Source organism: Capricornis sumatraensis, chromosome 17 (assembly GCF_032405125.1).
Source record: "Capricornis sumatraensis isolate serow.1 chromosome 17, serow.2, whole genome shotgun sequence".
Taxonomy (NCBI): Eukaryota; Metazoa; Chordata; class Mammalia; order Artiodactyla; family Bovidae; genus Capricornis; species Capricornis sumatraensis.
The window spans coordinates 21,729,549-21,988,005 of NC_091085.1; the positions used below are offsets into that span (position 1 = coordinate 21,729,549).

General features: G+C 41.7%; 1 protein-coding gene, 1 non-coding gene and 1 pseudogene across 3 annotated transcripts; 1 reads left to right on the forward strand and 2 right to left on the reverse strand.

Moving 5' to 3' along the window:
- Nucleotides 1-447: 447 nt before the first annotated feature.
- On the reverse strand, nt 448-125,707 carry GAB1 (GRB2 associated binding protein 1). Of its 2 annotated transcripts, XM_068989895.1 has the most exons (11): nt 125,607-125,707; nt 37,296-37,590; nt 26,367-26,595; nt 21,442-22,043; nt 19,937-20,022; nt 19,442-19,745; nt 10,455-10,544; nt 8,644-8,737; nt 7,250-7,373; nt 4,021-4,143; nt 448-2,330 (listed from the first exon to the last, which is right to left on the reverse strand). In XM_068989895.1, the coding sequence occupies exons 1-11, from the start codon at nt 125,676-125,678 to the stop codon at nt 2,172-2,174; spliced, it is 2,178 nt and encodes a 725-aa protein (XP_068845996.1). In that variant the 5' UTR covers nt 125,679-125,707; the 3' UTR covers nt 448-2,171. The 2 variants fall into 2 exon arrangements, with proteins under 2 accessions (XP_068845996.1, XP_068845997.1); XM_068989896.1 differs by lacking the exon at nt 10,455-10,544.
- Nucleotides 125,708-138,957: 13,250 nt separating this feature from the next.
- Nucleotides 138,958-139,032, forward strand: TRNAK-UUU (transfer RNA lysine (anticodon UUU)). Its single transcript has one exon. It is a non-coding gene; the product is annotated as a tRNA-Lys (tRNA).
- Nucleotides 139,033-177,937: 38,905 nt separating this feature from the next.
- Nucleotides 177,938-178,568, reverse strand: LOC138094055 (COX assembly mitochondrial protein homolog pseudogene; annotated as a pseudogene).
- Between the last annotated feature and the right edge of the window lie 79,889 nt (nt 178,569-258,457).

Below are 258,457 nucleotides of genomic sequence, written 5' to 3' on the forward strand. Positions count from 1 at the left end.
AATTACTCAGCCTAATGGGAAAATTTCTACAAATTAGTGTTGTGGGTCTTCAAAACTGATAACTTGTAAGATATTGAGAAATTCCACTAAAAAATTCATAATTGCCTTAGGCTTTTCTGATAGGTCACATTTAAAACAATATTTCTAACTTTGAATTAGTCACATCTCTATTGTTATGTTCTAAGTCTCAAAATACGTTTATCCTCCATGCCAACACAAGTTAAGTATCCTCACACTAAAAACTGTGTTGTGTGTTTTGATCAGCAGCATTTCAATGATTTTTTTTACTATATTTTGTGGTTTCATTATAAAACAACTTGCACACACCAAACTCAAACAATCTTTTTTATTTAAAAACCCACCTCAAAATTCAGTTCTGGGTTTAGTTTCTGTTTAAAAATAAGCAAACATTTAAAAGCATCAAATGTTATTCGTCTACAATTCATCTTGTTATGAACGTTTTTTTAGTTCCTGGAGGGGGACATAAACCCACTATATAAGTCAGGCACAATACAGTGGCCAAGAGGCCAGAAATCAGGGCACATCTGTGTTCTCAGGCAACAGTTAGAGGTCCGAAGTGGGATAGGGGAACGTGACTCAGCTGTAGGCACTCCGATCTCTATGCCCCTCCAAAAACTGTTAGTAAGTCTCAAATCAGTACAGAAGAGATTGTATGTAACGTACTTAAAATCCAATCAAACCAACAACTATATCTGCTTTCTAAATTACATTGCAAAGCCAAGACAGATAAATTATAGCCTCACTATATATAATGTGTGGTCTTGATATCCATGTCACAGGACCATGTTATAGGTGAGACAGAATTATATGATACCTCTGGTGGTTTCAGAAATCTAGCTGGAAGAAGTCCATGGCTATAAGAGTTCACATTATAGCAAGGCTCCACTATTTCTTGAACTGGGGCAGTGAATATAAATCACAGTACAAAATCGTTAATTTTTTTTTTTTTACTGGAAAAGCAATAGGTGCTACATATGAGAATCACTTATATAACATCTATTTTAAAAAAACAACGCAGATATAAAACATTAATTGCATAGGGATTTAAATAGGATAAGGCCAAGAAGAATATTAAGTAAAGTTTTTTTAAAAACCATAGAAAGGGCACTATGGTGTCAAAAGACAGAATTTCATTCTTAGAGCAATAAATCTGCATGACTGTCTAATTAAAAGTCACAGTATGTTGCTATAACTAACAGTGAATATCAACTGTGTCATTAATTCCAAAATGGAAACCAACAACGTTAGAGGATTAACAAGAACACAACTTAAGCTCGTTGTATAAACCTGATCAGTGTATTAGCACATCAGTGCCTGGTACGTACCTGATTAGCTGTATAATCTACACTTTGCAAATAATGTAAATTTTAATACATGGTAACAAGTGTGAGAGCACATCCTCACTGCATGCCATCAGTGATTTATACGCTTACTTGATAGTGTCATTATTCACTCTCTCCAAGGTGTAAGATCCCACCCGGCAGAATCTTCACTCAATGAACCAAAAACACTGTAATTAACAAAATATAACAAGGTTCCACGATTGAAAATGTCCACGAACCAGAGAACTAAGTCCTGATACCAGGATGGACACGATGTTCAGCGCTTTGAAAGGCACTGAATGATGAGTCCAACTCTACTTTGTATTTTAAGCTAACGATTACCCCATGAAGTTTCAGGTAGAAGGGCAGGCCGCGAATGTACTTCTCATGCCATGTGGTTATCCTGCAGGTGAAAGGGCAATTTCTCAATGGGAAAGTAGCTTAGTTTACTCAGCATCGTTCTTGAGGAAAAACAAGAATTCCCAACAGAATCGTGTTAAGGTCCATTTGGGAACACCCAAACCAACGCTTCAAATGAAAAAGTGCATAAATATAGTAATACTACTAGTGTGTTACCTACAGAGCAAATGTTTCTCTGGGAACCAAACAATAGTATTTTCCCGCATTATTTACATGTGATGAATTGTTCCGATACCACAAAGCACCATTTACTGTCTTGACAGCTTGATGAAGCCAAAAGGTCCTCCGACTCTGACTCTACTTAGTTGAGCATCTACCTAGAGTAGAAGGGTCAAGTTATCTCGGGTCAAGCAGGATTCCTCTTTACAGTTCAGTCCTCTTTCGTTCAGACACATTAAAGCAGTCTTCTCATTTCACATTCTTGGCTGGTGTTTCGGACTCTGTGGATTGCCTCCCATCGGTCCAGGCTTCCCGGGTGCTTTTCAGAGCGAGGGTCTTCTGTTGGTCAACCACCACATAGTCCACTCTCTCATCGGCTACACTGCTGCCTGAGCCGCTGCTCTTTTGCTAAAAACCAAAGGAAAAAAATCCCATAAGTTCCTGCAGAAGAAGGAGTGCTTCTGTGTGAACTCCAGTCTTAAAACATGAGCACATACACACTGTGAGTAACTTCTAAAATTCTACTGGTTCACCAAAAAATAACACAAACGACTGCAATTTAATGATACTGTCACTATCCTAACTGTATTCTGCTTTTCCACTAATTTTAGAATTCTTATATTTAAGAATTAGGCACTTCCCTTGTGATCCAGTGGCTAAGACTCTGTGCTCCTAATGCAGGAAAGTGTAAATAAACAGTGTCTGTATAATAAGAATGTGTGTGTGTGTTAGTCGCTATGTCCGACTCTGAGACCCCATGGACTGTAGCCCCCCAGGGTCCCCTGTTCCTGGAATTCTCCCGGTAAGGATACTGGAGTGGGTTGCCATTTCCTCCTCCATGATATCATAAGAATACAACTAATAATAACATCTAATTTGTGAGTATAGCAACACCAACAAAAAACTTAAAACTTTTGGACAAAGTCAGTAAGGGAGTAATTTGAGTAAACTTCAGAGTACATCATGAGAAATGCTGGACTGGAAGAAACACAAGCTGGAATCAAGATTGCCGGGAGAAATATCAATCACCTCAGATATGCAGATGATACCACCCTTATGGCAGAAAGTGAAGAGGAACTAAAAAGCCTCTTGATGAAAGTAAAAGAGGAGAGTGAAAAAGTTGGCTTAAAGCTCAACATTCAGAAAACAAAGATCATGGCATCCAGTCCCATCACTCAGGGGTAAATAGATGGGGAAACAGTGGGAACAGTGTCAGACTTTATTTTTGGGGCTCCAAAATCACTGCAGATGGTGATTGCAGCCATGAAATTAAAAGATGCTTACTCCTTGGAAGAAACGTTATGACCAACATAGCATATTCAAAAGCAGAGACATTACTTTGCCGACTGAGGTCCGTCTAGTCAAGGCTATGGTTTTTCCTGTGGTCATATATGGATGTGAGAGTTGGACTGTGAAGAAGGCAGAGCACCAAAGAATTGATGCTTTTGACCTGTTGTGTTGGAGAAGATTCTTGAGAGTCCCTTGGACTGCAAGAAGATCCAACCAGTCCATTCTGAAGGAGATCAGCCCTGGGATTTCTTTGGAAGGAATGCTGCTAAAGCTGAAACTCCAACACTTTGGCCACCTCATGCGAAGAGTTGACTCATTGGAAAAGACTCTGATGCTGGGAGGGATTGGGGGCAGGAGGAGAAGGGGACGACTGAGGATGAGATGGCTGGATGGCATCACGGACTCGATGGATGCGAGTCTGAGTGAACTCCGGGAGTTGGTGATAGACAGGGAGGCCTGGCGTGCTGCGATTCATGGGCTCGCAAAGAGTCGGACACGACTGAGCGACTGAACTGAACTAAACTGAACTGAACATTGGAAAGAGAGTGAAGACCATGATTAACTGTGGAACTTCAGAATTTTCTAAGCAAACATTTTAATGATAATCCCTAAAACAGTATAAAATATATAACTTCCATGCCATTAGACATGAAAAAATAAATTAATCTGCATAACTGTTGTGATTTATCAAAAGGCATTAAGTAATAGACTTTTCTAAACTTATTAAACATACTAACAGAGTTCCCTCGTGACAGATCTTCAGGTTTCATTTGTGATAAGTACATTTATAGAAAGAGGTTTTACTTACCTTCCGTGGTGGTGTGGATTTCCCAGAATCTAAATCTAGGTCTAGGTATTCCACTTGTTTGTCTCCCTTGGGCTTGATCATTGGGCTGTTTCCTCCATCAAGACTATTACTGCCAAAAAGATTCTGAAAGTACAATATGGTAAAATGAACGGTCAAACATTCATGAGACATACTGTTCTTTACCTTGTCTGCCATCTTTATAAGCCTAAATATTAATTTTAGGAGAATATAGCTTGAAGGAATATCTCCATAGAAAATAGTATTTTAGGATGGGGAAAGATAAGTAATATTTTTAAAATTGATTAAAACATAGCTTGGGGACATCCCTGGTGGTCCGGTGGTTGGGAGTCTGCCTGCCAATGCAGGGGACGTGGGTTCAATCCCTGGTCTGGGAGGATTCCAAATGCCCGGGGGCAATTAAGCCCGGGCATTGCAACTACTGAGCCCCGCATACCTCAGCTACTGAAGCCCATGCTGCACAAGAGAAGCCACCACGATGAGAAAGCCCATGCACTGCAACTGGAGAGCCCACATGCAGAGCGAGGGCCCAGTGCAGCCAAAAATAAATAAACTGTAAAAACAGTAACCCAAAATAAAATTTAAAAAAAGCTTAGGTAAGCGAGCTAAAAATAGTCTGAAGAGTAAAACTTGGTTCCAACCAAGACTGGGCCGTCAAGCTATAGTTAGTTGGAATATCTATCTCGGTGCTATCTGAACTCAATTACACTCTTTAACTATAGGATCCTTACCATCCACGTTTTCTGATTAATTTTTTTTGTTTGTTTTTAGGGATTGACCAAGGTGGCAGAAAGGACCTGAGCTCACACTTAAAATTTTACATTTAAAGGCTTTCATGCTAAAGTATGGTAACTAAAGGCTATGAATACTGACTCTATTGGCAAAGACTGTTTTCCAACCATCTGGAATTTTTACCACTTGTTTCTGTCTTCTCTTGGCCACATCTTTCTGTCCCTAACAGGGGCTGTACTAGAAGGACTACTGTCTAAGAAAAGAACAAGAAAAAAGGAAGAGAGAGGAAGCAGTAAAGAACAAGAACAAAAAAGCCTGAGGCAGAAAAGTGAAAAGAAATAGGTTATTAGGAACATGACGATCAATGCTAATTAAAAAGGAAAGGATGATGTGAATTTATATCCCTGCATACACCCTCTACTCTGATTATGATAGTCTTCAAACATGCTCCAATAAATGATTCATTCCCAGGCCTTGCTGCTTTTAACCTTAACTAAGAAGGTTCCTGACTTCTCCTAGGTGACGCTACATGCTTACTAGGGGCTTTCACCTTGTACCCTCTACCACATAGACACTATTGTTCACACATTAGCTCATACTTTTGAAGAAAACCATAATGATGTAATCGACTTGACAATTTTATACTTGTTCGAATGAACAACACAATTGGAAAGCTGCATAAATCTGCTTCTGTTGCTTCTTTCATACTGCTACTCCATTTCTTTTGGGTTAAACAGAGTAAAACGTGATTTAGGCAAAGGATGATTGCTAGGAAAACACTGAGTTTATTCACTCACTTGTAAACGGAGCTGCTGACAGCCTGTGTGAAACATTTTTATGAATCAGGAAAAGGTGCTCCTTTCTGGGGCAACAAAGTTCTGCCCCAGGACCCACAGCCTAGGGAGCAGGACATGGTCTGGGCTGCATGTACTCAAGTGCAGCGTGTGTGCCGTTTGGTGTGTACACTGCATACTGCGCACGGCAGGTGTATGCAGTAGGCAGCCTGCATTACTGAATGTGATGGGCCTATTTGTAGGAGTAGGTTTTTAAACCAAATTGATCAACTACTGCCAATAAAACATTAAAAAAGCAGACAGTAACACACAAGGCATAAAAAATACAAGCAAATATTACTGCTCCGTTAGTATAAATAGCTATTCTTCCCCCCAACCCTGCCTTTATCTGATTCATGAAAGACTGAAATCTTTTTCTCTAAATGACTCTGTATCTCATGCTCATATAAAAAACCAAGCTGGACTGCGTGTGGGGGTATGTGAAATTTTGTATTCAAATGCACTGAGAGCTCATACCTGGAATTTCCCTAACTGAAAATATACAGAATTATTCACAGCACTGCAGGCTATGAACAGAACCCTTGAGTTCATGTGATGTACACGTTTAATCTAAGTAAGTTGTTCCTAAAGTGAATTTCTTAGGATTGCTAGTTAAATTGTGCTCTGTCTAATAATTAATAGAACTGGCATTTTTTTCATCCTTAAGTATTGTTAAAATCTATGTCTCGACAAAAAAGTCTGTTTGCTCCCTATCTAATCTCAACTGGGAACAGCCTGTGTCTGCCTTCTAGTTTTTAACACAGTGTTTTCCCAAAAGAGTTAGAAAAACCCTAAGATTCTAGGAGTTATTATGAGGTGTTCTGTGAATTAAAAGAAAAAAAATTAGTTGGGACTTCCCTGGGGATCCAGTGGCTAAGACTTTGCACTTCCACCGCAGGGAGCAAGCGTTTGGTTCCTTAGTTAGGGAACTAAGATCCCGCATGCCATGTGTCACGGCCAAAAAAAGAGAAAAAATAGTAGTGCTTTGTTTTTCTAAAATTCTTGAAAAAAATACATACAAGTATTAAACATATTTTTGTTACTGTTACAAACAATATATATGTCATTAGTAATGATGTACCATAACTTGAATTTCAGGTGCTTAATTAAGTGAATTTCGTAACTTAATTTTCAACCCTTAAGGAACATGAAGGGTTCATTTCATGAATGCTTGATTTTAGATCTTTGTGTAAATGAATACACAAAGCATCCTGAGCACCCTGATTTGAGTCTGGAGAAATGCATTATAAAATGCTTCCAGTATAACGCATTTTCTTGAATGGTTTCAAACATCAAGTACATATGAAAAGAAATATAACTGGAAAATTTTTTATCATTTTTATCTAACTTATATCTACTTTATAGATATAGTATTACCCTCTGACCCGATATTGGTTTTAGACTTTATGATCTGCTTTTCAAAAGCATTTTAAAAACTCTCCTTAACTTCTTATTCAAACTCCTCACTCTCCAGTATGGAATTAATTAAAATACATACAGAGCAAAAGAAAAAAAAAAAGTCCTTTTTCCTGGAGTAAATAAAGAAAGGTGGATGGGTAACGTGTATGAACTGGAAGAAAGGTTGAGCGCGAACGACTCAGAAGGGCTGCTGAGGAAGAGAGATGTTAAGAGAAGACGCTACTTACGGAGTCTTCACTGGATAGGTTGGGGTTCATGGGAACATAATTCTCTTCACTGTCGTGCGAGTCGCTGCTTGAAGTTGTGCTGTGCACAGAATCCGGCCGGGGAGACAGGGGGAACCTGGAAGAGCTGAGGGCAGAGAGGGTAGTCACAAACACACAGCCTGACCCAAGTTTCTCAGCTCGCTTCCACAGCAAGAATAAGAGAGAGGGCGTATTCTTCCTAGAAGTACTGAAGCTTGTAATCATTTACTATACATATTTACTATAGTACAATTTATTTCAGACATTCAAACACATATCTAGTATTTATAGCTATTTGTAAACAGATATTTAAAGAGAAACTTATACAGATATTAAAAAAAAAAACTTTGAAAGGTTACTTTCCATTTATAGTTATTACAAAATATTGGCTATATTCTCCATGTTGTACAACACATTCTTGAGCCTATGTTACACCCAGTAGTTTGAACCTCCTGCTTGCCTTTCCCTACTGCGATCCCCCACCCTGTGAGGTAACCACTGGTTTATTCTCTATATCTGCAAGTCTGCTTCTGTAAAGGGATGCTGTGCTGTGCTAGGTCGGTTCAGCCATGTCCCACTCTTTGCGACTCTCTGGACTGTGGCCCACCAGGCTCCTCTGTCCATGGGATTCTCTAGGGCAAGAATACTGGAGTGGGTTGCCATGCCCTCCCTCAAGGGATCTTCCCAACTCAGGGACTGAACTCACATCTCCCCATAAAGGGATGTTTCTGGGCATTTAATAGCCTTGTGCAGAGCAAAAAAAAAAGAAGAAGAAAAAAAGTATCGCTAGTGATATGGGGGATAAATAGAAAGTCATAGCTTTAAAAAGGAAGATTTAAGAATTCTTATTTTTAAAAAAACTTGTTCATACATATAAAATATGAACATATCAACACAGGTTTGTAACTGTGTACATTCTTTTTATTTCCACATATATATTTAAATGAATCTTTATTAAATAATCCTCACAAGAAACTACCATAATTTCCAGATCAGTAGTTCTCAGAAATTTCTAGCCTCATGAACCTTTCACATTCTTAAAAAATTATTGAGAACCCCAAGGAACTTTTGTTTATAGGGTGATATCTATTGACATTCACCATATTACAAATAATAGAAAAAAAATTAGACACAAGCATACACAAAGGCATACTCTCTTAGCTGCCACAATGGTATCATCCAGTATTAGCCACCTCTGGAAAACTTCAGTGTACACTCATGAGAGAAGGAGAGTGGAGAAGCAAATGACATCTAGTTTTGACTTCACAGAAACCCAAAAGGGGAGGGGTTCCCCAGACCATCCTCTGGGAACCACTGTTTTAGGTACTTTCCATTACAAAGAACAATTGAGCTATATATTTTATACAAAGACTTACTCTCGAGCAAAACTCCTAGTGATGGGAGATCTAACTGGGGCTTGTAATTCTTCCCATTCTGGCAAAGGTTTTATTTCTAAAGGTGCTGGCTTGACTGAAACAAGAGAGAGAAAATGAGATTTTAGTACATAGAAATTTGGAAAACATGACCTTCTTTCTACACCTCTACTATAGCCAGTACACCTAGGACTGGCTAGTTTTCACATGAAAAGAAGTTCACAGATGTTATGTGATTTCTCCAAGGTTACATAGCTAAAAAAATTAGCGACAAAGGCTAAATTAGATAATTTCCTGACTGTTTACTGAAAGTCTAAATAAAGCTCTATTATTACATGTTGCTTCTTAATTGAAGTACATATTTTATGACTATAAACGTAATGAGAAGAAGAAAGAGTAATGTGGCACAATTCCTTCAGAGTTATTTGATTTATAATTTTCATTATTTCCTTATTTTATTTTTTCTACTAATGTTATATCGTCAAACACAGAGGTTTAATTTTCTATGTAAAAATGTTCCTCATTATCCACACTGAAGCATGAGCTGTGCAACTTTACATACAAAATAATGTTTCAAAAGCAATAAACATAACACTTTGCTAAAACCAAAAACTTAAAAAGGAATCAATGATTAAAGTTTCGAAATTAATTCGGGTCCAGTCTGGAACCAAATAGAACAAAGCAATAATTACATCTTTATACTCAAACTCAGATCTGAGAAAGGCCATAAAATTAACTACCTCAAATGTTTAGCTTCTTTTAACCAACAATGTCCTCTATTAAATTAAGTAAAAATAAATGCTAATATTCTTATTAGCTTTATTTGTAAGAGGTCTTCACTAACTTACCCCATTACTGCAATCAATTACTGCAAGAATTAACTACTCTGCTAGTATATACCACAGAGCTCTCTGCCCTCAAAGTAAGACTCAGATTCCAGGAATACAGAAAATGTACAAAAGAACAACAATATTAGCTGTTAATATTCACTATAATTTAGGAGACTATTTAAACATGTTAGGTAAACATTTTATAGTTACAGTTCATCCTACAACTCTAAAGAAAAAAATTTTCATTTTTTCCTTGGTATCCCTCTTCCAGTCTTTGTCCATATGTATGTACTTTGAAACACCAAGTTATAATTACCTTCAAACTATAAAATAGGTAGCCATTGTAAAGGATTATGTAGATTCAATGAGGCTTATGCCAAAGTATTGTTGTCAACTCAAATACAAAAAAAATTCCATGTGTTTTTCTGAAGGCTACACTGATTTCAGTTCGAGTTAAAATAATTTTGTTCACCTATACTCTTAAGATGGACATGTACAGAATATTGTGCTTACTGAAAGCATTTAACTCTGATGTGTCACTTTTTTAAAGCCCAAAGTCAAATAGCAGTTTAGCTGTCAAATTCTAAGTAATGGCATAAAATAGTGAATCAATGGAAATGATTGTATAATGTCTCAGAACAGAATATATACATTATACATAAATACAGGAGATGGTTGGAACTCACAAGCAGTTCACAAGCTTAAAGAAATCACTGTACCGATGTCTAAAAGGTTAAAAGAATAATGTGAAAGGACAAGACTGAACATCATACATGATCAAATATTTAACATGCTGCTGTTAATGGCATAACAAATAGACTCATTGTATATTATGGGAAGCATTCACTTTAGAAAGTATATGCTGGTAAGTTTTATTTCCAACAGCAATAGAATTTAAGACTCTTCTTTACTTTCAAAGGAAAAAAAAAAAAATCACAGAATAATCCCAACACCCCATCCAGCATGCGGTGCTAAAGTACATACCCTTTCTTCTTGTAGCAAAGTCACCTATGGTTTGTGAATCAGTTCGCTCTAAACCATGGGGTTTGGGTCTTAAAATTTTAGGACTTTGACCTAATTGGTAAAAAGAAGACTCTCTTAATATAATGTTATTTTTTTAATTGGAAAAAAAAAATGGATTCTGTTAAAAAACAACAGAGCCCTGAGCAGAAACATTACATCTCAAAAGCATCAACATAGTTTGTTTGTGCAGATTATTTCAGTCCTGCTACTGCATATCATTCATGCTTAAAACCACAGGAACCAGAAAGTTGCATGCAACAATGTCATAAGCAAACTGGAAAAGACGGTAGGGTTTTAGTGACATAACCACCTGGTTAGTTGTTATCTTTATTTGGAGGAATGGAGGAAAAATATGTGCCATGTTAGTTTTTCTTCTAACATGTCTTAGAAAACTGGATTGCAGAAAAAAATGATAAAACCCTACAGTGAGGCAGCAGGTACATCTTTTCTTTGAAGTCTGGTGTCTCATATGAAAGTACCAAGGCCTACTTTCTTAATTTGATGGAGGTGTTCTAAAAACCTTAAGCTGACTACTCCTTCATCTCCTGAAAGCACTCTTCTAGAAAAGCAACGCTACAATGTCTGCAAATCCAAAGTCAAAGCCAAGACCAGTGTTCATTTCCCTTGGATACTCAGTGGCTCCCTGTGATGCCGTCTTGTATAAGGATTAGATGTCTAGATTCCGGAACCGCTGATTACCTGATTTAATGTGAGAATTTTGTTTTGTTTTTTGGTCATGCACCACGCAGCCTGCAGTTCCCCAACCAGGGACTGGATCTACGCCCTTGGTGGCGAGGACACAGAGGCCTAACCACTGGATCACCAGCGAATTCCCAAGTTTTAATATAAGAATTGGCGAGCATAAATTCAGTCGCTATCTCCCTGACCCCCGGCCTGCCTCCCCCCTCATAATCTCCGCCATGTACAAGTACTGCTGAAAAGCCTCGTGAAAAGTACAGGTTTACCATCCAGCAAGTGGGCTCATACTTCTTCCCACTGAAAGCCTGGAGATGCTGGGATAGCAATGTCATTTCAATCAGGAATTTAAACTACTTTATTCTCAATGACACCAAATTCTCTTTTTTTCTCGGCATTTACAAAACTGAGCTGACACCTATTATATTAGATGGCAAAATTAGTTTGCTGATTCAACACTGATAGCTAGCACCTCACTGACCGAAATCTACAAATTTTTGAAAATATGATTTTCTAGCTTATAAAACAGGAAAATTCCCTAATTCACAGGTACTCTCAAAGGTACTCTTTAGTTGTCTTCATAGAAGAATACTTTATTAAGTGAATTTTTTTTTTTTACAGAGCATTTATAGAATTTACGTGTATTTTCTACTCCATGCAACAATTCAGGTTGATTTTAGGACAAATGTCTAAAGGTGAAAATGTCCTGAATTTAACCTAGTCACTTAGGCATTTTGGTAGCTTCATTTCTTTGTATTTTTATTGCCTGGCTCAATTTGACATTTACATTCCAGACAGAAATTAAAGTGTTAGTCTCTCAGTCATCTTCCACTCTGTGATCTCATAGACTCTGGCCTACCAGGCTCCTCTGTCCATGTGATCTTCCAGGCAAGAATACTGGAGTAGGTTGCCATTCCCTTCTCCAGGGGATCTTCCTGACCCAGGAAGATTAAACCCTCATCTCCTGCATTGACAGGCAGACTGAAATGAAAATGAAAGTGATACTCAAGTGATGGCTCAATGTGATTGGGTTGGCCAAAAGGTTCATTCAGGTTATGAACCTTTTGGCCAACCCAATATTTATGAGGAGAGAAAGGAGAAAAATCCAAAGTATATGTACTCTCCTCTACAGCCTGGAGGCAAACATTTATTTGAACGTTTCTCTGATTACTTAAGTAAAAATGAAGAGTAAGAAATAAGAATACTAAAGTAAAGGCAAAAGAATGAACCAACTTTGAGGATACACTATTCTCAAATTCTGAGGGTTAATAATAACTCATCTGAGCCTCAGCCTTTAAATCCAAGGCAATTAGAAGTAGGCTTCAGCTAGATTAGTTTTGAACAAAGAAAGTGACATGACACATTTTGTTTAGCAAACAGTACTGACTACTGGTGAAATCCCCATTGCACTGTAACCCTTACAGATTAGAACAATCTCCTCCAGGACTGTGACTCTCTGGATCGTGTGACAGGCTCCCTCACTGGTAACACAGTTTGGTAAATCTTAACCTCTGATTCAGATCTACCCCAGGATCCTCCTTCTTTGCATATTGACAAAGCTGCCCCCACATGGAGGTTCTGGAGGCTTTCACACTACATGTTCAAAAATGGAATTTAGCTTCTCCAACCCACCATGCATCTGCTTTGCTTCCTCTCTCTTCACTTGCTGAGGCAGATCTCTTAGGAGTTACTACAGATTTCACTTCCTCTCTTACCTCCCTATATCAATTTTAATTTCTATTTATAATGACAATAGTTTGTTTTCATTCAGCCAAGAAAATGACACAATCTGAAGTGCGAAGCTCTTCCTTCCATTTTTAATGTGCACTTTATTTACTCACCTGGTTTGTTTTTCAGAAAATGATGAACTCACATCATATGGCTAAATGACCTCCATCTATACTTCAAGTGTCCTTCAAGCTTGTAAAGAAATCACTCTAGGTCCCTGACTGGAGGCAGCAATGAGGACCACAAAAGGGACTTTTGTTAATGCCTTTCTGTCTGATCACCTCTAAAGGAAGGCTTTTAGAACCCTGGGTTTTCAAAGCACTCTTCAAAGAAGATGCTGAAGCAGCAGTATGATTGTATAACACTGTACATTAAAAAAAAATGCCATTTCCCCCCTATCATAGCCTTAAATCTTAGATGAACTTTCTAGAGGCTAATCTGAGTATGTTACTTGCCTCCATAAAACCTTTCAGTTGCGCTCTCAGTATAAAACCCAAACTCATTAGCATGGACTATTAGAGCCACCAGGAGCCAGCACCTGCCAGGCCTTTGGCATTCCTTCCTGCATTCTTAACTTCCTCCCTCCCACCCAAGCCAGTCCTGTGTTCCCCCTGGTACACTGTTGATTCTAACTAGAAGATCGTCTATCATCGTTTAATTGCCATTCATCCTCTCAGACTTTCCTCAGAGGAGGGAGCTAACAGTGCCAAGAGCTTACCTCAACCACAGTGCCTGTCTGTGCTAATTATGATAATGTGTCTACTTTTCTACCTCCTCCAGTAAACTGGGAGCTTCTAAATTACCTTTTCTTCCTTCCACTTCAAGACCTCAGACCTATCCGAAGGTATATTCTATCACTGGGAGACCCTTCAATCTGTTTTGATGAACTGTTGATCTCTTAAAGCTTAATCTGATAGTGGTGTTTAATCTGATCAGTGTTATAATTTTGTGTGTGTCTTGGAAGAGGAAAAAACAAAAAGCAACTGAATGTTGTTTCAAAAGTGCATCATTCCAAATATGATCAAGGCAGTCAGTCGTACGAGATGCCAAGCTTCAAAGAAGCAGATGCAATAGTTTTTGAAAAGTCCACACGTGGTTAAGCATTATTTTATTTTAAATTGCTTTTTATTAATTTTTTTTCATTGTACTGCAGGGTATGCAGGCTATTAGTTTCCCCAACTAGGGATCAAACCTGTGTCCCTTGCACTGGGAGCAAAGAGTCTTTACCACTGGACTCCCAGAGAAAACTCAAGTATTCTTCTTACTTACATAGATTCAACTCAAAGTGGAAAATTTATTTTCTCTATCATTATAGGTTTAACTTAGCCTGTTTACTCATCCATCTGAAGTTTCAAAGATGATGCTACTATTTCCAGTAGGCATCTCAAATACCAAGAAAGAAGAAAAATAATTCATAATATTATTAGTCTCCGTTAATTCCAAGAAGCAATCAAGGTAGCACAATGAAAAACTTTCATGCTTGTTTGAATGGTCTTATACAAAGGGCACTGTAATTGTGGTAATTATATTGGAGAGCATCAGTTGCTCAGTTGTGTCTGACTCTTTCGGGACCCCATGAACTGTAGCCTGCCAGGCTCCTCTGTCCATGGGATTTCCCAGGCAAGAATACTGGAGTGGGTTGCCATTTCCTCCTCCAGAGGATCTTCCCAACCCAGGGATCGAACTTGGGTCTCCTGCATTGCAGATGGAGATGCGTTTACCTGCTGAGGGATCATAATGGAACGTCAGGAAAAGGAAAAAAAGCCCACAGGCAGAGGCTGTGCTGTAAATATGCCCTCTATACTCATGTCCTTTAAACTGTAACCATCAATCCACAAATCTGACTTGAGTCAAACTTTAATACTTGCTTATATTTACTGGTGTCATTCATTTATCCATCTTTCAAATATGTATTATAGTACAAACACCATCCTTTAAAAAGCATGTTAATTTTTAACAACATTCAAAAAACTGTTTTAGAAGCTCCCTTGAAAAAATATTCCTATCTAAGATACCAGTGTGCCAAAAGGATCTACCTAGGGAAGCTGCACGATACATCTTCTGGGTGCTTCCTACACCAAAGTGAAGATCCAGCCAGACATGAAGATACTTTAACCAAACTTATGTACAGAATCACCAGAAGTAACCTCACACCGCTTTTGTGAAAAAACCAGTATAACAACTAGTGGTCGGAACTGCTGTAGAAAGCCACAAATGGGCAAAGCCAAACGAAACAAAATAAAAAGACAGCATATCTGAGGCTTGAACAGCTGCTATTAGTATATCATGTTAGAAAGAGACTGAATGAGCCTAGTGAAGTGCAAGGGTGAAAGCTGGTAGGTTTATGTAAGGACTTAATTTCAGAGAAATCACAATATTTCACAGAAATTTCCCCAACTTTACAAAATTGCTTTTCCATTAAAATATGAAAGTTTCAATTGAAGCAATCCAAACAGAATTTGTCTTGCATTTCCAATGACTCCTCTGCTTTCCTAATATTTAATACAATACATGTAAATGATGATTTTTCTCCTCTATTAATATACATAAGGCATGGTTCAGAACAAATATTCTTGTGACAGAAATAGTATGGGTGAAAATATAGCTACTACAGTTGGGTGATGGATAAAGGATCCATGAAAATACATTAAATGTAAGTGTTTAAAACACGTATGTATTTCTGCAGCTTCAATTACTCGGAAGTATTTGAAAAACTCATCTGCTAACGACTAATTACAGCAGCTGACATCTATAATTGGGGGTATAAACAAGCCTAGAATGTCACTCATCTACTATAGACCCTTCCCAAAAACACAATCACAGAAACTGGTTATATTGGGTGTTGAATTGGTTATATTGAGTTTTGAAACTAAGGAAGCCATATTTTATAGAGCTAGCTTTGCTTATTATGAGGTTTAGTTAATAAGAGATACTAGAATAACAGACTGAGTCATATATCTGATGTCACAAAATCTGAAATGAAAAGACTCATGAGATATTATGCTCAGTGAGAAAAATTTCAGGACAGTTTTATAGGTTAAGTTTTTTGTTTTTAAATGTATGCCAACTAACTTTTTAAAAAAGTATTTTAAAGTCTTTATTGAATTTGTTACAATATTGCTTCTGTTTTGATTTTCTTTTTTAGTCCTGAGGCATATGAAATCTTAGTTTCCCAACCAGGGATTGAACCCACACTCCTGCGTTGGAAAGTCAAGTCTTAACCACTGGACCACCAAGGAACTCTCTACAGTTTAAGATTTTAAGGATAAACTTTTCTCTAAGATTTGAATATTAAAACATTTTTCTCAAATAGCTATAATTTTCTAAAAAGTGAGTTGATAACGTGTGCCCTGCAGTATTACTTTCCCATGCTTCCTCTCATATCATATTAATTTTCAAAAGTAGAGCAGTGCTAAAGAACAGCAAAACACATTTCTTTTTTTCTATTTGCACGCAGTATTTCCAGGGGGTACTAGTGGTAAAGAACCCTCCTGCCAATGCAGGACAGTTTTCCTGGATGGGGCGATCCCCTGGAGGAGGGCATGGCAATCCACTCCAATATTCTTGCCTGGAGAATCCCATGGACAGAGGAGCCTGGCAGACTACAGTCCATGGGGTCTCAGAGTCAGAGATGACCAAAGCAACTTAGCACAGCATGTGCACATTTGCTAATTATCATGGAAACTTTTCTCAGGTAAGCAAGGTAGATTTGTTATCCCCATTTCACAGATGAGGAAACCAAGTCCCTGAGGGACAAGGGACAAGGGACTTGACCAAGGCTCACAGCTGGGTACTGATGGAACTGGTACCCAAAATACACTTCATATTTTTTTAAATTATTATGACTTTAGTAACCGCTTTACTGTTTTGCTAAACCTGTTCTCCTTTTTTTCTTATTTTCTTTGCCAAAAACTATGTGGAAATTTTATTCTGGGGGCTTTTTTAGTTCATTTCATATCTAAGCAATGATGCCAAATCAGTCATCTGACCCATGAGCTCAGGACTGTCTTTCAATAATTCAGCTTAATTTTTTTTTCCCTGCTGTCCCATGTAACTTGTGGGATCTTAGTTCCCCTACCAGAGATTGATCTCAGGCCTTCAACGGTCAAAGCACAGTGTACTAACCAAAGGGCCACAAGGGAAGTCCCTCAGCTCATTTTTTAAAGACGAAACAGAATCTTTAAAAGTAACTAAGGAATCTACTTTGTTCTGATCTATAGTAGAGTCACCACAGGTTGGTTCAGAGGACTAGGATAATCTCTCATGTACCAGAACATATAGCACTTTCACTACATACATAGGGAGGTATAATTGTGTATACATACAATACATATGATGTGTAGTACACATACCATATTATTATGCTCTGTACATAAAATACACCATAATGCAGGGTCCATGAACTCTTGTCAGACCTAGATGATACTAAAAATGTATGTTTTTACGTATGTTTCACTATGATCCTGCAACTTTTCCGTATCAATAGGAATCTTTTCAGATTCTGCGTTGTGCTAACCACATGGAACCATGAACCATGAAATACACTGGGAATTTTCAAGCTGTGCTCTGCCAAGCCAGAGGGGAGCAAAACCCGAAGGACTCACAGCTCTGGCCCTCACCCAAACCACTCCACCTCCATAATTATGTAGGGACCTCAGGATATAAAACTGCTCCATTTGGTGTCAAAAGCTAGCGATCTGCTGCTCATGTGCAATAACTTAGAGGAAAACAAGAAACGAATTAGTTGAGCATTAAAATGAAGATCTCTTTCACAGAGTTCATAACACTTCCATCTTAATCCTTCCACCATCTGTGAGCGCAATTATAAATCTATCCATGCCCAAACATATGTTTGCTTGTTGTAGGCAAAGAATAAAATGACTAGTGATGTCTAAATAGATTTTAAAGCAAATGAAGACCAAGAGAAACAAGAAGAGAAGTCATCGCATAAAAAGCCTGGGACGCTCACGCCCTTTCTAAACCAGCCAGCCCGGATCATGGCCCTGCTGCCAGGGCCGTGTGGATGGCCAGGGGTGTGGCACACGATCGACGGACTGACCAGCTGTCTGACCGAAGATGGGCACTTGACCCAAAGGCGGCCCGCACGTGGGCTGGCCTCCAATCCATAGTGTGGACAGACAAATGAGACCCATCCGACGGTGGCTGAGCGAGCTGGTAAATCAATAACGAACAAGGCAATTTGCAGGGGACGTGGAAGCTGTGAGGGCCCATAAAAAGCAGCCACGGGGCAGCATCAAAGGAAACAGGGAAGAAGGGAAGAATGTAAGGGAGAAGCAAGGAGGATCAAAGACCTTCCAGAGGACAGAAATGCAGGGAAGGCAGGACAAAGCGACAGCCGCCGAGCGCTGTCTCAGCTGCCCCTCACTTTCTCCGTTTCATTTACTTAAGAGCAGAACAAAATAAAGCTCATTCTCTTGAAGATATATCCCACTCTCGGTCTCTGTTCCCCACACCGGGAACTTAACTAGAACAACTATTGAAGATCCAAGGCCAGGTTAATGAGAAGTTTACACAGACATTAACATGCTTTTAAAAAATCTACATACAGCACATGAGACTTTTCAAATGTGCTGGATGCCCCAGAGATGGTGCCCCACATCCCACCGCCAACAACATACTAACTTATTTGGTTGCCAAGATGAAATCACACCAGCAGCATGCTGGTTTTAACCACTCGAATCCAAAATTTAAAAACGTGGGTATATATGACCAATTTGGCTGAAAAGTTTCTTTTACATCGAGTTCTTGACAAACTATGCCACCTTAGAATTTAATGTTATTTAAGAAGCCCAGGACAAAAGAATAGACCAGAAGCATTTGCTTATACCCCAGCCAGGCAGAATCATTTTTCAGAAGTTGTTATATGAACAGAATACAAACAGTATATAAGCAACCTTGCTGTTCTTAAAGAATGATGTCAAGGGCACTAATAATCTCAAGTCTGCTTTGATATCAAATACTCTGGAGAAGAGGTTACCAAAGGGAAGAAAAGACCATATCTAGCTTGTAAAATTGTGTGGTATCTTCTGCACTGTTGTGTTGTTTCAAATAATTAAATTAGCTAGTACAGCTTAGAAATCAAAAGATAATATAAGTAGAACCCACAAATTTGGACTTCTTTTGATAATCAGAATATTTCCCTCTAGGAGCTACGTTAATTTCACAAGTTTACAAAGGGCTGCCGCCAGGCAATGGTTAATTATTCCATTTGGATGGGGCAAGGGCATTTCAGTTTTTCCTAATTATCTACCGCTGCGTGCCAATCCTGGTGAATGTTTTCGTTTGTAACCTCTGCTCTAGAGATAGGGGACTTAAAAACATACAGCATCAACATAGTACGTAACAATTCTTAATCTCTAAAAAGGAAAAAGCAAGTGGATGACTAAGGTAACGTGAAATACTTCTGAATTACTAGTCCAAATTCTGTTTTGGATTTTATGACAGTTAAATGTGGATCTAAACTGGCGACCCCTGGTCCTTTTGCCATGCCACGCTCTCTTTACCTTTTCTGTCTGGTTTGAGGTTCCGATCCACAGGGGGTGGTTCACAGTCTGCAACAGGAACTGGCCTTCTGGGAGGGGTCTTGGGGCTGGACCTGAAGCCCATATGAGCGGGAGGAGGCACTTGCATTCCAAATGAGGAAAAGTCAAACGTCCCTGGAGTCATTGGAACATAATTTGCTTCCTGAATTGGTTCTGTGAAACTGCTGGAATGTTGTCGTGGTGGAGAGTTGGGATTCATGGGCACGTAATTTTCATCCAGTTCTTCACTTGATACACTTCCCGCTGTCAATACGTTTTTGATTTTCTAAAACACACATACATTTCTTTTAATAAGCAAGAACTGCTGTCAAACAGGAAAACATATTTGTAAGTCACGCCTATTCATGTGGATCTGAAGGGACTTTTATTTCAGGATCTCATTTAGTCTCAGGGCCCTAAGTGTAAAGATTTTGCCAGTGAAATACATTTGATGATGCCAAGGTCAATTATACTTACAAAATGGTTGTGGAAGCCTTCGAGTGAACTAGATCTATCACTTGGAAATGTTCGTGGAATATCATAGCAGTCTTGAGAACTAGCATCTAAAACAGAGAACAAACTATCAATTTTCTCCCCATCTCTGCCAGTTCTCAGGGTAATCAGGCATGACCTCCTCTCTCTCTTTTCATGTATTCATGCTTCACACACATAAAGTTTAAAAAGGATGCTCAAAGAAAAGTATCTTGAATTGAAACATTAAATAACTAGAAAATGCAGACACTTATAGGCTAACCAGTACTGGTATTTGATTATTACACTGAGACAGGTTATCTAAAGATGGAAAAAGAAATACTTCCACTTCCTCATCTTTTGCACCCTTGGGTCCAAGTTACATCTCACTAACTTATAACTACCTCAAGATACATTACAGCCACTTCGAGGACTAAGTTAGAAATTGGTACTGAATGGCTAGACAAGTATTGGTACAAGCACCATTCACAACACATCAGATCTTCATCTTCTTTAAAACAGCTGGATAACTCTATCACAAACTCCAAAAGTGTCAGCACGTAGTTTTTAGGGTCTGTGCCTTTTAAACTTTTTTTTTTTTTAATTTTCAGATCACTAAGAACCTCAGAATCTAACCCAGATTCAACGGTACAGAAATTGGTAAAATGACTAGGGGTAAGGGGAGAGAAGATTCACAGCTTTAAAAATAAATAAAACCAAATAAACAAAAAGCAGAATGACTTGATTGGAACTGAGTACCACCTGGCAGACACAGTGTAAAAACTGTTATCTGGGAAGGAAACGAACAGAGCCCTGAGTACCACCTGGCAGACACAGTGTAAAAACTGTTGATCTGGGAAGGAAGGAAACAGAGCCAAACAGATGTAACACAGCAGTGGCCGTACCAGGACACAAATACAGGAAAGGGCATGACCCGGCAAGGCTTTGTGGCTGGTCCATTTCCTGTTCCTCTGCCCCCCAGGTCTGCTCACCCAGGATACAGAAAAAGGGAGAAAGAGGGCTGCAGGCTTCCTGAAGCCTAAAGTATTACTAAGGCCATACTTCTTCAGGGATGTAAAACTCCTCCTCTTCTTCCCTTTCAGCAAAACAGGCATAGAAGCACATGGCGAACACACAAACATACTTCCCAGGATTTACTGAGACTCTGACACCTTTGGTATCTTAGTGGATACCTGCAGCGCTGAAGGAAAAAGGGACTGTCTTTTAACATCACACTTTGCTGCCAAGAACAAGAAGAGGTTTTGGGGACCACTGTGGTGGTCTAGTGATTAAGGCTCCCAGCTTCCAGTGCACGGGGCCACAGGTTCGACCCCCTGGTGGGGGAACTAAGATCCCACCTGCCGCAAAATGCAGCAAAAAAATTAAAAAATAAATAAGTAAAACAAATAAAACATCTTGGGTGGGGGGGACTGCAGGAGAAAATGTTTAAAAAAAAGAGAGAGATTTTCCATCATTAATCTCTAACCCGGGAGAAGCCAATCGGTGCTGACCTTTTCGCAATTTGTTCAGATCCACAGTGGAAATGGTATTGCTACGTGAGGGCGGCAGCCCGGCTGTTGGGATACAGTAACTGCTGTCAGTGTCCGAGGCCGTGCGTGTGATGCTACACGTGTCCACAGGAGATCGGTCATGAGCCGGATGCGGTTTCGGTGGCCGAGGCGGAGGAATATCTGGAATAGTGTCTAGCTTTGACGTCTGCCCCAAGGCGCCTTCTGGAAATGTTCGTGGTATCTGGTAAGTGTTACCAGGTGTTGGAGGAATGTCATAACTGATAGATACATGCCTCATTTGAGGCTCCACGCTCGAGGTCCCAGATGGGGTGTTAAAAACATACAGTTCTCCGTCTGCTTCGGTACTCGATGGAGACACCTTTGGTAAAACGTCGTGGGAGTAACTGCGGGGCAGGTTATACAGGCTGGAGTCTACGGAGAGGGATGCAGCGCGAGACGGTGGAGAGTCGTACATCACGTGCTGCTGGAAAAAGCCGTTCACTCCATGTTTGCTCTGGGAGGAAGCGGGGTTTTTATGAGAAGGGACGTTATCATTGCAGTCGGTTTCCGAAGAGGTGGATTTTGCAGAATCAGCGTGCGTTCTAAATAAAAATGGTTAATGACAGAAAAGAAAACACGGTGAAAACCTAGGACTTACATTTTAGTAAATATACTTCTAGCTTAGCAATCAAAATCCATGGCTTTTTCTCATTCGATTTTTTGGTGTGTGTGATCCATCCGATTGGAAGCACGAATGTTCCTGAGTTTTTAACGATTATGCACCAGATAACAATACTGCCACCGCAAAACCAAAAGCATTCTCCCTAATTCCTGTTCTGTACCTGCCCACACCCTCAACTCCACCTATGAATTCCACACATAAAACCACAATTCCTGAAGCAATGGAATTAGAAAGGTACAAAACTCGGAGGAAGGTAAATGATTAAGGCACAGGACACTGGGAAAAGCATTTCCTCTGAAGAGCATGCAAAAACTTCATACCAATAGTTTATCAAGGTGATCCTTAGCTCTTTAGCTCACCTGTGGCACTCTGTTGTCAAATCTAACGATGACCTGGTATTGAATGAATTCAGTGTGATCTACAAGGTGTCAACTCAATAGGCTCTGCATATCTTCCTTTCTACTAATTTTCTTTAACAGATATTTAGCCAATGTCATGGGATCAAAGGATCAAAATACAAGCCGTGGGGTTAGCCAACTCCAAACAATAATTCACCTTGAGAAATTTCATTAGAGTGTCTTTTATACTTTGGGTGCATTTTCAGTCTCTGTATTTTGTGGTATCACAAAACTGGGGAGTAAGTCAAAACGCAACTAGCAATACCACAGTGCTTGTCCTTCCTTAATGCTAAACTAGATACCTTAACTACCTATGTGTGTTGTTCAAAGTCCTGGAGGAACTTAAACTCAGTATTTAAAAAAGAGTAACTTGTGATAGTTCTTTTCAAGGGCATATCTTCCTGACATCTTGGTAACATCTGGCAGTGGGTATTGCATTTATTCACTGAAACTCTCCCCTCCTGCCCAGTATCACAGAAACTTGACTGCAGTATCCTGACTTTCCTTCTTCCTCACTGATTTTGCCCTTGTTTCACTCATCAACCCTTTCTTCCTATCTGTTCACCTAGAAGTGGCTATCGGGAAATAATCCTCTAAGTCTTTACCGCACACACCATTAAGAAATCCTCCTTTCCTGTAACTTCATCTCTGCTGAATGCTAACGACTCCCATCTTCTCACCAAACTCTGAGTCCCATGTCTGCAAATGGTTCAAATTTATTTCCACTTGCTTATCCCAGAGTTCCCTTGCTCATGTGTACCAAATCAAACTCAACTTACTTCTCAAATTGGTGGCCCCTTCTGACTTGCCTTGACAAGAAATGTCTTTGAATTGTCTAAACTCGGAACCCCATCAGCTTTGATTCATTCTCTCTGATCACCACCATCGCTTGGGCACAAAGTCCTCCTTTCTACCCAAGTTATCTATTCCCCTTCTCTGTTCCCACTGACACCACCCAAGCTCACGTCGGGGTCTCTGCTGAAATCTCCAACACTGGACCCTCCTCAGTAAACGTCTTTCCTCTAGTTTCTCCCTCTTCCAATATTTCCATGGTACCATCCACAGGACCAAGGCTGTTAGAAGATCAGTATTTTCAAAACTGGTTTTCATGTCACTCATCTAATTCAGAGAAAATCCTGTTAAGAGTTCCTATAGTCTACGGGAACTACAAAAAGCCTATAAACTACTCTACTTGGCACTGAGGCTACTATTACCAATAGCCTGGTTCCACCTTGTGTGTCCAATCTTACGACCTACTGGTTCCTCAATGGACCCCGTACTCCAAGCTGGCGCTCTTCCTTACTGTCTTCCTCTGCTGGCTCTCATCTTCACTTTCCCTTGCCCTTAGGCTACTTTTACATAAATTTCTAATGACGGTCTCCTGCCACCAAGCAGGTATGGGCCAAAGCCTACTCCTCCTATGAAGCGCCTCACCCTCCATCTCGAAAACGCATGCACTGTCCTTTCTAGGAATTTCTAACCCATAGTCTAAAATATGCACTTCATTTAATTCAAACGTGAAGAGGAAGCTAGAAGGGCAACGAGTACTAAGTTCCCTGTCCTTGACTGGTTTAGACTTTAATGGAGAATAAATGCAACTAGCAAGTTACTTCTGATTCTGGGAGACACGGAGGCACACCTGGGATGCTGTGAAAACCCAGAGACACTTAATCCTGCCTGGGTGTTTGGGGGAAGGTCTCCTAGAGGAGCAGAAGTCTGAGCTCAGTCTTGCAGGACAAACACAGTTCTCAAGGCGATGCTCACATCTTGCCTTCATCTGTAAGCACCTTCATGCTTTACCTTGAAACTCTGAAGGTGACTGCACCTGAGGGGGCTGTACCTTATGTCATTAGTTTGTACCTTCATAGAACCTACGAAACGGTGAGCCCATAGTGGATGCTTCACAAATATTTGCTATTGAACTGTCACTTTTGCAAAATACAGATACAAAACATATCTGAGTAACGATTTTGAGCATAGTTTCTGTGACAATAGGAAAGCCGTGATACCAGTGAGATTGATGAAAGACACTACATAAAAGAGAATGTACTGAACACTGTCACTTAGCTGTTGGCTTTTAAAAAGGCAGATACAGAAAAATAATTGTGGAGTTCCCTAAAATAAAATCTTAGTTAGTAGCATATGCAACAAAGTTGCGAGTGTATAATTTTAAATTCTCACAGCAAACAAGCAAAATCAAGTTAGAATTTTATATTATTAACTTGTGATGATTTATATATATATATATTTTAACTTTTACAGGTAAAATCCCATTATAACAAATATATAGAAACGTATCTTTGGAAGGTTTGTGAGCTTCTTCCGCTATCCCAGTTCTCAGAAACTAATCTATGGATCTTAACAAATTCTATATAAAAATTTTTGAACAAGGAGTTTGTATGATCCTAGGGTCTAATAAGAGTCATTTCCTACATGAAAAAAAATCTTTTTTTGTTACAAAAATAATTCTGGAATCTAATATGTTTAAAAAAATCACATTTCAATGCAATTCGCATCCTCCTTAAATAATGCAAATTAAGACAAGAACTATACCCAATATTACTAGTTCTGGGAAAGACTGAAGGCAAAAGGAGAAAGGCATGACAGAGAATGAGATGGCTGGATGGCGTCACTGATTCAAATGGTCCTGAGTTTGAGCAAACTCAGGGAGATAGTGAAGGACAGGGAAGCCTGGCATGATGCAGTTCATAGGGTCGCAAAGAGTTGGACATGACTTAGCGACTGAAAAACAACAATATCACTAGGTGTCATACAGCTGTTAATGGTATCACAGGCATCGTGCTCATGTTTCTGGCTCAACTCTCATTATTACTTCCAGCCATCCAGTTATCAACATCAAATGAGAAGAATAATCAAATTAAAATATAATTAGCTTAGAAGAAGAGAGGGGTCTGGGAGCAGAGATAAAGATGATAGGGAGGGACCAAGGAAGGTGGTCTAGTGGTGGACTTTACCTTCCAATTCAGGGAGTTCAGGCTCGATTCCTAGTTAGGGAACTAAGATCCCACATGCCTAGCGGCCAAAAAACCAAAACAGAAACAATAGTGTAACAAATTCAATAAAGACTTTAAAAAATGGGGTGCATTAAAAAAAAAAATAAAGGTGACAGGGAAACCAAGAGCTTGGGGAAAGGTTTTATACTTTGGGTCAAGGACTGAAACCCATATACTTCATTCTATTTAAAAATCTGTTAAGTCAAAGCATGTGGTAAGCTCTGCTTCATTGCCAGGTGTGAAGATTTGAAAGTTTCAACGTTTTTAGCAGTATATTTGATTTTGCCAAATTTCAGTAACATCTGATTTGTTTAATCCATAGAATTTGCTGTATTGGGATTTTACCTGTGTGATTAATTTCTCACACAGATTCAAAGCAACCACAACACACTCACTGCAATGGAATCGTTTTGCTTTCAAAATCTTCTAGCAGTAGGTATTCCTCTCCTTCTTCAGAAACAAAAGATGACCCTTGACTGGTTTACAATCACATAAGAAATGGAGCAAGATCACCATTTATAAATCAGTGACATCTGTTAAGCAAGTAACACTGTGAGTCCGTAACAAAGACTAAGACCCAGGAGACAGATTTCCAAAAAAAAAAGCCATGAAGGCATGAGTGTTCTTTGCCAAAAAATGATCAACAATGTGTTTCTTCAATAAAATCTCCTGAATATCAGAAATCATTAGCAGAGGAACGTCACCCTGAAGTGTAAGCCTAAGAGATGACCTTCTATAGATGGTTTCTTTTAAGCCTTCAAATCAGGGTTTAAAAAGTTTCAAGGTGAGAGGCCTGAGTGTATGCACGCACACACGCCGCATGTGGTTTACCTGGTGGGTTCAGGCTTCTTGCTTTGACAGTTGATTAGCAAGAGGTAGTCTTGAGGATCCTCCTGGATGCCAAGGGTTTCCAGGTGTGGTGGAAGGCTGATGAGCTGATAGGGAGGCGGTGCAGCAGCAGCAGCAGAGGCGCCCACCTGGGAGGACGGTGGTGCGGTGCTTATCGCCAATGGTAAATCGGCTGGTGCCTGTAAGGAGCTGCCAGGTGCTTTCACAGGATCTGCAAAACCCAAGTGTGGCCATTACTGTCCATCCCATCTTAAGGGTTCTTTAACACAGCTAATTGAAAGTCTGGGGATAAATCGTTTAAACACAGAGGAGCTGGATAAACCAGGACAAGGTCAGTTAAACTTTGTACCATGTAAGTGGTAATGCTGATACAGAAAACTACTGGTTCTCATTAAAAGAGATCTGAAGATAGGACTCTTTCTTCCAGATGCTCTTAAAAACAAACAAGCAAACAAAAAAACCATGGTTGGGAATTCCCTGTGCTTTCACTGCTGGTGCCTGGGTTCGATCCCTGGTCAGGAAGCTCAGATTCCACATGCCACCAAAAAAAAAAAAAAAAAGCCACAGTTAACATTGCTTTGAAGACTTTTTGATTTTGAGGCTATTGGGAATGGAGATGTTAGCACAAGTAGCAGCAGATTTTTTTCCCCATAATTATCAAGTGGCAAAGCCAACCTTTCTAAGTCAAGCCAGCCTTCTAAGGAGACCCACTTTATTATATGGCATCTACAGGCACGTGATGCTGTATATACCAGGGCCAGCTCTTCTCCCCATGTTTATTTTGCTGTTCATTTTTTTCTTTGTACCTCTCAACTGACTAGGGAGAAATATGTCTAGTTCCAGGATTCACATTTAAGGAAACAGCTTTTCCCTCAGCTCATAGCCTTATGTTCCATTTACTGGATTTCTATAGTATTTTCATGCAAAAGCAGTCGGCAGAGAAAGTAGTAATTTATTAACCACTTAACTGCATTCTGAGAAGACATATGAAAATAGCTAAACTGTGTAATAAGTAATTTGAAAACAACTGGAAAGCCTAGAAAAAAAAATCTTACTGTATTCACTGACAACTATGGAAATTATTGAGGACCCAGGAGAAAAACTCTGTTAGTCTGGTTAGCAATGCGAGGCTATATATCCAGGGAAAAAGGATAAATGCTCACATTCAAATAAACAAATCTGTTTATATTAGAACAGAAAAGGCTGGGTTGAAACTGAGATTTTTTCATAATGGAACATTACCTAAAGATGCTAAAACATGGTAAGAAGACTTAAAATGTTCTACAGAATAGAATAACAGGCAGGTCATTGGTCTATCAATTCCCTAGGGAAGGGCTACACATTCGCTCTCCTCTGAATTCTACAGAATAAGTCCACATGCTTTTGATGAGGTCTTTATGTATTCAAAATTAACATCCACATATGCACTACAGCCAAGATTAAGTAACTCATTTCAAAACTCTTCTTCCTAGGCAGAGAAGCTCATAGCCTAATGGTAAAGCCTGAATAATAACATGCGAGTATTGCATCTTTCACCCCGTGTAGCTCAGTTGGTAAAGAATCCGCCTGCAATGCAGTTCAATTCTTGGGTTGGGAAGATCTGCTGGAGAAGGGATAGACTACCCACTCCAGTATTCTTGGGCTTTCCTTGTGGCTCAGCTGGTAAAGAATCCACTTGCAATGTGGGAGACCTGGGTTTGATCCCTGGGTTTGGAAGATCCCCTGGAGAAGGGAAAGGCTACCCACTCCAGTATTCTGGCCTGGAGAATTCCACGGACTGTACAGTCCATGGAGTCACAAAAAGTCAGATGTGACTGAGTGACTTTTACTTCACCTCATTGCCATCTTTGGGCTTCCCAGGCGGCTCAGTGGTAAAGAATCCACCTGCCAATGCGGGAGATGTGGGTTTAAGCCCTGGGTTGGGAAGATCTCCTGGAGAAGGAAATGGCAACCCACTTCAGTATTCTTGCCTGAGAGGAAATCTCATGGATAGAGGAGCCTGGCAGGCTACAGTCCATGGGGTCGCAAAGAGTCAGACATGACTGAGTGATTTTCACTTTCACTTATGGTAGGAATTCATTCATTCATTCTTTCTTATTTATGAAAGGCCAGAACAGAAGATGGTGGAAAAATAAAACTTTCCAACATTTATATGAGATAATGCCATAATTTCGTGAGAACTCATACGAACCTCATCTTGTCTGATGTTGGTTATAAATAGTGTTTATAACAAACCTCATGAAATTTTTACTGCTTTGATTCTGTTACAAATATAAAGAGATGTATTCAAGGGGATTTAAAATGCCATAGATTTATCAGTGACTCAGAGTAAATCCTCGTGGAGTGTTCAACTTCAGAGAACTGTGAAAAATATTTACCCTTTAGAGAGCTTAAGAAAAATACATACAACACTGAGGCCAGAAAAGAAGCAGAGAGATCACAGAGTAGTTGCAGCATCCCATGTACCCTCAAGGGTGTGTTTACAAGTCTATTTCACATACTTCTTTCTTCTGCCAGAGATTTGGTGAAATTGTACAATCCAGTTCAGTGTTTACTTCTGACCAAACAAAATCAAACCAAACAGCCAAAACATTACTGTATCAAACAGTATGAATTCTAGTTTTCCACTGTAATTCCTAAGATAACTTTTCCAGGTGGTTGTTTTCATAGACACACTTTTCCTATAGCAGAGACTACACTGGATGGCTACATACTAAATGAACTGAGTGATTCATCTGAAGTGGGAAAACAGTCACCAGGCTAAGCAATCAGTTTTGTCTCGCCTTGTTTTTATTAGCGCAATGGGACTATTTCATTGTTAGCCTTCCATTTCTGCCACCTGTGAATGATGCAAGAGTCTCTCAATTTTCTGGAAGGAGGAAAACAATGGGATGGGGATTGTTCACAATATGGGAAGACTTGGGTATACTTCTAAGTGGCAAGAACTAGACAGAAACTTCCATCATGTTCACCAGCAAGCTCACAGAAGAAAAGATCTTCAAATAGCCGTGAACAGCAATCCCAATCATTCCAAAAAGCATTAATGACTGGGGACTCAGATAATGGACCATCTTCAATGTTTACTGTTTGGGATGATTTTACTCATGGTAATTTTGACTATATACTCAGCTCTGCATATTTCAATGCCAGTATGGCGTGGCGTCTAGATATTCTATGACAGAAGATTTCTAGCCAAAGTTAACCAACTGGTTTGAAAGAAGAACCTTCTCTCTGACCTTATGAAGACATGGGATTGGCCCCCCACTCGACTCTATGAGTAGTTGAGCAGACTGTGTTTATCACTTTCTGCCTCACTTGGGTTTCTGACTTACTGATCTTTCTAAGTAATACCAGTATCGTGTTTCTGGGAATCAAACATCAGCATGGGGTGTGCTTCTGTGTGTAAAATTATTTCCTGTCTCTTAATTCAGAAGGCATGAAGAGAATCATTAGCATGTAGTAAAGGCCCAATAAGCTACTGTAGCAAACTCCTAGTTGAATTTTACTTAGAAAGCTCATAAGGACTGCTGAGTCTTAAGTTTTCAGTGAACAGGAGTAGATTGTTCTTGAGGAGAACCACAAATAATAGATTGGGTCACAGGATCCCTACCTTAATGCACAGATTTTTTACCTTTATGCACATTATGGTTTCTTAAAGCATAATGCTCTAAAGTAGGTGTTCCTCACACAAGATGGGATGGGGTGCCCAGATAATGACTCGAAATATTCAAAATATATTTTTTAACCAAATGGAACATGTGCTTAAGCCCAGGGAAGCAATGACACTCTTTCTTATTGGTAAGGGAGAATGTTACAAAACTGACACGACAAGATCCCCTGATTTTGTAACTACTGACATACCCTACCTGAGCAAGTGGTGCATACGTGCTAAGTCACTTCACTCGTGTCTGACTCTTGGCAACCCTGTGGACCCTAGCCCCGCCAGGCTACATGGGATCCATGGGATTCTCCAGGCAAGAATACTGGAGTGGGTTGCCATGCCCTCCTCCAGGGGATCTTCCCGACCCAGGGATCAAATCCGTGTCTCTTACATCCCCTGCATTCGCAGACAGGTCCTACAGGCACCACCTGGGAGGCCCAAGCATGTGGTAATAAAATAATTTACAATATATTCACACAGTGGAGGGCTACACAGGATGCAGAACTCCACATGGAACATGGATGGATCTCACAGGCTTACTATTGGAAAAATGTCAGGCTCAATGGTTTTATTTGTATAAACTTCAAGCATAAGCAAAACTATAGTGAGAGAAGCAAAATAATGGTTACATTTGAACTTTTTTCTGTGTTTTTACAAGGAAGACACATGAGAAAACCTTGTGGGGGATTAGATTTTTTCCATTTCTTGGTTTGAGTGGCTGGTTTCACAGATTTCTCTTTCTACATATAGATACAGAATGGATAAATAAAACTATATTGAACTGTACACTTTAAAACTGTACTTTTCACAGTAATTAAGTTATGGCTGAGTAAAAGAGTAAATAAAAGGAAATTTAAGTTCCCCAATTAAGAAGCAGTGCTTTGCAGAAACAGGAGCAGGTGCATATCCTCACACATTAGTTTATCTACTTTTCTAAAAGGAGGAATATCAGAGAATCACATTATTTTTTTTAAAGCCAGTATTATCCAGGCATTTTGAGAAAAGCAACTCAACTGATGAAGAGGCAATTTTTAAAATGTGCACCTGAAATGAGACCAGGAGCCTTTGCGCCAAGCTGTGTTCAGCCCTAAGGTTGAGTTTCCTGGCACTTGTTTAGCAGATTTTATAGCTTCCACCTCAGTGTAGAAACAAAAATAAAACTGCACATTTCCAAGAAAAACAAAAGAAATTAGTTTCTAAGTCTCCAGACTACTAAATAAAAGCATTCATAAGAACCACACACAGTGCAATGAGGTAGAATTGAAAAACAGATTCAGCCTGCCAGCATTCTGAGTATTCAATAATAGCAATGGTCACCTGGGGCGGCGGAAATAACATGGTAACGATATTTTGAGAGGTTCCTGGAATCAAAACACAGGTCAGATTTTTCCCCTTTCCTTTTGTTTTCAGGGGAAAATTAGTTATTCTCCTAGGGATCGGGGACAGTTATGTTCTCAGACTGTAATGCCAAGCATAGTCTATTTCTTTTCACGTCTACTGAAACTAGTTACAGTGAAAAATCATTTTGTGTTATTAATTTTAAGCCAAGAGTGGGAGCAAGTTTGGCTGTCTGGAAAGGGAAGAGCGCAGGGCTCAGGGGACAGATCTAGGTAAAGACAAAAGCACCTATTATTTCGTGAGTGGGGGTGAGATCTATCTGGAAGCATGAGAGTATAAAGCAGGTAGTACATTTAATGGAAGAACAGAGACATTTTGATATTTGCCCTATCATATTCAACTGTATAAATGTGATCACAAAGGATAACAGCAGTTCTCTGTAGTTTAGAATTTGATACGAATCTTTAAAGATGAAGAATTTTTAAAAAGGCATCTAGCAAAGTCAGCTACTACAGATGAATAGGGGAATACAGTGGTGGCTTTAAAGCCTTTTTGCAGTTTTGCTACTGTGCATCAAAAACCAAAATTATGGTGCAAAGTAAACTATTTGTGTGGATCCTTGATAGGACACAATGAAGACTCCTCATCTTTCACTGATGTATTCCAAGAAACTCAAGTCTCCAACACAGCCTAGGAAGACATTTCTAACGGTGGTTATTTGGGAGATGGCCAAGATGAATTTGTAAAATATCTAAACTGTAGAATTGAAAAAATAAACACAGCTGAATTCAGATATAGCTCAGGATCTAAAATCGAAAAGTATTGGCAAATTGAAACTCTTCGGGACTTGCTTTAATGAACAGAAAAATCATTTGTGATTAGCATTGCTATTCTTGGTAACCAACTCAGCATATATACATCAAATTTGATTAATCATACTGAATTTGATTAATCATACATTTTCTTATGACCTCTTACTTCACGGATACTGTGAAGATTACAAGTTCACAAATTGAGAGCTTCACTCAAGACAGATACACTTCTAATCTGTTTTAGAAGGATTTGAATTTTGCTACTGAAAAGCTGGCTTTCAAGTTTTGAAATTTCCCCCTCCCTATGCTAGGAAGTTTACGAAGTGAAAACAGGCATTGTAACTGATTTTGACTACTAATGCCACTGAAACCGTTCCATTAAGGACAAAAATTAAACTCTCAGTACAGTATCAGTTATAGTCACAGAGCCATTTAAAACTACCTAGGGTTTTCCTGGCCCTCCTGAGACAAAATCAGTTGCTCTCTATGCTTTTTTTCCCGTTTAGCAGAGCACCTATCAACCTGGATTATATTTCCTAGTGTTTGCCCCTCTACTACTAGACTGGGCTTCTGAGATGGTGCAAGTGGTAAAGAACCTGCCTGCCAATGCAGGATGCTTAAGAGATGTGGGTTTGATCCCCTGGTTGGGAAGATCCCCTGCAGTAGGGAATGGCAACCCACTCCAGATTCTTGCCTAGGAAATCCCATGGACAGAGGAGCCTGGTGGGCTACAGTCCTTGCGGTCACAAAGAGTTGGACACAACTGAACTGATTTAGCATTCATGCACTACTGTAAACTCTGTGAAGGCAAAAAGTGTATTTACACACTCTCATGGTATCACACTTTAATATACATGTATACTTTTATATTATATTAATTATATAGATTATACTAATTATGCCAACTATACTATATAGATTATATATTAATATTTTAATATATACTGAAATATGACATATAAGTAAATATAAACATATGTATACACACACACACGTGTATAACTTGTGCCATGCCATGCTAAGTCATTTCAGTTGTGTCCAACTCTGTGACCCTATGGACTGTAGCCCACTAGGCTCCTCTGTCTATGGGATTCTCTAGGCAAGAATATTTATCAACTGTAATGAATTATTCTGGGTATGAATATTCTCTCATAAGATGCTCAGTTCTCTGCCTGTAATACTTCATCTGTCTGTCTCCCTAACTAGTCACCTAACACATATTGGTTGAATGAATGCCCAAAGCCTAGCAGATCCCTGGCAAACTCAAATAAGTGGGTAGGTTAATGAATCAGTTTTCTCAAGCAGACAAAATTTACCTACTTCCTAGAGCTGACAGGGTGGGTGTTCATCAAGTTCCCAGATGATAAGAACCATTCTAAGGTGGACAAATGAACCAGACTCTATGCCTTAACACTTGTAAAACTAATGTGGGATACCTGAGCATTAGACATTCTCATCTGGGAGGTGATCAACTCTAACCACCCTATGAAAATGCTTCTAAAAAATTACGCACTCATGTTCCTTGACTGAAGAATGTACTAAGAGGGCACCTAATATCCTTTGTTAACTAGGAGAATTATAAAGAAAGCAAACAGAGAGACAGAAGAACATGGACAGGAGTCTTCAGATCAGCTGAATCTGTACCAATGGAAACAGGAGTCTGCCTTCATATCCCCCCAAGCAAATTCTAAATTGAAAAGGAAGCAGGTAAAAGAACAACATCGGGGCAAAGACTATACAAATACTTAAACTGTTTTAGCTGACAATCCATTATACAGTGCAACAAATGTGGTGTCTAAATAAATCATTATCATTACTGACCATTAAAAAGAGAGCCATCTTGTCCACTGACGGATGAGTGGATAAAGAAGTGTGGTACATATATACCAATGGAATATTCTTGTGGACACAGTGCAGGGAAGGAGAGGGTGGGATGAATGGAGAGAACAGCATGAAACATACACATTACAGTATGTAAAACAGATAGCCAGTGGGAATGTGCTGGATGACTCAAGGAGCTCAAACCAGTGCTCCATGACAACTTAAGAGGGGTGGGATGGGATGGGAGGTGGGAGGGAGATTAGAGGGAGGGGACAAATGTATATATACCTATGGCTGATTTATGCTTCCCTGGTAGCTCAGACGGTAAAGAATCCGCCTGCAATGTGGGTGACGTGGGTTCGATCCCTGGGTTGGGAAGACCCCCCTGGAGGAGGGCATGGCAACCCACTCCATGGGTTGCCTGGAGAACTCATTCTTGCCTGGAGAATCCCCATGGACAGAGGAGCCTGGTGGGCGCAAAGAGTCAGACATGACTGAGTGACTAAGCACAGCACAGCACATGGCTGATTCATGCTGATGTATGGCAGAAACCAACACAATATTGTAAAGCAATTATCCTTCAAATAAAATTTTTTTTAAGATATATATACAAAAAAGTAATTTGAAAAAGAATAGATACATGTATATATATAGCAGAATCACTTTGTTGCATACCTCAAACTAATGCAACATTGTTAATCAATTGTATTCCAATATAAAATAAAAAATTTTTAAATAAAATTAAAAAATAAAAGATACATTGAATTAAAAAAAAAGAGCCATCTCATTTGTGACTTCAACTTCAAAATCCTCCACTGTACTCAACTATAGATCACATCTGCAAGCAAGAAAGGAGCTTAACTGGATTAAGAAATAATACCCACAGGTCCACTTGAACTGGGAACAATATTTAGTAACTTTACAAAAACAACCAAAGCTTTAATTCCATATGCGGAACCATTTCTTGAGGCTTTTAATCAGCAGAACTCTGTTGAAGTGCTCTGTGTCATTAGCCTCCTGTCTAAATCAGTCACCTCCTTCCCTTTCGCAGTGCTGTTTTCCCTTGAGCATTCTGGAGTCTCTCAGCAGGGGGCTCCCCACTGGGCCAATCCCAGTCCTAGAAGCCTCCTCCTCCTGGGGGCTGCCTGGCCAGAGAGGAAACCAGTGTGCTGACCTGAGCTAATTAGAGATGATGACTGTTTCACTGCAGTCCAAATCTTGATGTTGATTGTTAATACAATTTTTCCACCCCTCGCCAAATCTCCAGTGCTCCTAAATACATGTATTTGGAAATGCACACTTGTCAGTGTGAGTATAACCATGAAGACAATAGGGTCAAAGACCTTGGGCCACCTTTATTTCTACTTTTTGACTCTGCAAACCTAAATTAGTACTGGAGTCCCCTACATGGGTTCTTAGTGTTTGTTTTCAAAAGAAGAGAAGTAGAGAAGCAGACAAGGAAAATACATAAAAGCACCCAAAGAGGAATTCCACTTGTAAACTTCTTGAGGTCTTTAATCACTCAATCCTTCCAGGTTGTCGTTCAGTTGCTCAGTCGCATCCAACTCTTTGCAACCCCATGGACTGCAGCACTCCAGGCTTCCCTGTCCTTCACTGTCTCCTGGGTTTGCCCAAACTCACATCCACTGAGTTGGTGATACCATCCAACCATCTCATCCTCTGTCTCCCCCTTCTCCTCTTGCCCTCAGTTGTTCCCAGAATCAGGGTCTTTTCCAAAGATTTGACTCTTTACATTTGGTGACCAAGGTATTGGAGTTTCAGCTTCAGCATCAGTCCTTCCAATGAATATTCAAGGCTGACTTCCTTTAGGATGGACTGGTTTGATCTCCCTGCTGTTGAAGGGACTCTCAAGAGTCTTTTCCAACACCGCAGTTTGAAAGCAACAATTCTTTGGCACTCAGCCTTCTTTATGGTCCAACTGTCATATCTGTACATGACTTCTGAAAAAACCATGGTTTCTTCCAGGACAGGCACCCAAATATTAGATCCTTAAGAAAGTCTTCCCTTGCCTCTATCATTCACAGCCCTCTTCTCCAACCATGGAGGAGTCTACTCCACCTCTGTGTCCTTCCCTAGCCCCTAAGCCTGCAGGTTCTGCATCCCTCCTTTCATTCACGTAGACAGAATACTACTCCCTTCAGAAGCCTACAGTTCACAGTTGGGCTTCTCTAAGAAGCTTTTCTTTACTACCTCTGTTTCCAAACTCAGGTCCCTTCTTCCTCCACATGCTTTATAGGGCATCTGTCTTAAGATGTTTTTTCTTTTTTATCATGTTTTGTGACTGATTCTGAATTTTCTTTTCATAGGTATTGATAATCACCTTGGCTATTTCATAACTCCACAATCCAATATAGTTTAAAAATAAGTCCTGTGTCCATTATTAGACGAATGGATAAAGAGGATATGGTGTTTGTATATATACATATAATGGAATACAATGTATGTATTATATCATGACGTGATACGATACACTGTAATATATACCATCAATATAATATCTACAATGGAATACTACTTGGTCATGAAAAAGTCATGTTGCCACTTGCAACAACATAAATAGACCTGGAGGGTGTTATGTTAAATGAAATAAGTCAGACAAAAAAATACAAACACTTTATGATATCACTTAAATGTGGCATTTAAAAAATGTTACAGACTAGTGAATATAACAAGAAAGAAGCAGACTCAGACACAGATATGAAATTAGTGGGTAAGGGACCTCAAGAAAAGGGCGTAGATTCAAACTATTATGTATTAAAAAAGCTATAAGGATATACTGTACAACACATGGTATATAGCCAATATTTTATTTATAAAGAGTATATCCTTTAAAAACTGTGAATCATTATATTGTATAGCTGTAACATATAATACTGTACAGCAACTATACTTCAATTTAAAAAACTTCTAAAGAATTAAGTTGCATGAAAATGTTATTTTAATAGGCTGAGATATCAAGTATCAGCAGTGTTAAGGTTTAACTTAGTATTTATACTGGAACTCAGGAAACACTTCTAAGTAAGTATGCCTTCCTGTCATCTTCAAGACATTATTTAGATGTTGCCCCATAATGATAGTCTTTCCTTCTAAAATTTACATAAAGTTTCTCTCTAGATATTGACAGGTGTGCTTTTTCTACATGTTGTTACTATTAAAAAATATATATTGTGTAACTGAAATAACAATGAATTTTATAATGGCTTTTAAAATGCAGTAATAAAGGAGAACTCGGGGTGCATCACAAAATCCTGAACTTACCTTCTTCTGTAGGATTAAACCCACAGATGTCACAAATACAACGAACCCACTTATTCATCTCCTCCTCGCTGTCGGCTACCAAGTAGAAAATCCGGTCAATGGTGTTGATATCAAAAATGTAGCTGTTTTCAAACTCTTTTTTGTTAAATGTCAATCCAGCATCGACTTGCTGACATAAATTTAAATCAATAATACGGATCGGCTTCTTGGCGTGATCATTTTTGTAATATTCCAAGACATCTGGGTCTCCAGTTAAACGGCCACTGCGTAACACAAACCATCTCCTCTTCCATGCCTAGGAACAAAACAAAAATATTCACCCAGTGTTAAGCTGAGAGAAGTTTTTCAGAGGCACATTTGTCAAATCAAATTTACAAGATCACTGACTAGAGAAAGTCATATACGCTGTTTTGTTTTCATAGAATAATCTACCATTCCTGCCAAGTCTACTGGTGTCTCTTCAATTAACTCAATAATGTGTATGTAGTCACACTTATTATTCTCTATCATCTGATAAAGTATAGGAAGACATTGATTGATACGAGAAGACATTTACACTGATGTACTATCAAGTCAACAAATCAAGGAAGATTTAGTTTTCATTAAATATAAAAAAGTAAATGGTGCTGGAAAAGCCAGATATCCACCTGGCAAAAGAATTAAATTAGACCCTCACCTTATATTATACAGAGATGAACTCAAAATAGATCAAAAACCTAAATGTAAGAGCTAAAACTATAAAACTCTTGGAAAAGCACATAGGGGAAAGCTTCATAATGTTAGATTTGACAATGATTACTTGAATATAGACACTAAGTGTATAAGAAAAAAAAGAAAAACAGATAAACTGAATTGAAATTTAAAACTTTTATATTTTGAAGGATATGATCAAAGGGTGAAAATGCAACTCACAGGATGGGAGAAAATACTTGCAAATCATATATCTGATAAGACATTAATGTCCAGAATATACACAGAACTCCTACAACTCAGCAGTAACAACAGAAATATAGAACTCAGTTAAAGAAAGGGCAAAGGACTTTCATATTATACCTAAAGAAGCCTAGAAATTCTTTCACTATTAACCTCTTTAACCTCAACATTGATCAAATTAAAAAAAAAACAGAATCAATTGTCTGAAAGAGTTGACTTCATCAGTTTTTAAACCCAACATCTCTGCCCAGAGACGAAATGAAGCCTTACTCTTCTGTGAGGGTCTTCCTGAGTGGGCAGTCAGACCAAAAAGAGGCCTGTTTTAGCGAGATTCAAGTTACCTACTAAGAGTCGTTCTCTGCTCGAGACTGAACATACAGGGTCAGACCACCAGGAAGTGGAAGAACTGAGAAACAGCAAGTTATGAACCCCAAGGGAATCAAATCTTCCGTGGACACTGTCCACTTTTGTCCATCTGGAGAGCATGATGGGGCACCAGTCGCATCTCAGTCCCCTAGTTCTGGAAAAGTGTAACAAGACCGAGTATGTCTCCTCCAGTGATAACATGCGGGTACTGACAGCTTTATGCTTATGGCGTGTTCAGAAATTTTCTTCAGGGCAGTATATGAGATTGGTGCTCTACCGACAGTCTACTCAGGCGTCCCAGGTGGTGCAGTAGTAAAGACTATGCCTGAGAGTACAGGAGACACGGATTCGATCCCTGGGTCAGGAAGATCCCTTGGAGAAGGAAATGGCCACCCACTACAGTATTCTTGCCTGGAAAATTCCATGGACAGAGGAGCCTGGTGAGCTACAGTCCAAATGGGGTCGCAAAGAATCAGACATGACTGAGCAACTGAGTGTATACACACAAATACACATGCGCGCACACATACAAATAGTCTAATCAGACAAAGAATGTTCATGACGTTGGTACTATAATGTAAGCCAATCCCCCTTCCCCAAATATTATTTCTGTTTCTTCATTAACATATAGATCCCTTTATTTAAAACAAGCAACAAAAGTTATAATCACTGAAAGGAATACTAGTAGTGACATGATAGGGTCTCTCTCTATATATTTTTTTTCTTTTGCAGAACTTGGCATCTGTAACACAAAAGGCATGACAGTATCCACTAAAAACTGCTTTATTTTACCCTGAAAAATACACGTAAACTGAGAGGAGGACTAACTAAATTCCACTTAAACTTCTCCAATAGATGTTTAAGTCTCAGCCTCCATAATGACCACCTTTTTAAATAAATTCTGACACGAGTTAATTTTGACTTGTAGTTCATTGATGGAGTCACAGCTGTGACAATTCTCTGAAGCAGAGAAAATGAAAATTAAGGGACTGGAGTGGTGCAAAAACCAGTTCATTTGGTGTATAATCATTTGGACAACTGTACCGATAACTGAATTAACTAGGGTGATAACTTCAGGTTTTAACATTTTAAAAGATGCTTTACATTGAATTCACCCCCCAAAATTTAGATATATTAAGGACTAAGTCAATGAAATAATCAGTCCATAAGTTATTGATTATACTATAAATGACATGCTAGGTACTTGTGTGAAGAAATGATAAGAAATTCATGATTTCTTCTCTCCAAGAATCTACTGCCTATGAAGAAAACACTCGTCACACAAGCAAATATTTGAGAATACAGCAACTCTAGTAAAATATATGCGGAACTACAGACAGAGGAGCCTGGCAGGCTACAGTTCAAGTGGTTGCAAAAGAGTTGGACCCCATGACTTAGCGACTCAATAGCAACAAATTGTCAATGGACAGGCATTCCTTCATGGAAAAACTTATGCAATCCTTTAGTAAGCAGATTAAGTAGTAAAATCACTAAGACCGAAAATATTATATCTGTACTTCTTTAATATAATCAAGATTTTTAAAAAGTATTTATTTGGCTGCACTGGGTCTTAGCTGCGGCATGCAGGATCTTTAGTTGCGGAGCACAGACTCTCTAGGGTGGCGCACAGGGTGAGTTGCATGTGGGATATTAGTTCTCTGTCCAGGAATTGAACCTGTGTCCCCTGTATTGCAAGCTGGATTCTTAACCACTGAACCACCAAGGAAGAGCCTATCATCAAGATTTTGAATTAATTTCTCAGTCTGACTGTAGCTCAGTTAAAAGCAAACAATTAGTGTCCAGAAGAAGGCAGTGTTGGAGTTCTACAGATGCTTTAGATAATACTGAAAAGTTATAAAGTGTTAAATTCACATGAATTTAGCACTGGATTCTGAATTATAAAAGTCCATTCATAAATCTATTTATTTCAAAATAAATAAATATCATCTCTTACTAAAACTCATGCCCTCATGGATACCTCCTTATCAAGCAGTAAGCTTTAAAAAGGAAGAGACAAGTAAAGAAAAAGGAAAACACAGCACTATGTCACTTATCCAGGGCCATCAAGAAATCATATCTTTTTGTAAGTGATTTCTCCAGATGGTGAAAGTTCTGTCTTTAAATACAGAAATGACTTTTTAAAACTTTAATGTGGTTGGTGCAAGGAAATCTTTCTAAAATGCCTTACTGCATAATTCATTGAACATAATTCATGCATCCCCCAGTGACTCAGACTAAACATTACAGGCATCAATTTCTATACTATACTTCAGCACAGCTCTCAGGCTGTAAGATGTATGCAGGGTTGTGTCTTATTTGCTCAGTCATGTCCAAATCTTTGCGACTCATGGACTGCAGCCCGACGGACTCCTCTGTCCATGGAATTCCCCAGGCAAGAACACTGGAGTGGGTTGCCATTCTCTTCTCCAGATCTTCCCGATCCAAAGATCGAACCTGGGTCTCCCGCAATGCAAGCAGATTCTTTACCGTCGCAGTCCCCAGGGAGGCCAGTATGCAAGGTTATCTGCCCCTCTACTAAATGCTACCATATTGTTGTGCTTGCATAGTTCATCTCTAAATTCTTAAATACAGTCATTTTCTTTTCTCTTTAGTTTACTCAGCTGTCTCTTCTCCTGCTAATCATATGATTTATAGGATGTCAAACTGTCTCCTGTCTCGGGGACTTTGCACATGCTGCTTCCTAAGTCCAGAATGTTCTTTCCTCTCTTTGCCAGGCAGACTTTGACCTTTAGGTTTCTCTTTCTTGACCACCCTCAACCCATCACTCCCCAGTGTGGAGGAGGGCATAATTTTACGGATCTCATCACTTACCTGTGTAGTGATTTTTATAATTCTGTGATCCAATTTTTCTTTGTATTTCTTTATTTAGTACCTAACTCCCCAAGCAGACTGCAAAGTCTGAGTAGACTGTGACCATGTCTATTTAATCCGCCATTACATACTCAATGCATAGCCCAGGGCCAAGTACTTAGAAATATTTATACAATAAACAGAACTCCCGTGAAGTCGTCACAATTTTCAGACTATTAGATTAGATATATGGGCCACCCTGAATAGAAAGGCATGCTTTTGAAACCTCTTCCACCTGAGAGAAGGAGCTGCAACGCCGAATGCATACATAATAAAGTACGAATGCATACAGAACAAAGTAGACACACCTGAGCTTTGCCACAACACAGGCACAAAACACCCCGGGAAAATGGCAAAAAGAGAGAACAATGCAATACGCCCCTTTGCTACAGTTCACGTGGCACTCTTGGTCATCCGGTTGACTGTAGCTGCCCCATCCAGTTCTATGTTTCCCTCTTGAAATGATACTGTTAACATGTAAAAGGCCCTTGGAAACTAAAATAAACAGCCAAGAAATGAGCAGCAGTGAATCGCGGGGCACCGGGCAGACGGCTAGCGATTACAGAGGCTGAGAAGACATTATCTAAGAGATGAACCCTTGCAGCAGGAAATTACAACATGAAAACACAGAATTTAGCCAAGCAGCACCTGCCACTTATTTATTTATTTTTAACACGGTCCAAATGTGAATGTTTGTCTCAGTCACAAAATGAGTCACTCTCATTGAATCTGGCACAGATTAAACTGGAAAACAAAAGCAATTACATAAACTACACACTTTAATAAGGCAGATACAAAGGTTCTCTGGATTAGGGTACAAAGCACAATTTAGCCACAGAATAAAGCTTGATGCTCAACAAGAGAACTGACATCAGCACCCTTGCTAATCACAGCACAAAAGCTTCTCTATGTTTTGTCTGAGCACAAAATGGGTCCACATAAATCAGTCTTTGTTATCTGAAAATATCTGGGATTCTTAAAGTTTGCCCTATTTTTATCCTTGCTGCCTTGGTAGCCCCGGAGAAAGCTGTACATTGCCTTACCAATTCTACACTGCAGAAACGGACAAAAAAGGACACGTTTTTTTAGGAAACACTCGAAGCCATTTTAAACAAAATATATGTGAAACATCATTTCACCCACTGGCTAACAAGCAGATGTGGTTGAGAGAGCTATGCAAACATTTATTTTGTTATCATTTCCTACCTGCAACAGTCAGTTCAACCTGAAGTTGAATAAATGATGTGTTAAAATAAGATTGCATCAGCAGGTCTGCATTTTGAAGCATAATAGTCTGATGACAGTGTCCCATCTCAGGGTTTCAAGATTAAATTTGGCTACTATATGAAAATCAAAAGAGAACAGCACAGAGAGTGCACAGATCCCAATGGACATATAGTTACATCAGACGGTGAAACTAAGTATCTACAATGCTTAGAATGTTTGCATTGCTTTTACCTATCCCCTATATTCGGTAACTGCCTGCAGGATAAGCCAAACTCTCTCTGGCAAGTACCTACGGGGCTCTCCTAGCTTTTGCTATCTCTCCAGCTCCACTTTTTGCGGCTCTGCCTTTCAACTGCACTGGAAATACATGCAGGTCCCTTAACACTCTACTTCTGCACTGCCTCTGGCCTTGATACATTCTGGCCCTTAGCACATAATCCATTCCCAGATTTAACGCAGACTTTGGGAAACCACCCCTGAATGGCCCCTTCCAAGCTCTCCATTTCCCCCCTCATTTCCAGTTACTGAGTTTGACATCCCTACAAGTGAGCTTCTTGAGGACTGGACCCATGTCCCAGCGAGGTGCTCAGGCAATGCTGAATATGTCAAAGGAGACACGGATAAAAATATGGAAGTTCTCACACTCTCTATGCATTATAGGGATACTGCTGCTGCTAAGTTGCTTCAGTCGTGTCTGACTCTGTGGGACCCCATAGATGGCAGCCTGCAATCTTCCCAGCCCATTTGCAACTGGGCTGAGAAGAATTATTCAGGAAAGACAGATGTGCATAAACCATAAATTAATCTGTTTCAAAACTCTACAGCTATGAGAGGTTTTCTTTTTTTTTTTGCCACACCAGGCAGCATGTGGGATCTTAGTTCCCTGACCAGGGATCGAACCAACAGCTTCTGCATTGGAAGTGTAAAGTCTTAACCACTGCACCAAAAGTGAAGTCTCAGCATAGGGCATTTAAAATGCTCACCAGGTGATTCAAATGTGCTCAGACAGAATTAGGCTGGTTTTCAAAAGAGAATTAAGCAAACAAACGAGTATAGAGGTTCTTTTAAGATTTTATCTAATTCCTTCTCTTCTCAAGCCTTCTACTGCCACCAAAGCAGTTTATCCGTTCTCTCCTCATTTTTGTCCACAGTATTTACCCCACTGGAGAGTATATTTGAACTCCTTTCTACTATTGGAAACCTAACCATTCTTCAAAGTTCTGTTCAAATCTTTCCCTTGTCTTGCCACACCTGCTCTCAGGAGTCTTGGCCAAAGTCTTCTGCATGGCTATGGACAGCTTAGAACCATCTGTTACTTTGTCATTTTCACTGGTGGCTCAGATGATAAAGAATCCGCCTGCAATGCAGGAGACCTGAGTTCGATCTCTGGGTCAGAAAGATCCTCCAAAGCAGGAAATGGCAACCCATTCCAGTATGCTTGCCTGGAGAGTCCCGTGGACACAGGAGCCTGGTGGGCTACAGTTATTTTTCTATGTACATTTCCAAATGTTCCAAATACTCATGAATTATTTTCCCAGCCTGACATCCAGTTCTTTGAAAGCTGAGACCATCCCTTAAATTTTTTTGTGTCTGCTGCGGAGAGCCAGTGAACTTAAATCAAAAGACCTCAGTGAGAGAAAAAAAGAAGGCCACTGTTGTTATCAGGGTAGCCCAACCTCCCTTCACGGGTCGGTGTACCAAACCATATTTATTATACTTACCCTCCCTGCCTCTCCAGCCAACACACACATTTTGCTGTTTTCAGTCTAACACATCCTCTTTCTCTCACCCAACGACCCTACTCTGCCTTTAAGAGTTAGCTTAAGACCTCTTCTTTGCAGCTTTCCTCAGCTTGCTCTAAGTTAAGGCACCTAACCGACTTGCTCCCACTTTTCTGAGCTCCCAGCACACAGGTCCTAGGTAGTGTGTTCCCTTCAGGTGGTTCAGAAAGACCTCTAATGACTCCATCCAGGTCTACAGGTCATAGCTGCTGAATCCTCAACTTGACCTTGACTGGACAAGCTGAAGAATAGCACTTTCTATATTCTTGAGTCAACCGCCCTTCCATCACGAAACATCACCACTGTAATTTTACTAACCCGCTATTATCCTAGGAAATTGGTGGAAAAAAAGAGTGGAACTTTCTTATTCTGAAATCTCTTAAAAGGTATTTCACGACTGAAATTTAAGGAAAGAAGGTCACAACTGTGAATTCAAAACTTATGTATAATCTTAGACATCTGTAAAATGTTAACAAAGATAGGTGTTTCACTAAATGAAAATGCTATTTTTCAATAAGGGAGGTTTTAATCTAAAGTTCACCAGCAGGATAATGGTTAAATAAATTTTGAGATACAGATACAATAATAAACTGATGCAAAACATTTTAAAAGTGAGACAAATCTGTATATGTGAAAAATGCATGCATGCTCAGTTGCTAAGTTTTGTCCAACTCTCATGACCCCACGGATGTAGCCCTTCAGGCTCCTCTGTCCATGGGATTTTTCAGGCAAGAATACTGGAGTGGGCTGCCATTTCCTTTTCTAGAGGATCTTTCCAACCCAGGGATCAAACCTACGTCTCTTGCAGGCAAATTCTTTATCACTGAGCCACCTGGGAAGCATATATATAAAAAATACTCACAAGATAATTGTTTAACTTAAAAAAAAATAAGCTACAGAACTGTATGATTCCACTTTGTCTGAAATGATTGTGTGTATGTATAAACTATGTTTAGAGAGCAGGTCTGGAAAGAGACACACTGGAAGTGTTAACTGCGGTCATTCCAGGAATAGGGTTGGGAGGGTCAGACCAGTTTCATATTTTTATTTTATATGATTTTGTGTCCGATTTTTTTCAAGGACTTTCCACTCAATACTGTTATAATTTTTAAAATATTACATGTTTTAAAAGCTTATGCTTCAAAATGTTCTAAAAAAGGATGCCTATTAATTAATATTTTTAAAGTCTAAGAATGATGTATGTAAGACAAAAGAGCTTACATCTGTATGGAAATGCATATTCCTCTGCATATTCTGCAGCTAGTGAATAAATTTAGCCTTTCTTTTAAATATAGAATTCCAGGATACATCTGGAGAGACTGAGTCCTAGTCAGGAAACAGCTTAGACAAAGTATTAACTACTTTGTTTTAAAAACTGGAATTTAGAGGGTTAAAAAAAAAAAAAAAAAGGAAAGTCGGAAGCATTTAAAATAGAGAAACAAATTTCTTCTCCCTAAGTCTGGTGGTCTTAATATTCTTACGATTTTAATTTATTTGAAAAACCATGTCTGTAAATGGTCATATACTTAGATATTTAAATATCTAAAATAAGCACTTTGGGAATTACTTTTCCTATTGAAAACATTAACTTTCCATAATAATAATACAACTAGGCTAAATAAAATAAAGAAAAACAAATTAGCCAAGAAGCAGGGACAAAAGAACACCATTTGCTTTAAAATACTTGAGTTGTTTTCCAGGAAGCACCATCTTTTCTCACAGAGCAAAATAAGGAAAAAACAGGCTCAGTGGAAGTTTCCACTCCATTGGCTCTGTCATTAAGATCATCTGTTCCAAACACACACAAGCCTAAAATTTCCTGTTTTCAAACTATTGTCACCATCTTCTAGCCTAGTGTTATCTGTGCTAACTTTAGCTTAGTAATATAAACAAAAGAATACACCAAAAATAATGCAAGACAATGCCTAGAGGTAGGCTCGCAACTGTGCCACAAACTTCTTAAATAGGGGTTTATATACAGTGTCTGGACAAAAACAAATTAGCTAGACGTAAAGCAGTTTCATAATAGCAAACCTAACAAAAATAATAAAAATCATATAGAACTCAAACACTACGGTAGCTGGAAAGAAATTTCAGGGAATTTTAAATGATTAATGAAAGTGCATCTCACTTACTTGTTGACATCATTGCTAAACTGATGCCTACCTCAAAACTCTGGTGGAAGCCCTCCATCAAAGGAATAAACAAAACAGCAATGACCAAAACTCCCTGATATTTTATAAACACAATCTAGTTCTTACACCTTTTGGGATCATTAGACCACTCTGCGAATCTTATAAAAGCAATAGGACCTTTTCTTTAAAAAATGCACATAAATAATATCGCACAGTGTCAGGGGTTCACAGGACCCCTGGGCCACGTGATAAGAATGCTTGAAATAGGACTTCCCTTTAATACTTCTTACTACAAAGAGGAGTTTGATATGAGACTTTGGACCCCAACTAGGCACATTCATTTGTAAAATTTCACAGGAAGGTAGGTTACCTCTCAATACAGCATGGTGGGGCAGGTTGAATATATATGTTTACTTGTGAATACCAGTCCATCTCTCATATTTCCAAGTGTATGGGCTATGGGACACACTAACTCTGGGTTTCCGAGGCTTCCTCATCCTGACGAGGAGGAGGCTAAGAGGCAAGAAGAGACTGGCTAACAGCGGATGCAAGGTAAGCTTGCAACGTCCTGTGTGGCTGGATGAAGGCTTGAACCTGTACTGGAAAGAAAGACCACCTGCCTTGGGTTTCATTCATCTCACCCTCTTCCTGTGACCAAGCACGCTAAGAGTGTGCTCACATCAGGGTGTGATCACAGGATGGTGGGGTCAGGGAGTCCACCTCGACTTCAGGAGTCAGCCTTCAGCCTGCCTTTGGCCTAGACGAAAGGTATTTGGGAGTCCTATGCCACCAGGTTGGGTGGAGATTTAGAACGGCAGCTGTAGTTACTCACAGAGCAAGTGTGTCTTTTGTATATCTCCCTAAGAACCCATGGAAGCAGAGGCAGCACAAATGTCCAGACAGATTCCTCCCAATTCAGCTGAAAACAGCAGAAGTACCATAAAGGGCTGTGAGTTTCAAACACGTCCAGAGTCACCAAACCATTCGTTTCATCTCTAAGCATCTCACTAAAGGCAATAATGCAAAACACAGCTAAATACATAGGGCATCCAAGCACTCAGTACAATGTTGGTTATATCAGCAAATATTTGAAACAATCTAAATATGCAACAATAGGTAGGGTAACCAACCATCCCAGTTTCCCCAGGACCATCCCTATTTTTACAAGTCAAAATTCCACATCCCGGGAAACTCCTCAGTCCTAAGCAAACCAGGAAGCAAACTGGGGACAGTAGGAAATTGAAGAAATAAATTAAGATACGTTTCTATGGAGTCTGACACAGTCATTAAAATGATGCCTTTGAATGGCATTTTAAAGATCCCCCTCCCCCATGGTTTGAAAAATTTCCAAACACCTTGAGAGGGCTTGGCCAGGAACTAATCTTTTCCATTTTGGAGTAGTTGGAATCTGCTGTGAAGGGAAACTGCAACTCCTTCCTGTCTATCAATACCGTCTCTGGCTCTGTCACCTGCTCCAGGTAAAGCTGACTGCTCCAGGGTTATCCAGAGCACCTGTGCAAATTTCTATTCGCGTACGCTTCTCCTGACTGCCGTGAAGTCCTTTGAACAGCTGTTTCCTACCCAAGATCTTGTTTCATTTCTCTTCCATCTAAGTGCTTAGCAGAGCGCACAGTAGGCAAGGATGTGGTGCCTTAAAAGACAAGTGTGACAAGGGTTACAAAATCAGTGTCTCCTGGTCACCCTGAAGATGCTGTCTCTGCTCTTTACGAACCCAGTCTCTGTGAAAATTAATGCTATGCCAAACCAACAGTGGGTCTTACTGCTGTAAGAGTTCAGCCACAAATCCTGTCAAATCTCCTCCTCTGCAAGGTTCAGTCAACAAAAAGTGAAACTACTTAATCAAGATTAAGTCAATGTGAAACCATATGGAACCATGCCAGTGTGCTGCAGTCCAGGAACCACAACTTCTGACAAGTCCCTACAGTACTGAGACGTCTACGTATTTTAGTTATAAAACATTTATGTTAGTGTATTCAATTATATATACAACTAATTCTCCTACATGTTCAACTTTGGGGTGTGTGTGCGTAATGACATCCCTGTCTCTGAGGGCAGGATGTAATATCATTAGAAGAATAAAGGCAACAAGCCATGTACCATGAAGAAGTACAGTAAAAATGGACATGTTTAAGTGAAGAATAAGATGTGAGAACTTTAAATTTTGTTTTTTCAGTGGTAGGTAGGAAATTGATATCACATCTGAAAGTCACCATATTTTCTAGCACAGATACAAATTCTAACTGCAGTTTTAGAGCAATGCTGTCCAACAGAACTTTCTGCCGTGAAGAAAATGGCTATGTTGACCGTCACAGCAGCTACTAGTCACATGCAGCTACAGAGAACTTAAAACGAGTCTGGTGCAACTCAGGAGTGGATTTTCCAGTTCATTGAATTTAGCCACACGAGTGTAGCTGCTGTCATGGGATGGTGCTGCTTTAAAGTCTATTTCTTCGACTTGAGCAAGAGGCAATACCAGTTGCTAAAGAGGCTGCAGTTCTAAATAAGAAAACCCACAATGAATGTTTAAAATTGTGAAATGTTACTGTAGGCTGCTGTGCCTGAGATGCTAACAATTATGTGAATATGTTTCCTGATTTTACTGGGCCCCACAAATGCATGTCCCCTGCGTTGTTTTTGTTAATATTATTCTTGGGAAAAGAACATGCTTGCTTAAATAGTGACTTTAAAAAAATATATAACATTAATAACACTTTGAAATTAAAAAAAAAAATTATCTTCCATAGGCCCAACAAAGTGTCTAAACTCTTTCTTGTTTAGCTGTTCAATTCAAAATTAATAATTAATTCTGGAAAAAAGCTAGCATTTTTAGTTTCCAGCAAAACATACAAAAACATTCTCCTTTTCTCCCCTGCTTTGTACTGAACATTCACAATTCACGATAAAGTAAAACACTGCTATTTGGATGACAGTTCAGAAACAACACTTTCACATTAAGAAGTAGAGGAGAAGCATAAAGTGGTACAAAACAAAATTCCAATTTCCATAATTACATTTATCTTGAATGAGCCAGAATAATGCTTTGTGTAATTTTCTTCTTAACATGAAACTCAATCTAAAGCTTCTGGAACAAAAGATATGTGGCAATGAAAGGCTTCCTTGGAAAGACATACTTCCAAAGAGATGAATTATGCATTCTGGAGTCATTGACTATGAAGCACATTAAGTTTAAGAGGCAAGGGAGAAGAACCTCACCCAAAGAGAAGTAAGCACAAAGCCAAACAGGAGGCAAAAATTACTCCACAGATAATGAATGAAGGGGATCTTGGATGGGACTGTAGAGGACTGAGCTCGAGGGCTGACAGTGATGCTCTCCCCCCGCCTCCCTGCAGTGATAGAGGGGAGCACTATCCTTTGGCAAGACATGACTCTTTTGGGGGGAAAACACTGTTTCATTCACATGACATCCAGATAGTCATCTCACCCTGTAAGAAAAGCTGTTGATCATTTACCTCTCTTTTTCAACTAATCAGCACCATCTTGTCCATTCTATGATGTCTTGACCCTCAAAAGAGCCCAGCTTTCTTTTTTTCTGTCAACTTTCCATCTCCCTCTATACCACCCAAGTCTTAAAACCTTTGACAAAAAGGAAGTAAAAAGGGAAAGACTAGAGATCTCTTCAAGAAAATTAGAGATACCAAGGGAACATTTCATGCAAAGATGGGCTCCATAAAGGACAGAAATGGTATGGACCTAACAGAAGCAGAAGATATTAAGAAGAGGTAGCAAGAATACACAGAAGAACTATACAAAAAAAGATCTTCACGACCCAGATAATCACAATGGTGTGATCACTCACCTAGAGCCAGACATCCTGGAATGTGAAGTCAAGTGGGCCTTAGAAAGCATCACCACGAACAAAGCTAGTGGAGGTGGTGGAATTTCAGTTGAGCTGTTTCAAATTCTGAAAGATGATGCTGTGAAAGTGCTGCACTCAATATGACAGCAAATTTGGAAAACTCAGCAGTGGCCACAGGACTGGAAAATGTCAGTTTTCATTCCAATCCAAAAGAAAGGCAATGCCAAAGAATGCTCAAACTGCCGTATAATTGTACTCATCTCACATGCTAGCAGGTAATGCTCAAAACTCTCCAAGCTAGGCTTCAACAGTACTTGAACTGAGAACTTCCAAATGTTCAAGCTGGATTTTAAAAAGGCAGAGGAACCAGAGATCAAATTGCCACCATCCACTGGATCATCGAAAAAGCAAAACAGTTCCAGAAAAACATCTACTTCTGCTTTATTGACTATGCCAAAGCCTTTATTGATCACAACAAACTGTGGAAAATTCTGAAAGAGAAGGGAATACCAGACCACCTGACCTGCCTCCTGAGAAATCTGTATGCAGGTCAAGAACCAAGTTAGAACTGGATATGGAACAACAGACTGGTTCCAAATCAGGAAAGGAGTATGCCAAGGCTGTATACTGTCACCCTGCTTATTTAACTCATATGCAGAGTACATCATGAGAAACGCTGGACGGGGTGAAGCACAAGCTGGAATCAAGATTGCCGGGAGAAATATCAATAACCAGAGATATGCAGATGACACCACCCTAATGGCAGAAAGTGAAGAAGAACTAAAGAGCCTCTTGATGAAAGTGAAAGAGGAGAGGGAAAAAGTTGGCTTAAAACTCAACATTCAGAAAACTAAGATCATGGCATCTGGTCCCAACACTTCATGGCAAATAGATGGGGAAACAGTGGAAACAGTATCAGACTTTATTTTTGGGGGCTCCAAAATCACTGCAGATGGTGACTGCAGCCATGAAATTAAAACGGTCTGGCTCCTTGGAAGAAAAGTTATGACCAACCTAGATAGCATATTAAAAAGCAGAGACATTACTTTCCCAACAAAGGTCCATCTAGTCAAAGCTATGGTTTTTCCAGTAGTCATGTATGGATATAAGAGTTGGACTATAAAGAAAGCTGAGTGCTGAAGAATTGATGCTTTTGAACTGTCGTGTTGGGGAAGACTCTTGAGAGTCCATTGGACAGCAAGGAGATCCAACCAGTCCAGTCCTGGGTGTTCATTGGTAGGACTGATGCTGAAGCTGAAACTCTAATACTTTGTCTAGCTGATGCGAAGAACTGACTCATTGGAAAAGACCCTGATGCTGGGAAAGATTGAGGGTGGGAGGAGAAGGGGATGACAGCGGATAAGATGGTTGGATGGCATTACTGACTCAATGGACATGAGTTTGAGTAAACTCCAGGAATTGGTGATGGACAGGGAGGCTTGGCGTGCTGCAGTCCTTGGGGTCGCAGAGTTGGACACGACTGAACGACTGAGAACAGCGACGGGAAGGATTCACATGTACATGATTTTGTGCTGAGGACTGGGAGAGAAGAGCTGGGGGAAAGAGAAAAAGACCAGCTATTTCTGCTAGTCCCATTTGGCAGGACCCAACTCATCCTGAACTCCAAGAAAAACTGTTACTGAAGCTATACAGTTCATAAAAGCTTAACAAAAAGAGCATATGTAAATAATACATATAGACATATCACATGCAGTTGACACAAGATAAGTTATATACTTCTCTGCTTTAAATATGTTAGAAACCCAAGACAATCAGTCATTCACAAAGTGCTGGCATCTGAGGTAACAGACGATAACTGACTGCGTCTGACTTGCCAACTTGGAAGTTCACTAAAGTCTGCAGAAGCTAAAAATAGCCACACAAACATGTTTACAACATTGTGAAAATACAGGATCCACACTGTTTTCTAAATATAAACCTTGAGTTCGAAGCACAGGGATTGGCTCTGGGTTTTCAGAGACGTCACTGGGACATCCCACACTCTGCCACAGAAATCCACATTTCAGGCTTTTACTTTAAATATATAATTGGTGGTATTTAACTAGAGTGAAGGTGGAGTAGATCTGGAAGGGAGAGGACAAGCAGGGGAAAAAAAAAAAATGGTATCGCTTCCTCCATTTAATTAGAGGTCTTCAGAAGACCACAAACCCCCAACTCCTTGTGGTGGGATCAGCCTGTCATGAAACTCTACAAGAGGATATCCTGTCTATATTTTTCCACCCAGTATATCCATTCTCCGATCTAGTCCCTGCCCTGTTCCTAAGACTGTAGGTGCTACTGAAGTAGATACATGTAGACAGGAAGTCAGATGGAATATGTACATATGTGTAAAAGCCCCTGCACCCCACTTGGTCCACGCGTAGTGTAGGCATATTAAGGCAACAATTCTTTGGCTGCGCTACATGGCTTGTGGGATCTTATTAATAGTTCCCCGACCAGGGATCGAACTTGTGTCCTTGGCAGTGGAAGCAGAGTCCTAACCACTGGACCGCCAGGAAATTCCCACAGGCAATAGTTCTAACTCTTGTCCTGTTCGTAAAAAGTGAAATCATTCTGGCTCAAACACAGTGGGACATTTCTAGCTAAAACCCTCAATGCTTTATCAACTGGGATTGCTGGTAGGAGGGGAAGGGTGCGCTAAGACGATAAAACATTCAAAGGAGTATGTTCTTAGTGTAGGAAAAAATATTCAGTCTAAGTTATGCAAAATTATTTTTTGTTCTTAATTGCTGGATAGAATTTGTTTAGATTTTATCCTCTGCATTTAATTCTAAAAAATCAGCTCTTAAAGAAATAAGAAAAAGAAAAACCTATAGCAGCAGACTTAGCCCTATACCAGTATACTATAGACTTCAAATGAGGAATCCACATTTCTGGAGGCTATCCAAGATCCAAAAGAAGTGTTCTTCAGAACAAAACTGTGTAAGTTGTACAAGGCACTTTTTTAACAAAATAAACTACAATCAACAACAAATTCAACTGGAAAACTGGAGGAAATTATATACAATCCTACCACCATCAAAAATACATGTTTCCATATGTTCATCTAATTTTTATCCATGTATATACATACTTTCAAAGTAGCTAACTTTTTTTCTAAAATAATTGGGAGGATAATTGCTTTACAATGCTGTATTGGTTTTTGCTGTACGAAAGCGTGAATGCGCTGTAAGCATGCATATATCCCCTCCCTCTTGTGCCTCCCCACCACCACTATACCCCTCTGGGTCATCACAGAGCACCAAGCTGAGGTCCCTGTGCTACACAGTAGCTTCTCAAGAGCCATGTATTCTACACACGGTAGTGTATATGTGTCAATGCGAAGCAGCTAACTTTTACAATACAGATGATGTGTTTCTGGTTTCCTGAGCCACACTTCTAGCTTTCAGAAGCTTAAAATTCTTGGGTTTAAATTTTAATTCAATAATATTTCACTAATATTCACTAATAGTCATTAATTTTTCCAGGTATTGCTTATCAGGCTAGAATTTACAGAAATAAAGGTGAAGTCCTCACTGAAATGCTTTCTGAAACCCGATAAAGAAAACACACTTAAGGACTATAAAAACACAGGACATTTATTAACCATGGGCTTCCTTAGCACAGAATCCCAGATAGACTCTAGCAATGAAGACATTTAATTACTCAAAGGATGTCCTGCTGGGCCTTGTCCAATTTTGTACAGTATGCAGTTAATGCTCTAAGCACATAATGGTGAAAACAAACATGTATTATCTTCTCGAAAGAAATGGCAGCATTTGTTTACCAATAATGGCAATCTCATTCTGTAGAGAATGATTTGTTAAATCTAACAGAAAAAGAATTTATTCCAGAAAAAAAGACTTTTTGGTATTTCAACTTAACATTAGGCATTGTAAACTGAAGATATTCTCAGAATAAATGTTTATACCTTAAGATTAAAAGATTAGGTGACCTTTACACTATCTACAATGAACAGAGGATAGCTTGGTCCAAAACAGAGGCGAAACCAATTATCTCTGGGCTTCCCTGGTGGCTCAGTGGTAAAGAATCCACCCGCCAATGCAGGGGACCCAGGGTTTGAGCCCTGGGTGGAGAGGTCTCCTGGAGAGGGAAATGGTGGCCTGCTGCAGTATTCTTGCCTGGAGAATCCCACGGACAGAGGAGCTTGGTGGCCTAGAGTCTACGGGGTCGCAAAGCGTCGGACACGACTTAGCCACTAAACAACAACAACAAAAGTTATCTCTAGTTAAAATCTGACTAGCTTTAAAAAAAGAAAATAAAATCAAAAGCACCGGTTCTATATCTTGTTCAATAACTGACCATGCAAAGACAAATTAACGAGGTTTTCATTTAAAGATTAATATTCTGTAACCCTAGGCTGGCAGAGGTTAATGAGTTTCAGGTAACTACCTCTAATTCTTGGTGGAGCAAAGACAAAGAAAGAAAAAAACAAAAACAAGACCTTTAGCTAGTCTCCTAGACCTGTCACTGAGGTCCCCACACCAACCCCATATGGCTTTCTAATCTTTAGGAGCAGTTGGGAAAGAATAATCAGAAATAAAAACTACCCAGCATTGTAGTCATCACATATTCCTTGCGGGGAGGAGGACAATTCCTTGCAGAGGTCAGGGGGCAGGGGTGTGAGGTACAAACTACTGGCTGTAAAACAGGCTACCAGGATGTACTGTACAACATGGGGAATATAATCAATACTTTATAACAACTGAAAATGAAGTATCATCTTTAAAAATTTTATTAAAAAATTAGAATTGAAAGCAAAAAAAAGAGAAGAATCCCTTCTTTGTCCTCTCAGCTTAGTCCTTTCACCAGATGGCTTAGGGAGCAATTGTACATAAACACTTGTTATGTGCAGCCTCCCAAGAACTCACTCTTCACTGCTCTAGTCTCAAAACCTAACCCACACAATGCTTGACCAAAGTAGGAACCCAATGAGTGGTTATCGAGTGAATGAATGAAGAAGAGTATTCATGGATAAGGTGAACCTCACAGGGACCATCCTTATGGTCATCCATAAATAATAATCAGTGGTTTGAGGTTCGATGCCAGAAACATGCGAGAAAAGCCAAAGAAATATACTGTGATAATGAATTAACTGAGAAACTATCACTAAGCCTGAATAAGCATTTACACTTTAAATATATAGTTATAAGCATGATATAGATGCTATTACGTGAAATACACAAAATGCAAAGACCTTCCCCTAAGGTATCCAGAAAGTGTAGCAAACACAGGCCATAGCATTGTAGCACAGGCAATGCCCTGAATAGGTTTCCTTTGTATTCCATTCTGTTGTCTGCCCCCTAGTGGAGTCCTCGTGAGCAGAGAAAACGTAAGAAAGGCAGGCACTACAGAAATCAGCAAAACCCAAAACAGAACAGAACAAAGTGCAAGGCACAACAAGCTTACTTTGGACTTCTACGAATCAGTTACTCAAGGACAGAAAGCTAACTTCTAAATTCCTATTCAAGACTTTTGCTCCAAAGACAAAACTCTTGTACCAACTTCGGTAGGTTCACTATTTCCTTATGCACCTTTGGACCTTTCATCATTACCTTTTAAGGAAAAGTTGGCACCTCTAGATTGTATCCAGGTGGCATATGGGTTTCTGGATCTTTAAAAAGACAATTTACTAACTGCTAGTTTCTAGGTTCACGTGGTCAGCCTGCTTTAATCTCAGGTGTTTTTCAGGTGTCTTTGACACGAGTGGCTAAAGCAGAATCACTTCCACAAAGATGCCTCTGGCAAGCTCTGTATTCATTTCACTGCACTTCAAATCGAGGGACAGGTAAAGTGAAACAGAGACGCTGAACAGCGATGGCAGACGTGGCTGAGTGACTCCTCCCAGAAAGCAGGCTTATCTCCATGGGGATCTTTCTGTCTGGAGAGGGGTGTGGGTTTTGTCTATGATCTCATCTGCTGCAGCAGCCGACTCGCCTCCAAACCGGCGGCCCATTTTATACCCGAGTTTCGCACTAACATGTACAGTTCTTTAAATATGTAAGATGACAGACACTGCTACTGACTTACATAAACAACGAGTCACGTGACCCCCTCCGCTCCCTATGACTGGTGACACACCTCTGGCAAGCCAACCGGCCAGGGTTATACAAACTTCACTAACCGAACAAAACATCCAAAAATCACTCCTGAAGGGAGATACAAGTCTTAAGTGTTTTGGGGCTTCAGTGACCCAGTGGTTCCACTTCTTAACTTCTGAAAGAATCAAAATGCTAAATAACTTATGATTATTTTAAATAAAATGATCTCCAGAGATGTGATACTAGATTTTCTCCCGTATGTAAGTACTTGCACATTAAAAACTCCTGCACTGGTAAGATCTGTCTCCCAGAGTTGTATGAAACAATCAAATAAGAGGACCCATACCAAAAAACATTCAGAGATGAACAAACGGACTAAAATAAACAGTTCCCTTAATTATCATATTTACCGCCCTTTGTAGAAGTGCATTAGTATGACAGTTCTGGCAGGTTCTAAAAACAGTTCATTTCCAGTGATTTATGACTATATCTTATATGTGACACAGTTATCAGCTTTAAACACCCTCACCAGCTTTTTCATGGAGGAAACAGAGAGGCCCAAATCAGGCGAGATGGAGCAGTCAAGGTTTATTTTAATAAGCAAATGCTCAGGGTAGAGGAACACAAGACGTAACATTTTTTTTTTCTGTTCTCAGACTGCTGTGAATGCTATGAAAGGCGAGAGGAATGAGAAGACAGCTGACATACATCTTCCTCTGTTCATTTCTCTTTTCCCTTGGGACAAACCCTCGGCAACAGGAAGTATCAAGAACACAGAGGAAAACTCTGTGCTCGTAATGCCTTCCCGACTTTCTTGTTGTTCAGATCTCTACTACAAAGGCAAGGAACGGCCAGTTTCCACCTTTGAGGACCCTAGAAAGATTTACTCCAAGCATCACGGTTCCTATGTCAGGGAGAAGGGATGTGGGGGAACTTCCCCAGCTCTCTATACTTGGATGTTACGGATTCTTCGGTTAATTTTTATCTGCTGTTTTACTACCACGTTATTTATAGAGGGCAAAGTAGCTAAAAAACTGACTTTCTTAAAACTTACTTTATTTAGACAATGATATCACTACTAAATTTGAAATATGATATTATGATATAATTCTTCAAGCATGCTGATATATCTAATTTAACATTCTGAAGTCTGTTCAAGTGATTCATTAAAATGAGTAACAAGGGAAAAAATGAGACAGCTGTTGTGTTTGTAGATCTGATGTGCACCGTGCCGTTTGAGCTCAACAAGCTACTCAAGAAAAGAAATGTTCCTATTCTCAAATAATTATATTTTAAAAAGCAGTGCAGTATCTCTATTAAAGACTTAAGTCTATACAAGTAGCACTAACTTTCTGCGTGCTATGAAATTAAACTTACAGCATTCATCACAATTTGTAATCATACTGATTATTTTGTTTGATGGTTGGTTTAGCATCTTCTCTCTCCAAGGAGACAATAAGGAATTAAGAGGAGACTGAGTCTCTCCAGTCCACCAAGCTTCGAGCACATCGGATGATACGACAGGCGCTGAATAAAGGTATGTATATTAAAATGTTCTATTAAATTCATATCTGCAGAAGGTCAAACATCAAGTTGTACAGAAGAGCTTATCACACACAATACTAAAATCCCACTGCAGGCATCCTCACCCTGAGCTAGACTCTAAAGAGAAGCTAGTCCTGGTTTGGGCTTCTCTTGGTGGTTACCCTGGGTTGGTTATTCCTGGTTTAACCCCTCACCGCAGACCCATTCTCTACCTGTCTCTGTGTCTGGGGAAGAGGCGAGTGTATTTATCCCCCTCTCTCCCAGCTTTACCTAATTCCTGAGCACAGAGCCCCTGGGTGGTTACTCCTCATTGTTTCAGGGCTCAGGGGTCTGGTATACATAGCTTTTTAAATGAGCGTTTATTATTTCCTCCCCTGTCCCTCCAGCCCTAAGGGTATCAGGACCCTCATGTAAGCCCAACCCACAGCACCAGATGGATTCTGCTCTACATACTAAGCCACTGTTGTGGTTTATCAGGCACAGAGTGGAATTTTCTAGGAACAATTTGTTTTCATTCACCTCCTCCATCTTTCCTCAATGGCCTCCCACTGCCTAATTTTCATCTGCTATCCACATAACTCTCACACATTCTGTCCTATAACCAACCATCTCAATTTTCTGGTGTTTTTTTTTTTTTAACTCTATAAAGATTAACTCTAAGAGTTTAAAGTCAATAAAGGGCATTTATACTCATGACCATGGACATGTTTCCCACGGCCCCCTGGGACTAGGACTGCACTGGCTTCTTGGCCTGTGCAGGGTCAGCGTCACTAGCCGCAGGCCATACAACGGAGAATGCTCCTCAGGTTAAGGTTTAATGGAGTCTCTGTTTTCTACTTCATCAATTCCCTTAATCAATCATCAACCTTTCCCAAGCCTCCCACTGTAATGCCTGCTTTATCAACCCTCTCCTTTCCTAGGTCCACTCTACTTGAGTCCTCCCTTGCCCTGATCTTCTGCTTCAACAGGGGTTCCTTCTGTGATTTCCCGCCGTATTTTCCCAGGGTGGGTCCACCAAGCCCTGCAGGCCATGCTTTCCTCCTTCTTGGTTTACTCCTCATTTTGTTACAGCCAAACCCTAAGAAAGGGTATCTGGAAGGTATCCTTTAAAAGATGACAACAAAAAAGATGCACGCATCCCACTGTTCCCAGCAGCACACTCTATAATACCCAAGACATGGAAGCAACTGAAATGTTCATTGACAGATGAATGGACAAAGAAAGTGTGGCATATATATGTACACACACATATACACAATGAAATACTGCTGCTGCTGCTGCTGAGTCTCTTCAGTCGTGTCCGACTCTGTGCAGCACCACAGATGGCAGCCCACCAGGCTCCTCCATCCCTGGGATTCTCCAGGCAAGAACACTGGAGTGGGGCGCCACTGCCTTCTCCCAGTGGAATACTACTTAGCCACAAACCCAATGTTATTTGCAGCAACATGGGTGAACCTAGAAATTATCATACTAAGTGAAGTCAGAAAAAGAAAGACAAATACGGTACGATAGCACGTGTATGTGAAATCTAAAATATGGTACAAATGAACTTATCTACAAAACAGAAATAGATTTACAGACATTAAGAACAGACTGGTGGTGGCCAAGAGGGGATGAGCATGGGGGAGGAGTAGCTTGGAAGTTTAAGATTAACAGATACATGCTGCTGCTGCTGCTGCTGCTAAGTCGCTTCAGTCGTGTCCGACTCTGTGCGACCCCATAGACGGCAGCCTATGAGGCTCCCCCATCCCTGGGATTCTCCAGGCAAGAACACTGGAGTGGGTTGCCATTTCCTTCTCCAATGCATGAAAGTGAAAAGTGAAAGGGAAGTCGCTCAGTCGTGTCCGACTCTTAGTGACCCCATGGACTGCAGCCCACCAGGCTCCGCCGTCCATGGGATTTTCCAGGCAAGAGCGCTGGAGTGGGGTGCCATTGCCTTCTCCAACAGATACATGCTACTATGTATAAAACAGATAAAAAAAAGGACCTACTGTATAGCACAAGGAACTATATTTGATATCTCATAATAACCTATAACGGAAAAAAATCTGAAAATGAACACACACGCACACATTTGTATAACTGGATCACTTTGCTGTACACCTGAAATGAACACAACACTGTAAATCAGCTATATTTCAATAAAAACAATGTTTAAATTAATTGATTTTTTAAAATGGCAGCAGAGCATAGTGGTTAATAACACTATAATCAATTGCTATCGGAAAGAACAGTTTTAAATATTGGTACTTATTATGCTCTTCTCTTCGGATAAAGGGAACAATGCAGTCTGCTCTCCATATCTGTATGTTGCTCATTCATAGTTTCAACTGATCTCGGATCAAAAATATTTGGAAAAAAGAAACTCCAGAAAGTTCCAACTATTTACACAACATCTACATCCTAACAGGTATCACAGATAATCTAGAGATGATTTAAAAGTCTATAGGAGGCGACTTCCCTGGTGGCGCCGTGGTAAGAACCTGCCTGCCAATGCAGGAGACACGGGTTCCATGCCTGGATGGGATTCCACTCGGTGTGGGGCAGCTAAGTCCGTGTGCCACGACTACTGAGCCTGCACTCCAGGGCCCTGGAGCTGCAACTGCTGAAGCCTGTGCTCCACAGTAAGAGAAGCCACTGCAACGAGAAGCCCAAGCTCCGAAACAAGAGCAGCTGCTGCTTGCTGCAATGAGAGCAAGCCCAGGGGAAAGCCACGAGGACACAGCACAGGCAAAATCTAAATAAATGTTCAAGAAATATCTATAGGAGGATGTGCAATAAGCCATTTTATATAAAGAACTGGAGCATCCATGGGTTGTGGTATTCGAGGTGGGTCCTGAACCCCTCCCCCTCAGATACCAAGGGACAACTGCATTTTAAAACCCCTCTCAAACATTTTTAGTGACAACTAAAGGCAATGGCGGCCCACTCCAGTATTCTTGCCTGGAGAATCCCAGGGACAGGGGAGCCTGGTGGGCTGCCATCTATGGGGTCGCACAGAGTTGGACACCACTGAAGCGACTTAGCAGCAGCAAAGGCTTTAACTGCCTGAGTCATGGGTATCTAGCAATCTTACACTTTACCATTTACAATATTATTTGGGCTTCCCTGGTGGCTCAGACAGTAAAGAAACTGCCTGCAATGCAGGAGACCCGGGTTTGATCCCTGGGTCAGGAAGATCCCCTGGAGAAGGCAATGGCAACCCACTCCAGTATTCTTGCCTGGAGAATCCCATGGACAGAGGGGCCTGGTGGGCTACAGTTCATCGGGTCACAAGAGTCGGACATGACTCAGCGACTGAAGCTGTTACAATATCATTAACCCATGAAAGCATGGATTTCATGTTGTTTCTTTTATGTGCTCAACTGTTCATGGGTTTAAAACAGAATTCATTCAAAATTTAAAGTATTCTTAAAATATCCTTCTCAGCACAAAAACAGCTAGAATGACACCAGCTGACAACCTACATGTGTCTGGGGAGGATATTTCAGTGGAAATGACAAATAACTGTATTTAATCTATCCATTCATCGGCTCATCCAAAAATATTTACTAAGCAACTTCAGCTGCCACTATTTTGGCTCCTGGAGAAACGTTTAGTAGTTTACAAAACAAAAACTGGGACTTCCCTGGTGGGGCAGGGGTTAAGACTCTGAACTTCCATGGCAGGAGGCACAGGTTTCATCCCTGGTCAGGGAACTAGGATCCTTCATATGCATGCCATGCAGCTGGCTTGGCCAAAAAAACCAAAGCAACAACAAAAAAATAACAAATTTTCACCTACCTCAGCAAATATAAATTCTAGCAGAGGAAGACAAACCCAAGTAAATGAGCAGGACCGATTTTATTCTGTAACTGCTAGGAAGGAAAAGCAAAGTCAATCTGAAAGTGATAACGTTATCCGAACAATCTGAAGGAGAGGCGGGAGGTGATTCTAGCTCTCCCATAAAACGTAGCTTAGTACAGGAAGCCACCACTATTCCCAATACAGTCCCACCGGGCGGTGACGATCAAGCTCTCAGGATCAGATCCTGGAAGCTGCACTCTTGAAAAGCTCTGCAATCTTGTCTTTTCAAAGTTCTCCATCAGCTAATAAGATGAGGCAATAATCAATGCAAGGCTTCACTGGGTTATCTCCGTGCGAGGCCATTACTCTAGTCCCCTGACATCATCAAATAGCAATCCTGGACCACTCCCCTCTCTGCTGCAGTATCCACAAACGGAATAAACAACTCGAGTAAAACAGAGGAAAAAGAATGACTTTTACTTCAATCATTTTTTTGCTGTGTTTCTTTCAACACTTTCCACTTTCTGTAAGTAACTAAGTTCGTTCTTCCCCAACTTGGGAGTGAATCAAGGGGCACTAGAGAGGATGAAGAAAAGTATTCAGAAATCCAGCAAATGTTAAGAATAAGAATGACGGTGATGAAGGCAAGTGGCTAAAGGCAGTAAAGCTACTTGGCTTCATAAATAAATATACAAAATATGATGATTTTGCATATATATGTGACAAGTTTTCTGAGGGGGCGTACCTTACATACAATGTGTGTTCTGTAAACAGTCCTTGACTTGAGGCTGAAAATTTATTTCTGCAGAGGAAAATGATCAAACACAAGGCAACAGGCTGTCCTTCAAATGGGAGCAATTAAACTGGACGCACAGAATTAGGAAGGTGGGCTCCCAAGGGAAGGAGACATAGGAACATTGGTCATCCAGAAGAAAGCCCGCCAGCCTTCCTTCTGACATAATCTTTCTCTTCTGCTGCTGACAGCCTTGTGTGTTCTTGCTCCCTCTTTTTTCTCTCTCTAACCATCGTACTCTCTCTGATTGCTCGCATTTCCACTTTAGCTCTTCTTGTGCTTGTCATAAGTAACGTCGAAGAAAGTCTGTTTGCCTTGTTTTAAAGTGTCACGTTTAATGTTCTTTTCTGAACCTAAAAAGAAGGTATCTTTATTATTTCCTTTTATGCTTTTAAGCTTTTTTTTTTTTTTCACATCTGAGCATGGGTCTGTCTTGATGTCTTTTTTCAGCTAGGTCGGCACTATTAGAAATAAAATGGGTCTTAAGCTGAAAATGGTCTAGGATAATTTGCTCGTTCACCAGGTGAAAGCAAAGGCTAGTCTAGGTGAGCTCTCAAAGACTGTTCCCACCACAACAGTGATAACAATCATTGACATTTATTGGGTACAAAGTACTAGGCTGTGTGTGTCTATGTGTTAGTTGCTCAGTCATGTTTTCAATTCTTAGTGACCCCATAAACTGTAGCCCTCCAAGCTCCTCTGTCCATGGAATTCTCCAGGCAAGTATCCTGGAGTGGGTTGCCATTCCCTTCCCCAGGGGATCTTCCTGACCCAGGGATCGAACCCAGGTCTCCTGCATTGCAGGCAGTTTCTTTATGGCCAAACTACTCGGGAAGCCCCAGGCACTGTACTAAATACTAAACATCAACACAGTTCTCACCACAACCCTGTAAGGTTGGCAGTGTAACGATTCCCATTTATAGAAGAGAAAACACATCACAGAGAAATTAACTTGCTGTAAATGGTAAAGCCAGGGTTTGAACCAATGTCCCCCTGACCCCAGAGTCTGTACCTTAACCACTTAACATGATACAGGAGGCAGCAAACTTCTTCTGTAACGGGTCAGATAGCAGATATTTTAGGCACTGAAGGCTACACATGGTTTTGTCTCATATTCTACTTCTTTTAATTATTTTTTTACAATTTTTTAAAAAATGTAAAGGTCTTCTTTGGTGGCTGAGACAGGAGAGAAACCGCCTGCAATGCAGGAGACCCAGGTTCCATCCCTGGCTTGGGAAGATCCCCTGGAGAAGCACATGGCAACTCACCCCAGTATTCTTGCCTGGAGAACTCCATGAACGGAGAATAGATTGGCGGGCTACAGTCCATTAGGTCGCAAAGAGTTAGACACAAAGGAGTGTCTGACACACACACAGATGTTAAGAAGCCAATCAGACCTACAGGCTAGAGTTTGCTGACCCCCGGGATATGACTTTATTAATTCAGATGAGTCACTACTTTTCATTTAGACAAATTTAGATAGAAGCAAAGGTGAAAGGTTTGAGACAGGTAGTTGATAATCTTTAGTCCATGAAGGTCCAGTAGCTACTGATGATGGGGTGTAAGTGAAAGTGAAAGTGTTAGTCGCTCGGTCATATCCAACTCTTTTCAACCCCATGGACTGTAAAACAGTAAAGGAAAAAATAAAAATGCAAACTGTCCATCAACAGATGAATAGATACAGCAGATGTGGTATATACAATGGAATACTACTCATCCATTAAAAAAAGAATAGAATTTTGCCATCTGCAGCACCATGGGTGGATTTGGAGGGTATCATGCTAACAGAAATAAGTCAGACAGAGAAAGGAAAATACTGTATGATATCACTTATACACAGTGAACTAGTGAATATACGAAAAAAGAAGCAGATTCACAGAGAAGAAACTAGTGGTTACCAGTAGGGAGAGGGAAGGGGGAGTGACATTATAGGGGATAGGATTAAGAAGCACAAATTATGAGTATAAAATAAGCTACAAAAATATACTGTACAAAGCAAGGAATATATCCAATATTTTATAATAACTATAAATGGAGCATACCCTTTAAAACTTATGAGTCACTATACTGTACACTTACAGCTTACGCAATATGGTACAGCAACTATAGTTCAACTTAAAAAAAAGAAAATGTAAAAAACATCAGAATCAAAGAATTGTAGGGGGTTTATGAACACATGGAAGGACATAGAGCTTATGGACATGAATGTACAGTTATCACTGATGGGAATTCACTAAAAAAAAAAAAAATCTAAAGTGAGCCTCAGCAACCTAGTATTGCACAAGTAGAAAACTCTGGATATCCCTATCATTATCTGTTGGACAAAACTACTATTGTAATCTGCTTCCTGACACCCAACAATTAGCATCTGCGTTTATTTTTGGCCATAGCACGTGGTATGTTGAGTTCTTCGTTCCCTGACCAGGGATCGAACCCCTACCCCCAGAGTTGGAAGTGTGGAGTCTTAACCACTGGACCTCCAAGGAAGTCCCCGGCATCTGCATATTAAAGAAATGCCTTCTTTTTCAAAGTCTTTCATCCTGGTTCATTGTTGAATTATCAAAATATTCATTATTTTCAATGTCAGAGACTAAAGAAGGGCAGCTAATTAACTCCTAGCTCAAGACCCCTGAGGAATTTGGAAATTGTTGAGAATCTGAACTTCATCTATCGGAATTCTTCCTGGGCCTCCGGCAAGATCCTACTCACATAAAATATTAACATGTCATCACCACCTACCACCCTTAATTCTGAAATTAAGATTTCAGAATTCTTGAAATAAGATTTATAGGCTCCATATATTTCACTACAACTTAATTTTCCTTTAAAAAACAAAAGCTCTATTTTTTTTTTTGTTCACATGTGCACTGATTCATGTCGATGTATGGCAAAAAACCACCACAATAATGTAGAGGAATTATCCTCCAATTAAAATAAATAAATTAATTAAAAAACAAAAGCTCTGTTTCAACAGTCAGTAATCATTTTGCTAAATGAAATCAGAAACTAAGAATTTAAGCCCTTTTTTTGACTCTCCAAGTCAGGTCAAACAGGTCAATCTACAAAATCCTACCTCACAGAAAAGTTACTTCCTTAGAAGTAAACACATGAAATTTGGTTCCGGGTATAAGCTGTTATTTGTTTTTGTCATGTTGGTGGGGGGAAAATAAAAACTGAGAAACAGTCTCACTTCTACTTTCTTTGCTATCAACTTTGGACCATCAGCTTAAAATAAACACAGCTATTTTCAGTGGTTAGGCAAAGGGTTACTTATAAAAACAAAAACCAATGCCAACTCACATATGAGCATTACTTGAGTACAAAAGAGTCTAGAGTAAGTTATTTGTCAAGTCTAAAATTGTAGGTTTTTAAAAATATTATGGAGAGACTTGCGCCATTATTTCATTCCTTCTGTTTCTTAACAACTGCTAAATGCACAAGAATAAAAGAACGTGGAGATCATTTTTCTAAGCATTTAAAAACATTTGCTCTAATACGAGATCTTTACTCCCAACTTGACTTGGCTGTCTTCAAGAATCTATGCATTTCTTCTGTTGAGAAAAGTTGCTTACTTAATAGTTCATTTCTTTTCCCTTAAGTACCTTTTTTTTTTTAATTGGAGCGTAGTAGGCATCCCGAGTGGCTCAGTGGCAAAGAATCTGAGACACAGGTTCAGTCCCTGGGTTGGGAAGACCCCATGGAGAAGGGAATGGCAACCTGTTCCAGTATTCTTGCCTGGGAAATGCCATGGACAGAGGACCCTGGTGGGCTATAGTCCCTGGGATCGCAAAAGGGTCAGATACAACTTAGTGACTAAACAATAACAAAATAGTTGCTTTACAATGTAGAGATGTGGGTGGACTGAGAGGCTGTCATACAGAGTGAAGTCAGAAAGAGAAAAACGAATATCGCATATTAATGCATACATGTAGAATCTAGAAAATGGTATGGATGAATCTGTTTGAATTACTTCCTTTAAAATGCAGAAACTCTTGTATTTCAACTTTGTCTTTTCTTTGGCAATAGTGACAAGTCAGAGATAACCTCAGAGAATATTTATGTATTTTTTTTCCTTTACATAGCACAAGGCCTTCCCTGGTACCTCAGATGGTAAAGAATCTGCCTATAGTGGAGGAGACCTGGGTTTGATCCCTGGGTCTGGATTGGGAAGATCCCCAGGAAAAGGGCACGGCTACCCACTCCACTGTTCTTGCCTGGAGAATCCCATGGACACAGGAACACAAAGTGTATCTTTGAAAGAGAAAACTCAAGATGAATAAGGCTTCTCTGTGCAACTCTTCTGTCTGTCTTTTCTGTGCTTTGAAATAACTTCTTGCTCCTAGAAAAAGTTTCTCTAGAAGCTACTGTCCTTTGTCCTGGCCTAGTAAGCTAAGGGGTTAAGTTTAATTTACAGGGCGGGCCTTTCAAGAAGAGCACAGCTAATCAGCCTTCCCTCCCTTTCAGCATATCTCTACCCCTTCTGCAGCTTTCTTCCCACCCTTGCTACTCTCCCTCTAGGCTCACCTAGATTTGTGGTTTAAAGGATCCCTTCCTTCAAAAAGCAGCTAACCTCTTGGTGGTGGTTTAGCTGCTAAGTTGTGTCCAACTTTGGCAACCCCATGGACTGAAACCAGTCAGGCTCCTCTGTCCATGGGATTTCCCAAGCAAGAATACTGGAAGGGGTTGACATTTCCTTCTCCAGGGCTCTTCCTGACTCAGGGATTGATTCCTGCATGGCAGGTGGATTCTTTACCGACTGGGCCACCAGGGAATCCCATTAGGGCTGACCTCTCAGGGGACACACAAATTAAGTGCTGCAACAGCTTTTTCATTCCTCTTCCCCTAGAGCAAGGATATTGAAACCCTTCTTTGAGAAGTTATAAGTTTCCTTCAGGTTTTAACATCGTATAGGAAAACCCGAACAAATTTTTGGCCAACCCAATTATTTTTCAATAAATAAATAATGGTCGCATTGATTAAGCCCTGCTCCCCCAGGTATGTTTTCCCATCCTTCTATTATGAATGTCTGGATCCATGCCACCCAGTTAGAACTTCCACTTCCAGCCTCTCAGGCAGCCAGATGTGGCCAGGTGACTTAATTCTCCCAAAGGGAGAGTGACCCCAGAGGTGTGTACCTTTTCTGGGGCTGGGCCTGAAGATATGGGCATGGCACCTCCACACTCTTTCCCCTCCCCCCAAGTTTGGACATAGAAGTGCTAATTACCTTGCTCTGACCATGTAGATGGACTCTACGATGTGGGGGAGGATGGAGTCACAAGGAAGAAGGAACCTGGGTCTTGCAGAACAATTTCGCAAGGAGCATGACTGCCTTTCTTTGCAAGCCTGGATGCACTAAGTAAAGCTGTATCTTCTTTAATTCCCTGCATTTTGGGGTCTCTTTGTTCCAACAGCATGGGCTTTATCACAATCGCCACAGCACTGCTACACAGCAGTACATTTTCCTCTGAGGTAAATAAAGTCACTGTTCCCAATTTCCAGATGAAGAAACACAGACTTAGAGGACTAAGTGACTTCTTCCAAGCACAAAAGCATGGCACACTGATCAACAGGTCTGTTCAACGCAAATGCCCACCCACTACACTAGTGTCCACTACAGACCATTTTATAAATCATCTCACTCTGATTGAGATTTTTCTGCTCTGTTATCTCTTACATATCCAGAACAGATATATTATCATCTCAAAATGAAGGGGTATCAATTATATTTGGTGTGCTCACTGATACTTAATTTACTGCCTGTTGAAGATTAAAATTTGTAGAAACCCGCCCCCACCCGCCCCAAAGCTGAGCGCCAAAGAATTGATGCTTTTGAACTGTGGTGTTGAAGAAGACTCTTGAGAGTCCCTTGGACAGCAAGGAGATCCAACCAGTCTATCCTAAAGGAGGTAAGTCCTGGGTGTTCCTTGGAAAGTGAAAGTGAAGTTGCTCAGTCATGTCTGACTCTTTGCGACCCCATGGACACCAGGCTCCTCCGTCCATGGGATATTCTAGGCAAGAGTACTGGAGTGGGTTGCCATTTCCTTCTCCAGGGAATCTTCCCCACCCAGGGATTAAACCCAGGTCTCCCGCATTGTAGACAGACGCTTTACCGACTGAGCCACCAGGCTAGCTCGGAAGGACTAATGTTTAAGCTGAAACTCCAATACTTGGGCCACCTGATGGGAAGAGCTGACTCATTTGAAAAGACCCTGATGCTGGGCAAGATTGAGGGCAGGAGAAGAAAGGGACAACAGAGGATGAGATGGTTGGATGGCATCACTGACTCAATGGACATGAGTTTGGGTAGATTCCAGGAGTTGGTGTTGGACAGGGAGGCCTGGCGTGCTGCAGTTCATGGGGTTGCAAAGAGTCAGACACGACTGAGCAACTAAACTGAACTGAACCCCCCCTAAACTTCAACGGAATCAGACAGAAGGCCAAGTTGAAAGAGGCTTCTGGTTGAAACTTTACTTCTTTCCAAAATTCTAGGATCTGACCCACAAAGCCCAGATCTGTACCTCCACTCAGTGCTCCTACAAAGGAAAAATTCATAATGAATGCACTTTGGCTATGTTTAGTATCTTGCTTATTACGAAAGGGGCCATGAAATCCTTACCCAACACTAGAGTGTTCCTTTCAGTAATAATAAGGCCACACACCTTCATTCCTAACAAACCTTTAAACCTATAACCAAGAGACATGCCAGGGATGTGTGTATTGGAGGAGGTTGGCAGGGTGAGGGAAGGAGGGGTATTGGAAGGATAAGCCTCTTTTGTCTTTCCATGTCACCTCTGGAAAAAATCATTTTGCTTTAGAATCCATTTCATCTTCCAGAAAGCTCTTATGATTAAGTGCCAGAGTCGACTTACCTATTCTTTCAACATGTACGTATTGAATACTTACTGTTTGTTGATGACTGTGCCAGGCTCTAGACACAGAATAGTAAGTACAAGACAAGTTAGGAGACAGAAGGTGGTTTTTTTAATCCTAACTTAAGCTTGAGTAAAAATTATAGAATAAGTTGTTTCATTCTTTAAGAATTGCAAAATGCATAGATTATAAGAAAGGAAGACCCCTCCCTTCCATCCTTGCCAACATGCCTCCATCAGAGGGGCCTATCAGCACTGTCTGTAGATGTGCTTCAGTTATCAGCTCTCGGGACGTTTCTGACGGTCCAGTGGTTAGGACTCTGGCTTTCCCTGTCAAGGGCCAGGGTTTGATTCCTGGTCAGGGAACTAAGATCCCTCAAGCCACATGGCTCAGCTTAAAAAACAAACAAAACACATTCAAATACTACTTCAGGTCTGAAGAAAACACTTCCACAGTGTAGTGATCTTTCTCTAAGAACTCGCTTAAAAACTGCTCTGAGTTAGATCTTAAGTGGCACTTACGTTCCACGGAATTATTACAGCCCTGTTTTCATTTGCACCTAAATTCCTCCAGGTCAGTCAGCGCTCTCTTTCGTGTGAGGCATTCACTTGTAAAGAGCATCACTGGACCACTGACTGGCTCAGAGACCCGACAGCTTCTGCGAGACCAGACACAGACGGGATGACTCTTAATCCTGCACGGAAGGAGCAAACGCCGAGCTGGGAGAGATCATGGAAGCGCTAGAAGCATTAGAGGAGGAAGAGCTTCTCCTCAGGGTGGGAGACAGCGCCCAGCTGGAAAGGAAATTTAAATGTGAAAAGCATCAAAAGGAAGACAGCCCCTGTATCTGCCCAGCTGTGAACATGCCTACCCGGTACCATGGCCTCGATCCCCAAAGCCAGCCTTTCAACAGTGTGAGGCTGAGGAAACAACAGGAGCAGCACTTCCCTGGTGGCCCAGTGGCTAAGACTGCACTCCCAACGCAGGGGACCCAGGCTGGATCCCTGGTCGAGGCACTGGATCCCACACGCTGAAAGTAAAGATCCCAAGTGCTGCGACTAAGAACTGACTCAAATAAATAAATAAACATTTAAATATTTTTTAAAAGATGACAACAATGGGAGCAAATTCATGGAGATGGCCAAGTGCAGACGGGGCACAAGGTATTTCTGTGAGGCTGGAGACTAGAGTGTGTGTAAGGCTGTAAGGAAAACAGGATAGGAAATCAGGTCTAGGGCCAAAGAGTGGAATGATCTGGAGTGACCGACCAATCAAGGAGCTGGGTCAGTACTGAGTAGCTAGTGATACCCCCTCGAAGTCCTCTCAAGGGGAGGAACATGAAAGCCACATTGAAAGGAGTTCCCTTGGATGTTTGGAGGCTGAGGTTCCGTGCAGGGGAACCAGTGAAGAGACTGGGAAAAGAAGAGCCACTCGTGGCAGCAGTGGGAAGGCAGCAAGCATCAAGTGCAGACAGAGGAGTGGTTAAGACTCTGCCTTCCAATGCAGGGGGCACAGGGTCAATCCCTGGTCAAGGAACTAAGATCCCACATGCTGCACGGTGCAGTGAAAAAAAAAAAAAGAGGAGTGGGCTGCGGGAAGGGAGGGGGGGTACTTGAGATACGAGGCTCTGCTTTAAAGATGGAAGCTGACTTCAGGAAGCCATCTCTTGTCTTCACCCCCTTCACCTCCACCAGGCTCCTTCTCACCGGGCTCCTTCTAGCTTTCCCAATACTGCTTCTTCAACTACTACCTGCATACCCACCCACTGTCCCAGGGGTCATCAGTCTTCGTAAGATTCAACTCCTAACTCTGCATCTCCAAGGCAGTGACTTACCTGCTTACCAGAGCCTGCAGATTGCTCCCCTAATAGTCATTTCCCCCTTTTCTATAGGCGAGGTCAGCAAACCTCTGGAAAGCACCAGGTAGTCAATACTTTAGCCTTGGGGCTTCCTCAGTGGCTAAGTGGTGAAGGATTTGCCTGCCAATGCAGGTTCCATCCCTGGTCTGGGAAGATCCCACCTTCTGCAGAGCAACTAACCCATGCACAACTACTACTGAGGCCAAGCGCCCTAGAGCCCAGCTCTGCAGCAAGAGAAGCCACTGCAACGAGAAGCTCACACACCGGAACTAGAGAAAAGCCCGCACATCAACAAAGACCCAGCGTGGTCAAAAATAAACGATCAAAATTATTTTTAAAATATTTTAGGGTTTACAGGCTGGAGAAGGCAATGGCACCCCACTCCAGTACTCTTGCCTGGAAAACCCCATGGACGGAGGAGCCTGGTGGGCTACAGTCCATGGGGTCACTAAGAGTCGGATACAACGGAGCGTCTCCACTTTCACTTTTCACTTTCATGCACTGGAGAAGGAAATGGTAACCCACTCCAGTGTTCTTGTCTGGAGAATCCCAGGGACAGCGGAGCCTGGTGGGCTGCAGTCTCTGGGGTCGCACAGAGTCGGACACGACTGAAGTGACTTAGCAGCAGTAGCAGCAGCAGCAGGCTTTGCAAGCAATTAAGATCTCTCTCACAACTCCTCACCTCTTCCGTGGTAATATGAAAGCAGTTGCTGACAATTCATAAATGAATGGGTGTGGCTGTGTTCCTGTACAATTTGTTTTCAAATTTTTATTGATTTTTACTGAGGTATAGTTAGGTAGACTGAGGTATATACAATGTTATATTAGTTTCAAGTATACAATAAAGTGATTAATTTTTACTTACATACATACATACATACATATATGTATACATATTCTTTTTCAAACTCTTTTCCATTAAAGGTTACAATAGGATATTGAATATAATTCTGTCCTATCCAGTAGGACCTTGTTGTTTACCTATTCTATATACAACAATAAGTGTATATTCTAAACTTCTAATTTTCCTCTGTTCCCTCCACCATCCCCTTTGGTACCCATAAGCCTACACAATTTTATTTACAATTACTGGTAACTGGCTGATTTGATGCTCAGGCCATTGTTGGCCAGTTCTACAGTACCAGAAGTTTCCACAGGGTGTCTGGCTTGCTAAAGATGACATTTTCCAGCCTCTCTTACAGTTAGCTGTGGCGGCGTGACAGTTTAGGGTGTGAGTGAAAATGATCTGTACCACATGTATATCGTGTCCCTTCTAAGGGCTGAAGAGGTCAGGCTGAGTCACCTTGACTATGAAGAGGGGGACTCCCACAGAATGGCAGAGAAACAAGACGGAAGGAATCTGTCTGTTGAGGTTCCCTGCCAGTCCTCCAGGAAGGACCATGTGGACTGTTTCGAGATAGAGAAAGAAAAAGCCCCCAACCTTTTAACTGAAGTCATTGTATTTTGAGGCATCTCTTTATAAAGCTTTGCATAGTCAAGTTTAGCTCAGTGCACAAAGAGACTGTATTCAGCAAGGCTGGGCTACTGAATGATCAATCATCAATCAAGAACCCACACAGTGGTTGGATGACTCGGAACAAATCTATCAATCATCGAAGCACGCATCTATCATCATCATGGGAACCAATACTGAGCAAAAGCTTACTCTGGGCCATGTACTTATAAAATACAACGCTCACTTATCTTGAAAGCAATTCTTCTCATCAGTCTTTACAGACGAGGCTCAGAGAGATTACAACACATGCTTGTAGCCACACTACTCCTAAGTAGCCGCACAGATATATAAACAGGGATACATGATTCTCCGGCACATTCTTTTGCTCCCACCAGCAGCTCCCTCGTGTCCAGGACAAGTCATAGTAGTCAAGTCCAGGGTGATATTTAGAGATGGCTCTGTGACTACAGGCTTCAGTACTCAAACTGAAAAGTGCCATGAAGATCTGGTAACTGACGGCTCCATTTGGTTTCATCACTACTCCCCTCCACAAGCCAAGTATGCCAGAAGGACACAAGGTTACATGACTTACCCAGATTCCTCCAATACAGTTTGAGAACGTCAGAGTGCGGATTTCATGAGACAGCCACAGGGGCTGCCAAACTTGGCTTCAGCTCTGCCACCACCTCCTCCTTCACTGCCCATTAGAAGTTAACTGTCGCGACACCTGGTACCCCAGGCTGAAGGGAGCCTATGAAGCCCTTTCAGAATATGCCAGAGGAGGGGAAGAGCTTCTCTTCTCTCCAGGAGAGGGTGAGCAAGGCTGCCGACGTTTGCTGCTGACCCTGAGCGGTCAGGTGGAGCAGCCGTCTCTGCTGGGGGCTTGGCATCCATCGTGGGGACCATCTGGCTCTGTTTCCCTGCCTGCATAGCCTTTCCGGTCCTGTGCAGCCAGGAGGCCCAGGGAAAGTCAAGTTCACCCCCAAATTACAGCCTAGTCAACACTAGGTGAACCCGAAATTCAGGTGAAAAAGATTTTAATCTTATTTCAAGTTTAAAAGGAAGAACTATTTCAAAATTTGTTTTTTTTAATTCTTTTTGGTCTTGCCATGTGACACGTGAGATCTTAGTTCCCTGACCAGGGATCGAACCTGTGCCCCTTGCAATGGAAGTGTAGAGTCTTAACTACTGGACTGCTAGGGATGACCCTAGTCTGATTTTTTTTTTTTTTAATAAAATAAGTTCATTTTTAGAAAACTTCACTTGTTTAATCAGCTGTGGATGGCTAATCAAAAGTTAAGTACTATAATTAGTTGTTACTATACCAGGAACTACATAAAGAAAATGTTTTGTTACAGAAATGTTTATCTTGAGTAAAGCACAAAATTAACATGTTCTCAATTACTTTTTTAATGCACTTCTTTCTTTGGCACATTATTTAATAAGTATTTTCAGAACCAAACTACAATGGAAGACAAACTGTGCAGCTATTTAACACCATATTTTCAAAGAATATTTTTGGGATGTGAAAAAAGTTCTTACATATATTGTTAAGGTTCTTTTGTTTTAAAAAAAAGCAGGTTTCAAAAATGTTTACAGACAATTTTGCAGAATAACTACCTATCCATATAAATAAGCATAGAAAATTAGTCTAGAAGTAAATACCTCAATATTTTCATAGCAGTTTTTCTCTGAGTGGTAGAATTGTAAGTAATTTTTATTGTCATCTGAGCATTTTCAAGATTTTCCAACATATCATAAAATATGCTTTTAAAAGAGTTGGACTATATAAATAGCATGACACTAAAAGCAAAGCTCTCTCCTTTCACTGCATTCTGTAAAAAGATGCAGAATATGGCTTATGCAAGCTATTTCATGCCCAAACCATATAGAAAAATCTCAGAAACTCCCATATGAAAGACCAAATCTCAGTGCTGTAACAGTAAACATTTCAGAAACATCAGAGGGGCACCATAACATATGGAGACAGGAAGCCACTGGGGAGAGGGACCAGATTCATTACACCCACAGCTATTATCTACGTTTTATCTCCACTAAATTGACATTAAAAATGGAGTAGGCAGTGCGTATAGCACTCAGACACCTGTGACATATCATTATGGAAGAAAAATATTTCCAGGAATTCAAATTCCCTAGTACTGCTTTACAGATTGAGAAAACAGCAGAAACACAACTGTGAAACTGAAAAGAAATACATGCCTGTCACAATTTAGCCACTGCTAAGACCAACTAGAGATCAGTTTCTATTTCACAATGGGAGTTACTAAAACCACAGAAAACCCCCACAATTAGGGAACAAAAGTCAGAACCAAGTTTAACCCTGGAGGATGTTGTCTCCCACCCCTAGCTGCAACGCCCATCAGGGCCCAGAGACACATATTTATTTGTAGATATGAAAAGAAAAAAAGGACTGTCAAGGCTCCAGCTAACAAACCATTGCCCCAAGTTTCACACTAATGGTCATATGACCCCTCAAGTGCTGTTTCTCAGACAAACAGTCTCTTCTTTCGTAAAGTCAACGAAACACCAGAAAGGCCTAGGCCGACAAGCTCCAGTACGTTTTAAATGACGGAATCTCTTAACAGAGGAAAACAGGACTTTGAGAGAAATATTTCAGGAAAAGTGAAGGTAGGGAGGCTCAGGAAAATGTCTGATAAAATTCCATTGCCTTTCCAAAACAACAAAAACATCGTTTCCCAAGCCCCTAACACAAAAGCAGAACAGAAAATAAAAGCGTGTTCTCAAGCAACATGATATGTGAGAAAAACACACTTTCACTCACTATTTCAACGAATATTTTCCCCGCAGGGCTACATTACTTACAGAGAAAGAAAAAGACAATACAGAGTGAACAGTCCCCAAAGGTCACATTTATTTACATATACACACACTCCAGACACATACAGCTTCATGGATAAATTTTACCTGCCTTCAATAAACTGAAGAGAAGATTTTCAACCATAAAACAACAATGGAGAAAGATGTACAGCAAATCAGCATTAGTCTGTCTAAATCGAAAACAAGTAAAATGACCGCTAAAAGAAGAGATAAGAGGTTTGTAGGGTAAGAGAAAAAAAAAAAATTACTAAGATACTACATAAGATTCTGGTCCATCAGCATCAGTTACGAAGAAGATGGCAAACACACCTTTCGTGCCTAGAAGGACCGCTTCGCCGTACCTCTGATATCCATTATCCTATTCAGGACCAGCCCAGGAAAGTAATATACGCCCTCAGAAACACTCGCCTGGCTGGCACCCAAGTCAGTGACTTCAACTGCTCCACATTAATAACAAAAGCTGTACAGAGTGGACAGGCGGGGAGAGAGATGAAAGACCAGAGCAGACTTCTAAGAGCGAATCTATCTGCTGTGCTAATTGTTGGCCAAGCCCTGATCCTCCTTGGTGGAAAACAATCTGGTCTCTTTGTAAAGCCTACAGTCATTTCATGCAACGGTTTTAAAGTTTGCATGATGCTCTAAGAACAACAACAAAAGATTTTCATGGTAATAGACTGCATGGACTTGTTACGTACCAGAAATCGTTGTGTGCGCGGGACACAAATTAGCACATGAGATTTCTCTGACGGAAGTGCTACTAGCCTTAGTTTACAGATCTGCGAACTGAGGCACTGAAATGATGAGTGACATTCCCAAAGATCACAGTGCTAGTACGGTTGAACCCAGGCCCTTAGGCTCTGGTTGGCCAATGACTTACCCATGACACCAGGCTACCCTGTGCTAAATCCTGCTGGTGCCTCCAGCCCTCTGGACCTTAACCCAGGGATCCCCAGCCTCTGGGATCTAATAATGGCTGATGATCTGAGGTGGAGTTAATGTAATAATAATAATGTTCACAATAAACATACAGTGCTTGAGTCATCCCGAAACTATCCTCCCCCTCCCTGATCTGTGGAAAAATTGTGTCTTCCACGAAACCAGTCCCTGGTGCCAAAAAAGACTGCGGACCTCTGAGCTCTCAAGACACTGCTACTCCACAGGCTGCAATTGTGTGGCTGCTTTCTGGCTGCTCCAGGGGCTGGAAGGGAAAGGCAGAGAGCTACCTTCCACAGAGGGCCCTACTTTATGTCAGCCCCTTCAGAAAAGAGGAAAGTTCTCTTCTATCCTATGAGTGGCTCAGATGGTAAAGGATCCGCCTGCAATTCAGGAGAGAGGGTTCGATCCCTGGGCTGGGAAGATCCCCAGGAGAAAGCAACGGCAACCCACTCCAGTATTCTTGCCTGGAGAATCCCATGGACCGAGGAGCCTGGCGGGCTACAGACTGTGGGGTTGCAAAGAGTTGGACATGACTGAGTGACTAAGCACACACACACACATGCACACACATATCCTATGATCTCAGCATTGTTATTGTAATTCCCACTGAACAGAAGAAAATCAGATTCTGAGGTTAAGTATCCTGCATGAGGCTAGTGAGAAGCAGTGCTGGCATCTGAACCTAAATCTGTTTTTACCTGCTCTGTGTTCCCACCACTACAGAAGGCATCTCCTGCCTCAATCACAGATTCATCCCTTAACTGGTGGATGCATCCAACAGCCACAGGTGAACTCCCTGATTTTAGCTAATTGTTTCACAAATGAATGCTGCCTGGATGATCAGGAGGAACACCAAGGGAGAAAAAGGGCAGTAAAAGTCCAACACAGCAACCAAAAAAAAAAAAAAACAAAACAAAAAAACCCTCTTACACTGCAGAAAATTCCAATTAATTAGCAGAAAGCACATTTTCTGTGTACATACTCAGCACTGCTGCAGAATGAATTATCAATGTACAGAACTGGATATTTCTGGTGTACATAACCTCTGCCAATCATATTACATTTTAAATGCACTGGAAGAACTCGCTATGGAAAAGAATTCTGTGATCAAATCCCTCTGTCAAGTCAAAAACTTCTTGACATTCTCTAAGTCAGGGGTTCCCAACCTCCAGGATCTAATGCCTGATGATCCGAGGTGGAGCTGATGTCATAATAATAGAAATAAAGTACACCAGAAATGCAATGTGCTTGTACCATCCGCAAACCAGTCCCCTCCCCCAACCCATGGAAAAAAAATGTCCTCCATGAAACTGGTCCCTGGTGCCCAAAAGGCAGGGAACTGCTGCTCTAAATCTTTGAATATTCAAAAGCAGGCATATTCTATTTTACTAATGAGGTGTACAACAATCCAAATTATTTTATATTCTGCCTTAAAATGGAAGAAATGGACCATTATACATTTCCCCACTTTTTCCAGCCTGTGGTTCTCTAAAGTTCAAGTTGCCAATCACACATCAGCATATAAATTAAGATCTATATCTTAGCTAAGAGTTTCTTGAAATGAAAAGAATAAAAGGGATCAAAAGATTGATGATTAAAAGCTGCAGGAGACTGTGACTCACAAAAGGTACAGATATGAAGGCTTCAGATCTCGATATCCTCACTTTATGGATAAGAAAACTAAGGCCCAAGAAGTAAATGATCTTTTCTAAATTTTCACTAGAATCAGTAGGAAAAACACTAATATCCAATTCAGTGGTGCTGCACGGTCCAGAATGGGCTCCCTTAATGATGTGAGATAATATAGCACTGCAAGCTCTAAAAGGGCAGAAACTGTGTCACGGTTTCTGCAGCTCCTACAAATTGTTTTGCTTAATAAATAGTAGTAATTCTGTCTACAGTGGGAGACGGGAATCAGAGGTGGTATGGCAGGCTACCTGCTACTTCATTTCTGATCTTTATAGACTGTTAGGCAGATCCTGGGATTTCAGCGAACAGCTGGGCACATGTTGCACAGAGAAGAGAGAGGGTGTGTGAGTGTGCTAATAAGTTGTGTCAGTTGTGTCCGACTCTTTGTGACCCCATGGGCTGAAGCTCGTCTGGCTCCTCGGTCCATGGGATTTTCCAGGCAAGAGTACTGGAGTGGGTTGCCATGCCCTTCTCCAGAGGATCTTCCCTCCCCAGGGAGACCCAGATGTAGTGCCTTAAGGACATCCTTTGAAAGGGCTCAAGATCTGAAGCCATGAAACACTCGTACATCGGTTTACTTGTCCAGCTCAAGGTTTCTCTGCTCCTGATCTTTATGACTGCTTCCAACATTAAATGTTATTCTGTTTAGGTCTGAAATTTATAACTTTGACACGAATAACAATATTTTACTAAGCCCCTTTTAATGTGCCTCTTTGGTGGGCTACTGTGACTTTTACACATTACAAATAGTCCCACCTGACCTGGCCCAGTGAATGAGGTGGGGGATAGGAAAGACTGGCTTTGCAAGGGCCATTGAGCCCCCATTTCCTTTCCTAATGGAGTTTTACCTCTAGCATCAGAATCTAGGACCAGGTTTGTACCATTAAAAATACATTCACCAGGCTGTGGTCCCTCCGGACAGGCCGCCCCTGTTTGATGTCCAGCGAAGCTTTGAGCAGAAGGGGGCCCCTCCCGCAAGCTGGTCAGCTGCAGGGGCTGCCGACACTGCAGAGCTGGTCTGAGTCCAGGGGAGCGGGTCACAGAGAGGCCAGGGCCACTGGGAGGCCAGCCTGGAGTGGGAGCCCGGCTCTGTAACCTGAAACTTGAGAAGGTGATTAAGAAAGACATACTCAGACAAGGAGAGAACGGGAGCGGTTTGGAGCCTGGAAAACTGACAGCATGAGAGAGTGACTACTTAGGAAATTCCAACTAACTGTCTCAGAAAGCAAATGCTATTGTCTCCCAGAGAAATTAAAAGAATGTCTACTTATTCTGTCTGTGAGCTATCTGGGATCTCATTCGTCATTAAACATCAGGAGTGTTGCTACCAATACAAGGGTGTCAGGAAAAAGAAACAGCCTGGTCACAGGACTCTCACAGTTAAAAGAAGAGCAGAACTTACATTGTGTCTCTGTATGTTAACAGAACTCTACAGTTTACAAATCACCTTCCTGGGCACTTTCTACTCTGATCGCTTCTGATCCCTACAACTACTTCACGACATGTGAATAAACCGAAAGTCCGAGAGGCTGACTTACTGCTCTAAGAGGTTCAAACTGCTACGGAAAAGGTCTTTAGGTTCACCTGGGGCTCTTTCACTTTGGCAAGTCTCTTTAGAACTACTTTTCCTCAAAATCCACCTTTGAAGAGAAAACAAATGTATTCTTATGCATTAATTTTTTTTGCAGTTCTAATGTCTAGCACTGAAACAGGCTAGAGGTTGAAAATCATTAAGCAGCATTCGTTTTTTTAATTTATCTTATTGAAGTATAGCTGATCTACAAAGTTGTGTTAATTTCTGCTCTAAAGCAAAGTTACACATACATCGATATACTTTTCCATATTTCTTTCCATTATGGTTTATTACAAACTACTGAATATAGTCGAGTTCCCTGTGCTATACACTAGGACTTTGCTGTTTATCTATTCTATATAGAAGAGTTTGCATCAGTTATCCCCAAACTCCCAATCCTTTGCTTCCCCACCTCCCCTCTCCCTGACAACCACAAGTCTGTGCTCTATATTTAAACAGTGTTTTGATACTCTGCACAGCACTGTCCCTTTGCTGCAAAGTGTGTTAGCGTATGATGGGTTAACTAAGCTTCGAGGGCTAGTCTGGAAACTTTAGCATCACACATACTAACCTATTGTTTCTATGGGAAGTTCTGTGCCAAGTTCCAGTCACCTGACTTAAAATAAAAGAGAGCTTTTGGAGCATATGAACACAGCCTAAAAATAATCACCCCTGCAAACTAAAGGCATTTTCTTGGATTTAATTTTTCTTTTCCATTTCATTTAAATGTATACAGGCATACACAGAGCCTGTTCTCATGGAGCATCATGTCCGGTATGAAAAGCTAAGAATTTCAGCACAACAGAAGAAATTTCACCAAATACTCCCACATGTGACAGTGTGGATTACATAAAGAAGTGGGAAAGTCCCCTTCTACCCCAGAACTGTGCCAAGACATCTGACATGCGCGTATCTGCCAGGAGTCTACAGTCTGAATCCACGTTTTAGATAAATCAGCGTAATATTATAATGATCCAAAAAGTTCAGAAAGGACTTCTTGCCAGGAGAACTGCTTTACAGCCCCTCAAAAGATCTGTTCTGAGAAAAATGTCTCCCTGCCAAGGATTTCAAATGCTAAAAGCAGAAGGGTAAGTTTCCAGTGCTGAATTTTCAACAAACGACCCAACATATTACATGGTTGAGAGTTCTCTCATCAAGAATCAAGGTGCCGATTTAAGAAGATTTTTTATAAGTCCAGCATATATGAAAAGATACATCGGAATAGGGTTGGGACCACTGGGTCTATTCAAGGTCACAGATAACCAGACCATTGGGATAAATTCCATTATCCGGTTCTCCTGATGCCTTTTGATTCTTTAAAGACGGATTTATCCACGGTTTTTCAGAAAAGTTTCTGCTGTGTGGATTCAGATGTGGATTATGCTTAAACCAAACTGAAACCACAAGAAAGCGCAACCAGGTGGAATCTAAACATGATACTCTCAACCAAAAGTTGAGTCAGTCAGTCGTATTTCACCCTACCTCAGATAGGAGGGAACGTGTGGACCCATGCCCCAGGGTCCTGCCACTTCTCTTCTGCCCTCACTCAGGAGAGTCCTTCCAGCAGAATCTTGAAAAAGACAGACTAAGAATGATAGGGAACGAAACAAAAGGCAGCTTACACGCATGAGAAACTCCGAATTGCCCAATTTCAGTCCCCAAGCGTCTCAGTCGGCCGATCCTCTGTAATTTTTGATGAAGTACAACATAAACCTCTTTAAAGCCGTTTGTAGTCAAAAGGTACAAAGTGTGAGAACTGAACCCTCTTGGTTATTGAGATGAGTCTTAAAATAACCACAGCAGTTAACACTTAATTCAGTGTTCTTGCCTTTCTGTGAGAATTCTCAGTAAGCTAGAAAATACCCTTACAAAACACAACTTACCCTACAGTGGAAATAGCTCCTGGGGGAGACCACTGTCTAGCTTTTCTAGATCTAAAAGCAATCCACTTAATGGAAAAGCCCAATTACCGTTACTTTAAACATTCTTCTGCTTCTTTTCATGTATATGCGCTTAAAACGGTCTAATACGAATCCTGTGCAGCTTCACAGGGCTGTGCCAGCAATCCAGGCATATTCTAGTGGGTGTGCTCTACTCGTTTTTTAACCTAAAAAATATTCCATACATACTTTAAGTTCTTTTTTGAGTGGTGCTAGCCTTTCAATTTTCTGTGATATGAATCTTTATTCAGCTTTCTTATCTATTTCCATAAGCTTATGTTTTCCTATGAGTTGCTTGAAAGAAGATACACTTTCATAATCTGTTCAGTTCAGTCGCTCAGTCGTGTCCGACGCTTTGTGACCCCATGAATCGCAGCACGCCAGGCCTCCCTGTCCATCACCAACTCCCGGAGTTCACTCAGACTCGCCTCCATCGAGTCAGTGATGCCATCCAGCCATCTCATCCTCGGTTGTCCCCTTCTCCTCCTGCCCCCAATCCCTCCCAGCATCAGAGTCTTTTCCAATGAGTCATGAGGTGGCCAAAGCACTGAAGTTTCAGCTTTAGCATCATTCCTTCCAAAGAAATCCCAGGGCTGATCTCCTTCAGAATGGACTGGTTGGATCTCCTTGCAGTCCAAGGGACTCTCAAGAGTCTTCTCCAACACCACAGTTCAAAAGCATCAATTCTTCGGTGCTCAGCCTTCTTCACAGTCCAACTCTCACATCCATACATGACCACTGGAAAAACCATAGCCTTGACTAGACGGACCTTAGTCGGCAAAGTAATGTCTCTGCTTTTGAATATGCTATCTAGGTTGGTCATAACTTTTCTTCCAAGGAGTAAGCGTCTTTTAATTTCATGGCTGCAGTCACCATCTGCAGTGATTTTGGAGCCCAAAAAAATAAAGTCTGACACTGTTTCCACTGTTTCCCCATCTATTTCCCATGAAGTGATGGGACCAGATGCCATGATCTTAGTTTTCTGAACGTTGAGCTTCAAGCCAACTTTTTCACTCTCGCTCTTTCACTTTCATCAAGAGGCTTTTTAGTTCCTCTTCACTTTCTGCCATAAGGGTGGTGTCATCTGCATATCTGAGGTTATTGATATTTCTCCTGGCAATCTGGATTCCAGCTTGTGTTTCTTCCAGTCCAGCGTTTCTGATAATCTGTAAACAATCTTAAATACGCCTCCAGTATAAACCAGTATTATCTCTCACACTTGTATTCTTTTTTTCTATTCACCTATTGCCCTGGGCTACAGTTTCTCAGGTACAAAATGGTGGTGTGTGTTGGAGTTGGGGTGGGGGGTAGGGGAGAGGCGGGGAAACAAGCTTTATGATTCCGAAGTTCCCTTCCAATTCCAGAGTTTTACTGTTTGCTGGGTTTCTCTGGTCTGCATTTATCTTAGACATGAGCTCCCATAGAGCAGTGGTTCTCGGCAGGGGGAGATGGGCAGGGGGCGGGGGGCATTATTTTGCCCCCCGCCAGATGTTTGGCAATGTCTGCAGACATTTCTGTTTCAGCTGGGAGTGCCATCTGCTAGTGGCATTGAGGGGGTAGACACCAAGGATGCTGCTACCTAAACAACCTACCACGGGCTGATAGCCCTCCAACCAAGAACCATCTAGGCCAGCACCATCAATAGCGCTAGAGCTGTAGGGTTACAAACTCAGGAAACTAAATGATCATCATATTCAGAAAGTTGGGGAAGCCACTTCCGAAAATAGTTACTACCTTTCCTATTCCTAGACAGGCAGTTTGGGCGCTTCACCTCCTAAAAGGGAAGCAGAAAGCAACTGGGCTTATTTCTTCCTTTCTTCCTCTATTTCTCCCTTTCTCCCCCTATTTCTCTCTTCCTCTCATCCAAACCCACAGAATGATCAATGCTAGAGGCAGGATGGATAAGCCCTGGTCCCTCCCTGCCTTCACCTAGTGAAGGAGACAGAAAAGCAACAGTGGTCAGTGCTCTGGATGTAGCAAGACGTGATGTGGCTTGCAAAAGCCCATAGATTCTTTCAAAGACCCATGACGTATCAAATCTTCCTTTAATCAGCAGATTTGCCAAGGAGCTTTCACTGGCAAGTTTTTAAACAGATGAGTTCAACTAGAAAAACTCAGTTCCATTGAGAAGATGTTTTTCCATCTACCAAAATGATGAAAGTTGTTTCTCAGCCATGAAGAGCAGCTTCATCTTTCAAAGGAACATATGATCAAATGCACCTCCAGGGAAACCAACAGTATTCCAAGGATTGCTGGGTGCTCAGTTCATCCCGGCATCTTTCTGTGGGAAAAGGTGAGTGAGGAAGGTCCAAAGGTCAGAGCTGTGACTGCACCATGGGAACCACTGCTTTCTAGGATACTCTGGGAGGTATCCAAGGGAACCATACAATATTTCTTCCAAACCAAGGCACTTCTGAGAGCGAGTTACACCAGGACACAGTACAAACTAGGATCAACCTTCACCGAAGCTATGACTGCTACGCTGTGGTGGCTCTTTTGAATGTCTGATGGAAGACGATGCCCACAGGAACCTCGGAATATCTTTGGGCTCTGAACAAAAGTGTGACTTCCACTTTCTTAGTCAACTAACAATCAGCGATGGGCAAAAGGAAATAAATATGATATTCAGGAGAAAGTTGACACAGTCGAATCTGGAAAATCCAAACTTACTCTGTGAATCTAAAGTAAGAGGTTCCCACCAGTGTGGTCCAGATGAACAGTCTTTTCTCTGGAGCTTGTGAAAGGCAACAGAAACTGTGAAACAGCTTCTAGTCTGTCAATTTAGATGGTATACGGATCCTCATAACATACCGACCCTCCAATACGCGCAAGTGCATTTCCGGTACTTGCAGTCAAGGCAAGCCCTCCGCTAAAAGTCATGTGACTTGGCAAGTTTGGTGTGTTTAACCATACTCTGGCCCACTCTGGCCCATACGAGGCAAGGGACAGTCTCAGTAACTCTCCCCTTTAAAGTCACATGACCAGCAAGGTGGATAGGCTGCTGGGCATTTGAATGAAGCCAAAATGTTCTAGGGCTTCCCAGGTGGCTCAGTGGTAAAGAATCTGCCTGCCAAGCAGGAGACCCAGGTTCGATACCTGGGTCCGGAAGATTCCCTGGAGAAGGCAATGGCAACCCACTCCAGCATTCTTACCTGGGAAATCCCATGGACAGAGGAGCCTGGCAGGCTGCAGACCACGGGGTCACAAAGTCAGACACAACTTAGTGACTAAAATCACCAATCAACTAAGATGTTCTACACTAAAATCTAGAAACTCCCAGAAAACAGGATACCTTATGCTCTGGGAAACAAAAATATTTCCAGGATCAGTAAAGTCAAGTTTGCCTTTCTTCTAACCTATAAACAAGGTAACCTCTTGAGAGAACATTATAATTTTATAGGGAGCTTGTGACTGAAAAACCAAACCATAAACATGTTATAATGCTTTGGGCACGAGAACTGAGACTGCATGTGAGAGCTGCCCCTCCAAACGGGCCCAGGAGTCCCCAGGGAGAGCCAGGAGCAGCAGCAATCCTGGCCCCACCACGTTCCCTCCCTTGCTTTATCAGAAGCAAGATTAAAAAAATCATCCTCCTCCTCCTCATCCTGGGAAAGATGACACAACCTTCACCAAAGTCGGAAGGCTCAATTATTCACTTCTATTTGACCCCAATGTCCTAGATTTGATCAAGAGAGAGACTTAAAACTGGCAACTGCAGCCCAGCCTGAAAAGAGGGAACAGAGGCCACATTTCATCCTTAGGAACCAAGGGAGTCGCTACCGGCAAGCTCACCACACATGAAGGCAGAGGTTCCAGAAATAAGGACACATACAAAAAAACTAAAGTACAGACAAGCAAGCCTGGTGTCAATTCAAATACAATCCTACAGACAGATGTTAAAGACTCGGGGGTAAAAGGGAATAGTGGTAGCTTCATGTATTTCCAGTGTCATGTCAAAGTATCCTAATATGATTTTTGGTAAGCCTGCCTGGTATGAGAGAGAAATGCTATGAAGAAAATGTCTCTTCATTTTTCAACCAGGTCTGGATAAAATGAAGATATGTAAACCGGATGACACAGTTAAGGGTGGTTGTTGTTTAGTCTCTCAGTCATGCCACCGCACGGACTGCAGCCCTCGACTCCTCGGTCCATGGAATTTTCCAGGCAACGATACTGGAGTGGATTGCCATTTCCTCCTCCAGGGGATCTTCCTGACCCAGGGATCAAACTCATGTCTCCTGTGTCTCCTGCCTGGCAGGCAGATTCTTTACTACTGAGCCACCCGGGAAGCTCATCCTAGTTAAGGGTAGTGACAATTATTTGAAAGACCATCCTCAAAGAATATCAGTTATTGAACTGCTGTAACCTGAAGGAATGGCCTTGCGTCATTATTCTTTTTTAACTGAATGCTTCTATTACTTAGAAGAAGTCTGAGACTATGCTTATCAATTCTGTAGATGGCATGAAGTCAGATGAAAGATAATGTTCAGAAGGATCTGAATGTAGAAGACTGCACGGACAGCAATGAGATGACATTTTCATAGAGATAGATAAGAGCCCCGCATTTAAGTATAATATCAGTTGTACCAAAAGAAATGCTGGAGACTTAGCAGTACTGTAAAAGTGAGAGTCAGAAGTAACACAGTTGTTTAAAAAGAAAAGCAAATTCAATCCATGGCTGCATCGCAAAAATTAATAACCAGATCAAGGGAAGAGACAGTCTACTAGGTGACACCCAAGTTGAAGCCGCATCTAGAGAACAGAGGTAAACCCTGGGAGCAGTTTTTCAAGAGGAAACTGATTATCTAGAGAAAGCCTAGGATGGTTAAGAGTACAGAAATCATACCATCTGAGAAACTGTTGACAAAACTGGGAAGGTCTGGCCTAAAGAACACTCTCTGGGGGATATGATGGCTTTCTTCAAGTGCTGAAAGGTTATTCTGGGAGCACAGGGAACTATATGCAACAGCCTGTGATAAACCACAATGGAAAAGAATATGAAGAAAAAAACCATATATGTATAACTGAGTCACTTTGCTGTACAACAGAAATTAACACAACATTGTAAATCAACTATACTTGAATTAAAAAAAAAAAAAAAAAAGACTTATCCTGGGAACATCCCCTGAAAGAGTTCGGGTTTGCCAATGACCTTCTAGAATGTAAATGCAACGCTCCAGGCCCAGGAGGACAATCCGAAAGCAAAGGAAACACAACCTCTGTGTCCTGCACTCTGTTGACACAGCCTAAGGCGGAACGGGGCTTTTGGCAACAGCTGACTCAACGATTTAAGATTTCTCGTGTGAACCAAGTGAACAGCTTTCAGTCTCAGCAGTTACCACCACTGGTCGGTCGCCACATTATACATCTCTGTGCTCAGCATCCACTTCAATCCACTAGAATGTAAGTTTCACGAATGCAGGAGGAGTTCTGCGCTGTTCACAGCTGAATATTCCACACCTAGAACAAGTCCTGGCCCCTAGCGGACATTCAGTTAATACATACTGAATAAATGAAGGACCGTTAAACAACCACCAACAAAAAAGCTATAACAGGGACAAAAGACAAAGGGCAAGACAGTAGCCTGGTTCTGTACAGCTCCAAGAGAACAAACAACCACTCTAAGTTACAGGAAGGAACTTTCAATCCAAGAAAAACCTCCCTAATCATTATGACTGTTCCACCAACAGAACAAGCTGCTCCTTCAAGTAAAGTTTTGTTCTCTATAACTGCAAATATTACACTAGATGTCTATTCATCTACTAAACTAAATGAATAGGAAGTCTGCACGAACTGGGTAACCTCAAATACTTCTGAGACTTGATGATTCTTCATAGAAACAAGTTACATGGCATCAGTGAGGATGACTGGGATGTCCCCTTTAATATCTGGGCTGGACAATTTCCAGCCACTCCAAACTGATCCACCCTCCACCTGGTCCTGTCCTGCTCTGAGCTGGGGGATGTGAACTTAAGACTACATCGTGTGTCTTGTCTGGTTTTCTGGCTTTGGGATGAGTTTGGTCAATGGGGATAAGAGAGAGAGAGAAGTCAGAGGGCAAGGGACTGAACCTCTGGCTGCAGGCCTATGCGTCCCTTGACCAGAGTCCTCAGCTCCTGCAAGGCATCCATCGCGACACAGCCACCCACCCTAGGGTTTGGGAATATTCCTTCCTCTTCCCTCTTCAGGTGCAGGCACCGGCCCTTGCCCAACACTCCTACTCACCCTTATGTGCTCGCTCTTTGGGTAAGCAGTCTTTTGATTCAGTGTACCTCAGATTATCCAAGTGGAGTGTGCCACTTGCTTCCCACCAGCCCTGACCCACGTATCAGCTAGGTGGGGACTCACCCAGTGTCTGTCTGAATGCTCCCAGGGACCAGCAGGTTCTGGAGGGCTCTGGTGCCCAGCTCTAATTGTCAGACATGCCTCTTTTCTATTCAGCCAACTCCGTCATTCTCCGTCATTCATTTTAGCGCAGCTATGATAACACTAGGCTTTTCACAGCTTTGAATCCAGCTTTCAAAACCAGTCACGACACCGGGAAGGCAGTGCAGCCTGCAACAGTTTGTAGCCTGTCTCATGTCTCAGCAGAACCGCTTAAGCAGTTCGATTTCCTGTGCATTCTGTAACAGCAGCTTCCCTGTTTGGCAAGCACTCTGGCTTCACAGTCAATCATTCCTTCAGAAAAAGGAAGCCGTGGCAGGTTGTCACACAGCGGTATCAAACTTTGGACACCAACAGCCGTTAACAGGAAATCATGTATATATTATGTTCTTCCTCCAAAAACGAGTTTATGAAAACAAGCAAACACCACCAAACTTCTCTTCTTCATCATTTTTTATGGAGGCTGCCTTTCTGTGGGAACTAGAATAACAGAATGTTTTCACCCTGCATTGATTTTTATCTTATAAAGAATGTATCCAGTAGGGAAATAGTGTCTTTTCTTACTGCTAAAGGAGTAGTACAAAATGAACGAAAATATTTGGTAAGAACCAGTATTTCTTTTCAAGGCCTAGTGTCACAGCAACCATTAAGCAAACAAAACATCAGGTGGGAAAACAGCACATAAACCTAGATGGATTTAGACAAAAGAAGATAAAGACTGCTTTTTAAGTTATTAAATAAAGAGGGGAGAAGGCAATGGCAACCCACTCCAGTACTCTTGCCTGGAAAGTCCCATGGAAAGAGGAGCCTGTTAGGCTGCAGTCCATGGAAACAAAATCTTGAGAACTGCCCAAAATATGAAGAAAAACCTTCATAGGAATCTACTGCCAAAAATGATGATTTGCATATCATAATTATTTTTAATTGTACATATTTATAGAAATTTGGCACCTGTGGCAACTTCTGGGTGTTCATTGGAAGGACTGATGCTGAAGCTGAAACTCCAATACTTTGGCCACTTCATGCAGAGTGGACTCATTGGAAAAGCCTCTGATGCTGGGAGGGATTGGGGGCAGGAGGAGAAGGGGACGACAGAGGATGAGATGGCTGGATGGCATCAATGACTCAATGGACATGGGTTTGGGTAAACTCTGGGAGTTGGTGATGGACAGGGAGGCCTGGCGTGCTGCGATTCATGGGGTCGCAAAGAGTCAGGCATGACTGAGCGACTGAACTGAACTGAAGACAGGTAGAAATGGAGAAGATAAAAATGAAAGCCATGGGACTCCTCTGGTGGTACAGCGGATGGGAATCCACCTGCCACTGCAGAAGACATGGGGTCAATCCCTGGTCAGGGAAGATTCCACAGGCAGTGCAGCAACTAAGCCCGTGAGCCTCAACTACTGAAGCCCGTGCATAGAGCCCACGCCCAGCAACAAAGGCCCAGCACAGTCAAAAATAAACAACTAAAAGAAGTGTAAGATTTATATGAAGAAAATATGAAAAAAAAATTTACAAAATACAAGCCCTAAAAAAACTGAAAGCCTTAAAACTTTCATTATAATTCCTCCTGCAACAAGTTCTCAAACTGCTCAAATGTCTTAAGTTTTGGACAATCATAGGATGATGGGGCAGCATCATCTATTCCAAAAACAGTACAGACTATTTGGGGGAGTGTGGGGAACCACTGTTATAGAAAAAGCAGAAGCTAAGTGAATCCTAAGAGTTTAGGTACTTACTTCTTCCAACAGCATGCAGCTGTCCCGTTCTGCCTGGGGCTCCCTTTCTCTGACCTTTGACCGTGTAATGTAATTGGCACTAGAATATGACGTTCTTTGCCACACTGGCAGGAACCTCTGTTTCATCTTTTTTTTCTTTTTTCCTTCAAAACACTAGGACCTACCAGTAACATCTTTCTTCCTGTTCAAAGTCCTGTGGATGGAGCTGAAAACACTAGTCTAGAAGCAGAGTCCCTCCCCTGTTACCCCTGAGGGGAGCCTCTGTCAATGGCCTCATCATCAGAACTTAGATCCTCCTCCGAACTGGCTCAGTCGGTTAAGAATCCACCTGCAAAGCAGGAGACCCAGGTTCGATCCCTGGGTTGGGAAGATCCCCTGGAGAAGGAATGGCAACCCACTCCAGTGTTCTTGCCTGGAGAATCCCATGGACAGAAGCACCTGGCAGGCTACAGTCCACGGGGTCGCAAAGAGTCATACAGGACTAAGCAACTAAATGACCACCACTTCAGAATTTGCAGCTCAACCCCTGATGTAATGTCAGTCTAAACATAGCTTCAGAAAAGCTGAAAGATGTGCCTTCAAGCCCTTGCACTGAGGGGCAAATTTATGACAGCCTGTTTTATTGAGGCTTCAGTGGTAACTGGTTCCTAGAACTTACTCCTCTGGGAGGGAAGAAGAAAAAAGCAAACATTTAAGGACATATCCAAATATGACACATCTAATATCAAAGTGAAAAGCAACTGCTCTGGACCTCTCCTATAAAGAGACACGCTCCAAACATTCTCCTCATTGGACCACCATCTCACTCTTGCTCTCTCCCATTTCAATTTGGGGCTTCTAAGTATACGTATAAACTATAGAATTTCCTTTCTAGAGACAGTGAAGATTTCCCCAGTCCTGCTACCAGACCCTGGATTCAGTCCAACAAACATGTATTGAGTTCCAGTTATGTGCTAGACACTGGGTCACTATGCTAATGAGAATACATGTTTTTCCAAAAATGTAGGTATCCTCCTTCATTCCTGTTCAGTTTTTTGGCATCCTGACTAGAAAGAGTAATGATCAATGATGGCCTTAGTCTTAGCACACTCAAGTGATCTCCAATGTTTTCATTCACTAATTTAAAAACTGTATCAGTCACTCAGCCATGTCCAACTCTTTGTAATCCCACAGACTGCAGCCCACCAGGATCCTCTGTCTTTGGAATTCTCCAGGCAAGAATACTGGAGTGAGTTACTGGGATCTTCCCAATCCAGGGATTGAACCCAGGTCTCCTGCATTGCAGGCAGATTCTTTACCATCTGAGCTACCAGGAAAGCCCATATTTACTGACTTTTGGCTATTTGCAAGGCTATTTCTAATAGCAACAGAAAATTTGAAATGAGGGAAAGTGTAACCATGGGAGTTGCAAAGAGTCGGACACAAGTGAGCGACTAAACTGAAGTAACCAAAAGCACAAGCTGCAACTATGGCACAAAGAACTGTGACAATTTGAAGGAAGAGAGATTACTTATCACTCAAGGGATCAAGGAAAAAAAATTCTAAAAGAAAGTAGCATTTTTTTTTAATTGGAGGAAAATGGCTTTACAATGATGTGTTGGTTTCTGCCATGTAACAACATAAATCAGCCATAATTATACATATATCACCTTCCTCTTGACCTCCCTGCCCTCGCTCCATCCCACCCCTCTAAGTCATCACAGAGCACCAAGCTGGGCTCCCTGTGTTATTCAGCAACTTCTCACCAGCTATCTATACTACACATGGCAGTGTCTGAAACTACCCCCTGACCCAGCAATCCCACTACTGGGAATATAACCTGAGAAAACCATAACTGAAAAAGACGCATGTACCCCAATGTCCACAGCAGTGGACATATTTACATATTTACAACAGCTAGAACATGGAATCAACCTAGATGTCCAACAACAGGTGAATGGGTAAAGAGGGCGTGGTACATATACAGAATGGAATATTACTCAGCCAAAAAAGGAATGAATTTGAGTCAGTCTGAACAAGGTGGATTTACGAAGAACCTGTTACACAGAGTGAAGTTAAGTCAGAAAGAGAAAAGTACTGTATATTAATGCATATGTGTGGAATCTAGAAAACAGTAGTAATGAACCTATGTGCAGGGGAGGTGTGGAGGCGCAGACATCAAGGACAGACTTCTGGACACGAGGAAGAAGCACTGGAGCCAGTCTTCAAACCAAGAAACAGCACAGTGGAAACCCAGCCATGAAAAGGGCGGGATGTGAACAGAGGGAGGGAAGAGAGAACAGCCTTGGGTAACTGCAGAGGGTCTTCACGATCACAACATTTTTAATTAAAAAGCAAATTTAATCCACTTTGGATAAGCCACTTGTGATATAGCTATACAATGGAAGGGTACTTGGCAATAACAAGGTGTAATGTTCTCATATATGCCAACAACAGGGCTGAACTTCAAAAACATTAGGCCAAGTGAAAGAAGCCAGATACTACAAGAGGCCACATATATCATTCCATTATATGTAACAGCTAGAACAGGCAAATCCATATAGACAGAAAGCAGATTAGTGGTTGCCTGAGGCTGGTGGGAGGTGTGTTGCAGGGAGATAGGAATTACTGATAATGTCTGGGATTTCTTTTTTTAAGGTGACGAAAATGTTCTGGAGTCAGATAGTGGTGACGGATGTATAGCTCTGTGAATCTACTAAAACTCAGTGAACTGCACGCTTACATGAAAGGGTGAACTTTATACCTCAAAAGAGCTGTTAGAAAATAAAATCAATTTACTTAATATTTATGTTTATATAGAATTCAACGCCTAGGCTAGGGCCCTATACGTATTTTTCACTTTGACATATGTATTAATGATGTACAGAGGAATACCACATACTTATATAACACAAAACATAACAGCAGGTTGAAATTTTTAAGTAAGGTTCACTGTCCTAAAACTTTCCTAGAAGAAGTGAATCTATCTAAACTTTCCAAATCAGGTGCATTTTGGGTATTAAAAAATAAATGACAAAATAAGTTATGCAAAGATTTTAACACTTGAGCACAAAGTAGTTAGTGTAAGAGATCAGTGTCCTTTATATGTCATAAGCTTTAATTTTCAAATGCCATTTTTATTGAAACTCAGGGCTGTATTCCATCATATGTTTTCTAAGACCATATAAAAAAGACCGATCACAAACTTTCAGATGCCAGTTTTGTGTGTGTTGATGGTTCATTTTTTTCGTTCTTAATTATAGAAAGTGGCCTGATATTAGAATTTAATTTTTTAATAATTTTTATTGCTTTTCGGTGACACTGTGCATGTGGGATCTTTGTTGCCTGACCAGGGATCGAACCCATATCCCCTATGGTAGAAGCATGAAGTCTTAACCACTTAACCACTCTTAACCACTGGACTTTCCAGGGAAGTCCCTGATATTTAACTTATTCTGTCTTCCTCTGAGAAAGACTCAAAAACTGTAGAAAGCTACTGATAACAGTTTCCTCTTCTGGGTCATATGTACCGTAATTTTCTGATTTTGTGCCTTGCGACGTACACAATGAACTTAGGAGAAGTCAAATTTGACTCATCACGAGCACAAGTCTAGCTAAATGTCCATTTTATAAGTAAAAGGAAATGAAAGTGAAAAAAGATAATACAGAAGCACATAAAATGATAAAAAGCTTGCCGATTTTACACCATGGCATGTACTTATGGAAGGCACAGATGGAAGGACAATGTCTCACAACGTGCCAACGCGGAGACTGTGAAGGGGCCTGAACGTGGCGCCAGTGACAGATTGCTCACTGTGTGCCTGTTCCGTGCCAGTTGTCAAGAAAAGCATCTCCCTCATTTCAAAGTTGGTCCATTACTCTGCAACAATCTGACTTTCTCCTGCAAGGGGAGCTTTAGTTAGAAGCAATCTTCCAATAAACTGGCAGAAGGGTCTCAACCTTTAATTTCTATCGGTCTCAACCTTTAATTTCTATCATGGTGAAAGAATAATGAGTATCGATTAAACCAGGTTAATATGCGTCCACATTAGATAACGATCTCTTTTTGTCAGTAGGAACAGTGAGATGTATACCTGCATGAATTAACATTCTGTATTAAACAGAACAGCAAAGAAAACTGAACGGCTTACAGAAGCAAACTGCTGAATAATTTATGAATTGTTCTATCACTAAAACTGAACTCCTCAAATGTGCGTTTTCAATTTCTCATAACTATGGGGACCAGATTCTGGCTAAATATTGATTTTTACATTAAGAGAAACTGCCAAAATGATGAATAAGAAGCCAACAAGGCAAGGAAATACGTAACTTGTTAGTAGTTATTGTACAGATGAAAAAATAACACTCTAAACTGTACTTATAAATTCAAGTTTAAGCACTAAATCAGAGATTATCCTGTAACCCTGATCACTAAATGGAATTCCTGAAGTGAGACACAGTACTTGTTACTCTCCAGATCCTGAGAGAAAACAGTCATTAATCCACGTGCCAGAAACAGTTAATATATTACTTGAATTATAAAATTTAATTTAAAATAAGAGATCCAGCAACAAAGAAGTTTGTGGTTCAAATCATTTGAAACTACCTACCAGGTAACTTTTCCAAGTGTTAAGGCAGGCCAAGACTATTTCCACACAACCCAATGATTTTTTACTCCAGGGAGTTCCAAGTATTTCTTACAAATATCTGTAGAATTTTTTATATAAACATCCAGATTTCCCACATTCCAGTTCCCAGAAACTAGATTCCATTCAAGTATTTATTAAGATGTGCGGGTAAATGACTTGGGGAAGGGAGGACATCACACTGACACACTTTCATGTATCTGAAGAGATGCTGTGTTGTGTGCATGTGTGTGTGTGTGTGTGTGTGTGACGGTGACAATGGAGAAAGAATACATACTTGCTGTAAAAATTCAGAAAATTACAGGGGAGTATTTTAAGAATATATGGTAAACCTGAGACCCATACATATTATCCTCAAGAAATATGTATAGTTTCAAAATAAAGCCCCACTGCTCTGTTTTTATGTCAATTTCATGATGCATCCAGCTTCATTCGTTTCAAGATAAAAAGCTGGAATAGAAATAAACGGTTTGGGACTTCCCTGGTGGTCCACTGGCTAAGACTCCACATTCCCCAATGCAGGGGGCCCAGCTGGATCCGTGGGCAGGGAACTAGATCCCACATGGTGCGACTAAGAATTTGCATGCTGCACCTAAAGAACACACATGCTGCAGTGAAGACCCAGAGCAGCCACATAAAGAAATAAATAAAAATATTTAAAGTAAATAAATGGTCTACTTCTGGATTTTTCATTCTCAACAACAAAGACAAACTCAAAAGGACTTAAAAGCTGTAACATCAACGTCATTATGCTTTCTCCATTATTAATCACAGATACATTTTATAACAGAATCACGTGTGACAAGGAAAATGGGCAAATGAATATAGCAATTCAAAACTACAGAATTACCGAATATCAGGGCTGAAGTGGCCTTGGGCGCTACAGAAGGGCAATGCCTATTTAAATGGAAACGTGACTGTGAACTCACCCGGAGACAGCCCCTATTTGATTCACCTGTGTGTCCTTACAAAGCTCAGCATGTGCCAGGCACTCCAAATACATTTGAAACGAACTATCATGTTTGTTGGATGAAGGAAATCCATTTTAATGTAGTCGTTTATCCTCTCAGAAGGAAAGACTTCTGGCTCTGCTCCTTCTACAAAGAAATGGCTTATTGTTCATTTATATATTAGTAATGAATAAAAGCCTGAACACGAGATCATGCAATGACAGTCCTCTACTAATGGAAAGGGTGTAATTCAAAAGTTTGTATGTAAGTAGCTTCACTTGAGCTCAGAGGGCATTTTCCCATAGAAACAAGTGGAGCATAATGGCTCATGTCTCTGGCCAGCCCACAAAAACTTCCTTAAGTATATAGCTCCAACAGACTGACCACTGCAAAAGAACGTGCCTTGGGAAAGTGTCCAGCACCCCTCTGTGGGAACCATCCTGCTGCTGCCCGGAAGGCAGGCTCCTTCAAGATGAGAGATGTAGGGGGACTTCCCCAGCGGCCCTGTGGTTAAGACTTTGTCTTCCAATGCAAGGGACACGGGTTCGATCCCTGGTTGGGGAACTAAGGCCCCACATGACATGGGTGTGGTCCAAAAGGAAAAAAGAAAAGATTAGCAATGTGGAGATGAGCAAGAACTCAGAGCAGGGCAAAGCTGTCGGGAATGACAGAGAGAAATGATGGTTTACTCTCCCCCGCCACCCCAAACTCGCCTTCCGTCCTTCACTCTGCCTCTCAGCATGCATATCTGGAGCATCTTCTGTAGGTCTGGCACTGTGAGAGCCCTGGGTGATAGCAGAGACCAAAATCCACAGGTTTTTATCCTCCCAGAGCTTACAGTCTCATAGGGAAGACAGACACTGAAGCACCAGAAAGGCGAATGGGGCAAGGCTGAGAGGGGAGCAGGGACAGGTCTGGAGCAGAGAGAGCCGAAAAGGAAGAGTATTTAGAAACATGAGCTATCGTTTCCTCTTTGAGCTTCCATCTGCACTCATTTCCTCACTGGGGTGGAGGAAATGAGGGACAGGAACGAACAACTGAAAAGGTGATGTAGCGGCGTTGCTCCTGGTTGACAAGGTTCTGCTGAGCTAGGTTCTCAGCTTTCCCAAGGAAACTGTGAGCTGCCTAAAGGCCTGAAGAAGCTTTTTTTTTCCTGATGCAATCAGCGAGAGGTTTCTGTTGCTTACAACTGAAGATCCTGTCTGATTTACCAAGTCACGTGACATTTATTGCTTTGGGTCAAAGGTCACTGTAAGATTTACAGAGCAAACAAATACAGTGAGATCCTACCAGTAAGTCAGGCAATCAGAGTGAGAGGCCGAACAAGATGTTACTGAGCATTTCTGAAGTCATTTCTTCCAAGGAACGACAGGATGATTGTAGCAGCATGCCATTTTAATAGTAGTACCTAAAATATGTTTGTTTTTCTTTTTTTTTCCTTTTTCCAATCAGCCTGAGAGATACAGAACACTGGCCATCTCCTAAAAAGCATTCAGTTCCATTCTCACATGTTTAAGGTATCCTATGGCTCAGGAATCCCAGTAGCTTCCTCCAAAGACTTGAATTTTATCTCCCTGCTTGATTATTCCAAAGAAACTATGATACCATTAAGCTAGCTCAGGCGATAGCATCACCTGTATTAGACTGATAGAAAAATTTTAAGAACACACATCCTTGGGGAAAAGGCCAGGTAGGAAATGAAAAGTGTAATTTTTGAAACTAGAAAAATGTACTCATATACTTTATCTTTAATTAGAATTGATACGTCCCCTACAATAATCTAACTTCATTCACCTTGAATAATGCTTTTAATAATAATTTCCCTTAGTCACTGTAAACTGTATAGAAATTCATATTTCATTTTCCTTTTGGCTTATTATCAACAGCTTTGACCACTGCTTCTTTAAAAAAAAAAAAAAATTGGCCTAGCTGTGAGGAGTGTGGGATCTTACTTCCCAACCAGGGATCAAACCCATGCCCCCTGCATCAGGAGCTCGGAGTCTTAACCACTGGACTGCAAGGGAAGTCCTTTACCACTGCATTTTGAAAAAAAAAATTTTTTTTTCCCCAATAAGACTCACGTGATTTCATGAGTAGCAATCACATGAAAAACAAAACTCTGGCATATGAAAAAATTCTGACAGTAAGCAGCAGGATTCTGAGAAAAAAAGCAATGCACAAGAAAACTTTTTTTAGTATGATGGCAAGAGTTTGGGAAAAAGGAACTTAGGGGAAAAAGGAACTTAGAAGAAAAAGTTTGTGTTGCCGGTTATTCACCAACTCTTTTTTTTTTTGCTATTTTTGCAATGTCCAAGAAAAATTTATTCCCTAAACTTAATTTTATTTTCTATTTTGTTCTCCAAAGGTCTCACAATCTTCTGATTGTAAACTCCAGTAGTCAACCACTATAAAGATGATAATTCCATGGATGTAAGTTTCAATTCAAAAAATAAAAAGGACAGAATAATGTATTTTTGATCTCAAACAATAAAAGCAAATTTAAAACACCAAAAATGATGTAAAAAAAAAAAATCAGAATTGGAAGAATGTGGACTGTTTGGTAATTTTCCTGCCTCTGAATACTGATTTTTTTAAAAAATGTATGTGATATATATGAGATTATTTTCCTCAGTATTTCAGAGAAGGACAGAGTGGTGAATCTAGTTATACAAAGAAAGTTTCTGTCTGTAAGCCAGGATTCATATGAAGTTAGGTCATTTGCACAAGGCCATATAGTTTTATGCTACACTCATAAAAGAACCATTTCCTCTTCTACTCTTTAAAATCATTATTAACCAGAGATACTGAAAAATCAAGCATGCTGCAACCCGCCTGACCTTCAGAAATAAGAAGCTCTTTTTAGGATATTTCAAACTGAGAGTGACTCATGGTGGGTAAGCGGGTTGCTGTTAAACTGAGATCTCGAGTTAGCGTTCCCTGGTCTCCTCGCTCAGAGAGAAGTGCCTAAAAGGGTACAGGCAGAGGCTGTAACCGGGCAGGTGGGGGTCATCACCATCACTTTAGGTTGACAAACTCTCTTGGCTCTGGGCACCCCTGCAAACCTCAGAAAGGCCCTGAATGGAAGGGCGAGGCATTCAAGGAAGACTTTAAGAATATCCACGAGGGGATTCCACCTTCCAGGAGGGGTGTGTGTGTGAGTCGTGTGCAACTCTTTGCGGCCCCTTAGACTGTAGCCCTCTGGGCTCCTCTGCCCATGGAATTTTCCAGGCAAGAATACTGGAGTGGGGTGCCATTTCCCAGGCCAGGGGATCTTCCTGACCAAGGGATGGAACTAGCGTCTCTTGAGTATGAAAAGGACACACTTAACATGGAAGGGGACACGCAGCTCTACAGAGGGTTCAGAGAACTCACACGAGAGACCGTGCACATCTGCCAGAAAGTTCAACAGACAAGGTCAGAGGATGCAGTAAGCCTATAATCAGGGGTGAGTGAAGCCCCGCAGGTCAGCATAACCCTGCCAGGGGCAGGCACCTAAAATGCTCAGCACAAAGCACGTGGACGCGTTCTCTCGCTGTGCACTGAACTAGGAAGGGGACAAGACTCAGTCATCTAGTGGCTTCCTCCTTCATTGTTTTCATACTGGGCACAGATGGATGATAACGGTCCCACTGGTATGCTGTGTCCATTTCTGCTCGTGTACACAGCTCATTAACGGACACAGTTAACACCTGCTTTCCGGATCTGATGTTTCTGGTATCGGACAAGGCATGCTGGTTGTCATCTGCACTGAAGAGTGGTCCTCTGGCCAGGCATTGCTATAGTTTCACGTGGATTTCCTGTTCCTAATGGGAAACAGAAATGTACCCACCTCCAGCCCCAGGAGGCAGAACCCGGGCCACCTGACAGCTGGGCCCCTCTGCTACATCCCTCCTTAACTACTGGTTAACTTTTAATCCATTTAAAATGTTATCCCACATTTACTTAGCCCGGCAATTTATAACAAACCCACCAAACAGGACAAGCCAGTCTGGATTATATAACAGGTAAATAAGCCAGGGCGCTGAGGAGGGAGCTTACAGCAGGATGAGCTGCAGTGATGGTTAAACTGGTTCAACCTCGTGACACCTGAAGACAGCCTTTCCACTCACTGCTCCCTCCTAGAACTTTACGTCTAGAATAAGGAGAAGACAAAAACCAACCCCCAAAAGTTTATCATACGTATCCCCACAAACTGACTAATAAGTCACTAAAGGGCTTCCCTGGTGGCTCAGTGGTAAAAAAAATCTGCCTGCTAATGCAGGAGACCAGGGTTTGATCCCTGGGTTGGGAAGATCCCCTGGAGAAGGAAATGGCAACCCACTCCAGTATTCTTGCCTGGAGAATCCTATGGATAGAGGAACTTCGTGGGCTCCGTCTGTCCATGGATTACAAACAGTCGGACAAGACTTAGCAACTAAACAAGTCACTACAATCAATTAAAAGGGACACTAAAGTAATATTTAGATTTCACTTATTTGTTTTAAGCTGGTAAACCTACCAAATAACTCATATTTGGACCTAACAATATTAACACATTCTAAAGAGATCATCAGTACCTAGTAGCTTTTCCCCACACACACATGTTATCAATTTAAATGTGGGCCAAGTGCCAGAACTCAACTTTTACCAATGTGTTCTATGACTTAAATAAACTGTTTTATAATTTCAGACATGTACCTGTTTAAAAAACATCTTATATATCTACCATCCTCAGAGATGTTGAAGATATATATACTAAATGGTGAAACTGGTAATATTGCATATTGTATTAATTCTATGAGAAACTGACATAATAGAGAAGCCTCAAGAATATAATATTTAACATTTTATAATAAGAAAGAAAAACACTGAACTAACAGTTATTCATTTTAACCCTACCTTGCTTCATGAATTAGATGATTACAATCATCTATAAATTTTTTTTCTTTTTAACAGGCTGTTAGGAATCAACTGGGGAAGAAAACAGCTGTGAAGACTCTAAGTTGGGAATTCCTTGGCAGTCCAGTGGTTAGGACTCCATGCTCTCACTGCCAAGAGCTGGGGTTAAGATGCTGCATGCCAAGTGGCATGGCCAAAAAAATATATTAGAAAAAAAGAATCAAAGGTTTATCTGTATAATGAGTTAAGAGTAGCAGCAGCAGCAGATGGTGATTGTGTAAATATAAAAATCATATACAGCACTGAAAAAACTGCAAAGAAATTAGTGAAGTTCAACAAAAGGTGACTGAAATTTAATAACTGTGGTCTGGACATTTAAAAGCATATATATTTATACACATACATGATTGGCATACAACATGTAAATATATAGGCTCATTATAATATCTGTAAAACATTAAGGCTCAGTTTAATGTACCAGAGTTCCTTTTTAGGTTTGCATTTTTTTAAGTTTTTTTTTTTTTAATAGCTATGATCAAATTTGTTCTTTCTTGGCTTTGTTACTCCATATTTGTGATTTTAAAAAATCAGTCCAGACTTCCCTGGCGGTCTAGTAGCTAAGACTCTGCGCTCCGAATGCAGGGGGCCTGAGTTTGGTCCCTGGTCAGGAAACTACATCCCACATGGCGCAAATAAATGTTCACATGCCATGACCAAGACCCACTGCCGCCGAATAAATAAATATTTTTTAAAAATCAGTCTTAAGGACTACCTTTAAAGAGATTAAATACACACACACACATATACACAAAGCTCCAATCAGAAGAAAAAAAAAACCTTTTCTGACAAGCCTATTAAATGTACATTTAACATGGTATTGCAAAACCTGTCACAGGAGGAGCCAGCCCTGGTGTCATTAAGCTGTATCTTTCCACTCCTGACAGCACAGCAGAGGCAGGGTAGCAAACTGGCCTGCAGTATGGAAATGACCACACTGTGGCAAGCACCCACAGCTTCAGCTGATTTCGGATTTAAACGCCACCTTTCTTTGTCATCCCTACCCACCCTTCAGTGCAATACGGGGGAAAAAAATCAACGTAAATGGTCTTTGAAAAAGCTCCCTAGTGATTTTGATACTCCCCTGAGGATACTCCTGAGCATCAGTATGTGAGCGAGCGATGGTTGCCCAGTCAAGTCTGACTCTCTGCAGCCCCTGTGGATTGTAGCCAGCCTGGCTCCTCTGTGCATGGAATTTCCAGGCGAAAATACTGGAGCAGGTAGCCATCCCCTTCTCCACGGGATCTTCCTGACCGAGGGATGGAACCCAGGTCTCCTGCATTGTAGGCAGATTCTTTATCGTCTGAGCCACCAGGGAAGTCTTGGTGGGAGCCCAATATACTGCTCCCCTAAATAAGAACTAGAGAACAGAGCACTGCCTCACCTCACCCTGAAACGTACTACATCCAAATACCTGAGAACCCCTGGTTTCAACTGACTGCTCCCCTGACTAGTCTTAGAGCCCATAGTTGTGGTTGCAGCCAGACAGGTATCAGTGCAAAGCCAAGCGTGATGCAGGCCCCCAAAAGAGAACCTTGTAAATAAAGACTGCTTCTCTGCTCCACAGAGCTGAGCCAAGCTGCCATCTTTATGATCTGAGCATCTACTGGGTAGGAGTTGACTCCACAGACGCCCTAGTCTATCCTGTCTGTCCTGTTCCCATCATTTGTGTCCACATGATAAGTCTGCAGAGGAGTGGCCCCAGCGAGGCTCACGCAAAGAGCTTCGGGACTAATTCTGCAGACACAAAACCCAGGCAGAGCAGGAACTCAAACTCACCTTGGAGAGATTACCCAAAGCTATTTGTCAGACAAGTCCTACGGTACTATTCCAAAAAAAATGCAAAAAGGTGGTGGAAAGAGAAATTTTTGCAGAAATTGAAGGGGAGGCAAAAAGAGTTATTTTGTTCAGAGGGTAAGGGAAGTATCCTAAAGGGCATCTTCTAAACTGTTTCCCCTCCAAAAAGAAAAACATTTTACAGGCTCCAATCTCCACAATCCTCCCAGAAATTCCCATGGCTCACTTGGCAGGCCTCCAGGTTGCCTAGCTCAGCTGGCAAATATTCAAATAGTTACTCCAAATATGTTAATGAGGCTACCAGGGTGCTCCCATCACATCACCCCACCCTCCCTTTCTTTGTGTGAACTGAACCTGTGCAGGTTAAAACAGGCGTGCCAAACACTTGCTAAGTGAGATTACTGACTGTTGGCGAAGTGACTGCCAATTTAAAATAAGCACTTAGAGAAAATGGCTTTGCTCAAATGTATGTTGTCTTTCAAAAGGAATATTTTGAATGTTCAACTCACTCCCACTCCCATATTCTTGAGTATAAAAATATAAGCATTAATGATTTACATTCTTTCAGTACCACAGTCAAAGTACCTTAAAGATTCCAAGGTGCCTTAAAGATTCCAAGGTGCTTTATGAGTATTCTTTTAAAAGCAACTCTCTGAAATCCAAAACCAGGAGAGGATATCTGTATACAGAGCTGATTCACTTTGCTGTACCATAGAAACTAACACAACATTGTAAAGCAACTATACTCCAAAAAAAATTCATTTAAAAAAAAGGAAATGAAAAACTACTTCCCAGTGACATATGTTTGATTCCACAAATGAAGAAACAGAATTAGTGATTACACATTGGGAAAGATAATAACTGGAAATCACAGGCAGGTTTACTAATTTGTTAATTTATCACGTAATAAACTTAATCAATACTAACTCTTTAGCCCAACATCAAGCATTTCCTTTGTATACTCAAAGAAATCACAAAGCCAAACAGCTACTTATTTTTGGTTAGCCTGTATTCTAAAGATCTCACAATTTTCCCCACAAAATCAGACTACCTAAAAAGTTTCATTCCCCTTTCTTCCTGCCTCCCAAAAAGCTTTAACTTGTTTCTTCATCCACACAGACATTCCACACATAGTCTGAGTATTAAAACAGGCCAGGCAGCTTCACTGTCAGCAGAATGGAAAGTGCCAGTTCCAAAAAAATCTCAACATCGCCTGGTCCCTAAATTAGTCCCCAAATCACCGGGCCTTACACAGGAAATCAGGATCCAGTATCTTAAGTTAAAAATTAAAGGGAGGTTGGAAGAAAGGTATAAATGGGATTACATACTTACCCAGGGTGAGTCACGCTCATATGCTCAAGATAAAACTAAGCACAGACTCTACAATCAGGAAGGAATTTTTCCTCTGGGGCAGAAAGGGGCGTGGGATTTCCAATAGGCAATAAAGTAGGATCATCTGTGGGGATCAGGTGAGCAAATTCCACACAATTAACTTCCTACTACCAGGAAGGAGGGCTTCCCAAGTGGCTCAGTGGGAAAAGAATCCACCTGTCAATGCAGGAGCCGCAGGAGACGTGTGTTAAATCCCTGGGTCGGGAAGATCCCTTGGAGGAGGAAATGGCAACCCACTCCAGTATTCTGGCCTGGAGAACCCCCTGGAGAGAAGAGCCTGATGGGCTACAGTCCATCGGGTTAAAGAGAGCTGGACATGACTGAAGTGACTTAGCACGCAGACATGCCAGTATTCTTGCCTGAAAAATTCCATGGACAGAGGAGCCTGGTCGACTACAGTCCATGGGGTCACAAGGACTCGGACACGACTGAGGAAGGAGCAAACGCAGGTGAGGTGCAGGCCTTCCCAAATGGTGCCGGTCTAAAGGCCCTTCAGATGTTTTCAAGGCTCCAGAGACAAGACGGAGAAGCAAAAAGAGACTGGGGTGGCACGACCATGTCAATACACTTATCATTACTCCACAGTGCACTTAAAATTTAGTAAGAGGGTAAACTGTATGTCATGTGGGGATTTTTTTACAATTAAAAATAGTTAAAAAAAAAAAAAGGTAAGAAACTGGGCTGAACCTACCATAGTCACCGCTCTCCAGGGCAGCTAAAATGCTCGAATTTTGGAAAGTACAATAGCGCACTGAAGAGGCAGATGCGGCTGCTTGGGGTTGGCCCTGGGCTGGCTGTCAGGAAGTCTGTGCCCATGACTTCCTCTGCCTGCTGAAACCAACTGGCCTTCAACCTGGGCTATTTCCTTGGCCTCAATTCCCTAGGTCCTCATTTTTCTCACTGAGAATGGGATCAGTAGTTAGGTTTTTCTCGTTTCACTACTTTTCTTAAAGTTACCATCCGTGAGTCATTTTCTTCTTAAGTATTTCAATAAAGATCTCAAAGTTATGAAATTTTGTTCTGCTTTGGAAAAGTATTGTTTAGAAACACAACAGACTCTCTACAAACAGGAATGTTTGCAAGTCTAGAGCTTTATCCGAAACATTAAAAATACTTCCATATCCATGTTCCAACATCCCTTAGTTAATAAGAACATGGGTTTCTCAACATACAACCATTTCTCTAGCTTAGGAATAAAAGTCACACTTGCTAAAATATTTAGTGTACATAAAACCTATCATAAAAGACTTATTTTTTAGTTGTTCAAGAATCACTAAAATCAGTAAGGAGACACTAAACTTTTAAATATACCTGAGCAACTGAAATGAACTGAACACTAAATAAAAATCATATCTTAAAACACAGAGACAAAGTGTCAACATCCTATGAATTTTAGGTTAATCTAAGCATTTTCTATTCAAATATAAAATCATTGGAAGTTAAATATGTATATTCAGTTTAATAATGTCTTATTTAATTCTGAAAAAGACATCTCCCTTTAGTAACTTAAGCAAAGGGCAATACCTCTACTTACCTAATATTTTACAACTTCTGCTAATATTTCATAACTTTTTAATAAATACTTTATAACTTTTTTCCTATATGCTGAACCAAAACCACAAATTTCTAAGTTAAAAGACTCCCACTGAAAATTTATAAGCTATGTATGTTTTTACACTGCACTTGGATGACTACTTAATGTCGTGGTTCTCCCTAAGAGCATTTATGCTTGTTTTCAGCAAATTTAAATATTCATTGGAAACATCTACCACTATGTTAAACAACATATGGGTTAGAATAAATTCTAGAAAAAATAACTAGAAATATCAAGAGACTCCTAAGAAAAGAGGTCTTCCAAGTATATGGATTTAAAACTCAGAAAAACAAGACAGTAAGATCACCTGGAATAAAAAGAACAAGTCGGGAGCCCAGCCTTCAATTCTTCACGCAGGGCAGACGTCACAGCAGTCTAGCTTTGCTTGGTAGAAGCTGGTTCCAGGACCCCACCACCAGCCATCCACAGTCCTTCTATTCACTTCGGGAACAAAGTGATCTACTAACTCAACGTACTTGAACTTGAACTCTCAGTGCAGTGACAGGGTGTGGTAGACACTTCATTTAATAACAATAATGATACTAAACACTTACAAAGCAGATAGGAAGATTCTCTAAAATCTTGTGGGCAGATGGACAGAGTATCTAAGAGGCTGAAGGGTTCCTGAGTAAGGAAAGGCGGGGAAGGAAGAGAGCGAGGAGGCTGGTGGGAAGGAAAGAAAGGAGGGAAGGTCAGCCAGCTCAGGGTGGTGAAAAGACTGCAGTACACTCTGGGTTCCCGCAGTGGAAACATGAGCACGTTGTCACAGAACTGGTTAGGGTAAAGTAAACGCAAAGAAGAACACTTGATGAAGAGACGGTTAGAGCAGAGGTAGGAAGGATTTAACAAAGGCTGATGATGGTCAAGTTTATGTTCAAAGAAACAGAATATATACATTATACATAGGGAGAGAGAGACAGAAATTTGAAAACAAAACTGTAGTCAAGCAGAACTATTTTAAGGCCCTTTTACAAACCAACCATGTCTCAGCTAATCAAAAATTAGGGCAAACCAGACATGTACTATAACTACAATGGGAAAAAATATCTGAAATCAGAACTATCCCAGAAAATCTGGACTGTATATTAATAATATGCTTTCAGATCCAATAACCAGAAAAACCAGAACTTCCGGCAAGGAGTTAATCCTCTGTCACCTCTTCCTCTTAGTCTCTAAGCCATTCAGAAAACTCAATTCAGGAATGTACATTCTTTTTCAAATCGATACCTACACAATAGCTTCCTTGATTTCGTAACATCTTTGAGTTTCTTGGCGATGGTTAGGCACCTTCTTATATTCTAACCTTTCCAAAAATTCCCTTTCACTTTTGTCATCGAGAAGAGTTTGATCAAAATCACGGCAGGAAAATGCTAAGCACAATTTTTTTTTTATTATTTACTTGTTTAAACACATTTTTAAAAAGCATCAAGCACAAGGCCCTCATCTCACAGAAAACAGGTAGAAGTTCCTTTCTGAGTTTTGATTCTTGCCTGTCTATCCCACTCTCTATTCACATTTACTTCCACGGGATTTTCTTTCTTCTTGCATTTTTTTCTCCATGCTAACTCAGCATTTCTCTGAGTGTAAGTTAAAAGACCACCTACATCAGAATCAGCAGGGATTTGAATCAGAAAATGCAGTTTTCTGGGCCTCTACCGAGATTTACGAAAAGTTTCAAAAGAAGGGTAGAGCTGCAGAATTTTTATTTCAGAAGTCACCCAGGTGATTGGTCTGCACATGAAAGCGTGAGGACCACTGCCCCCAAACCTTTGATTCTTCCTGCACCAAAGGACACAGGGACTCCACGGGACTATATAAACAAGTGCCATCAGAGCAGCCAGCCGAGAAGACAGAGCAGTGTGGTAGCTCTGATCACCTTCCTTTTGAAATACACATGGAAGCAGCAAGGAAGTGTAGAGACCAGACTAACTGAGACATCAGCACAAATGCAGGCTCGTCAGCCCTGCTCCGTGGCTGCTGCCAATTACAGTAGCCAGACCTGCAAGGGGACTGATTACATGTAATTTATAAAAAGTAAACAAGCTGAGCGGCTTGTGAACAATGAAGGGTGATATTCAAGCCAAGAGGTAATAAAAAGCATGAATAAATGATTCAGCATCCCCCTCCCCACCCAGACAACAATTGGTTATATTCCAGCTAGGATCAGCACAGAAAGGAAAAAAAAAAAAACAAACCTCTATTTGGGGGGATGACATAAATGATAATAGACCATGTATCATGGGAGAAAGATTTATGTCTCTCACTGGAACCCTTGTGACAGGGCTGCACAGACCCAAACTCTGGGGGTTCTACAGCTCAGCCGTCTTTTTCTCAATCTTATTAAAGCCAGAAAAGGAAGTGCCTGTGTCCAGGGCTACAACACAGTCCTGCATGTGAATTGCGGCTTTTAAAGGAAACATGGGGAAATAAAGCAAATGAATTATTCAGTTGTCGGAACCAGGTTTTATGAAGGATTCTTCTATGCGAGTGTTTCCCAACTTCAGCCCTGTTGATATCTGGGGCTGGGGCATTCTTGGTTACAATGACTGTCCCATGCACTGCTTGTTTAGCAGCCTCTCTCCCTCAACCAGGGCCTCCCAGGTGGCTCAGAGGTAAAGAATCCACCTGCCAATACAGGAGACACAGGACGTTTGGGTTCAGTCCCTGGGTTGGGAAGATCCCCTGGAGGAGGAAATGGCAACCCACGCGAGTATTCTTGCCTGGAAATCCCATGGACAGAGGAGCCTGCTGGGCTACAGTCCACGGGGTCACAAAGAGTCGAACATGACTGGGCACACATACCACACCCTACAGCCTCAACCTATCAGCCACCAGTAGCACCCCCAGTGGTGACAACCAAAAAAACATCTCCTCCAGAAACTGCCAAATGTTCCCAGTGGGGCAAAATCACCATCCCACTGGCACTAGAAGTCACTGCTGCACACAGACACGTCATGGGGAACTGTGCATATCAGTGAAGTAGCTTGAGGACCACATTTTTGACATAATAAATATCTCATGAATTTTACTTTTATATATATGATCTTCCCTGGTGGCTCAGATGGTAAAGAATCAGTCTACAACACAGGAGACCCAGGTTTGATGCCGGGGTCAGGAAGATTCCCTGGAAAAGGATATGGCAACCCACTCCAGGATTCTTGCTTAGAAAATTCCATGGACAGAGCAGCCTGGAGGGCTACAGTCAATGGGGTCACAAAGAGTTGGACACAACTGAGCAACTAACACTAACACACACACACACAATCAGTCACGTCCGACTCTTTGCGACCCCACGGACTGCAGCACGCCAGGCTTCCCTGTTCATCACCAACTCCCGGAGCTTGTTCAAACTCATCTCCATCAAGTTGGTGATGCCATCTAACCATCTCATCCTCTGTCAGCCCCTTCTCCTCCTGCCTTCAATCTTTCCCAGAATCAGGGTCTTTTCCAATGAGTCCATTCTTCACATCAGGTGGCCAAAAGATTGGAGTTTCAGCTTCAACATCAGTCCCTCCAATGAATATTCGGACTGATTTCCTTTGGGATTGACTGGTTTGATCTCCTTGCAGTCCAAGGGACTCTCAAGAGTCTTCTCCAACACCACAGTTCAAAAGTATCAATTCTTCAGTGCTCAGCTTTCTTTACGGTCCAACTCTACTGGAAAAACCATAGCTTTGACTAGATCGACTTTGGCTGGCAAAGTACTGCCTCTGCTTTTTAATACAGTGTCTAGCTTTTTTTTTTTCCTCAAAAGCTATGACCAGCCTAGACTCTACATATAAGTTAAATAACACACACATACATACACACATATATGCCACTTAAGTTCACAATCTAGTTTTTAAAATATATTTTTCCATTACCAGGGACTGTAATACACAACCGTAATACATTAGGGGGCTATTCAAACCACCACAAACATGCCACATAAGAAAATAAATGAGGGGGCTTCTCGTCTGTCCTAGTCACAATCAATCAGCTGTCTGGTTTATCACCAGAGGATTTCTCTTTGCTTAACAAAGCCAAGGTATCCATCAGGCATAGGTCACCAAGTGTTAGAGCCCATAAGACTTTAAGGAGCCCATGAAAAGTATCTTAATAGGATTTTTTTTTTAAAGAAGAATAAAAAAATGAACATCATAAGAATAATGGCTCAGTTCAGTTCAGCTCAGTCACTCAGTCGTGTCCGACTCTTTGCGACCCCATGAATCACAGCACGCCAGGCCTCCCTTTCCCTCACCAACTTCCGGAGTTCACCCAAACTCACGTCCATCGAGTCGGTGATGCCATCCAGCCATCTCATCCCCTGTCGTCCCCTTCTCCTCCTGCCCTCAATCCCTCCCAGCATCAGAGTCTTTCCCAATGAGTCAACTCTTCACATGAGGTGGCCAAAGTACTGGAGTTTCAGCTTTAGCATCATTCCTTCCAAAGAACACCCAGGACTGATCTCCTTTAGGATGGACTGGTTGGATCTCCTTCAGTCCAAGGGACTCTCAAGAGTCTTCTCCAAAGCCACAGTTCAAAAGCATCAATTCTTCGGCGCTCAGCTTTCCTCACAGTCCAACTCTCACATCCATACATGACCACAGGAAAAACCATAGCCTTGACTAGACAGACCTTTGTTGGCAAAGTAATGTCTCTGCTTTTGAATATGCTATCTAGGTTGGTCATAACTTTCCTTCCAAAGAGTAAGCATCTTTTAATTTCATGGCTGCAATCACCATCTGCAGTGATTTTGGAGCCCCCCAAAATAAAGTCTGACACTGTTTCCACTGTTTCCCCATCTATTTCCCATGAAGTGATGGGACAGGATGCCATGATCTTAGTTTTCTGAATGTTGAGCTTTAAGCCAACTTTTTCATTCTCCTCTTTCACTTTCATCAAGAGGCTTTTTAGCTCCTCTTCCCTTTCTGCCATAAGGGTGGTGTCATCTGCATATCTGAGGTTATTGATATTTCTCCCTGCAATCTTGATTCCAGCTTGTCCTTCTTCCAGCCCAGCGTTTCTCATGATGTACTCTGCATATAAGTTAAATAAGCAGGGTGACTATATACAGCCTTGACGTACTCCTTTTCCTATTTGGAACCAGTCTGTTGTTCCACGTCCAGTTCTAACTGTTGCTTCCTGACCTGCATACAGGTTTCTCAAGAGGCAGGTCAGGTGGTCTGGTATTCCCATCTCTTGAAGAATTCACAATAATCTTTCAGTTTATTGTGATCCACACAGTCAATAAAGCAGAAATAGATGTTTTTCTGGAACTCTCTTGCTTTTTCCATGATCCAGAGGATGTTGGCAATTTGATCTCTGCTTCCTCTGCCTTTTCTGTAACCAACTTGAACATCTGGAAGTTCATGGTTCACGTATTGCTGAAGCCTGGCTTGGAGAATTTTGAGCTTTACTTTACTAGCGTGTGCTGCTGCTGCTGCTAAGTCACTTTAGTCTTGCCCGACTCTGTGTGACCCCATAGACGGCAGCCCACCAGGCTCCCCCGTCCCTGGGATTCTCCAGGCAAGAACACTGGAGTGGGTTGCCATTTCCTTCTCCAATGCATGAAAATGAAAAGTGAAAGTGAAGTCGCTCAGTCGTGTCCAACCCTCAGCGACCCCATGGACTGCAGCCTTCCAGGCTCCTCCATCCATGGGATTTTCCAGGCAAGAGTACTGGAGTGGGGTGCCATTGCCTTGAGAGATGAGTGCAATTGTGCGGTAGTTTGAGCATTCTTCGGCATTGCCTTTCTTTGGGATTGGAATGAAAACTGACCTTTTCCAGTCCTGTGGCCACTGCTGAGTTTTCCAAATTTCCTGGCATATTGAGTGCAGCACTTTCCCAGCATCATCTTCCAGGATTTGAAACAGCTCAACTGAATTCCATCACCTCCACTAGCTTTGTTCGTAGTGATGCTTCCTAAGGCCCACTTGACTTCACGTTCCAGGATGTCCGGCTCTAGGTGAGTGATCACACCATCGTGATTATGTCAGTCATGAAGATTTTTTTGTACAGTTCTTCTGTGTATTCTTGCCACCTCTTAATATCTTCTGCTTCTGTTAGGCCCATACCATTTATGTCCTTTATTGAGCCCATCTTTGCATGAACTATTCCCTCGGTATCTCTAGTTTTCTTGAAGAGATCTCTAGTCTTTCCCATTCCATTGTTTTCCTCTATTTCTTTCATTGATCACTGAGGAAGGCTTTCTTATCTCTCCTTACTATTCTTTGGAACTCTGCATTCAGATGCTTATATCTTTCTTTTTCTCCTTTGCTTTTCACTTCTCTTCTTTTCACAGCTATTTGTAAGGCCTCCCCAGACAGCCATTTTGCTTTTTTGCATTTCTTTTCCATGGGGATGGTCTTGATCCCTGTCTCCTGTACAATGTCATGAACCTCATTCCATAGTTCATCAGGCACTCTATCTATCAGATCTAGGCCCTTAAATCTATTTCTCACTTCCACTGTATAATCATAAGGAATTTGATTTAGGTCATACCTGAATGGTCTAGTGGTTTTCCCTACTTTCTTCAATTTAAGTCTGAATTTGGCAATAAGGAGTTCATGATCTGAGCCACAGTCAGCTCCCTAACGGCTGCTGCTGCTGCTGCTGCTGCTGCTAAGTTGCTTCAGTCGTGTCCGACTCTGTGCAACCCCATAGACGGCAGCCCACCAGGCTCCTCCATTCCTGGGATTCTCCAAGCAAGAACACTGGAGTGGGTTGCCATGTCCTTCTCCAATGCATGGAAGTGAAAAGTGAAAGTGAAGTCTCTCAGTCATGTCCGACTCTTCGCAACCCCACGGACTGCAGCCCAGTAGGCTCCTCCGTCCATAGGGTTTTCCAGGCAAGAGTACCAGAGTGGTGTGTCCCTAACAGCTACCTACTAATAAATCCACCTTGGAATATATTCATCTTTATCTGGATATGACTGCAAAATAAAATTTTTATTCTTTTTTTTTTTTTGAGCGGGGGAAGGGAACCCACAAGGGCAGAAGTACCAGGGGCTCATGAATGATCACGTGGACCTGGCCTCTAAATGGGAAGCAAGGAGTTAAACAAGTGCAATCTGTGATGATGGGCGCTGTGCTGCAGGAGTGAACAAGCATCAACGGAGAACAAAACAGATACTCTGGGTCCACGGGGTCTGCTTGGATGAGTGACGCTGGTGGTGGGGAGTTCAGGGGAGGCTCCAGGGGTAGCCTGGGAGTGGAGGCAGAGAGGGTGGGGCCAGGAATTCCTGGCAGAGAGAAGCGCACAGTGCAGGTCAAGGACAGAGTGACCGATCACGAGGCCAAGTGGGGACCTGGAAGTTCAGTACAACTGAAGCAACACTCATGAGAGAGGAGGAAGTACCTGCAGGGCCCACATCACAGAAAGCCCTGCCAGCTGAGAGGGCGTTTGAGCAATCCTCCGAGCTAAGGAAGCCTGCAGGGCAGCCTCAAACTGCGATGATCAGGGTTTCAGAAAGGCTGTGCTGGCTGCCCTGATAAAGACAGTTTGAATGGGCACAAGGATGGGCTTCCCAGGTGGCACTAGTGGTAAAGTGCCTGCCAATGCAGGAGGTGTAAGAGACACAGATTTGCTCCCTGGGCCAGGAAGATCCCCTGGAGGAGGAGACAGCAACCTACTCCAGTATGCTTGCCTGGAGAATTCCCTGGGCAGAGGAGCCTGGAGGGTTACAGTCCATGGGGTTGCAAAGAGTCAGACATGACTTAGTGACTAAACAACAAATATCTATATGTCAATAGATATCACTATATTAATATCTATGCATTGGTATAGACGGGCTTCCTCAGTGGCTCAGTGGTAAAGAATATGCTTGCAGTGCAGGAGATGCAGAAGACATGCGTTTGAATCTTGGATGGGGAAGGTCCCCTAGAGGAGAGCAAGGCAACCCCACCAGTAATCTTACCTGGAGAATTCCATGGATAGAGGAGCCTGGCAGTCTACAGCCCCTGGGGTCGCAAAGAGTCAGACACAACTGAAGTGACTCAGGAAGGAAGGAGCCAGGCAGTGGACTGGCTATTGTAAAAATCCCACAGAAAGGCAAAAAGACAGCTTTAGGCAACACATAGGTCAGGAAGTCAAGAGATCTTTGGAAGATAAAACAGACAGGATTTGGTCACTGGGTGTGGAGAAGGAGAGAACAAAGAAAACCATCTGGTTTAAGCCGGAGGCGAGAGGAGGGTTGCAGGGAAGCTGGCGTGACTGACGTAGAGAGAGCGAACAGCAGGAGGACGAGAGGACAGATTTAGGGAGAGGATGGTGAGCACGGCTCTGTGTTGCTGTGGGGGTCGAAGCAGTTAGGTATCTACTCACCCGTCAGAGCCAGGGATGAGGAGAGAGAAATGCGCTGCAACTGTATCTTTGAATCATCAGCACATAATTCAGGGGCATTTCACTGGACTTTAAGATCCATCGATGGACTTAAAAAGGTTAGGGAACATGAAGAAGACAATAAGGTTTGTGCGTAAGTTTGGAAGAATTCTAGGGACACTTCTGTTCAGTCGCTCAGTCGTGTCCGACTCTTTGTGACCCCATGGACTGCAGCACGCCAGGCCTCCCTGTCCATCACTGCCTCCTAGAGCTTGCTCAAACTCATGTCCATCGAGTTGGTGATGCCATCCAACCATCTCATTCTCTGTCATCCCCTTCTCCTCCCACCTTCAATCTTTCCCAGCATCAGGGTCTTTTCCAGTGAGGGGGCTCTTCATATCAGGTGGCCAAAATACTGGAGCTTCAGCTTCAGTATCAGTATCAGTCCTTCCAATGAATATTCAGGATTGATTTCCTTTAAAATTGACCTCCTTGCTGTCCAAGGGACTCTCAAGAGTCTTCTCCAGCACCACAATTCAAGAGCATCAATTTTTATGGAAACTACCATATATAAAATAGATAACCAACAAGAACCTACTGTATAGTATGGGCAATGATACTTAATATTGTGTAATAACCTATAATGGGAAATAATTTGTAAAAGTATATATATATAAATTTTATACATTTTATAAAATTATATATACAGTTAAATATATATATACATTCCATATATATAACTGAATCACTTTGCTGGAAAGTAACAAACCTGTAAATCAACTATACTTCATTAAAAAAAAAATACGGAACAACCACCATGATGTGGACACAAGTCAGGCAGGAAAAAAAAAAAAAAGAATTCTGTGAAAATGAAGAACATAGAGCTATTACCAAATTTTCAAAAAGGTTCATGAACTCCCAATGGGTGAGAACTACTAACAGCATGACATGAGAGATCAGCCAGGGCTAGCTGGCACTAGAACCCTTAGGAGCACCAACACTCCAGAAACCAGAGCCTGGCATCAGGAAGGCACGGGGAAGAACATACTTTGAGAAGATGTACTGACCATCTCCAACAGTGGAGTCAAGAGTGCCATGAAAAATAAGAAGTAACAAGTTCGGATTGGACATCCCTGGTGGCCCAGCGGTTGAGAATCCATCAGCAAATTCAGGGGACACGAGTTCAGTCCCTGGTCCAGGAAGATGCCACACGCCGAGGGGCAACTAAGCCCACGTGCCACAACTACTGTGCCTACATACCGCAACTCCTGCAGCCCCAGAGCCCATGCTCCGCAACAAGAAGCCACCACAATGAGAAGCCTGTGCTCCCCAACGAAGAGCAGCCCCTGCTCACCACAACCAGGGAAAGCCTGAGCAGCAACCAAGACCCAGAGCAGCCAGGAAGTAAATAAATAAAAATAAAACGTTCAGATCTAGTTCTGCTAGACTGGACAACCACGGGGGACCTTGGTGGGAATCAGTTAGATAAGAAGGGACGAAAAAGACCCAGGCTGTATTCCATTATGAGATGAGCGGCAAGTAAGAAAGAGGCGGAGATCAAGTGGACACCACCCACCCGTGAGTCTGGCTGGGAAAGGGAGGTACAGGAGTCTCATCGTAGCCCTGTCTTTGAAAACCGAATCCACCTTTTATGGTCCTGGTGAAATCTCTCTGGACCCCTTCACAATACCTTCCTTGTGTCCTTGAACTCACCTCCCTCGGCTGAATTTTTCTAGACCGTGGTATCACACATCACTGATCGTAGCATAATTTGCATTACCCAGCACCTTCTATGTCCCCGGCAGCACGTGGACTCCTGTAAGGTAGAGGCAGCGTGCTCTTGGGCCTCTCCTGAATTCCTCCCAAGGCCTTATTCTCAGCCAGCATTCCACCAAGGACTGCAGGGTCTGACCTCTGAAGTAAGAGATCTGGCCCTGCCAGAACAGCTGGTTAACTTGTATGACCTTGGACAAATCAATGAAGTCTCCCGGAGGCCAATTCCTGTAAAAAGAGGAGGCTGAACTCTTCCGCTAGGGAAGGAGATAAGTGTAATTGGGAAAGATACTAGTGGCTTGTTTTTGTAATGCAAATCATAGAAAATAAAACTGGATTAAAAACCACTGGACACTCAAATAACACGTGATAAAAAAATAGGCTAGAAAAGGTTGAGAAACATTGAACTAGATGATTTATAATTTCAGGCTTAGAATTTGACAATCACTCGGTCATGCTATTCAAAAGACTGTGCCAGGTACCACACTGTGCACTTCAGACGCAGAGAACAAATGCCATCTTTGTCCTCTGGAAATTCATATCCTATTACAAACAACAAAGAATGATAGATGAAGCCATAATTTTCTTTGTAAATAGATCATGTGTACACATCTTCTACTGTGTACACTATGGGTCATTATGAAAATCATCCAGAAAAAAATATGCTAAAACTATAAATACACCAGGTAAGCTTTTCCCATTTGGACTATTTCACTGCTTAAATGAAGAGAAGGAAGAAAGAATACTGTTATATAGCATGAATTTAATTTTATGCACTTTTGGTAAATGACCTAGATGCCCTGGGAAGATTACTCAAATGGCTTTGGTTTTATGCAACAGCATCACCAGCTTCCCAGGTGGCTCAGTGACTTCCCTGGTGGCTCAGAGGATAAAGCGTCTGCCTGCAATGTGGGAGACCCGGGTTTGATCCCTGGGTTGGGAAGATCCCCTGGAGAAGGAAATGGCAACCCACTCCAGTACCCTTGCCTGGAGAATTCCATGGACAGAGGAGCCTGGTAGGGTACAGTCCATGGGGTCGCAAAGAGTCGGGCACAACTGAGCGTCTTCACTTTGTCAATGCAGGAGATGCCGGAGACCAGGGTTCAATCCCTGGGTTGGGAAGATCCCTGGTGTAGGAAATGGCAACCCACTCGTTTTCTTGCCTGGAAAAATCCCACAGACAGCGGAGCCTAGTGGGCCACAGTCCATTGGGTCCCGAAAGAGTCAGACACGACTGAGCATGCAAGCACAACAGCATCACCAGGAACAAATTAACTTCTCAAATATTCCACATTCTCATTTGCTCAGGATTTCCTTTTACCTTTCCCCAACACTTCAACCATTTAAATCTGAAACCCGGATCTCCTACATTGCTGCCTGATTCTCCACCATCTGAGCCACCAGAGAAGACCACTTCAGATACTACTTCCCTAGCCCGAGCCTTCTTTGTCAAGTTCTAGGTAACACCAGTGGAATTCAAAACATTTGAGGTAGCATTTTACCAAGTGCCTCTCCTCTAAGAGACAAAGATGAAAGCACGTCTTTCCCCAAATCAGGCGGTCATCCCCAAGCAGAAGCACTTTCATCTTGGCTAGGATGACTCTGGCTTAGGCACCGATGGGAATATGTGAGGACTGGGGTGAGAAAGCACAGCAGGTACTTAAATCTTTAACTAGGCTGTCATTTCAGGGAGGAGTCCGGCTAGTTAGAAAGCAGCCTAACTGCATTTTCCAAAAGTAGGAACTGAAAAGTGCATTTCGGGAGAGAAAAACAATCAACTTGCTGGCTGGAACACTCTGATTCCTAGTCTTGATTACCACGTAACAGGACATAAACAACTCCCCCCATTTCAGAGAATAAAAAGGACATGTGTGTAAGGATTTTGACCTGAATACTCTGTGGTGTTGGTGGCGAGGCTTCTACTACAGAGGAAAAGTGGAAACAGAGGGGAAGAGAGCAAGAGGGTTGGGATTCCCGGGGAAAGAGTGCTTTCCACCGCATACCCACTTGAAAAAAGTTAGCAGGTAAAGTTCTATAGCAATGGGTAATGTAACGGATTAATTACAATAAACACTGAATACGAAATACTAATTACAGAATATCAAATGGAATAAAAACAACAACAGGGTTCTCCATGCCCTGATACTACTGCCCTGCATTCTATATTCCACAAAAGCAAGCCTCAACTAAAATTACATTTACCTGCGTATTCCACATATAACAGCTAAATATCTCTAGGCAATAACAACAAATATTCAATTTAACCAAGCAACAAGAAAGTCAGTTACAAACCCTTATTATTAATTAACATTTTCCCCCCACCGCTTCCAACCAGAGGATGAAAAGTAAAATGCAATTTTAATGTTTTCTTTTTCCATGTGTGATATTCTTAAAGAACTACGTATAAAACTTTTCCAAAAAATTTAAATGACATGAGTCAAGACAAAGGAAAATAAATAAAAAGGGAAAAGAAAAACAGTGAAGCAGGATAGTTAAAGCAAAGTTTAGTATTTTTCTTTCTTAAAAAAAAAATGACTAAAGAGTTTTACATTGAAGAGAAATGTTTGGACTGTCCGTATATTGTTTTTAATTCATGGAACAATGTAGCCATTTGTTTTTTTCCTTTTAGGACATTGTTTTGTTTTGAAGACATAAGGAATTACCTAGGCCAAGTATGAATTCAAAGAAAAAAGCTGGGAGAAAAAAAAAACTACCACCAAATGAAAAACTCGTGGTAAATTTGGCATTCTTTCCAGTGTATAAAAATAAAACTCAGTTTGGAATTATGATAAAAATCTCCAAAACACACAGAAAGAATAGTTAAAGAGTAGAAAAAAAAATGTAAGATCACTCACATTTCCCCTCCTAGAAGCTCTATTTCTTTGCAATTCACATCTTCACGTGCAGTTTGCATATAGTAGCTCTGCTAAAAACAACCACATGGAAAATTTTTGTACCAGATAACACTGCAGGACAGGGCTTGGCAGCTACAAGTTGTAATCAGAATGCTTCAAGGGCTAATGTAACCCAGATAACGACCAAGCATGCATTTCGGGTGCAGTCTTAACTTTTTTTTTAATAGCAGGCTGTGGGAGGGTCAAAAGCTATTGGGTTCTACTTTATATGCATTCAGCAATGAGAATTTTTCCGTAAGGGAGCATTTTGCTTCCATGAATAAAAGAATTGCTTAAAATATACAAGATTCTTTTCCAGTTAATGCATTCTTATAGGAGGTGAGGTGCTCACACAGACAAGCCTAGAATGGGAAAAAGTTTTCCAGTTCCTAAAATGTCTTTCCCCAGTAATTCCACAGGCCTGCATCTTTATCTCCACTGTATTAGGGCGCCCCCAGTGCTGGCAAATGAAGCGGCTACTTATTTAAGGACCGTGGAAATCCATGGTATAATGAGCCACTTTACCCCAAGAGTAATCTAAAGAAAAGAACGCTGATTTTATTTATGCCTGTTGCCTAAGAGGAGGAGCAGGAGACCTGGGTCTTGATAAGTTTCCTGTACATTCGTGGATGAGATAGAGGCACTGAAGCCTTGTGACTTCAATCCAAGTTCAAGTGGCAGATTCAGATGGAGCTCTCACTTGGGGGAAGTGAGCCACCATATTAATGCAAGGAATGTGAAATGGGAGAAACCCTTCCATCCACAGTCAGGAGGGGGGTTGGTGTGATCCAATGGGGTTATTCTCTTTTCCTCCAACGCTGGCTGGCACTCACACAGCTGAGCTAAGATGGCTTCCAAAGTCCAAAATAAGACGCTAGCCCAAGGCAGCCTGGGCCCTCCCGCGGGAACCCTGCAGCAAATGAATCAAAGGCTCTTTTATTCTCCCTCCCACCAGAACATGCTCCCTCTCTGTTGTAAACGAAATCCTTGCCAGCATGAATTATTTAGTTCCAAACAGACATAAAGAAATCTTAAATAACACATGTCCCTCGGAATTTTAATAAGTTCAGGTGACAGACAAGTGGAGCTGTTGGGTTTGTTTCTCGCCTGGGATAGAAAATTCACTGGTGGTCAGGAGCCCATCAGCAGCATGAGATCATGGCAGAAACGGAAACTGCTCAAACTGCAAGTTACAGCTGACATCCAAACTCCACGTATGAAACGGAGGTGCTCCGTCCTTCTCGCTGGGATGTCTGAACTCCAAACCAAGTCCCTGTTGTTCCTTTCAAACCAGGCTTCCCTTCTGATTCTGCTATTTCCGTCAGCACCACCTGGATTCTTCCAAGAATAGAGCCTGAAATTCACTCATGAGGTCTTCCCTGACTGGCTCCACCTCCCTCCCCTCTAGTCTGAACTCTTTAGCAGTTCCTGTCTGTATCAACCACTTGACAATTCATCCTATATGGCCTTATAAACAGAGCTCCTGTTAAATGACTGAAAGGAACATGCATTTACAGCTTGTCTTCACAAAGACTAGAAACTTCTTTCAGCAAGGGATTGGGCCTTTCCCTCTGCTGGATGCCACACAAGGCAGATTTACAAAAGCTCCAGAGATATCTCTTTATTAATTCAGTCAACAGACACTTGGTGAGCCTCCACTCTGAATAGACACAGCACTCAGCTCAGGCACTCGGCAGCCTCGGGCTCAGGAAGCCTTCATTCCATTAAGGGAAGGGCTGGAGGGTCCCCAAAGAATTCTGCCTCTGCAGTTCTAATATATTCACCAGATCATTTAAGATGAACAAGAAATTAAGATTTATTTCCCCCAAAAAAGGAGGCCTATTGAGAAGCTCCGCATCTGCCCCTCCCTCCCAAGGAAACATCTGAGAAGAGGAACATTAGATGCTAAGAGAATTTAGAATGAATAGATGTGTTGCCCACCCACTCCTTCCCCATTTTACAGATAAGGAAACTGAGAATCAGAAGTTCACATGAGGATCCAAAGGTCTTGTGAATAGTGGCAAAACCCTGGTGAATTCTGGGTCCTGACACTCAGTCAAGGGCTCCTTTTACCATAGCACAACTTACCCAAAACCTTTCAAAAATAAAGTAGTAATCCACCTGCGAAGATGTCCCTTCTCGTATGTTAGTCTCTATAAGAAAATAAAGAGTGCTGGCACTTACTCTTAGACATCCTCAACCTGAAAATCATCAAGACTTTATCTACATACTTTTTATGTCCTCTCCAAAATATGGAAATTTGCTTAGTCTTAAAACCGCTTTGTCATTTTATTTCTTTCATATTCTTAATCAGACCTATCATGGCAAATCACACTGAAATAACCAATTCTCCTATCAACCAGATTATCCAAGCATAATTCTTGCCACATTGTTGTATCTGTTCAAAGATGATCAATTAAAAAAAAAATTAAAAACCGAATTCTAAAACTACCCTCCACATGGATACACCTTCCTAAGAGTAATTTTGAATCCCAAAAGACAACAATCAGATTTAGGGAACTGGCAACTCTTATCACTAATCCCAGGCACAACAAAGAATTAACTATCATTAACTTTCATAAGGCTTCCCTGATGGCTCAGCAGTAAAGAATCTGTCTACCAGTGTAGGAGACTCAGGTTTGATCCCTGGGTCAGGAAGATTCCCTGGAAAAGCAAATGGCAACCCACTCCAATATTCTTGTCTGGAGAATCCCATGGACAGAGGAGCCTGGCGGGGTACAGTCCACAGGGTCACGAAGCGTCGGACATGGCTGAGAGACTAAACAACAGCTTTGATAAAGACTTAATGCAATTGCTAGTTGATGATCTTTGCTACTAGAAACGAATTTCCTGCATTACTGGAAAAGGTAAAAAGAAAACATTCAAAATCTGAATGTTCACTAACGTGAGGACTGCAGGAAAAATTTTCCTTCCAAAGAACCATGATGCTCCTTCAGTCACTGTAAGCAAAGACTTCAGAATCGGTTGACTGCTACTGGGGATTGCCAAAAAAGGGCAGGAAGAGCTTCCAGACATCACGGTCCCCTTTGTTGTGGTGACACTCCCGAGTAGGGACCTTAGCTCAGCTCCTGGGTTGTCCCTGAACAAGGAGATGCTGCTATTTTGCCTTCTCCATGCCTCTCTCTTCCATGTAAGATGGCAGGTGCCCACCCAGAGGAAGATGCTATTTCTGTTTCTAAGCCCCTTCCCAGAACATATGTCCAGACAGAAACCATCCTACAAACTGACAGCTGAAGAGTGGAGTCCAAGCTGGGTATAGATTACACACCCAAGAACCAGCTGAGGTCCTGCTCCCCAGCTGGTTGGCCGCTAGCAGGCCACCTCACCCTGGCCCAGATGCAGGCTTTCTTGCTGAGAGCGCACATCAGCCTAAGGTGGACAGCTGGGCTGTGGAGGAGCCCGAACTTGGTGTCCAGGCTTGAGGCGGGCCATAGGGAAGCTCCCCCTGCAGAGACAGGGGAATGGCCAGCTGGCTTGAAGCAGTCCTTTGTTTTCAAGACTTACCTTTCATCTCAGTAACAATTTCAACCGCTGATGAAAATTCATCATTAGTTCAAATGGTTGATTTGTCTTTAAACAACTCTTTAAAAATCTGAGCGCCGCTGTTGAGTGTATACTATCAAGATTTTACTTGGTTTCTATAACCTTGGTGACATTGATCTGTATGTGATTCTATGCAGGTCCCTAGCAGAGGAAGAAAACAGCTCTTTAATATATAACACAGGACAAAAACAGCAACACAGCAACAGTAAAACTAACAGAAAGCAGAAAAATCTTCACTGCCATTCTATATTTAAAAAATATAGAGGATGAAACACATACAAGAGGTTCTTACCCTTTTGCAAATAAACATAGAAAGAAAAAGAGAGACAAAAAGGCTGGAGAGGGATTTCTGGATGGCGCAGTGGACAAGAATCCACCTATGAGTGTAGGAGACACGGGTTCAATCCCTCATCCGGGAAGATCCCACATACCATAGAACAGCTAAGCCCAGGCACCACAACCATTGAGCCTGTGCTCTGGAGCCTAACAGTCTCAACTATAAGCCAATGTCCTGAAACTACAGAAGCCTGTGCCCCTCGAGCCCGTGTTCTGCAAAAAGCCACCACAGGAAGAAGCCCCCGCCTCACAACTGGGGAGCTGCCCCAACACTCTTCAAGAAGAGAAAGCCCGTGCAGCAGCGAAGACCCAGCACAGCCAAAAATACACAAACCAATACAATTATTTTTATCATATAGCTGGAGAATCTGCTCACTAGTCTTTTTCTTACTATCTTTTATGCTACTGTCACACTCTTTAGGAAATTCAAGAAAAACTTCCATAGCAGATGGACATACTAATATGTAAAAACAATGCTGCTGACTAATAAAAATTTAAAAAGCAAACATAAAATGGAGTTTTAAGTAGAATGCATTGGGGCCATAACTTGAGATGACTTTGGAGATAAAACTAAAACAGTATTTTGTCACTTAAAAGCCCTGATGGATTCTCTTAATCAATGCTTGAACTACTCTTATAAATATTGGAAAACAGTGAGACAACTGTCAAAGTCCTCTGGGCCAAGTGTTCCCACCCCCCCTCCTCCAAAATCAATGCCCAAAACTCCCTGAAGTCTCCTTTAGCGATTATGGTACCAGGAAGTCAAGATATCTTATCACAGAGAATTTGTTCATTCAAAACCATTATCAAGCAACATTTTGCTTATTGGGTGGTCAACAATGTTTCCTTTCATCCAGAAAATAAAGATTTTACATGAAAACCAAACTCAGCAGAGGAGATGCATGTATATATATATGCCATATCTTTGAGGGGTAAAGATGTATTAGCCAAAACTATCTATATTGAATATCAAGCCAAACAGCAATCATCTGGAAATGTCAGAATCTTCTGGGCAATCACCTTGACAGTGCAAATTAAGACAAGCCTCAATTTAGCTTATAAGACTCCAGTAACTCTCTTGGACCCGTCAATTTTGGCAGCCACCCTCCCCACAGTCTTCCTGGGCTGTATCCATGGACTGATTAGTGTGGAAAGAAAACCCTAGTGCCCTGCCTCTCTCAGCTGTTAGGTATATTCTGCCCTCAGTCAACAACAACTGAGGGAGCCCACTGTTCCTCTGACGTATCCTATGATTTCCGTCTACGTGAGCCTGTTCCTGAAAACATCTATGAAATGGCCATAGGGCTCAACTTGGGCACACAATTAGAAAGCACGTGGAGTTGCTGGCTTCCTTTTCTTTTTTTTAAATTAACTTATTTATTTTAATTGGAGGCTAATTACAATATTGTGGTGGTTTTTGCCACACATTGGCATGGATGTGGCTTCCTTTTCTACATATGCCTGTCCTGTGTTTCTTCAGCACTGCACCTCTGATCCACAGTCCACTCTTCCTTGCGTGTTATATCCACAGACTCACAGAAAGTCATAACCTGAAAGGTCCTATCCACATGACCCAGCCTCAGCACAGCTTAAACTTGATAAGAGGCGTTCACCTTTTAAAGCCCAGGCAGGCAGGCAGGCAGGCAGATCTGGGTTCAAATCCTGCTTCTGGCACACTCTGGTTCCGTAGATTGTGTTCTCATTTGTTAAGACAGATAATAACTGCCTCATAAAACTGTTGTAATGATCAGATGAAATATTAAAATTCTTAAATTGAGAATTTCTATTTTCTTGGTCCAGTTAAGATGTAATTGTTTGGGCTGATTTTTTGTAGTACATTAAATTGCAAGCCCAAGAGACAAGGCTTTTTTTCCTGCTGGGTTTTTTTTGGTTTTTTTAATTTTATGGTCCCTAGTCTAGTGTGTGGCATCTTTTGAGAGAGCCATAAACCAAACATGTGAAAGAACGCATTAAATCTCTATTACCACTACCTATTCCAGCTAATGTAGTGTTCTTTAGTTTCCCCAAGAATCAATCATTTCCTAAACAGTACCTTCTCAAAACAAATACATCAAACCACACCCTCTCCCCACATACATACAACACATATACACAGAACTCCCAACTGGAAAACACACTGCCTCTCACCCCAAGTTTTAGAATAAAGTCACCATATTTACCAGAATACTTGGGCAAATTGTGATAGATGGAGAGAGGGGATTTGGAAGAATTTTAAAAATCTCTGAAGAACATCCTTAGGATTTGTGGCATCAAATCCTTAAAGGAGAACTACTTGCTTATAGCAAATTCCAGCAGCAAGTAAACCAGAAACTCACTGGTGAGTTGTGGGCGAAGTTAAATATTGCACTTCACTCCGTTCTATGCAAGCAAACTAACAGGGTTACCTCGAGAGCTCTCAGCATTGGGTGTAGACATCCTTCCACAAGAAACAGGGTCCATTATTACTCTCCCCGTTAGCAAATTTATATTGAAGGGGGCACATATTGTGCTTTTGAGACATACTTTACTAGACAAATATTTGCTCCATAAGCGAGGGCAAAGATGTCATTTCTTTCCTTTGCTGTGGGCAGCGGCAGAAGAATCAATGGGGGAGAAGGGGATAAGATCCCAGACTCCCCAAAGAGGACACAGACTTCAGCTGCAGTAACGTTGGTTCTTTCAAGGAATATTTCTCCTAACGGCTAAAACGGCTTAACACATAATCAGCATCTTGTATCAATTACACAAATACCACGAAGCAACTGTGGTGGCCTGGGAAAGGACCATAACACACAGAACTCCTAACTGGCCTTCGCTGTCCCCTCCCACGGGGTTTGACAGCGTGTCCAAGGCGCCCGAACACCAGCCATCAGGCTCCCCCCAGCGCCCTCCTCTCGCAGCAAACTGCCAAGGCTCTCGGGCCAAACTCCAACGTCCCACGATTCAAAACCGAGAAAGTGTGAACCCCGCTAAGCAAACGGTAGGGCGCGTAATAACTTTTTTTTTTTCTTTTCCGTGGAGCGGATTGGAGATGCTCGGCTCTAACGCCAACTTCCCAGGTCTCCCGTCCGCTTTCCGAAACCATCCCGTGGGGAAGGCGGGAGGGAGGGCGGTCCAAAGAGAGGGCTGGTGAGTTTTAATACCTCCGTGGTTTTCTCAGTGCGGGAAATTTACTACACAGCAGCCCCTGAGAATTCGGTGCAGGTCTAACGAAAGGAAAATGCTCTTCCCCTCACCCCTGCTAAAAGGAACAATAAAAAAACACTCAGCAGGCGCTCAGCTGGCCATACCAGGCCTTCCTAAGGGCCGATGGAGAAAGAAATTTCTCCAGTCTGCAATCTGGAGAAAGAAAGATGCCTGGCCAAGCGGAGGCCCGGGCATGAGTGTCCAGCCTGGGTCCCCAGCCTGGCAAGGAAGGGGCCTACAGGGAAGGGATGGGGACTAAAGAGAAGGAGCAGTCGGCACGCGAGCCGCCCAGGGAGGGTAACGGGGGCCGAGCTCTTACTTACATAACGCTTTAACTTTTTCTCCGGGGGTGACTTGCGGAGCCATCCCGAGCAGACCACTTCGCCGCCGCTCATGGTGCGAGCCTTTAGGGCTCCGGGCCCGGCGCGCTCCCGACACCTTCGACGCCGGACGGCCGTGCAGCTGCTGGGACCTCGCTCTCCCGCGGCGCACCCCAGGCGGACGGGGCGGGCCGGCTCCGCGGCGCTCTGGCTCTTGGCGTTCGAGTTTCTTCCCCGCAGGCAGGTCCGCGGACGTGAGTAGAAGCGGGCACAGCCGCCGAGGCCGACACCTCGGGGTAGGGGCCGCGGCCGGGCCGAAGATGCCCAGGCCTCCCTTCAGTGCACCCGCCCGGCCGCCAGGCGCGCCGTCCCGCCGGCCGCCTCCTCTGCGCTCGGGCTCCACGGGACTCTGCCCCGGCGCGGAGCCCGAGCCTCGGCCCCCTGCGCTCCGCCCCTTCGGGATGGGACCTCCCAGAGCGCACTCCGAGACAGACACGACGCTGCACGCGCGCACACACACAGTCTCACACGCTCATACACACACAATGCCCCCGCGCAGTGCCCACTCCGACTGGCCAGCTCTAGGTTTCACTGCGCTTGGCGCTATCCCCTCCTTCCTCCTTCTGGAGAGAGGGTGGGTCACTTCCCCGAGGCGCCCGGACCGCCGCAAGGAATGGGAAAGCCGCGAGGGTCCCGTGGTCAGCGGGCGCAGGGTTGAGGGTTGGTCCCGGGCCACGGAGGGAGCGCCGGCTCGGCGTCGCTGGACAGAGCGCAGGTCCGGCAGAAGGGTGGGTCCGCGCTGGCCGCCGCCGCAGGAGAGAGAAAGCAGAGGGCGGCAGAAGAAGGAGGCGCTGGGCTGCTTGGTGCGGGGACCAAGCCTACCGTCCCGTCCCCTAGCGCTGCTCCCGCGCCGCCTCCCCCACCCCAGGGCGCGCGGCAGGTTCTGGGCGGCCCGGCCCCCGGCCCCGATCCCTCCCTCTCCCGGCCTCCCGGCTCCCTCTTCCTCTCTTTCCTCCTCCCCTTCCCACGTTCGGGCCGGCTCCGGTTTCTGCCCAGACTTTCTTTGAAACTCCGCCGGAGCGCTTCCAGCCAAAACAACAAGGGCCAGGGAGGAGGAGACGGGCGGAGGGAGGGAGCGAGCGAGGGAGGGCGCGGGAGTCCGAGAGGCACCCTGGGATCTGTAGTTCGGGACGCTGGAGAGGGGTCCTCCGCGCCCCCGGAAGGCCGTGGATCCCGGAGCCCCCCGGCGGGCTGGTCGCCAAGGAAGGCGGCGAAGCCTCGCCGAGGGTAACGCCGCGCCATCTCGGGTTCCCGGGCGACCGAGGAACATTCGAAGGTTCAAGTCTGTGGATTGCCATCTTGGCTCAGCCGAGTGTCAGTTCGGAGTTTGTTCTGTGCGGGAGATCGGGAGTTGGGGGCGGGGGAGAGGGGGGCGGGTACTTGACAGCGTGGAAAGCGAAACAGCCTGGAGGAAGACCGCGCGCCCTGGAGAGTCTGCGAACCCGGGGTTTCTGCCCGCAAGACTGAAAGGCAGAGACCAGGAGGGCGAGGTCGCTGGGAGCGCGCCAAGGCGACCAGCCTGCAGGGGAGGTCAGACGGGGACCCTCCCGGACTGATGTGTGCTGGTCCCCGGAGCAGCCTTGCCTGAGTGGTGGGAGCGCTTAGGGACCCAAAGGATTCAGTTGAATCTATCTCTGGGGGCATTTTGAAGTCTTACACTCCCTCCGTTTGTTGCCAGTTTCTTCCACTTGCCTTGGCTTTTATTTAAAATCAACCCTTGGGGTGTTGGACCAGAAAAGGGAACCTTCACTGGATGTCCTAATTCTATTTGTTTTCTTATGTGTGTTTTACAATGACTATGATACCTGGCCCTGAGGTTAACACGATCCTGTAAGAGAAATATCTTTTCCAATGTATTTATGAGAAACAAAACCCCCAGACAGATTTTGGAACGTAGTGTAAATAATCAGATAAGAGCGCCAAGAGTGTTTCTGGAAAAAATAACCTCAGGCTTGTTCTTGTTAATACAACATTCATATTCAGGTGTTCCTCTCGAGTTTGAAAATGTTATACAATTGTAGTAGGAAATTAGGTGCTGGGGTGGTGACAAAGAAAGGTCCCTGCACTCAGAGCGGTGACATTTCTGTGGTGACATAAGATAGTTAACAGGGGTCAACGCAAGTACAGATTGTGATAAATGTGCCCTGGGAGAAACTGGAAGAATAATAAGGGTGGGACTAGGTCAGATACTAGGGGAGAAGTCTTCCTTAAAGAGGCAGCTAGCCAGAGATGTGAAAGATGTTGTAAAGATGTTGTCTTGTGAAAAGATCAAAGGGATAACCATAAGGAGGACTGAGAGAGAAAAAACAACCCAGGGGGCTCATTGTTTTTCTTAAATGTTAGAATACAAGTGAGTGTAATTTTTATGGCAGCTAATAAAGCAAAGCAATTTTTATGTGAACTCGGGTTTTACCACAAGCCATCCACAAGCCATCCATATGAAAATAAATCACTAAATTTGTTTTCTGCTTCTACCACAAGCAGTGTGTCTGTATACTGAGTCAAAGTATTTCAGATTAGCATGGCAGAGACTGGTTCACTCTTTCATAGTTAACTGTTTGCTAGATAACTTACCACTTCCTCCACGCCTGTTATTTTAAAGTTCTTTTTTAAAAATTGAAGTATAGGGAAGGAAATGGCAACCCACTCCAGTATTCTTGCCTGGAAAATCCCATGGACAGAGGAGCCTGGCAGGCTACAGTCCACAGGGCTGCAAAAGAGTGGGACACAACTTAGCCACTAAACAACAACAAAACAATTTATTTACAATGTTGTGTTAGTTTCAGGTGTATAGCACAGTGATTCAGTTAAACATATATATGTGTGTGTATGTATGTATATAGATGTGTGTGTGTATTCATATTCTTTTTAATGGAAAATTGTAATACAGTCATCCCTCTGTATCCTTGGGGAATTGGTTCCAGGACCCCTCCCATACCAAAATTTTCTGATACTCAAGTCCCTTGTATAAAATGGTATAGTATTTGCATCTAACCTAAACACGTCTTCCCATATACTTTAAATCATTTCTAGATTACTTATAAGACCTAATACAATGCACATGCTATGTAAATAGTTGCTATCATACAGCAAATTCAAGTGCTGCTTTTTGAAACTTTCTAGATTTTTTTCCCGAATATTTCCTACCCGATGTTGGTTGAGAAATCCAAAAATCTAGAGGGTCAACTGTATGTATATCGTGTACTACTTTGGAATGTTCCAATAATTTTTTTCATTATTTCAAATAAGGGATTGAATTAACTCATTTCCATGTAAGAAACCAGGACTTCCCTGGTTGTCCAGTGGCTAAGACACCTCATTCCCAATGCAGGGGGCCCCCGGGCTCAATCCCTGGGTGGGGAATTAGATCCAACATGCCTCAACTAAGAGCTGCAACTGACAACAGCCCGCATACTGCAGCTAAGCCCAGCAGAGGCAAATATATATATATATATTTTTAAGAAAAATAAATCATTAAGTATTTTCCCCTATCTTCATTTATGTTATTTCTAGATATCAAATAAATGAGGAGAAGTTGGAGATAAATACATCTTCACGTATGTGTGTTAAAAAGGAAATTGGCTGTATCTTTCTATGATATGCCATTTTTAGATTATTAAATTGCTTTTTACATCTTTATATGTTAAAAAGTATGCTGGAAAACACTATTACACATCAGTATCTTAAATTTCATGCATACAACACAGACTCATGGAATGTCTTTGTGTGTACAAGTTCTTGAGGACCCAGGATACAAAGAGAGGTTACCAAACCTATTACCTCACCCTTTTGTCCTAGAGAAGAGTGTTTTGCTAGTAATCAGCCCCTTAACTTCTACAATACAGTTAATAAATGCTGTGAATAAAAAGCAAAGAGTCTCAGCGGGGCTCTACCCTCTGGGAGAAGCATGAGTAGGTGGGGAAAGACTTCCCTGAGGAATGGACTTAACTCTGATTCTTCAAGATGAGTAGAAGTGGCCTAGCCAAGCAGCAAAGAAGAGTATTCCAGACAACAGAGAAGCTGTCAGATGCCCAGGTCCTCAGGCTGGAAGAAACACCTGAGAACCGGAAGGAAGGCAGTGGGGAGGCAAGTGAGAGGGACATTAGACTGATTGAGTGAGGGGACAGACGTGGGCAAGAGACAGAATGTGCAGATGCTTGGAGATGGTCTTCGGGTTTAGATTTTTTCCTTGGAGCAAATGACAGTTGTCACCTTCCGTGATCTTCAAATCACCTTAGACCATCACCCCTTCGTGGACTCCATCTCACCTCCAGCAGCAGACTTCCCAATCACACCATTTTCCAACTTGATCTTTCAAGTTCTTCCTTGCTGATACCTCTGCTTTTCCATGACCCACCAGACCCCTCCATCTTACACTCACCCCTTTTACCAGGTTGAATTTTGTCTTCCACATAAAATGTCATTCAAATATCATGCTTCCAACCCACAAAGCCCCAACCCTGGGTGAACCCGACTGTACTTCCTCTGACACCAAAAGAGCCGAGTGTGGTTGGAGCAAGTTAAGCAACAGAGCAATGTTACCGTAAATTCAGATTCAGTGACCTCAAATAGATCCTCATCTGTCTGCAGGGGCAGATCTTTGTTTTCTGGAACCTGAAGCATATACAGTTTTGTTGTTGTTGTTTAGTCGCTAAGTTGTGTCCGACTCTTTGTGACTCTACAGGCTGTAGCCTGCCTGAAGACTGGAGTGGGTTGCTGTTTCCTTCTCCAGAGGATCCTCCTAATTGTACCTGCTTCTCCAGCATTGGCAGGTGGATTCTTTACTGCTGAGACACCAGGGAGGTCCATATACAGTTTGAGAGTCGTTTTAAAGGAAAAGAATATACAATTACAAATAAAAATGTGAGTATGAGTCTCGAATGAGGAAATGAATGAGGAACAGATTACTGGAACCTTGGAGATACAGCTGCCTTTCCTTTGAGATCTGTATGGTGATTTGGGCTTCCCAGGTGGCGCTAGTGGTAAAGAACCCTCCTGCCAATGCAGGAGACAGGAAAGCATGTCTCTTATGAGGATCTTCCAGATCCAGGGTTTGGGAAGATCCTCTGGAGGAGGAAATGGCAACCCACTCCAGTATTCTTGCCTGGAAAATCCCATGGGCAGGGGAACCTGGTGGGCTACAGTCCATAGGGCTGCAAAGAATCAGACACAACTGAAGCGACTTAGCATGCATGCACATACATGGTGATTTACCGATCCCTGATAGCTCACTCCAGTATTCTTGGGCTTCCCTGGTAGCTCAGCTGGTAAAGAATCTGCCTGTGATGTGGAAAACCTGGGGTTAGTCCCTGGGTTGGGAAGATGCCCTGGAGAAGGGAATGGCTACCCCTCCATCCATGGGATGGCAAAGAGTCGGACACACCTGAGTGACTTTCACTTTTACCTTCATAGTCCATGGGGTCACCAAAGAGTTGGACACGACTGAGCGACTTTTGGTTTCACTTACATGGATAGGCCTCCTGAGTACACCCTGAATTCCCCTCCTAACGCGGAGACCCTCCCTCTTCCAGCAGCTCCCTACTTGCATGGGGGCCTGTGCAGCAAGCTTCCTTATCTTCATGGATGTTTCTGCTACTGGCAGTCCCACTCCTTTATCGGGACAGTGCACTCAACTCTGCAAAATTTTCTTTCTTTCTTTTTAAATAACAGCTTTATCAAGATAATAATTCACCTACCATAAAATTCACATTTTTAAAGTGTAGAATTCAGTGGGTTTTAGTATATTCGCAAAATTCTTCAGCCTCACTATATACTTTCAGAATATTTTATCACCCCCTAAAGAAACCCTATTCCCCCTCCCCCTGCGTCCCTGACAACCACTAATCTTTCTGTTTCTATGGATTTGCCTCTTTTGGACATTTCATATAAATGGAATCGTACAGTAGGTGACCTTTTGTAACTGGTTTCTTTCAGTCTGCATAATGTCCAGGCTTATCCATGTTGCAGTATGCATCAAGTACTTCATTGCTTTATAATGTTAAATAATATTCCATTATGTGGAAGTATCACATTTTGTTTATCCATTTATCAGATAATGGACATGTAGGTTGTTTTTACTTTTTGCCTGTTATGAATGATGCTTGCATTAGTGCTTAAACCATTTTCAGATATCTCAAGTGTCCAAATCTTCCACTTTCCCCAGCAAACAAAGATCTTATAGTTTCATCAGAAAAGCAAAGTGCTCAGACAGAAACTTCTTCAACCACTAGCCATCAGACATGCAAACCCACAGGCCAGCTTTACTCCTCCCACTCCCTCCTTCCCATGTCATATCAAAGGCATTGCTTTCCTCTTCTGAAAGGTCAGTCCCTCCACTTATGCTTTGAATTTAATCCCATTGCATCTTTTCAAGAACATAACCCTATCAATGATCTCTCCTCTCTATAGCTAAATAGTGTACTCTCCATGTAATTTTTTCTGTCATTGTATATGTTGCAATACAATTTAAAAACAAGTAGCAAGCCAGATTTAGCCAAAGGGCCATAGTTTACCAACCTTAGCTTTATACCACCCCACTGCAGTACTCTTGCCTGGAAAATCCCATGGACGGCAGAGCCTGGAAGGCTGCAGTCCATGGGGTCACTAAGAGTCAGACATGACTGAGCGACTTCCCTTTCACTTTTCACTTTCATGCATTGGAGAAGGAAATGGCAACCCACTCCAGTGTTCTTGCCTGGAGAATCCCAGGGACGGGGGAGCCTGGTGGGCTGCTATCTATGTGGTCGCACAGAGTCGGACACGACTGAAGCGACTTAGCAGCAGCAGCAGCTTTCTTTATACCACCATGATTTGATAGGGTGTACATTCACATACATACACACACACACACACAACTCTTTTTTTTTAATGAAAGGGAGGCATTAGTATGAAGCCTTTTAAAATAGTTGTTGTGAAAGTATTCTTACATGAAATTGCCAATAACATGGAGTTGCAGATTATTTAATTCTTCCTGAATGTTAGCACTATTCCTCTGAATAAACTACCATATCATTAAAATGAAAGTTGGCTGCACTGCATTTGACAAAAGGATTGTAGACAACAGATTACAGTTCTCTTTAGTTTTTATTGGAAACCAAGTTAAATTATCCATCCCATTTAAAATATCCTCACATCTCTTCCATTAAGGCCATGTAAAAACTCCTCTACATCGTATATTGCTTTTTAGCTACATTTTTTTCCTAACAGCCTTTCTCTCTCTTTCACCGCCAGACTTCTACTGAGTGTTGCTATAGTTTCTCTCTAGCTTATCCTCCATTCCTCCTCAATCTGTTTCTCTGCTACCATTCCAGTTTTACTCTATATTTGCCAAGGTCACTCATGACCCCACATTGCTAAATCAGATGCAAATTTTCAGACTTCATATTTTTCAGTCACACCTTCCTAAAACGCACAGTACCGTGACCCTTGAGACATCATGGTTTTGGATCTTCCTGTCCCCTTGTTCCACTCTGATTTCTCTGAAGGCTCTTCTACTGGCCCGCGGCATTTTTGAAGTCTAGCCCACCACTTTTCTCATCTACTACTTTCCCATGTGGTTGGCTTTTGACAGTTCCATCCCTAGCTGGGTTCTCTCTTCTGGATCATCAACCTGTGAATACGACTGCCTTCTTTACATACCACTCAGCTCCCCTCTGTCAACCAAATCAGAGTCATGAGCTCCTCCTCAGCTCTCACCAGATCAACTCCAGAGTCTTTTTATTTCTCTGGGAGTCATTCTCTGTACTTTCCTTGCTCATCTTCTGTCACCAACCCACTACCAAAGGTAGATAAGCCTGCCTGTGGGTTATTTTTCCATTTCATCCATTTCTGTACTACCACTCCTTCCCAAGCTACTTCATTTCTCTCTTGGATTTTGGGGTATATGCTTAATGTATCTCCTTTACCTCTGCTCCACAGATTCGCCACTTTTCAGCCAAAGACATCTTCAAAAAGCACAAATAAAATCATTTCAGTGGCTATCAACTGAGCATAGGATAAAAGCCAACATCCGGGGGACTTCCCTGGTGGTCCAGTGGCTAAGACTCTGTGTTCCCAATTCAGGGGGCCTGGGTTTGACCCCTGGTCAGGCAACTGGATCTCACATGCTGCAGCTGAGCGTTCACATGCCATAGCTAAAGATCCCGCATGCCACAAATGAAGATCAAAGATCCAGCATGCCAAGCAAGACCTGGTGTAGCCAAGCAAATAAACAAAGGAAGGGGCAATTATTATTATCATTTTTAATCCTTAACACGGCCAACATGATGTGCATGGCCTCTGCCGTCTGCAGGTATCTATCCTGCCTCACCTGGACCACTTTCTTGTCTCTTCCTGCGCTCAGTCCCTCAGGCATTCTTCCACTTCTGTTTCCTCAAACACACTCATCTTCCTTCCCCCTCCAAAGCCTGTGTTCTCACTGTTCTGTGCCTGGCATGCTGCCATCACCTTTGTGTGCCTTTCATTTCATTTTATTGAGACTGGTCCATTCCTGCCCACTCCTCAGATCTTGGGTCACCCATCTCTTCCACAGGAAGACTTTTCTCAGACTCAGGTTGTATCATATTCCCTACTTTACCGTCTTACAGTCCTGTTACAAGAAACTGATATCATAGCTGTTGTCTCACATCATTTTGTGAGATTATTTTATTGATATTGACTCCTCTTACTAGATAAATGGATGCCGTTAAGGAAAAGGACCGTGTCTATTTTGTTTAGTCACTTTATTTTTACCCCTAACACCTACCAGGGTACCTGGCATATAAGCAATTCTGACACATATTTGTGGAATGAGTGAGTGAGTGAAGGATGTGAAGGGCTTTGATCAGGTGGCTGATGACCTAGATGTTTGCTTGCTGCTGACATGGTAACAGGGGATAGTGCTCTAGTCAAGATGCTTGGGTATTGCTACAGTTGGAATGTTCCTGTCCCTTAAAATCCTTCATGAATCACAGCCTTGTCATGATGAAGGGGCTGTGCAGGGCTCCCCAAGGCAGATGGGTCATAATGAAGAATTCCGACAAAACACGGTCCACTGGAGAAGGAAATGGCAACCCACTCCAGTATTCTTGCCTGGAGAAACCCATGAACAGTTTGAAAAGGTGAAAAGATATGACACCAGAAAATGAACGCTCCTGGTCAGGAGGTGTCCAGTATGCTATTGGGGAAGAACAGAGGACAGTTACTAGTAGCTCCAGAAAGAATGAAGTGGCTGGGCCAAAGTGGAGAGGAGCTTCGTTGTGGATGTGAAAGTAAAGAGAAAGTAAAGTTAGATGCTGAAAAGAACAATATTGCATAGGAACCTAGAATGTTAGGTCCATGAATCACAGTACACTGGGCATGGTCAAGCAGGAGATGGAAAGAGTGAACATCAACATCTTAGGAATCAGTAAACTAAAAGGGACAGGAATAGATGAATTTAATTCAGATGACCATTATATTTACTATCATGGATTCTGTAGGCAAGACTCCCTTAGAAGAAATGGAGTAGTCCTCATAGTCAACAAAGGAGTCTGAAATGTGGTACTTGGGTACAGTCTCAAAAACGACAGAATTATCTCAGTATATTTCCAAGGCAAACCATTCAACATCACAGTAATCCAACTCTATTCTCCAGCCATTAATGGAGAAGAAGGTAAAGTAGACTGGCTCTATGAAGACCTACAAGACCTTCTAGAATTAACACCAAAAAAGCTGTCCTTTTCATCATAGGGGGTTGGAATGCAAAAGTAAGAAGTTAAGAGATACCTGGATTAACAGGCAAGTTTGGCCTTGGAGTACACAATGAAGACGGGCAAAAGCTAACAGTTTACTTGAGAGAACACACTGGTTGTAGCAAACACCCTTTTCCAACAACCCAAGAGATGAGTCTACACATGGACATCACCAAATAGTCAGTACCAAAATCAGGTTGATTTTATTCTTTGCAGCTGAAGATGGAGAAACTCTATACAGTCAGCAAAAACAAGATGTGGAGCTGTCCGTGGCTTAGATTATGAGCTCTTTATTGCAAAATTCAGTCTTAAATTTTTAAAAGTAGGAAAGATGACTAGGCCATTCAGGTATGACCTAAATCAGATCCCTTATGATTATACAGTGGAAGTGACAAATAGATTCAAAGGATTAGGTCTGGTAGACAGAGTGCCTGAAGAACTATGGAAGGAGATTCATAACATTGTACAGGAGGCGGTGACTAAAACCATCTCCAAGAAAAAAATGCAAGAAGGCAAAGTGGTTATTTGAGGAGGCTTTACAAATAGCTGAGGAAAGAAGTGAAAGGCAAGGGAGAAAGGGACAGATACACCCAACTGAAAGGGACAGACACATCCAACTGAACGTGGAGTTCCAGAGAATAGCAAGGAGCAATAAGAAGCCTTCTTAGATGAATAATGCAAAGAAATAGAAGAAAACAATAGAATGGGAAAGACTAGAGATCTCTTCAAGAAAATTGGAGATATCTAGGGAACATCTCATGCAAGGATGGGCATTATAAAGGACAGAAATGGTAAGCTAACAGAAACAGAAGAGATTAAGGAGAGGTGGTAAGAATACACAGAAGAACTATACAAAAAACATCTTAATGACCCATATGACCATAATGGTGTGGTCACTCACCTAGAGCCAGACATCCTGGGGTATAAAGTCAAGTGGGCCTTAGGATGCATTACATGAACAAAGCTAGTAGAGGAATTCCAGTTGAGCTATTTCAAATCCTAAAAGATGATGCTGTTAAAGTGCTGCACTAAATATGCCAGCAAATTTGGAAAACTCAGCAGTGCCCACAGGACTGGAAAAGGTCAGTTTTTGTTCTAATCCTAAAGACGGCAATACCAAAGAATGTTCAAATTACCATACAGTTGCACTGATTTCACATGCTAGCAAGGTTATGCTCAAAATCCTTCAAGCTAGACTTCAGCAGTACATGAGCCAAAAACTTCCAGATGTACAGGCTGGGTTTAGAAAAGTTAGAGGAACCAGAGATCAAATTGCCAACATCCATTGGATCATAGAGAAAGCAAAGGAATTCCAGAAAAACATTTACTTCTGCTTCATTGACTATGCTAAAGCCTTTGTGTGGATCACAACAAACTATGGAAAATTCTTAAAGAGATAGAAATATCAGACCACCTAGGTAAGGTTTCTCCTGAGAAACCTGTATGCATAGTAGGAAGCAACAGTTAGAACTGGACATGGAACAACAGACTGGTTCCAAATCGGGAAAGGAGTACGTCAAGGCTGAATATTGTCACCCTGCTTATTTAACTTCTATGCAGATTACATCATGGGAAATACTAGGTTGGATGAATCACAGGCTGGAATCAAGATTGCTGAGAGAAATATCAACAACCTCAGATAAGCAGATGATAAATACAAAAGAGGAAAGTGAAAAAACTGGCTTAAAACTCAATATTAACAAAACTAAGATCATGACATCCAGTCCCATCACTTAATGGCAAATATAAGAGGGAAAAGTGAAAGAAGTGAAAGATTTTCTTTTCTTGGGCTCCCAAATCATCGTGGATTGTGACTGCAGCCATGAAATTAAAAGACACTTGCTCTTTGGAAGGAAAGCTATGACAAATCCAGACTGTGTATTAAAAAGCCGAGACATCACTTTGCCGACAAAAGTCAAAGCTGTGGTTTCTCCAGTAGTTGTGTACAGATGTGAGAGTTGGACCATTAAGAAGGCTGAGCCTCGAAGAATTGATGCTTTCAAATTGTACTTCTGGAGAACTCTTGAGAGTCCCTTGGACTGCAAAGAGATCAAACCAGTCAATACTACAGGAAATCAGTCCTGAATATTCATTGGAAGGACTGATGCCGAAGCTCCAATACTTTGACCACCTAATGTGAAGAGCTGACTCATTGCAAGAGGCCCTGATGCTGGGAAAGATCGAAAGAAAAAAGAAAGCGGAGTGGCAGAGAATGAGATGGTTAAATAGCATCACTGACTCAATGGACATGAATTTGAGCAGACTCCAGGAGATAGTGAAGGACAAAGAAGCCCGGCATGCTGCAGTCCATGGGGTCGCAAAGAGTTGCACACGACTTAGCAACTGAACAACAACACAGTCCATATATTGAAATCCTAGCCCTCAAGGTGAAGATATTAGGAGGTGGCTCAGAGGTTAAAGTGTCTGTCTGCAATACGGGAGACCCGGGTTTGATCCCTGGGTCAGAAAGATCCCCTGGAGAAGGAAATGGCAACCCACTCCAGGATTCTTGCCTGGAGAATCCCATGGACAGAGAAGCCTGGTGGGCTACAGTCCATGGGGGTCGCAAAGAGTTGGACACGACTGAGCGACTTCACTTACTTACTTAGCAACTGAACAACAACACAGTCCATATATTGAAATCCTAACCCTCAAGGTGAAGATATTAGGAGGTGGGTCTTTGCAGAGGTGATCTCAGTGATAAGGATGGAGCCCTCATGAGTTATTGACTCTGTAAAAGAGGGGGAGAAAGTTCCCTTGCTCCCTTCCACCATGTGAGGGCACGAGAAGAAGATGTCAACCGTGAACCGGATGTTGAGCTCTTTCCGGACAAGGAGCTTGCTGGCACCTTTGATGTTGACCTTCCCAGACTGCAGAACTGTGAGAAATTAATTTCTATTTTTAGAAATTCTATAGAAGCCTAAATGGGTTAAGAAAGGTAAGAATTGTCTCCCAATAACCAGACACCAAAAAATGATAAACCAAACTTTATATTATTACCTAAAGGTGGGGTTGTATATTTGATGATTTTTCTACAACAAAAATGTATTCCTTTAGTAAGAGGACATTTTAAATTTAAAAAACAAAAGTGAGGCTGTATTTTAAAATTAATAAATAACTATGCATTGAAATTTTCACACATCTAAATATTTCTAAGGAAGTTGTCTTTAAATAATTTGGAATGAAAATATCCTTGAAATAAGATTTATATAGATACAGTGAGAAAATGGTCTTTTCACAAAGGGATAACATAGTTTGTTTTAGGATATTTCAGTTATAATTTATTAGGAGCTATGATAATTAAAATATTATGATAACACTGCCTGACTTGCACAATTTTGTATCAAACTTAATATTTCAATATTTAGATTACTTATCAGGTAAAAGAGAGTTTTTATTTTATAAATTTGTAAACAAAAATCCCTTGGTAATTGTGACATAAAAACATATTTAATAGTATTAGAGTTACTTAATATAATTACATTTATGCAGTTATTATGTTCAAATTATTTTGGATGAAAAACAATTATCTATGAAGTTAAAACTTACACATACTTAAGTTAAATTAAGAAAACCTAGAGAGTGCCTGGATAGCTTAGCTGGTAGAGCATCTGACTTTTAATCTGAGAGCTCAGGCTGTTCGAGTCCCTGTCCAGGCATCAAACAAAAAAATCAAAACAAAATTTCTTTTAAAAAAGGAGAAAAACTAACTCAGTTTTCTTTTAAACTGAAAATTCTGAGATGACTGCTTCATCTCAATGCTGTTTACCAGACCAAGGTTAAATCTGTATGTACAGAGAACCAAGAAACAGACCCGTGCATGTATGGTCACTAAACGGATGACAAAATTGACACTGCCCTACAGTGAGGAAATGATAGACTTTTCAGTAAGTGGTTCTGGGTAAATTGGATACTCACGTTTAAAAGAAAAAAACAAAAAGACTCTTGCTTCCTATCTCACAACAAATGCAAAAATCAATGCCAAATGCAGTATAGATTTTAAAATTAAAAAAAAAACTAGGACATTTCAAAACAAGAACACAGAGAACTATCTTCTTAACTTTGGGAAAAGTAAACAGACACAGAAAGCACTAAACTTAGAGTTTAAAGAGTAATCTATCAGGCAGGGTTAAAATTGACAACATCTCTTCATCAAACAAGTCATGGACTGGAAGAAGATATTTTAATTCCTCTATTCATCAAAAGGCTTGTAGTTGGAATATATAAATAATCCTAGAATCAATAGGGATTTCCTCAATGGCTCAGAAGGTAAAGAATCCGCCTGCAATGCAGGGGACACAGGAAATGTGAGTTGGATCACTGGGTCGGGAAGATCCCCTGGAGGAGGAAATGGCAACCCACTCCAGTATTCTTGCCTGGAGAATCCCTTGGACAGAGGAGCCTGGTGGTATACTGTTCAGGGGACGGCAAAGAGTCAGACACAAGTGAGCATCTAAGAGCACACACATGCTTCAGAATCAATAAGATGATAAACAATCCAAGACTTCGGCTTTCAACCAAGGTGGAGTAAAAGAGGATAGTATTCCCCACCCTACTGAGACAACTTTATAAAAAGATACAAAATATATGAAACAAACAAGGTGAGCACTGCAATCATCCTGGTTTACCACTTTACTTTCTAGGCCACAGCACAGGGCAGTCCTCTCTGAGTTGAGGAGATGGATCTGGAAGTTGGCTTAAAACTCAACATTCAGAAAACTCAGATCATGGCATCTGGTCCCATCACTTCATGGGAAATAGATGGGGAAACAGTGGAAACAATGTCAGACTTTATCTTTTGGGACTCCAAAATCACAGTAGATGGTGATTCCAGCCATGAAATTACGATGCTTACTCCTTGGAAGGAAAGTTATGACCAACCTAGATAGCATATTCGAAAGCAGAGACATTACTTTGCCAACAAAGGTCCGTCTAGTCAAGGCTATGGTTTTTCCTGTGGTCATGTATGGATGTGAGAGTTGGACTGTGAAGAAAGCTGAGCACCAAAGAATTGATGCTTTTGAACTATGGTGTTGGAGAAGACTCTTGAGAGTGCCTTGGACTGCAAAGAGATCCAACCAGTCCATTCTAAAGGAGATCAGTCCTGAGTGTTCATTGGAAGGACTGATGCTGAAGCTGAAACTCCAGTACTTTGGCCACCTCATGCGAAGAGTTGACTCATTGGAAAAGACCCTGATGCTGGGAGGGATTGGGGGCAGGAGGAGAAGGGGATGACAGAGGATGAGATGGCTGGATGACATCATCGACTCAATGGACATGAGTTTGAGTGAACTCCCAGAGTTGGTGATGGACAGGGAGCCCTGGCTTGCTGTGATTCATGGGGTCGCAAAGAGTTGGACATGACTGACTGAACTGAACTGAACTGAACTGAACTTCGGTTTGAAGCCACAGGACACTAGACCAGATAGGAAAGAGCTACACAGAGAGAGCACTCAAGATCCCCTCTCGGGGTGTCCCGAAACATCTCCAGATGAATATGGATTCGCAGATGCAGGTGAAGAAACCACTTGGCACTAGGGCCAGAGTTACCAGAAGGGGAATGTAGGGAACAATCGCCAGGGAACCGTCCAGGTGGAAACAGTTCCTGTTCTCCCAGCCAGAGTCAAAAACATCATAATTCACAAAGTACTATAGGATTTTTGTCTCAGGCGTGGGGCAAAATTATCTCTAGACTAAATGCTGCTGTGACTCTGCCTAAGAAAACTTGATAGCAAGATCCCATAGGTTCAAACGGCTTGCAAGAAACTTAATACTGCTGCTGCTGCTAAGTCGCTTCAGTCGTGTCCGACTCAGAGCGACCCCATAGACGGCAGCCCACCAGGCTCCCCCATCCCTGGGATTCTCCAGGCAAGAACACTGGAGTGGGTTGCCATTTCCTTCTCTAGTGCATGAAAGTGAAAAGTGAAAGTGAAGTTGCTCAGTCGTGTCCGACTCCTAGCAACCCCATGGACTGCAGCCTTCCAGGCTCCTCCATCCGTGGAATTTGCCAGGCAAGAGTACTGGAGTGGGGTGCCATTGCCTTCTCCTGGCATATTCATAGGAAAGCAAAAATATCTAACACCACCTCTTTTTCTACAGTTGTGCCCACAGTTTTCTCCATTTACAACTTGTCCCACTATTTAATATACTTTTAATCTGCTAAAAATATTAACTGACTGCTCTCCTAAATCTAAAGATAATATCATTTTAGTATAAACATATATCACATATTTTTGTAAAATTTGTCAAAGTATGATTAGTGTGCCTTAAGTGCATGCTTCTCTCACTGTTTATAACATCTGATTTGATAATCAAAAATTCTGGATTTGACCTTGATCAGGAATTATAAAGAAGCAGGTAAACATGACTCATAAATGAGGAGAAAACTCAGCTGAAGCCAACCCAGTAGTGATGTAGATGGTAAAATTATTTGACAAACATATAATAGGTGTTACAGCTGTATATCATATGTTCAGTAAGCTAGAGCAATGATTTAACATGTTATGTTGAGACATGGAAGATATTAAAAAGACCTAAATCAAACTTCTATAGATGAAAATTATAATGACTGAGAGGAAAAACATACTACATGCAATTAATAGCAGATAAGACATCACAGAAGAAAGTTTTAGTGAATTTAGACATAGAGGAAGAAAAAAAAGATTGAAAAAAATGCCCAAAGCATCACTGAAAATGTGACCAGCTCAAAGAATCTATATGCACATAATTGGAGTCTTCAAAGTGGGAAGCACAGAATATTTGAAAAGATCATGGCCAAAAATTATCCAAATTTGTTGCAACTGTAAATCTGTAGATTCAAGACATAGCATCACTGAGAGAAATTAAAGAAGACCTAAGTAAGATATATGCAGGTCAGGAAGCAACAGTTAGAACTGGACATGGAACAACAGACTGGTTCCAAATAGGAAAAGGAGTACATCAAGGCTGTGTATTGTCACTCTGCTTATTTAACTTCTATGCAGAGTACATCATGAGAAACCCTGGGCTGAAAGAAGCACAAGCTGGAATCAAGATTGCTGGGAGAAATATCAATAACCCCAGATATGCAGATGACATCACCCTTATGGCAGAAAGTGAAGAGGAACTAAAAAGCCTGTTGATGAAAGTGAATGAGGAGAGTGAAAAAGTTGGCTTAAAGCTCAACATTCAGAAAACTAAGATCATCGCATCTGGTCCCATCACTTCATGGGAAATAGATGGGGAAACAGTGGCAGAATTTATTTTTATGGGCTCCAAAATCACTGCAGATGGTGACTGCAGCCATGAAATTAAAAGACGCTTACTCCTTGGAAGGAAAGTGATGACCAACCTAGATAGCATATTAAAAAGCAGAGATATTACTTTGCCGACTAAGGTCCATCTAGTCAAGGCTATGGTTTTCCCAGTGGTCATGTATGGATGTGAGAGTTGGACTATAAGGAAAAGCTGAATGCAGAAGAACTGATGCTTTTGAACTGTGGTGTTGGAGAAGACTCTTGAGAGTCCCTTGGACTGCAAGGAGATCCAGCCAGTCCATCCTAAAGGAGATCAGTCCTGGGTGTTCATTGGAAGGACTGATGCTGAAGCTGAAACTCCAGTACTTTGGCCACCTCATGCGAAGAGTTGACTCATTGGAAAAGACTCTGAGGCTGGGAGGGATTGGGGGCAGGAGGAAAAGGGGACAACAAAAGATGAGATGGCTGGACGGCATCACTGACTCAATGGACATGAGCTTGAGTGAACTCCGAGAGTTGGTGATGGACAGGGAGGCCTGGCGTGCTGCGATTCATGGGGTCGCAAAGAGTCAGACACGACTGAGAGACTGACCTGAACTGACTGAATTGAAGTAAGATATGCTTATTTCATGAATAGAAAGTCAATATTGTTAAGTTGTCAGTTTTCTCCCAGAATAATCTGTAAATTTAACACGATTCCAATCACTACCTCAGCAAGCATTTTTTCCAGAATTGATAAGCTGATTCTGAAAATCATATGGAAATGCAAAGGACCTAAGTAGCTACAACTTTGGAAAGGAACAGAGTTATAGAACTTACGGTACTTGAGTTCAAGACATAGCAACCCACCTTAATAAAGACAGTGTAGTACTATCTTTGATAGTACTGGCATCAAGATAGAGAAATGTGAAAAAATTGAAACTAGAGTTACCATATGATCCAGTAATCCCACTCTTAGACATGCATGTAGAAATGATGAAAACTCTTAATTCAAAAAGATACATGTACCCCAATATTCATAGCAGCACCTTTACAATGGCCAAGGCGTGGAAGCAACCTAAATGTCCATCGACAGATGAATGGATAAAGATCTGTTACACACACAGACACACACACACACAGACAGACAGACAGACACACACACACACACACACAGTGGAATATTACTCGACCACAAAAAAGAATGAACCAATGCCATTTGCACCAACATGGATGGACTAGGGAATTATCATACAGTGAATTATATGAGACAAATATCCTATGATATCGCTTATATATGGAATCTAAAAAAATGATACAAATGAACTTATATACAAAACACAAATAGACTCACAGACATAGAAAACAAACTTATAGTTACCAATCGGGAAGGTGGGGTAAAGGATAAATTAGGAGTTTGGGATTAGCAGATACAAATTACTATATATAAAATAAGCAACAAGGTTATAGCACAGGGAACTGTATTCCATATCTTACAATAAACTATAATGGAAAAGAAAAGAAAAAAGATATGCAGATGGATTAATGGAACAGAAGACAGTCCAGAAATAGATTCACACATATATGGTCAATTGATTTTTGACAAACGTGCACAGGCAATTCAAAGAAGAGAGAATAGCCTTTCAATAATTGATGCTAAAGCAATTGGATACCAAAATGCAAGAACAACAACAACAAATTCAAACCATACCTTGCAGCATATGTACAGATATACCTCACAATAGATTATAAATGATAAAAGTAGACTCCGATAAAAAGGAAATTTCTGGAAAAAGCAGAAAGATTTTCTCTTCTGGAGAAAATCTATGTGACTGAATTATGCAAAGATGCCCAAAGTATGATCCAAAAAGGAAAAAAAAAAAGATAAATTGGTCTTTTATCAAAATTAAGAATCTCTGCTCTTTGAGAGACACCATTGAGAGAATGAAAAGACAAGCCACAAAGCTGGGGGAGGAAATATTTGCAAAATCACATATTTGATAAAGGCCTTGTCTCTAAAATAAAATGATACAAAACTTAATAATAAGAAATAGACAGCCTAATTAAAACATGGGCAAAAGATTTGTATGTATGTATACATACTTAACCAGAAAAGACTCACAGATGGCAAATAAGCCGTATCAAAAGATGTACTCAGCATCGTTAGGCATTCCACTCAGTTCAGTTCAGTCGCTCAGTTGTGTCCAACTCTTTGCGACCCCATGAATTGCAGCACGCCAGGCCTCCCTGTCCATCACCAACTCCCAGAGTTCACTTATTAGGGAAACACAAACTAATATCACAATTAGATACCACTACACACTTATTGTGCTCAGTCACTGAGTCGTGTCTGGCGCTTTGAAGCCCCATGGACACACATATTAGAATGCTTAAAATTGAAAACATTCAAAAAAAGGAGATCATGGCATCTGGTCCCTTCACTACATGGCAACTAGATGGGGAAACAATGGAAACAGTGACAAAATTTATTTTCTTGGGCTCCAAAATCACTGCAAATGGTGACTGTAGCCACAAAATTAAAAGACGCTTGCTCCTTGGAAGAAAAACTATGACAAACCTACACAACATATTAAAAAGCAGAGACATTACTTTGTCGACAAAGATCCGAATGCTCAAAGCTATGGTTTTTCCAGTAGTCATGTATGGGTATTAGTGTTGGACCATAAAGAAGGCTGAATGCCAAAGAACTGATGTTTTGAACTGTGATGTTGGAAAAGACTCTTGAGAATCCCTTGTTCTGCAAGGATGTCAAACGACTCAATCCTAAAGGAAACCAATCTTCAATATTCATTCAATTCAGTTCAGTTCAGTCACTCAGTCTTGTCCAACTCTTTGCAACCTCATGGACTGCAGCACACCAGGCTTCCCTGTCCACCACCAACTCCTGGAGCTTGCTCAAACTCATGTTCCTGGAGTCAGTGATGCAATCCAACCACCTCATCCTCTGTCATTCCCTCCCTTCTCCTCCTGCCTTCAATCTTTCCTAGCATCAGGGTCTTTTCCAATGAATCAGTTCTTCACATCAAGTGGCCAAGGTAATGGAGCTTCATCTTCAGCATCAGTCCCTCCAATGAATATTCAGGACTGATTTCCTTTAGGAGTACTTTGATTGGATTGACTGGTTTGATCTCCTTGCAGTCCAAGGAGCTCTCAAGAGTCTTCTCCAACACCACACTTCAAGAGCATCAATTCTTTGGCAGTCAGCCTTCTTTATGGTCCAGCTCTCACATCCATACATGACTACTGGAAAAACCATAGCCTTGACTAGACAGACCTCTGTCATTAGAGTAATGTCTCTGCTTTTTAATATGCTGTCATAGCTTTTCTTCCAAAGATCAAGCGTCTTTCAGTTTCATGGGTGCAGTCACTATCTGCAGTGACTTTGGAGCCCAAGAAAAAGTCTGTCACTGGCTCCAGTATTTCCCCATCTATTTGCCATGATGTGATGGTACTGGATGCCATGATCTTCGTTTTTTGAATTTTGAGTTTTAAGACAACTTTTTCACTCTCCTCTTTCATTTTCATCAAGAAGCTATTTAATTCCTCTTCACTTTCTACCATAAGGGTGGTATCATCTGTTTATCTGAGGTTATTAATATTTCTCCCGACAATCTTGATTTGTCCTTGTGCTTCATCCAGCCCAGAATTACACATGATGTACTCTGCATATAAGTTAAATAAGCAGGGTGACAATATACAGCCTTGACGTACTCCTTTCCCGATTTGGAACCAGTCTATTGTTCCATCTCTGGTTCTAACTGTTGCTTCTTGACTGTCATACAGATTTCTCAAGAGGCAGGTCAGGTGGTCTGGTATTCCCATCTCTTAAAGAATTTTCCACAGTTTATTGTGATCTACACAGTCAAAGGCTTTGGTGTAGTCAATAAAGCAGAAATACATGTTTTTCTGGAATTCTCCTGCTTTTTCAATGATCCAGTGGATGTTGGCAATTTGATCTCTAGCTGCTCTGCCTTTTCTAAATCCAGCTTGAACATCTGGAGCTTCATGGTTCATGTACTGTTGATGCCTGGCTTGGAGAATTTTGAGCATTACTTTGCTAGTGTGTAAGATGAGTGCAGTTGTGCAGTAGTTTGAGCATTCTTTGGCATTGCTTTTCTTTGGGATTGGAATGAAAACTGACCTTTTCCAGTCTTGTGGCCACTGCTGAGTTTTCCAAATTTGCTGATGTATTGAGTGCAGCACTTTCACAGCATCATCTTTCAGGATTTGAAATAGCTCAACTGGAATTACGTTACCTTCACTAGCTTTTTTCGTAGTGATGCTTCCTAAGTTCCATTTGGCTTCGCATTCCAGTATGTCTCTCTCTAGGTGAGTGATTACACAATGGTGGTTATCTGGGTCATGAAGATCTTTTTTGTATAGTGTCTATGTGTTCTTGCCACCTCTTCTTAATATCTTCTTAAAACAGAGTTCCTTCATATCTCTTAGTCAGAAGAAAATGTGGACATAGGGGATCTCTGTCCATTTCCCTTGTCTTTTGCAGAATAAGTCTAGCTGCAGGATGGTATTGTATTTTAAACTCCCATCCTCAGGCCAGTGTTCTGGCTGTAAGAACAGTGTTCAGACCTGCTTCTGTAAGGTCCATACCATTTTTGTCCTTTATTGTGCCAATCTGCATGAAACATTGCCTTGGTATCTCTAATTTTCTGGAAGAGATCTCTAGTCTTTTCCATTCTACTTTTTTTTTCCTCTCTCTAATTCTTTGCATTGATCACTGAGGAAGGCTTTCTCATCTCTTCTTGTTATTCTTTGGAACTGTTCATTCAGATGGGTATATCTTACATTTTTCCTTTGCCTTTAGCTTCTCTTCTTTTCTCAGCTATTTGTAAGGACTCCTGAGGCAAACATTTTGCCTTTTTGTACTTCTTTTTATTGGGGATTGTCTTGATCACTGCCTCCTATAAAATGTCATGAACCTCTGTCCGTAGTTCTTCAGGCACCCTGTCTATCAGATCTAATCCCTTGAATCTATTTGTCACTTCTACTGTATGATCATAAGGGATATGATTTAGGTCATACCTGAATGGTCTAGTGTTTTTCCCTACTTTCTTCAACTTCAGTCTGAATTTGGCAATAAGGAGTTCATGAACTGAGCCACAGTCAGCTCCTGGTGTTGTTTTTGCTGACTGTATAGAGTTTCTCCATCTTCGGCTGCAAAGAATATAGTCAGTCTGATTTCAGTATTGACCATCTAGTGATGTCCAAGTGTAGAGTTGTCTCTTGTGTTGTTGGAAGAGGGTGTTTGCTATGACCAGTGTGTTTTCTTAGCCAAATTCTGTTAGCTTTTGCCCTGTTTCATTTTGTACTCCAAGCCCAAACTTTCCTGTTACTCTAGGTATCTCTTGACTTCCTACTTTTGCTTTTCAGTCCCCTATGATGAAAAGGACATTTTTTTTTTTGGTATTAGTTCTAGAAGGTCTTGTAGGTCATCATAAAACTGTTCAACTTTAGCTTCTTTGGAATTAGTGCTTGGGGAATAGACTTGAATTACTGTGATATTGAATGGTTTGTGTTGGAAATGAACAGAGATCATTCTGTCATTTTTGAGATTGCACCCAAGTAGTGTATTTCAAACTCTTTTGTTGACTATGGCGGCTACTCTATTTCTTCTAAAGGATTCTTGCCCACGGTAGTAGATATAATGGTCATCTGACTTAAATTCGCCCATTCCAGTCCATTTTACTTCATTGATTCCTAAAATGTCAACTTTCACTCTTACCATCTCCTGTTTGACCAGTTTACCTTGATTCGTGGACCTAACATTCCAGGTTCCTATGCAGTATTGTTCTTTATAGCGTTGGACTTTACTTCCATCAGCAGTCACTTGTATAGCTGGGCATTGTTTTGGTTTGGCTCTGACTCTTTATTCTTTCTGGATTTATTTCTGCACTCCTCCGGTAGCATATTTGCCCATACTGACCTGGAGAGTTTATCTTTCACTGTCATATCTTTTTGCCTATTCATACTGTTCATGGGTTTCTCCAGGCAAGAATACTGAAGTGGTTTGCTGTTCCCTTCTCCAGTGGACCACATTTTGTTAGAACTTTCCACCATGACCCGTCTGTTTTGGGTGGCCCCACATGGCATACTTCATAGTTTTGTTGAGTGAGACAAGGCTGTGATCCATGTAATCAGTTTGGTTAGTTTTCTGTGATTTGTTATTCATTAGAAGGACTGATGCTGAAGCTGAAGCTCCAATACTTTGGCCACCTGCTGTGAAGAGCTGACTCATTAGAAGAGACCCTGATGCTGGGAAAGATTGAGGGCAGGAAGAGAAGAGGACAGAGGAAGAGGTGGTTGGATGGCATCACTGACTCAATGGACATGAGATTGAGTAAACTCTGGGAAATGGTGAAGGTCAGGGAAGCCTGGCGTGCTGCAGTCCATGGGATCACAAAGAGTTAGACACGACTGAGCGACTGAACAGCAACAACAAAATTTGAAGAGTTAAGACAATTGAACAACTGACACTCTCATACACAGCTTATGAGATTGTAAAATGCAAGCCATTTTGGCAGTTTCTTATAAAATTAAGCATACACATAACATATGACCCAGACATTCCACTCCTAAATACCCGGAATAAATGAAATAATACATTCACTCCAAGTCTCTTCTGCCAGTGTTCTTAGCCCCCCCTTTTTAAAAAATAGCCCCAAACTGGAAACTACGTGAATGCCTTAATGCTTAATGGATACAAAAAGTGTCACATATCTGTATAGTGGCTTACTACTTAGCAATTGAAAGGGGTGGACTAGTGATACATGTAATGACATGGATGAATCTCAGAATAATTATTCTGAGTAAAAGAAGCGAGAGCCAAAGAAAAGTGTATGTACATCATGTGAAATGCCAGGCTGGATGAAGCACAAGCTGGAATCAAGATTGCTGGGAGAACTATCAATAACCTCAGATATGCAGATGACACAACCCTTATGGTAGAAAGCAAAGAAGAACTAAAGAGCCTCTTGATGAAGGTGAAAGAGGAGAGTGAAAAAGCTGGCTTTTAACATTCATAAAACTAAGATCATGGCATCCAGTCCCATTACTTCATGGCAAATAGATGGGGAAACAGGGGCAGACTTTATTTTCTTGGGCTCAAAATCACTGCAGATGGTGATTGCAGCCATGAAATTAAAAGATGCTTACTCCTTGGAAGAAAAGTTATGACCAACCTAGATAGCATATTCAAAAGCAGAGACATTACTTTGCCAACAAAGGTCTGTCTAGTCAAGGCTATGGTTTTTCCAGTAGTCATGTATGGATGTAAGAGTTGGACTATAAAGAAAGCTGAGTGCCAAAGAATTGATGTTTTTGAACTATGGTGTTGGAGAAGGCTCTTGAGAGCTACTTGGTCTGCAAGGAGATCCAACCAGTCCATCCTAACGGAAATCAGTCCTAAATATTCATTGGAATGACTGATGCTGAAGCTGAAACTCCAATACTTCGGCCACCTGATGCGAAGAACTGACTCACTGGAAAAGACCCTGATGCTGGGAAAGATTGAGGGCGGGAAGAGAAGGGGACAACAGAGGATGAGATGGTTGGATGGCATTGCCGACTCAATGGACATGAGTTTGAGCAAGCTCTGGGAGTTGGTGATGGACAAGGAAGCCTGGTGTGTTGCAGACCATGGCGTCACAGAGAGTCAGACACGACTGAGGAACTGAAATGAACTGAATGTGATTTTATTTATAGAAAATTCTAGAAATATAAACAGACTGATAATGACATCCTTTATCCAACCATAGATGAGTCAGTGGTTGTCTGGAGCTGGGCGGGATTAACTGCGGTGATGGTTTCATGATGTGTACAGAGACCTAAATTTGTCAACCCATGCACTTTCAATATGTCCACTGTATTGCCTGTCAATCATACTTCAATAAAGTTGCTTTAAAAATAGAACAAGATAGCCAATCCAGTAGGAAGAAAAAGGGCCAGAGGCTCTTAACTTAGGCAAAACTAAGCTATGGAAGTCAGGAAATTGTGTGAGGGACAGTGGGAAGTAGGGTGATAATGTTGATTTCTCGATTTGGGTGCTGGCTTCAAGAGTGTGTTTACTGTTGGATAGCCATTCAGCTGAACACGTGTGATTTGTGCGTATTTCTGTATTTGTGTTATTGCCTTCATTTTTTTTTTAGAAAACGCTGATGAAAAGCAGTTATAGATACATCTGTGTTCACGCTGCAGAACTTTGTGACAGGTTGCAGCTCTCTTTCAGGGTAAAGTCTCTGCCACTCTTATTCTAGGGATGAGTCCTCATTGTGCTTTTCCAGGTGGTAGAAAAATGTCCTCAGAAGTTTCTCAGAAAGCTGTTTATTATTTTTATAAGTGAAGGATGTGCCGATTTTAGCTTCAAAGAAATCAGCAACCTCTTCCAGACAGGAAATTGCTGGGGAAATGAAATTAGATTGTTGAGAATGTTAGTGCAGTTAGATTCCAGTGGGGTGGTGCCTTGGAGTGCTGGCCAATTTGCCTGTTCAGCTCTTGCGCTTCTTCTCTGAGAACTGCCTCCCTTCCCAAGCCCACCAGGGTAGATTCTTTGGTTGTGGTTGCACTCTCTGATGCTCTTGCCTGGGATGACAGCTGATGGTACCACTCGATGTATGGGAAAACAATCAATAAGCCAATCAGATTCACTCTTGAAGAATTTGGATTGGAGCTGAGACTTTAATTAGTTAAAGGTTCCTGAAGCTGGGAGGTCTAGCCGCTCTCCAGGAAGGAGAAATGAGATGTCTATTGAGGGAGAGATTAAATCTCCCTCAGAAGTACCAGAAAGGGAGAGAGAATTCTGGTTTCAGCTTCTCCAGGGCCACCCTGGAGTTCTTGCCCTTGGAATTCATTAGATTTTATGTGTTAAATTAAAACTTTCCTTTTTTCTATTAATACATATTATAACCTGAGTGGTTTATCTTCCTTGCATCCAGAGGATTCCTGCCTAAGACACGTGGCAAGTAATCTCAGTAAAAATCTGGTTTGTGGTGGCAGAAGGGAAGAGTCAGATCGTATAGAATCTCACATTTGTAGTGAAACTTCCAAGTTGTCCAAGCTTCTCCTCCATATCAGGAATTCCTCCCGAGAAACCCACTCTGTTTCTGCTTGACCACTGCAAGTCCTTTTTCACTCCTCCTTCCCTGCCTTCCTCCAACAGGTGTCTATTGAGTATCCACCGCTGGCCAGGCACTGTTCTGGGTGCTTGGCATTAAGCAAACCAATGAAAGAAAAAAAATTAATAAACACCAAAATCCTCTGTCTTCAAGGAGCTTATACTCAAATGAGGAGCCAAAGAAGGTAAACATTTTACATGATATTTTAGAAGGTGATAACTCCTATGAGAAAAAGAAAGTGAGTAGGTCCATCGTGGGGCCTCCTTGGTGGCTCATCGGTGAAGAATCCGCCTGCAATGCAGGAGGCACAGGAGACCCTGGTTCGCCCCCTGGGTCGGGAAGATCCCCTGGAGAAGGGCATATGGCAACCCACTCCAGAATCCCATGGACTGAGCCTGGTGGGCTGTGGTCCACAGGGTTGCAGAGTCAGACATGATGGAAGCAACTATGAACACACACACAAGTCCATTGTACATATATATCACATCTTCAATATCTTGTAATAACCTATAATGGGAGAGAATCTGAAAAAGAGGCATCTCTGTATATATCTGTGTGTTTATATATCTATAGGGATGTATACTGAATCACTTTGCTGTATACCTGAAACCATTTCTTTGTAAGTCAACTGAGGTGCTAGGGGCTTAGTTGCTAAGTCAGGTCTGACTGTGACCCCATGGACTATACTTTTCTGTCTGTGAGATTCTCCAGGCAAGAATACTGGAGAAGTGGGTTGCCATTTCCTTCTTCAAGGGGTCTTCCTGACCTAGGGATCAAACCCTCATCTCCTGCATTGGCAGGTGGATTCTTTACCAGTGAGCCACCTGGAAGGCGTGCTTTAGTAAAAAATTAATTTTTTTAAGGAAGAAGTAAAGTAGGTAGGGTAAGGGGGCCATGGAGAGTGAGAGTGGTGAAGGGGTGTGCAGTTTAAAACTGTGGACCTGGGAACACATCATTTGCAGACACTTCAAGGGGTGATGAAATTTGAGGAGCAAAGGAATCAGAATGAGCTGGAGGGACAGTTGTAAGAGATGAGGTGGGGACATTACAGGGGCCAGATCACATGGGGCCTGTAGGCAGACTTTAAGATTCTGACTCTTTGAACTGGCGGGGGAACTGTCGCTGGATGCTAAGCAGACAGACATACTCTGACTTATGTTTTAACACAAGCTAAAGACATACTCTGGCTTCTGTTTTGAGAACAGATTATAAGAGGGGAAAGGCTAGATTCAGGGACATTGTGATTACTTTTAAGGCAACCAGTACCACTGGGTTAAAATCTGTGTTCTTATCAGTTTTACCCACTATTCTCAACTCTGTCTGAAGCATTTGAAATTTTGATTCTGTTTCTTTTTTAAAAAAATGCTTTATCTGGTTATAAAACTAACCATATAGAGACTTCCCTGGTGGTTCAGTGGTTAAGACTCCTTGCTACCAAGGCAGGGGGCATAAGTTCGATCCCTGATCAGGAAACAAAGATCCCACATGCTTTATGGCACAGCCGAAAGATCAAAAAAAAAGAAAAACTAAACATATTATGTTCCTGGCAGGATAATTGAGAAACACACCAAAAAGAATCACCCAGTATATCACCTCCAAAGGAAAGCACATTTTCATGTTTATACGGCATTCTAAGCTCTCCACTGTGCACTCTTGCTGAGTCACTTCAGTGCTGTATGCAACCTGTAGCCCGTAAGGCTCCTCTGACCATGGGACTCTCCAGGCAAGAATACTGGAGAGGACTCCCATGCCCGCCTCCAGGGAATCTTCCCCACCCAGGGATCAAAGCATCTCTTAAATCTCCTATATTGGCAGGCAGGTTTACATAATTTCCCTCCCCCAACAATTCTCCAGCAATTTGAAGGAAGACATTCATGTATATTTCCCTAAATATTTCATTTCCAGGCCAGGGTATCTTATTTTGGGGTTCATCAATGTATTCCAAGGTTCGAGAAATCTCTTGAAAGCATAAACAAAGTTGGGTGTGTGTGTTTGTGTAGAGGAAAATGTGTTTCTCCAACTTTTCTAAAGGCTTTCACATCAAAGTAAGTTAAAAAGTGATACAAAACGTTTTGAGTGTTTGCCTGCCACAGAATGACCTCCTTAATTAGCCCCATCTCAGTCCATAAAGGATGGTTTATTTATTTATTTATTGCCTGTTCCACATGGCTTGGGGGAATCTCAGTTTCCTGACCAGGGATCAAACTTGGGTTGGCACTGAAAGTGTGGCATCCTAACCCCTGGACCACTGGGGATTTCCCGTAGGCATGGGTTTCTAGCAGCCATGTTTGTCTGATGTGTTGATACTCCATGCACTTGGCCACAGTTGATAGGGATGGTAGGCATTCCATGCTAAGCCAAATTCTGTTGGGAACATGGAGCTGGGATGGAGACAAAGCCAGTTTCTGACAAGCAGACTAGAGAGATTGGAGAAAGTTGTCTCATACACGGAAGAATGAAATGGACGGAGCAGCATAGAGCCAGTACTGCCAAGCCTTCCAGTGACATTTCATTTCCTGGCCTTAGCCCTTCCTAAAGCTCAGCTGTATTCCTAGCCCTGGATTCTCTGAGGCTCTTCTGTTTCCAGGGGTGATATTCAAAATATTTAAAGCCAGTATGCTATGGGAACCAATGCATCAGAGCAGATGCCAGAGATAAACAACTGGCAGAACGGTACCTGTGTATCTCAGCTGAATGGCAGCCCTGTCTATATCATTAGGATTTATGACCCTCCTCTTGCCTAAGCCAGCTGAGTTTTCTGATGAACCAAAAGAGTTTTAGGGACTTCCCTAAAACTGGTGGTCCAGTGGCTAGGACTCTGAGCTCCCAATGCGGGGTGGGGGTGGGGGGCAGGTTCAATCCTTGGTCGGAGAACAAGATCCCACATGCCACAACTAAGACGTGGTGTAGCCAAATAAATAAATAGATTTTAAAAAGTTTTCACAGATAGAGAGCCACTGCTCAGGCTAAACAGTTGGTAGAACAGTGCAGTGGATAGCCCAGATCTCCCCATCCTGGTCTGCTTTTCTAGACTTATCTGTGGTTGGTAATGACCCCCTTGTAGAATGGAGGTCACAACAAGAGTAGTCAGCTGTTGCCTGATCAGTTGAAGCTGAGTGTACGGAGATTATTGCCTGGCGTGATTTGGACCCAATCCTATTAATGCAGGCCACAAGAAGATTAGCTTTTAGAGCAGCTAAGTCACGTCACACTGAACTTTTAAGATCAACAAAAACACCCCGGTATTTTCACTTAAAATAGTCAAGCCATTTTTTCCATCATCTATATTAATGAGATGGTATTAGGAATTCAAACTCATGGCTGTTAAATCTCATTCTGTTGCTCTCGAGTCAGGCTTCCAACCTCTCGAGAGCTTTTTAAAGTCTCCATCACATTCGCCATCCCTCCTGGCTTTGTGTCATCCACAGACTTGAAAACATTGCTCTGTTGTTCTCTGGCATGATTAGGCCTGTCTGCAGCTCAGTCTGGGGAGCATAGCCAGCGACTGGAGCCTCAACTGGATATCATATGTTGCCCAGTTTCTAGAAAGCTGGACTGTGGTCAGACAGCTGAGTCAGCAACACATATTCTTGTAAAAGGTACTAAGATGGGAATGTTAGAAATTTGTAGCCAGGGACAAAACTGAATCACAAACCAAATGGAATAACTGGAACTTGGGGCAACTACAGATGGAAATTTCAGTAAAACAGGAGGGAAGTTTGGAGAATCTCGTTTTCTTTACAGAGTACTCAGCCTAGAACTGCTCTTGTCTGCATGAATGAATGACCTTTGCTGCCTGATTGTCCCCGCTGACCTCGTTATCTTGGAGAAACCCTCTCCCTCACCTCCACCTTCCTCCAAACTGCTGGGTAGAAATACTGAGGGACTTACCTGGTGGTTCAGTGGCTAAGACTGCACTCCCAATGCAGGGGACCCAGGTTCAATCTCTGGTCAGGAAACGAGATCCCACGTACCGCAACTAAGCCCAGGTGCAACCAATTAAATATTTTTAAAATAAATAATAAAATAAAAATGCTGATCCAGATAGCACCAAAGACAGAGCCAGTAAAGACTAGGATATTGCTGGACCTATAAATCTACAAAGAGCCAAGCTCTGGAAGCGTGAAAGAAAAGGAGATGCCAAATCTAAGTAGCAACTAGAATCCAAAGTACAAGCCTGGTAAGGGGGTGCGTAGAAGACCCCAACAGTGTTTTGCTGCCATGGAGATGCTTGTCAGCTCCTTCATTTCAGACTTCCAAACTCCCTGGTTTAAAAAGTGTGATTTCTGAAACCCAGTGCATAGCTATGAGAATGTTAGTTGCTCAGTTGTGTCCAACGCTTTTTTGACTCCGTAGACTATAGCCAGCCAGGCTCCTCTGTCCATGAAATTCTCCAGGCAAGAATACTGGAGTGGGTTGCCATTCCCTTCTCCAGGGGATCTTCCCAACCCAGGGATTGAACCCACATCTCCTGCATTGCAGGCAGATTCTTTATCTTCTGAGCCACCAGAGAAGCCCAACGTCTATCTACGTTCATTGTCAAAATTATTTTTGTACAAGTTATAGCTGATAATTTAGCCATATGTTTTATTGTGGGCTTTCTTTCATTTTCTATGAGAATGTTAGCTCCAGAGATTTTCTCAATGATAAATGATGATGTATTTATCTGGAAACATTTACATCTTTAAATTCCTGGGTAATGGATTAATGATCTTCAAATTGTTAGTTGCATGACAAAAAATTGAAGTTGGCAATGAGCAAAGGCTGAAATAAAAACCATTGTTACTATATTATTATAATTGTGGGCCATTTTAAATCAATAAAAATGAAGTTAAAATGTTTAAAATCTGTATACAACTTGGCAATTTGCAAAACTGGTGCTGCTTTTTAGCCAATGTTTTTTTCCTCTTATTTCATACCTTAAGAATTTTCATACAATTATTGCAAAAATATATGCAGTTTTGTACTGGAGAATGAAACTATTATAACCCATGCATACTTTCACAGAGTTTCTTTTACACATTTTTTCCTAATGTCATTTAAATGTAAGCACTAATGTATTATTCTGACTTCCCAGATTGCTCAGAGGGTAAAGAGAATTTTTAGCATGTCTCCACCTAAAGTGCAAGAGGTGCATGTTTGATTCCTGGGTCAAGAAGGTCCCCTGGAGAAGGGAATGGCAACCCACTTAGTATTCTTGCCTGGACGATCCCAGGCAAGAGGACAGAGGAGTCTGGCAGGCTACAGTCCATAATGTCACAAAGACATGACTGGTAAGACATGACTAAAGTGACTGAGGACACACACATTTGTATTCCAACAAAGAAACTTCTTTATTCCCTTTCTTTTATCCTGCCCTTAGCTCCCCTGGTGGCTCAGGCAGTAAAGAGCCCGCCTGCAATGCAGGAGACCTGGGTTCGATCCCTGGATCAGGTAGATCCCTAGAGAAGGGATTAGCAACCCACACCAGTATTCTTTCCCAGAGAATTCCATGGACAGAGGAGCCTGGCAGGCTGTAGTCCATGGGGTAAGAGTTGGACATGACTGAGTGACCAACACTTTCATTTTTAGATACTTAAAAAAATATCGGTAAATTGATAGAAACTCATACATTAACAACAGTATAAAAAGATAGAGAACATTCAGTGAAGACCCTTATCCACTTTCTCTGGTGCAGAAGTAGATGCTCTGAGGCCTGGTTGAGATGGTCGTCACTGCAAAGAACCGTATGCCCTACTGTGATAAGGTGAGATGTGGCCACTGGACACCCATTCAGCAGCCCCTGTTCCTTAGAGAAACCAGGGGGCCTTTACAGTGCTGACATAGTTTCTCTCTCTGCAGTGGGATAGTTCAGTTCAGTCGCTCAGTTGTTGTCCAACTCTTTGCGACCCCATGGGCTGCAGTACGCCAGGCCTCCCTGTCCATCACCAACTCCTGGAGTTTGCTCAGACTCATGTCCATTGAGTCAGTGATTCCATCCAACCATCTCATCCTCTGTTGTCCCCTTCTCCTCCTGCCTTCAATCTTTCCCAGCATCAGGGTCTTTTCAAATGAGTCAGTTCTTCCCATCATGTGGCCAAAGTATTGGAGTTTCAGCTTCAGCATCAGTCTTTCCAATGAATATTCAGGACTGATTTCCTTTAGGATGGACTGGTTGAATTTGCTTGCAGTCCAAGGGACTCTCAACAGTCTTCTCCAACACCACAGTTCAAAAGCGTCAATTCTTCAGCACTCAGCTCTCCTTATAGTCCAACTTTCACATCTGTACATGATTACTAGAAAAACCATAGCTTTGACTAGATGGAACTTTGTTGTCAAAGTAATGTCTCTGCTTTTTAATATGCTGTCTAAGATGGTCATAACTTTTCATCCAAGGAGTAAGCGTCTTTTATTTTCATAGCTGCAGTCACCATCTGCAGTGATCTTGGAGCCCCAAAAATTAAAGCTTGTTTCCCCGTCTATCTACCATGAAGTGATGGGACTGGACGCCATGATCTTAATTTTCTGAATGTTGAGTTTTAAGCCAACTTTTTCACTCTCCTCTTTCACTTTCATCAAGAGGCTCTTTAGTCCATTCTTTGCTTTCTGCCATAAGGGTAGTGTCATCTGCATATCTGAGGTTATTGGTACTTCTCTGGACAATCTTAATTCCAGCTTGTGCTTCCTCCAGCCCAGCATTTCTCACAATGTACTCTGCATATAAGTTAAATAACCAGTCTCTTGTTCCATATCCAGTTCTAACTGTTGCTTCCTGATCTGCATACAGATTTCTCAGGAGGCAGGTCAGGTGGTGTGGTATTCCCATCTCTTGAAGAATTTTCCACAGTTTGTTGTGATCCACACAGTCAAAGGCTTTGGCATAGCCAATAAAGCAGAAGTAGATGTTTTTCTAGAAATCTCTTGCTTTTTCAGTGATCCAGTGGATGCTAGCAATTTGATCTCTGATTCCTCTGCCTTTTCTAAATCCAGTTTGAACATCTGGAATTTCACAGTTCACACACTGTTGAAGCCTGGCTTGGAGAATTTCTTTTTCTTTTCTTGAATTTATTTTAATTGGAGGCTAATTACTTTGAACTGTGGTGTTGGAGAAGACTCTTGAGAGTCCCTTGGACTGCAAGGAGATCCAACCAGTTCATTCTAAAGGAGATCAGCCCTGGGTGTTCTTTGGAAGGAATGATGCTGAAGCTGAAACTCCAGTACTTTGGGCACCTCATGCGAAGAGTTGACTCATTGGAAAGACTCTGATGCTGGGAGGGATTGGGAGCAGGAGGAAAAGGGGACGACAGAGGATGAGATGGCTGGATGGCATCATTGACTCGATGGACATGAGTCTGAGTGAACTCCGGGAGTTGGTGATGGACAGGGAGGCCTGGCGTGCTGCGATTCATGGGGTCGCAAAGAGTCGGACACGACTGAGCAACTGAACTGAACTGAATTACTTTACAGTACTGTGGTGGTTTTTGCCATACATTGACATGAATCAGCCATGGGTGTACATGTGTTCCCCATCCTGAACCCGCCTCCCACCTCCCTCCCCATTCCATCCCTCAGTGTCATCCCAGTGTACCAGCCCTGAGCACCCTGTCTCATGCATGGAACCTGGACTGGTGATCTATTTCACATGTGATAATATACATGTTTCAATGTTATTCTCTCAAATCATCCCACCCTCTCCCTCTCCCACAGAGTCCAAAACACTGTTCTATACATCTGTGTCTCTTTTGCTGTCTCGCATACAGGGTCATCATTACCATCTTTCTAAATTCCATATATATGCATTAATATACTGTATTGGTGTTTTTCTTTCTGACTTACTTTGCTCTGCATAATAGGCTCCAGTTTCATCCACCTCGTTAGAACTGATTCAAATGCATTCTTTTTATAGCTGAGTAATATTCCATTGTGTATATGTACCACAGCTTTCTTATCCATTCATCTGCCGATGGACATCTAGGTTGTTTCCATGTCCTTGCTATTGTAAACAGTGCTGCGATGAATAATGGGGTGCACATGTCTCTTTCAATTCTGATTTTCTCGGTATGTATGTATGCCCAGCAGTGGGATTATTGAGTTGTATGGCAGTTCTATTTCCAGTTTTTAAAGGAATCTCCACATTGTTCTCTATAGTGGCTGTACTAGTTTGCATTCCCACCAACAGAGTAAGAGGTTTCCCTTTTTCTCCGCACCCTCTCCAACATTTATTATTTTTAGACTTTTTGACAGCACTGGCTTGGAGAATTTTGAGCATTACTTTACTAGCGTGTGAGATAAGTGCAATTGTGTGGTAGTTTGAGCATTCTTTGGCATTGTTTTTCTTTGGGATTAGAATGAAAATGGACCTTTTCCAGTCCTGTGGCCACTGCTGAGTTTTCTGAATGTGTTGGCATATTGAGTGCAGCACTTGACAGCATCATCTTTCAGGATTTGAAATAGCTCAACTGGAATTCCATCACCTCCACTCGCTTTGTTCGTAGTGATGCTTTCTAAGGCCCACTTGACTTCACATTCCAGGATGTCTGGCTCTAGATGAGTGATCACACCATCATGATTATCTGGGTTGTGAAGATCTTTTTGTACAGTTCTTCTGTGTATTCTTGCCACCTCTTCTTAATATCTTCTGCTTCTGTTAGGTCCATACCATTTCTGTCCTTTATCGAGCCCATCTTTGCATGAAATGTCCCCTTGGTATCTCTAATTTTCTTGAAGAGATTGCTAGTCTTTCCTATTCTGTTGTTTTCCTCTATTTCTTTGCATTGATCACTGAAGAAGGGTTTCTTTTCTCTTCTTGCTATTCTCTGAAACTCTGCATTCAGATGCTTGTATCTTTCCTTTTCTCCTTTGCTTTTCGCCTCTCTTCTCTTCACAGCTATTTGTAAGGCCTCCCCAGACAGCCATTTTGCTTTTTTGCATTTCTTTTCCATGGGGATGATCTTGATCCCTGTCTCCTATACAATGTCATGAACCTCATTCCATAGTTCATCAGGCACTCTATCAGATCTAGTCCCTTAAATCTATTTCTCACTTCCACTGTATAATCATAAGGGATTTGATTTAGGTCATACCTGAATGGTCTAGTGGTTTTCCCTACTTTCTTCAATTTAAGTCTGAATTTGGTAATAAGGAGTTCATGATCTGAGCCACAGTCAGCTCCTGGTCTTGTTTTTGTTGAATGTATACAGCTTCTCCATCTTTGGCTGCAAAGAATATAATCAACCTGATTTTGGTGTTGACCATCTGGTGATGTCCATGTGTAGAGCCTTCTCTTGTGTTGTTAGAAGAGGGTGTTTGCTATGACCAGTGCATTTTCTTGGCAAAACTCTATTAGTCTTTGCCTTGCTTCATTCCGCATTCCAAGGCCAAATTTGCCTGTTACTCCAGGTGTTTCTTGACTTCCTACTTTTGCATTCCAGTCCCCTAGAATGAAAAAGACATCTTTTTTGGGTGTTAGTTCTAAAAGGTCTTGTAGGTCTTCATAGAACCATTCAACTTCAGCTTCTTCAGCATTACTGGTTGGGGCACAGACTTGGATTACTGTGATATTGAATGGTTTGCCTTGGAAACGAACAGAGATCATTCTGTTGTTTTTGAGATTGCATCCAAGTACTGCATTTTGGACTCTTTTGTTGACCATGATGGCTACTCCATTTCTTTTAAGGGATTCCTGCCCGCAGTAGTAGATATGATGGTCATCTGAGTTAAATTCACCCATTCCAGTCCATTTTAGTTCACTGATTCCTAGAATGTCGACGTTCACTCTTGCCATCTCTTGTTTGACCACTTCTGATTTGCCTTGATTCATGGACCTGATATTCCAGGTTCCTATGCAATATTGGTCTTTATAGCATCAGACCTTGCTTCTATCACCAGTCACATCCACAGCTGGGTATTGTTTTTGCTTTGGCTTCATCCCTTCATTCTTTCTGGAGTTATTTCTCCACTTATCTCCAGTAGCGTATTGGGCACCTACTGACCTGGGGAGTTCCTCTTTCAGTATCCTATCATTTTGCCCTTTCATACTGTTCATGGGGTTCTCAAGGCAAGAATACTGAAGTGGTTTGCCATTCCCTTCTCCAGTGGACCACATTCTGTCAGACCTCTCCACCATGACCCACCCGTCTTGGGTTGCCCTGCAGTCATGGCTTAGTTTCATTGAGTTAGACAAGGCTGTGGTCCTAGTGTGATTAGATTGACTAGTTTTCTGTGAGTATGGTTTCAGTGTGTCTGCCCTCTGAAAGATGAACTCCCCAGGTCGGTAGGTGCCCACTATGCTACTGCAGATCAGAGGAGAAACAACTCCAGAAACAATGAAGAGATGGAACCAAAGCAAAAACAACACATTCCACATTTCAAGGCCAAATTTGCCTGTTACTCCAGGTGTTTCTTGACTTCCTACTTTTGCATTCCAGTCCCCTATAATGAAAGTTCAGTTCAGTTCAGTTCAGTCGCTCAGTTGTGTCCGACTCTTTGCAACCCCATGAATCGCAGCACGCCAGGCCTCCCTGTTCATCACCAACTCCCGGAGTTCACTCAGACTCATGTCCATCGAGTCCGTGATGCCATCCAGCCATCTCATCCTCGGTCGTCCCTTTCTCCTCCTGCCCCCAATCCCTCCCAGCATCAGAGTCTTTTCCAATGAGTCAACTCTTCGTGTGAGGTGGCCAAAGTACTGGAGTTTCAGCTTCAGCATCATTCCCTCCAAAGAAATCCCAGGGTTGATCTCCTTCAGAATGGACTGGCTGGATCTCCTTGCAGTCCAAGGGACTCGCAAGAGTCTTCTCCAACACCACAGTTCAAAAGCATCAATTCTTCGATGCTCAGCCTTCTTCACAGTCCAACTCTCACATCCATACATGACCACAGGAAAAACCATAGCCTTGACTAGATGGACCTTAGTCGGCAAAGTAATGTCCCTGCTTTTGAATATACTATCTAGGTTGGTCATAACTTTTCTTCCAAGGAGTAAGTGTCTTTTAACTTCCTGGCTGCAGTCACCATCTGCAGTGATTTTGAAGCCCCAAAAATAAAGTCTGACACTGTTTCCACTGTTTCCCCATCTATTTCCCATGAAGTGATGGGACCAGATGCCATGATCTTCGTTTTCTGAATGTTGAGCTTTAAGCCAACTTTTTCACTCTCCTCTTTCACTTTCATCAAGAGGCTTTTTAGCTCCTCTTCACTTTCTGCCATAAGGATGGTGTCATCTGCATATCTGAGGTTATTGATATTTCTCCCAGCAATCTTGATTCCAGCTTTTGTTTCTTCCAGTCCAGCGTTTCTCATGATGTACTCTGCATATACATTAAATAAGCAGGGTGACAATATACAGCCTTGATGTACACCTTTTCCTATTTGGAACCAGTCTGCTGTTCCATGTCCAGTTCTAACTGTTGCTTCCTGACCTGCGTACAGATTTCTCAAGAGGCAGGTTAGGTGGTCTGGTATTCCCATCTCTTTCAGAATTTTCCACAGTTTCTTGTGATCCACACAGTCAAAGGCTTTGGCATAGTCAATAAAGCAGAGGTAGATGTTTTTCTGGAACTCTCTTGCTTTTTCCATGATCCAGTGGATGTTGGCAATTTGATCTCTGGTTCCTTTGCCTTTTCTAAAACCAGCTTGAACATCAGGAACGTCACAGTTCATGTAAAAGGACATCTTTTTTGGGTGTTAGTTCTAAAAGGTCTTGTAGGTCTTCATAGAACCGTTCACGTTCAGCTCCTTCATCATTACTGGTTGCGGCATAGATTTGGATTACTGTGATATTGAATGGTTTGCTTTGGAAACAAACAGAGATCATTCTGTCCTTTTTGAGACTGCATCCAAGTACTGCATTTTGGACTCATTTTTTTAACTATGATGGCTACTTAATTTCTTCTAAGGGATTCTTGTCCACAGTGTTAGAAATAATGGTCATCTGTGTTAAATCCTGGAGAAGGCAATGGCACCCCACTCCAGTAATCTTGCCTGGAAAATCCCATGGACAGGGGAGCCTGGTGCGCTGCAGTCCATGGGGTTGCTAAGAGTAGGACATGACTGAGCGACTGCACTTTCACTTCACTTTCATGCATTGGAGAAGGAAATGGCAACCCACTCCAGTGTTCTTGCCTAGAGAATCCCAGGGACAGGGTAGCCTGGTGGGATGCCGTCTATGGGGTCGCACAGAGTCGGACACGACTGAAGTGACTTAGCAGCAGCAGCAGTGCTAAATCCACACATTCCAGTCCATTTTAGTTGACTGATTCCTAAAATGTGGATATTCACTCTTGCCATCTCCGGTTTGACCACTTTCAATTTGCCTTGATTCGTGGACCTGACATTCCAGGTTCCTATGCAATATTGCTCTTTACAGCATCAGACTTTACTTCCATCACCAGTCACATCCACAACTGGGTGTTGTTTTTGCTTTGGTTCCATCTCTTCATTCTTTCTGGAGTTGTATCTCCTCTGATCTCCAGTAGCATAGTGGGCACCAACTGACCTGGGGAGTTCATCTTTCAGTGTCCTAACTTTTTGTCTTTTCATGCTGTTCATGGGGTTCTCAAGGCAAGAATACTGAAGTGGTTGGCCATTCCCTTCTCCTGTGCACCATGTTTTGTCAGAATTCTCCACCATGACCCGTCCGTCTTGGGTGGCCCTACAGGGCATGGCTCATAGTTTCATTGAGTTAGACAAGGCTGTGGTCCGTGTGATCAGATTGGTCAGTTTTCTGTGACTGTGGTTTTCAGTCTGTCTTCCCTATGATAGAGAAGGCTAAAAGGCTTATGGAAGCTTCCTGATGGGAGAGACTGACTGAAGGGGAAACTGGGTCTTGTTCTGATGGGCGGGGCCACGCTCAGTAAATCTTTAATTCAATTTTCTGTTGATGGGTGGGGCTCTGTTCCCTCCCTGTTGTTTACCTGGGGCCAAACTATGGTGGAGGTAGTGAAGATAATGGCGACCTCCTTCAAAAGGTCCCATGCAGGCACTGCTACTCTCAGTGCCCCCAGCCCTGCAGCAGGCCACTGCCTGCAGTGGGATAAGGTAGTTTTTGTTTTTCCTCCAAGTCCAAAGTGTAGTAAGGCTACACTTTGGAGTAGCCTTTGTGTATAAGTGTACCCAGGCTTCAGGGTATCAATGGATTGGTTTAGAGGAATTGGAGATTCCAACTCAAATTTGTAGGAAATACAGTTTAGTTATTATGAAGCTTTTGATATTTCTGCCATCCAGAAGCTTAGAGTCCAGTAGAGTTAATCTCCAAGTCATCTAAGATTTAAAGGGTATAAATAGTGGCCAAGTGTTGGGAGAGGTCCATCTGCTCCTTGAGTGATGTGTCCATGTGGTATATCCACCATGCTCGTTGCTTTTGCATAGAGATGGCCACTAAGATGTCCTTCATTTCTAAAGGTCTGCCTGGTTCCTTTAGGTCCTGTAAATCTCTTGGATACTCCCATGCTGTGCCTGGAAAGCCCAGGAATTGTTCAGCTTCCTTCTTGCCAACCTAGGATTAAAAGTGTTTGTGATGTTCTGGTCCTTATCCACTCAGACCCATCTTCAGAGAGCTTCTCTGGGGGCTTACGTCTCCCTGGAGCCCTGTGCAGTGAGTGTACCACAAATGCCTGTGGCTTCCAGACCCCACACCTCTCAGAGGTCTCACTCCCTCCCCAGGCCTCTGCCTGAAAACAGGTGGAGAAACACTCTGGATGCCTGATGTCTTTTGGCTGAGTACGGCTTCTTCCTCCTCCTCTCCCCACCCAGCCCCGGGGGATCCTCTGTTAGTCTTTCCTTACTTTGATCTCCTTTTAAAAATCACTCTGGAAATATCATCAGAGGGACACAAAACCAGAGTTTTCTTTTGTTCCTGCTTCCTTTCCTGTGGCCAGGTCTGACTATGTGCTTAAACGAGGTGAGGGCAAGGAAAGAAGTAGGAAAACCCAGAGATAAAATAGTAGTTGAGGTTTGAAAAGTACACTGTAAGATAGGACGGCCATAAAGACCAAATGCAGAAAGACCAGGACAAACTTTTCGTGTTCTAAGAAGTGTTCAGAGACAGGGAGAAAGATCCAGCCAATCCATTCTGAAGATCAGCCCTGGGATTTCTTTGGAAGGAATGATGCTAAAGCTGAAACTCCAGTACTTTGGCCACCTCATGCGAAGAGTTGAAGTGAAGTGAAATGAAGTGACGTCGCTCAGCCGTGTCCGACTCTTTGAGACCCCGTGGACTGTGGTCCACCAGGCTCCTCCATCCATGGGGTTCTCCAGGCAAGAATACTGGACTAGGTTGCCATTTCCTTCTCCAGGGGATCTTCCCAACCCAGGAATCGAACCCATGTCTCCCGCATTGCAGGCAGACGCTTTAACCTCTGAGCCAAGAGTTGACTCATTGGAAAAGATTCTGATGCTGGGAGGGATTAGGGGCAAGAGGAGAAGGGGACGACTGAGGATGAGATGGCTGGATGGCATCACTGACTCGATGGACGTGAGTGTGAGTGAACTCCGGGAGATGGTGATGGACAGGGAGGCCTGGCGTGCTGCGATTCATGGGGTCGCAAAGAGTCGGACACGACTGAGTGGCTGAACTGAACTGATAGAGTAGGTTTGGACTCTGCTTGTGGCTCAGATGGTAAAGAATCTGCCTGCAGTGTGAGAGAGCTGGGTTCTATCCCTGGGTTGGGAAGATCCCCTGGAGAAGGGACTGGCTACCCACTCCAGTATTTCTTGCCTGGAGAATTCCATGGACAGAGAAGCCTGGCGCACTATAGTCCATGGGGTTACAGAGTCAGATACAACTGAGCATCTAACATTTCACATAAAGTGGGCGTAGGCTCCATGGAGGAGGTAGAATCTAAGCTGGGCTTTGATGGATGGTTACATTGTGGGCAGATAAGAGATCAGAATCCTACATTCTAGGTGGAGAGAATAATTATCCTCAAGGCCCAGATGCAGGAAGATGAGGATAGGGATCATTGATAAGGAAGTCTGGAAAGATTCCAAAGAGCTTTGAATCCCAGGTAAGGAGAACAGTTTTAATATGAGGAACAGTAAGGGCCTTCCCAGGCTGCCCACTGGTTAGGACTCTGCCCTACCACTGCATGAGGCACAGGTTTGCTCTCTGGTTGGGGAACTAAGATCTGACATCTCTTGGCCCCTCTGGGTGATTGTTCTTTTTCTCTGAGCCCCAGGTCCTTTCCAGCTTCAAGCCTGTGCAAAGATTAAATTAGGGAACAAGGGCTCCTGTTCCAGAGACCAGAGCAGCTTGTAGAAATCCGTTCCCCTCTTCCTCCTCAGTAAGAGAAGTCCAATTTTATTTGGAAAGGCAAAGTGCCTGGCTAAAAGCCTACCTTTCCTAGCCCATTTGGCACCTGGGTGTGACCATGTAACCGATGGTTCAGCTAATGAAATGTGACCAGAAATTGTTAATTAAGACTCTGAGAAGATTCCTTCCAGGAGACAGGCAGCTGTCTGTGATGTGCAGATAATGGCTGAGCTCCATCTTTTCTCATGAAGTGACCACAAGGAAGGAAACAACGTGATAAGGAGGCCCAAGCAAAGAGGAGAGGGGTAAAGATCCCGAGTCCCTGGTGATTGTGAGCCTCCATACTTGCCCTGGGCTGCCCTCTGTTTCTCTGAAAGGGAGAGAGGGGGGAATGGGGAGGGGAAAGGGGAGAGGAAGGGAGAGATGGAGCAAGAAAAAGAAAGAGAATATATCTTCTATTTTGTTTAAACCATTATTTCAAATCCCTGTTATCAATAACCAAACAAAATTCCTAACAGCAGCTTGGAGGCCTCCCCCAAGCCCCCAACCACTTAGCTTAGAGAGATGGCCTTTTTTTTTTTTTTTTTTTTTGGCCTCGAGGCCTGTGGGATCTTAGTTCCTTGACCAGGTATAGAACTTGTGCCCCCTATATGGAAGCATGAAATCTTAACCACTGGACCACCAGGGAAGTCCCAAGATAGCCCTTTTAATTGTGCAAGAAACAACGTCTGGAAGGATTAGGCAGGTACTTTGCTAAACCCTTGGCAGGTTGTTGTTGTTCAGTCGCTAAGTCGTGTCCAACTCTTTGGGACCCCATGAATAGCAGCACGCCAGGCTTCCCTGTCCTCCACTGTCTCCATGAGTTTGGTCAGACTCATGTCCACTGATGCCTCAGTGATGCCATCTAACCATCTCATCCTCCGTCGCCCCCTTCTTCTCTCGCCCTCAGTCTTTCCCAGCATCAGGGTTTTTTCCAGTGAGTGGGCTCTTCAAATCAGGTGGCCAAAATATTGGAGCTTCAGCTTCAGCATCAGTCCTTCCAATGAATACTCAGGATTGATTTCTTTTAGGATTGACTGGTGTGATCTCCTTGCAGTCCAAGATACTCTCAAGAGTCTTCTCCAGCACCACAGTTTGAAAGCATCAATTCTTTGGCACTCAGCTTTCTTTATGGTCCAACTTTCACATCCATGCATGACTACTGGAAAAGCTATAGCTTTGACTATATGTACCTTTGTTGCATATTATGTGGCATGATTAGCTCATGTATAATAATCCTGTGATTTTTATTATTATTTTCATTTTACAGATAAAGAAACAGAGGCTGTGGAACTTGCCCAAGGTTATAGAGTCAAAAAGTGGTAGAGCTGTGATTCAAAACCAGTTCTGTCTGCTCCTAGAGCTCATGCTCTTTTTTTTTTTTTTTTCAATTTTAAATTGTATTACTTCTTTTAAATTTCGGCTGCACTAGGTCTTCACTGCAGCACACAAGCTCCTCTGGTTGTGGTGCTTGGGCCTAGGTGCCCTGTGGCATGTGGGATCTCAGTTCCCCAACCAGGATTAAACTCATGTCCCCTGCACTGGAAGGTGGATTCTAAAACACTAGACCACCAGGGAAATCCCTAGAGCTCAGGCTTTGATCTCTATAACCAGGGGTGTGCTACCGTCATAGATCTTGCTTTGATATTTATCATTAATCTAGATCATAGCATGGTTTTTCCCTGTCTCTGTGCATTTTATTTAGAGGAGGAAAAAAGACAACTTTTCTTAAGAGGTGGCCTGGCATGTTTGGTGATTGTATTTCATACAGATTAAGTAGGCCCTTTCGATTAGCCACTTGGTTTATGCCCTCCTGATCATGCTGAGAGTTTATTGTAAAGAGAGCTGAGGACCAGCCCCTCCATCTGGTCAATCCAAGGCTGAGTTAAAGGAAAGGCCCTGGGCTTTCTTCCCTCTCCACCTCCTCACTGGAACACTGAGATCTTCTTGCTGCTCTTTTGTCTTGAGAGTGACAAAGGCCTGTAGGTGCAAATCTAAGCAGAAACCTAAACCCTAGGAGTAAACCTTATGATACTGAAATGAAAGGGAGAGGTTTTCTTTTCTAGAACTCCAGGACCTTTTTTGTTTTGGGGGGAAGGGGTTGTGCGTGGTCTTCACTAGTTGTGGTGTGTGGACTCTAGAGCACGTGGACTCAGTAGTTGAAGCGCACAGGCTCCCTAGTTACAGCTCTTGGGTGTAATTGCCTGGAGACATGTGGGATCTTAGTTCCCTAAGGAGGGATCAAATCCACAGCCCCTGTATTGCAAGGCAGTTTCTTAACCACTGGACCACCAGGTCCCTCTAGGAGTTTTTGAGATGGCAGATAGGACTGGTCAGAGTCCCAAACCTCCTAGTTCCCAGGAGGCTTCCTGTAGTGTGAGGTGTCTCTGAAGGAGTATGAGGGGCAGGCTGCAGTGTTCTGGGGAACCTCAGCGGGAAATCCAGGAGAAGGCTGCCTGAGCAGATTTGCTGGTGCCTCAAGGCAAGGGGCAGGGTTCTGAGTCCAGGCCTATACGACATGTGTAGTAGTTTCCTGGACTTCCCTGGTGGCTCAGACAGTAGAGAATCTGCCTGCAACGCAAGAAGCCTGGATTCCATCCCTGGGTGGGGAAGATCCCTGTTGGTTTCCTAGGGCTCTTGTAAAACAGGACCACAAATTAGACTGCTTGAAACAGCAGAATCGCATTGTCTCACAGGTATGGAGGCCAGGAGTTGGAGATTAAAGTGTCAGCAGGGCTTTTCACCCTCTGAAGTCTCTGGAGAAGGCTCTCTCCTGGCTTCTGGTACCTTAGGTATTCCTTGTCTTGAGAATGGCCCTCTTTTCCTTGAATCTCTTCACTTCATTAACCCTCTCTGATGGTCCACTCCTGTGTCCAAACTTCCCCTTTGTAGAAGGACACCAGTCATATTGGATTAATGTCCACCTTCATGGCTTCACCTTAACTTGACTACTTCTGCAGAGACTCTCTATCCAAACAAGGTCACATTCTGAGTTACTGGAAGTTAGAACTTTAACACTTTTTTGGGAGACATAATTCAACCCATAACAGGATGGAATTCAGACTGGAGAAACAGATGCGGGAGCAAAGACAAGGAACCAGAAGGTTAAAAGGCCAGGAATTCTCGGGAAAACTTTCAGAGGCCCTGAACTCACACAAGCTATAACTCTGGGAGTTCAAACCAAGTTTACCTAAATCTCCAAGGATTAGGGAAGCTTTCCTATGAGATCTGGACTGCAGAAGAACAGGAAGAGTCAAGGACACTGCCTGCCGGAAGGGAACACCCTCTTTGATGGAGCTGTAAGAATCCTCATCCCATAGGGTGGATTCTCTGTCTGCCGGAAGCCCATCTCACAATGCAATTTCCAAGTATTTCTTTTTTAATATTGATGTTAAGGTGCCTTTCCAGCTGCCACCAGGAAACATTAACCTAAAATATCATCTTGTATCGTGTTACAACAACATCATTAAAGTACAGAGTTGGGGAGAAAGATGTAGCTGATGGATTTGTACTTACACAAATAGGAGGGAATCTTGAAAATACAGAGTTGAGAAATAATTGGTTTTTCTTTAACACTGTCTAAGTAGAGGGTGGTATTTCTAGGTCAATAGTGTCAAGTCACCGCCCCCAATGGAAGTAGTTAGGTTTACTCATCTTCCCAGAGTCCCGGCCTCTGCTGCCCCCAATGACTCTCAGTTGAGCGGCTGAGCTCTCCCCATGTGGCTCACTCAGTCCCAGATACTTCCCAGAATGGTTCTAACTTGAGGCAGGAATCATTTCAACAGCCCCAGGTTTTCCTGTAACCAGCAAAGGATTACTGTTCAGCTCTCTTGCAGGTTGATTGCAAACATAATATCCAGGCTCTGGCTCTGTGCTGCACATCTGCGCTGACCACTAATTTTCCTGGTTTTAGTTGCTCCTCCATGGGGCTCTCACCCTAAGTATGGGGTCATTGCCTTCAGAGTTGAATTGATGTCCCCCTTCCCGCCCCCCACAACACACACATATGCTTCCCACTCCTTCCTCCTTTATAAACCCATTTGGAAGAACCATGCATCTATCTTGGCTTTCATTGTGAGTTCCTCCCCAAGGCATTTATTTAATCCTTTGGCCCTGCAGTCACCTCTGGGACCCAGCTTTTCCCTGGCTCTTTCCTTCTCCCTAATCACCATGGCCCTGTGAGTTCCAAGATGCGACGGCATCTGTGACTATGCTGGGACTTAGTTTAGGACACTTAACCTGGATTCCCAGTTGCCGTGTGACCTCGTCTATTGGAAATCCTGTTAGTTCCTCCAGGACTTGTTCTTGATCTGAGAATGGAGAGCGTCTTCTTATATTTATTCTCTTATACCTGGCTTCGGTGAATTGGTCCAGCTCATGGATTATCAAACTTTTTCTGTGAAGGAAAAAGCAAATGTTTAGGCTTTGTAAGCTGTATGGTTTTTGTTGCACTCACTCAGCTCTACTGTTGTGAACCAAGGGGCGTGACTGTATACCAGTAAATCTTTATTTATAAGAACAGGTAATGGGTTGGATTTGGCCCAAGGGCCATAGTTTGCTATCACCTACTCTGGTCTATAGCTTGTCTCTTTTTTGGCCTCATTTTCCACTTTTTTTCCCCTTTTTCCTGTACCATCATCCTCTTCCCTTATATTGTTGCAAGTAGAGCACCATGCCTTAATATCAAGTTCTAAGATAGGACTCTATTTGCCACTGGTTATATTATATAAATAAAAATTAGTTTGTGTACCTGAGTAGCAGGTCTAAATTTCAGTGTCCACAGATGCTTCTTAGAGGAGGCACATAGATTAGGGTCAGAGATGGTTCTTATTTTAATCAGATGCCATTTAGGCAGTTTCTGCTGTTCCTTTTCTAGGAAATAGGTCCCTGCCTTTGCTTATCTTATAGAATCTGGGTGGTATTCTCCATTAGTGATCTTAGTCAGACTTATATTAGTCATTAATATTATTATCCAATATTATCCAATATCTACTAACAATATTCAGTTCAGTTCAGTTCAGTTGCTCAGTCGTATCTGACTCTGCAACCCCACCAGACTGCAGCACACCAGGCCTCCCTGTCCATCACCAACTCCCGGAGCCTACGCAAGCTCATGTCCATTATGTCGGTGATGCCACCTAACCATCTCATCCTCTGTTGTCCCCTTCTCCTCCTGCCTTCAATCTTTTCCAGCATGAGGATCTCCAATACTATTCCTGACATATTCCCTGAGTAGGAACCCTGACTTTTGTTCAGCTATGGCTGCAGCATACTTAGGGAGGATATAATCCCTTCGAAGTGTAGGGAATGAATTTTTACCAAGAATTTGTACTAGATGACATCTCAGACACAGTTCTCGGTAGTAGTGTTTGGACAAAGTCTTCTTGCGGCATTTAGGAAAGACTTTTTCTCCATGGTAAGAAAGGGAGACATGAGGAGAAATCAGTTTCCTTCTCTTTCCTCTCTTGTTTGTCCTTGTACAAGAATAATATTCTTATAGTTCTTGTACCCATCTTGGTAGCACAAGGGGAGATATGATCAATACTTTAATGGTGGCAGAAGGAAAAACTGGAATTTATTTGATTATGGGGTGCTGTCCCACACTGTGGTGTAGAGTATATGCCCCATATTAACTTTTGTAAAATTTTATTTTATTAAAGTATAATTGATTTACAGTGTTGTATTAATTTCTGCTATACAAGAAAGTGATTCAGTTATCCATATATATACAAACATATATTCTTTTCCATTATAGTTTATCACAGAATATTGAATATAGTTCCCTGTGCTATACAGTAGGACCTTATTGTTTATCTAGTCTATGTATATTCCTCCTTATTAACTTTTAGAAAGTCTAAAAGATTCCAAATCCTGAAAGAGATCTGGCCTCAAGGGTTTTGGATAATGGATTCCGTACCTGCACTATAATTTGTATCCTGCATGGGGAAATAAAAATCCCATTTCTAGGGTGAATAGTACCCCCACACCCCAGGAAAGCCTATTTTTCATTTGCTAACAAAGAGGCAGCCTTTCTCTTTGCAGCATCTCCCCAGAGTCTTCACCTCACTGAGCTCAAGTCTATGAAAGGAAGGAAATTCCTGGCTACTCCCCGTGAGAATTCAGTGGTGGCTTCTTCCTCAATATACATTTGTTTTTATGAAGAAAACTCCATACAAGGGTATAACTAGCTAAAAGTCTCCTTCCTTCTTCAAACTATGGTGGAGGAATGCAGTGGAGCTATGTGGAGGCAGAGATCAGTTCTGTCGCTGACCCTGTGCAAATCAAACTGAAGTATGTAGTGATAATATGCGACTTATCATGAAACTTCTCATGTCAACAGATTTCCCCATTTGACCATAAAGAGCTGCATATCTGCTAGGCTGATAAAATCTGTTTGAATCAGGCCTATGTGCTTTGGGTGGCCCACAGCAAACCTCTAAGGGCGGTAAATTGCATCTTTGGAAAGGCAGGCTTTTTGGAACTGTGTCTGCATTCAGACTCCAGGGGATTTCACTGCAGAGGGATTTGCAAGGTTTGCATTTTTCATTCATTAAGGCTGTGTTGCTGCCAAAGTTCTCTTCCTGTTAGTCATCCAGGGAGGAGGGCTCAACACAGTGGGCTGTGGCATAAATTACTGTGAGGCTCAGGGAAGCCCAAATGGAATACCAAGGGGGCCGTAGATCTTGGCACAGGTTTTGTGAACAAATTCTGAGAAATACAAATGTATTGAAAAATCACATGTTTACAGAGGAATGAAAGACTCAGGCTATCTTTAAATTCAGCAAGCCAAGAATTAAGCTTGTCTTTTATCTATACCAGTAGGCAAAACCCAGAATTAGATGACTGTGAATAGTCTATTTTTGCGGCATTCCATAGAAACATTCCTGCAGTTAAATGATTCTTTTGTCTTGATCTGTGGTTCTTAACCTTTTAATTTTTTTAAACATACATTTTTTTTTGTGGCTCCCTTTGAAAATCTAAAGAAAGCTTTGGGCCTTCTGACCAGAAATTCTCCACAAACACACACACAATTATATACACAATTTCAGAATGTTTATGGGTCCTCTGAGTTTCATCCATAACCCTCAGTTAAGAATCTCTGCTCTTGACACTAGAGGCTCCTTGACGATAATGATTATGTCTAATTATATCTAATCTGCATAACATCTCTTCTATTCATGCCTAACACCCTGTTTCATACTCAGAAATTCTAGTTAGTGTCTCCTGACATGAACTTACAGTAATAAAGCTCCTTTCTATTTTTTACAGTATTCATTGAAAACATACGAAGTAGTTATTGGATTAAAAATACAAATTTTGGGACTTCCCTGGTGGTCCAGTGGTTAAGACTTCATGCTTCCACTGCAAGGGGTGTGGGTTCAATCCATGGATGCAGAACTAATATTCCACATGCCCCGGCAGTGTGACTAAAAAATGAATAATAGATAAAAATTAAAATGCAAGTCTCCTTTTAAATTAAGTTCTGGAACGTGTCATTATATTCCCTTGATACAGAAAAAAAAATCATAAAGGAGAATTACTTCCTCTGTAGCTCTAAAATTGCTCTGAAACAAATTTATATGTGGGCAAAACTGGAAATGGAATTGCTGCTTCTGAGAATTGCCCACTAGCTGTCTACCTTCTGCTTCATGCGGACATTTAAATTAAGGATCCTCCATTTTATTTAACGTTCTCCAGAGCTATGGGTCGGAGTAGGCAATGGCGACCCACTCCAGTACTCTTGCCTGGAAAATCCCATGGACGGAGGAGCCTGGTGGGCTGCAGTCCATGGGGTCGTGAAGAGTCAGACACGACTGAGCGACTTCACTTTCCCTTTTCACTTTCATGCATTGGAGAAGGAAATGGCAACCCACTCCAGTGTTCTTGCCTGGAGAATCCCAGGGATGGCAGAGCCTTGTGGGCTGCCATCTGTGGGGTCACACAGAGTCGGAGGTAACTGAAGCGACTTAGCAGCAGCACCAGCAGAGCTATGCGATAAAATGTCCTTGCAGGCTCTGACCCGAGCAGTTCCAGGGGGCGCCACTCACACATATTACAAGGCTGAGCCGAGTCCTCACTCACTACTGGTATTGACCGCCATTGCTGAGTTCTCACTGTAGTTTGAACTCAGACTTTCCTGGCTTCAAGACCCTGCCCTTAACTACTGCCCTTGTCTTTTTTCCTTCGTACTTGCTAATTTGGGCTTCCCAGGTGGTTCAGTGGGAAAGAATCTGCCTGCCAACACAGGAAATGTGGGTTCGATCCCTGGGTGGAGGAGATCCCCTGGAGAAGGAAATGGCAACCCGCGCCAGTATTCTTGCCTAGGAAATCTCATGGACAGAGGAGCCTGGCGGGCTACAGTCTAAGGACTCTCAAAAGAGTTGGATATGACTTAGTGACTAAACAACTTGCTCATTTGCCAAAGAACATCAGGGTAGAGAACAGATGGGGATGAGGTCTATTATCCTTCCTCCCAATGAAGGGAAGGATTCCCAAATGTGTCTGAGGAGCTTCTGGGCATTGACACTTCTTGATGTACCAGCCAGTGTGTCCCCTGCCATGGGGTGTGATGTGTGGGGATGGTACCTTTGTGAACAGCTCTTATTATTGGAGAAGAACTGAAGGTACTTTGGAAGAACTGAGGATCATATAGGGTGGCCCCTGGGGAAACTGAAGCAACTTGACATGGTCTTGGGGCCCCTTGGCTTCTCTTCCAGCTGCTATCACTTGGGGAACACCCCGTTTTTTGTAGGTGAAAGCACACTGATGTGGGGGGTTTGAGCATTTTCTCACTCATAGTAAGAAAGTGGCAGAGTTTGTTGTAAAGGCTTTTTAAAAAGTCTGATTTTATATTGGAACTTAGTTGATTAACAGTGTTGTGTTAATTTCAGGTATCAGTTCAGTTCAGTCACTCCGTCGTGTCTGACTCTGTGACCCCGTGAACCGCAGCACACCAGCCCTCCCGGTCCATCACCAACTCCCGGAGTCCACCCAAACCCGTGTCCATTGAGTTGGTGATGCCATCGAGCCATCTCATCCTCTGTCATCCCCTTCTCCTCCTGCCCTCAATCTTTCCCAGCATCAGGGTCTTTTCAAATGAGTCAGCTCTTTGCATCAGGTGGCCAAAGTATTGGAGTTTCAGCTTCAACATCAGTCCTTCCAGTGAACACCCAGGACTGATCTCCTTTAGAATGGACTGGTTGGATCTCCTTCCAGTCCAAGACACTCTCAAGAGTCTTCTCCAACACCACAGTTCAAAAGCAGCAATTCGTTTCAGGTATACAGCAAAGTGATTCAGTTATCCATGTATGTGTATCTGTTCTTCTTTAAATTCTTTTCCCATTCAGATTCTCACAGAATCTCCAGCAGAGTTTACTGTGCTGTACAGTAGGTCCATGATACTGTACAGGCTTTTGTTGCCAGGTTACAAAGGCAGGGGGCACATGAGAAGAGGGGCTCATATTGAGATTGGGAAATTCAGTCCTGATCCAGATGTGTGTTGTGGGGTGAGGGTGCAGGGTTGCCAGAGAGGCACACCTGTGGACAAACTAAAAAGGAAACGATTTCTCCTCGATTTATCTAGAAGCCGCCCCTGAGGATGCCTGGTTGGAGAAAGATTCTTCCTCTAGTCTGAGAGCATTGACCCTGTCATGTGGGTCTCCCAGCTTTGCCTCCTGAGCCTTTAGATGACCTTTTCCCTGGGAAAACTAACAAGTTGTGGTTCTACCAAAATCTGCACTAATTAGAGAAGCTGAAGAAGAAGAAACAGATACCATCCGATTCTCTACTTCCAAGCTAAATCTTAGAACATGAAAATCAAAGTGAAAAAGTGAAAGTCACTCAGTCGTGTCCCCCTTTTTGTGACCTCATGGACTGTATAGTCCATGAAATTCTCTAGGCCAGAGTATGGAGTGGGTAGCCTTTCCCCTTTGTATAACTTAAGAGCATTTCTCTGGGTTCGATTCCAGGGATGGAACCCAGGTCTCCTGCATTGCAGGTGGATTCTATACCAGCTGAGCCACAAGAGAAGGCCAAGAACACCAGCGTGGGTAGCCTATCTCTTCTCCAGCAGCTCTTCCCAACCCAGGACTTAAACTGGGGTCTCCTGCATTGCAGGCGGATTCTTTATCTACTGAGCTATAAGGGAAGCCCGATGACCCTAGCATTTATACTTTAACAAAGAGGGGGACTGGAAGAGAGTTAGTTGGCTGGAGCCAAGGTTGGCAAAGCTCACAGGATGGTGGGGTAGGGGTGAAGGAAGAGAAGGGTGGTAGAGTTGGAATACACTACACAGAAATGTCCAGGATATAAGCAGGGAAGCCACGGGTGAGCCTTTCCTTAACCTCACATCACTCCTGGACAGGGGCCAAAGTCTGCTGAAAGCCTCACACTGACCTCCTCCTGGTCAGCAGGTCAGGCCATTTGGGAGCACTAGCCCTCTGTGTACAGAGGCTTGGCCCCTGACCCCCAATGGGCAGTGGTATTTGTGGGAAGAGCAGCCACAGCAACAGGACTTGGATGAGGCTGCCTGGTGGGGGAATCTGTCTGCATTGTAACCCGAGCTCCTAAATTGGCTCAGTGGTAAAGAATTCGCCTGCCAATGCAGGAGACCTGGGCTCCATCCCTGGGTCAGGAAGATCCCCTGGAGGAGGGAATGGCCACCCTCTCCAGTATTCTTGCCTGGAGAATCCCATGGACAGAGGAGCCTGATGGAGCCCAGTCCATGGGATCTTGATCGGACAAGGCTTAGTAATAAGTCATATCATAAATAACAAGTTACTCAGTAGAATTAAAATGTCCCAAGGGTAATCAGGCACTGATAAAAAGCTGAACAAAGAGACTCTCCAAAGCCAAGTTTTTTTTTTTTAATCTTTATTTCAGATTAAATTATTTCCATAATTAAGGGTAAAGCAAACACATTTCCTTGGGTCCATTATTTTAGGTGATTATGATTTCCATGAACATTGGAACTCCTGAGTATCATTTGAATATTTGCCTGCATGCTTGTAGGAAGCTTCTGTAGCCTTTTCTTGGTAGTAAGTCCAATTTTCTAAATTCTTCCCTTTCCTTGAGGTATTCCAGTTTGCATTCCTCATACGTGGCTGGATCATTATAGTAAGTGGTTAGACATTCTTGCAATGCAGAATTTTCTTTCTGGCATTTTACTGCCATAAGGATTCTGGAGAACTTGTAACATTTAGTGGAATATTAAACTTGTTCAGAACATCTCTCAGGCCTTTCCCCTTAATATTTTAGGGATCAAAACATCTTTCTCAACATGTCTGAGATGCTGCTCTGTGGAGTCAAGCCCAGACTGGGGTTAAAAAATTAGGTCTGTCTATATACCATTGCTTAGAGGAGACTAGAAAGCCACAGGATACTAGAGTCTGTTGCTGGAGCTCCCTCTGTGAAAAAGTCACAAATGAACTGGAATTGTTTTGGACTAGGCATAAAGCCATGGTGTAGAGCTTGACCTGCAAGGCCACAATGCAAGTATGTGTGCGAGATGAGCAAACAGTCCCAGTTATTGAAATTCTAGCCTCCTGGTACTTCTTGTTCTGCATGGCGAGCACCAGCCTCTTGCCCACTCTTACTTCTCTAGACGAGCATTCTCACCTCTATCCAGGATCACAAATAACTACAGGGAAAGTGTAAGAATGATCAGCTGGATTTCATACTCAAAGCAAGGCTGGGAAGAGCCCTGGAAGATGGGAAGTATTTAAAAAGGGTCCTTCTATAGGATGGTACTGATGAACCTATCTACAGGCCAGCAATGGAGACGCAGACATAGAGAAGAGGCTTGTGGACCCAGTGGGGGATGGAGAGAGTGGGATGAACTGAGAGAGCAGTGTGGAAACATACGCATTATCATATGTGAAATGGGTAGCCAGTGGGGATTTGCTGTATGATGCAGAGAGCCTGAACCCTGTGGTCTGAGACCACTTAGAAGGGTGGGATGGACTGGGAGGTGGGAGGGAGGTTCACGAGGAAGGGGACGTGTGTATACGTGCGGCTGATTCATGTTGATGTATGGCAGAAACCAACACAACATTGTAAAGCAATTATCCTCCAATGAAAAAAGAAAAAAAAAAAAGCCTAAAAATAAAAGGATCCTCTTTTCTAAGGGAAAAACTAGAGAATATTCCAGGTTTATATCTTATCTTTACCCTTCCTCAGTTTTCTTCTCACTTTCATTCAGTATCACACCAGTTGAATAGCTTCTATGCTCAAGATATTGTGCCAAGCATCACTAAAGATGCAAGGATGGGTGAGCCACGGATCCCTTTCTGGTGGGAGTTCTAGGAGGGGGCCAATGACAGTTATTGGACACAAATAACTGTGATAGAAGGCCCATTTGGTAAATCCAAAGATAGTGCTTGAGTGGCTCAAACAGGGAGACATGTGCCTTGAAAAGGGTCAGGAAAGACATCTTGAAGAAAGCAACATTTGCAATGGGCCCTGAGAAATGAGTAACATTTAATTAGTGGGAGGAAAATTAAGGGTTGGATGAGGGTATCTGGAGGAGGAAACAGTTGAGCAAAGGCCCAAGGACAGAGGGCCTGAGAAGGACTGAGAGGTAGGTAGGTAGGAGCATGGTGTGTGTGTGTGTGTGTGTGTGTGCGTGTGCGTGTGCATGTTTGCATACACACGCATGTGCTAAAAAGTGTATGACATGTACAGAAGAGGCCTGGGAGCAATACTCTGCTCTTCTGATATTACTAACATAGTACTGAAGCTCTAATGCTTTGGCCATCTGATACAAAGAGTCAACTCATTGGAAAAGACCCTGATGCTGCAAAAGATTGAGGGCAGAGGAGAAGGGGTGACAGAGGATGAGATGGTTTGATGGCATCACCGACTCAATGGACTTGAGTTTGAGCAAGCTCTAGGTGATAGTGAAGGGCAGGGAAGCCTAGTGTGCTGCAGTCCATGCAGTCACAAAGAGTCAGACACGACTTGGGGACTAAACAACAACAGCAACATATCACATCCCCAGAGCCTAGAGCAGATGTCCCCCAGAGCCAGCGATTGATCAGAATATATATTAGGTGGTAAAGGGCAAATGGCAGAGTTTTCTATCTATGCTTCCTATGTTCCACCGATGTATATCTATGTTTCCTTTACCCACTATTTATATTTCTTCCTCCTTTTATTTCCAGCTATTATAGGAAGCAAATTTGGCCTTCCACATCAGTAAAGGCATCTTATCCATTCTGCTTCAGAAGATATAGCTTTGAATTTTTAAATACCCAAGCAATTTTCCCTTAATAATAAGTGAAAGAAAACCTGGTGTAACTTTGGCTTCACAAGTAAACACTCAGTTTAACATTTCAGTTTCTCTAAATTGCTCTGGCTGTCTAGCTGTGTGTACTCTGATGCTAATAAGCAAGACAGGTCTTACCAGCTATTCAACAAACCCAAGCAAGTAACATGTCTGAACAGAACATATTTTGACTACTTTGCATAAAAAATTAAAAGTTTGGTGACCTAATATTTTGGTCACGTAAATATTGATATTTAGTGAAATATTTGGGGGCAGAAACAACACCATTCAACTCTTCTAGAATTTGAGGACGTCTCATGGCTACGCTGACTCCAGAGGGTTTTCTTGGCATGATGCCATTCCTCGGGAGAAGAGTGTTCATGAAAAGATTCACTCTGTTTATTCAGGAGAAAACGACAGCAGCGGGAAGGTTCACCGAGTCAAAACCTGGTCATGTTAACCAGATTTGACAAACTTTCATATGGTGGCTGTATGGGTAAGCGGTCCCCTCACTGCTTGGGGAATGTGAAAAGTGGGTGAGACGGGAAGAAAAACATCTCCCAGCTCATAAAATTCCCCATGTAACATTAGAAATTCACTGAAAGCTCTAAAATACAGATCTCTCTTGGAAGAGTTGACCCCCATTTGTCATACGCACAGTACAAATTACTCAGATGCATTGTACTCTCATTTCACAGGTTGAGCCAGGGTATATGGAGGCATTGGAAATATTGGTAAGAGGTTGATGTTCGGAAGGGAAGGATTCATTTTTAAGATGTTTGTCTCTCTTATGTACGTATTTGGCTGAGCCTGGTTTTAGTTGCAGGATGCAAGACACTTTCCAGTTGCAGCAGGTGAGTTTTAGGTGGGGCACATGAAGTCTTGGTTGTGGCATGTGGGGTCTAGTTCCCTGACCAGGGATTCAACCTGGGCCCCCTGCATTGGAAGCACAGTCTTAGCCACTGGACCACCAGCAAAGTCCCTAGATGATTTTGTTCTGTTTTTCTTGTAGAGGAGATACTAGTACTATTTCCCGGTCTTTATGACTGAATGTGAGACCTCATCAGAGTTCTGGAAAGCTCCAGGAGCTGGAAGGGAGCTCTGATAGAGGGGATGATGCAGACCCTGGGTGGAAGGAGAGAGAGACTGGGAGATGGGAAGGTTGTAAACCCAACGTCACCTACTTCAAAATATTGCCCAAGGACCTAATAGTAGGAATCGCTCCTTGACATTGATAAAAACCTGCTAACTGCCTGTTTTCTACTCGTCTGAATTGCTTTAAATAAATATTGTAGACCTGTTTTGAATTTTTCCTCTCCCTGTAGATAATTAGAGGGATCTCGTAGACAAGCTCATTGCTTTGGAGTGAAACAGTCTCTGGTCCTTCTCCTAGTTCTGTCAGTCAGATGCTGGGCATATTACTTGACCTCTCTGAGCACCCTTTTCCCCCTTGTGTAACAGAAGAGGCAATAGTCCCTGTCTTGCAGGTTTAACATGAGAACTAAATAAGATAATATATGTTAAAAAATCTCTGCAGGATACTGCCAGTACATACCATATTTCTTTTCCATAATGCTTCATTTCATTTTGGAATTCTTGAAAGACAGTCTCTCAGTGAAGAGCTGGCAGGGCACTGGATTATTCTTTTTTTAATGTCTTTTTTTTGGGGGGGTGGGTGGCTGTGCCGAGGGGCATGTGGGATCTTAGTTCCCCGATCAAGGATCACACCTGCACCCCCTGCGTTGACATCTTAACCCCTGCGCCACCAGGGAAGTCCTTGCCCTGGGTTATTCTTGATAGGGTCCCCCAGCTCTCAGCTACAGCCCACACCTCCCAGGCCCTGAAGCTGACTCATTCTCTCAGGGGACCTGGGAGTAGAAGAAGAAATGGACTTGGGTTCAGTGCCAACTAGAGCAGAGCCTTTCCAGAGCTGTCCCAAGCCCAAGGCGTTTCCCTGGAGCCGGACCAGCTCTGAATGGAAGAGGCCTGGCTTTGCTGCATTTGGCTTGCATTCGAGTTTCCAACGAACCCTACCAGTGTCCTGCCAGACATGAGATGCTGCGCCCTTTTCCCTCAAAGCTGTTTACGGTAATTAATCAAGGCATTTTGGAGCAGGAAATCTTCATGGAGAGGCTGTTTCCCACAGACATTCCAGCCTGGAACACATCTTCCAGGCTCAAAATATTTCATAAGTTCTCGTCCCTACAACTTTATAAATTACCGTTCAAGCTGGAAACAGTTGATAATTTATACATGTTTCTTAATTGAATGTCATTTGAGGTGAAAAAAATCAATCATTAGTCCAGCAACCATCCACTATGTTGTAGAATTAACCCCAGCCTCTCTTATCTGCATGGCGAAAAGTACTTTCAGAAACTATAGGTCTAAAGAGGAAAAATACGTGGGGAGGTAACATGTGTGGGGGTGTTGATTTGTTTTTGTGCCTGATTCTCTGAGAGGGTGAAATAAAACTTCTGAAAGAATAGTTTAGGGTAATTTACAAAATGTTGTTTGTCTGACATAGAAGGAGACTCTGAACCTTGAGGGCCACCCCCCACCCCCCTACAAAAAGGAAGAACAATCACTGGGCCTTCATGCTAAGGAGTGGAGTTTCAGGGGGAGGGGAAGGGAGGTTAGCATTTTCTTCTTACTGCTTAAAGTCCCCTTAGGATTTCCCTGGTGGCTCAGATGGCAAAGAATCTGCCTACAATGCAGAAGACATAGGTTCGATCCCCGGGTTGGGAAGATCCACTCAGGAAGAGAATGGCAACCCTCTCTTGCCTGTAGAATCCCATGGACAGAGGCTACAGTCCATGGGATCTTGAAGTGTAGGACATGACTGAGCAATTAACACTCTCAGAGTCCCCTTTGAGGGGCAAGGAGGACTTACTCTGCTCTTCAGATGGTCTTTACAATTTTATTTTCCTTCTTCCCCCCATGTGGCATGTTTAAAGAGATGGGACTGAGTTAGCCTGTCATTGGAAGGGCCCCTTGGGCCTTTGGAAGTTCTGGGAGAAACTGAGTAGCTCTGGAAAAGGGAGGCACAGGCCTGGTTCTCGTTCTGGTGCAAAAACACACTCTTGCCTCAAATTTGTCTTGTCTCCTCTTGCTTCCGGAGATGGAGAACCCTGGGGGCAAGGTTTGAGTGGGGTCTATCAGAGTGATCCTCAAAATGTGGTGTCCAGACCAGGTACCTCAGCATCACTTGAGAGCTTGAAAGAAAGGCCAGTTCTCAGGCCTCACCCCAGATCTGCTGAATCAGAATCTCTGTGCATAGAGCCCAGGGGGGTTTCCCATGTGGCTCTGTGGTAAAGAACCCACCTGCCAATGCAGGAGACGTGGGTTCGATCCCTGGGCTGGGAAGATTCCCCTGGAGAAGGAAATGGCAACCCACTCCAGTACTCTCGCCTGGGAAATCCCATGGACAGAAGAGCCCGGAGGGCTACAGGCAATGGGGTTGCAAGAGTCAGACACAGCTGAGCGACTCAACAACAACAGCAAGAGCCCAGCAACCCAGGTCGTAACAAGCTCTCAAGGTTTTCCCAGTTCAGATTAAAATTGGAGACTGCTGGCCTCGGAAAGCCTATTTCCAGGCTAGGCACAGCTGGAAGGGGCTTTGCCTGCTGGACTCACGGAGGACGGATCTGAAGTCAGAAGCCCTGTAGCTCACAGAGCATGTGGGCCTGAATGACTGTCCTGTTGGACCTGCAGCAACAGTAAGTACCTTTGAGGAATCAGGTTTTTGAATCAACCTGCTTCTTGACTATTGGAGCTAATATTAGTTAATGAGCTGGTACATTGACAGGGCCTGAAAGTTAAAGGATAAACAGGCCTAAATAAAATGTAATACTCACCATAGGTAGCCAACAAGGGATAAGGCTGGATAATGGAGGCAAAAGTTTTAATTATTTTTAATCATGTTTTCAAAGAGAAGGAGTATTTCTCGTTCATTGCATGCTGCTGTTTGTTTTATGGGGCGGGGAGGCCTACAAAGGTAAGCGAGGTTGAAGGGCCTCAGAGCTGGCACCTACCGCCTATATGGCCTGAAGCAAGTTGCTTAACCTCTGAGACTTATTTTCATTCTGTATGAAATAGATTAATACAGAGTTCTCAGCACTGGTGTAAGGTTAGAGATTCCAGGTAACCCCACTGATATGCCTTAATGAAGAAGGCTCAATAGATCACCCAGAAAGAGTGGATTTCTTTTTGGCGTTGGAGGCATCCTGTGTTTCCTTTCTTCTTAAAGATTCATTTTCCTAATTCTTTGCTTAAACTGAGATGAAAATTGCCTTCTATGGTGGGAAGGATTCCCTTGTATTGTGGGAATGCACCTTTGTGGCTGGAGTTTGCCAAGGAGATGTGCCAGCCTTTTGGAGATGACTGGGAGTTGGCTTGGAGAAGGGGATGGCACCCCACTCCAGTACTCTTGCCTGGTGGGCTGCAGTCCATAGGGTCGCGAAGAGTCGGACATAACTGAGCGACTTCATTTTCACTTTTCACTTTCATGCATTGGAGAAGGAAACGGCAACCCACTCCAGTGTTCTTGCCTGGAGAATTCCAGGGACGGGGGAGCCTGGTGGGCTGCTGTCTATGGGGTCGCACCGAGTCGGACACGACTGAAGTGACTTAGCAGCAGCAGCAGGGAGTTGGCTGCTAAATGTTGGTCCGTTCCAAGGTCATAAGTCATTGGAAATACTGCGCATGTGTGCTCAGTAATGTCTGATTCTTTGCAACCCCATGGATTATAGTCCACCAGGCTCCTCTGTCCATGGAATTTCCTGGGCAAGAATACTGGAGTGGGTTGCCATTTCCTCCTCCAGGGAATCTCCCTGACCCAGAGTCTGAAGACTCATCTCCTGCATTGGCAGGAGGATTCTCTACCACCGAGCCGCCTGGGAAGCTGGAAATACTATGTGTACTTGTTTATGTACCAGTTCTGGTGTGCCCTCTGTGTACTTGATGGAGGAAAAGCAGAGCAACGCAGAGTAACTGGGAGGTAAGTCTGTGCTCAGGCAACAAGGCAGGCCCAGCTTGGGAGGTGGGGGCAGAGAGGGCTCCCTTGCCTTGATGGAGGCTAGTTCTGATAAAGCAACACCAGTGACTACTCCAGAGACACCTTGGGCACAACACAAGAGTTGTTGCAGCTCAATTTTTTCATCTGCAAAATAGTGATACAGCCTGGGCCTTATGTCACATTGCCCTGAGAATTAAATGAGATGAATTTATATAGCCAGCCCATGATAGACTACTTTCTACTAGAGTCTCTCTCAATATACTACCAGCCTTCAGTATTTTTCATGATTTGGTGTCTCCCTATTTTCTCCCAGAAAAGCACCATTTTCAATCTGTAAAGCGTAAGAACAGATGATTTCTATCTGATATGTCACACTATGATCTGCCAAAAAGAAAATATCTTTATTGGCTAGGGGAACTAGCTAATACTTTCTCATCTTCATACCCCAGAACACAGCAATAGCCTGGTCTTCCTTTCTCTTTCTCTCTCCCTTTCTTTCTGTTTCTCTCTCTTTTTCTTTTGAACATGCTAGGTTCTGAATACAGTCATGAACGCAGGAAAGCTCCCAAGGTTTTTAGGCCCTCATTCTTCTCCAGTGTTGAAACAGAGAAAGGGTAGGAACAGGACCTCTGCAAACATCCTCACACCTGTTTTGTTTTTTTTTTTATCCTCAGTTATTTTCTTAATTTTGTTGAGGGTAACTTTTTTTTTTTTCTTTAGACATATTAAATCAAGATTTTCCTTGATGGTTGTTTTTTTCAATCAGTGCCGCGTTAACTTGCTTCTTTATACTTTCTGTTCTTTCACACAAACTAGAGACTATGGTGAAATGGCAGCATGGTCATGAGGAAATTCCACATGCTCTCAAGTTCAGCAGGCCTGGGTTCAACTGACTCAAAAGTCTGAATGCCAGCTGTGTGATTTCAGACAAATTGCTTAACCTCTCTGACCTTCAACTTCCTTATCTATAAAAGGAAGAAAATAAAGGACACCTATTTCATCGAAGCGTTGTCTCTGTTAAGATGGGTGAAGGACTTTGCACAAGGTGAGCAATAAACAGTATCAGTTCAGTTCAGTCGCTCAGTCGTGTCCGACTCCTTGTGACCCCATGAATCGCAGCACACCAGGCCTCCCTGTCCATCACCAACTCCCGGAGTTCACTCAGGCTCACGTCCATCAAGTCCGGGATGCCATCCAGCCATCTCATCCTCGGTCGTCCCCTTCTCCTCCTGCCCCCAATCCCTCCCAGCATCAGAGTCTTTTCCAATGAGTCAACTCTTCGCATGAGGTGGCCAAAGTACTGGAGTTTCAGCTTTAGCATCATTCCTTCCAAAGAAATCCCGGGTTTGATCTCCTTCAGAATGGACTGGTTGGATCTCCTTGCAGTCCAAGGGACTCTCAAGAGTCTTCTCCAACACCACAGTTCAAAATAGCTGTGATGAAATCCTAGCCCTGGAGATGATAACATTCCTCTGAAAGTCTTTTAAATTTTTATTTATTTTGGGTTGCTAGCTCTTGGTTGCTTCGCACGGGCTTTCTCTGCTTGTGGTGAGGAGGGGCTACTCTTCTTTGTGGCACGTGGGCTTCTCACTGTCGTGGCTTCTCTTAGAGCACAGGCTCTAGGCACGTGGGCTTCTATATTGGAGCACGTGGGCTCAGTAGTTGTGGCCAGTGGCCTAGAGCACAGGCTCAGTAGTTGCGGTGCATGGACTTCGTTGCTCTGTGGAATATGGAATCTTCCCGGACCAGGGATTGAACCCACATCCCCTGCATTGGTAGACGGATTCTTATCCACTGAGTGGCCAGGGAAGTCCCCTCTAAAAGTTGAAGAAAAGTTGAGCTCTTCACCAGTCAATCCTAAGGGAAATCAACCCTGAATATTCATTGAAAGGACTGATGTTGAAGCTCCAATACTTTGACCACCTGATGTGAAAGAGCTGATTCATTGGAACAACCCTGATGCTGGGCAGGAGGAGAAGGAGATGACAGAGGTTGGATGGCATCACTGACTCAATGGACATGAGTTTGAGCAAACCCCGGGAGATGGTGGATTACAGGGAAGTGTCTGGCATGCTGCAGTCCATGGGGTCGCAGAGTCAGACATGACTGAGTGACTGAACTTCCCCATTACCCTTTGAGGCACTCTTCTTCTTTTTATAGACAAGGAATGGAGGCCCAGAGAGGAGAAGTAATATGGTCCGAGGTGTGAATCTAGAGAAAGAAAAAACCAGGATTCAGCCCAGATTTTTTTGGACCCTAAGTTTACAGCTCCTTTCACACCACCCCAGCTGCCCTCTCATGATAAACACTTCATTCTCTGTGGTATAATGAGACCCAAAACTGTGAATGCCAAAGAGAGATGCATGTGCCTCTTTAAAGCACTGATTACCTTCTGCCTCACAGGATAATTACTTATGCATATGCAATAGCTTATCTGTTAGCCTATGCAGAAAAAGAAAGTCAAAGCAGAGCCTAACTGTGGGTGGTCTCGTATTCTCCATTGAATCAGCACAGGACCTTGGAGCCAGTGTGTCCTCAACATATATTCACTGAATAATATCCAGCTGAGTGATGGAGACTTACACCCAGCTTTGTGTAATAGTTACACCAGCACACCAGCCTGTTTCTCTTGCATGTCTTGCAAGAGTTTGGTTTAAAAATAATTTCTTACACCTGTTTCTGGTATCAAACTGCTTGAGGTAGTTTATTGCTCAAATTAATCTCTACCTGACTTCTCTGACTCACCTGGGGAGAGCAACAAGTTCACACACCAATGTGAGTGAGGAAGAGGGAGGGGACAGGCTCTTTGTAAATTATCAAGACACAGGCACTGACATAGCAAAAAAAGTCTATGCAAATGATAGGTTCTGTTTAAGTAAATCAGTTAACAGAAGGCCATGTTGGAATCATTTCCAAGCAGTGCTTTGGCAAAAATTAATGTAGTTGAGTGGCTTATCAGATAATAACATTGAAAAGTATTGGTCTGCTCGGCTCAGTCATCCTGCGGGCTCCTCCTCCCACCCAATCCTGTCCACAAGCAGCTCTGCTCTTAATGAAGGATTTAAACTATCAATGATTTTGCATGTTAGGTTATAGGTTTGCTTCTGGTTCATTTTGTGCTATACAGACTTGCTCTCTTTGAGTGGGAGTTAGTTTCAGAAATGACTTAGTGACACCAGGGAGGAGAACACCAACCAGACATATGCGGCCCACTCAGGGATTCAGTGCAGCACAAGGGAAAATTGAAAAGGTCAATTCGGTCTTAGTGGATGTATTTTCAGAACTAACCAATTCGAGGAATAAATTAGGGTCTCAGGGGAATAAGTTAGTGATTCCTGAAGTTTCCACCGAGGTGGGCACAGCGGCACAGGGTCACCTGCTTGGCACTCAGGAGTCATCATTTCCTTTTTGCAGTTTAGCGACTGCTTTTTTTTTTGGTGTTCCCTGGTGGCTCAGAAGGTAAAGAATCCGCCTGCAATGCAGGAGACTCAAGTTCGATCCCTGGGTCAGAAAGATCCTCTGGAGAAGGAAATGGCAACCCACTCCAGTATTTTTGCCTGGAGAATTCCATGGACAGAGGAGCCTGGTGAGCTGTAGTCTATGGGGTGCCAAAAGAGTCAGACACAACTGAGCAATTAACACTCTCACTGTGGCTGGACACTGTTATTTAAGTTAGTTGACTGCTTTGTGCCTTGGTTTGTTCATTTGGACCAGTGGTTCTCAACTGGGGCCATTTTGCCCCGCTGAGGACCACACGGCAATGACTGGAGACAGTTGTTTGGTTGTCACCAGCAGGGGAAGGACAGTCGTGCTCCTGACATCTCGTGGGTAGAGGTCAGAGAGGTTGCCAAACATCCCTTATAGCATAAGGTGGCCCCCACAGCGAAGAATCTTCCAGTTCAAAATGTTAGCAGCGCCAAGGAGGAGAAACCCCAGTTTAGAGAAACAAGCCCTTTGAACCTCAGCTCCTACCCAGTGCAACATTAGGCCATTTGTAGAAGACTTTGGGATCCTTGGATCAAAGTTGCTGTGTGAGTTAAAAAAAAAAATCGTGTTGTTACAAGTCCCCAGGCCTCAGTGACGCTTGCTGACAGGGCCTGACTCAGCTCCTTCTCACATTTTAAAGGGTTATCGTTGCTCTCGTTTGGGATTTGTCTTTTTTTAAAAAGCTTGTTTGTCTTCCTAAGTCCTTTAACTTTTAAAGGTTTGGCTCTGAAGAGCCTTAAAGAGAGCTTTGCAAACTGGTCTTGGTTCTAGACGAAAGGAGACTTATTTTCCTGAGGTCAAGGAACCCAGTGAGCCTTCAACAATGATCCTATTACTGTCTAACCCAACAGCCAAGAAGAGCTAGGTTAGTAAGAGCAGACGGAGTCTTTTCATTGGCTCTTCTCTTCCCTTTGCTCCTGGAAAATTCTCTTCAGCGGCCCGGTGGGATTCACATAGAGAATGACAAAGAAGGGAAAAAACAATTTCCAGAGTAGACGGTCACAAGAATCATATTTATTTTTTCTGGAACCATCTAGGAAAAAAAGAAAACAGCCAGACAAGACAATTTTAAACCAAGCCTGCTTCTGATTTAAGTCATTTCCTTTCTGCTAGCCTGTCAAAATTCAGCTGCATCCTATCAGGTCAGTTTGAAAACCAGACTGGCACATGAGGTATTTTGGCACTCCCTGGACTTTGGCAGGCTCTAGAAAATATCAAATGTGTCAGAAATCTGGGAGGCCAGGGGAATGGAGAATTGGAGTTTATTTTCATGGAAAGTTGGGTTGTGTACTTAGGTTGCTGAGAATATTTTCCCTGTGAAAGGATTATTTGAATGAAGGCTGAAGATTAGGGGAAAAAATTAAACCACCGAAGATTAGGCAAACGAATAGAATTTCTACCTAAGAAAATTTATTTTGGCCTATAAACTTCTATTTCATTATCCAAGGAAAAGCTTTCTACCAGCTCTGTTAATAAAACTTCATTTTTGTCCAGTCAGTTCCTTTAGTGGATGGCAAGAGTCATTAAAAAAAAAAAAATGTTGTGAGCTGGAGGGCGCTGCTGGAAAGCAGTGAAGGAAGATCCAAGGAGGATGCTCTGAGAGTCAGGGCAAGAGCGAGAGAAACAGATTCCCTAGCTGCGGCCATTGTGGACTACAGCTTTGCTCACGGGGACCTTTGATGTCCCTGGGATCGACATTTCTCTGCTTTTCTTCATTCCACTCTTTGAAGGGGATTATAGGAATACAGTTGGCTCCTGATGATGACACTAGCATTATGAATAATGCTTGGGGGCTAGACCTAGGATGCTGAGAACTGACTGTTGGTTTCCCAGAACATTTTGCACAATGTCTGGGATGCTGTGTCAGCAGAGTGACTGTCAGAAGAAATGTAGGCAGCAGAAATCCATTGGAAGAAGACGTTCAAAACTAGGTTCAAAACAGAATTTTGCAATAGCATCTTCGTCTCATTTGCGTTGTGATGTGGTAGCGTTTACCTCGCCATAATTTTGTTAATGTTTTATTCATAGAACTATATAGCTTGAAAAAAAAATTCTCTCACTGCTACTTAAGTGCGATCACTCTTGGCTTCATTATAATTCCTATAATCAGTCATGGGATTGGCAAAAATTCATGACTTATCAAGAAACCAGCAGTCACATCTATGTGCTTGTTTAGATTTTTCTCTTCTGTGTAGACTGGAGTTAAGAAAGTACGAAGCTTGATAGGTAGAATAATTAAGCAGGAATGAAATTTCTCTTGCAGGCTAGAGGTGCGAGCAGGAAGGTTTAACTCTTGTAGGAGCACAACAGAGATGTGGTTATCTCTCTGATGAGGAAAGAAAGGGTCTGCTAACCCCAAACTCCCAATCCACTCCTTCCCCGCCCTCCCTCTGCCTTGACAACCAGAAGTCTGCTCTCTCTGTCTGTTTCATAGATAAGGTCATTTGTGTCATATTTTAGGTTCCACATGTAAGTGATATCATATAGTATTTGTCTTTCTCTTTCTGACTTATTTCACTTAGGACGATGATCTCTAACGGCATCCATGTTGCTGCAAATGGCATTATTTCATTCTCCTTATGGCTGAGTAGTGCAGAGTCGGACATGACTGAAGTGACTTAGCAGCAGCAGCAGCAGTCCTTTGTGTACATGCGCCACACCTCCCCTGCTCGTTCATCTGTTGATAGACATTTAGGTTGCTTCCATGTCTTGGCTATCCTGAATAGTGCTGCTGGGAACCTAGGGGTGTATATATCTTTTTGAATTATCAGTTTGATTCAGTTGCTCAGTCGTGTCCGACTCTTTGCAACCCCATGAATCGCAGCACGCCAGGCCTCCCTGTCCATCACCAACTCCCGGAGTTCACTCACACTCACGTCCATCGAGTCAGGGATGCCATCCAGCCATCTCATCCTCTGTCGTCCCCTTCTCCTCCTGCTCCCAATCCCTCCCAGCATCAGAGTCTTTTCCAATGAGTCACCTCTTCGCATGAGGTGGCCAAAGTACTGGAGTTGCAGCTTTAGCATCATCTAAATATATACCCAGAAGTGGGATTGCTAAATCATATGGTAGCTCAATTTTTGTTGTTGCTGTTGTTTTTTAAGGAAACTCCATACTGTTTTCCATAGTGGCTGCACCAATTTACATTCCCATCAACAGCGTAGGAGGTTTCCTCTTCTCCACACCTTCTCCAGCGTTTGTTATTTGTAGACTTTTTATTGATGACCATTCTGACCAGTGTGGAGTGGTACCTTATTGTAGTTTTGTCAGGCATTTCTCTAATAATGGTGAGCCTCTTTTCATGTGCTTGTTAGCCATCTATGTCTTCACTGGAGAAATGTCTGTTTAGTTCTTCAGCCCATTTTTCGAATGGTTTATTTTTGGAGGGGGGAGGGCTGGGATTGTTTTTAAAAAGAACTTTAAAAAAATGTTACTACTAAATTGGGATAATACTGTCTTAAAGGACCTGCTGCTGCTGCTAAGTCACTTCAGTCGTGTCCAACTCTGTGCAACCCCAGAGACAGCAGCCCACCAGGCTTCCCTGTCCCTGGGATTCTGATAGTACATATTTTAGGCTGTAGACTGTATGGTCTCTGTAGCAACTAGTTAACTCAGCCATTGTAGTATACATGCAGCACAGAGAACAGGAAAATGAATGAATATGGCTGTGTTCCAATAAAAGTTTATTTATGGATACTGAAATTTGAATTTCATGTTATTTTTCACATTTTACAAAATAAACTTCTTCCGATTTTTGTCAACCATTTAAAGATGTAAAAACCATTCTTAGTTTGCAGACTGAGGTGGCATAGCAGACTTGACATGTGGTCTATACTTTGCAGACCCCTCGTTTAGAGGGAAACAAAATGGACTTGAACTTGGGCAAACTTCTAGAGATGGTGAGGGACAGGGAGGCCTGGGCGTGCTGCAGTCTATGGGGTCACAAACACTCAGATACGACTGGGCGATTGAACAACAATGGTGACTTTGGAATTAAATTGACTCTGGTTAAAAATCTGGCTCCACCTACAGTTCACACACTGCTTGATTTGACTGCGGGCAGATCACTTTTCTGAGCTTCAGTTTTCCTCACGTGGAAAATGAAGATAGTCTGGTGTCTCATTCATGGTTATTATGAGTATAAAAAAATAACATAAGTAAAATGCTTGATACTCTGTCGGTGTTCCCTTAACAAATGATAACAAGATAATGAACACTATTGTTGTTAATTGCATGCACTCAAATTCAGTCACCCATCTTTGCAATATGAACATAATATTGTACATTTCTTTAAAGGGAGCATGAGATCAGAGGTTTTCAAGCTGATCACTGTAACTCTACAAGGGTTTTCTTCATCCAAGTGCATTTCTCTGGTCTCCTCCTGGAGTTTCTAGATCCAGACTCAGTACGTATGAACCCCCCTCTCTCCCATCTGTAGCTCCTGTCTCACAGGAACAGATAAACAAACACTCAAAGCATGCTTTTCTTCAACCTTCTTGTGTGGCTTCTGAGAGAAGCCTGTCAGCTTCACATTGCAGTTTAAACCTGGGAGTTGCTACATCCTGGTTTGCCTTTCTCATCAGACTTGGCAGGACAAGCGTCTTTGGTTTCACTTTAGGGCCTTATGTTTGTGGCAGAGCAAGAGAGCCATGAGCAGAGCGTTTGCCTGCCTTTCGCTCGATGCTGTAAGTGAGCCTTCAGAAGAAACTTTATTTGGAATAAGCCATCACATCTAATTCTTCAAGGTACAGGCGTTTCTCCAACTGTATAATTTGGGAAAATACTTGCCCAAGATCTGTATTTTCCTGAACCCAGAACATTTTTAAATTAGAATTTCCACTTGAAAGAAATATCTGTTTCTTTATCTCTTCTTTTAGGGTATCAAATCAAATTTGAAGAACAGTGTGACCTATGGGGCCAGCATTAGGGAAAGATACATAGGACACTGGCTTTGGGTGCAAAATTTAAAGGGCACCAAAAAACTTGGTAATCAAGATAAATGATACTTTGATGCTATATTTTTTAAAAAAATTAAAATCCATTTGAACAAAATCCAACTGAACAAAAGTTCAAAGCTTTATCTAGAGACAGAGTCAGAAACAGTGCTGGCCAAACCATATTTGAGCTCAAGGCCAAAGGAAAGATCAGTAATACTGACCCAATACATCTTACTTAGACTCCTTTATAAACTATGTCTCCCTTGGAGCCATGCCTAGAATTGGTCCTGTAGTTAAGAACGCTAGGTTAGAAACTGAGTGGCTTCTGTTGTGCTGTTTCCCTTTCTTCGTTGCCTACTTCCTCCACGTTCTCTCCTTGGGCTGTTTTTCCTCTCTGTTTTGTTTTGTTTCCACTCACTCACGTTTCTGTTACTTTCCTTCTGCACATCAGCTTTGCCCCATTTACTCTTCCTCAGTTTTTGGAGGGAAAACAGTCAAAGAGCTCTTTCATTTATAATAACTAGGTGGTTTCCTATCAGTCAATACTCACTCTGAGCAAAATGCCTTTCATTGATGGTGGTTTATGTCCTCTTGGCTTGCAGCCACGATGGTGGCCGCTTTCACAACTCTCCTGGCTCCCTGGGGTATAAAAGTCTCCCATCTGGGAAACTCTGAGCTACGTGAAAGCTGATAAACCACAACAAGGGTGGAAGATTTCCCTGTATTCTATCGGTGACCATCTTAGAGTAAGTGTTCACAAGTTCAGGGGGCCACTCCTCCGTGACGTGTGATAGTTACCAGCACATTCTTTAGAGAGGAGGGTTTGAGAACCAAATGTTTAAAGAAAGCAAATGTGGGGATGTGTCGGGCTATTAATGTGGCAGCATCTGGCATTTATAATCTGAACAAAACTCCCTTCCTCTTTCTTAATCTTTGTCCCAGATGAGAGCTTGGCTCAGGACCAAGAAAGTTTTTAGTTTTTCTTCCCAGGAAAGCTAAGTCAGAAGCCAGAATGCCACAGGGAAGCGACCATGGGAAGAAGGGTCAGAGCTGTCATATATTCCACGCAGTAGCTAGTGCACCATGGGGACACACCATCTGATGAACATTTTAAATGCAGGCAATTACATGAATACTGATTCCGTCCAGCCCTATGAGTTTATAGCAGATAACCGGACAGAGTCATGATTTGGGAATATTTTCGCTGTTCCCCAGTATTTAATAAATGTAGTTAGCTGCTCTGTTGCCCAAGAGTATATACAAGTGAGAGTTCCTTTTGTCCAGAAGTTTAAGTTCTAAAACAATAAAATAAACATGTCACATATTTATGCACATGTTATCTAAACACATACCAAATACTTTTTGTGGTTCGTTTGAAGTTTTGATTCTGGTTTTCTGTATTTATTTATTTTTCTTTGAAGAAACAATGTGAATATCCTGTGCTGGGCTAGGCTGGGAGTGGGGGGAGATGGCTATTTTTCAGATGATGAAAGAAATCAAATTTAGTTCTTCCAGGCTTGGAAAGCATCCAGCATTAAGTAAAATTAAAGATGAGCTTGGACAAGGTCAAAAAAAAAGAGGAGTTCTCTGATGAGATATGGGAAACTTTTTCAGCAGGATGAGAACTAGTGGTGTTCAGAGGCAAATCCAAAGGAAGTCACGAGCAGTGTACTTGAACTTGAGCATGCATTAGAGTCACCTGGTGGTTGTTCAGTCACTAAATCATGTCCGACTCTTTACAACCCCATGGACTGCAGCATGCCAGGCTCCTCTGTCCTCCACTATCTCCCAGAGTTTGCTCAAATTCACGCCCATTGAGTTAGTGGTGCTATCTAACCATCTCATCCTTTGCCACTGCCTTCTTTTGCCTTCAGTCTTTCCCAGCATCAGGGTCTTTTCCAGTGAGTGGGCTCTTCACATCAGGTGGCCAAAGTCTTGGAGCTTCAGCATCAGTCCTTCCAATGAATATTCAGGGTTGATTTCCTTTAGGATTGGCTGGTTTGTTCTCCTTGGTGACAGAGTCTTCTCCAATACCGCAATGGGAAAGCATCAATTCTTTGGCACTTACCCTTCCTTATGGTCTGTCACAGCTGTGCATGACTACTGGAAAAACCATAGCTTTGATTATACGCACCTTTGTCAGCAAAGTGATGCCTCTTGGAGTGATTCTTAAAATATGCATTGCTGTGGAGAAAGAAATGGCAACCCACTCCAGTATTCTTGTTTTAAAATATTCCATGGACAGGGGAGTCTGGTGCGCTGCAGTCCATGGGGTTACATGACTGAACACATGTGCATGAGGGTGGAGGGAGATGGGTTGGTAGCAATAAACTGGTAGAACTAAAATAAAAAAAAAAGCATCACTGGGCCCCACCCTTGAAGTTTCTGATTTAGCAGGTCCAGGTGAGGCTTGAGCACTTGGAATTTTAACAAGATCCCAGGTGATGCTGCTGCTGATCCAGAGACTAGTATCAAGTCAAAGTTTATCTTAACTGTATTACAGACCCCATTGGAAATCCAAAGAAAGCTGTTAGAGTTCCCATGGAAAACTGCACAAACAGAAATGTGAATTTTTGAGTCTAGTTTCAGGATTCATTTATCCAGATTAAGGATACTTCCTTGGTATTGTCCATTGAAAAACAATGCCCAACCTGAAAGTTGAGAGTTATGTTTTATTTGGTGGAGAAAACTCAGAACTTTAAGCATCTCAGATGATTCAGGAAGATTGCGCTGAAGAGGCAAGATGGGAGCCAGGATATATAAAGATTTTTTGCAACAGAAGACCGGGTAGTCAGAATCCAAAAGATTACTGTTAAAAGAAAAGCAGATATCTCAAGTTAAGGAATTTAGTGCTTTTCTATATAATGTTGTTATTGTTCAGTTGCTAAGTCATGTCTGACTCTTTGCGACCCAATGGACTGCAGCATACCAGGCTTCCCTGTCCTTCACTGTCTCCTGGAGTTTGCTCAGATTCATGTCCAATGAGTTGGTGATGTTATGTATGGTGTTTTCTATGGGAAGATGCAAAGTCTGGGCTCATTGCCATCATTCCTTTGATATGTACCTCAGCTATCCGGGGCCAGTATCCTGTGTTCTCTCATCCTGAGTCTTCTCAGAGTGCACCTTTGAAGGTGGCTGCAGCTGCCCATATTATTTCTTTTTTTTTTTAAATTTATTTATTTTTTTAATTTTAAAATCTTTAATTCTTACATGTGTTCCCAAACATGAACCCCCCTCCCACCTCCCTCCCCATAACATCTCTGTGGGTCATCCCCATGCACCAGCCCCAAGCATGCTGTATCCTGCGTCAGACATAGACTGGCGATTCAATTCTTACATGATAGTATACATGATAGAATGCCATTCTCCCAAATCATCCCACCCTTTCCCTCTCCCTCTGAGTCCAAAAGTCCGTTATACACATCTGTGTCTTTTTTCCTGTCTTGCATACAGGGTTGTCATTGCCATCTTTCTAAATTCCATATATATGTGTTAGTATACTGTGTTGGTGTTTTTCTTTCTGGCTTACTTCACTCTGTATAATCGGCTCCAGTTTCATCCATCTCATCAGAACTGATTCAAATGAATTCTTTTTAACGGCTGAGTAACACTCCATTGTGTATATGTACCACAGCTTTCTTATCCATTCATCTGCTGATATGCTGCTTACAAGAGACCCACCTCAAAACAAGGGACACATACAGACTGAAAGTGAAGGGCTGGAAAAAGATATACCACGCAAATAGAGACCAAAAGAAAGCAGGAGTGGCAATACTCATATCCGATAAAATAGACTTTAAAACAAAGGCTGTGAAAAGAGACAAAGAAGGCCACTACATAATGATCAAAGGAACAATCCAAGAAGAAGATATAACAATTATAAATATATATGCACCCAATATAGGAGCACCGCAATATGTAAGACAAATGCTAACAAGTATGAAAGGAGAAATCAACAATAACACAATAACAGTGGGAGACTTTAATACCCCACTCACACCTATGGACAGATCAACTAAACAGAAAATTAACAAAGAAATGCAAACTTTAAATGATACATTAGATCAATTAGACCTAATTGATATCTATAGGACATTTCACCCCAAAACAATGAATTTCACCTTTTTTTCAAGTGCTCATGGAACCTTCTCCAGGATAGATCACATCCTGGGCCATAAATCTAAACTTGATAAATTCAAAAAAATTGAAATCATTCCAAGCATCTTTTCTGACCATAATGCATTAAGATTAGATCTCAATTACAGGAGAAAAACTATTAAAAATTCCAACATATGGAGGTTGAACAACACACTTCTGAATAACCAACAAATCACAGAAGAAATCAAAAAAGAAATCAAAATATGCATAGAAACTAATGAAAATGAAAACACAACAACCCAAAAACCTGTGGGACACTATAAAAGCAGTGCTAAGAGGAAAGTTCATAGCAATACAGGCATACCTCAAGAAACAAGAAAAAAGTCAAATAAATAACCTAACTCTACAACTAAAGCAACTAGAAAAGGAAGAATTGGAGAACCCCAGAGTTAGTAGAAGGAAAGAAATCTTAAAAACTAGGGCAGAAATAAATGCAAAAGAAACAAAAGAGACCATAGCAAAAATCAACAAAGCCAAAAGCTGGTTCTTTGAAAGGATAAATAAAATTGACAAACCATTAGCCAGACTCATCAAGAAGCAAAGAGAGAAAAATCAAATCAATAAAATTAGAAATGAAAATGGAGAGATCACAACAGACAACACAGAAATACAAAGGATCATAAGAGACTACTATCAGCAGTTGTATGCCAATAAAATGGACAACGTGGAAGAAATGGACAAATTCTTAGATAAGTACAATTTTCCAAAACTGAACCAGGAAGAAATAGAAAATCTTAACAGACCCATCACAAGCACGGAAATTGAAACTGTAATCAGAAATCTTCCAGCAAACAAAAGCCCAGGTCCAGATGGCTTCACAGCTGAATTCTACCAAAAATTTCGAGAAGAGCTAACACCTATCCTCCTCAAACTCCTCCAGAAAATTGCAGAGGAAGGTAAACTTCCAAACTCATTCTATGAGGCCACCATCACCCTAATACCAAAACCTGACAAAGATGTCACAAAAAAAGAAAACTACAGGCCCATGTCACTGATGAACATAGATGCCCATATTATTTCTAACCTGAGTTCCCTCAGGGATCATCATCTGGGCTGCTGTAATCTGATGGCTTAATGGCTGCCACACCTGTTGTTTACTGATATGGCAGGTAGCGTTTTTTAACTCACAGTATCACTCAGTTCAAGATGGCCCCTGCTATCTCCAAATCCATTATTCTTCATTTGGGGATTTCATATGTTCATTCCACCAAACCTTGTAAGATTTGAGTGATGCTGATTTTGAAAAGTGTTAGTTGCTCAGTCATGTCTGACTCTTTGCCACCTCATGGACTGTAGCCCACCAGACAACTCTGTCCATGGGATTTCCCAGGCAAGAATAACTGGAGTGGGTGGCCATTCCCTTCTCCAGGGGATCTTCCCAACCCAGGGATCAAACCCACATCTCCTGCATTGCAAGTGGATGCATTACCATCTGAGCGACCAGGGAAGCCTGCTTTTAGGGATGACTTAATTAAAACCTCTGGATTTAACTAACATTCTTGAAGATAGAAAGGGTTTTGCAGAAAATAAATCATTTAAAAAACTCCAGAACTTCCCTGGTGGTTCAGTGGTTGAGACTCCACGCTTCCACTGCAGAAGGCATAGGTTCGATCCCCGACTGGGGACCTAAGATCCTGCATGCCATGTCGTGCAGCCAAAACATGAAAACCAAAAACCAAAAAAAAGAAAAAAGCAACCAATATTTAAGACTCTGTGTACATGTTTTTACAAAGTTTATTCTGGTGCCCCATGGGTACTCAATTCATTTTAAAATAATTTGAATAAAACTGTAACCCTCCTCTGAAGAAAGTTAACATTGAAAGGATGAAGGAAAACTGAAGCATTTATGAGAAATTTTGAGTACATGCATTGTGAGTACTGAGTGCCAGTTTAAAGTCAGTTTTTTTTTTTTTCAAGTCATTATGAAAAGAAGAGAGATTTCCAGCAAGTAAGTAAAGAAAAAAAAAAAAGTTCATTCGCTTTGCGTATTGCAGTGTGGTGCAAAGAAAGAAAGTCTAGCAAAATGCAAAAAGGCATGTGTTTTGATTGGAAGACTTAAATCTTGAATGCAGACACTAACTTTTATTAGCTTGGTAATCCTGTGAAAGCTATTCCCTTCTGGAGCTTCAGCTTCCTTTTCTGTAAAATGAGAGTGTTATCTATCTGACAGGTCTTTGTAAAGATAAGACTTATTTTTTTTAACTCCTTTAGCATAGAGGACACTCAATCAACATCCTGCAGGGTGTAACTTTTCCCATGCTCAGTGTTATTGCCTTGATCCTTTCAGGTGGTTCTTTGCCCATAATTGGATGGTCTCCTCGCTTGCATGCATTCATCAGATTTGGAATGAATTCTCAGGGGGGAACTCTGCAGATCTCTGGAGTTCTGCCTCCATGCAGCTCTCCAGGGTATTTGGCCCTGGGAACTCTGGCAATGTTGGTCTCTGGGGACTTTCTTACAGCTCAACTCAGGGACTCTTCCTGGACTCTGCTTGAGATCCTGCTCTCCTCCTCCAGCTAGAAACTCCGTTGAAGCAATAAGCTAGGCCAGTTGTCGGGTCCACCTCTCAGGGATCACTTTCTTTCTATGCCTGGTGTTCGGTGTTTTGCAATCGTTGTGTCATATGTTTTGCCCATTTTTTGGTCCATTGTGTCAGGCAGTAGTCTTTTCTTGGTTACTCTATCTTGTCTGGAAGTAAAGACTTTTTATTATTTTAACTTTTGAGATCTATCACATGAATGTAAGAGCATTTAAAATGCATGTGTGTGTTAGTCGCTCAGTCGTGTCCCACTCTGCGACCCAATGGACTATATATAGCCCACCAGGTTCCTCTGCCCATGGGATTGTCCAGCAAAAATACTGGAGTGGGTTGCTATTTCCTTCTCCATTAAATGCATATATAAATTTTTAATAATAAAACAAACACCCTTTCACATATCAACCAAGTTAAGAACATTGAGAGTGTATTAAATTTTTCTCTATGCCTGTTCTTAATTCCCTTGCTTTCTTCCTAAAGAAAACAATTCCTCTGAATTTTATGTCTATCATTCACTTTAAAAAGTGTCTTTGCCATCCATATGTGCATGCGTAATTATTTTTTAAGTCTTGCTTGTTTTTGTATTTTCTATAAATGAAATGATCATGTATATACTCTTTGAACTTGCTTCTTTTATTCTACATTATAATTTTGATATTTATGCATGTGGATGTAGTTCCTTCATTTTCATTGGTTGTATCCACATTTTATTTAGCATTCTGCAGTTTTTAAGTTGTTTTAAGTTTGGAGTTAGTGAGCACAATTTGCTTTGTTTATTCTTATACTCGTATTTAGGTGTTCAGGTACAAGAGTTGATTGAGGGCATATATGTTGCAGTGAAATTACTGAAACTGTATGTATGCACAAGTTTACCAGTAATGAAACATTATTTTTCAAAGCAGTCATTCCTATTTATACCCCCAGCAAAGCGCATAAGAATTCTCATTGATTCACTGCTTCTACACTTCGTGTTACCATGCCTTTTAAACTTTGCAAAATCGGTGGGTTTGTGATGGTAACTTGTGGTTTTCATTTACATTTCTTTACTAATGAAGTTGAGTATTTAATATTTGAGTTTCTTGTTTGATAGTATCTATCATCGATCTATTTTTGCCCAGTTTTATCTTATTTTCCCCCCTTTATTTATTAATATAAGAGTATTCATATATTCTGAATGCTAGTCTTTTGTGCTAGTATGTGTTGCAAATAATTCTTCACACTTTGCTTTTGTACTTTCATGATACAGTTTGAGGAATTCTTAATTTTTATGTAACTGAGTTTATTATCTTTGCCTTTAAAATTGTCCATTTTAAAGGAAAATCTTTAAAAAAATCCTTTATTACCCTCAAGGTCACAAAGATATTCTCCTTTGTGATATTCTTAAAGCTTTGTTTTTTTGCCTTTCATGCTTAGATCAGTTTTCCGCTTGAAACTGAACTGCATGATTACATTGGGCTAAACTGTAATATCAACTCTATCATTTATCAAATGGTTGTCTATGCAGATGTCTCCATTCTTTTCCATAGTTTGTCTATTCCTGTGCCAAAACCACATTGTCTTAATCATAATAACTTTACTGTAAACTTGATAATTGGCAAATTCTATCTTCTTTCTTAAGAATTGACACTTCCACAATAGTAAGTCTTCTAATCCAGGAATTTGAGGTACAGGTTGATTTATTTAGGCCTTCTTTAATATGTAACAAAATGTTTATGGTTTTCTCCACAAACTTTTTTTACATCTTCTGTAAGCTTCAGTTCAGTTCAGTTCAGTTCAGTCGCTCAGTCATGTCCAACTCTTTGTGACCCCATGAATCGCAGCACGCCAGGCCTCCCTATCCATCACCAACTCCCGGAGTTCACTCAGACTCACGTCCATTGAGTCAGCGATGCCATCCAGCCATCTCATCCTCAGTCGTCCCCTTCTCCTCCTGCCCCCAATCCCTCCCAGCATCAGAGTCTTTTCCAATGAGTCAACTCTTCTCATGAGGTGGCCAAAGTACTGGAGTTTCAGCTTTAGCATCATCCCTTCCAAACAAATCCCAGGGCTAATCTCCTTCAGAATGGACTGCTTGGATCTCCTTGCAGTCCAAGGGACTCTCAAGAGTCTTCTCCAACACCACAGTTCAAAAGCATCAATTCTTCGGCACTCAGCCTTCTTCACAGTCCAACTCTCACATCCATACATAACTACTGGAAAAACCATAGCCTTGACTAGACGGACCTTAGTCGGCAAAGTAATGTCTCTGCTTTTGAATATGCTATCTAGGTTGGTCATAACTTTTCTTCCAAGGAGTAAGCATCTTTTAATTTCATGGCTGCAACCACCATCTGCAGTGATTTTGGAGCCCCCAAAAATAAAGTCTGACACTGTTTCCACTGTTTCCCCATCTATTTCCCATGAAGTGATGGGACCAGATGCCATGATCTTCGTTTTCTGAATGTTGAGCTTCAAGCCAACTTTTTCACTCTCCTGTTTCACTTTCATCAAGAGGCTTTTTAGTTCCTCTTCACTTTCTGCCATAAGGGTGATGTCATCTGCATATCTGAGGTGATTGATATTTCTTCCGGCAATCTTGATTCCAGCTTATGTTTCTTCCAGTCCAGCGTTTTTCATGACGTACTCTATATATAACTTAAATAAGCAGCGTGACAATATACAGCCTTGATGCACTTCTTTTCCTATTTGGAACCAGTCTGTTGTTCCATGTCCACTTCTAACTGTTGCTTCCTGACCTGTATATAGATTTCTCAAGAGGCAGGTTAGGTGTTCTGGTATTCTCATCTCTCTCAGAATTTTCCACAGATTATTGTGATCCACACAGTCAAAGGCTTCGGCATAGTCAACAAAGCACAGATAGATGTTTTTCTGGAACTTTCTTGCTTTTTCCATGATCCAGTGGATGTTGGCAATTTGATCTCTGGTTCCTCTGCCTTTTCTAAAACTAGCTTGAACATCAGGGAGTTCACAGTTCACGTATTGCTGAAGCCTGGCTTGGAGAATTTTGAGCATTACTTTACTAGCATGTGAGATGAGTGCAATTGTGCGGTAGTTTGAGCATTGTTTGGCATTGCCTTTGTTTGGGATTGGAATGAAAACTGACCTTTTCCAGTCCTGTGGCCACTGCTGAGTTTTCCAAATTTGTTGGCACATTGAGTACAGCACTTTGACAGCATCATTTTTCAGGATTTGAAATAGCTCCACTGGAATTCCATCACCTCCACTAGCTTTGTTCATAGTGATGCTTTTGAAGGCCCACTTGACTTCACATTCCAGGATGTCTGGCTCTAGATGAGTGATCACACCATCGTGATTATCTGGGTCACGAAGATCTTTTTTCCACAAACTATTTTTACATCTTCTGGAAGCTTAATCTTAGGTATGTTTAAAAAATACTATTAGAAATGGCATTTTAAAAAGTTCATCTATTTGTTACAGGTTTGTAAAAATGCAGCTCAGTTTTGTATGTTAATTTTATATTCAGCTACATCGCTGAGCTCTCATTAATTGTCATAATTTGCCCATAGATTCTTTTGTATTTTCTGTGTTTATAGCCCTGCCATCTGTAATAATAATTTTGTTTCTCCTTAATTATGGCACTGACCTAAAATTTTCAGCATAATATTCAATACAAGTGGTGATAATGAGCACTCTTATCTCAGTTCCCAATCTCAAAGGAAATATAACATTTTTCTGTTAGACATATTAACTAAAGTATTTTTGAAGACACTAGCTCTTTCAGTTCAGTTCGGTTCAGTCGCTCAGTCGTGTCCGACTCTTTGCAACCCCATGAATACTCTATTATTTCATTGTCTTCCAGCTTACTTTTTTTTTCATAGATGAATAGTCATATGTCAGTCTAATTTTTCGCACCTGACCACTGTTTAAATCCTCTCTGACTTTAGTTTTTTGCAGTTTTATTACGAAGTACTTGGTGATAGATTTCTTTTTATTCATGTTGCTTGAATTTGTGATACTTCTTGAATCTGTGAGTGAGTACTATCTTTTAAGGAAATTTTAACTCTTCTGTCATCAAATATTTCCTTTACCAAATTCTCTCCCTCCTATCTTTCCGGAAATCAAATTAGATTTGTTAGTCCTTCTCGTTGTACTCTTAGAACTTCTGTTAAATGCTCTTTCACAATTATCCTCTGTTTCCCTGTGATGATTCCTGGATAATTTTTTCCAATCTATTCCTGTTCACTAATGCTCTTTTCCTGGTGGCTCAGACAGTAAAGCGTCTGCCTACAATGCGGGAGACCTGGGCTCAATCCCTGGGTCGGGAAAATCTGCTGGAGAAGGAAATGGCACCCCACGCCAGTACTCTTGCCTGGAAAACCCCATGGACGGAGGAGCCGGGTGGGCTGCAGTCCATGGGGTCGCAAGAGTCGGGCACGACTGAGCGACTTCACTTTCACTCTTCACTTTCATGCATTGGAGAAGGAAATGGCACCCCACTCCAGTACTCTTGCCTGGAAAACCCCATGGACGGAGGAGCCTGGTGGGCTGCAGTCAACGGGGTCACAAGAGTCGGACACGACTAAGTGAATTCACTTACTTCACTCACTCAATGCTCTTTTTGGTTGTACATTAAAATCTATCCATTTTGTTTTTAAAATATTTTTAATTTTTAGAAAGCCAATTTGATTCATTTTAAAATATGCTTATGCCTCTTAGAGAAATTTATTTTCCCATGCAATCTGTTTTCTTATTTGTCTTACTTTCATTTTTATTTGAAGGAAATGGACAACCCCTAGTTGGATCTTGTTGCTTATTCAATCTGTCCATCTCTGATTTTTGTGTTTTAGATTATTTATTTTTAATGTGGCTATTAGTATGATTGAATTTAAATCTAATATCTTGCTATTATTTTCCATCAGTCCCTTGTTCTCTTTTTCCTCTTTTATCACCTTTTGGATTCAGTCACACATTTCTGATTTCATTTTATTACTACTATTTGCATTATTAGTTGTATCTCTTTTTAATTTTCTTTTTAGTGATCTAGAATTTACAATGTCTGTCTTTAACTTATCACAGTCTACGTTCAGCTAAGATTATATTACTTCCTACATATTGTAATAATCTTTTAATGCTATGCTTCAAATTCTTTCCTCCTACTTCTTGTCCAATTTTTGTCATGCATTTTACTTTTACATGTTTTAAAACCCATAATACATTGTAATTTTTGCTTTAGATAGTCAGTTTTGATCAAATGTTTCCTATTTCCCTACCATCTTTAATAGAGAATGCCAGGTATAATTTAACTTTTTTGTGCTTACTTGGAATAATCATTTTGAGTATACTTTTTAAAGTGAAAGTGAAGTCGCTCAGTCATGTCCAACTCTTCGTGACCCGGTGGACTATAGCCTACCAGGCTCCTCCATCCATGGGATTCTCCAGGCAAGAATACTGGAGTGGGCTGCCATTTCCTTCTCCAGAGGATCTTCCCAACCCAGGGATCAAACCCAGGTCTCCTGCATTGCAGGCAGACACTTTAACCTCTGAGCCACCAAGGAAGCCTATACTTTTTAAAAAAGTATTTATTTATTTATGGCTGCTTTGGGTCACTGCTGGGCATATACACTGAGGAAACCAGAATTGAAAGAGACACATGTACCCCAATGTTCATCGAAGCACTGTTAACAATAGCCAGGACATGGAAGCAACCTAGATGTCCATTAGCAGACAAATGGATAAGAAAGCTGTGGTACATATACACAATGGAGTATTACTCAGCCATTAAAAAGAATACATTTGAATCAGTTCTGATGAGGTGGATGAAACTGGAGCCGATTATACAGAGTGAAGTAAGCCAGAAAGAAAAACACCAATGCAGTATACTAACACATATATATGGAATTTAGAAAGATGGTAATGATGACCCTGTATGCGAGACAGCAAAAGAGACACAGATGTAAAGAACAGACTTTTGGACTCTGTGGGAGAGGGAGAGGGTGGGATGATTTGGGAGAATGGCATTGAAACATGTATACTATCATGTAAGAAATGAATTGCTAGTCTAGGTTTGATGCAGGATACAGGATTCTTGGGGCTGGTGCACTGGGATGACCCAGAGAGATGATATGGGGAGAGAGGTGGGAGGGGGGTTCAGGGTTGGGAACTTAGGTACACCTGTGGTGGATTCATGTCAATGTATGGCAAAACCAATACAGTATTGTAAAAAAAAAACAACAAAAAAAAACTTTATATGGTTGGTGTGCATGCATGCTAAGTTGCTTCAGTTGTGTCTGACTTTTTGTGACCCCATGGACTGTAGCCCGCCAGGCTCCTCTGTCCATGGGATTCTCCAGGCAAGAATACTGGAGCAGGTTGCCATGCCCTTCTCCACTATATATGGTTGGTACTATTTTTAATTTACATTTTATAGTTAGAAAACTGAGGTACAAGGAAGTTAAGTAACTGGTTCAAGGCCACACAGTTAATATATTAAAAAGTTGAAATATGAGCCCAGGAAATTGGCTTCAGAGCATATGCCTGTCACACCACACTTAGCTGCTTTACACAAGGCTCTTCCACACAGTGTGGAGATGGAGAGAGCTGTTCTCTGCTTCTGCAGGCAGAACACTTGTACTGTTTTGTTTTCACCACCTTTTATTGGGAACCTGGAGGAGGGCATGGCAACCCACTCCAGTATTTTTCCTGGAGAATCCCATGAACAGAGGAGCCTGGTGCGCTACAGTCCATGGGGTCGCAAAGAGTCAGATACAACTGAGCTACTAACGCCTCACTTCACTTATTTCAAAGCTGCAGAAAGATTACAAGATGAAGCTAATAAGACACAGTATATGTTCTTCATCTAGACCAATTTTTAATGTTTTTGTTCTTTATTTCTCTTTGAGCCCTTGGCAGAGGTCATAATCATTTAACCCTTAGGAAATACAGCTTTAGCTCCTGTGAGCAAGGATATTCTTTTAGCTCATGTATGGTCCATTATCAAATTCTGTAATTATTTGAATACTATCCTTCATAGCTTTAGTTTTTTTAAATCCAGGATCCAATAAAGGATAATTTACTGCCTTTGGTTATTGTGCTTCTTTAGTTCTTAACTAGAGTGCCTTCCTTTCCTTTTCGTTTTCTTTGATGACATTGACTTTTTACCTTTGAAGTCCAGGCCGTATTTTTCTAGATTGTCCTTCAGTTTGCATTTAATTGCTTCCTTTTAATGTGATGCAGGTAACACATTCTTGGAAGGAGTACTGAACAGGTGATGCAGGTCCTTCTCAGCAAATCACATCACAGGCACACAATGTGGATTTCTCCCATTATTAGTAACATTGGATTTGATCAGTTTGTCATTTCTACCAGGATTCTGCCAGAGGTGCAAAAGCACCTTTTCTTTTTCAAATTAATAATTAATATCAGGCTTCAGCCTTGTGACTGTGTACATATTTTTTCCCAAATAACCTTTTACCCAGTAAGTTTGGCACCCATTTTTGGTTCGTGCTGAATCAGTTATTACTTTCATGATTGTAAAAATGGGGGTTTTCTCATTCCATCATGCTTTTGCATTTATTTATTGGCTTTTTTTCTGTAAAGAATAACTCCTCCTCCAGTTGAATTTTCTCCACAATTTTTATTAGCATGACCTTCTTGGATTCCCCCCGCCTTTTTTTTTCAACTTGTACTATCCACTTCAATCAGTATTCAGTCTGATGAACGCACGGTCTAGAATATTGACCGTGGTCATCCCTTCATGCAGACTCCTGCAGTCTTTTGGCGTGCCCTTGTTAGTTGCCCTCGTTAGTTGGAACACTATCCTTCTGGCCCTTCCTTCCTTCCTTTTTTTCTACAAGATGCCCCAGGCTCGTGGAGGTGCTGTATAAGGTCCTCTGTCTCTGCTTGTTACACGCTGCCCTTTCCTAGGTTCAGATCTTTGCTAAGTTCTTCCCTCATCTTCTCTCCTTGGTGTTTCTAGTTCCTCTTGATTCTCCCATTTACTGCATCCATTGTGCTGAGAGTGGCCCTTAATATGTATTTCAGGCAATCAAAATGCATCATTTATGCCATAAAAGCTTGGTCAAAGCTTTATTCTAAAATAGCCTTCTATCTTGCCCTCTGTTTCCATCTTGCCTCCTACAAACCATTTTTTTTAACAGCAGCCAGAATAACTAAAAAAAAAAAAAAAAAAAAAAATCACCAGTGACTTTTCTGCTTTATCTCCTCCAGTGACATTTGTCTGCACACAGAACAAAAATAAAACTTTTTCCTATGGCTACTTCTCCAGTCTTAGCTCCTACCACTCACTTGTCCCCACGCTTTAGTCTTTGTCCATTAACACGTTAAGTTTACTTGTAACTTGGGAGCCCTAGCTTTTGGATTGTCTGTCTCTGGGATGCTTGTTCTTGGATCCTTGCATCCTTTTCCTTCCAAAACTTAGCTTGAAGGCCTTCTCTGTTCAACCACCCAAATAAGGCCTTGTCTGTCTTATTTTTTATAGCCATCCCCTCACCACCACCCCACGAATGGAACTCATTACAGATGGTAAATGAGTATTTGTTAAATGACCCACAAGTGAATGAATGACTAACTCATATACAGCACATCAGAGTATCAGGTGTGAGACGTGTAGGTTGAACGGCTTCTTTGTTTTTTTTCTGTTTCATTTTGCTCGCTGTCTAGGTATTATCACTACTATTGTCTTATTGTCACTATTTTGTGTGTGTGTAGGAATGGAAGGGTCCAAGTTACTTCCAGGTTCAAGTCCATTTTGAAAACCTTGGGGTTCTAGGAGGCTATCTTTCAATAGCTAAAGTTTTACTATTTTATACATGAAATTAAGTATGTCCATGGAGTCTGAAGACCCTACACAAGATAAGAGCTCCCCCTGAAAGCATCTGGTAAGAACTTACTCTCATGTCAGCCATGTGCTTTGAAAGAGAAACGGGGCAGGGGGAGACACAGTCATAGAAGCGGGCCTTGCCTTACACTTCTCATGACTCAGAGGCTACTCTTCCTGCTTGGGAGACTAGCTTTGAGGAGAAGACTGTGTGACTTAATGATACTACTCACACTTCTGTAATGTTAGATATTCAACAAGACTCTGTTTTAGTTATACTTACATCTTCCATTTTCTGTGAAGCAGGCTCACAGCAGGGAGAGTTCCCCCAAAGTAATACACTGTAGGTTCCAAGAAAGAAATCATCTATGAGTTATTCCTGAATGTGCTCTGCTGTGCTTAGTCATGTCCGACTCTTTGTGACCCTATGGGCTGTAGGTCACCAGGCTCATCTGTCCATGGATTCTCTAGGCAAGAATACTAGAGTGGGTTGCCATGCCCAACTCCAAAGTGTTTTCCCAACCCAGGGATTAAACCTGGGTCTCCTGCATTGCAGGCAGATTCTTTACCACTGAGCTATCAGGGAAGCCCCTATTCCTGCACCAGTCAGTGCAGTTGCTCAGTCATGTCCGACTCTTTGCGACTCCATGGACTGCAGCACACCAGGTTTCCCTGTCCATCACCAACTTCTGCAGCTTGCTCAAACTCATATCCATTGAGTCAGTAATGCCATCCAACTATCTCATCCTCTGTTGTCCTCTTCTCCTCCTGCCTTCAATCTTTCCTAGCATCAGGGTCTTTTAAATGAGTCAGTTCTCCAAATCAGGTGGCCAGAGTATTGGAGTTTCAGCTTCAGCATCAGTCCTTCCAATGAATATTCAGGACTGATTTCCTTTAGGATTGATGGTTGGATCTCCTTGCAGTCCAAGGGACTCTCAAGAGTCTTCTCCAAGACCACAGGTCAAAAGCATCAATTCTTCGGCATTCAGCCTTCTTTATGGTCCAACTCTCATATTCATACATGACTACTAGAAAAACCAGAGCTTTGACTAGATGGACTTTTGTTGGGAAAGTAATGTCTCTGCTTTTTAATATGCTGTCTAGGTTGGTCATACCTTTTCTTCCAAGGAGTAAGTGTCTTTTAATTTCATGGCTGGAGTCACCATCTGCAGTGATTTTAGAGCCCAGGAAAATGAAGTCTCTCACTGTTTCCATTGTTTCCCCATCTATTTGCCATGAAATAATGGGACTGGGTGCCATGATCTTCATTTTTTTAATGTTGAGTTTTAAGCCAGCTTTTTCACTGTCCTCTTTCATTTTCATCAAGAGGCTATTTCCTCTTCACTTTCTGCTGTAAGAGTGGTGTCATCTGTCTATCGATATTGCTCCCAGAAATCTTGATTCCAGCTTGTGCTTCATCCAGCCTGGTATTTCGCATGATGTACTCTGCATATGTTAAATAAGCAGGGTGACAATATACAGCCTTGACATACTCCTTTCCCAATTTGGAAACCATCTATTGTTACATGTCCAGTTCTAACTATTGCTTCTTGACCTGCATACAGATAGGAGGCAGGTAAGATGGTCTGATATTCCCATTGCTTGAAGAATTTTCCACAGTTTGTTGTGATCCACACAAAGACTGTGGCATAATCAATGAAGCAGAAGTAGATGTTTCTCTGGAATTCTCTTGCCTTTTCTATGATCCAACAGATGTTGGCAATTTGATCTCTGGTTCCTCTACCTATTCTAAATCCAGCTTGAATAGCTGGAAATTCACGGTTCATGTACTGTTGAAACCTGACTTGGAGAATTTTGAGCATTACTTTGCTAGCATGTGAGATGAGTGCAATTGTGTGGTAGTTTGATATTCTTTGGCGTTGGCCCTTCTTTAGGGTTGGAATGAAACTGATCTTTTCCATTCTTGTGGCCACTACTGAGTTTTCCAAATTTGCTGGCATATTGAGTGCAGCACTTTCACAGCAACATCTTTTAGGATCTGAAATAGCTCAACTGGAATTCCATCACCTCCACTAGTTTTGTTCATAGTGATGTTTCCTAAGACCCACTTGACTGCATTCCAGGATGTCTGGCTCTAGGTGAGTCATGAAACCATAGTGGTTATCTAGGTCATGAAGATCTTTTCTGTATAGTTTTTCTGTGTATTTTTGCTACCTCTTCTTAATATCTTCTGCTTCTGTTAAGTCCATACCATTTCTGTCCTTTATTGTGCCCATCTTTGCATGAAATGTTGCCTTAGTAGCTCTAATTTTCTTGAAGAGATCTTTAGTCTTTCCCATTCTACTGTTTTCCTCTATTTCTTTGCACTGATCACTGAGGAAGCCTTTCTTATCTCACCTTGCTGTTCTTTGGAACTCTGCATTCAAATGGGTATATCTTTCCTTTTCTCCTTTGCCTTTAGCTTCTCTTCTTTTCTCAGCTATTTGTAAGGCCTCCTCAGACAACCATTTTGCCTTTTTGCATTTCTTTTTCTTGAGGATGGTCTTGATCACTGTCTCCTGTACAATGTCACGAACCTCCATGCATAGTTCTTCAGGCACTCTATCAGATCTAATCCCTTGAATATATTTGTCACTTCTACTGTATAACCATAAGGGATATGACTTAGGTCATACCTGAATGGTCTAGCGGTTTTCCTTACTTTCTTCAATTTAAGTTTGAATTTGGCAATAAGGAGTTCATGATCTGAGCCACAGTCAGCTCCCAGTCTTGTTTTTGCTGACTGTAAAGAGCTTCTCCATCTTAGGCTCAAAGAATATAATCAATCTGATTTTCGTATTGACTCCGCATATAAGTTAAATCAAATCCTAAAAGGTGATGCTGTTAAAGTGCTGCAGTCAATATGCTAGCAAATTTGGAAAACTCAGCAGTGTCTATAGGACTGGAAAATGTCAGTTTTCATTTCAGTCCCAAAGAAAGGCAATGCCAAAGTGTGCTCAAACCACTGCACAGTTGCACTCAACTCACACACTTGCAAAGTTATGCTCAAAATTCTCCAAGCCAGTCTTCAACAGTACATGAACTGTGAACTTCCAGATATTCAAGCTGGATTTAGAATAAGCAGAGGAACCAGAGATCAAATTGCCAACATCCACTGGATCATGGAAAAAGCAAGAGAGTTCCAGAAAAACATCTATTTCTGCTGTATTGACTATGCCAAAGCCTTTGATTGAGTGGATCACAATAAACTGTGGAAAATTCTGAAAGAGATGGGAATACCAGACCACCTGACCTGTCTCCTGAGAAATCTGTACACAGGTCAAGAAGCAACAGTTAGAACTGGACATGGAACAAAGGATTGGTTCCAAATCGGGAAAGGAGTATGTCAAGGATGTATATTGTCACCTTGCTTATTTAACTTTTCCTGCATAGTTTAATTCAAATCAATACTATATAGAATTAAGACCACTGCATCTTTTTTTTTGATGGAAAAAAATGCATAAATAAGTCCAGTATCCATGATGGTAGATATATATGAAAGCTAATGAAATAGGAGTCAGATACCCTTTGCCTTTGTCTCCATATTTGGTCATTTCCTGTCATGTGGACAGATGTTATGAGTTTTAAGTTTCTTTTGAATATTTAGCTGCCCCTAGAATTTTGTTTGGCAAATTATTTTTTTTTCCTTAGCCTTTCAGGTTCTTAGCTATAAATAAGTCTAGAAATATTGTTGAAAAATTTTATTACCTCTTCAAAGTACAGTGATAATTAAGAAAAATAAGTAATTTTTCTGAATGAAAAAAATGACTGCTGAATCAAATGTCATCACTCTACAGTATGAATGTTTCTGATACTTCTTACTACCAAGATAATTAAGAAAGAACTAGTTACCTGAAAATAAATTTTAAAAACATTAAAAGTAATTTTTAAGTAAAGGTAACAAAGGCAAGATGTAATACAGATGTGTGTGCATATATGCATATATATGTATACATATGTACATTATGTACATGTGTAATACATATATAAATGCATAATTAATAATGTGCTGAATGCTGTGCTAAGTTGCTTCAGCCGTGTCCAACTCTTTGCAACCCCATGGACTGTAGCCCACCAGGCTCCGCTGTCCATGGAATTCTCCAGGCAAGAATACTGGAGTGAGCTGCCATTTCTTTCTCCAGGGGATCTTCTGGACCCAGGGATTGAGCCCGCTTCTCTTATGTCTCCTATCTCAGCAGGTGGCTTCTTTACCATAGCGTCCCCTGGGAAGTCCTTAATTAATAATATATACATATGTGGTTTTTCTCCAAGTTTTGTGTTCTTAACAAAATGCTATTAATCTTGTGGCAGGTTGCTTGTCAGAGTTATTTTAAGAGCCGATTGCCTACTGTATTGCCGTTAAGTGTCTGAAAAGCCAAAAAGTTGACTCAGCCGGGACTGGATGCAACCATCATCAACCCATCAGATTCACTAACAAATGGACATTGAAAATAGTCTGGACAAGTTAAGGAATTTTGGCCTGAGTGCTGATGAGCTAGATCATCTTCTGCTTGGACCACTCGTTGGAGTTAGGGTTGGCATTTAGAGGAGTCATCAGAAGTCACGATATTTTGCCTCTGTATGTGATGCCAGCCGTGGTGGTCTGCTCTCCTGCAGGTTGACCCCCTTGGGATAAATGCTGTGTATTGTATTGGCCAAAAAGTTTGCTTGGATTTTTCCATACTATCTTGCGGAAAACTGGAGCGAGCTTTTGGTCTACCCCAAATTTATTTATTTATTTTTTGGCTTCACAGTGAGACTTGCAGGATCTTAGTTCCCCTACCAAGTACTGAACCTTGGCCCTTGCCAGTGAAAGCACAGAATCCTAACCACTGGACACGAGGGAGTTCCCTCTATGCTGTTTATTTGGGAGGCACAGCTAGTGGTAAGGGAGATGTTTTGTTCCTTGCAAACCTAAGTTGCCTAATATTGAGGACACAGAAATGGTAATTTTAAAAAATTACCTTAGAGATCTAAATCAATATGGGTTCCCCTCCCCGCAAACACTTCTCTTTCTCCTCAGAGAATCTAACATAATGAAATAAAATTGTAAAAACTGGATCCACATCTTCACCCTTTTATTCCCTTTTTCTTCAACTTTCTATTTAAAGAATTCTAAATCCCACAGAAGAGTTGAAACAGTAGGGCAGTGAACAATTCTCTCTAGATTCAAACAAGGATAATTTTGCCACACTGAACCATTTAAAAGTAAATTTCAGACATCTTGACCGTAATTCTTTACCATGGACCTCCAGAGAATCACAGACATTCTTCCTTCATATCATTATTGTGCTTAAGACAATCAACGGTACCTTTATAATATAGTCTTGCTGCTAAGTCACTTCAGTCATGTCAGACTCTGTGCGACCCCATAGATGGCAGCCCACCAGGCTCCGCCATCCCTGGGATTCTCCAGGCAAGAACACTGGAGTGGGTTGCCATTTCCTTCTCCAATGCATGAAAGTAAAAAGTCAAAGTGAAGTCGCTCAGTCATGTCCGACTCTTCGCGACCCCATGGACTGCAGCCTACCAGGCTCCTCCATCCATGGGATTTTCCAGGCAAGCTTACTGGAGTGGGTTGCCATTCCCTTCTCCAAATATACCTAGTTTATTTTCAAATTTCCTCAGTTGCCACCCAAAACGTCTTTTTTAGCTGTTTTTTTTCCAAACAGTATCCAAAATAAATTTTATGATTTGAAATTAGTGGTTAGTCTCTAGTCTTTTAAAATCTAGATCAGTATCCTCCGTCAGTCCTTTTTACTTAGAACATTTATTTTTATAATGGTACAAAACTGTATCTTGTTGGCAAATAGATGTGTAGTACCTACATTATTTTTTTAAGAAATTCATATTTACTCAAATATTATACCTTTAAAATCATATTTGTCTTTATTTTTGCATCATTTTGTATTCTCAAAAGTAGTTTTATAAGAGCTAGTTTTATGCTTATCTAGTCTTTCCCTATGTAATGACTCATTTACAACCTTATTCCTCAGGTATTCTCATGGTTAGTTGCTGGTAGTGTATATTGAAGTCATCCTTTTTGTTGGGCAATTTTGAAAGCATCTATCAATATTTAAAATATGTATGCCCTTGACTCACATTCTGTACTTAGGAATTTATCCAAAAGGAATATTTGTACAGGTGAATAAGGATATATGTATAAGGATAGTGATTGTAATGGTATTTGTAATAGCTCCATATTATCAACAGTATAAAGGTACATTCAGAAGTTTCTTGTTGAATCTTAGCACATCCATAATATGTAAAACTCTGAAGCTGAGTAGCATGAAGTAGGCCTCAAAGTACCCATGAGAAAAGATATTCATGAAATATTAAGTGGCATGTTACCTAATTGTATTTTGTTTAAAATGTTTTATAGATGCATATACATTTTGTTTCTTTAATAGATACATAGACATGCATTTATAAATGTTAGATTTGTATATGCATAGGAAAATGTCTTAAAGGTAAAAATAATAGTAAAAGTAATTATGTATACTTTAGGTTAAGTTTTCTTTAAGAAACTTAAATTTTTATTTTTAATGGGGTTTTGGGAGATGGGAAAAGGAGCATCCTTCCCTTTTTACTCTCTGAATTTCTTTATGTGTTATATTTTGTGATGAGTACATATAGCTTTTATAATGAAAAATGTAACAAAGATTTTAAACCTTCATCATATCAAAGTAAATTGTATCATATGCCAAAATTATCTTCAGAGAATTTAGAGATAAATGTAAAAATCTAATCTTTTAAGGAAAATATAAATAAATATCAGTTGAAAGTAAAGGAAAAAGCAGAGGTGTTTTTACAAATTTTAGACTTCCATGTGTAGACCACTAGTCCCCCTAATGAAAATCTCTGTGTTCATTTAAATATAGTTTTCAATATTTGGTTAAGAAGTTTTGCTAAAGCAAATTAAGCAATAGTCTTTTTAAGAACTTTAAAAACAAGACAAGAAAGTGCTGATGGCTTGTTGCATCATAAGAACATCTTTGCTAATGTTTTAAAAAGTCAAGAAGAAGGCAAGGAGGTTCTTGGCAGTGTTCTCTGATTAGAACATCATAAAGCAGGTTGACTTCCCAGGTGGTCCAATGGTTAAGATTCTGCAGGGGAAATGGGTTGGCTCCCTGGTCAGGGAACTAAGATCCCACATGTCCAGTGGTGTGCCCAAAAAAAGAAGAATAAAAAAGAAAGAAAGGTATAGAAGAGCACCAATGTCAGGAAGACTGGGGCTAGGGGGAAAGGCAGAAGGAAATATCTGGAATGCAGGGTATTGTGCAATCAAGTAGTTTCTTCCTTTTTTCTATCCAGCCACGTGCAAGCACCTCAAGGGAGACAGAAACGGAACAGCCATTTAAAAGGAACATCTGGTAGACCAGTCACTTTCTCAGGCCTGCCGGCCTGCATTTCAGGATAAGATGAAGAGGCTGTGGTCAGGTGGAAAATGCTGTGGCTTTTGTCACCACTCTGACACTGAAAAGGCCTAGGAGGGCCTGAAGTGGGAAGAAGTCGGGGTCAGTTAGGGAGAAACCAAGCCTGATGACCGTAAGTATATTTCAGCCAACCAGTAATAACAAGGAAGGAAAACTGAGAAAAGATCTTGGTTGCCCACATTCTTTAACTGTTATACTGATTTTGCTTTCAATAGAAATTTGGCATTTGGAAATAACAGTTAATCATTACCCTAGATTTTTTTTTCCCCCTAAAGGAAGAGCTCTATTTTGTTATGGTGATGGTTTTTAGAAGCATGATTGGGTGGAAGAATGTGCTAAGATCTTCCTCCCAGTAAGCCACACCTGTGAATGGCCTCATCTTGAGAACCATGAGGTCACAATCTAACCATAAGTCCTATTACAGATGGTCTGGCTTAGGGTGAAGCAAAGGATGTTCCCTCTGATTTCTAATTCTAATTTCCTCTTAAACTGTGCTAGGCTGCTTGAATGAAGCAGCCAACACCCCAACTGTTCTTTTGGTGTTTTGTTTTATTTTTTAATTGGCTATACTGGATTTTCATAGTTGCATGCAGGCTTTCTCTAGTTGTGGCAAGCAGAGGCGACTCTCTCGTTGTGGTGTGCAGGCCTCTCATTGTGGTGGCTTCTCTTATTGTGGAGCACGGGATCTCGGGTGTGTGGGCTTCAGGAGTTGCGGCTCACAGCCTCTAGAGCACAGGCTGCATAGTTGTGCACGGGTTTAGTTGCTCCGCGGCACGTGGGATCTTCCTGGATCAGGAGCTGAACCCGTGTCTCCTGCGTTAGCAGGTGGATTCTTTACCACTGAGCCACCAGGGAAGTCCCACCCAAACTGTTCTATATTTATATTTTGGGCACAGCAATCAGAAGATGTGTTGATTATCTCCCCCTCCTATTTCTTCCAGTTCCCCTGGGTCCCTTGTACACATATACTCAGGACTCTCCCTGCAGTGAGGGAGCAGAAGATGAAGTGGTTAAGTGAGGCTCTGAACCAACATGCAGCAGAGCTGGGCCCTGTCTGGTTGCTTTTTGTGGGAAAGCTGCTGCTGCTGCTAAGTCACTTCATTTTTTAAAATAGAAGTAGATTTTAATGTGTTTGCTTCAGCTAGGAGCTCACTCCCAGGTCATCTTAGCCCAGCCTTGCCCATACTCATCATATGCTGCTGCTGCTGCTGCTAAGTCACTTCAGTCATGTCCAACTCTGTGTGACCCCACAGACAGCAGCCCACCAGGCTCCCCTGTCCCTGGGATTCTCCAGGCAAGAACACTGGAGTGGGTTGCCATTTCCTTCTCCAATGCATGAAAGTGAAAAGTGAAAGTGAAGTCGCTCAGTCGTGTCCGACTCCTAGCGACCCCATGCACTGCAGCCTACCAGGCTCCTCCACCAATGGGATTTTCCAGGCAAGAGTACTGGAGTGGGGTGCCATTGCCTTCTCCGTAGGAAAGCTGAGGAGCAGACAGATTGCCAAGTGCAGAGCCTGGTGTGTCTGGGTCAGCCTTCAACTTGCTAGGCTGCCACTGCATGTCTTCTCTATGTGTTCTCTTTGTGTGTACAGTTACTTTACTAGAATTCTCAGGAAATTACAAATCATTTAAGAAGGTGAAAGTGTTAGTTGCTCAACTGTGTCCAACTCTTTGTGACCCCATGGACTGTAGCCTGCCAGGTTCCTCTGTCCATGGGATTCTCCAAGCAAGAATACTGGAGTGGGTTGCCATTTCCTTCTCCAGGGGATGTTCCTGACCCAGGAATCAAACCCCAGTCTTCTGCATTGCAGGAGGATACCTTACCATCTGAGCCACCAGGGAATCATTTATAGAGATTGTATCATTTATATAGACTCAGATTTTAAAATATATACATTTATTTTTATTTATTTTATACATATATTTGACTGCAACAAATCTTAATTGCCACACACAGGATCTTTTAGTTATGGCATGCGAACTCTTAGTTCCTTGACCAGGGATCAAACCCCAGGTCCCCGGCATTGGGAGCACAGAGTCTTAGCCACTGGGCCACCAGGGAAGTCCCTAGACTCAGTTTTACTACTGTGTTTCTAAAGTTTGGGCCAGCCTTCCTTAGGTCTGCCTTCTGCTAGTTTGTTGTAGTTTCCCAAAGGCTGGCTGCTAATGACCAGATTGTCTAGTTTTAAATATAGAGATCCCTCATGCTGTCTAGGCCACTCACTCTTCACATTCTGTCCCAAGACTGAACCACTTGTCCCTCTCCTGAGAGTATGATACTAACTCTTGGGTTATATTCAGGTTCAAAATTCACATGCTGTTTTTTGTACCCTTTTTCCTGTCTGTTTTTGTTTTAAGGTCTTTCGTGCATACTTGAGCAGCTTTTTGTACTTGCAGCGCAGCTTGAAGGTGACATTCTTTAACTTTATTCTCTCCTACTCTGGCTAACAGAAGTGGTAGAAAGTTAATTGCGGCTACCTCTTGCTAACCAGCACTTTTTTCCTGCAGCTGAGGCTACTAATCAGCATACTGACAATACTCCCTAAATTTACATTAAGGTGCCAAAGCCTTTCATTGTGTGGATCACAACAAACTGTGGAAAATTCTGAAAGAGATGGGAATATCAGACCACCTAACCTGCCTCTTGAGATATCTGTCTGCAGGTCAGGAAGCAACAGTTAGAACTGGACATGGAACAACAGACTGGTTCCAAAGAGGAAAAGGTGTACATCAAGGCTGTATATTGTCACCCTGCTTATTTAATGTATATGCAGAGTACATCATGAGAAATGCTGGGCTGGAAGAAACATAAGCTGGAATCAAGATTGCCAGGAGAAATATCAATAACCTCGAATATGCAGATGACACCACCCTTATGGCAGAAAGTGAAGAGGAACTAAAGAGCCTCTTGATGAAAGTGAAAGAGGAGAGTGAAAAAGTTGGCTTGAAGCTCAACATTCAGAAAACGAAGATCATGGCATCTGGTCCCATCACTTCTTGGGAAATAGATGGGGAAACAGTGGAAACAGTGTCAGAGTTTATTTTTTTGGGCTCCAAAATCACTGCAGATGGTGATTACAGCCATGAAATTAAAAGATGCTTACTCCTTGGAAGAGAAGTTATGACCAACCTAGATAACATATTCAAAAGCAGAGACATTACTTTGCTGACTAAGGTCCATCTAGTCAAGGCTATGGTTTTTCCTGTGGTCATGTATGGATGTGAGAGTTGGACTGTGAAGAAGGCTGAGTGCCGAAGAATTGATGCTTTTGAACTGTGGTGTTGGAGAAGACTCTTGAGAGTCCCTTGGACTGCAAGGAGATCCAAACAGTCCATTCTGAAGGAGATTAACCCTGGGATTTCTTTGGAGGGAATGCTGCTGAAGCTGAAACTCCAGTACTTTGGCCACCTCACACGAAGAGTTGACTCATTGGAAAAGACTCTGATGCTGGGAGGGATTGGGGGCAGTAGGAAAAAGGGACGACCAAGGATGAGATGGCTGGATGGCATCACGGACTCGATAGACATGGGTATGAGTGAACTCCGGGAGATGGTGATGAACAGGGAGGCCTGGCATGCTGCGATTCATGGGGTCGCAAAGAGTCGGACACGACTGAGCGACTGAACTGCACTGAACTGATCCTATACTTGATTGTAGCCAAAAATTAAACAACTTAGCAGTGGCCACAGGACTGGAAAAGGTCAGTTTTCATTCCAATCCTAAAGAAAGGCAATGCCAAAGAATGCTCAGACTACCATACAATTGCACTCATCTCACATGCTAGCAAAGTAATGCTCAAAATTCTCCAAGCCAGACTTCAACAGTACATGAACTGTGAACTTCCAAATGTTCAAGCTGGATGCAGAAAAGGCAGAGGAATCAGAGATCAAATTGCCCACATCCATTGAGTCACTGAAAAAGCAAGAGAATTCAAGAAAAATATATACTTCTGTTTTATTGTCTATGCCAAAGCCTTTGATTGTGTGGATCACAACAAACTGTGGAAAATTCTGAAAGAGATGGGAATACCAGACCACCTGACCTGCCTCCTGAGAAATCTGTATGCAGGTCAGAAGCAACAGTTAGAACTGGACGTGGAACAACAGACTGGTTCCAAATCGGGAAAGGCGTACATCAAGGCTGTATATTGTCACCCTGCTTATTTAACTTCTGTGCAGAGTACATCATGAGAAACACTGGGCTGGATGAAGCATAAGCTGGAATCAAGATTTCTGGAGAAATATCAATAACCTCGAATATGCAGATGACACCACCCTTATGGCAGAAAGAGAAGAACTAAAGAGCCTCTTGATGAAAGTGAAAGAGGAGAGTGAGAAGGTTGGCTTAAAGCTCAACATTCAGGAAACTAAGATAATGGCATCTGGTCCCATCACTTCATGGGAAATAGATGGGGAAACAGTGGAAACAGTGGCAGACTTTATTTTTGGGGGGCTCCAAAATCACTGCAGATGGTGACTGCAGCCATGAAATTAAAAGACACTTACTCCTTGGAAGTAAAGTTTTGACCAACCTAGACAGCATATAAAAAGCAGAGACATTACTTTGCCAACAAAGGTCCGTCTAGTCAAAGCTATGGTTTTTCCAGTAGCCATGCATAGATGTGAGAGTTGGACTATAAAGAGAGCTGAATACCAAAGAATTGATGCTTTTGAACTGTGTTGTTGGAGCAGACTCTTGAGAGTCCCTTGGACTGCAAGGAAATCCAACCAGTCCATCCTATAGGAAATAGGACTGATGCTGAAGCTGAAACTCCAACACTTTGGCTACATGATGTGAAGAACTGACTCATTTGAAAAGACCCTGATGCTCTGAAAGATTGAAGGCAAGAGGAGAAGGGGACAACAGAGGATGAGATGGTTGGATGGCATCACCGACTCAATGGACATGATTTTGAGTAAGCTCCGAGAGTTGGTGATGGATGGGGAGGCTTGGCGTGCTGCCATCCATGGGGTCGCAAAGAGTCGGACACGACTGAATGACTGGTCCTGACCCGGCGGCACTAGTGGGAAAGAGCCTGCCTGCCAGTGCAGGAGACTTTAGAGACGCAGGGTTGATCCCTGGCTTGGAAAGGTCCCCTGGAGGAGGGCATGGCAACTCACTCCCGTATTCTTGCCAGGAGAATCTCATGGACAGAGGAGTCTAGTCGACTATGGTCCATGGGGTCGCAAGGAGCTGGACACGACTGAGGCGACTTAGCACAGCACAGCATGCCTGGTGCAGTTTCTCCACATCCTGGCCAGATTTGATGTTGTCACTGTTTTTTTATCTTAGTTGTTCAGGCAGCTACGATAGCTCATTGTGGTTTTATGTTCCCCTAAAAGCTAATGATGTTGAGCATCTTTTCATGTGCTTATTTGCCATCTGTTTCTCCTCCTCTGAAATGTCTGTTCATGTTTTTCACCCATTTCCTTGATGCGTGTGTTTTTTCTATTGAGTTTTGAGAATTTGTTATGTATCCTACGGAGAAGGCAATGGCACCCCACTCCAATACTCTTGCCTGGAAAATCCCATGGGCGGAGGAGCCTGGTGGGCTGCAGTCCATGGGGTCGTGAAGAGTCGAATACGACTGAGTGACTTCACTTTCACTTTTCGCTTTCATGCATTGGAGAAGGCAATGGCAACCCACTCCAGTGTTCTTGCCTGGAGAATCCCAGGGACGGCGGAGCCTGGTGGGCTGCCGTCTGTGGGGTCGCACAGAGTCGGACACGACTGAAGCGACTCAGCAGCATGTGTCCTAGATACTAGTCCTCTGTTGAATATGTACATTGCAAATGTTTTCTCTGGTTCTGAAGCTTGTCTGTTCATCTTCATATGGGTTTTCACAGAACAAGTTCTTAAATTTCATGAGGTCCAGTTTACCAACCTTTTCATATAATGGATTGTGCTTTATATAATGATGTCAAGTCTAAGAACACTTGGCTTGGCGCTACATCCTCTTTGAAGACGCATTTTTCACCAAGTTTGGTACATTTTCATTCATTATTTTTCAAATGCTCTTTCAGCTCTACAGTGTTTCTCTGGTCCCTATTGCAACTAAAACAGTAAGAATGTTGAAATTTTTTTTTATTATTGTCCTACAAGTAGTTGCTTGAAGTTCACTATTTCTGACCTCTGTCATCTTTACTATAGAGTATATCCAATGGGTTTTAAAATTTCTGTTACTATATTTTTCAGTTCTACAATGTCTATTTTAGTCCTTTTTTAATAACTTCCTTCATTGCTAGATTTCCTATTTTTTCATTTATTTCAAGAGAATTTATTATTGATTAAGCATTTTTATGATTCTGTTTTCAAATCCTTGTCTGATAACTACTACCTTTGATTTCTCTTGATGTGAGCATCAGCTGGTTGCCTTTTCTTGTTTAAGTTGTAATTTTCCTGGTTCTCGGTACGATGGTGATTCTCAATTGTATCCTGGACATTTTGCCAATTATGTTGGTAATCCTCTGGATCCCATTTAAATCTTTTGTTTTAGCAGGCATTTACCCTGTTTGGGGCTTCCCTCATAGCTCAGTTGGTAAAGAATCTGCCTGCAACATAGGAGACCTGGGTTTGATCCCTGGGTCAGGAATATCCCCTGGAGAAGGAAATGGCAACCCACTCCAGTATCTGCGCCTGGAAAATCCCATGCACAGAGGAGCCTGGTGGGCTACAGTCCATGGGGTTACAAGAGTCGGACATGACTTGCAACTAAACCACCACCACCACCCTGTTTGGGTCTAGCATGCAGCTTTTGGCCTATTTTTGTGGTCTGTGGGTCAATGACAATTTAATTCCTAAAGCCTTTATGGTGTTATTTTAGTGGGCCTTGTTTATCAGTGCCCTGGCGTTCCCCATGCTTTCTGCTGGCTAAGTGTGTGGGGCAAGCTGCCTGGGAAGCCTCTTTAGTCCCATGGGCCCCAATCTCTCCTTTGCCCAGAGATACTAAAGCCACCAGGGACACTGACAGGGGTATCCCACTACACCCCTCTTCACCAAGACTCACTCAACAGCCAGGCCTGGAGACCACCCTCCACCAAATAAACCACCCTTCATTTTACTTTGAGGCATTCGTGATGCAGGCAAGCCATCGAAATGAACCCTCCCTGGAAACCTCAAGTCCAATCACGGGATGCATGGCATTTTGCTGTTGTTGCTCACTGAATCATATTGCTTACTCATCGAGACTTGAAGCAATGCATGAAGAGAACTGTAATAATTTTGCTATCCATTTTCTCTCCGGTAGCTATCACAGTGCCTGATACACAGTGGGTATTCTTATTTAATAATTAACTATTCCACTGGCTTCCCTGGTGGCTCAGAGGGTAAAAGCGTCTGCCTGCAATGCAGGAGACCTGGGTTCGATCCCTGGGTCAGGAAGATCCCCTGGAGAAGGAAGTGGCAACCCACTCCAGTACTCTTGCCTGGAAATTCCCATAGACAGAGAAGCCTGGTAGACTATAGTCCATGGGGTCACAAAGAGTCGGACACGACTGAGCGGCTTCACTTTCACTTTCATTCCACCGTAGCGTACTCTTCTAACAGTAGAACATGTTCCTTCTCTTACTAAGTTTACCTTCTATTGGGAGAGGGCTTCCCTGGCGGCTCAGAATGTAAAGAATTCTCCTTCAGTGCAGGAGACCCAGGTTCAATCCCTGGCTTGAAAAGATCCCCCAGAGAAGGAAATGGCAACCCACTCCAGTATTCTGGCCTGGAAAATCCCATGGACAGAGGAGCCTGGCAGGTTACAGTCTGTGAGGCTGCAGAGTCGGACAGGACTGAGTGACTAACACTCTTACTCACTCTCTAGTGGGAAAATAGACTATAAACAAACTATTAGGTATAAAATAAGCTACAAGAATGCATTGTACAACATGGGGGATATAAATTTTATAAGAACGATAAATGGAATATAACTTTTAAAAATTGTGTATCTCAATATTGTACACCTATCACATACAGTGTTATAAATCAATTATACTTCAATTAATAGAAAAGTAAATATGTAAAAAAAAAAAATTGACTATTGCAGATACTGGTAGGGGTGAGAATGAGTCCTGGATGTGGAAGAACTGCTTGTCTTCCCAAGAACTTACACCTTTGATGAGGAGGATTCATGGGGAAATAATTAATGGTGGTGTAAGTCATTCAAATAAATGCTGTTAATAGAAAGGAATTAAAATGATCAGCTCTGGTAGCCCCCATCAAAGAGAAGTTAATTACTCATTTCTGGGATCAAGGAAGACTTTACACAGGAAGTGGTTTTTAGCTCATCTGGAAATAATGCAATCTAGTAGCCGGTAGATTCCTTCTCTGGAGGGTACCCCCCTTTTTCCTGGCTTATATTCTTTTTCCTCAAAGGAGAAATTCTTACAAAATCTTCCTGTTACTAAGGGTCTGCTTCCTGCAGAAAGTCCTGAATACCATCCAGTGATTTAAGAACAAGAACCTCTCTGGGATGATAGTAGATCCAGCTCTGGGTGCTAAGTCTGGAGGGAAAATATGAACCAAGTTTTCAACCCAAATACTATTCTAGGGCCTTTGGGAGTCTCTTTGTTTGGGTTTAAGCAATGTGTTTTGGGCTCATAAGTAATCTCAGATGGTAGCAGCATTTCTAATTAGATCTTAGTCTTGCTGATTGTAATTCATTTAAGGGTGTGAACATTCTTTTTTCTCAATTGGATTCACAGTGTTATTGAATTCTCCAGTGATCAAGAGAAACCGTATAAACTTCAGTAATTTGATTTTCCAGCTGAAGGGCTACTAACTCTGTCAAGAAGAGAGAATATATAACAAATCCAATTGAACTGTTATTTTCTTATAAAAGGGTGACACATTTTCATAAAATATTTTGCTAAAGTATTAGTGTTTTGGGGCCACCTCACTGATTTTTCATCAGGAACTTGGTTGAAAAGGTGGGGAAGATAAATCATATTGCTTTTCTTTAGATGATTTCTTTAGCACAGAAAGGTTAGGTGGCTTGCTGTTTATCACACAGCAGACCAGGAGCCAGAATCATTAACTGTATCCTACATGATATACTTATTTTGTGGCTAGAAAAAAAGATTTAAAAGCCTTTGCCCTTAGTAGTAGTTAGGGTACTCACTAACACTCAGAAAGTGAGGGTGTGGGAGTGGGGATGAAGGAGTTAGAAATGAACATCTTGAGAAAGGCACAAGATGGAGAAGTTGAAGGTTGTCTGAGGAAAGCACCATTTCTGGATGCAATTGGTAAGGCCACACCATTGGGCCTTGCCACCAAAATGATGGGCTATAAACATCAGAAGAGGCTGTGATCCTGGGGTCAGGGGTGACCAATAAAGAGCTGTGGCAGAGCTAACTACATCGAGGTTGTTGTTGTTGTTGAGGCACTAAGTTGTGTCCGACTCTTTGTGACCCCATGGACTGCAGCACGCCAGGCCTCCCTGTCCTTCACTATCTCCCAGAGCTTGCTCAATCTCATGTCCTTTGGGTCAGTGATGCCATCCAACCGTCTCATCCTCAGTCATCCCCGTCTCCTCCTGCCTTCAATCTTTCCCAGCATCAGGGTCTTTCCCAGTGAGTCAGCTCTTAGCATCAGGTGGCCAAAGTATTGGAGTCTGAGCTTCAGCATCAGTCCTTCCAATGAATATTCAGGTTTGATTTCCTTTAGGATTGAGTGGTTTGATCTCCTTGCTGTCCAATGGACTCTTAACAGTCTTCTCCAGCACCACAGTTTAAAAGCATCAATTTTTTGTCACTCAACCTTCTTTATAGTCCAACTTGGTTAAACATCTCCAGGCCTTTCCTTCCTTTCCCTGAAGTGATTTTTATCCAATTATCTTCAGCAGAGCTTGTTGGGATTGAAACATTTAATGTCTTTACCTTAGTACCAGCTCTCCTCTTCTCCTTGTTGTGCTACTTACCCTGACTTCTCCTGAAATAGACCACAGTCTCTTTTGGGGCGAGGACCAAAGCTTACAGATTGTATCCCCATAGGGTTCTGCACAATTCCTCTACAAGTTAGGAAGTCAGTAGGTATCTTTTGATAGTATTTCATTTAACGTAGACATAAAGGATGACCACTGTGTTTATCTCCAGGTTAGGGCAATTCCCATTTTTAAATTCTTATTTACTTATTTGTCTGTGTTGGGTCTCAATTTATGGCATGTGGGCTCTTAGTTGTAGCATGTGAGATCTAGTTCCCCAACCAAGGATCGAACCCTGGCCCTGTGCATTGGGAGTGAGCCATCTTAACCACTGGGCCACTCAGGGAAGTCTCTAATTCCCACTTTTTGAGGACGGATGTTATCAGCGTAGGCACCAGAGCTGTGCCTTCACTTTGAGATTCCACCTGATAGGCCACATAGAGCCAAAGAGTCTTTGTCTCAGACCTTTGGCATTTGAGACAAGGAGGAAAAAGACATTAGAGTTTCGTGCCAGTGGGAACCTATTGTTAGAAGAGAGTGAGGTTCACAAACTTCCTGGTTCCTGTGTGAGGCAGACACTCTGCTTGTCCCTCAAGAGTGATACTTTCCATTCATATCCACTGTCACATACCACAGTTCCCTACCAGCATCAGCTGATGATTCCTTGACTGCATGAAAAATGAGATTCCAGTCTAGAGATGATCATAAACCTACAACCCAGTTCTGTTCAGTGACAATCATAAATTCAGTTCTGTCTAATGAGACATAGTAGGAAGTCTGCTGAGGGTCTTCTGTAAAGTATATATTGCTCTTTGAGAAAATGAGAACAAATAAGGTTTCTCTCTGCCCTCGCCACCATCTGCTGCCATCCTTACCCTCTGCTTCCTGCCTTTAACTGGAGAGCCTGGTCTTAAGGCAGCTATGTTGTGACCATGAGGCAATCAAGCACAGGAGTGACTGGCACACAGAGTCTGGTAAAATGAAAGGATGAGAAGAATCTGCCTTCTTGATGACATTGTTAAGTGGCTGAACCAGACTTGGACTATCTGGAATGTTGTTTTGTTGGAGAATTAAATGTCCTTTTTTCTGAAGCCGCTCTTGGTGAGATTTTGGTTGTTTGCAATAAAATGTATCCTAAGGATAGACTCTATGACCCAGATCTTCCTGTAATTTCATTTGATTTACTAATACACTTCCTATAGATGCTTTTTCACCTTTGGGTAACCAGAGTAAATTTCTATTTTGTGAAACCAAAGAAGCATTAACTTCTTATATCAGCTTATTAAACTATTACCTAGGCTTTTTGCAAAATACTTAAGGGCTTTTTTCCTTATATCATAGGAGGAAGTCAGGAAAAATGATCATCCAAATGCAGAGAGCATTTGTTTCCTCTGCTTCCTTGAGTGTGTTCCTCTGCATTTTGACATAACTCTGGATGAAAGCAATAATCAACTCAAAAACTACTGTTGCTGTTATGCTCTTAGCTTTGAGAGAGAATTGCAAAGGAGAGATGAGAGAATTCAAGCTTAGCTTAATGAAAGATAGATGCTCTTGCTAGTAACCTAGAATGTGATTTGAACTTAACTGTTTTATGTTACCTGGGGTGAGAGTAAAGTTTAGATAAAAATACGTAGCAGACAGCATTTCAAATCGGCATATCTCCTTTTCAAAGAGATAAAATAATATTTCGTAAAAGCTGCAAAGACATTCATGTCCTTTGACCAAGCAATTCCATGCTAGAGAATTTTTCCTAAGGAAATATTTTGACAGATGTAGGACAGATGTTTCTATCTTTAATAGGGAAAAAAACACTGAAAAAGGAAAACATTAACTATTCAACAATAAGAAGATAGTGTAGTTAATTACAGTGTATCAACAAGAGGGACTGCAGTCCAACCATTAGATATATACTAATTATGTAAACAAGGTAAGAATATAGAAAATGTGATTTTTTAAAAAAACACAGTACATAGTGACATGTAAATTATGATTGTGAATATAGATAAGATCTGGAAGGTATATGAAAAAATTAAATAGTTTTTGGAATTAAGTGGAACTGAGGATGATTTCTTTCATTTTTTTTCAGTGTTATTCTAATTCGTGTTTTATTTTTCATGCCAAGGCTTGGGTCATGCCAAGATCATCACTTGTGCATGGAAAAAAAATTTTCCCTCCCTCCAAACCTCATGGGGACTGAAGAATTTTCTTATTCTGTGTTCTTATGCTGAGTAATCTGAGCAATGGAAAACTCTTGAGTAGTCTGTAGCTGAGAACTGACAGGCCCACCATCATAAATGATTTGAATGTACAAAACAAGTTCTCCAAGGCCTTAGCAGGATTGATGACATATGGTCTAAGGGGTATCATAGTGGCCTACGTTCTTCCTGATCCCTAATTTCTCCCTATGGTCTACTGGGCAGCTATTCGTCTCTTTCCTTGGAAAGTTTTCTGAGCCTCAGAAGTTCTCCTCTAGGCCTTCTGAAGTCGATGCATTTGGCTGAGGTCGTGTTCAAGGACATACCACATATATTGCCTAGAAAAGATCTCACTAAAATAATTCCTCCTACTAGAATGTAACAGTCCTCTTCTTGCAAAGAATGGAATTAGTATAATAGCAGCATCCAGAAAATACTTCCATTTGGTCCTTCTGTTAGAAGATGCTAGCATATGATGCAGAGAAGGCAACGGCACCCCACTCCAGTACTCTTGCCTGGCAAATCCCATGGATGGAGGAGCCTGGTAAGCTGCAGTCCATGGGGTCGCTAGGAGTAGGACACAACTGAACGACTTCACTTTCACTTTTCACTTTTATACACTGGAGAAGGAAATGGCAACCCACTCCAGTGTTCTTGCCTGGAGAATTCCAGGGACAGCGGAGCCTGGTAGGCTCCCGTCTATGGGGTCGCACGGAGTTGGACACGACTGAAGTGACTTAGCAGCAGCAGCAGCAGCATATGATGAGTATGGGCAAGGCTGGGCTAAGATGACCTGGGAGTGAGCTCCTAGCTGAGGCAAACACATTAAATTCTACTTCTATTAAAAAAAAAAAGAGTTTATTTATTTGATTTTGCCGGGTCTCCATTGCTATGCAGGCTTTTCTCTAGTTTCAGGGAGCAGGGGCTGCTCTCCGGCTGTGGTGCATGAGCTCCTCGGTGCAGTGGGTCCTCTTGTTGCAGAGTACGGGTTCTAGGGCACACAGACTTCAGTGGTTGTGGCTCAGGGGCTCAGTTGTTGCAGTTCCTGGGCTCGAGAGCACAGGCTCAATAGTTGTGCACAGACTTAGTTTTTCTGTGGCGTGTGGGATCCTCCCCATCAGAGATCCAACCTGTGTCTCCTGCCTTGGCAGGTGGATTCTTTACCACTGGGAACCACTAGGGAAGCCCCTTCTTCCATATTTATTTGTAAATCCAAATAAGAAAACACTCTATTATAACAGTCCCTTTCAGTGGTAAGAATGGACCCCTATTAGAAGGAAACATGCCTTCAGCAGAGATGAATACAGCCCTGGAGAGAAACCTTAGTCTTATGAGTAAGAAGTCTGGTGTCCCAGCCACAAGAAAGTAAGTTGCCTTTTGGGGCTGTGAGACAGAGCGGTGTCCATATAGACACATATGCCTGAGGTGTAGTGGTTCTTGGCACTTGGAAATGTGGGGGAGAATTTGTAAGGTTAGAATAAGTGGGAGATATTACTCAAGTTCGTGAGCAAGGGCTCAGACTACTAATCTCCTATAGTGTTGTAGACTGTCTTGAACAGTGAAGAATCATCTTTCATAAAATTCCAATAATGCTCCTGTAGGAAAACACTGGAAGATCAAAGCTGGGAATAATCATGAAGATAGTCATCAGAAATGCAAAGAGTAGGGGAGACTATAGAAGAAAAGCCTATGTCTCTCGAGTGCTGAGTTTTGTTTTGATGGTAATGAGTCAACAGTTCAGGAATGTATCTAGTATATTATGAATGCTTTATTGGAGATCCTTATACATCATTATCTCAGGAAAAACCAGCTGTTTTGAAATTCTCCAGTTAGATGCATTATAAAGGTGGTGACATTGAGAGATTGTTTTGAGAGAGGAGCTTACAAAAATCAGGTTTTGAAAATATATACCTGCTGGAAATTTTACCAACCTGTATAATTGTTCTCAGCTTTCTAATTTCACCTTGACTTCTGGGATGGAAACTCTGATGGCAGAGAATATTCAAAAATGAGATTAAGTAAGAATACTTTTTACTTAGATTTTCCACATTGAGCCTAACTCTTTCTGAAAACTTTCCAAATTTTTTGGCCTGATATATATTTTTTCCAATCTGGGGATAGTTCCGTTTGTGCTAATATGTTTAGCTGTGCAGCATGATAGACTTTTAATTAAATCTATTGCATGATGAGCTGACTGAGCATTAGGAAGTTTCTGTAACACATCTTCATCTATTAGCTTCATGCAAATGTCTTTCTTCAGTCACAGAACTGTAGTTATGTTTACTCAACCTGTAGTTTTAGGGTTTAACTAAGCCTTTTAACTTTAATCTCCTTTTCCCTATGACTGCTTATTCATTATTACAGAGGATTAATATAAGGGAAGGCTCAGTCTAGTAGTGATCCTTCCTTAATTGCATTCTGTAGAAGGGGAAAAAAATAAACTGAAGCACAGTTCAGTTCAGTCGCTCAGTCTGTCCAACTCTTTGTGACACCGTGGAGTGCAGCACGCCAGGCCTCCCTGTCCATCACCAACTCCCGAAGTTTGCTCAAACTCTTGTCCATTGAGTTGGTGATGCCATTAAACCATTTCATCCTCTGTCGTCCCCTTCTCCTCCTGCCTTCAATCTTTCCCAGCATCAGGGTCTTTTCCAATGAGTCCATTCTTCGCATCAGGTGGCCAAAGTATTGGAGTCTCAGCTTCAGCATCAGTCCTTCCAATGAATATTTAGGACTGATTTCCTTTAGGATTGACTGATTTGATCTCCTTGCTGTCCAAGGGACTCTTAAGTCTTTTCCAACACCACAGTTCAAAAATATCAATTCTTCGGCACTCAGCTTTCTTTATGGTCCAACTCTCACATCCATTCTACACATGACTACTGGAAAAATCATAGCTTTGACTAGACAGACCTTTGTCGGCAAAGTAATATCTCTGCTTCTAAATATGCTGTCCAGGTTTGTCATAACTTTTCCAAGGAGCAAGCATCTTTTAATTCCCTGGTTGAAGCATACCACCCATGAAACTAAGGACGAGTGAACGTACTGCAAAGGGAAATATTATAAACTTATTTTCAGTCTTGTCTACAGACTTCTAATATATTTGAAAGCACAACCCTCAATCTAGTTTTTCCCACATCAGAGATTTTAATTTCCCTTCAAGAAAAAATGAATATGCCCCATTTCTCTCTCTCTCTCTTATAAAAAAGGATTCTAGTGCTTTGGCTAGTTCTTAATGTCATTTTGTTCTCTGAGTGCTTTTTCTTGACTCATCTTGAGTAACAGAATCCAGTGAAGAAGTAACTTTAACATCTTTATACACTTTCTCACCCCTTCTCTTCTCTCCTTGCATGTCTGCCATGTTGCTCTTGGCAAAGTTACCAGGACAGTTACTGCTAAGTTACCGGAGAGACGAGGTGGGGATCTTAGGTTGGCCCTGGGTCATCTTCCTAGGTGGCTTTTAGGAGCCTGAACTTCCACTGCACTGAGAGGAGAAAACCTCTCTAGGGACTGGAGGGAAACAAGATAAAAGAGTGTTTATCTTAGTTTCCAGATCAAAACGGGAACCTGATCTTTGGTCTTGTTTTTTAACACTCCCTAACCTAAGGAATCCTTCTTGTATCCAGAGGCATTCCCTCCAGAGCAGAAGACTGCTCACAGCCTGGGTGGCCAGTGGAGCTTCCTCCGGGAGAGAGGCTCTAAAAGCAAGGGAGCGGCCAGGACAGGAGGGCAGGTGAGTGTTCTGTGTTCATTCTTCTTCCTGACACCACCCAGGGTCCTCAGCTGGGAGCTTCAGTTGGGAGGGCTGATGGAAACAATTCTCTCTTTTGTGTTATTTTTAAATGAGAGGAATATGATTATAGTATTTTCCTATTTTCCTCACTTTGGCCTTAATCCTCAAGCATGCTATTCTTTTCCCGACAGATATCACTCACTTAAAAAGGGTTTATAATGAAGGTCTCTTAAGGAAACATTGCAAGCCAGTCAGGAAAGACAACATTTTCCCCCTTCTGTGAAATTCTAGTGGAGGCTTATCACAAGCTGTTTCTCCTGCCTTAAATGCCCACTGCTTTCTCGTCTGTTCAGAGAACTGCTGATAAATTTTCAACCCTCCTGGATAAAACCTTCCCTGAAAGCATCTGCCTTTTCTTCCCCAGCTTTTATGCCCTCTCAGTGCATCATGTAACACACCCTGGTAGAAATGAACTTTTATTAAAACATCACGCTCTAAGCAGGTCACAGGCAAGCTGCTCACCAGGCTTTGTTCCTTCTGCGACAGAATAGGCAGTCAGGTCTATCTAATCCACGTGTCTTTCTGTGATAGTATCTAGAGAGAATTTTGAACTTCAGGTTTCTAGGAAGATGACAATGACAACAACAACTCTACTTAGTTCATGTGATGAATGAAAACCATTTTCATTTGACTATAGACTTAATTGGGGTTTCCCAGGTGGCACTAGTGGTAAAGAATCTGCCCTCCAGCGCAGAAGACTCAAGAGAGATGAGTTCGATCCCTGGCTCTGGCAGATCCCCTGGAGGAGGAAAATGGCAACCCACTCCAGTATTTTTGCTTGGAGAATTCCATGGGCAGAGGCGCCTGGTGGGCTACATACAGTCCATGGAGTTGCAAAGAGCCAGACATGACTGAGCAACTGAGCGCACAGCACACAGTTTAAATCTTTTTGTTGGAGTTTCTGTTGGGATAGTAGCAGTGGTTCAACTCCCATCTATGCCCCCTCTCCCCGCAACTGTTTTAGGGTCTAGAAGCCTGGAAACAACATTTTCCAAATTTCTTTGTCATCAGGTGTCTAGTTTAGGTTCCAGAAATGGGAGCCCCCTTTGAGATTTAGAACATAGCCAAAGGAGAAGCTATCACTGATTCAGCAGTTGTGGACAAACATGTCAGGTCTAGCAACGCACAGACACGAGGCTTTGCCAGAAGTTTCTAGGTATTCTTTTGAAAATCACCCACTGTGGTACAGTAGGAAGCTGAGATCATCGGCTCAGATTTGTTCTGATCCTTGGACTTCCTATGAGGAGCTGCCCTGATCTTTGTTCTGCTCCGCCATTATGGTAGTTTTGCATTAATATAAGGGCTCTAATTCTCTGAATTAAATCCCCTCCTGCTTGAAATACCTACAGTGGTGTCTGTTTTCACTACCATACTCTGACTGATACAATCTATATAATCGATTATAAAAGATAAAGGCTGTAGGGTGAATCTTTGATATGAGATTTTGGTTACTGTTAATCAAGGTTCAGATGATTAAAACAAGTTATTGTTTTTTCTCATGCCACCCAAACACTGTTCATCCTCTTTTGTATGTTTCGTTCCTGTTTTGTCTTCTACTTGTATTGTGATTTGCTTTCCATAAAAGAGCTCTTTTACTCTTATATGTTACAATGGTTTGAACACAGTAGGTCCACAGTATTTATTTGTTGAATTAAAATAAGCTACACTTACGCCCTGGTTTTACATTCGTTTTAGATACAATACTTGGTAGCTGCATGGCGAAAAGGGGGGCTACTCTACTTCCAGAACATTGTGCAAAATGTCTACATACACCAAGGAACAGTTCATCCCTCAGTGTGAATAATGTTGAGTCACTGCCTATTTGTTCTTGCAAGTAGTCATTTACTTGGTAAATATTTATTGATCACCTATTATGTGTTAGGAATCATTCTAAGTACTGGGACACATGCGGGAACAAAACAAGCAGAAATCTCCGCCCTATTCATCTCCCTGCTTTGATTTGATCTTGAAACCTGAGACCGGATGCTGCTTCCCTTGTTTCTTTGTGTTAAGTGTCTCATTGTGACTGTGACAATTATTCCGGTGGGATGATCAGTGTCTCTGATGGCAGGCCCAAATGGAAAACTGATTCTCCATATTAGGAGGGAACACAGAGTCCAAGGCCCTGTCTGTGAACCTTATCTTCCTGGGACTCTCTAATCCAGGGGTGACACTCCCTGTCTTGCTAAGTGGCATCACACGCATATGTGGAGCCAGTTCCTTCCTGTGTGAAAATTCAGACTTCCCCTCTTTATTAATAGCAGTTAGGCACAGTGTCTCCTCAAGCCTTGGCAAGTTCATTGTTCTGCTGGGATTGATGACACTTAGTAGCACCACTCTCATTCAAGTCTGTTCTTGCCAATGGTTTATAGTATTTCTCTTGTTGTTTAGATTTAGACATCAAATAGTCTGGAGAGGTTTCCTATTCTATATGTTGTTTTTGGCATATTTCCTCAAAGAAGGCTTCATTATCTTTGCTCACATGCTACCTCTGAGTGATTTCTGGAATGAGACTGACTAATGGCTTATGACTAAGTTTGGTAGTAATTTCCTCTAAAAAGGATAATTCTACAGTTTATTCTAACACATTATGTAAACATTCTGAAATATTTAGTAATATACCTGTGGGTCAAAGATGTATTGACTTCATGTATTGTGTTGGTCAAAAAGTTCGTTTGAGTTTTCTCCTACAATGGGTATGGAAAAAATCCAAACCAACTTTTTTGCCAACCCAATATATATATGTTTGTCCTTCTTAGTAAATTTAGTACAAAGGGAGAATTCACCTACCTATCACTTAGGGTAACTTTACTAAAGGAGGCTGAAGCTTTCACTGTATTCATGGTGATCCCAAAGAATGGCTAGAAGGAAACCAGGGACCATTAGTGGTTCTGGTTGATGGAGAGTCTCAGGCCACTGAGATAGGACTTTTAACTTGATTCAGGCTCTGTTTCCTGCCTTACACGGAAAGGGTGTTACTCTGACCATTGCAGGGCATGGCTGGAAGTGGGTGCAGTCAGATCTCCTGATGGTGCCAAGACAGTAGTGGGGGTCCAGGCAATGGCACTGCCTATTTCCAGCCTAAAAGGCATTTGGGCAGCTGGGCTTTGACTCTGTACAAAAGAACCTGTGATTAAATCATAGCATGGGCTAGCTGAACTCACATTTTTAAGATTTAGGCCAATCAGTACAGCATGGATTCCCCGCTCCAAGAGGATGGAAAACCTATGCTTCCAGATTCTTATTCTCTATGTCCATATATGAAGATAGAAAGTAGTGAGTCAGGCCAAATGGATTTTACAGGGTGTCCCTTCTTTTTGGTTGCCTGCATACAGAAGCAGTCCGAGTTGGACTAAAGAAAGACAAAAAATTGTGCAGGGGGTGGAGAGAGGAAAAAATGAGAAAAAGGAAATGAGTGGGGAAGACTTTCGGATCAGTTATCAAAAATATATGAGGAGTGGAAATAACTGGTTCCCTACTTTTAAATAATGCCCATGTGTTATCTTAACAACAACAAACTAGGAAATTAAGAGCTAATTTTAATATCTTTTCCACCCAAGCCTATTTAAAATGTGTGAAAAACCCAAACCAACAAACAAACCTCCTAAGGTGGCCAATCAGTCTCCTCTGTCCTTGGAATTCTCCAGGCAAGAATACTGGAGTGGGTCACCATTCCTCTCTCCAGGCGATCTCCCCAACCCAGGGGTCGAACCCCGGGTCGCCTGCATTGCAGGCAGATTCTTTACTGCCTAGCCACCACGGAGGCCCATTTAAAATGTCCTGAAAAACCCAAACCAGTAAGCAAACCTCATAGGGCAGAACCCGGAGAGAAAAGTTAATTTTACTGAATGTCAAATAAAAAAAATAATACTATTTTCTTTTCTTTTAAACCTAGGAGGATAAAGTTCCAAGCCTGAGGCACAGTTAGAAAGATGATGCTTAATGGTTGTTCTCTCTTTGGTAGCATATCTCTACTTTAGTCCAGCCTGTTAACATTTATTTAAATGGAAGATGGTATGTAAATACACTAAATATAGGAAGGCAAAGCTGGGGATGTTCCAGTTTTGCAAAAGTGGTGGGGAAATGGCCATGGAGTGCCCTGGCCAGAACATTCCAGCTCTGTTGGCTGACCCAGGGGCCGTCCTGCAAAGACATCCTAAGCAAATATTTTTTCAGTTAATGGGCACAATTACTGAAATTTCACACAGCACTTCAATTTTGCTCTGTAGTTCAATTTCCCTTCCACGTTCAATATTCAACCTTTTAAAAGACACATTTCCAGAGCTAAATTGGCATTAGCAAGCTTTGAAAATTTCTACCAAATGAGTGGAAACAGGCTGTGAATTTCTTCTCTTTTCCATTTCTTTTTCTCCAGATCCTTCTGTCCTAGTTTAGGCAATGTGTGAGGTCAGGAAAATAGGTGGGATCTGGAAGCAGGAAGAGGGAAGGGGGTTCATATATATTATCAGAAATCAGAATTTTTTTTTTTGGATAAAATCTCATCAGGGAGGAGCCACAAATTTTACATACGAGTTGACCTATCTTTAGTATATTTATCAAATTATCTTCTTTATTTATACTGAGATTATTTCTACAAAAATTATTTCCACCAAGAAAAATTTGAGGAGATTATAACTATAATCATATACAATGAACAGGATAATAAGATCAGAAAGGAAATTTAAAAGTCATATATGCAGGCAGAGGGAAGAAACCCATAATGGACCATTAATTTATATTCGAATCTTTAGAGTAACCAAAGCAAAAGAAGAAATATAAGCATGTAATTGTTGAGTGAGGTCTTGCAGTTTACCCAGCTCTGTGTTTAGACACAGAAAAGCACTCAAATAATGCATAATAATGTCCAACAATAGTACCTTTGGTATCTTCACTGTGGAGAAAATTCAGTGATGATTAGCTTTATTATGACTATAGTTAACTGTGATTGTCAAAACATGCATTAAGCAAAAGTCAGGTCCCGTGGTTAGGGCTCCATACTTCTACTGAAGCAGGCACGGGATTGATCCCTGATCAGGGAACTAAGGTCACACATGCTGCAGGGTGTGGCCCCAATTTTTTTTATGTCATGTCTAGGGAGTTATAGACTCTTTATAAAACATATCTAAGGATGTGCAAAGGTGCTGCCACCATATGTAACTGAGGCCAGAGGCCTCCTTATCAAGGGACCTTCTAGTCCCTTTTCTAGCCCCTGACTCAGTACTTTTCCACTCCTTGTCCTCTGCCCACCCCACCCCAGGACTTCCCTGGCTGGGACACAACCTGCCAATCTGTGCTAATACATCTCACCCTGCCTGGAGCTGCTCCGGGAGGGAAAATGAAACACTGAGAGAGCCAGTGCTTTTTCCTATTTGCCTCTTGATTACACTATTGCCGTGAGTGCATAAAGCCTTAACTGTTAATCTGTTTGGCCCATTGTCTTAATTGACCACCTTAATACCTGGCAGCTCGGCTTTCTCCAGTTCAGCTCCTGACAGTAACTAGATATCAAACTGAGGAACAGAGACAAAATTTATGGTTCTTCGGATTGAATGGATATTTATTCAGGACAGTCATCTTCCCTGGATTTCAGAGTCCATCGTGAGGGGAACTGAAAAGCATCATGCTTTCATGGACAGGACGCAGAATGAGCTGCCAGAGTCCTGGGTTCTAAAATGTGCCTTGCTCTGTAATCTGGGCACACAACATCATCCAAATGTTCTGGGTTTTAGTTTTCAAAACTATGAAGTGAGGAACTCCGGACAGGGGGATTTTGAAGATGCCTTTCACTGTGATGCTCACCAGAGCCATCACCTCTTCATTCCTTGATGTAGGTCAGAGTGCCCATCATTCACCCTTGTGGGATATGGGAGTGATGGTGGGAGGAAGTTAAGGCAAGCCTTTAGGAACAAGTGCCCTGGCATCCCTTGTGGCTCAGCTGGTAAAGAATCTGCCCGCAATGCGGGAGACCTGGGTTCAATCCCTGGTTTGGGAAGATCCTCTGGAGAAGGGAAAGTCTACCCACTCCAAGATTCTGGCCTGAAGAATTCTATGGACTGTATAGTCCATGGGGTTGCAAAGAGTCAGACACAACTGAGTGACTTTCACTCACTCACTCACCCTGTCCTAGATTGCTACTGGGGAGCTCTCAGTTTTAGGTAAGATTCTAGGGGGACTTCTCTAGAGGTCCAGGGTTTGAGACTTCACCTTTCAATGCATGGGTTGTAAGTTCAATCCCTGGTCCAGGAGCTGAGATCCCACATGTCTTATGGCCAAATATAAAAAAACTTAAGAGAAGCAGTATTGTAACAAATTCAGTAAAGACTTTAAAAATGATTCACATCAAAAAAAATCTTTTAAAAATTGATATTTTCTCTGAGTACAAATGTAATTTGGAATTTTATAATTTTTGCATATTTTCTAGAGCAGATAACGCCATGGTTTCATTTTAGGTCATCTTTAGATGTGTGCCTAGACATTTGGTAAATAATACTTCTCTGTTTATAGACATAGGGGAGTACTTATTGTAGTATTTACTAAATATTGGGTTGACCAAAAAATTCCATAACATTGTATAGTAAACATGAAGAAGATTTTTGGCCAACCCTATAGATTTTAAATAAACATGGGTGTTGTAGGCTGAATTTATTTCCTTCCGAAATTTCTATGTTGAAACCTTAACCCCTAATGTGATTGTATTTGGGAATGAGGCTTGTTTAAAGAGGTAATTAAGGTTAAATGAAGTCATCAAAGTGGGGCCCTAATCCTATAGGATGGTGTCCTTATAAGAAATAAGATCTCACTGGCAGTCTTTCTCTCTCTACCTGTGCACAGAGATGAGGCCATGTGAGGACACAGTGGCTGTCTACAAGCCAGGAAGGAAGATCTTACCAGAAATCAACCCTGATGACACCTTGATCTTGGATTTCCAGACTCCAGAATGGTGAGAAAATCAATGTCTATTGTTTAAGCCACCCTGTCTGTGATATTTTGTTATTTAAGCCCAAGCAGACTAGTACAATGAGGGAAAAAATCATCTATATAAAACTTATTGTCTGAAAATGAAGCCAACAAAAAATATGGCATGATATTGAGCAATTGATGGAATATAAGAAAAGACTATCCATTTGACCTTGACATTGGAAAAGATTCCTTCAAACATCACAGCTTATTGACATAGGATTATGTTTCACTCTGCGTGTGTTCAGTAACACCCTTTGTTCTGCTGAGAACAGCATTTTCTTTACCATAATATTTTATTTGTTCATAACTGTTTTCCAGTTTTCATGAGTTAACCTTTAGGTAGAGCTTAGTATGATGGCATGTATACACATTTGTAAACTACATAAAATAAAAATATAAGTTTCAATAGTGTAAAATAGAGCTAGTAAGCTGGAAGGTGGTATAAGAAGAGGGTTAGAGCAAAATGGAGGGAGATAATTCCTCATTTTATAAATTAGAGAGTTGAAAAAGAATGAAATAATGCCATTTGCAGTAGCACAGGTAGACCTAGAGATTGTCATACTGAGTGAAGTGAGTCAGAGAAGAACTATCTTATGACATCCCTGATATGTGAACTCTAAAAAGAAATGATACAAATGAACTTATTTACAAAACAGAAACAGACTCACAGACTTAGAGAATGAACTTATGGTTACTAGGGAAGAAGGATGGGGATAAGGGATAGTTAAGGAGCTTGGGGGTGCACATTGCTATATTTAAAACAGATAGTCAACAAAAACCTACTATATAGCACAGAGAATTCTGTTCAATGTTATATGGCTGCCTGGATGGGAGGGGAATTTGGGGAAGGATGGATACATGTATATGTATGGCTGAGTCTCTTTGTTGTCCATCTGAAACTATCACAACATTGTTAATCAGCTATTCTCCAATATAAAAAAAAATGTAAAAAATTTTTTTTAAATTAGAGGGTTGAGCAATTCCATCTGAGGTAGGTGGATTAGGAAATAGAAGACACATTTCTTTTAAAGTTACAAAAATCACCAGTAGTAGAACTACTATATAAATGGTCAACAAGTTCCTGGAGGGAAAGGAGCTAGTTGTGTTATTTATGAAATCAGATCAATAACTACTTGGAAAACTGACATATTAGGAAACAGAAGTATAGCTACATTGTTTGGAACTAAAATCACAATCATAAGTAGGTGGTATTGGAATACCTACCAGTGGAGCCCCTCTTTCCCATCCAGTTTCTGAATAAATTGGGGAATAAGTAAGGCAAGGAATAAGGTTGATGGGAGATTCAGGCTTACTTGATCATTAGTAAAGGCTAACTTGGAGTAAATGACTCTCTCTGGAAGGCTTGTTTAATGCACTCCAGGAAGGGGAACTTTTTCCAGGAATCATAAAAATGCTGGACCAGGGCAGTCCTTCTCACATTGTGGGAAGAGCCCCCCACCCCGGAAAAGTTCCAGCCCCAGGAGAAAGAAAGAAAGAAGGAAGCTGAGCCAGACACTCACCATTTATTTTTCTCCAATTTCCCACTCAGATCAAGCCATTAAAAAAAATTTTTTTTTTTTTAAATTTATCTATGGCTGTGTTGGGTCTCAGTGGGGTCATTGTTCATTGCAGCATGTGGCCCCAAGACACGTTGAATCTTAGTTCCTTGGCAAGAGACTGAACCTGCACTCCCTACATTGGAAGGCAGATTCTTAACCTCTAGACCACCAGGGAAGTCCCAGATTAAGCCATTCTTTAAATGAATTTCATGGGAGAATGAAAAGAGGCCAAGATTGACACATATGGAAGGAACTTCAAGATGAGGGAAATTTTCTCCTTAATAGTTACCTGTAGGGAAATTGAACTTGTACTGAGTGTAGTGTGGACTGTTGAAGAATTTCACTTTTCATTATATGGGAGAAATAGCAGTAGGAAGTGACCGATTTTGATTGCTACTTTGCCTCTCCTTCATCTCCCTGGTGATTTTGGTTGAACCGCCTGAGAAGAGTTGATGAAATTAAAGAAGAAAGGAGCAAATACCAGGTCGTAATACAATTAAGTCGGTTCTCCTGGATATTTGTCTTCACCCTTCATCCTCTCTAACATGGAGGCTACATCTCTAGCTATGTCTGTTGCTGCTGCTGCTGCTGCTGCTAAGTCACTTCAGTCGTGTCCGACTCTGTGTGACCCCACAGACGGCAGCCCACCAGGCTCCCCTGTCCCTGGGATTCTCCAGGCAAGAACACTGGAGTGGGTTGCCATTTCCTTCTCCAATGCATGAAAGTGAAAAGTGAAAGTGAAGTCGCTCAGTCGTGTCCGACTCCTAGAGACCCCATGGACTGCAGCCCACCAGGCTCCTCCACCCATAGGATTTTCCAGGCAAGAGTACTGGAGTGGAGTGCCATTGCCTTCCCCGAGTGACTTCTGTTGAGTTACCTTTATTTCCTTCATTAAGATGTAGGCATTAGATAGACATCTCAGCCACTCTCTTCTGCTTGTGGGATACCCAATAGCCTTGTTTTCTTTTCTTCCATGTGAATCAATTCTAACAAGATGAGAGTTCAGGGAGGACCTTCTGGCCCTGAGATTAGACTGAGGTGGGCTACTCCCAACTGTACTTGTTGGATCCTTGCCCACCAATCTTCACTCTGTTTACTCCTCTCATTCTATTGCACTGAGAACACATTTCTCTAACCCTCAAAACTAAGCATGTCTTCATCCTCCATTGCTAGGTGCCCGAGAACTTGGCAGTTACACTATCTTGATCTGGGTGGTAGTTACACAGGAAATAATGTATGTGAGAATGTATTGAACTGTATACTTAAGGCTAGTACACTTTATAAAATTTGTATACATGTGTTTTACTTCAACTGGGAAAAAAAACAAAATAAAACCCTAGCCTTAAATTTCTTGACAGTTTCTATTGCTGCCCCAAACTGGCACAAGAACGGCCCTGGCCCTCCCTGCTAGATGTTTATTATGGCAACACTTTGAAGGTGGGGCTTTCTGAACTCTCCATAATCTGCCAGTGTTTCTCAGTCTTTTAAACATTTCTTTTGCTCAAGACTTACTGAACGGTTTCAAGTCGGTTTTCATCTTTAAGAGATCTTTTAAACTGAGACACAAAATCTATAAGTCATAAAAAAGTATCACTACATTTTGCTACATTTAAAAAATCAACATGTGTGTGACAAAAACACCATAAGATAAAGATTTGGATGAAAAGATTAATATGGAAAAAGCAATCACAACTCAAATCACAGACAAAGGACTATGTCCCTCATATAAAGTTCTGATCAGTTTATAAAAAACCCAGTAGAAAAGTGGGCAATAGATGTGAATGAAACATTCCATAATATATAAGACACCAAGCACATGAACAGATGCTTAACCTCACTCAGGAGGTAAATGAGAAATGAAAATGGAAACCACAGCAAGACATCATTGTTCAGGCTATCAGACCAGATACAATCAAAAAGTTAGATGTTGGAAAGCTTAGGAGAAACAGGCTCCATCGTGCGAGGCTTGGGAAGGAAGATTTCCCAGCTCTTATAGAGGGTCATTGAACAGTACCTATTCACAATGACAAATGCATGTGTCCTTTGAGCCCATAGTTCCATTTTTAGGAATTTAGATGGCAGGCAAAATGGTGCCTGTTCAAGGTAACATTATTGTTTATGCTAGTAGACTACTGAAAATAACCTAAATGTTAATGAATAGAAGTCTAGTTAAATAAATCATGCTTACCATAGAATATTAGGCAGCCATAAAAATGAAAGCTATTTTTTAATAGTTTAAAAATCTGAGTTATTATTAAGTTAAAAAACAACAACAATGGTAGAACAATGTGCAGAAGGTGCTAATATTTGTGTAAAGAAGGAAGTGCATGAATGAATGAGGGGACAAGTCCAGATCTGTCTAGACTGTGTTTTGGGGAATTAGGGAGGTCGAGGTTAATAGGGAGAGACAATGAAGTGGTCAAGACTTGTGGTGTTTTGTCTCTGCTCTCCTGCCAACCCTCTTTTGGTTCTTAGATCTTCATTCTTTTCCTTAACACTGCCCTTCAACCCTAGTGCTCAGGGTCCTGCCCCAGCTCTCAGCACAGCCCATCTTTCCACAAACAAAGCCAGAGTTAATGTTAGCGAACTGTAGTAGAATCCTTCTGGTTGTAAGTGAATTTTAGTGGAGGGCCCACAAGACGTGGATGCCTCCCATCCTTTCTATAGTGGCACCTTTAAAAGTGTTAGTCGCTCAGTCGTGTCTGACTCTTTGTAACCCCATGGATTGTAACCCACAAGGCTCCTCTGTCCATGGGATTCTTCATGCAAGAATACTGAAGTGGGTTACCATTTCCTACTCTTGGGGATCTTCTTGACCCTGAGATCAAACCCAGGTCTCCTGGACTGCAAGGTGGATTCTTTACCACTGAGCCAGCCGGGAAGCCCACTGGCAACTTAAGCTCAGTTTTTAAAATGATCTTTTGGCTATGCCCTGTGGCATGTGGGATCTTATTCCCCAACCAGGTATTGAACCCATATCCCCTGCTTTGGAAGCGCAGAGTCTTAACCACTGGGCCATCAGGGAAGTCCCTATGGTGCATCTTTGAGGTGTGGTGGGGCCTTTGTTACTTCCTGGAGGGCTGTGTCTAGAAATGTTTGACATGAGAATATTTAGTGATTGATGTTTTCAGAAACCAGGAAGTGCTTAAAACAGGGGTTTTATTTTGTGAGGAGGTTTTCTCCATGGTGACACTGCCTAAAAGCCCACTTATTTCTTATCAAAATAATAAGGTTCTGAAGGAAAACAAAGAGCTCCTTAGGGCTTCTACCAGAAGAGAGAGGAGGAGACGTGAGGTCTTCTTTCTCTTTTGGTAGAGTATGCCCCCCACCCCAGTGTGAAGTGAGGGCAACGCAGAACAAGAGAGGGCAGAGGCACAGACAGGAAGTCAAAACCTTCAGAAGACAGATGAAGGAGAAAGCCTAGAAACAGAGGGCCACTGAGAAGGAAGGATGGGGACTGAAAGCCCTGCCAGTACCTCTCATCTTTGGGGAAAGCTGGTAGAGCCCTGGCAACTCACGCAGTGACCACGAACAGGTAACACTTCACAACAGGGCAATGGGCAAACAATTCAGTGGCCCCCAGTGAGGACTAGTGAATGAATCATTGTCCATCCACAAAATGGGACGATTCTAGCTCTAAAAGGGAGGAAGGACTAGCTCTCTCTTCCACTATAGAGTGATCTCCAGGATTTAGGTACTTTTAAAAAAATTAGGTGAATAAAATCTTGTACAGTGTGCTACCATTTATCTAAGGAATATATATATCTCCTATACATATTTAACAAGAGATAAATATATCATATCTATCTATATACATATATGCTGCTAAGTCATTTCAGTCGTGTCTGACTCTGTGCGACCTCATAGATGGCAGCCCACCAGGCTCCCCCGTCCCTGGGATTCTCCAGGCAAGAACACTGGAGTGGGTTGCCATTTTCTTCTCCAATGCATGCATGCATGCCAAGTCACTTCAGTTGTGACCAACTCTGTGCGACCCCATGAACAGTAGCCCACCAGGCTCCTCCATCCATGGGATTCTCCAGGCAAGAATACTGGAGTGGGTTGCCATTACCTTCTCCTATATATTTATAGGAAAATATATTTATCTAAAAGATAGATCAATCACTTCAGTTGTGTCTGACTCTGTGAATCTCTGAACTATAGCCCACAAGGCTCCTCTGTCCATGGGATTCTCCAGGCAAGAATACTGGAATGGGTTGCCATGCCCTCCTCCAGAGGATCTTCCTGATGAGGGATTGCATTTCTTTGGATTCCTGCTTTGCAGGTGGATTCTTTACTGCTGAGCTACCAGGGAAGCCCATATTTATTCCTTAGATATCCCTTAGTGTGTGTATATATATATATATACATTAGTACACTTAGTGTATATATATATACTCCTTAGTTATAGGGATAACTAAATAAATATACATACATTTTTTAAAAAACAGGAGGATAAACTATAAAATTAAACAAAATGGTGAGTAATGGGGGAGGTAGTAGAAGGGGAAAAAGGAGACAAGTTGGCCTTTGCATATACCTTGCTTTGTAGTTTTGATTTGGAAATCATGTATATATTTTATATAATTATAAAATGAAAATTAAATTGAGGGCTTCCCTGGTAGCTCAGCTGGTAAAGAATCCACCTGCAATGCAGGAGACCGTGGTTCAATTCCTGGGTCGGGAAGATTCCCTGGAGAAATGATAGGTTACTCACTCCAGTATTCTTGGGCTTCCCTGGTGGCTTGATGGTAAAGAATCCACCTGCGGTGTGGGAGACCTGGGTTTAATCCCTGGGTTGGGAAGATCCCCTGGAGAAGGGCATGGCAACCCACTCCAGAATTCTTGCCTGGTGAATCCCCATGGACAGAGGAGCCTGGCAGGCTACAGTCCATGGGGTCACAAAGAATCAGACACAACTGAGCGACTAAGCACAGCACAGTACAAAAGTAGAAATAAAAAAAAAGACATATGAATTTAACTCTGTACCAAGTTAGAGGCATAGCAGTACAACTATTCTCAGTGCCTTTAAAACAGTAATTTGATTGTAGCTCCTACAGGGATATTCTCTGTGGGAAATTATAGAACAAGGAAGTTGGTTTGTTCAACAATGACAACAAAATTTGCAAGGAAAATAAGAGGAAGAGATGAAAGGGACACCCATAGACTGAAAAAGTCTGAGAAGGCATGTCTATATCAGTTGAGTAGGGACATATTTGAATTCTGCTTCAAGCATTCCAACACAAAACATTTTAAGTAATTTTAAAAAACTAAACATTCTAAGAAAGTTGGGAAAGTCAGAGTGCTGACTGAACATTTCATGATTTTAAGAAACTATTGTTAATTTTTTAGGCATGACCATTTTATTCTGGTTGAATTTTACTTTTACAAAGAACTCTTAGGGTTTAGTGATACAAATGGAAATATTTAAAGATGAAATGATGCTTGTGATTGCCTCAAAATAATCCTAAAGGGGAGGGAAAGTGAGTGACCAGTATATGGAGGTTCATCATACATCTTCTATTCTTGTATCTTTGAAATTGTCCAGGTCTCAAAAATAAGTTTTGTATAGGGCAGTAGGAGAGAGAAAATTCTCATTAGCAGGTTATATTAGTAGTGTATTCTTCACACAACTAGTCTTTTAGTCAGACTTGTGTATCTATGACTGTGTGAGCTTCAAACCCTTCCAGCGCACAGGACAATGACAGTGCCTTTGAGGAGATCAGAATTCAGAGGTTCAAGGGCCAGTTGATTTTAAAACTGGCCTCAAACCTCATTTTCCTCATTTATCTCCTTTTTTCTGTTGCTAATCCAATTCAGCCCATTCCATCATTTGCCAGTTCGTGCTGAGGCTCTTATAGTAACTACCTTATTATTTCTTCCAATAGCAAAAGGCTAATAGAACACAATTATATCTATAGTAAACACACTTAAGAGCTTCCTAAACATTGGTGTTGTAAAAAGACTTAACGAAAAAGCCATACAATGGAGAGGCACTATTAACAACACTCTATACCAGTGAACAGAATTTATTTATACTACTGTCTGGTTAGATAAATGGTTATTTCTTTAGAAAAAAAATGAAAAAAAAAGTCATAAAAATGTGTACCCTGCAAATACCACATTGGAATTCAACTTAATACTCTGTAATGGCCTAAATGGGAAAAGAATATATAAAAGAGTGGATATATGTATAACTGATACATTTTTGCTATATGCTTGAAACTAACACAATATTGTAAATCAACTGTAGCCTCAATAAAAACTATTTATTACTAGAACTAATCAATGAATATAGTAAATTTGCAGAATATAAAATCAACACACAGAAATCCCTTGCATTCATATATACTAATAATGAGAAAATAGAAAGAGAAATTAAGGAAACAATTCCATTCACCATTACAATGAAAAGAATAAAATACTTAGGAATATATCTACCTAAAGAAACTAAAGACCTATATATAGAAAACTAAAAAACACTGGTGAAAGAAATCAAAGAGGACACTAATAGATGGAGAAATATACCATGTTCATGGATCAGAAGAATCAATATAGTGAAAATGAGTATACTACCCAAAACAATCTACGGATTCAATGCAATCCCTATCAAGCTACCAATGGTATTTTTCACAGAGCTAGAACAAATAATTTCACAATTTGTATGGAAATACAAAAAACCTTGAATAGCCAAAGCAATCTTGAGAAAGAAGAATGGAACTGGAGGAATCAACCTGCCTGACTTCAGGCTCTACTACAAAGCCACAGTCATCAAGACAGTATGGTACTGGAACAAAGACAGAAATATAGATCAATGAAAGAAAATAGAAAGCCCAGAGATAAACCCACACACTTATGGACACCTTATCTTTGACAAAGGAGACAAAAATATACAATGGAGAAAAGACAATTTCTTTAACAAGTGGTGCTGGGAAAAGTGGTCAACCACTTGTAAAAGAATGAAACTAGATCACTTTCTAACACCAGACACAAAAATAAACTCAAAATGGATTAAAGATCTAAACGTAAGACCAGAAACTATAAAACTCTTAGAGGAGAACATAGGCAAAACACTCTCCGACATAAATCACAGCAGGATCCTCTATGACCCACCTCCTAGAATATTGGAAATAAAAGCAAAAATAAACAAATGGGACCTAATTAAAATTTAAAGCTTCTGCACAACAAAAGAAACTATAAGCAAGGTGAAAAGACTGCCTTCAGACTGGGAGAAAATAATAGCAAATGAAGCAACTGACAAACAACTAATCTCAAAAATATACAAGAAACTCCTGCAGCTCAATTCCAGAAAAATAAATGACCCAATCAAAAAATGGGACAAAGAGCTAAGTAGACATTTCTCCAAAGAAGACATAAGATGGCTAACAAACACATGAAAAGATACTCAACAACACTCATTATCAGGGAAATGCAAATCTAAACCACAATGAGGTATCATTTCACACCAGTCAGAATGGCTGCAATCCAAAAGTCTACAAGCAATAAATGCTGGAGAGGGTGTGGAGAAAAGGGAACCCTCTTACACTGTTGGTGGGAATGCAAACTAGTACAGCCACTATGGAGAACAGTGTGGAGATTCCTTAAAAAACTGCAAATAGAACTGCCTTATGACCCAGCAACCCCACTGCTGGGCATACACACCGAGGAAACCAGAATTGAAAGAGACACATGTACCCCAATGTTCATCACAGCACTGTTTATAATAGGCAGGACATGGAAGCAACCTAGATGTCCATCAGCAGATGAATGGATAAGAAAGCTGTGGTACATATACACAATGGAGTATTACTCAGCCATTAAAAAGAATACATTTGAATCAGTTCTAATGAGGTGGATGAAACTGGAGCTAATTATACAGAGTGAAGTAAGCCAGAAAGAAAAACACCAATATAGTATACTAACACATATATATGGAATTTAGAAAGATGGTAATGATAACCCTGTATGCGAGACAGCAAAAGAGACACAGATGTATAGAACAGTCTTTTGGACTCTGTGGGAGAGGGCGAGGGTGGGATGATTTGGGAGAATGGCATTGAAACATGTATAATATCATATAAGAAACAAATCGCCAGTCCAGGTTCGATGCAGGATACAGGATGCTTGGGGCTGGTGCACTGGGATGACCCAGAGGGATGGCATGGGGAGGGAGGTGGGAGGAGTGTTCAGGATTGGGAATACGTGTACACCTGTGGCGGATTCATGTTGATGTATGGCAAAATCAATACAATATTGTAAAGTAATTAACCTCCAATTAAAATAAATAAATCTAAATTTAAAAAAAAGAAACGAAAAAGAAAAAATATAATTACATATACATGATATAAAATTCAAAAAAATAACAACAAAACTACTGTAAAAACAAGCCTCCTTTCTACCTCTACCCCTCAGTTCTCTTCCTGGAAACATTAATGTTCACAGTTTATTGTGTATTCCTCCAGAGATATTCTAAATATATTTGCAGAAGATATAATTATACATCACAAATGGTAGTAAATTAAATATAATTATTGAGTAATCCTTAACTTTCCCTAATCTGTGATTTTTAGGGCTCCTTTTAACTTTCAGACTGTCATTTATGCAGCCAGCACAGAGAGGCAATTTTGAAAAGATCTTTTCTTCACTTTTATTTTTTTTCTTTGGTTTTGAAAAGCTATTTCTTGATTTTGATAACTTGAGCAATTTCATTTTTTCCAGATGAATAATCACAGGCCAGCATAAATAAGAATTTAAACTAGTCTGTGCCTGTATCCACTGATAGATTTCTGTGAACATTTTTGCTTTGAGTTCTAGCAGGGTCTGAAAATTGACAGTTAAAAACATTGATAAAACTAGACAATCCTACTTTTGCTTCTTGTCTCCTTAGTTTCAGAACTGTGAGTTCTGATGAAGACCAAAACCATGGGGATTTTAATAAAAGGTATCTTGACTCAAGTGACATTGTGTTAGATCAACCACTACAGGATGAGGAAGGCCAGAGATTGGGAAATAAGTAGGAAAGAAAATTGCAAAGGAGGGCATCACTCCTTTTGCAAGCCTATCCTCAGATCCTGGATTCTAACTTCTCTTCTTTTTCTTTTTAAATATATATTTATTTATTTTGTTGCACTGGCTCTTAGTTGTGGCATGTGGGATCTAGTTCCCCAACCAGGGATCAAACCTGGGCCCCCTGCATTGGGAGCCTGGCATCTTAGCCATTGGACCACCAGGGAACTTCCACTGGCTCTCTTCTTAACATCTGCGCTTGGAGACAGCACTGTACTGCCTAATACCCCGCTTTACAACAACTCTTTCAGGTCATAACTGTAGCAGTGCCCTTAGCAGTGGCAGTTGCTTTATGATTTTAGAGACTAATCATTCAAGTTTTAGAGTTAGTCAACTGAGGTTCCTACCACATGCATAATACAAGATATTTACATCAACCAATAATTATGTATATCATTAGATTAACTAACATTAAAACATTAAGTAATACTTTGCATAACACTGCACTTTAAGGTATGAAGTAAAATCATAAACATCTAGCAGAAATTCCCAAGGCTGCCACTCCTATCTCTTGTTCCTTTGTTTCCTCCTCTCTCCCCACTTCCTTTCTCTTTCTTCTCATCAGTTCAGCTCATCCCTAAGAAGTGGTCCTTCCATCCTCAAGCACAGGGCAGATCCAAAGCTGGCCTCAGGCCCAGCCTACTCCATGTTATCTCTTTCTATGAGGAAGACCAGGTTACACTTACCGAAGAAAGTAGAGGTACCTACTCAGAAAATTCATAGCAGAACAGCTAACTAAATTAAACAGAGGTTACAGAAATGCATCATTCTAAAGATCAAAGGCTCCAAGAATCAAATAAATGCCAAATGGAATCCACACAAGTTAAAGATAACTAAAATTGCGAGAGAAAAAAAAATTTACTCTTTCCCTGTGGATTTTGACTCTGCCTTGTAATTAAATACATTAAAGCACAACTGAGCCAAATACTATTCTCTTATTTAATATATAATTTAGTGCCTATTCTACTCAAATTGAAACTTTTATACATTACCTTATACTATTATTTAAAGTGCTATAGCCTTATAAATTCTAATACAGTACAATAGATACACATTACTTTAGTATAGAATTACTTTTATCTATAGGTTCCAATTCCAAATTTCTAGAAAGGAAGTCTGAATTTGTTCACCTTGGGTAGGATGTCCATTCTTGACCTGGTTATGATCAGCTTCTTGGTTGGGTGAACATCCCCCAAAGTATGAAATACTTCCATCTACTTATCCTAATGCATGATTTCTTCTTGACATACCATCCAAACACTTCTTGACCAAGTATGTTGATCAAGTTCTTCAAGACTTATACTTCTTAGCTCTTGGAGAATGACCCTGCCTAACATGACCTTGTGTTCAGTTTCATGTGTGTCTATTTAGTGCCTACTAAATATCTGGTAATATTGGGGATGCAAAGATGAAGGCATTCTTTCAGAGGGAAAGCAGTCTAGTTGCAGACAGTTATATCCCCAAATATACAAAATTAACAGTAGGCTGTACTCAACATTTTAATGAAGATTGTGTTAAATATACCTTTTTGGTTGGAAACTAAAATGGAAAAAATTACATTAATCAATTAATTTCAAGTATGAAAAGTAAAATTACTCTTCAGACGAGAATAGTCATATGGCTCCTTGTTAGCAGCTCTCTTAAATTTCTATGGAGAGAGTAAAATAACTGACTAGTGTGAGGCTTGGGGTTATCCCTGAAGTCCTGCCAACTTTGATCATACATTTTTCTTAATGAAGATACTCCTTATAAAACACACTATTTGCTCTCATTGTTCTTCAAAACTAAGTCCCTAGTGTACTAGGTGTTATTAACTGACACTGCATTGCCTAGAAAATAGAGATGTGAATTGTTTAAGGCACTTATTCTGAGTCAACAGTCAATCTGGGAAGAGAACTTATTTGCCAAATGGCAGCCAATCTATTATTTTGTCTCTAGTATTTAACACAAACCTATCTCTTTGTATACTTGTTTCTACTCGTGATGTTCCAACAAAGGATAGTGGAAAATTCAAGAACTGTTCCAGACGATTGCTGACCTGTTTATATTGGCAGCCAGTGCCCTGGCTGAAGACACAATAGAATATTCTGGGCAGTCATGTCCCAAAGCAAGATTCTTAGTTTAGCTTGGAATGTTTTCCCTGATACTATATTGTTGGGATATAGGGGAGGGCAGGGGAGATTGAGGGGCAAGTTTTGTATTATTGTTTTGTTATTATTTTACTTTTTATTTTGTATTCATCTTAGCCATGGGTGAGAAAAGTAATAAACTTCTGTATGACCACTGGTTAATTTGATTATGCAATTGCTTCCACTGTTACTGAAAACTGAGAAGGTGAAAATTATCCAAGGCAAGAAATTATTCAGCAGAAACATACAGAAGTGTACCATCAGTTACAACAGAAAATTACTTTTCCATGTTTTGAACCTAGATTTAAATATTTTCCTCATTAACTCTGAACCATGTTTGAGAACAAACTGCTCCAGACAGAACCAGATTAAGGTCAAGCCTGTCTTTCACACCTGAAAATGATGATGTTCTTGGGAAATATAAACTGTCAAAAATACAGCACGAATAGTATTTGTAACTGTGTGCTTGAAACTAGCCAAGCATAGATGATCCTGGAGAAACTGAATGGCACCAGTGCTCTCTACTGGAATATTGGGATTTTGATATCAAGGTCACACACCACAGGGCAGACATCCTGAAAAATACTCACGCCTGTTGTTGTCTGTTTAAAGAAACTAAGATCAGTGCTGGGAAGTAAAGGACAGACTATAACCCCAAACCCAAGAAGTAAAAATAAACTTGAAAAAAATAAAAAGATGTTCTAAAAGGGCAAGTAAACATTATGAGCTATTTCCTTTCTCATAGCCATGGACAGACTGGTTAATAAGTGGTCAACAGGAGCAGCAATTAAAATAAGTCTATGGCTCTGTTGCCTTAATAATAAGGAAGTCTTTAATATTGTTACAAGTTCCCCTTTCAGAAGTCACACATGGTCCATTCTCTAGGCATAGAATTGAGCCTGAAATTTCCAGGAAGATGGATACCTAAAAATTGTTTCTTAAATATTTTCATTTATTTCATAGAGAATAGACATGTATTTAATATTTTATAAGGATGATAAGTAGTTAGGATGGGAAGGAAGCATAAAATTGTAAAATGATCACTATTTTTCATTTTGTACTGTTTGTTATGGTAGCCACTGACCACGTAAATGAGGCAAATGACCATGCAGAATGTGGTCAGTATACCTAAGGGAATGACATTTTAATTTAATTGAAAATAGATGCTAAATTTAGATGCAGACAGTTCATTTTCATCCTCTCCAGTTTTCTCCAACTCTCTTAGTGTAAGTCCATCATCCATCACTGGGGCTCTTGGAGCAGCTTCTTAACTACTTTCTAGCCTTTAATCTTATACTCTGCTAGATCAGTCTCAAAAAACTGTTAACATGAATTTGTTTCAGTTTTTTTTGAAGTATAAAATACAAAGCCAATGCAAAGAAACAGAGGAAAACAATAGAATGGGAAAGACTAGAGATCTCCTCAAGACAATTAGAGATACCAAGAGAACATTTCATGCAAAGATGGGCACGATAAAGGACAGAAATGATATGGATCTAACAGAAGCAGAAGATATTAAGAAGAGGTAGCAAGAGTACACAGAAGAACTATACAGAAAAGATCTTCACGACCCAGATAATCATGATGGTGTGATCACTCACTTGGAACCAGACATCCTGGAATGTGAAGTCAAGTGGACCTTCAGTTCAGTTCAGTCACTCAGTTGTGCCTGACTCTTTGCGACCCCGTGAATCACAGCACGCCAGGCCTCCCTGTCCATCACCATCTCCCGGAGTTCACTCAAACTCACGTCCATCGAGTCAGTGATGCCATCCAGCCATCTCATCCTCTGTCATCCCCTTCTCCTCCTGCCCCCAATCCTTCCCAGCATCAGAGTCTTTTCCAATGAGTCAACTCCTCGAATGAGGTGGCCAAAGTACTGGAGTTTCAGCTTTAGCATCATTCCTTCCAAAGAACACCCAGGGCTGATCTCCTTTAGAATGGACTGGTTGGATCTCCTTGCAGTCCAAGGGACTCTCAAGAGTCTTCTCCAACAGCACAGTTCAAAAGCATCGATTCTTTGGCACTCACCTTAGGAAGCATCAATACGAACAAACCTAGTGGAGGTGATGGAATTCCAGTTGAGCTGTTTCAAATCCTAAAAGATGATGTGTGAAAGTGCTGCACTCAATATGCCAGCAAATTTGGAAAACTCAGCAGTGGTCACAGGACTGGAAAAGGTTAGTTTTCATTCCAATCCCAAAGAAAAGCAATGCCAAAGAATGCTCAAACTACCTCACAATTGCACTCATCTCACATGCTAGCAAAGTAATGCTCAAAATTCTCCAAGGCAGGCTTGAACAGTATGTGAACTGTGAACTTTCAGATGTTCAAGCTGGATTTAGAAAAGGCAGAGGAACCAGAGATCAAATTGCCCACATCCACTGGATCATGGAAAAAACAAGAGAGTTCCAGAAAAACATCTACTTATGCTTTATTGACTATGCCAAAGCTTTTGACTGTATGAACCACAACAAACTGTGGAAAATTTTGAAAGAGATGGGAATACCAGACCACCTGACCTGCCTCTTGAGAAACCTGTATGCAGGTAAGAAAGCAACTGTTAGAACTGGACATGGAACAACAGACTGGTTTCAAATTGGAAAAGGAGTACGTCAAGGCTGTATATTGTCATCCTGCTTATTTAACTTCTATGCAGAGTACATCATGAGAAACGCTGGACTGGAAGAAACACAAGCTGGAATCAAGATTGCTGGGATAAATATCAATAACCTCAGATATGCAGATGACACCACTCTTATGGCAGAAAGCAAAGAAGAACTGAAGAGCCTCTTGATGAAAGTGAAAGAGGAGAGTGAAAAAGTTGGCTTAAAACTCAACATTCAGAAAATGAAGATCATGGCATCTGGTCCCATCACTTTATGGGGAAATAGATGGGGAAACAGTGGAAACAGTGACAAGCTTTATTTTTTTTGGGCTCCAAGATCACTGCAGACAGTGACTGCAGCCATGGAATTAAAAGACGCTTGCTCCTTGGAAGAAAAGCTATGACCACCAAGACAGCATATTAAAAAACAGAGACATTACTTTCCCAACAAAAGTCCATCTACTCAAGGCTATGGTTTTTCCAGTAGTCATGTATGATTGTGAGAGTTGGACTATAAAGAAAGCTGAGTGCTGAAGAATTGATGCTTTTGAACTGTGGTGTTGGAGAAGACTCTTAAGAGTCCCTGGACTGCAAGGAGATCCAACCAGTCCATTCTAAGGAAATCAGTCCTGTATAATCCTTGGAAGGACTGATGCTTAAGCTGAAACTCTAATAGTTTGGCCACCTGAAGCAAAGAACTGACTTATTTGAAAAGACCCTGATGCTGGGAAAGATTGAAGGCACGAGGAGAAGGGGATGACAGTGGATGAGATGGTTGGATGGAATCACCAACTCAATGGACATGAGTTTGCATAAACTCTGGGAGTTGGCGATGGACAGGAAGGCCTGGTGTGCTGCAGTCCATGGGGTTGCAAAGAGTTGGACATGACTGAGTGACTGAACTGAGAAAAAAACATACAGAAAAGCACAAAATTATAAGTATACAGTAGATACGTTATCATAAAGTGAACAAAGCTGATAAATGAATAACTATGTAAAACAGAATTATACCAGGGGAAGTCCCCATTCATGATTCTCTGTGATCAATTCTCCCTTCCTCCCACCGTAACAGCCATACAACTGTTTGCTTGGCCATGCAGAGACAATGGGACTGACTCAGATCTCTTGTTGTTGTTTAGTTGCTAAGTCATCTCTGATTCTTTGGAACCCCAAGGACTGTAGCCTGCCAGGCTCCTCTGTTCATTGGGTGCTAGTGATAAAGAATCTGCCCGCCAGTGCAGGAGAACCAGAGACATGGGTTTGATTCTTGTGTTGGGAAGATCCCCTGGAGAAGGGAATTGCTACCCACTCCAGTATTCTTGCCTGGAAAATGCAATGGACAGGAGAAACTGGTGGGCTACAGTTCACAAGACTGACCACACACGGTGGGGGCTGGTGGTGGTGTAGGAAACATCCATACTTCCACAAACTATCTGTTCTACAGAAATAATTTGCTTTCCTTAAATTATGCTTGTGGAAATCATCCATGTTGTAATGTTACTTGGAGTTCATTTATTTTCACTGCTGTGTAGGATTCTAATATACGATATACCACAGCTGAAATACTCTTCATAAACACTTAGATTATTTCAAGTTTTATGCTATTATGAATAACACTACATTAGAGCTTTTCAAATGTGTTTTGTGAACACATTTTTGTAACCGTATGCACAGGTCCAGTTTTCAAAGATACTGCCGGTTTTCCAAAATGGTTTTTATCAATCCACACTCCTGTTAAGTGTGAGACTTTACATTCTGCTTTCTCATCAGTATTTGATATTTCAATCTGTCAAAGTTTATTCATTTTATGAGCATTTAATGGTGTGCCCCTGTGCTTTCATTTATATTTTCTGATGATTAAGAAGGTGTCTTTTGTATGTTTATTAGAAATTTGTTTTCTTTTGAAGTGCCTGCTTCTCTCTTTCCCATTTTCTATGAATTGTCTTTTTTCTTTTTTTTTCAATTTGTAGTTATTTTATATATTCACTTGTGAGTTGCAAATATTTTCCACTCCATGGCTTTTTCATCCTGAATGGTGTTTTTGAGGATCAGAAGTTTTTCATTTTATGTTATCCATTTTGTCATTGCTTTTCTTCATGACAAGGGCTTTTTGGGTCCTATTTAAGAAATCTTTTCATATTCTTAGGTTTTGAAGATATTTTTTCTAAGTAATTTTTAAAAACTTTTATTTTGCTTTTGTTTAGATTTACCATATATCTGAAATATATTTTTGTAAGTAGTGTGAGGTAAAGGCTGTTTCTTTTAGTTTACATGATTGTCCAATTGTCCCACTATAATTTATTGAAAAGCCTGTTCTTTCCTCACTGCTTTAAAGTGCCCGCCCACCTTTGTCTATGATGACTAACTTATCCCAATTTTCCTGAGAGTTTCCTGGTTTCAGCCTGAAAATTCTCTCTTCTGGGAACAGCCTCAGGCAAACTAGGATATATGATCATCTTCCTTTTGTCATAAATTGTGTGTGCATAAATATGAGTCTATTTCTTGAGTCTCTCTTCTGAACAGACTAACAAGCCCACTCTGTCTTAATTAGCTTTATAATAAACTTTGTTGTCTTCTAAAGAAAGTCATCCTATCTTATTCATTTCCAAGAGAGTCTTGACTATTTTGATAATTTTTCATTTCCATTTTGGAATCAGCTTCTCAATTAATAGAAATAAAAATTCCAAGATTGGGAATGCACTGTTTATATATGTCAGTGTAGGGGAAATTAGGTGTTCCTGATTTTGAGTTTTCCATGCCATGAATTGTTTAGGTCTTCTTTAATTTCTTAAGTAATGTTTTATAGTATTCTGTGTGGGGGTCTTATATAATTATTATTAAATATTAAAAAACCTGATTTTAAAAATATTATTATATGTGGTGGTGGTGGTTTATTCGTTAAGTTGTGTCCGACTCTTGTAATCCCATGGTCTGTAGCTGCCAGGTTCCTCTCTCCATGGGATTTTCCAAGAGAGAATACTGGAGTGGGTTGCCATTTCCTTCTCCAGGGGATCTGCCTGACCCAGGAATCAAACGCAGGTCTCCTGCATTGCAGGCAAATTCTTTACCGACTGAGCTATGAGGAAAGCCTCATATTATTATTGTTATATTATTTTATATTATATATAGTATTGTATACTATATACACATATTATTGTATGTATCATTATTCATTTTTATATTCTGATACTTGTTCTTTATATATGTACTTGAATTTGATATATTGGCTTTATGTTTAAGTGACTAAATTCACTTATTAATTTAAAAATTTTAAAGAGTCAGACATGACTGAGCGACTGAACTGAACTGAACTGATAGGTAAGTTAAGCATTCTTAATTATTTTGCATTTTCTACATAAAACAGGTGGCTGGCTCATAGGCTGTAGTTTGCCAAACTCTGCTTTAGTCCAAGTTCACACTTCTTTTCCTGGAAAGGAGTCTCGTCTGCCTGTCTGGTGTGCTGCATGCATGGAGGATACAGCAGGTGGTCCAAATTGCTGCTCATGAGCACAGTGTCAGACTCGAGCTTTCCAAAGCGGTCCCTCCTCTCTTAGATATTGACTCAACTGTGCCAAATCTATTTCCAGCACTCTATTTCTTCGTGTAGATC

Coding starts and splice junctions, on each gene's coding strand:
- GAB1 (XM_068989895.1), bottom strand. CDS start 125,678: ATGAGCGGCGGCGAAGTGGTCTGCTCGGGATGGCTCCGCAAGTCACCC. Junction 26,596..37,295: donor GTTTAATCCTACAGAAGAAG/GTAAGTTCAGGA, acceptor TGGGTTTTGCAG/ATCCTGTGAAAGCACCTGGC. Junction 19,746..19,936: donor AAGGCTTCCACAACCATTTT/GTAAGTATAATT, acceptor TGTGTGTTTTAG/AAAATCAAAAACGTATTGAC.